Genomic DNA, 251,791 nt, shown 5'->3' with positions numbered 1-251,791 from the left:
TGTGTGTGTGTGTGTGTGTGTGGGTGTGTGTCCTAACTCTCGCCGAACATAATGAATCAACCAGTATGGGGAACAAATTTTTTTTTCTTTTCATATTTTTCATTTTTTTCAGTTTTTTCATTTTTTTCTTTTTTTTCAGTTTTTCAGTTTTTTCATTTTTTTCATTTTTTTCATTTTTTCAGTTTTTTCTTTTTTTTTCATTTTTTCAGTTTTTTCATTTTTTTCATTTTTTCAGTTTTTTCATTTTTTCAGTTTTTTCATTTTTTTCAGTTTTTTCATTTTTTCAGTTTTTTCATTTTTTTCATTTTTTCAGTTTTTTCATTTTTTTCAGTTTTTCAGTTTTTTCATTTTTTTCATTTTCCCAGTTTTTTCAGGCCCCGGGGCGCCGAAGGCATTGGGGGCGCTGGGGGCGAAGCCTCGGGGCCCGGGGTGCCGGAGGCATCGGGGGCGCTGGGGGCGAAGCCCCCGGGGTGCCGAAAGCATTGGGGGCGCTGAGGGCGTCGGTGGCGCTGGGGCCGAAGGCCCCGGAGCGACAGAAGCGCCGGGGGCGAAGGCCCCGGGGTGCCGGAGGCGTCGGCGATGCACAAAATGTAATTCGTAATTCGTAATCACTTCGTAATTTGTCATTCGTAATTCGTGCATCAATTTCTTTCCGAAACCAGTCGATTCAATATCTTTAACTTTATTTTTATTCGAGTTTCAATTCCTTTTCGAAACCACCCGTTGAAATCAACGGGTCCAACACTAGTTATAATATATTACTAAAGAAGAAAAAATTACACTTTTCACTACTAATATAATGATACGAAATAAAAAATAAATAAAAGTTGAATTTAAAATTGGAAGGTTTTGATTTTGGACCCAGATCCGACCAGAATCTGTCGGGTTTTCAAAATATTGGACCCGAATTCGTCGGGTTTTCAGAAACCCTAGTGGCACGTGGAATGTCGACAAGTTCTCCTACATTTCATCAAATATGGGATACACCGTTATCGATCACTATCAGGCAAGGATAAATACAAGGATACAATTTTACCTAAAACGCTCCAGGGGGTCATTTTGGGACGGTGCGTGCTGGGCGTTTCATGAATATGTGCAAGGCACGGCCCATTTTTTCGCACGTTTAAAACTATGTAAAAAAAAACATGTGCCACGTTCATCGCTGTGTGTTTTTGCCTTAAGAAGTCACAACCGAAGTCGTAATCGTAGTCATAATCGAAATCGGGCACCTAAATAACTTGATAATTCTAAAATTAGTTTTTTTGAAATCTCCATACTTGTCTATGCACCACCACATACATTCCTTCCGTTTTTATATATGTACATATATTATATTATTATATTATAATACGTTTATTTAATACATACTCAAAAGTAAATTAATGCGCTAAATGTTATTGAATTCCACTTTGGTCGGTTATCAGACTTATTTTGAATTTAATCATTTTTATTGAATTTGAAAATAGTTTATCACGGTTACAATACAGACATTATACAATACATATGTATGTAGGCTATAAAATCACATTTATACTTATTATTAAAGTTGTTTCTGAAATTTGTACATATTTCCAGATGTCATGTCAAGTCTATATACATACATACATATGTACGTTGATAACAATTTTATTGATTAAATATACATAAATGCATGTAAATTATTTTGAAGGTGGTTAACGACGTTTCCATTTAAGCATTATAAAATAAGCTGTTCCAGTTTCGGAAACAAGATTGTTTGACATTAACATTGCAATACTCCATGTATTACAATTCTTGCAATCGATAATACCCAGCAATGGGCATGATTTGCCGGAATATATGTACATGCGTATTGTATCTTATTGATAAGGTTATCAGTAGATAAAAAAAACAATAGGTTTGATCTTGGCTATCCCATTATAGTAGTCGGTATGATTAATTAAAATTTTTGCTCATACTTATAACTGTCGTTCAGGTGCATGGGTCTACCTGTGACGCGACAATTTTTAACATGTGAGTATCAGTGACTCAATATTAGTAGTAAGTTTACAGTTTGTTCTATATATATTGAAAAATTGGCAGTTTTTGGATGGTAAATTGGTTTGAAAAACTACATACTAAATGCGATATGTGAATCGAAAACATTTAGAGGAATTTGAGTTTGGGTGCGTTAATTATGAACAGGATAAACAGTTATAGACTTAAATAATGATAGAATTTACATCAATCGAAATACACAAGATAATTGCTAGATCTCAATATTGTGAGATATTCAAAGAAGTATTAACGAAATCATATTACTTAAATATGTTAGTTGCTAATATATATTTTTTCAATCATGAGACAGATAGTGACGGTGCTGGAAGGTATGAAATAGTACGTTTGTGATATATGTATTTAGGATCTTATAAAATAATCGTATTTATCGCTTAACTTGATAGTGAGTATTTAAGGTGGAACAATGTTACATATATATTGCAATAATAAAAAATATATTGTTTTGTAGTCAAATTTGCTGCTGTGTAGTATTTTTGTTTGCTCGAATATTGTCGTGTGATCAGTGCCGGCCTTACACCCGATGGCGCCCTCTGACAATTTTTTCTAAACATCCTTAGAAAGAACTTTCGCCTTTGGCGTTCTAATCTAAAATTTTGAATGGATTTTGGCGCTCTAATTTTAAATTTTAAATCGCCTTTGGCGCATCGTTCGGCGCCCTCGGGCGCTACCCAACCTAGCCCCCCCTTAAAACCGGCACTGCGTGTGATTGAAGTTGTCATCAGTGAAATCCCCATTTAATTGACTAATAGTGTAGGGGATGTTTGTTAATATGAATTTTAGAAAAATAGTTTATTTACAAATCAGACTTAATAGTATATTAAATCAAAAGTTTGTTAAAACACAAATGAGGTACAGACAATTTGAATACACTATGCTGTGAAATGAGGAGTATATATGTATGTATGTAATCAAAAATTACTAAGTCTATTTTTTTTTTTAAATGAAATTCATCTAATGATGCAATTGAATACTCGTACTATTCGCAATTTCTACACATATAAGCAATGCTGTCTCCCTAATGGTTTCCATGGGTTTTCGGAAACCTGTTATTTAGTCTAAAAATTCATATAATTGTTGTCAAAAATTAGAAAAATCTTGTGAAATTTAATGAAGTTTCATGTAATAGTGCCTTAGACGAAAAAAAATGTATATATAATTATATTTTCAAAATAAATTTTTTGAAAAAAAAATTTGAAACCCGTTGTTCCATAATTGGGGTGACGCCACTGCATATAAGTATGGAACTTTATATGCAATAATTTGAGGGAATGCTGATATTGTTCGTGTGGTATTTAAGTCATAATTTAAAAAAAATTAAAGCCATATGATTGATTTATGTTGTTTTTTCTTTATCAAATAATGCAATTGTATCTTTTGCGTTACATATTTATGTTGATATTTATTTGCGAAACAGCAGTGTTTTGCGGAACACAGTTTGAGACAGTCTGGTGTAGAATATGAGCGCAATGGGCCAATGTTCGAAGAAGAGTGTCTTCAAAAGTGACATCTTCATATACATATGTACATGTATTATAATACATACATACAAATGTGTTAAAATAGATTAATATCTCCGTGTATGATGAGTCAGGGTTTCTCGAATTAATCATTGGTGTTGTTTTGAACAAATAATGCATATGAATAAATAAATTAACTGACAAAACGAGTATTTTGGACATAAAAAACGGATTTTCGAATGTTACAAATTTATTAAAAATACCTCGTTTTAAAAACCGACAATCCCTAATTATTATTATCTTTTGAAATGTCAATTTTATTTATTTATTTTTCATTAAGAAATTCACATATGTATATTGTAAATTATTATTATTATTTCAGATTGACCTGATGCCTTAAACATATCAAAATGAGTATGATACTCTATTTCTCGGTGGGATTTGCCATTTTCACTTTGATGGTAATTTGCATGTATTTTTGCAATGGCTGCAAAGTTGTATCTCCTCACAATCGTAAGTATCTATACCTATCTTATATAATAATTGTTCTATGCGTGCGTGCATGCGTGTGTACGAAGTACTCACTGCTAACACTGCTCCGTCTCTTTTTATCCTCTCGGAATCGTATATTGTGGAAATCACTTCGTTCACATGATCGGCCGACATTAATTAAATTTTAAATTATTAATAAATTACACTGTTCGACACGAAAAATGGTTCAGAGACGAGATATGACTTTTCTTATAGATCTATGCCCAGTAAACACGAATCTGGTAATAAAAAAAGTTGATTGGCTCCAGATTTGGAGATATACAGTGTTTTTTAAATCGCGCGATTTTTCTATATCTTGGTATTGTTCGGTCGATGTCTCAAAATCTGTCAATTTACTGTTCAAAATGAATATTGGAATCTATAGTCGGATATTTTATCTTCCATTTGTAGTACTTTTCAGCTTTAAAATCTCTCTAAGTAGTTGTTCAGTTCAAATCAAAAGTCAAAAGTACGTATTTTCACTTGGGATTTTTTCCCACTGTTAATACTATTTTATATTGAGTTTTTTCTATTGAGACATGTTTATTGAGATACTGTTCTGACCACACTATTTTTTTTTCGTTTCATCAAAAGTTTCAGGACTATCTGGGTTAAAAGGGTTAATTGGAAGTGTGCTGAACTTTAAATCGGTAAAATTGCGAGCAAAAAGCTCGTACTAGTGTTTACTCGTATTTACACGAATCTGAATTGAATTAATAGGGATAATATATTAAATTATCTTTATATGAGAATTAAATAAAATTCCACTTAGAAAAATCATATTTCGATTATTCTTGTGGATTAATATCAAAAATTCTATTGATAACTGGCTTACCTCGATAAAATAAACGAATTTTTGTTATTAATCCACAAGAATAGTCGAAATGTGATTTTTCTAAGTGGAATTTAATTTAATTCTCATATAAAGATAATTTAATATATTAATTTAATTCAGATTCGTGTAAATACGAGTAAACACTAGTACGAGCTTTTTGCTCGCAATTTTACCGATTTAAAGTTCAGCACACTTCCAATTAACCCTTTTAAACGAAAACAAAAAATAGTGTGGTCAGAACACTATCTCAATAAACATGTCTCAATAGAAAAAACTCAATACAAAATAGTATTAACAGTGGGAAAAAATCCCAAGTGAAAATACGTACTTTTGACTTTTGATTTGAATTGGATGACTACTTAGAGAGATTTAAAAGCTGAAAGGTACTACAAATGGAAGATAAAATACCCGACTATAGATTCCAATATTCATTTTGAACAGGAAATTGACGGATTTTGGGACATCGACCGAACAACACCAAGATATAGAAAAATTGCGCGATTTATAAAACACATTTATCTCCGAATTTCTAGATAAACAACATTTTTTATTACCAGATTCGTGTTCACTGGGCATAATTCTATAATAAAAGTCATATCTGGTCTCTGAAACAAAAAAATGTCGTCATTTGTCGAACAGTGTTATTAATTCCGTTGATCAGAATTGCGATATTTTATTATTATGTGCACACAGGCTACTAGTTATTTATATGAAATGGAAAACGTGTATGTATGTATTTCAATCGTGACAGCAAATTTTGTAATAAAATTCATTTGTTTTTATCAGTTTATATTGAATTTGCTTTGTTTCATAACTTATTTATCTGTTATCATTTTAGTATAGAGGATTAGTCATAATGTAAAATTACATATATTGAGACATATTTTACACATGTTTTAGGTAGAAAACGTGTCGTTCACCAACAATCATCAATATTCGTAGTAACAGGAAGAGTCCATACTCCAACATCCATATCAGGTAATCGAAATTCTGATGGGTTATCTTCAAATTCCACTGGTGCCGTAGTACATGCTCCACCTCCGGCATACACAACAATAGATCTTACTGAATCTTCGACTTCAAGATTTGGTATAGTTTGCATTCATTTATATAACGATTGTGATTGCTCAAAGAGTGATTTTTTGATATTGTCAATGGAGAATTCATATATATTGTATATTTTCAGAGACTTGCCCACCTCCGCCATCATATGATGAAGCTGTTAGAATATGAACATAACGAAACATCACATTTCACCAAGTTTTACATAACGTAATTCATTTTTCACAAATTATGAAGAGATTTTCTTATATGCATATATTTTTTTGTTATTTTGTACACGTACTTATATTTTTAATAACTTAATATTTATTTAATTGATTAATCAGTTGTCTTGAAATTTATTTTGGAAAAAATAATTTCAATAATTCATATCTATGAACTCAATCAATAATTGTAAATATTTTATATATTGAATATATTTATGGAGACTTTTTTATTATTATTGTCACAATTCGTACTAGTAAAAGGGGAGGGGGGGGGGTATTTTCTTTTTTAGAATAAAATTCTTTATAAATATTCTCAATACATTTTGAGTACATTTATGAAGATTTTTAGAGGGAAGAAAATATGCCTCTTACTAGTGCATATCGTGATATAAAATACACCTTCGTGAGATAATATATTTAGGTATACACAGTAACAGCTTTTTTTTACTAAATTTAATTATTGCTAAACTATAGTATTAAAATGTGTTCTCTATTATAATAGTTTTTTTTTTGTCATAGTTTGACTGATGTACATACATATATACATATATACTATTTATTAAACTGGAGATTATTTTTTATGTAAATATTTCAAAATATTGTTTTATAATAAAAATATTGAAAACATTACGCACTCATATTTTTTTCCTTTTATAATATTTTAAAGGATGTGGCTATTTGTGCATACGGTGTCGACGAATTATTGGCTATTTGTACATACAGTATTGACGAATTATTGACTGTTTGTACATACAGTATCGACGAATTATTGACTATTTGAACATACAGTATCGACGAATTATTGGCTATTTGTACATACAGTACATAGTACATAAGAAGATTATAACAATTAGGATTTAAGATTAATTAATTATAAGATTATAAATTTAAAGTCGATTAAGAAACTTTTCCTTCGGCCGTTGCACATAAACTAAAAGCGCAACATTTGACAGCGAAAGTGACGTTTGGTATAAGCTTTTTAAAAGTCAACAAAACCGTATTCAAAACTAAGATTCGATTCAATCTCACTTATTTGATGCTTCTTTGCACGGCTGCCATAATATTGCAGTGAAATTATTTATATTTTAATTGTGCGGGAGGAACGAAAAATCGACGCATTTCCAGGGGAATGTTTTCATCAAAGATACAAAAATTAAGATATTGAAGTCGAATCACGAATTTTTTCGAATTCAGATGAAGAATTTCTCAGTAGTGATAGTGAAAATCAGAAACCTTTAAAGGATAATGAAAAATGTAATATGGCATTCAAGATTCAATGCCATAAAAAATTTAGCCGACCTTATTTCACATCACGGTACGCCGTCATTCTTAAATTATATGGAAGAGTTAAAAATGATAGAGAATAATGTCCGAAATGACTTATCACTCTTCAATCAAACTCAACATAGCTTAAAACCTTGTTTGAATCGAAGTCCGAGGAATCCGGTGTATCGTTGACAGTAAAATGCAACAAATCGTCGTCAACCATTTTGTCCATTACATGATCACTTTTCATATATTGGTCTTCTACTTTTATTACGTGATCACACTCCACTCGTCATTAATTAAGGCACTTTTTTCAAGCACAAGTTTTTTTACACTCCATTGTCATTTCGACGTTTCTTGAAGCCACATATCCCTTATTTACTGCCCATATCTTTTCAATTGGATTGAGTTTCGGGTGATATGGGGGTAACCTTAAAGATGTATGACCATGCTGTTCGAAGAGAGAGTCTATAACAATTTTTTTATGTCGACATTTATTCTCCAATACTAATTTATAAAGCTCTGCTTTTAAACTTTGCGGGTCGAAATAAATATTTTTTTCCGTCAACCACTGCTTCATAATGTCTTTTTTGGAATTTGAAGTCGGCGCTGGGTCAAGAATCTTATTGTGAAAAGTAAAGCCCGGACCCTGAGGGGGCCGTTTATTGTTCAAATGTTGTAAATGCATTGTTAAAGGTTTGCCGAACCTTTTTTACAAAGAATTTACAACAATTGAACAATAAACGGCAAGCTTCCGGTCCTACCTCTAGTGATAAGTAAAGCGCGGACCCAGAGCGCGCCGTCTATTGTTCAATTATTGTAAATGCTTTGTAAAAAAGGTTCGGCAAACCTTTAACACTGCATTTACAACATGTGAACAATGAACGGCTCGCTCTGGGTCCGCTCTTTAGTGATAAGCAGTCTTCGGCGACGGAATACGCCGAAACGGGATCCTTTTGACAATTTCTATTGTTAACCTTTTTTTTTGATCTCTAGAGAGCATTTTTTCCTGTGCTGGCGCATTTCCGTCCCGCTCTCTAGTGATAAGTAGAGGTAGGATAGTCACAGTGCTATCCATTGTTCGGCAAACCTTTAACAATGCATTTACAACCTTTGAACAATACACGGCCCCCTCAGGCTCCGGTGACTAGTGATAAGTAGAGGTAGAACCGGAAGCGTCCTTTTTCCAGGAAATAGAACAAACTACAAAGCTAGAGTGCAAAAAAAAGGTTCATCATAAAAATGAACAATGCACGGCGAACGATAAATAAAGAACGGCACGCTTCCGGTCCTACCTCTAGTGATAAGACGCATTATCTATCACCACAACAGAATTCGGTTCCAAATTTGGTATCAATTTCTCGGTTAACCATTTTATATAATTGTCGAAGTTCATGTCATGGTGATAGTCTCCGGTTCTTTGGTGAGCCTTATAGATGAGAAAGGCATTTGGAATAAAGCCTCGTTCTGTACCGGCGTGTACAATTATAAACCTCGCTCCTGTGGATGCCGGATTTTTCAAGCCACTTCCTGATGAATCTCCCCACGCTATTGACTTAACGTGTGTTGAATGTATGTACATATGTTTCATCGGTATACACGATTGGTCTACCTACTGCTCTAAATCGAGCTATCGACCTTAAAAATGTGATCCTTTTATAAACAATACACATTTTCTCTTGAAACAAATATCAGTCCAGTGGAATCCAATTTTTTCAAAAGCTTATGAAGAGTAGTGCGCTTGCCTGTAAACCCTATGCATTGTTTTAATTTTTCTAATATTCGAGAAAGCGTTGGCAAATTTTTTTCGGTCACATGAAAGTTGTGGATAGTGCGCCTAATGACATCTTCATCAAAACTGTCTACATAGGATTTTTGGTGTTCTCTATTTTTTTTTTTGTTGGAGAAGATAGACATATGTACATATATGTTATCTTTGTTTTCTTTGATAATTTTGCTTAATGAAGATTTGGAAACTTTTAGGGCTTTTGCAGCTATGTCAATGACAGGAAACGTCGAAGAATTAGATGTTTGTGTAAGTGCACACCACATGTAAACATTTAATATTAATTGTTTTGCTTGGCTATTGAAAGCTTTGCCTGTTCCGACTTTGGATGATCTCTCCATTTATCTTAAGAGTGTTTTTAAAAAAGTAGATATATTATACTATATACTGTGGCGGCTCGCTTATACGACATGGTCGAGTTTGGTTGCCTTCCTGCGAGTGGGAACCAACTCGGCTGGGTTCGGAGAGCTACTACTCACTCTGTCTTCAGCTGTCATATAATAAACACGTGCATTAACATGCCAGTCGTCTCATTCGTCCATCCTCCATAATACTATTGTGAATAGTATATACAGTCCCTGACCAGAATATTACGCCACCCCTCTCGAGATGCGTTTGGGTAAATTTGTCACGGTCGTAAATAACTCATTATGGGAGCTTTTGGCCTCATTTTTTTTGTGATCTTATCCTTAAATGCAACTCTATTCACTAGCAAAAAATATCGGTGGATTATCCCTCAAAAGGTCTTCAAAAACAAAAGAAAGATGTTTGAAATCGGTTTGCGTCTGAATTTTGTTCAATATTGACGTGCGTTTCCGTTAAAATCATTCATTATTTTGTGAAAAGCACTGTGTTTTTTTCTCTTTTACTGCAACTTTATCATATTTCTAAGGTAAGTTGGTATTTAATATCTCGAAATTTTACTTTGTTTTATGATTTAAATTGCTTGTAAAACTTTTATTGGATTTTTTTAGATGGGTAAAAAATCAGATCTTTCTAAAGAAAAAATTGCAAGCATTACATCATTATTAAATACAGGAAAGTTTTCTCAAAACAAAATCGCGACAATGGAGGGTGTTAGTAGGGCGTCTATTAGAAAAATAAAACAAAATCTGGAGACTGATTGCGACCCCACACTCAAGCGGCGAGCTAATAGTGGTACTAAAAAAAAATTTGGCCCTCGTGTGGATCGAAAAATCGCCAGGCTTGTTCCCAAGAATCGATTTATTACAAAAAAAATATTCAACAACAATTAAAGGACGAAAACGTGAAATATCTACGTCAACAGTACGACTTCGTTTGGTAAATAAAGAACGGCACGCTTCCGGTCCTACCTCTAGTGATAAGACGCATTATCTATCACCACAACAGAAATCCATATTCTGATTCGGATTTCGACTTTTATTTATTATTGTTTCTTATTGCATTATTTAATCGGCATAATCGATTCCTGATTTCTGTTTCAGTTCCAATACCGATTAATTATTACCGTTCATATTGTAACTTTATTTTAAATCATGTATCAATCCGAAAGCACCCGCTGAAATTTCAACAGGCAAAACACTAGTTATCATATAAAAAAATATAATGGATTAGTCGTTACTGTTGAGTTGGTGTGTTTTCCCGCGTAGAAAGTGATGATCTCGATCAGTACGTCAATGGACGCGCGCGTAGTACGACGTCGACGCTATACCAGTCTACGATAGGCTACAGTGAATACTATTTTATTTAAATAATAACCCCAGTTTAATAATTATTTTTAGTGCGTAAATAAAATTGATGATTGTGTCTACGCATTAGGTTTTTTTACAATTAAATTCTAAACTAAATTTTCCAACGGTTTTCTTTTATATTTTGTTTATGTACAAGTACGAATATATGTAAGTATCGAGTTTTAATTTATATTTCTTTCTATCGAGTTGTACAATTGTGTATCTTTTTCACGTAGTTTAATTTTTCAGAAATCGGGGCAAATAATTATTATTGTTAATTTTTTTCTTTTTAAACCGAACGCGGGTATACAGCGTTTTCACATTTTTTACGTTACGCTTTAATTGCATCACTCGTTTACTGTTCGCGTTGCTTGAGTCGTTCATTTTTTCCATCTTTTATGACCTCACACTCTAGATTTGTAATCGAAATTCAAAACCGTTTCATTTAATATAAAATAATATATTTATTATTATTTTATTGTTTTGCAAAAATGCCTTTTACTTGCCTACGTGAATTTCTTCGCGTAGTAAATTAAACAACACAACCGAATAGTTATTCATCATAATTCAGATATTGATTATAATTTTCTGGAAAGTATAATATTTATCACTTGTATCTATATATTATTTTATCGTATTAGAGTGGTTAGCAAATTTAATCAGTGGGTAATTAAACACGTCAGAGATTTTGAGTAATCTCACTATTACAAATCATATCGCCAATTATCACTTACAAATTTATTTCGTTTAGTTGTGATTTGTCTTGCCTTGTTTTGTGTATATGTACATATGTACATACATATACATAAAATAAATTTTAATTTTAATTTTTATAAATTTCTAAATAGAAGTGCAATGAAGATTGATGAGTTGAAAAGAATGATTTATGTATGTATTATATATTGTATAATACATGTACATTGTACATATGTATGTGCAAATGAAATGTGTCATGAAGTCTTTTTTGGTGGTTCTTAACGTTTGCTTGTATTTTTAGTCAACGTCGAATTAGGTCATTAAAATAAGCATAAAATAACCATTGAATCGCGCAATGATTCTGTGACGATCTTGACCCAAAATTCTTTTTGAAGTTTTATTTTGGTAAAAACCACGTGGAATTATGAAATTATACGGGATGTATATCTTTCGAGCTTTAATTGCCTATTGCCTACCACAATTCAAGGACTTTTTTACGATTCATCATTCAAATATGTAACCTTAATTTTGTTAATAATTAAGTTACCTTATGTATAAATCCATTAATAGTTTTTGTCAAAAATATGCACACTAAATTTCCGTCAAATGTTTCATAAATATATGTAGGTTATACAGATCGAGTAGACTGCCAAAAACACGTCGTAATTATCTTGGAAGCTGTATACATACTCAGTAGTAATAGCAATGGGTATTATTAAGCGCTAATTATGCCCCGCAGTCAATTGATAATTTCAAAAGACTTTTCAACGAATGATGACCCGTGGTCATCATACGTCACATCATGTTGACGTGGAGATCGATTCATTATATGTACATGAATTGTTAATTTCTCTACGCTTGCCCTTATGATGCTCTCAGTATGGAACATTGAGCAAGGTTGGCGATCACTGCCGCAAATAATATCTGAACATGCGAGGCTACGAATTTTACCTTGCTGTAGGCAATAACCTCCCGAGAAAGTCGAAGAACCTGGTGACCTACACGAATTCCGGGAACAAAATGACTATTTTTGTACATACCTACGTCTTATATACATATACATATGTGTATATGTACATATGTATATACTGTCGGATATCAAACTCAGTCATCTCATTACTGAAATAAAATGGCTTACCCTAGGATACATAAAAATATTCTATTATATTTGAGAGACATTTGGTGAAATACGAAAAATTTGTTTCATATAAAATAAAGGACAAAATTGTTTGAAGATTTGAAATCAAATATCAATATATCGACTTTTACCATTTTACTTCAATTAAATAATGAAGTATACCTAAAGTGACCATACGTCCCGTTTTGAACGGGACCGTCCCGTTTTTAGGTAGCTTGTCCCGTTGTCCCCGAGCACAGCTTCGGGACGTCAAAATGTCCCGTTTTCAAAAATAGAGTATATTTGTTGAATTATTTTATATGTATATATCGTATAATTATTGAATACATTTTATGCCTGCCTAATGCACCCGTAGAAAGATTCTTTTCACAGATTAACAAGTTGTGGACGACCGAAAAAACGCAATTGCAAGTCGCAGTTCTTAAAGCAATGTTGTTAATTAAAATCAATTTTAAGAAATCCTGTCAAGAATTTCATTCTTATTTAAAAGCAAACCCAGTAATACTTAAAAAAAACTGTTCATCAGAAAAATATAAAACAACATAATTTTTTTATATTTATATTATTCATTCCTATTCTTTTTATTAATAAATAAAAACTATGAAAAAATACGCGTTTTCTTGAATACACATACTATTACGTAAAAATTGGTAGATGTCCCGTTTTGAGGACAAAAATAAATGGTCACATTAAGTATACCTGTACCTTAGAACCTGCACATATGTACATATATGTATATAAAAAATTGGGATGTGACCGAACCATGACTTAGATCTATGTATATGAGGAATATAAGAAGGTCACAAAACAAAATTCGATAATTAAACATACATACACGTTCACACATACCGGTTATGAGAGCATTTTTGATTCAAATTGAGCGCAAATGTAAGAAAACTTACACAAGACAAAATTTCTACTTCCGGTTGTCTGATTTTGTTCGAAATTTTTTTATTACTTCAAATTAATATTATTATTACACAATAAATATCAAGAAAATAAAAATAATTTAAAAGGTCAAAATAAAATAATGAAATATTGTTAAAAAAAAATACTACTTTCAGTTCACGAATTCTGACCAAAACCGTATCAGCTCTAAGGTAGTACTTAAAGAATACAAATATAAATTTTCAACTTGATGCGTTCATGGGTGTGGAAAGAATCGTGGTCACAATATTTTTGATTTTCTATTTTGAAGAGCAAAAATCCCACTTCCGGTTTATTGAGTTTAGTGATTTTTTTGTTATTTCCATGACATTGATACAAGAATTATACTTGATTTTTTTCCGGAAGAGCACATATGTTTAAAGGTTCGCAAAAAATAGTGGTAAAAAATCGAATTAGAGTAAACTGCCACTTCCGGTTGACGGATGCTTACCAAATTTGATATATAACGTGATATTAAACTTAAAAATAAATAAACCAAAGAATTTCTGAGAAAAACATGAAAAAACCTCAATTCTCTAGAGTTAAAGTACTACTTCCGGCTTAGGAAAAAATATTGGGGTATAAAATTTATAATTTCTATTATATGTAAAAAAATTCAGTCCGATTTGATTAGTGGGTTGGGAGATAATTGAATTTAAAAACTTAAAAAAAGAGGACACCTACATACATACATATGTATATAATGAGCAGGTACCATTTCCGGTAAAATTAAAATCTTGAAAAAAAATTGTGTCGTATCAATAAGAATTTTAGTAACCGATACTAAGTTTTAGTTCGATAGTATGAACGGTGTTCAAAAAACCCCAAATAAATTGACACACAGATAAATACACACACACACATTTTTTTCTAGATCATGAAAACGTGATCAGTGATCTATTCTGAGTTCGAATCAGTTAAAATCTCGAGTCCGAATTTGCACATGATCACAAAACTTCATCTCTATTGTTACTACGTACATAAAGTAAAAAAAAGAACATGAGTATTTTTACAATTCATTTTATTTCGATTACATACTATTTCAAACTTTTTGCGGTTTGTGTTCAGTATTTTTTAATTTCACTATGAACTTGTTACTGTGTTCAACAGTCATGTGTTCAGTTGTCGTGTCTTCTCTTGTCATGCGTTCAGTTATCATGGAACTGTACGATGTACATATATATGTATGTACCTACATACATACATATGTTTATTAAGTGAATAAATAATTTTTTGCATTGGTAATGAATATTCACATTCAAACACCTAAATATGTAGGAAAATTACATTTTCACATGTAGGAAAATCACAACAAAATGTTTTACGAATCGAAATCGAATATTTATGCATTGGTCATGTATGAAACGACAATGCATTTTTCTTGTTTTTCCATATGTGATGGTTTAAATTTCCATTTTTCAAATTATAATTGACTTCCGTTACTGAATAACGTCATCATTATTGTATAGTTGCAAAATTACACGGGCTCACAATGAGAGAACGGATGCAAATTTTTTTGTGTCGTATTAATATTTATTGTAATCAGATTTCGTCCTTTGGAAGAATAACTCTTTGTATTCAGATTAGCATTCGAGCACGAGGTCGTTAATATGACGTTTTTCAAACATGTATCTAGATTGCAAAGCAATCGGCGAAAAAGTTAAATATTTACTATATAATATGAATGTGTATTTTGGTCATTTACAATACCTTCCGATATAATTTTGCAATTCATTATATTTGTATGTATTTTAAAACATCTTGGGAGTTGCAAAGTATTTACTGTCGATTGACTTTATGTAGATAAGATTACGATTATGAATTTACAGCTTTATCAAGGAGCGCAAATACCATATATAATATGTACATATGTATGTCGTGAGTATACAATCTAACTCATATAACAAGTACATAGGTATTATAATTATTGCAGATAAATATTTGAACAAAAATTTTGAAGTGTGATGTTATACATACATATGTATGTATATCATTGAATTCAACTAATCTACTTCATCATCCAGTGACGGTTTGATTGCTTAATTTTCCATTACACACACATACATATTATTTTATCCAATCTGTCGAACGGTCATTAGCTTTTCCTTGCTAAAAAAAATGAAAAGAAATATGTTGTCGGTCATGTGTTCGACCCGCACGTGGTCGTATTTTTTTCAAATACCTTTTAAATATATTTAATTTAATATTTATATTTAATATGAAAATAAGGTAAAAATTAAAAGTAAAAAAAACTAACTACCTACATATAAACAATATAATTACACCAATAGAAAAATTAATTAATTAAATAAATTTTCAATAGATGGCGCTAAATGCTCAGAGACTTAACGCCGTCTATTAGCACAGAGGAAACATTGGTAGCAGACAGTATATACATATATGTACATATATAGAAGTTTTTTCTTTCGATATTATATTCGTACATTTTGTTGGCAGTGGTTTAGCTGTGACGTACATATGTATGTATGTCGAATCGAAACGACTTTTATAGTATGGCGATTGTTATCTCAGATACACACACAGACAGACAGAATAGCGATATTAAAAACATATATCAAATAAAAAGTCAAAAGTACGTATTTTCACTTGGGATTTTTTCGCACTGTTAATGCTATTTTGAAAGATGTTTATTGGGATAGTGTTCTGGCCACACTATTTTTTGTTTTCGTTTAAAAGGGTTAATTGGTTAAGGGTTAATTGCTGAACCTTAAATCGGTAAAATTGCGAGCAAAAAGCTCGTACTAGTGTTTACTCGTATTTAAACGAATCTCAATTGAATTAATAGGGATAATGTATTAAATTATCTTTATATGAGAATTAAATAAAATTCCACTGGCATAATGTAACTTATTAATAATTTAAAATTGAATTAATGTCGGCCGATCATGTGAACGAAGTGATATGCCACGTCTCTTTCGACAATATACGATTCCAAGGGGAGAAAGAGAGACGGAGCTTGGTCAGTGAGTACTTCGTTAACACTCGCCAAGCTCCGTCTCTTTCCACGATATACGATTCTAAGGGGAGAAATACAAGTGTGCTGAATTTTAAATCGGTAAAATTTCGAGCTAAAAGCTCGTACGTACTTTTGACTTTTTATTTGAACTGGATGACTACTAAGAGACATTTGAAAGCTGAAAAGTACTACAAATGAAAGATAAAATACCCGAATATAGATTCCAATATTCATTTTTAACAGGAAATTGACAGATTTTGAGACATCGTCCGAATAACACCAAGATATAGAAAAATCGCGCGATTTAAAAAACACATATCTCCGAATCTCGAGCCAATCAACATTTTTTATTACCAGATTCGTGTTCACTGGGCATATATCTACAAGAAAAGTCGTATCTCGTCTCTGAACCAAAATAAAAGTCGTCATATGTCGAACAGTGTAATTGCAGACAATTATTATTGCTGTACCATTACGGAAAACTATTGAATGTCGTGAGAAGGAGTAAAGATGGGTGAAAATTCGATCCGCAATAAAATTTTAAATATTGTTTCAATATTTGTATTTGAAAAATGTCTAGTATTTCTTAATTTGAAAACCTTTTGGGCCCCTAAATCTAAAAGGCCCGCATGTACCGCATGCCCGTGCGGCATAGTAGTTACGCGCCTGGAGTAATCCCGGGCCCTGAGAAAAAATAATGTTCCGGGCCCTATGACAAACTTTAAAATAAACATCTTATATCTAGATTTTTAGTATGCGAAAAATCTATCAGAACTATTAGAAAAATACCTACATACATATATGTTGGTTGATATTTTTTAAAATAATTGAATAACAAAGTATATGATATAACAGATACGATTCAATTTATTTTTTAAATATAATTATTATTACGATTTATTATTATGATTTTCTCCGGAATTTTTGATTTTGGACGTCTCGACACGGGGCCCCTCGAATAGTCCAGACCCTGGAACTTTACCCCGGGCCCCCCCCGCCCCCTCTCCTTGGCCCTGTCTACGAGTACATTGAATATACATATATACATATGTACATATACATACATATGTACATACACAAAGTTTGAGAGCAACCGATATATTATATATTCGAACGAATGATTATAATAACTTAATGTATTAGATTATTAGAACGTACTCGTATCTTTGTGACTTTCACCGTATGTTAATATGTACTTTCTGCAAAGTGAAAATAATGATTGAGTATAACTCAAAGTGAGTATTTTAGACGATTTTAATCGAAATTCATTTACATATTACGTAAGTATTATATTACAATCTAGTCATTTTGAAAGAAATTTTTTACCTCGAGAGAAAATTTATCAATCAAATATATACATACATATATGCGTACATATTTACATAATACATATATATGTACATATATTAAAATATACATATGAACGTTAATGCTCAGCACAATGACTTTAATTGGGACAACAAATACTTGTTATAACGATTGCTCGCGCCCGAGACTTTGTATTTTGTTTTTCGTTTATATTAGTAACTATAGAGTATTATTTGTTCTATTCCAATGGAGCGAGATAATTTTCGAATTTCGCAAATGGTTATTTTATGCGTCGAGAAGGACGAAACGGTCGATCGATGCAAGGTCTGCGGTTGCACCATTCGCTAATTTAGTGCAAAATTTTAATCTACGAGTGTGTATTCAATTTTAATGAAAAATATAATACAGAAAATATCTCAATCACTTCAAGTTGTTCTCGAATATTATAATAGGTAGTGGTTTCAACCTTCACGCTTTGCACTTGATGACTTTAATTCTGTATACATATTTTCCTTATCTTTCAAGCTATTGTTTTGTGATCAATGTTCGCGGAATTTTGTATGTTAGATTTGTTTTGATTAAATCAGCAATTTTTACAGTTGTATTTTTTTGTCATCGTATCCTAATATAATACCTTATTAATTTATGCAAAAACATATGTAATATCCTTAATTAAATTTCGAAGAATCGTCTTGTGACGTGTTACATTTGTGGAAGTCAAACACTCGTCTCTGAGAATTAGCAAGTCGTGATTTCCCACAACGTTTTCCATTATTACATCCAAATGATAAAGAATGGTCCAAGGTGCAGATAATTAAAGATATTCAGACACTAGTGTAAATGTATATATAAATCTTGGTTTTCTAATTGTTTCGTGTTCAATTCCGTCTGTTTCAAATTAGCTCATTAATTTTACTTCGGCTAATCAAAAAGAGATGTTATATTTCTGTTTGAAATTTTTGTATAATAACGCTAGTACAAAATATCAATAATAGTAAAGCAATTTTTATCAACGTTACATTGGTCATTGGAATGTTGAAGTGTAATTATAATGATGACAATAATGCTTTTGTGGCTATTGAAAATGCTACGATCAAATTTCTGCTCTTATTTACAACAATGCCTTGAGATATGATACGATTTTCTTAAAGTTTATTTAGTAATACAATCAATTTTACGAGCAATTTTTTTCGAAGTTTATATCGGATTTTACAGAACGTATATTGCACTCAATATGTGTACGTATTTCTAGATAAGATAGGAACAATTAGGTCTATTGAATATGACGACTAATTTTTATTTCACATCTTTCATCGAATTGTGACGATTGTTTTTCCACAAATAAATTTGTATGCTTAAAAGGTATAATAATCTCAATAAAAATGTGATTGCATGTACTAACTTAATACATTTCGTGTTTTAAAAGCTAGGGACTGTTTTGTTTATCATAGCAATTTAAATTTGATTGTTAGTTATTTTCATGATTTTTTTTATTTTTTATCTCAATAGGTAAATAGGTAACTAGCGATTGTCAACAAATATTTGAGAACAAACTGTGACGCGAGAGTCGCTCTGCCTGAAATCTAGAATTCAGTTGAGAATGGTCGTCGTCGAGTGGATAACAACGGGTAGAAGAAAATCTCAGAATAATGTGCAGATGCTGTCAATCGTAAGTACATACATATGTACATATATGCAGTTTTCAAATGCTAAAATGTTCCACTGGCTTAAATTTCATAAATTGTACATTCGATCAATAAAACCTCCATTTTTCTCTTTGATTGTATCATCATCATCATCATTTACAGCCATTCGCCATCCACTGCTGGATGAAGGCCTCTCCAACACGCTTCCACTCGTCTCTGTTTTGCGCAACACTCATCCATCTCATTCCGCACATTTTCCTAATTTCGTTCACCCATCTTCCATGCGGTCTTCCTTTTACTCTTTTGCCTTCTCTCGGGTACCATCCAAACACTTCTTTTGTCCACCTTTCGTCCATCCTCCTAGCTACGTGACCCGCCCATTGCCATTTCAATCTCTTCACTCTATCCACTATGTCCACTACCCTTGTCATACTTCTCACCCACGTGTTCCGCTTTCTGTCTTTCCTCGTTCTGCCAAGCATACAGCGTTCCATACTTCTTTGAGTGCATTGGATTTTATTTAGCATCTTGGCGTTCAGTGTCCAAGTTTCACATCCATACGTCATCACTGGCAAAACGCATTGATCAAAGATCCTTTTCTTCAGGCAGAGTGGCATTTTTGATTTAAAAACAGCATTCATCCGTCCCAATGCACTCCATCCTAATTTCATACGTCTCTTTATCTCTTCATCTTTACTACCAGACATGTCAATTATTTGACCTAAATATAAATAATTATTTACTACTTCCACTGGTTTATCATAATCATACATAAATGTGTATTTTCTCAGTAGTGGGTCTCGGTCACAATTGATCACCTTATCATATCAGTTTTACAATCGGACAGTTGTGTGCTATTTTCAAAACACGATCTGAATGCCTAAAATAACATAAATCTTAAATATAAATCAAATTGTATTTGACTTTTCAAATGAATGTTCGAGAAACCTTGTATCAATTACTCAACAATATGTTTGAATTTAAAGAATATTTATTTGTTCTTTCAAATGTTCAAAGGAATTATTTTTAAAAATATACTTATTGTAGTTGTGTTTGATTTCTTGTTAATAAACATGTAACGATGTTGTAATATGAAGATGCTTCTGCGAATTTTAATAAGTTGATACGTTCACCATTCTGTTCTCAACATGTATGTTGTGACGATTCAATTAGTAAATCAATAACAAACGTGTAAACATGGCAGCCTAAACTGGTATCCAATCACGTGTGCAAATTGCATGTGTACAGTCCTAAATTATGTTAAGTGTCCTTTGGAAAGTCGGTTAGGTCGATGGTCGACGTACATATGTAACCTTAGCAGTATAATTTGCACAATTACTAGAAATATGAATTTAAATATAACTTTCAATAGTTTGGTTTTATTGAAGTGTGTTTCAATTATAGTATTTGCAATTATAAAAGAATATATTGATAAAATATACTCTTTTGTGATTATAGTAACGTAGTCGTTTTAATACCATTTATAATACTTATCATACATGTGTACATATAATATAAGATATGCATGATGTGTGGGTTTACAATTGATTTTTTTCTCATAAATTCAGGAGAAAAAGTGAAAGTTCGTTGATGGAGTGATGATGTAGTTAACCTCGAGACAATGAATAGTCAGCAGGTATACTGTTACCTGTTTAGGCCGAGGGGTTCAAATTTATCAAGTTGTGATATTATCGGTATTTTCATTTAAAATTATGTACATTTATGCATTTGCATGCACAAAATTACATTTTGGTCGTACTGACATATGTATGTACATATGTACCTATCAACATTTATTTACTAGTTCACCTTCTCGGCCATCTTTTTGCATGCCTGCAATTGCATTTAACTATTTACCGTCGTCATGAAACGTCCGGTTAAATAAGTTCAACCTTGTATTGTGGTTCAAGGTAGCAATTGCTGTTGATTGATTGATGATCGAATGGTCAATTTCGCGAAATCAATATATGAAAATTTAAATTTGGCACAAACAATAACATATTTATGTACATATATCAGGCATATATTTTAGGATGAATTTATGCCTGAAAAATATTCATAAACATAATGCTTTAGTTAACAATTAGACTATGAAATTAGCTTTGTATAATCAAATATATTGTGCAATTAACTGTTTTGTTTGATTTTGAATGTAAATAGATGTCTTGAGTCGCTGTATTGGAGTTGCTGTGAGGAGCGTTTCTGCTATGATGAATCGATAGCAAAATACTGTGATGACGATTGGGAAAATGGCAAGTGCTATACCAACAACATTGGAAGTGTTGATAGCTTGGGACCTATCACAAAACAACCCCATAATAACAATCACTTGCCACTCGATTCCAATCGACTTGTACTTACTGAACTACCCATATTAGCGCCAGATATTTATAAGGTAATTGAATATAAACACGCACTAAAGATTTAAAAAATGGAATGCAATTGTCGAATTTTCATGTTTAACTTGTTTTTCAAAGGTATTTTCAAAATCGATGATCTTCAAAGATGACTCCGATGTTAAAAAGTATATAGAAAATGAAGAAAGAAAAAATGAATATGCATTATCCGATAATTTTAATGGTCATATCGGAAAAGTGGTATCTTTCAAAAACGAGAGCGATAAATCAAATAGCATCCAGGATCTTGAGGATGAGGAAGTTAAATTTTCAGATTTTGAAATAATGTTTCAAGATGAACTCTTCGGAGAACACAAAATATTTAAGATCGAAGAAGAGGAAGAAGAGGATATTGAAAAGTCTCCTCCGGGATCTCCATATGGCGGTTTAACGCTGGAGATTCAAAACTCAAATGTGACCGAATCTTTGCCAGATTCCCTTGATATGAAGTTAGAGAAGGGAATTGATGTACCAAGTAATAAGCAAATAAGTAGAGTTGACAGTTCTAAAAGTATAGTACGTGCAAACAGTTCACGAGCTTTATATTTACCTAGAACAAAGAGCAGTATATTACTATCAAGAACAGATAGCGTACACAGCATGACTAGAACAAACTCAAAATCGGACTTGATGGTGAAACGAGTGGATAGTATGAAAAATTTAGAAAATAAAAATTTCAAAAATGTGTTGGCTAGGTTACCGCAAAAGAGTGCTTCATTTTTGTCTATTCCTGATCTTTTGAATGAAAGTGGAGATAAAAATTCAGGAGAAGCAAAAATTTTCACAATATCAGGAGATTTTGATTTGCATGAAAATGGGGAGCATTCTCAAATAAGTCGAATGCCTGATACACCTATGATAACAGGAAGAAATTTACCCAAGTTCTTTGCTGAAACTCCAGTGATAGGGGAATATAAAGCTGACACAAGCCTCCAGAGCATTGCGAAATCCCCAGACGTCATATTTACCGAGTTTGATTTCAGTATGCCTAGATATTTCAGAAAATCAAAAGCTATAGCAAATATCACAGCAGAAAGTTCGAACCAAGCAAGCAAATCATTGCCAGACCTGCATGAAGCTAGCGACGATAAAATGTCCAAGAGGCTTGCTAAATTGGGCAGTAGACTCAAGCCACTGATAATAAAAAAGCATGAAGATTCTTTAAGACATTCTCAACAAAATTTATGAAAGAAATTGTGATACGATTATGTTGATACTTATTAGAAAGTATTTTACACATGTACCAAAAAAAAGTATTAAAAACTTATCTTAATATGTATGTACATGATTTTAATGCATAAAAATACATTTACTTTTTACTATTTAGGAAATATATTTTTATGAAAATTATAAATTCTGTAGACCAATTGATTCGGCTGTTTATTATATATGTAGGCTGTTAGTTATGTATAAAAAAAACGTAATGATCTGTATAAATATTTGTAAAAAACATTTATACAGTTAAATATATAGTATTATTTATGTACAATTTAATGAAACTTGCATTAATATTCTAGTCTCAAAAATGTATTAATGTATATATAAAGCTTCTTATTAGTATTATTTAAATAATAACCTCACATTACTTCAAGGAATCAAAATATTTTATTTTTAATATAACAACTTATGTGGCAAAACATTTTATGTTTTATTTAATAATACAATTAACTGTACATAAATGGTGTAAATAAAACAGTCATCACTACACAGTGTCTGTCTATTATTTGGTACTCGATATATTTAGGTATATTTATATTTTAATAGTTATAGTGATATAAAATTAAATGACAATAATGATGATAATTATTATTAATAACGTAAAATCATAAATTAATAATTCATTATGATTTACGTGGGTGGGGTATATCAATTCACTAAATACAACACATTTTATTACATTATGGTCATATTCATACAAACATTCATACAAACTTTTAGACAAGTAATGAAGAAAAGGGCGTCACATACATATGTATGTACGTACATATTGTGGATAAATTAGAACGAAAATATTTTACAAATACGAATTTCAGAACATATTTTGACAACAATGTTAAAATTTTCCAAAACACTTTGGATAACTTTAAGATTCAATTCCACATACATAAGTAGATCTAAGGTTGACTGTGTGTAAATAATTGACTAAGTTGATTTTAAAAATCATTTAGCTGAAAATTCACTAGTGTTTTAAATAATAGTAATATTAAAGATGATTACTACACAAATGAAGAAATATTGTTATGTTAGGCTAAAAAACTAAACATTTTACAAAAACGTACTATCCTTATATGGTGATCATTCATATACACATGGCTTTGTTTGTCATTAACGCGGTGGAATGACGGTCCGGCACCTTTTTTCACGTTATTTTAATGTTTCAAAAGCAATTAGACAAAACAATGTTCGCGCGTACATAATGACCAATCCATATTTATATAATTGGTATAAATGTCAAAATTCGGCATCCGGAATGTTGTTTTAAATTTTATTCAATTGATATTTGAATACAATTATTTTTAGTAAAAAGTTTGACAAGAAGTGAGTTTGCGCACTTTATTTTTAAAAAAGCCCTGCATATATGTATGTATACATAATGTGATGTATAAGTTACTTTTAGGTTATGGCTAGTGATGGGAAACATATCTGAAAAAATTTGTGGATATTGGAAATAAATATGGTAGTTAATTAATTAACATTTAAAGTCATTTTGTAGTGTTTTAAAATCTTTTTTTGAAAGTGTTTGTTTTTTTTACGTTTAATAATTCATAGCAAAAAATTATGTTTCGTGTTAGTTTTACTTGTATTATTAATTGCTAGTATTAAAACAGCTTGAAATGAAAGCTATGTCATTTTCATCTCTCTTTCCATTGTAAATACGCTATCGGTGGCGCACATAGAATTTAATCTGGTGGGGTTATACATATATATATATATATATATATATATATATATATATATATATATATATATATATATATGTATATATATTTAAAAAAAATCATTAAATCGTTATGAAAATCGATTTTATCTGGATGCACAACTGGTTGTTTCTAGAATATATAGCGTTTTTTAGGATATTGTGTACATATGTATGTATATTCGAATATCATTTAGGATTATCGCAGAATTCATTTGAATTAGTTAAAATTAGTATCCATAAAAAATAGTAACAAAATTTATATAGAATTTATTGAAAATTATAACGCTTTACAATCCACCAAATAATTTCTATAAATATTTAAATGTCAAATTTTTCACTATCTTTCCTTTTGATACTTGGTATCTTTCAAAAGAATTCTGTTAAACGTGTACTACAATTTAATTGTAGAACTATAAATATATTCGAAACAGATATATGTATATGTATATGTAGAATAAACATAACATCCATTGTTTTCTTATTTAACAAATATGGCAAATAAAGTCATGCAATGATGGAAAATATAATATTTCGGTCATGTATCTCACTTGTATTAATGAGCCTTAATTATGCGCTACAAATATATATTTATGTATAATATAGACAGATGTATATTTATACTTGTAACAGACAATTCCATCATTCTTTACTTATACATTTATATAATTATACTATAAGTTAAATGTTTAAATTTGGCATATTTAATCAAAAACACATTTTTAGGATCACATTTTGGCACGTACTCGACCACCTATGTATATATACATATTTATATATATATATATATATATATATATATATATATATATATATATATATATATATATATATGTATATATATATATATATATATATATATATATATATATATATATATATATATATATATATATATATATATATATATATATAAATATATATATATATATATATATATATATATATATATATATATATATATATATATATATATTTATATATATAAAATATATACTTGCGCACAAACATACATTTTTAGTGTTCAAATTACATTTTAAATTTAGCTATTTATTTTTTACATAAACAATGTATTATACATATAATATAAAGTGTATGTCGCCTATAGGTCCCAAAACCTATGTTTCTGAATAGTACAATAACATGACAAATAATTTAATGATTTTAAATCTAAACAATTCGCAATGAATGTAAAAATATGCTATTCATCACACTAAACACGAAAATCAATTGAGAAATTAATATTTTTCCATGTTATAGCATGAATGTGTATACACAGAATCAAACAAACATAAAATGACACTTAATTCAATTATTTATATAAATTTGACAATATTTTTTTTAGTAAAATGAAAGCTAAAAAGAAACGCTGTGTATGTTCGGAATATAATATGATTTATATATTTTTTTACATACAAGATATTTTTTTGAAATTGATATACACAAGGGCTAGTTACTAAAACTCGGCTGAAAAATATAATTTTTACCTACATACATACATATAAAGATTTATCATTGCAAACGGATCTTATAAAAAGTCAATGAAAAATTACTCAGTCAGATTACGTTCGCCCTTGCATACTTTTTTTTACTATATGATGAATATGTTTGTATTTATGGGAAGAATTAAAATGAACATACACTTTTCTATAGATACTGATAATGTTAAAATTCAAAGTAAAAAAAAAAATACTAAATGATCCCAAACAATATTATTTTTAATTTTGGAATAATGGAGTGTGATTAATGTGCTATTAATATTGTTTAATTAATTTTATCAGATTACACATCCTTCACATAACATTCATGTTTATTTTATATACCACTACGAATGGATGATAAAAATATTCACACACAACATTTTGAAAATCGTCAATAGGATATTGTTAAAATACCAAGCATTTACATATAAAGTGACGTTATTTAAATAATGTATATGCACGTTTTATTTATCTTTGACATCCATATTGATCTATCTACATATGTATATATACATATATATATATATATATATATATATATATATATATATATATATATATATATATATATATATATATATATATATATATATATATATATATATATATATATATATATATATATATATATATATAAATACGGATTTATTATATATTTTTACGAATTTAATTTAAGTATTTCAAAAATTTGAATATCTACTATAATAATTTTGTATTCGCACATACATACATACACACATACATTTAATACATTCATATCATAGGAATTCATGCTCATTGAAATAGATATACACAACAAATAAAATAAGTAACGTATTTGAACCAAATTAATTACATTTGGTCGAAAGCATGTCTTTTGTAGAAATTATTTATATGCGACAAGAATTAATAAATTCTGTATTCTATACACACTCGACGTTTATTTATGCTTTGTCAAATTGATTCGTTTAAAAAAATACTTTTTTTTCCCCAAACATTAAATATTTCAAATTAAATGATTATAAGGCTCCGCTTACTTATAAATAAATAAATAATATTATTAATGGTAGTGTATGAAGTTTCCCTCTTTGTTATACATGCAAACATATGTCTGGCACAATCGAAAATGACTTATCGGGAAACTTTAAGTCGAAACTGCGTTTCTATCGAGCCAACTTGTGTCTGGCAACTTTGATTGAAACTTTAGCCTGGGCACATTTCAAAGCAGCAGCAGCCTCTTCGCATGTAGCTTCTTTTAGATTTTGACCGGCTACCGATATGATTATATCACCGCGTTGTAATCTGCCATCGACTTCTGCAATTCCGCCATGTATCTGAAAAATTAACGCATTATAATAATATAAATTTAATTTATTAACAATAACCAATGGCATAAACATCAGAAAATTGGTAAGCTTCCTACCAATTCAGAAATATAAACACCGGGAGGAGGTTTCTTTGCCATTACACCAAGTCCTAAACCTTTCCCAGGTTTTTTCATTAGATCTACATCAATTTCACTGTAGCTAACTGGCTCAGGTCTAAATACTGTCATCTTCATCTGTAAATTAAATATGACAGTCAAACAATTACATTAAAAAGTCAGAAATTCATTATTTATATTTATGTAAAGTGGGTGAGTACATACTTTAGGAACAGTCTGTTTGATTAATGACAATGCTTTTTCTTGTTTCATTTCTGGTGTTATTTTCACTCCATTACAGTCCAAAATTTGATCACCAGGTTTTAAACGGCCATCTTTAGCAGCTTTTCCATCAGGGTATACTTCCAATAGGACGACTCCTCCCTTAAAAAGGAAATTTACATTGCTGTAAATGTCGAACATAGAATATTTATAATCAACCTTTACGACTAAAATAGCATTTACTGGTATTAACGTGTCTTGTCCCCCGACAATGTTGATTCCTAGAGGTTTACTATCAGTCGTTATATCAATTAGAGATTCTTTTCCAGATACAATTGGCGCTGTGGTGGGATCTGCCACAGGTTCAGCTGAAATAAATACAAAATTCGTATTTAGACGATGTTTTAAAGTAAGGATAAAATATAAAATTGTCATTATGTGGACTTTCTTAATTACTAGCCTCTTCTTACTTTCACTTACGATGTCTAGTCAGAAGAAATTTGGGTTATTATCCGATCGTTTTCAAACGTATAATAATGGCTTAAAGAGATTTTTAATAAAATTTGTATCAACAATTTTTTTGAAGAAGTACATTGTCAATCATATGTATGTACATATATGTATGTGAGTCAGAAAGTTAAGTATTATTATTATCTAATATTTCGAAATAAAATATATTTGCATGTAACAAAAAAACCAGGAAAAGGGCAACGTTCGAATTAAAAATGATCTACTTAGTAACATTTTAAGATTAGAATACAAGCATGGTGAGCTTTATGTACCTAGCTAAGCTTTATGTCACAAAAAGTGATTGAAGGTAAAATACAATCAAAAGTGCGGCACGAGACGTGTACATGGACTCCAGCAGTGAAAGGCAAATATTCACACCACAAAGGTTGCCCATATCGATGTCGCACGTGCTTTTTCAATTCGTAAGTTTCTCCTATATTTCTTCAAATATGGGAATCACCTTTATCGAACCTATACATACAAGGAAAAAATATCACCGAAAACACTCCAGGAGTTGACTCTTGTGAAAGGACGCGGAGTACGTCTAATATATTTTTAGAATATGCAAAATTATTTAAAAAAATAGAAAACACGTGGCGCGTACCTGTGCGTGTCTTTTCCTTAAAAGCATTTATCTTATTGGAAATAAATACGTAGTTCATTCTAGGTACCATTTTTTATCTCATATTTTCTTATCCTAATTTCAAGGCTAAAATTTGTAAAAAAAAAAAAAACTACAAAATGTACGATTTTGAACTATGAACATATTATAAATTGGTTCTCAATCCTTTCAATTTTCTTATTTAAATCGAATTATATTATATAATTAATTTTTTTTGAAATAAAGTTGCTTTTTTTTAAGCATTTCAATCGTAATCTGAGGAAATAAGTTTTTGTATACAAAAACGCTTCGTCTTATGTATTTATACTCTGTTATCCGCGAGCAGGCGTTAAAAAAAATCTTGACCTCTCTCTAGCAATCAATTGCAACAATGTAAGAATTTTCTTCAAGAAAATATTTATTTTTTCATTTAAAAAAAATGAATGTTATATACATATGTAAGTAAAAATATATGAAAAAAAGGCTCACCCTTAGCTGGGGAGGCCAACGATAGTTTTCCGGCGGGTGTGCTGGGTCTGGATATGTGCGTGGGGCCCTTAAGGGTGGATTCAGTTTTAGCGGGGGTTGCTGTTCCGGGTTTGGCCGGAGTGGTGCTCCCGGGTCGGGCCGGAGTCCCAGGGGGTGGGGGTTCCTCGAGAGCAAGGGCTCCGGTTGACCCACTGTCATCTTTTTTGTTCGGATTGCACACCAAAAGCACGACCACACCCTCCGTTTTTTTGAGCATGGAAGCCGCCTGAAAAAAAAAAGAATTCAATTTTTACCAAAACACAACACCACTCGAATTTATATTAGATTGAAACGTACCGCGTCATAGTTCGAACCCAGAAGTGTGTCTTTATTTACAGCCAATATCATGTCACCTATGGCTAGGCCGGCCTGAAATAATACAATGTACATACATACATATACATATACATACATACCCATATATATATATATATATATATATATATATATTTATTTTTTTATTTTTTTTTCTGTTGACAGATGGCTGTGTTTGTTAATATTTGATTAAATAAACATTAGAAAAACAAAAAAAATAATGATTGACTAACATAGCACTTTAAATTTGGACAGTATTAGCAATTAACTGTGAGATTTTGGTGTTATTACTAAAACTCTTTAAAATTAAATTAAAAAAAAAAAAACCGTAAGACTTTGGACTGAGGCATGTGTGGCTCAAAATGTTCTAAATTATATGAGCTATATACCAGCTGTATAAAAATCGGATGTGACAAACCCAAGAGTTTATCTATGTATGTATTCAGTGGCGTAGCTACCGCGCCCGCAGACCCCGCAATGCGAGGGGGCGTCGAGACCTGGGGGGGCGCCACGAAGCGCGCCTTTTTCTCTAAATTTTTAATTTGTTTAAAAACTTGCGTAATTGATCTATTTCAATAGGGCTAGAAGACTGCCGTCTTTTTTCATCTTTTGAACGTCAGTGGCACTTTTCAACCTAGTTGCTGAGAATTCTCTCGTATTCTTGTATATATTTTTTCAATGTGTAAACAATAAACAAAATTATATGATTAAAACCAATAAAATTTATAAATTTTTCGCTGTCACCATTAACACATGGGAAGTTTTTAAGGAAAATTCATCATCAGTTACTTTAGTTAGATTGTGCACTGCTTGTTGGTCGTCCAGATTAAACTATTAATGCACATCGATATATAGGTACATATACCGATACGTAAATAAGAGATATAAAAAATGACCACTAACACGAAAACCATGTGAACTTAATAAGAGGTAAGTAAAAGGCATAAATTATTAATTTGGAAAGTTATTTTGCTGTAAGTAAATAATATAAATATATGGGGGGGGGGGGGGGGGCGCCTAAAAAAAATTTGCGGGGGGGGCACCAGGAATTCACGCTACGTCACTGTATGTATTATATTATAGTTGTTTTACCAGGTTTCGCTCAGTATTTGTAATATAAACAGTGTAAACATGGCGAATCTAATAGTAAATATTCATTTGTTTTTTTTTTATTAAATTTATTTAAATCGAAAAATAAAATCGACTTGTTTACGAAATTCCCAAACAATTCCCAATCAACAATATTTACATATTGTTGGTTGGGAATTGTTTATTATTTGTTAGTGTTATTTAGATTAGTACAATATTTACGTTATTTATCCAAATTGTCTCAATGTTGTAATTTCATTCTCGCGCACACCCCACAAATTATGTATCATTTTTTGGTTAATTTGCTCCTTAAACCTCTTTAATGTATAGAAGGGGCGCAAATCTCGTTCCATTTCAAATTTACACTTATTTATCACAAAATGAAAAAAAAAATTGAACTAGTTTGGCGCCTTTTGGTCTCGCGCCTCTGTGCCAAGCACCGCTTGCACAGGCCACGCGCCGGCCCTGCATACATATGTATGTATGTATATCACAGTGTACACCATATTATTTCGTTGGATTTTGTCAGTGTTGTCATATAGCGTATAAGAATTATGTTATAAGGTAATTTGTGTACGATATCGCGGCTCGGTCACTCCGCTTCAGTATGCCATTTTTATTTTCGCTGTTTTGTATGAAAAAGGCAATTACATAATATACTGTATTTTCCACAAATAAATTTTTTATATCCCTCTACTATACTAAATAAAAGAATTTATTTATTTTTAAAAACCACAGATGGGGTTAAAAATGAATAAATAAAATAATAATTCAGAAGTGAACTTTCTGAGCCTTTCTTTCAGCAAAACCTATAATTAAAGCTGAAAAATCAAGATATTCGGCGGTATCAATTTCAGTAGAGTATCAGCAATATTCGCATAGCAACTTAAATGGTTGGATACGATTCTTGTAAATTATGCTGTTTTATAAAATTTAATACAATGAGTGGATTAATTTTACCTTGAACTTTATTTGAAAAAAAAAGGATTTTATTAATCGCTAATTTCATTAATAATAATATCAGATTTTTAATCCACGGTGAGCTTAATTTGAAAATTGGCTCTTTCCGGTAGATTGTTTACAAAATACACGAAACCCCCTAGTCTCTGAATATTTGTTCAACTGTTCGAATCTTTCTTTCATTGACACTAATGTTATATCTAAGAATTACAAATTAATTTCACTGAAAAAGAATATCGTACCAAACAATTCATGAAATAAGAAAGCTGAAATCTTTTAATTATTCTGTTGATTTGGTTGCTTCATGAGCTACACCTGGATCCTTTCTTTTAGTTTCAGATAAAGTAATTAAAGCATCACGATGTCAACAATTTGATAACGAACTGCTTTGACACTTGCTATCTTCGCTTACCATCGTGTGTCAGATAAGAATGAATTATTTAAGGAAAATAATTGCACGCGAATCAGTCAGAATCTTTCAGCGATATATTGAAGCTGAATATAGTGTTAACATGTTTACACTTTGGAAAGTAGAGGCAGGCGCCCTTTGGCCAGAGAAATGTAATATTAATAGAAATGGCTTTAGGTGTTCTTTTGTTGTCAAGTGAATAATAATAAATAATTTTAGCATCAGTCGTATTTGACGCTTGGTGCTCGACGTATGTCCGATAAAAACTTCTCTGTTTGTTTATATTACTCGCAAGATGGGCAAGCATCGGTAAAAATTGCACAATACATTAAAAAACAAACAATAAACAACATGGGATACATTTTCATAAGTAAATTGATCCGATTGTATTCCGTGCGATGTAGCGTATTGGTAGAGACATACCGCGTAAAATTGACAACAATTATTTATTCGTAAGGGCCCCTCTATTCTTATTACATCTCTCTGCCTTTGGTCCTCTAATCTAAAGTTTTGTAGGAGGGCCTTTGACGCTCTAATTTTAAATTTGAAAGCGCCTCTGGCGCATCGAGTGGCGCCCTAACTTACGCCACCCGACCCAGCCCACCCCCAAACCGGCACTGCGGGAGGCATATGAAGATAGTATAGTATTTACAAAGGAATCATCAGTAATAGCACCACCGGGAGTAGAAGCTATAGCAGGAATAGCATCAGAAGCGACAGCAGGAACGGGAGCAGGAGCAGCTGTAGGAACCGCAGCAGAAGCAGCAGTAGGAACGGAAGCAGAAGCTGCGGCAGGAGCAGCAGCTAAGTCCGGGCGGCACATCAAAGCGCACTTTGACAGTGGGTGTCGCTGCTGCTTTTGTCGTTGTTGTTGTTGTTTATGACATCTCGGTCGGCCATTGGCCAGCGATGAGCGGCGCCGATTCTTCCGTCCGAAAGCAACCATCTTCACAGTCTCCACCTGAGCAGCCAGAGCACGGAAGGAATCGGCGAAGAACAGCCTGAACTCTCGGGAATCCTTTATTAGATTATCCACCGCGAGCTTGAGGTCAATCAGCTGCGTGTGAGTGTCAGGCGTCCGCGAGGAGTTCTCTTCTTCCGCTCGTGCAACCAAGATTATTTGGGAGGTTGCCTCGAGAATTTCAGCGATTTTGGATCTGGAGAGAACATTCCCTCCAGATAGATCACGCTTAATTTCGTCGCACAAGTTATAAATAGATTGAAAGCGAGTCATATCAATACGTTCACAAAACAACAACACGTCAACACCGTAAGAGCCTTACAAGGTGAATAAGGAATAAAAGCATTTATCAATATCAACAGAAATTATTATATTAGCGGGAGCGCTCTTATACGCAGGACTCACAGATGCGAGAGAGAGAGAGGTAATTCAGTACGGTGTGCTCAACGGTCGTATTGAAGTGACGGTTCTGCTTCAATCGTTATTACTAAAGAGCGGACCAACTTTCCGCCGTTCATTGTTCGCCGAGCTTTGTTAATTTTTATGATAAACCTTTTTTTATGCTCTCTAGCTTTGTAATTTGCCATGTTTCCTGAAAAATAGACCCAAAACGCCCTGTTTCCTGGAAAAAGCACGCTTCCGGTCTTACCTCTAATTATTACCAGAGAAAATGCGCCAATGCAGAAATGCGGAAATGCGCCAGCACAGAAAAAAAATGCGATCCTTTTGTCAATTTCGGGCTGGCACATTTCCGCGCCGATTTCTGATTATTACTTTATCTATGAACGTAGTCATAATAGATGAAGTTTTGTGATCATGCCAAAATTCGAACTCGAGATTTCGACCGATTCGAACTCAGAATCGATCACTGAACACGGTTTCATGGTCTATAAAAAATGTGTGTGTGTGTCTGTGTGAAATTTTTATGGATACATTATTTTTTTTCAAATTTTTAAGTTGACCGGAATTGGTACCTACCCTTATAGGTATTTTTTTTTAAGTTTTTGAATTCAATTATATCCCAAACCGCTAACCGAATCAGACTGAAATTAACATGTAATAGAAATTATAAATTTTATACCCTAATATTTTTGGAATACTTTTACCTAACTGGCAGAAGAACTTTTACTCTAGAGAATCAAGGTTTTTTATTTTTTTTTCAGAAACTTTTTGGTCTATTGAACTGAAATTTCAATAGAATTCAAATGAAATTCCAATAGAATAGAATTTCACATTTAGAAGTTTAATTTTAATACCAAGTTATATATAAATTATGGTGATCATCTGTAGGCCAAAAGTGGCAATTTTGAGGCAAGTGTAAAGATTAGTCATGTTTAAGCGGTTTGTATTACAAATTCCGAGCGAAGCTGGGTAAAACAGCTAGTGTCCTATAATTTAAGTTCGAACATTTATCTAATGGATATTCCATGCGGATATCCTCAGACGGGTTTGACGAGTAAACGTATGATGATTTGAGCCGTTATATTTGAACGTGGCATTAATGCGATATAAATGGTATAAAATCTCACCTGTTCAGCAGCACTGCCCTCTTGTATATCCGATATAAAGATCCCCTGGCCGACTTCCGCATGGCGACCTTCGATTATCATTATCCCAAGACTCTGACTACCCTGAAAATCCAAACAGGACAATGTCAACAACTGTTGTGCAACGTGCATGTTCATTGTCATGGAGTTTTGATTGATATCGACTATCGGGGACGTGTTGTAAAACAAATTGGTTCACTACCCCTCATTTCAGTTAATATATATATATGTACATATATGTATATTAATATATATATATATATATATATATATATATATATATATATATATATATATATATATATATATATATATATAATATGTATATATGTAGTAGATCTATGTATGAAATTCTATATGGTTTGTACCTTTTTGATGGTGACGGTTTTGACATTCTTGTAGGTGGCATATCGGTTTTCATCCGTCTGAAGTTTTAGATGAAGGCGAAAATGACACATGAAAAGAGAGAAAGAAACACATTATTATTTTATTTCGGTGAAATTAATCAATTGTGTGTGGAAATCAAAGCAGCGTCAAATGATTGATACCTCAAAATTTTTTAACCGTTATCTATTTCAAATCGAATTACCTATCGAATAACCTAATAGTATTATAGGTACATTATACTTATTATATTTGTGCAATTTGTTTTTGAATATTTTATTTTCAGTGTTGTAGGTTGAATACATACATACACTGGCTATTATTATGCCAGTGTATATATATTATATGTAAATATATTTATATTCAAAAGATTATTTTTAACACATTGTCATTTCAGGATTGTGACACATATGGCCAACTTTATACGTATTTATATTCATATAAATTTGAATTTGAAAATAAATTCGAATAGTGGTGACAAATCAGGGTAGCTGGCCAGTTTGGTAGGTACCGTTTTAACAATGAAATCAGATTGGTATTGGTAGTCTAAATATTTATAAAACAAATCAAATAATAATTAACAAATATTCTTACTTGTTGAAATTAAGAAGTGTTTTTTTTTTGTTTTATAAAAACTTCCACAGTGCATCTTTAATTTTGCAAAACCCGTGTTTGTGTGTCAACAGCAACATTTACTTTTAGCAATGCTAAAACCATGTACATATGTATACATATGTATGTCAAAAAACTATCAAATTTTAACATGTGAATTTAACCGAGTTCTCTCATTTTATCTATCCTCAAGTGCGTAGTATGGTCAATAGTTCAAATAATGTTTTCTTTCGAAGTTTTGGGTGGTTTTAGATAAAAAATCCAATAAAGTTCATTAAACGTATTTTAAGTTTTGAATGTGCTCAGATTACTATTCGATTGTGGTCATCGAGTGTTAGAACGAGAGTCTGCTCACAATATTTGGAATACAAAATTTTATATGAAATTTTAGTCAAAATATTTTTTTAATTGTACTCGAAAAACAATGTTTATATCAATAAAAGTGCTAGGACGGCGACCTGGCTCAAAAATAAGTACCAGGGCGGCAACTTGGCCCGAATACACCACTGTGTATAGGTAATGTAATGTTATCGATGGCCAGACTTTGAATACATACATTACTAATGTATGTATTCAAAGTCTGGCCATCGATACCGAATCAGCGCTGGAACCCGTGACTCAGTTAGCACTAATCGCTGATCACTGAGCTATGCATGTCGCTGGTATATTTAGATTGAATGTTGATTTTTACGTATTTTCAGTCACTTTCGTGTGTGAAACTTTTGAATTTTAACGCGTAAGGACAAAACATATTTTTTTAATTAATAAAAAAATACAAATTCGTAAATTTTAATCCTCTTCAATTGATAAAAACCATTCAATCGTGGCAAAAAAATAAATAAAAAACAAAGCAACGAGAGAGTTTTTATACATATTTGCACAGTTGTTGATTGAACGGATGAAATGCCACATCGGTTGTTATGTTTTACTGAAAATAATTTAACACTATGTAGATTTATAATTTGCCAAAATCAACGATTAGTGTTTTTTTACGAATGAAAACAAATCTACAAATTGATAATAAGCAAATTCGTATTCCTAGTTTAACCTCATGAATGAGTTGTATAAAAAATACTAACAGAAGATAAAGCATTTATACTAAATATATTTTTAATGAACGAATGAATCAACATATACTACATATGTATGTATGCAAATTTACACAAACTAATGACTGCTGTGAAAACCCATCGGCACCAGTAAATCTGAATGCTTTGAATAAAAGCTATGGATTTAAGGTTATTGGGGATTAAGGATTAGATTGTGATTTTCTGAAACTTAATAAATATTATAAGAGTTCCCGCAAAAATAAATTAAACTAAGAATTCATTTAGCCAGCAGTATATGTAGGTTGTTTAGTTGCGTTAATGCTAACTACCGAGAGGTCCTAAATTTGACCTCGTTTGAAAATAGTTTATTCTTAATATTTCTGTATTCTGAATTTTAACTACACGTCGATCGTTTTGTATCAGAATTTGTCAATTTACATATTAATTTTCATCGTTGAAACGGTTCTTCATAAAAAAATGGCAAGCAATCTGCTATTCGTCACCACTATTTGAATGTAATTTCAAATTTATATATGTATGTAGGTACATATGTATATTACAAGTTTAAAACCAAAGGTTTCACATTGGAAAAAATTATTAAATAAGAAAATGCTTACTATAAAGTGCTGATTTTTTGAATTACGTACATATGTACATACATACCTAGAAAATGTGATAAAATATATTATTTGGTACATTTTTCAGTACCATATACATATATGTACATGCCATACCTGTCGTGCCATCATGTATACAATGATGGCACGACAGGGACTATTGTTCTAATTATGTAGTGTATGGAAAATATATATATGTAATTTGTCTTTCAACAACAACTAATTCCCCAGGTGATGGTTGACTCCCAGTGAGCGATGCAAATAAATAAATAAAAATCACGCAAAAAATAAACACTAGTTTCTCCTACTTTACAGTTTTGTAACCGTATATCCTGTATTTGAATGTTTGTGTTTGGCGTATTTTTCAATAAACATGTTTCAAACATGCAAACGGTGCTCGGGATATCGGAAGCAATATTTTTTTTCTATTAAAAATTAATTAACTTAAAAAAATACCGAAAGTATTGGTAATACCAGTATCGTTCTTCATTTATTTCGATAATACCGGTATCGGTAATTCCGGTATTTTTGCAATCCCTGGTTGAGAAATTGGTTTTTTCGTAATTTATAGTTTTTCTTAGATAACGTGACTCACTCTGTAACTTTTTCACTTCTATTATACCATCTCATAAGGCTCATCAACCTTGTTTTCAGCACGTTTACTGAACGAACGTATCTCATGGTAACCACGACGACCTCGATTGCGTCGTTTTTATTTTTTTATCGCAAATTTCGTGACGCGAAATTCTCTAATTTGCCTAATTGCATACCGTGTCGTGCGTTCGGTCTGTGTGAATAGCTGTTTGGTTTGGTGATATCACAGCAGAAAGCAAACTGTATCAGATAAGATAAGATCGGGTCTCTAATAATGCTGGGCGAAAGTTCGGAAATGTGCCGAAATCCATAAACGTACATTGAGCTAATGCAAAGGAACTATTATTGTATATTAGGGATACATTATATGTACATACGTACATACATATCTTTATTTCCTTTATATCAGTGCAGCTCAAGCCGGCAACTGCTTGTAAACAGCAGTGCGAAAAATATTCTTTAGTACATTTTATATGGACGCATTCATATCTTCCGTAATGCGTACGTGGCGTATCCAAATCAGCAGTAGCCGACACGATCTATTATATGTCACCGAAACGTGCAAAGTAGAACCGGCTTTCTTTGGCCACTGTGGAAATATTCTCGCATGGCGTCACATAGTGGCGAATGCACCCGTAATAACGAAAGTCTTGTCATGTATATATGAATATTTTCGGAAACGTCATTGTGACAATACTGACACGACGATATGATGCAAGAAATATTGCGCCGTATCGCCGTTCTGTAATGTACAATATGTATACCAATTTTGCCTTGCACTCGTCCGAAACAAGTATATATATATATATATATATATATATATATATATATATATATATATATATATATATATATATATATATATATATAAATATATATATATATATATATATATATATATATATATATATATATATATATATATATACACATATGTATATACATATGTCGGTCTCCCTCACGGGACCGAAAGTGAAACGCCCGAACACGCAAATATCGGAAGGCAAAGATCGAAAATCGAACGATCTTAAGTCGAAAGATCAAAAAAAAAGGGTGCATGGTAAACGGTACTATGTATGTACATATATATAATATATATATATGAGTGGCATGCGGTGAAATAATCTCTCTATTTGTCATACAGCCTTGTTTAATGTGCGCGCGCAGGATACGGGAAGAAAAGCCTGTTCCTCTTGTTCCTGATGTATCCTGCTCGCGCAAATTAAGTGAGGATGTACGACGGGGGGAGAGACCCCTTTTTATTGCAACAAAATGTCAAAACAAAATGTATGAACACGAATTACCTAAACACAATCTGCTTTAGATCATCGACTTTAGAGAGTCTTTAATTAATATTATGTATTAGATGTATTATGAGCATTTATAAGATATGTAAATATGTAGGTTTTTCCGATCTTTTTCCTATTATGCTGTACATTAACATTAGAATAATATAATACTATGATTACTAACAAAAATAAAATAAAATTGTAAAATAGAAAATGATCAGTAGATCAGTAGCTATTAAAATAGATATAAGATGTATTGTGAAAATAATTTAGTAATAATAAAAAGCATTTAAAAATCAAAAAAATAAATATTATACCATCATAAAAATAATACGTTAGCAAAACAACCATTATAAAATAATATTGTCATGCTTAACTATAAAATTAAATTAAAATTGTATTGATCAATAATGTTAATAGTAACATAAAATATCAAACTAAATTATCAATTTTAGATCATAAATTTATTTGGTACCTATCTATTTACATATGTATGTATTTATAATTTATTTCAATTTCAATCATCTTAGATACAATTGATTTTATGTTCGTTTAAGGGAAAAGTACGTGTATTATATTATAAACATATGTATGTATTTTTGTATACATACATACATATGTATGTATATATGTATAATTTAATTTTGAAACGGTTTTTTTGTGGATTTTGAAACGAAGTCGAATTTATTCATTCTTTGTCAGACGGCTTCGAATGTAGTAGATGGCAATCTCATGAAATAATCTGTTTATGGTCTGACGGTCAAATAGGAATGGCTTTGCGGATTCATCCCTGAAAATCTCTAGGGATAAAAACGAGTGTCACCGACACAATACAATCCATGTGTGGTACAAGTTCTTACATTATTACATACAGCATTTTTACTTATTAAACACACTCGCCTTATGCGAGTGTGTTTTTGTAATAATGAATAATTAGCATAGTCAAGTTTTTTTAACGAATTCTATACGGTTTTGATGGTGGATTGGTTGAATTTCTGACCTGAATTTTAGCTTTATCTATGTACGTAGTAACAATAGATGAAGTTTTGTGTTCATGCGAAAATTCGAACTCGAGATTTTGACTGATTTGAACTCAGAATCGATTACTGATCACGTTTTCATGAATACCGTTAGTCATATCGAACTGAAACTTAGTATCGGTTACTGAAATTCTTATCGACACGACGTAATTTTTTTTCAAATTTTTAAGTTGACTGGAAATGGTACCTCCCCTTATATGTACATAGGTTTCCTCTTTTTTTCAGTTTTTGAATTAAATTATCTCCCAAACCGCTAACTGAATCGGAATAAAATTTTTTTACATGTAATAGAAATAATAATCTTTATAACCTTATATTTTTTAAATATTTTTATCTGAACCGAAAATAGTACTTTTACTCTAGAGAATCGAGGTTTTTTATGTTTTTCTCAGAAACCTTTTGGTTTATTAAACTGAAATTTCATATCAAGAAGTTTAAGTTGAATACCAAGTCATTTATAAAATTTGGTTAGCATACGTCAACCGGAAGTGGCAGTTTACTCTTTTTCGATTTTTATTCCACTATTCTTTCACGAAAAAAATCAAGTATAATTCTTGTATTAATGTGATGAAAAGAAAAAAAAAATCACTAAATTTAATAAACCGGAATTGGGATTTTTTCATCTTAGAAAGGTCAAAAATGTTGTCGCCTGGATTCTGTCCATACCCATATATATGTATGTATATACACACATATATATATATATATATATATATATATATATATATATATATATATATATATATATATATACATACATATATATATATATATATATATATTTTTATTATTATTATTATTATTTTTATTTTACATATATACCAGGAAGGCCTTACAGGTAAATCCCAATGCGCCTTCCTGGCCAATTACAAATACAAATGCAGCATTTTTATTATAAGTCGTTGAATTGCGAGACACTGAAAAAACTCGCAAATTAACGAGACATCTATGAATTGTACATAAATTTTTATTGTACATCAATCAAATTTCAAATAATGGTGACATAGTAGGTAGGAAGGATTTTTAGCCAATTTTTTTTTCCGGGAACCGTTTCAACAATGAAATCAGAGAAAATTGGCAAACTCTGATAGGAAACGATCAACCTGGAGTCACAAGTCCAGGTCTGACCAACAGCATACTCTGAAAAATTCATTTTCATTCAATATATATATATATATATATATATATATATATATATACATACATATATATATATATATATATATATATATATATATATCTATATCTATAGCAGATCTATATCTATAGCAGTCGATGATCTAAAGCAGATTGTGTTTAGGTAATTCGTGTTTATACATTTTGCTTTGACATTTTGTTGTAATAAAAAAAGGGTCTCTCCCCCCGTCGTACATCCTCACTAAATTTGCCCGAGCAGGATACATCAGGAACAAGAGGAACAAGCTTTTCTTCCCGTATCCTGCTCACGCACATTAAACAAGGCTGTATGACAAAAAGAGAGATAATTTCACCGCATGCCACTCATATATATTATATATATGTACATACATAGTACCGTTTACCATGCACCCTTTTTTTTTGATCTTTCGACTTAAGATCGTTCGATTTTCGATCTTTGCCTTCCGATATTTGCGTTTTCGGGCGTTTCACTTTCGGTCCCGTGAGGGAGACCGACATATGTATATACATATGTGTGTATATATATATATATATATATATATATATATATATATATATATATATATATATATATATATATATATAAATCTTCACAGGCCTTTTTTAAAAATTTTTCTAATCATAAATTTATTTCCCAAATGATAATCAAATTCTGAAGATGCAAGGGATCTATAAAAATATACAGTATGGCATTAAGTAACAATAAAAAAAGAGAATTGTCAGAGACCATCTAGTAAGTGCGTTAATTTTATTTTATTTTTACATATACCAGGATGGTCTAACAGGTTGACCCCAATGCGCCTTCCTTGACAATATTAATTACAATCATTGCAGCATTTTTATTACATCAATCGCTGTATTTCGAGAGGCCGAAGAACACGAAATTAGCAATTAATTAATCCATAGAGGCAATTAATTAATCCATTGTACATCCAATTCAGATATTTGTGACAGCGGGTGGGACGATTATCCATATTGATGGATCCAAAATTATTTATAGTCATTCACCACCTACAGCTGGATGAAAGCTTCTTCAACCCGCTTTCATACGCCATATTTTGAGCAACTCTCATCCATCCCATCTCACACATTTTTCTATTAATTTCATCCACCCATCTCCCTTGTGGCCTACCTTGCACCCTTTTACATCCGCTCGGTTAATATTTGAGAACTTCTTTCGTCCATTTATGGTTCAGAGGCGCTTAAAGAGCAAAAACCTAACGAATTGGTAGTCCGATTGTGAGATTTAATTCACAATTCACAATTTTGGGGGGCGGGGTGTTGATTCCGTATTGCCTGTACTTGACCAGAAGAACAGGGATATCATTGATACCCTGATTATCGGAGATTGATAAGATGGCAGCAGAGGCACTACTCTAGTCACGTGACCTACCCATTGCCATTTCAATCGATTTACCCTCTCCACTTTATCAACTACCTTTTGTCATACCCACGCATTCTTGTTGCCGAGCTCTTCTCATTAAGTCGAGCATACGGCGTTTCATACTTAATTCTGGCAATGAATGGCCAAGCTTTGCATCGCTGATGGATTAGGAAAATAATAATATACGTATTGGGATAATGGGATACCACAGTCCTGTTTCGAAGTAATATATTGTTTTCATGTCAATGATTATTATACAATATCTCCGTAAGCATACATATATTTATTTGGAAATATAATATAATAAAAATAATATACACACATATGTATATATTTATTTAGAAAACAAGAAGCTGAAAGATATTATTTAAATATTCTGTAAGTGTCGTTTTTTAATGAGATGTTGAGACTGGTTTGACATCTTTTCGTTGCATATGGAAAATTAAAATTACACACGAGGCCATGTGAACATCGGCAAAATACAAGCATTACTAGCATTAGAAAAAACACGCTAGTAAATTTTCGATTTTTTTTTTGACGGTATTTAATTAAATTGCGATTTTATTTTAGTGTGAAGATTTTATTAAAATATTTTCATATCTTTTATTTTCTTATTATTTTACTAAGCCTGTGTGTGTCGAAGTGCGATCTTCAGCGTTTGCATTTGCGAGAGTTTCTCTCTTTCAGTACATTGAATTTGCGAATTTCTAATTCAACGGAAACACAGATAGCGCGAAATGTTGTATATGTGCACATTTCGCGTAACTTTTAAAGCCATTTGCATATCCAACAAGGGATATATGTACATAAGTGTGCGTGTCTACAAATGAATAAATGAGTCTCTTCATAACGAACGAAAATTTTCTTAAGACGTACCTAATTACTTTTTACAATACGGTACAAAATATGTATAATACATTTATGACGAAGATAACGTGATAATTATTGCAGTATACAATATTAATATTGTTTTGAGATTGTAGAAGTTGTGTTTTATGTCATCAAATAGCGCTAATTGGTGCTATAATTAACGGTCTTATATACAGCAATCTAATATTATATTTTATGGATGGATACATACACATATGTATGTTCATACATATCTACATAGGTATATAAATCAGATCTTTATATTGCTGCATAAAACAAACAGTTTTAATCTATTTTTGTGGGATTTTCATAGTAGCATAGATCAATGGTTAGCGTGTAATGCTTTCAACTATGTGGTCACGGGTTCAATCTTAAATATATGACTCCAAGGTCGATCGTTTCCTATCAGAGTTTGCCAATGCATGTGATGTCATTGAAACGGTTACAAAAAATGAGCTATTAAGCTATATATTACATAAATAAATAAAATAAAATGGCAACTTTGTCATATTTCTCGCAAAATTCGAGTTTACAGCATCACGAATTCGCTGCCATTTAGAAACTGCTGCAAATTTATTAAAATTTGTATGTACATATGTAAATAAAAATCTCATTAAATACAAATTGAAGAACAATTTGCTATCCATACTAAAGCGATTTTTAGTCATAAAATTTATGTATGAAAAGCTTTGATAGACATAAACCCAGCTTCCTATTCATAAGACATTTTACGGTTTGCGAAGAAAATTTTAAATTTCATTTCCCTCAGTTCTTTAGTTAAATGAGAAGGCCCGTTTTTGGGATTTTGAAAGACATGGTCGTTAAAACGAGATCTTGACACAGTGTGCTCTTCCTTATTAGAGAAAGTATTACATATGTATTATTTTTTTAAATTTTATTATGTATTATATATGTATTATATTATATAATATTTGAGCTGTACTGTACGAACCTACATATGTCCATTATCAGTACATGGAAATGACGTTAAATTCATACTCCCTAGTATGTATTGAAACATATATAAAAAGTTTAGAATGACTTTATAAATATGGATTATTTATACATTTCAAAAATCGGGAACCGCAATTTGGTTATGTCATTTAAAAAAATTTAAAATAAAAAAAAATCTTATGATTAAATTCACGCATTGTATAAATTGTATACTAAATACCGATTGTTAATATGTAAAAATGATGTATTCAGCTTTACTTACGTTGCCACTGAGACAGGCGATTTTCAGATGCACAATTTTGGTAACAGCCCTGACGAAAATCATTTTGTCACCGGTCTATTACACACAATTATACTATTATATATGAAACACAAATATTATATAATTCGCTGACGAAAATTGACACTGATCACTCACTGACAAAAACTATTCACTGACATTACTCGCATCAACTTCCGTCCAATTGTCCGCCGCTGCGGGAAAACTCGCGCTTTTCGCGACAGCTCCTCCTCATTTCTGCACACTGTTTCAAAGTTTAAATATGTATTCGAAACGTTACCGAGCCTCTTGTGTAAGATTTTTTTCGGCAATTTGTGAATTCGCTACGCACGAACGCCTGAAAAATTCGTCGAAGAGTTTCCGCGTAAGAATATATGTACATATGTATGTACATATAATATGTACATATGTACATATGAACGCCATGTGCTATTATTGGTCACTTTCGCATACGTTTGTGAAACAAAGCGTTTCCTGTGTTTATTTTCATTTTATTTTATTTTTTTGCAGTAGTGGGTGACCCCGGAAGTGCATATCGGCTTTTATAACGAAAGATATGTAATAATATAAAGTTTTTACTGCTAATTAATAAACATTTGATTTGCGCAGTAGATAAAATATTTTGCAAATAATATGTAAATCATACAATATTGTGCGGTCGTTTCTAATATTTATAAATTTAAAATTTAAAGCCCCAAATTAAATACAAATACAATGAAATATAATTAATATTATAAAAATATCCTTTATTTGTTTTGATTATAAAAAAAATGCTTAACTCCTTGAAACTCCAAAGTGAGTTAAAATTTGAAGGCGATATAATGTACATATTTTTCAATGGCGAAACCTTGCAAAAAATGCAATTTCTAAAATCGCTTTCAATTGTACCATCCGATTGTTTGGTGTATTAAAAATTTCAACTAAAGATCAAAAATCAAAAAAAAAAAAATATATATATATATATATACATTTTAAATATAATCATTCTAAATTTGAAACTAAATTCAAATAGTGGTAACGATCGAGGGGAGGTGGTCAATTTGGTCAATTTGGTCAATTTGGTCAATTTGGTCAAGTGGTCAAACTCTGATAGGTCGATAGATAAACGATCGACCAAGAGTCACATATATCAGGACTGGCCAGCAACACCCGGTAACCCCTCAGATGTTGGAAGTACACGCTAACTACTGACCTAGGTTGCTGGTTTATCCGTTCATAATCATATCTCGAATAGAAAAGTTTCAATATCAATTTCTCAATCAATGGATCCAAACTACTAACGATTTTTGTGTAAGCGTGAGAGTATAGGTGAGTTTTAAGAGTGAGACATTTATTTTGGATATTCTAGAAATTTACATCTCTCATTTACGATTTGAGATTTGTTTGCGTGACAGAAAAAAGCGGGTCGTTTAGTGATAGCATTGTCATTGCTTCAATAATATCCTTTGCAAGATGTTCAAAAATTGACCGAATCCGAAATATCTTAAAAAAATTGTGTCTTTGAAAAGCTGATGAGCCCATTCGACTTATTTCGAAATCTTTTCTATTTTTTTACATCATTGAGTTATGTTGCGTACGAACCAAACCAATGAACGGCTTCTGGGCCGTTCGTTGGTTTTTATCAACTTTTTAAACCAGTAGCGTAAAAAATTTTCGAAATACAAATTAAATTTAAAAATTGAAATTAAATATCAAAATTAAAACTATTATTATTATATTAAAATTAAATTCAAATATCAATATAAAATTATAATCATTATATTAAAATTAAAATTAAATATTGAAAGTTAAAACAGAACATGCACAATTTAAATAAATTTTCGAGATTGACTTAAAATTAGATCATCGACAATCACATACAGGTAATCCTCGGCTTACGATGTTTTGACTTACGAAGATACGCACTAAGATCGAAAAAAAATCAAAGAATTATTATTTTTACTTCCCTGTAAAGCACAGTTACTGAGAGTATATCATGTATTAGTATGGGTGATCCAACGATCGTCGCTAAGTCGGTTTGTTGTCGGTACATCAAACGGTTTTTTTATTCTTCAATTGTTTCTCTCGTCGAAATAAATCAGCTCAGAGGTAAAATTTATCGGATAATGTGTGATTATTAATTTTATTTCGACGAAAGAAAAAAAAAACCCTTTAACAAATCACCGACATCGGTTTTTTTGTCGCATTGATTTCAATCATCGACGGATGAATACATAGCACGACTTTTAAGAAATAATAACAAGATTATTTTTCGCTCGTAAGCAGAGAAATTATAATATCTCTCTGGTTGTAAATGCGTATCATCGTAATTCAAAACATTGTTGTAATTCAAAACATCAACGATGATCTAATTTTAGCTCAATCTCCTCTTTGGCTTAATTTTGATATTTTAATTTAATTTTTATTTCGATGTTTTCTATCCTACCGGTTTAAAAAGTTGGCCCAGAAGCCGTTCGTTGGTTATGTCCGTACGCACCATTATACAACTATCTGATTGGAAGCAATTGCATTTTTTTACGCACGAAATAAACGATAGACATTTCAATAACGCGCCGAGTGGCATTAAAATAGTTATATACCTACGTAAATGTCAAAAGACATACTATGAACCGTGCATCATTTCGCAGAATCAACGATCTAAATGCACGAAAACACACGACCTAAAAATATTACGAAATGTCATTTTTTTTTCATCACTATTATAATTATGATTTTTTTCATCGAAAGTCCCAAAGGTGCATTTTGAAAGGCCACGACGGCTTCTGACCTGATTTTCACAAATACAAAATTCGGCAATGTGTGCGGTTGCGCTCGATACGTTCGTCTTTTGGCGGGGGTGGTTTATACCCCAAATCCTCCCCCCCCCATAACCTTTTCCATAGGTATGGGTGTCAACCTCGTAACGGTTATCTTTGACCTTTCGGAAGAACTCCTAGAACCCCGTATCCGGGATGCGGCGGGTCATCATGTCAGATTAGCAAAACTAATCGCTATCCCCGACGAATGGGTTTGTAACACCTACATATGTATGTATGTACATGTATATGTACACAAAATTTTGCATACAAGGCTTGACAATTCTTTAATGTTGACACACGTGTTCACCGTTAACGAACAGTTGCTTCATTTACATTGATAAGACGACATATAATAATAGAAATTTAAATATCTCTTCAGCTTCCAGGTATATTTATTTATATATATATATATATATATATATATATATATATATATATATATATATATATATATATATATATATATATATATTTAGATAACATATGCTTTTATTGTGTGTAACTTTTGTAGTTATTTTCAATTCACGTGTATTATATGTATGTATGTACTTCGAACTAACTTTTAAATTTTAGAGATGAATAAATATGCACATTAATAGATATGTGATGTTTATTACGTAAGGAACAACGATTGTTTTCTAAATGCTAATACGTTATTAAATATCCGTTTATAGACATTATTTTAATCCAATTTTCAAGTATGGTCATGCAAAGTTGATCCCATGTTAATTTAGCGTCATATCAAGATTATTTAAAATTAATTTTACGATTTGTTGAATCTATGTATTATATAAAATTATGAGATCGTCATAATGATGTAATTCAACATTTAAATGCTGACTATAAGGTTGTTTGCTTTGTCTGTATTTGCCTATGAAATTTACGTGCAGATGCGACGTCAAATCGAGGACACAATTGGACACATACATATGTACATATGTATGTACATATTACTAAGCTGCGTTCTAATCCAGGTTCAATATTTTTCAGATCAATTTATTTAAATGCATTATAAAGTAAGTAAACCACCAGTTTATCATAATGTTATATGTGTTTTTTTTTAATAAAATTGTTCTCTATTGCCTACATTTGTTAAATGTTAGTAAACGGGTAAAATCTAATACAAATTCGTGTTAGTCATCTTCAAAGTAGTAGGTACATATGTATGTATGTGGTTAAGTAGCCTTGATCTGCCACATACTTATTCCAACGGCCATGCCTCTTTTGGAACCTGCTCTAAAACTCAAATGCCCGAGATAGGTTTTTGAGCTGTTTTTCCTATTATGCTGTACATTAACATTTGAATAATATGCAATAATACTATGATTACTAACAAAAATAAAATAAAATTGTAAAACAGAAAAGGATCAGTAGATCAGTAGGTATTAAAATAGATATAAGATGCACTGTGAAAATAATTTAGTAGTAATAAAAAGCAATAAAAAAAAAGAAGAAAAAAAATGTCCAAGAAGGTCTCTACTTGTTATTTCGTATCTCTGGATAATATTGGTTTCATCGACGCTCGTATTTTTTTAGAAGAACAACCATTAGACGTTATCTCACCTACGTGCTCCTCTTTCGATTTCTTGTTATTATTTCAAACATACATATGTATATTTGTCAATATTTTTCGCCGTTTAGTGAAAGATTTACGCTCAAAGTTCAAGGTTTGCGTCTACATTATATCAATGCCAAAGCAGTTTGATTAAAATCATTATCATTCAAATATGAAATTATAAAACTGTACCAAAAGTTCATATTTAATTTATATTGCTCAATTTATTTACTTTTGGATCATGTGATTCTCGATATAATCGATTACACAGATAAACAAAAAATCACGTTATTTACTTAGCAGGGTAGTGACTAATTAATTTTAACAAAGTTTGATCTACTGAATTCGACTATGAGAATGATTTTTGTTGTAGTAAAAAAAATCGCTAGATAATTAATTATAAATATTTTTAACAATAATAAAACCCGATAAATATAAAAACGTCTGATTATTGATTCCAGTACTCACTTTCACCACAGCAATACTAGATTTTGAGTTAATGACTGCAAAAAAAACAAAAATCTGTAAAAATTTCGCATATTTTTATACGCTCATATGTATCTCAATAACAGCTCATATAATAAAAATCAATGTTATATTCGAATTCCATGAGTCAACTTTTCAACTTTTTTTGTTGCTTAGTGTTATCAAATATTCGTATAACGCGTATCACTTTCAACTACATACATACATACATATGGTGTCTAGTTGACATGCACAATTCTATAAAAAACCTACATATGTATAACCAGGCAAAAAATATTTACTTATAAAATTCTCTCGGGATCCATCTAGTCCTAGACAATCCACGTGGTCTATCAGCTGAGTGTGGACAGGATCCACATTTTTTTTAGATTTTATGTAATATTTAACTATTTTTATATTTCAATTCTACAGTATGAATCATGTGTTATATATTATAAATTACCAATAAATGTATGACGTTAATTAGTTAAATTGTATAAAATAGTGTTTAATCCTCCCATATGATTGACTTAACACCTCAAAGCGAATATTCGTGTTTTTTACTACATAAAATATTTTTCACAGGGTTGTATTAATGTATAATGCCCTTCCTGAGTGCGTCAGGTCCTGTAAGACCGTAGGACATATTCTTACGATATGCAAGGAGACACTTCTGTGACGAATAGTAGATATAGTGTATTCGGTTTATGTAGTTAATGGGTCTACCTCAGTAGTTAATATATGAAATATGTTGATATAAATTTAATTAGCTTATTAGTTAATATTTTATGTCAATAAATAAATAAGTCTTTAAATTTATATGTACATACATTATACATAGATAATTATTTTCTAATTATTAAGTCTTTACACCTTTACTTATATACAGGTTCGTTTATATTTATAATTCAGCACTGCAACTCAACAGATCGGCACAAAGCAGCACGGAAAAGACTACTTCTATTCATAATATACAGCACCGCCCGTTTTCGCCACATGCATACTTATTTTGAACGAGTGCAAGGTAAAATCCGAAAATATTCATGTGCGCATGAGAGCACTTTCGTTGGTGCACTCGCCACTATGACGTCACATCATGGGTGAATATTTCCACAGTGGATAAAGAAAAACAGTTCAGTTTCGTACGTTTCGGTTGTATGTTCTGCTGTATGTACATACATATAATATGAGTAGATCGTACCGGCTACTGCTGTTTCGATACGCCACGTATGTACATACATATACATATTACGGAACGTATGAATATTTTCATATAGAATTTTATTAGTAGAATTTCTATTTGATTTGGTCACATGTATGTACATACATAGTAAATATTGAAAAGATTGTAAATTATAACATATAAAAAAACATTAATTATTTGAACCTATATTCCGGAGTCTTATCGCGCGATTGCGCGATAAGGCAGTACAATGCAATCATGGCGCAATTTCGACCGAAAGGACATTTATATGCAAATGACGCTCGTTTGTTTGTTGGCGAATCTTCTTAATAATAAATACCTAATTGTTATCGCGAACAAAATCCATTTAAGTTTTCACAGCAAAAAGTCCCTTTAACAGCACAATCCTTTAATCCAGACCGATCGAAAACCTTTTCAAGTCAAGCAATCTACGTTAATTTCAATCTTCTTTCTTTTCGTCGCTAATAGGGATCCCGAACGTTTCGACTTTTGCAGAAATTACATTACGATTTTTTGAACCGACTAAATAAATTCAAAGTAAAATTCCGATAAAAACTGAGAAGACCTTTTAATTCAAATGAATCCATTTTGAAATCATTATTAAAAATAAATCGCGTTTCTTTAATATTAACACATCGAAAGTAAGCTGACCTGAAATTCTAACCTTTCGTAAATAAAAAAAACCTGACCAATATGACTTGACTTTATCTATATATTTGACGAATAAAAGTGTCAAAAACAAAAATTCGACATTTATGTACAAATATCGGGTATGAAAACGTTCTCGATACACACTTGAGAGTAGCTACATATGTATGTAGTATAGGAAAACTCACACAGTTGGATTTTCAGTAAAAAAAAGTTCAATTTCCAGTTGTCGGATTTTGTTCATATTTTTTTTATCCCTATGTAGATTATAATCATGAAATATCAAGAAAAGAGAAATAATTAAAAAATGATATGTTTTAAAAAAAACTACTGCTTTCATTTGAGGTAAAAATATTTATAAAATACTAATAAGCGGGCTCTTCGCTCACCCGTGAAAATCGCGCCGCGACTCAATGAGTGTGGTGACATCTTTTTACTACTTTTTTACTAACCCCTTAGCGCCAGTGGCGTAGCAAGAAATTTTGGGCCCTGATGCAAAAATTTCTCCCCACTTCCTGGCCAGATTGTTCGCTCCTGATTTTATTTCTTCGTATGAATTTCGTAATTTACTAACATTCTCATACATATATACGATTCAACACCAAAGTGGTTTCGTCTAAACTTTAAAGTAAGATTTCGTTTCTGCAATGTTTTCTTACTCAAGCGGATCCACGCCTGATTTGTTATTGGCACGCCTACTTAGCTTATACGCAAGTGTATAACAGTGGCGTACGGTAAAATTGTTACAAAGCAAGCGTGGGCCGTGATGCTTTGCATCATTCTGCGAAATGGTAGCTACGCCACTGGACTTCGCACGAAGTTCTCCGCCAAAAACGGGGATCGTCGCAAACCGGTATTCGACAGCTCGGCGACGAAGGAATCACGTTTTCACCGTGTGTGTGAGTCGAAATGTGAGTGTGTGCGTTTCGTTTCGTCGTCGTGACGCGTCCCTTCGTCGCGGAACAAAACATGGGGGACGCTGCGAGGCGCGAACTCGAACGCGCGAAACGCACACACTCACATTTTGACTCATACACACGATGTTCGCGGCCGCGCACGGTGCGAGTGAAGAGCCCGCTATACATATGTACATATACACATATTTATCCATATTTATAATATTAATTGTAAAATGTTTTAGCTTTATCCAATGAGCGGCTTGGAACATAAATAGATCCAAAACAATAAAGGTAGATGAGATGTGACATACATATGTACCTACATATTTACATATATATGTATATAAGGAGAGGTAAAAATGTAGAAAAGCGTTTGACGATAAACATTTCATTAATCAATATTAAGTTTCAGTGTCATAGTATTGAAGATGTTCGAATTATCTCCAAAATACACACACACACACACACACACACATTTTTACAAGCCTCTAATTAGTTTTCTTTCTCAAAAATTTGATCTAAAATTCCTAGTCTTAAAATCGTTTTGAAACATTTTTTTTATTAAAATTAGAGTTTGATACAATTCAGCTAAAATTTCGAGGATGAATTTTGTCACTATCACAAAACTTCATCTGCTACTATGTACATATGTACAAATGTATGTATGTACATACATATTAGGCACATCAACATGAATAATATTTTTCATACTTATCACAGTGTTGTATTTATATTTTTTATTTTTTGGTTATGATAAAGAATTGACCTCGGTCATTTTGCTTGTAGAAATTAGTTGACGAACAATTGAACTATTGGTATAGCGGCCTTCAAAGGCGACTACACTGTTCGACACGAAAAATGGTTCAGAGACGAGATATGACTTTTCTTATAGATCTATGCCCAGTAAACACGAATCTGTTAATAAAAAATGTTGATTGGCTCGAAATTCGGAAATATATGTGTTTTCTAAACCGCGCGATTTTTGTATATCTTGGTGTTGTTCGGTCGATGTCTCAAAATCTGTCAATTTCCTGTTCAAAATGAATATTGGAATCTATATTCAGGTATTTTATCTTTCATTTTTAGTACTTTTTAGCTTTCAAATCTCTCTAAGTAGTCGGCCAGTTCCCAATCAAAAGTCAAAATATACGTATATATATATATATATATATATATATATATATATATATATATATATATATATATATATATATATATATATATATATATATATATATATATATATATATATATATATATATATATATATATATATATATATATATATATATATATATATATATATATATATAGTACGTATTTTCACTTAGGGTTTTTCCCACTGTTAATACTATTTTATATCGAGTATTTTCTGTTGAAACATGTTTTTTGGATAGTGTTCTAGCCACACTATTTTTTGTTTTCGTTTAAAAGGGTTAATTGGAAGTGTGCTGAATTTTAAATCGGTAAAATTGCGAGTTAACATCTCGTACTATTATTTACTCGTATTTACACGAATCTGAATGGAATTAATAGGGATAATATATTAAATTGTCTTTATATGAGAATTAAATAAAATTCCGACTTTCCGAAAAATTATATTTCGACTTTTTCTTCAAAAAATCTATTGATAACTGGCTTACCTCGATAAAATAAACGAATTTTTGTTATCAATCCACATGAATAATTGAGTAATGTAATAATTTTAATTAAAATGTGCGAAGACGACTATACATATGTATGTATAGGTACAATGTATACAGGGCTACTAAATAAAAATTTTAATGAATTGGGAACTAAAATCGTAAAAACTTAAAACGTAATCAATATTCACGTGTTAAGCGAGCGCCGGTATGTTCTGGTACACACGAAAGATTTTTAGTTACACATCATGACAAATTACAGGGCCGTGGAGTCGTTTAAATACGACTTCGACTTCAATTTTAAAAATGGAAAAAATATTTTTTTTACTTTTGATGTAAATTATTAACTTTTAATTCAGATTTATTTTCTTTCAACATTTTGTATTTTTTATTTATGAACATATGAGCCGTTATAATTTAAAGTGGCATACATAAGTCCACTTTTCATAATTTCCATAAATATCTCGCAAAACATTAAATAAAATGTTTTGCGTTTAACAAAATAACGTTTAGGTTGATTTCTTTCTATGTTAAAATAAATTCTGAATATAACCATTAGATTATATGTATGAACCGTTATATTTGAAAGTTGCATAAGTCCACTTTTCTTCTTTTCGAGTAAAATTTTGCAAAACATATATAGTTTTGCGCTTAACAATATTTAAAAATACTGGTGGTTCGTTTATTGTGCTTTTCCGACATTCTAGACATATGGAAGTGATAAGAATATGAATTAGGTTAAACATAAATAGTGTTTTTGGCTCATGTGTACATACAAGACACTAATAAAATTTAAGCATTTGCGTAACGGATTTTTTGAATATTAGACCTATCCTAAATTTGACCAATTAATAATTTCTTAATTAATAAAAAAATAGAAACACCGCGTCTCGTATTGTTGAATCACTTTATATTGGTTGACACGATGCGAGTAAACCCAGACCGAGTATCTCGGAAGTTATTCGTAACGTCGCGACGTCCGAGTAACATTCGAGTAACGTACGAGTAGCGTCCAAATTAGCGGACTTCGTTTGAGTGCACACGTATCGTGCCAACCTGGTATAAGTTAGTAATTCAATATCCATATACATATGTACATTGATGGATTCGGAGTCGTTAAAATTTTGACGACTCTGAATCCGACTATACAGATCTGCATACACTTGTTGAGTCGCAACCAGTGGCGTGCGGTGAAAATCTCCCTATTTTTGTTATGCAGCCTTACTTTAGGCGAAAACACAGAGCACGGACGTGGCATGTGGAACGTGGAAGTTTTCCTACATTTCTTCAAATATGGGATACACTGTTATCGATCACTGTCAAGCAAGGATAAATACAAGTATACAATTTTACTGAAAACGTTCCAGGAGGTCATTTTGGGACGGTGCGTGCTGGGCGTTCCATGAATATGTACAAGGCACGGCCCATTTTTTTCGCATATTTAAAAGTATCTAAAAAAACCACGTGCCATGTGCACCGCTGTGTGTTTTCGCCCATGACGGCGATAACGGTGTATCCCATATTTGAAGAAATGTGGAAGACCACCCACAGCGGAGAGCCATGCACACGATGTGCCGTTCATCACTGAGTTTTCGCTCTAAGTGTGCGCGAACAGGATATAAGGGGACTCGTTATGACTAGAGGTATGACCGCAAGCGTGCTTTTTCCAGGAAACAGGGCAAACTATAAAGCTAAAGAGCATAAAAAAGGTTCATCATAAAAATTAACAAAGCACGGCGAACAATGAAACTGCGCAAAGTTGGTCCGATCTTTAGTTATGACGTCACCTATGCCCCTTGTATTTTGCTCGCGCATACGTAAGTAAAGGGCGCTACAGACGCTCTGGAATATCGGAGCGGTATGTCTTGCGGCGACCGATGTTGACGCAGACCGTAGCGTGTGTAGGAACATTCACCGTCAGGTCGAAGCGCATTCAGTACGCCGCACATCGAACCAAATTCTGTTCGTTCGCCGCACGGTCAATCGCAAGACATGCCGCTCCAATATTCCAGAGCGTTTGTAGCGCCCTTAAGGCTGTGCGACAAAAAACAGGTAGAATTTTACGGCACGCCACTGGTCACAATTCAATATCAAGTAAATAAATAAATGCGATTCACTCGAATTGTCAACGACTCCGATCCCACAGCCCTGACAATTCGGCGAACGATGAAATTCTACTTAGCGCGCGAAACCGGTCGAGTTGCCCATTCGCGCGCGGAATTTTTCGCACGAGTACACAACGATCCACTTATCGCGCAACCTAACCTACAATAAAACAGACGTTTGGCAAAATATTCATATCGTACGCTTTCACCGATCGATCGAAAATTATACGACGGTGACCTTTTGAATGTATGTATGTAAATGCGACATGCGCGCGCGCAACGGTTCGTCACGCACGAAAACTTCAAATGACCGCGTCTGCACTTCGCACGGATCACCCGTGTTTGTGTGATTTTTGAAGTTTGAAACTCCAGTGGTGGTGGTGGGGGGAAGGGGGGGGGGCTCGCGTTAGCTAGTTTACGTACGAATTCATGGTGGGAGTTTGGGGCTAGCGCGCGCGACGCGTTCGGCACGACGCGACGCGCACGAGCACTGGCACGATCAAGCGCGCGGCACGACGCGGCACGCCATGTGGGACGCGGCACGCGGCACGCAGCATGCAGCACGCAGCACGCAGCACGCAGCACGCGTCAACCCACCGCTCAACCGTTTTCGAACTGAAGCCTCCGTAAGCCACGGCCGCTGCTCGGGAGTGATATCACCGCAACGCGACTCGCCGCCAATCCGGTGCCGCCGATCCGGTGGTCGACGCGGAATGGACGCCTCTTTATTTATTTCGCTTTTTTATGATTATCACTGTCGTTTTTTTTTTGCCGTGGCCATTCTTGTAGTTTTGTCTCGTCCGCATTACCTATTTGCATCTGTAAGTGATTCGTCGAAGGGCGACCGCTTCGACGGCGCGACTGCTGCCCTCTAGAGCGGACACTCTTAACATGTTTCTTATCACCGAACCGGCGAGTGCATGTCGACGTATTGATAATATAGCATCCGGAAGAAAAATAACGAGATGTTTATCAACCAACTAGACTAAGATTTGGGATATATGTACGGACAGAGCGAACAGTTTTTTTAAGTGCTTTTACTATTCATCTTCTAATATATAATTTCGAGACTTTGTATGTTTCTTTGTTTAGAATCCGTGACGTTCAATTTAATAAAAAAAAACAAATAAATATTCAAATAAATTTAAATAACATGAAACTATTCAAATAAATTTAATCAAATGTTTACTATTAGATTAGCCATGTTTAAGCGGTTTATTTTAAAAATACCGAGTGAAGCCGGGTAAAACCAATAGTAGGTATATTGTATTCACAATACATTTACATAATAGCTGCTAATCCAGTAATCATTGTCTATTTGTATTATATGTAAGTACATTATTTTAACGTTAGTGTATACATACATATAAATAAGGCAAAACTAGTTGTAAGTAGAATAAGAAAAAATAAGACAGCTGGGGGTGTTTTTCACAGGTGTGTGCTCATGTACAATGCCCTCCCCGAATGCGTCAGTTCTTTTAAGACCGTGGATGCATTCTTGCGAGGGTGCTAAGAGACACCTCTGTGAGGGACAGTACATATAAGTTAAACATAAAATTTTAGAGTTAAGTAATTAAGAATGTATTTTTAAATTAGCTAAATAGCTAAAAGTATGTATATAAATAAATAAAATATGTTACAGTCCAAGTGTAAATCTCGTTCGTTCATGAATATACTACTGGCCCTTTGCTATCAAAATTTACAGTTTCCAAATTATTATCATTGTCCACAATACGTTCGTAAGCCAAGAATAAATGAAATTAATACCTATTTTACATAGTATTTTAAAATAGTACATATTTTATTCCAAAAACTTCTAGTGTTTCAAGCATATGTATATAGTAAATAAATAAAAAATATATGGTTTTGTACAACCCTAATGAAAAACTATATACTGAAAAGCATGATAAAAAACGATGATAGTATATCAAATTTCGAATGCCCCGTTCACTTGATCCGCCATTTAACATGCATATGTACTAATTTGTTATATGTATGTTAAATGCACAAACTTTTAGGCATAAGTTTGAGTATTCTCAATCGTTTTCTCCGCCTTTCATTGTCTTCTATGTATGCGTATCCTGGGTTGAAATATTTTAATATTAAAAAGCTGAAATGTGAAATAGAGTAACGTTGTAATGCGGTTTCCATGGGATAAATACTTGTTGTTATGACAGCTCAAAATTTTCATTCACTTTCAGACACATGGTGGAAATTTATTTGAAGGTAGCTTGACTTTCAGAACTAACTAGTGTACATATAAACAAACTAGTACGTTCATGAACGCACCGGAGTGAATACTTGGACTGTTTCACAATATAAAAAGTACATCGAATTTGTGAAATTTCCAATTATGTGAAATAGCAAAACATGGCCTTATTTTTGAAAAATGCAAGCCCATTGCTTATATCATTAGGTAAATTATCTGCTGAATGCGTGAATTCTTAAACTGTCAGATGATAATGTTATTCTGACAAGATTTAAAAATTTGTTTGATTTATGAATTATTGAGTATAATATGAGAAGCAAAAGAAGACTTTTCCGTCTACTTGCCTGCAGAAAAATGTAAACATATGTACATACATATATGTATAATCATAATAATAAAAAATGATAATAATAATAATAGTATATAATAATAATAAATAATAACAATAATATATCGATGGCCACCTTTTCAATAAGTTTGCATAGGCGATATTCAAATTTTTCTGTGTCAATATATGTAAATACATATATAATATTATATGTACCTATGTATTGTGAACTTCCACATTATTTTTCTTAAAGAAATACATACGTTCGTTAAAAAGTGTATGTATGTATATCAGTCTTTCATCTTTAAATTTGATGCAATAATGAAGGTATCAGATATTAGATTAGATTAGATTAGAATATATAAAAAATGGCAAACTATGAAAACGATCGGATAAGAGCCAAAATTTTTACTGACTTAGAAGCCGAAGTAAGAAGAGGTATGTAAAAATCGGTGACACGACAACTTGTTCACAGATTTTCCGTAAATCGATGATGCGCTCCAGGCATTTCGTATACGGCCATCTCTTTCTCACCCCGTCTGTTCACCGTGATCTCGTTAACTCTGCCATTACGTATGCAGCCATCTCTTTCACAGACCGTCTGTTATCAGTGAACAGACGGTCTGTTATCAGTGAACAGACGGTCTGTGAAAGAGATGGCTGCATACGTAATGGCAGAGTAAACGAGATCATGGTGAACAGACGGGGTGAGAAAGAGATGGCCGTATACGAAATGCCTGGAGCGCATCATCGGTTTACGGAAAATCTGTGAACGAGTTGTCAGTTAACCGTAAAAATCATCTGTATCATATATTTTGAATACTAAGATTTGACCTCATATTGTGTATTTCAACATACTACACACATATGTATGTACATAAATTAAGTAGAATACTAAGATATGTATGTAACTCGAATAAATACCTATTGTCGAAGAAAAATCACAGTCGCTTGTCACTTGAGTGTGATAAAAAAATATATAAAAACGTTAATGGACAAACGGAATTGTATTTGTTGAAGATGTGTGATTGTCGACGGGAAGTGATTAGAATGCAAAATAAACTGTTAAGAATTCTAAAAAAAGAATAGATGTACTATAGTTAAAATGAAGCAAAATGTATTATTTTGTTCAGACATATGTAGTATGTATGTATGTACATACACACATATGTATATATGTATGTACATCTTATATCTAAACATTAGACATTTTTAAGGTGACTGAAATTTAAGTATCGTCGAATAATTATTGGTGTTGTGTAGAAATTATACAATAACATCAATATTATTTTTTAAATATTTATGTATAATTTTATAATTCCAAAATGATGATCATCGACAACATTGTACATTCATTTACCGTACAATGTAACATTTTTTCATAAATTTTTCTGGTATGTACATGCATATATGTATGTACATATATATGTATACCGATCGTGTATATAGGTATATAATACATACATACATGTAAAAGGAATAGATTTAAATAAAAATAAAATAAGAACCAAAAATAATGAGAGTACATGGAACGAAACGATCTATTATTCTATTATGTATGTCGTACTCGATTTACATAATTGCTCGTACCACAACACATACAAATGTCGTTTTGTAATTGATTTGGTAAAGTTGACCGTTGCAAATTTTAAAGTAACAAGATAAATATATTATTACTGATATGAAAATCTTACCTCATCTTCAAGCGTAACCGGAAATTGTGTTATAGGTTTCACCGCTACGTCTTCCAGTGCTCGAATTCTTCTGTGAAATGAGAAAACAATCTGTCAATCATAAGTTTTCATTTCGGCTATCGAATTTATATATACATACATACATACATATTATAATATATTATGTATTTGATTAGATTGAGCGATAGGTCTCGTGTATAATAACAACATTTGTTTTATCCCGCCTATAACCAGTTAACACCAGATATCATTAAGTACACACAATTTTGACATACACATGTATGTACATATGTAGTAACGATAAAAATATACATATCATTTTTATTTCAATAATACAATAATGTATATGTTTAAGAAAACTCATAGTTGGAAATGACCAATGCAATGCTATATTCTGACTGATTATTTTATACACATTACACCTACGAATGCCCATATTTTATATATATATATATATATATATATATATATATATATATATATATATATATATATATATATATACATGTATATATATATATATATATATATATATATATATATATATATATATATATATATATATGTATATATATATATATATATATATATATATATATATATATATATATATATATACATATGTTACATATATACATATATGTATATAATGATGGGTTGAATGACATAGTAGGGTTTGGGGAGATAAGATATTTTTTATTAACAAACATATTTTGATAATATTTAAACACAACAAATCTTCTAATCTATAATTTGGAAAGAGACTTTGTATGTAAGTATCCTTGGTCGTCGTCGTCGTCGTCGTCGTCGTCGTCGTCGTCGTCCGTAGATCGGTGACGTCATCGAACACGTGATTCGATTTTTTTTTTTTCGATCCATGGGCGCCGATTTGTTTTTTTCGTTTCAATGGATTCACCCCCGCGGGGGCGCAAGGCGAGTAGCTTCATGGTACCCCGCCAGGGGCGCCACAAGGGGCGCAGCCCCGTGGGGCCCCGAAGGGGGCCCGGAGGGCGCAGCCTCATGGGGCGCAGCCCCATGGGGCTCAAAAAGGGGCGCAGCTTTATGGGGCACAGCCTTATCGGCCGCAGCCTTATGGGGCGCAACCTTATGGGGCGCAGTCTTATGGGGCGCAGCCTTATGGGGCGCTGTCTTATGGGGCGCAGCCTTAGGGGCGCAGCCTTATGGGGCGCCGCCTTATGGAGCTTAGCCGCATGGGGCCCCGAAGGGGGCGCAGCCCCATGGGGCCCCAAAGGGGGCGCAGCCTCATGGGGCGTAGCCCCATGGGGCCCCGAAGGGGGCGCAGCCTCATTGGGCCCCAAAGGGGGCGCAGCCTCATGAGGCGCCGCCTTATGGGGCGCTGCCTTATGGGGCGCCGCCTTATGGGGCGCCGCTATATGGGGCGCTGTCTTATGGGGCGCAGCCTTATGGAGCTAAGCCGCATGGGGCCCCGAAGGGGGCGCAGCCTCATGGGGCGCAGCCCCATGGGGACCCAAAGGGGGCGCAGCCCCATGGGGCCTCAAAGGGGGCGCAGCCTCATGGGGCGTAGCCCCATGGGGCCCCGAAGGGGGTGCAGCCTCATTGGGCCCCAAAGGGGGCGCAGGGGGGCGCTGCCTCATGGGGCGCCGCCTTATGGGGCGCTGCCTTATGGGGCGCCGCCTTATGGGGCGCCGCCTTATGGGGCGCCGCCTTATGGGGCGCTGTCTTATGGGGCGCAGCCTTAGGGGCGCAGCCTTATGGGGCGCCGCCTTATGGAGCTTAGCCGCATGGGGCCCCGAAGGGGGCGCAAGGGGGCGCAGGGAGGCGCAGCCTCATGGGGCGAAGCCCCATGGGGCGCAGCCTTATAAGGCGAAGCCCTAAACGGCAACTGCTCATGGGGGCGAAGCCCTAGACGGCATTTAATCATGGGGGCGGAGGGGCGAAGCCCTAAAAGGCATTAACTAAGGGGGGTGAAGCCCTAGACGGCAATTTATCATGGAGACGCGGAGGGGCGAAGCCCTAAAAGGCAACTGATCACGGGGGCGAAGCCCTAGACGGCATTTAATCATGGGGGCGGAAGGGCGAAGCCCTAAAAGGCATTAACTAAGGGGGGCGAAGCCCTAGACGGCAATTTATCATGGAGACGCGGAGGGGCGAAGCCCTAAAAGGCAACTGATCACGGGGGCGAAGCCCTAGACGGCATTTAATCATGGGGGCGCGGAGGGGCGAAGCCCTAAAAGGCAACTGATCATGGGGGCGAAGCCCTAGATGGCAATTAACCATGGGGACGTGGAGGGGCGAAGCCCTTATCGGCAACTGATCATGGGGGCGAAGCCCTAGACGGCATTTAATCATGAGGGCGCGGAGGGGCGAAGCCCCAAAAGGCATTAGCTAAGGGGGGCGAAGCCCTAAACGGCAGTTAATCATGGGGGCGCGGAGGGGCGAAGCCCTAAAAGGCATTAACTAAGGGGGGCGAAGCCCTAGACGGCATTTAATCATGGGGGCGCGGAGGGGCGAAGCCCTAATAGGCATTTACTAAGGGGGGCGAAGCCCTAGACGGCATTTAATCATGGGGGCGCGGAGGGGCGAAGCCCTAATAGGCATTTACTAAGGGGGGCGAAGCCCTAGACGGCAATCAACCATGGGGACGTGGAGGGGCGAAGCCCTAAAAGGCATTAACTAAGGGGGGCGAAGCCCTAGACGGCATTTAATCATGGGGGCGCGGAGGGGCGAAGCCCTAAAAGGCAACTGATCATGGGGGCGAAGCCCTAAACGGCAATTGCTCATGGGGGCGTGGAGGGGCGAAGCCCTAGAAGGCAAAGGCTCAGGGGGGCGCCGAGGGCGAAGCCCTAGAAGGCAAAACATTTTTTTTTGATTTTTTTTTTATTTTTTTTAAATTTTTTTTTTGATTTTTTTTTTTGATTTTTTTTTGATTTTTTTTTTATTTTTTTTTTATTTTTTTTTTAAATTTTTTAATTTTTTTTTTTTAATTTAATTAGCTTAGTCATGTTTAAGCGGTTTATATTATAAACACTGAGCGAAGCCGGGTAATACAGCTAGTATCCTATAAAAAAGAAAATATCTTTTAAATAAGTTCCATTTGCTGCCTTGTAAAGTCATGTTTCAAAATATCAACCACATTTTTTTATAAAATTAGTTCAATTTGAATCGTTTGAATATTCGCTTAATTTTTTTCTTTAAGACACTCTAATCGATAAATTATTTGACCAATATTGTTATTTATACTGATCATATTTAAATCATCATCTATGGCCACTCACCATCCACTGTCTTTCCAAAACGCTTACATTAGTCTCTGTTTTTCGCAACTCTCATCAATCTTTCCCCACACATTTTCCTAATTTCGCTTACCCATTTTCCTTGCAGACTTCCTTTCATCCTTTTACATTCTAACGGGTAAAATTCTAGCATTTATCATGTCTATATTTCGTTCATTCTTCTAGCTACATGACCTTCATATTCATATACCATTCCAATCTTTCCACTCTCTCCACTATATCTGCTAACTTTGTCATCCTTCTCACCCACGTATTTCCTTTCTATCACTCCTCGTTATGCCGAGCATACAGCATTCCATACTTCTTTGAGAGCATTGGGGCTTTGCGTAGTATCTTGGCGTTCAATGTCTAAGTATCTTGGCGTTCAATCCATACGTTATTACTGGCAAAACACATTGATCAAAGATCTTTTTCTTCAGACGTAGTGGCATTTTTGATTCAAAAAGAAACGGCGGTCATTCGCGCAAATTTCACACGTCTCTATATTTCCTCTTCTAACGGAGATGCCTATTATCTACCCTAAATGTAAATAATTACTAACTCCTTGTACTATTTTATCGTACAACTAAATGGTAATATATAAATAAATGTACATAATTTGAATAGAAATAAATCTGATCGATTACACTGTTCGACAAATGACGACTTTTTTTTGGTTCAGAGACGAGATATGACTTTTATTATAGATCTATGCCCAGTGAACACGAATCTGGTAATAAAAAATTTGATTGGCTCGATATTCGGAGATATATGTGTTTTTTAAATCGCGCGATTTTTCTATATCTTGGTGTTGTTCGGTCGATGTCTCAAAATCTGTCAATTTCCTGTTCAAAATGGATATTGGAATCTATATTCGGGTATTTTTTTTTTTTTTGTAGTACTTTTTAGCTTTCAAATCTCTCTAAGTAGTCGTCCAGTTCATATCTCGTCTCTGAACCATTTTTCGTGTCGAACAGTGTTATTGACATATCTAAAAAAAAAAGAAACGCTTACAATGTTCATATTCTGGTTGTTTGCAAAAATAAATCTTATCAAAGTAGATGAGAGATATGAAAGTACAATATGTATCTATGTATGTATGTATGTACACAATGAAAGCACTGAAGTATACCTTAGAAGTATAACTTTGAAAATTGGTCCAGCTAATCCTTTTATGATTGCAGATGCATTCAAGTGACATCTGCCATGTAAGACCACGCCGTTTACCTTGAAAAAATAAAATTTATTTTACATACATATAATAATGTAATGTGATAGAATTTAAATCGCACTGATATAGTATTTTAATGGAAATTTTAACTAGCAAATTTTCAGAATTTTACCTCTAGAATTTCATCACCGACCAGGACACTTCCGGCACGAGAAGCAGCACCACCAGGACGAAGACCACATACGAAAACAGCCATCCTGGAACGATCTCTATGTCCAGCTAAGGATATTCCGAGTCCACCGCGTGGTCCACGTTCAAGTCGCACGGCGACAACCGTATGTCCCAAGTTTGAGTACTTTTTCTTCACCTTATCTGTGTAAAAATAAAGAAGAAAAAAATATATAAGAATTTTTTTTCCACAACGCCGCACAAATAAAATTATAAAAATTTCCATCTTTCCAAATGAACGAGCGGTGAAATCAAATAATCTCTTTATTATCATTTCCCCTCCGTTCTCATTTTTTTCCTTTCTTTCTTTGAAACGTTAATTCGGAGTGCGCAATTAAACACATTTCGCCTCTCGAGAGAATTCAAAGTGAGATCTACCGTTGATAATGTAAGTACCCTTTTAAGAAAAGACGTTTGGTACTGGATTTTTCTGTGTTATTGCTGTTGTACAAACTTAATGTGTCTCTTTTCAATCTGTATTTGTCAACCTTCAGTGTCTACTACATCTTCTATAAATGAATAACTGAAAGCTTCGTTTTAACGGAGGGAAATCTTCAACGTAAAATATAAAACAAAGGCATTTTTTTGTTGTGATATATTTTTCCAAATATGTATTATTTTATACATGTATATATATATATATATATATATATATATATATATATATATATATATATATATATATATACATATATACACATAGATATTACATATAAATATTGAATTTGCTATTTATACATATGTAGTTTATCTTGTGCGATTTTATTCGTACCTTGACACCAAAAAGGTAAATAGCATCTTCCGTAATAAACTGTCGATGAAAAACTGACAGCATGAAAAAAATATACGTAAAAACGTCTCCGCATTCTATAAAAGCTTTCTCGTGTAAAAAAATATTTATTTGTTTATCGACGCAGTAATTGGTTTTAAGAATTCCCTCCGAAAGCTAACATTTTTCACGGTTCGTTTGTGGCAATCGCTCCAAAAGGTTTTTGGGCTTTGTTTTCATTTCGGAAAAAGTTCCCTGAAAACTGTCTGGAATACGGAAACAAATTATTCACCAAGATAATATAGGTGGTTAATTTCTCAAACAATATACTTACCATAAAAAAACGAGGAAATGAAGATTTCATTCCAAATAACGAATATATGTATATAATCTTTCTGTCAGGCGACGACATACTGATGCTATATTCTTCTTTCCTTGATTGTTCTGATTTACTGAATAAGGTTAATTTCAGAATCCCAGTTCGGTACTCTAGACGCGTTGCACTCTTTTCACTTGATCCTTTCAATACTAATTCCCAAAAATATTTTTATCTGCAGCGCGTTTATCGTATGTTTAACGGAGAGCTGAATGAGGTTGATATATTTGGTATTTCCCTACATCAATTCAGGTCTAACATCAAGAGAATCTTGACCGATTGATTCATTTCTTCTCCTATTCTATTTTTCCAATATTTCCAATATTTTTATACTTTAGTTTAGTTATGTAATGTGCTATTTAATCATATTATAGCTTTCGTTCTTTTTCTTTTCATTTGTTTATTTTGTATTTACCTTTTTCATTTGTTTTATATTTGTAAATTTCAATTTCTTCTTATATTCTATTTTATAACCTTTTCCAAATATTTTAATACTATAGTTTAATTATGCAATGTTCTACATATTTTGTCATGCCTTTATTCTTTACTTTTTAATTTGTTTTCCTCATATTTATCTTTTTAATTTTTGTAAAAATCTATTATTGGACTCGGATGTTACATATATTATTTATTTACTATTTGTTTTTTATACATATCTATGTACATCCTGTCTGTTGATTTTTCAATTAATAAAATAAAATAAAAATAAAAATACATATGTACATATATTTCGATTTAGTAATACTATCTATGATAAAATTTTCTATAATACAAATATGAAAGAATAAAGGAGGTTTGTAAAAAAGATACACACAATAAATAAATAAAGCGTACAAAAAATCGATTTTCTGTCATTATATTTTCTCATCGTTTGATTCATCGGGACAAATCATGATTATTTGTTACATTATGAGTAAATTGTATTTTGGACAATTATTAATGAATTCGCGATTCGATAACTTATAAATGAATCAATCAAAATGTGTTAGAAATCATTTATTTTTTTATGTACATATATTGTCTTTTATTTCTGTTCCACTTTTCAAAAATTTATGTAAAAATAAAAACAAATCCATTTTAAATATACATATATTATATCATACAAATGTAAATTTGATAGTCAACGTTTATAATATTGTAAAACAATGTTTAGATATATCGAAATTTCCGTCATGCCATTTCAAATTTGGGACTATAGCAAGTTAAAGTACAAGATAAAATAGTCATAAATCATATTATACGTACATATAGCGGTATACAGTAAGGGGATGAGATAAGCGTATCTTGGCGGCGCTGTTGTTGAAGGGGTTAAAACGAGCCTCTCGTTCGTGCAAGGCGTACTTTGGCAGTTCCCTCGGAAGAAAAATTGCGAAAAGTCCGAAAAAGGCGTTCGTTATTTACAACAACTACTAGAGCACGGCTTAATGAGAAGGAGGCTCTCGACCAACTCCATTCAGGGTTGCGAAAGCGCAAGAGCGTGGCTTATCGTCTTCAAGATGGTCCAATTGGGACGCGAACTGGTTTTTAAAAACGTGGACTAACTATCCCATGCTAAATATAGTATTTTTCTGAAAGAAAAAAATCTGAGACCAGCGAAAGACAAAAATAATACAAAAGAAAAAAAAAAGTAATTTCAGCCCAAGAAACGAAGTAAGTCAAGAGGTTTGGGTGAAATTGGTTTTTTCCTCGAAATTTTTTGTGTCTGACACTTCTGGATCTAGGCTTCCCGCTATTTATCAAGTTTCTACTCTGTTTAGAAAGATTACATACCTACTTGTTATATTATGTGTATGATATTTATTTAATTGTATTCACTACGTTTTACAAAATTCTTAAATATCTTCTCATAAAAAATCAAGTATTACTTTTCACAAAAAAAAAACGACAAAAAAAATTTTCCGGTATTCAAACTACCAGTAGTATAGCTCGGTGGTTGCAATAATGTAAACCATCGAGAAGTTCCCGGGTTCAAGCTCTGGGTTGACATCGATTCAAAAGAATTTATTCGGTATTTCTGTAGCGCTGCTGGGTCACACTTGGACATTTGTGACTCCAAGTCGATGATTTCCTGTCAGAGTTTGCCAATTAATCTGATTTCGTTGTTGAAACGGTTCCTCATCGAATTGACAAAACCATCCTACCCACTATGTCATCACTACTTGAATATGCTTCAAATTTATAATCTACTAGTTGTTTACCCGGCTTCACTCGGTATTTGTAATATAAACAGCTTGAACATGGCGAATCTAATAGTAAATATTCATTTGTTTTTTTATTAAATTTATTTGACTCTCGTCTCGAGATTTTTCGAGAATTCTCGAGAAATTTTGATTCTCGTTTCTCGGGAATATTTTATTGTGAAATTTCGAGATTCTCATTTCTCGAAAATATTGTATTATGAAAATTCGAGATTCTCGTATCTCGAGAAATCGTTTATTAGAATCTCAAAAATATCGAGAATATTTTTAATTTATCACTTCATGTTTTTGTTCAATAAATTGACTGATTTGTAAGACGCCTTTGAAATCTGCACGGCGAGATAGTCGTTGACGTTTATCCACCGTTTGTTTATTAGTTTTAAACATAGATGGCGGTAGTAAAATAAAATTATTGGTATTTTTATTCAAAATAATCATTTTATATACAACTTATAGAAAAGGTATGTTTTTAAAAAACTTTTTTTCTTCCCGGCATCGCTCGGTATTTGTAATATAAATCGCATAAACATGGCCAATCTAATAGTAAACATTTTATTAAATTTATTTGAATAGCTTTATTTTATTTAAATTTATTTGAATATTCATTTGTTTTTTCTACGAACCAACAATAGTTACATAAAAAGTCTCTTTTGAAATTATATATTAGATATACATATGTATGTATATTAGATTAAAGAAACATAAGACTTTTAATGTATTGTTTTGTTTTATAACCTAATGATAATTTTTTTCTTTAATATATTAGGAATTATTTTTAATTGTACATTTATTACTTTTTTAAATTACTTTTGTATATTTTAATTTTCTTTTCATGCCTTCTTTTATAATATTTTTTTTCTATATAATTTTACTTTTTTTTCTATTCAATTTTCTATTGCATCTCTCTATATCTTTCTTTCATCATGTCTTTAAAAAAGTTATAAGCCCCTGATATAATATACATATGTAATGTTTGTGCCTTTTTGATTTTTGTATGTTGTTGATTTTATATGCTAAAAAATCAATTCACTATATTAAAAAAATAAAATTATACTCGAAAATTCTCGAGAAACAAAAAAGAAAATCTCGAATTCTCGAGATTCAAATATCTCGAGAAAATGAGATTCTCAAATCTCGAGATTCAAATATTCCGAGAAAATGAGATTCTCGAATCTCGAGAATCAAAAAAAGTCGAGAAATCACAACCTCTAGGGGCAACCCGTAATGGTAGTATAATGGGAAAATATAAATTGAAAAATAAATAATTCATAAACAAATCATAATACATGTGATTATGATTGTAAAATCCAGAGGAGATATACATAAAAGAAAATATAGGTAGATTTTTTTTATTTAACATTCACAAACGACACGAATGTCCTTCGTCTTTGCGTTGACATCTCAAGCGTTATGAGATGTTCTCAGAACCGTTCATAATTCCAGTGTTGAAATATGGAGTTTCTCCTTGTTGCGATAAATCAGAAATGTTTAGTAGTTTGTTTTTCATATTTACACTAGTGTAAAGCTTTTGAATTCGATACGTTTCTGTCAGTTTTGGGCCTTCGGGAACATCTTGTGTGTCAACAGTCTCTGGAGTACTTTTAAGGGGATAAGTATCGAGCCGCACGTAAGGGCGCGCGAAAGGGTAAGTCAACAGTTGCTCTCCCCCATTGGAAAACTTTTAGGCGAAAAGCTCTTTGCTTCGTCGCAAACTTTTTTAATACTTTGACAATGTAGTCACGAAGGTCTTGGACTCTTTAATATCATACAATTTTATTCGTCGACAATTTCGCCACCTCTTACGGCTGAGTTCATTCAGGTGACCCAATTTCATTTCTGTCTATTTGCCTTTCATATCAACAAATCCGGAAGATGTAGAATAACAATAAGGCGGCTGGTGACAAAATATCCTCACCTTCATAAAACGCGCCGTAATGATATGTAAATACCATTTATTTTTTAACCGTAATTGTACTTTTTAGTATATACATATGTATACATATTACGTATAATACGATTAAACTGCCTCTACGCAGTAAGAGCTACTCTGAATGTATAATTAAGAAGATATCAATTCTCACTAAAAAAAAAATGCGATGAGTAAGGTAACGGATCATTATACATCATTACTGGATGATGGATAGCGAGTGTGACCAGGACTTCTATTTTATTTTATTTCTTTAAATATACTGAATGCACGGTCTTCATATTTTATGTATTCCTCATCAAAACCTCTATAATTCGAATTATGTCATTGCGAAATAAAAACATTAATCAATATCAACAGAAATAATAAATTTCGCGGGAAGCCCCTTGTACACGTACCTCACAGCTGTGGGAGAGGGGGAGTTCAGTACGCTGCACTCAACGGTCAGTGTGAGAATGATATCTGCATTGGTATGGCTCTGCTTCGGCCATTATTTTCGTCATTTCTTGCACTTCTTTTATATTATAAAATGATTTGTATAGCAAATCAAAATAATTAACTTCTAAAATAATTTTTCATTATTTTAACTAGAAACATACATTTTTAACAGGACGCTTGGACTGACAAAAAGGTATACAGCTAACAAATTTTTAATGTTAATTCACAAGGCAAGTGTTAAAATACGAAATATTTTTATTGTATGTACATTTCTACCATAGGGGACATGACTAGGGTTTCTGGACTCAACTCAACCCGGCCGGGTAATGACTTAAAACCCGGATACGGGATCCGGGTTCCAAAACCCGGCGGATCACACACACACTCACATTTTTTCTAGATCATGAAAACGTGATCAGTAATCGATTTTGAGTTCTAATCAGTCAAAATCTCGAGTTCGAATTTTCGCATGATCACAAAACTTCACCTATTGTTACTACGTACATATGTAGATAAAGTAACTATTGTTACTACGTACATACATATATAAAGCAAAAAAGTAGTGTGATTTTTCCCCTTATTTTTTGTTTTGTTGAAAATGAAAATTGTTTTCTTTTATAAAACTTTTAGCATCTTCAACTGACTGTATTTGTATTTCAATGAAATATTTCCGAAATTTTAATCATAACGGTTAATATTATGTACTGAAATTTACATATATTGAATTTCTAATTACTATCTTTATATTTTTTTGTACTTTCAAAGTTATTGCTTTCATATATGTCATATAAATAATAAGGAATAGGGTATGTATAGTTCATATTTTGATATAATATAATACATCTGGTTCATTCGTGGCTGCATTTTTTTGCTCACGTTTTGTTTAGGATTTATCTACGATGAAAATAGAAGATTTATATTGTTAGTAAAAATACGACTAATGACTCGGTTAGTTGTAATGGATGCGATGATCACTATCTCCGAAACGTCGACAGACTATTGTTATCGGTCGAAGAGAACCAGGTCAGAAGGATATATGAAACGCGAGGATAGATATTTGCGTGCAACAACACTACATCAGATCAGATTACTTGATGAATGTGTACTAAGATTAAGAAAAACCTGGTTGCTGAAAATCTATTCCATAGGACAATTAAATTTCCCAGAGAATAAATTAATAATTTAGATTCATTTAAAATCAATATATGTAAATGGACGCAAGAGTGCGTTCGAGAACTTTGATGGATAATATTTGTATTGAATAATATTTGGCGGTTGTATCCTACTTGAAATATGACTTATGCGAATATAATATACATATGTACATATTTATTTCTGTTTATTCAACCTAATTCTTATAATTACATACATAATCTTCAAGTAAATGTATACTACGGTTTGCAATACCGGACAAAATATCAATACCGGTATTACGGTAGTATAAATACTAAAACTGGTATTGTAAATATCAAAACCGGTATTGCAAAAAAATGGGTAATGGAATTGTGATACTTGTGGAATAATTTATCATCAGTTTGGATTTGGATTTTTACTTTATCTATGTACGTACTAACAATATGTATATGAAGTTTTGTGATTATGCGAAAATTCGAACTCAAGATTTTTACTGATTCGAACTCAGAATGGATTACTGATCACGTTTTCATGATCTAGAAAAAATGTGTGGGTGTGTGTGTCTGTGTATTTTGAGGATTTTTTGAACACCGTTAGTTCTATCGAACTGAAACTTAGTATAGGTTACTGAAATTTTATCGACACGACGTAATTTTTTTTCAAATTTTTAAGTTGACCGGAAATGGTACCTCCCCTTATAGGTGTCCTCTTTTTTTCAAGTATTTAAATTCAATTATCTCCCAAACCGCTAACTGAATCGGACTAATTTTTTTTTAATGTAATGGAAACAATAATCTTTATAACTTTATATTTTTATCTTTTTAACTTTTAAATATTTTTATCTTTACCGAAAGTAGTACTTTTACTCTTGAGAATCGAGGTTTTTTATGTTTTTCTCAAAAACCGTAGTTTATTCAACTCAAATTTCATATCAAGAAGTTTAAGCAAAATACCAAGTTATGTATAAAATTTGGAAAGCATCCCTCAACCAGAAGTGGCAGTTTACTCTTGTTAGATTTTTCTTCCACTATTTTTTTCGACCCCTTAAACATGTGTGCTCGTCACGAAAAAATTAAAGTATAATTTTTGTATTGAAATGATGAAAATTAAAAAAAAATCATTAAATTTTATAAACCGGAAGTGGGATTTTTTCTTCTTAGAAAGGCCAAAAATGTTGTGCCCACTACTCTTTCCACACCACTGAACGTATCAAGCTGAAAATTTATATTTGTATTCTTTATGTACTAACAAACTTAGACCTGATAAGGTTTTAGTCAGAATTCGTAAACCGGAAATAGTTTTAAAACAAAATTTCATTATTTTATTCTGACCTTTTAAATTATTTTTATTTTCTTGATATCTAATGTGTATAATACTGATAGTAATTTTAATTAATACAAAAAAATTAAACAAAATCCGACAGTCGGAAGTAGAACTTTTGTCTTGTGCAAGTTTCCATACAATTGCGCTCAATTTATATCGAAAATTCTGTCTTAGCTATTAGTATTTCATAATCTGTATGTACGGTTCAATATCGAATTTTGTTTTTTAACCTTCTTATATTCCTCAAATACATAGATAAAGTCATGGGTTGGTCACACCCGAATTTTTTTTATTTATGTCAACTTAAATTCCAGGCTCCCTATAAATTATTAATATTTAAGAAATGTTAAAGAGGGAAAAATATATCATAAGCATATAATTTCAATTTTACAAATACCTTAGATTTATTGATTCTATGAATTAAAATATGACCTTAAAAAGGCTAGTTAGTTCATCAATGCTGGAATCGCTCAATCTTGATGCATAATTAAATTTATATTCGTGCATAATTGAAATCAATTATATTTACATTCAAATTTCAAATTACATTAAAGTTTTATTACCAAAATACCGGTATTTCGTCTTTTAAAAACCGGTATTTCGGTATCTGAAAATGGACTTAAATACCGGGATCCCGGTTTCAGTAATACCAGTATTGCAAGCCTTAATGTGCACCTTTGATGAAAAGATTTTTACATTTGGTGTGAGCATTTTAACATTGACAATATTATCTAACATATGTAAATTTTGGTTCGCAGAATTCGTGACGTTATCGAAAAATTCAAATTTTCAATGACGATGACATCGATATCGATTTCATTTTTGTTTTCGATTTTGATTCCTTTTGCAATTCCGGATCCGGATTTCTTTTTCAGTTCCGGTTCCCTATTTCTTTTTCAGTTCAGGATTTTCGTTTCAGTTCCAGATATTAGCCATGTTTAAGTGGTTTATATTACAAATACCGAGCGATGCCGGGTAAAATCACTAGTAGTCTATAACAATAAGCATGTTAGAATTTTTTGAAGTATTCTTTGTTATCAAATTCGATTTTAGGGTATGTAATATCTTATTAAATTCACTGAGAACACATTTTTCTTGTAGTCTTAATAAAATTTTGTAACCAAAACGTTTTTCAATTTATTTATATACATATATACAAACATAATATGTAGATACGATATTTTTAAAAGATAATTTAAAAATATCGTAACTATGTACATATTATATGTATACATAATATGTAGTTAAGGGTCGATCAAACGTTTGGTCGAAAGGAATGAGGATTCAATTGGGTCAGAAACTGAATTCTTGAAGTGTAAACTTCATTATCGGCGGGTGAATCGAAAAATAGTAACGGAAATAGTGTAATCGTTTCGTTGATTCTAATACACACCATGGTGATATTTTCATATGAGAAATATATCAATTATTTTGTTGACAAAGATGACGAACTTAAGGCAGGGGAGAAAAGAGATTTTATTTTATTTTTATTTTATTTTATTTTAAAAAATCAATACCACAGAGACTTGACAGGTTGCCCCAAAGCGTCAATGTGATTTTAATACAAATAATAAAAATCATAAAAATTACAAAAAAAACATCATAAAAAAAAATAATAAAAATCATAAATAAAAAAAAAAAAACATAAGAAAATAATAAAAATCATAAATAAAAAAAAACATCATAAAAAAATAATAAAAATCAAGTAAAAAATATGTACACAAAATAAAAACAAAGAAATAAGATTGAAAAATTTATATCGTGCTATTTAGGATGTGTTCCACCAACTCAACATAACTGGCATCGAATAGGTCCAAGTATTGTGCCAGTAAGTTAAGGAGTCGAACAGCTCTCGAGAGGGGGGAGTTCATGAGCACGTTTGATTTAGCCCTAATTGGTAAAAATATATCATGTTTTCTTAAAACTCTACGATTTTCCGGGGCCCAGAATTTTAGTTTCTCCAGGATAGTGGGATTGTGAATCTCTCCTCTAAGTAATTTTACGAAATGTTTCCCAAGAAATAAATCTCTTCTCTTTGCCAGGGAGTTGAAACCCAAAGATCCCAAGACAAAGGCACTAGGGAACAGATATGGATAAAATCCAAATGTTTTCAGATATAAAAATCTAAGGAATTTCCTTTGGACTCGTTCCAACATTAGAGAGTAACGAAGTTGATAGGGAGACCATATAATGGAGCCAAACTCGAGCACACTGCGAACTAATGTACAATATAAGAGACGAATGGCAGTGAGCCCTAGTTCAGACGAATTACGGATTACGAATCCAAGGATTTTTGTTGCCCTATCACAGATATTCTCAATGTGAATGTTGAAACTCCAACTATTTTCGAAGACTATTCCCAGATCAGATATAAATAATTCTCTCTGAAGAAGAGAATCATAAAATTTATACGGATATTTAATAGGAGAACGAGAACGAGAGTAAGAAATGACCCGACACTTTAGGATATTGAAGGGAAGTTTATTAACATTAGCCCATTCATAAATAGAATTCAAATCCTCTTGCAAATAAAGAGCGTCAGGTAAATCAATTATTCTCTTATAGATTTTTAAGTCATCCGCATATAATAAAAATTTAGAATGGTGAATAGAAGATTGAATATCGTTGATAAATATTAGGAATAATAAAGGGCCAAGATTTGATCCTTGGGGAATCCCAGAAGTGGCAACATACTCATAAGAAAAGCAACTCCCAAACTTAACGAATTGACGTCGATCCTGTAAATAAGAAATAAAAAGACCAACAAGATTATAAGTAAATCCAATAAAACTTAATTTACTAACCAAAATTTTATGATCAACTTTATCAAACGCCTTCTCAAAATCAGTATATATTACATCCATTTGATTATTACAATCCAAAGTGCTGGTTATGTCATTAGAGAAACATAACAAGTTGGTAATAGCTGATCTGGCCGGACGAAAGCCATGCTGCTGATCAATGAGCATACTTTGAAAGTGATTAAAAATGTATCTGTGTAATATTACCTCAAACATTTTGGCTGGCGCTGACAAGATAGTTATTGGTCTGTAGTTCCTTACACAAGATTTATCGTCCTTCTTATGAATAGGAGTTACTTTAGAGCATTTCCATAAATTGGGGAATGAAGAGTTCCTTAGAATTAAATTAAAAATGAATTTTAAAGGTTCTAAGAGACTAACCTCACATCCTTTTAGGATGTAATTAGGGATGGAGTCAGGACCGGAAGAATAAATATTTTTTAACTTTAGAAAGCCATATTTCAGATCGGAAGAGTCAAGATGATTAATCGCTAAAGTGGGGAAAATAAATTCCGAGTCATTGGTAGGTTCCATGGAATCAGTAGGATTATTGAAAACTGATTTAAAAAAGTCGGCAAATCCATTAGCAATGTTTTGATCACCCTCTAACAATCCAGAATCATTGTACATAATGGTCGACTTTACACGATTTACACGTTTAGAATTGATGAAGTTCCAGAATTTCTTAGGGTTTTTAACTATGGAACTTTCACAATCAGCTACATGAACATTATATGCATTATTAATTAATTTCTTAATTTCCGTACGTAAAATACGGAAATTATTTAAGATAAGAGGATTGCTCGATTTCTTCCAGAGTTTATGTGTTTGATATTTACTTTTTAAGAGATTAATAATTTCTTTAGTAAACCAAGGCGGATAAATCCTTTTACTCGTCACTAATCCTTTCAACCGAAAACAATCATTAAAAATAGAATATATAATGTCATAGAAATTAGAGAGGGCCAAATTAACATCTTTGCACTCATAAACTCGCTCCCATTGACAATTACAAAGAATATCATTTAAATATTTGAAATCAACATTTGTAAATAACCATCCATTTAGGACAGAGGTATTAAGACAGTTATTTATTAAACGAAGTGAGGAATAAGTTATAGTTAATTTTAAATGAATATCAAGAGCAGGATGATAGCTGTCTTCAGGAAGCAAGGAATCAACTGAATTTGAAATAATAATATTCTGACAATCTAAATTTGTTAATAGAAAATCCAACATGGAATTATTAAAATAGTTTCGAATAGTATTAATTTGTTTTAAGTTGAATAAAGATATAAAAAAATTAAGGTCATCAGGAAAACAGTTAGAAGAATTCAGATTAAAATCTCCAGATATAAAAATGCGACCATTACTAAAATGTGAATAATTAGATATAATTAAATCAAAAAATCGCTTATAAATATTTGGTGGAAAATAAATAGTACATATGTATATAAAAAAAGGAATGTTAACAAATCTTAGTTTTAGCCATACACATTCATGAATGTCCTCAAGATGACTAAGTCTTTCAACCGAAATAATATTTGTATTTTTAACTGCTAGAAGAACACCACCACCTCTGGCAGATCTATCATGGCGATATATATTGAAACTGCTGTCAAGTACTTCGGCATCATGTACAGATGAGTTTAGCCATGTTTCAGTAATAGCAAGGACGTCAATAGATCTAGAAGCGGCGTTGTTGTAGAATTCCTTGAGTTTTGTATTTAAACCCCGCACATTTTGATAATAAAGTTTAATGTTACGGGTCACGGGTTTGGGCAATCGGTTTCGAAGAGATTTTTTTGAGAAATAACCATTCTCTTATGCCAGTACCTATAGGCCAAAATTCAGGATTGATAATTATATTAAAAGTTTCAGTATCTACACTAATTTTAAATGACGAGCACATGTCAGTTTTAGCAACCTGAGAAACGTTGATTCTTTTATTTTTAATTTTATTTAATATGAACTGTTTCACAGTATCACAAGTGCAGTTATTTGCCAAATTAAAAACGTGTACATTCTTCAATTTCGGAATAGTGGCCACCTGTAAAGTTTTATCAGGTGCTCCAGATCCACGAGTGTATGGCAGTCTCCCGGAAGAAGTCCCAGCGATCTGACTGAACGAATTTGAAGGATCTACAGTAGAAGCAGAAGCAGGAGCACAAGAGACAGGAACATAATCAGATGTTGAAGCAGAAGCTGATGTAAGTGTAGTTGAAGATGAAGATGGCAGAGGTGAAGCAGTAGAAGATAGCGCTGCGACCTGACTGTAAGATTTCGCAGGTTTTATAGGAGAAGGAGGAGAAGCAGAAACAGAAACAGTAGAAGCAGAAACAGTAGCACACCCAGGAGTAGATGCTGAAGCTAAAGCAGACGCGAGTGAAGTTGAAGCTGAATAAGGCGGAGGTGAAACGGTAGAGGATGCCGCTATAACGTCATACGGGCATCTGACAGGTGTTTGTTTATGTACTGTAGTATTGTTACATTCAGTTGACAGTGTGGAGAGTTCTCGTAATGTTACCTCGCCCGATTGCAGAGTTGTAGGTTCAACAAAAACAGCTGGAGCCAGAGCTGCTGGAAAGGGACGACACATCATCCTCTTTATTTCACCGACATCAGTGTGGATAGTCTGGAGGGACTCCACAGCGATTTTTAGCGAGGCCAGGTTATTAAAAGCGACGCGTGCGATGGATACTATATTTTTAATTTCGTCGCTGATGTATCGCACCCTGTCCTTGGTAAGGACATTGGCACCAGATCCTTTTTTTGAAAGGTCCGCGAGTATTCTCTGGCTTATAGTAACAATATCCTCCATGGTAGAATGCGAACGATTTAACACGTCCAGACACAACGATAGCACACTTTTATATAATAATAAATATATTTTTTAACCATTCAATGATGGAACCCATGGCGCGGCACGCGCAAAAAAATGGCAACAGGAAAATTTCATTGAATTTTAAATAAATGAAAATAGGTCGATTGCTTACGCTAAAATTCAGAAAAGTATACCAATAATAATATAAAATTAAAACTGTACATTTGTTATAAGACACTTGTTTATTATGTTCGTGAAACTGTTACAGTCACAACGTGGTCGTTATTTTACAACGAATGCAGTGCTTATACAGTTTCGGATTGTATGTAGAACTGATGCTGCATCACCAGGAGCAATGTCCGTATCCGTTTGGTCCTTGGCCCGAATTTTCCCAGCGGATACAATCCCGGGATACGGTGACCCAAATCCTTAGTAGGTGTCTTTTGACCTTTAAGAGAAAAGCACAGCCTTCGACGTGGACTAGGGGAGCTCTGCTGCTTTTACCATCGAGAGGACACCCCTTTTTTATATTTTGCCACCCTAAGGACGAGTCCTGGGTATTTTTTTAATCCGACCTCTAAAATGTCCCATTTATTATACGCGGTGGTGCTAAAGCGCTTAACAAAAGCGGGCAAACATTGAAAAATTATTCTTCGAGGGAGCGCACGAGGGATCGACCAATTTGTTTTCCATGGCATTCAGACCCAAACAGAAAAAGAAAAATTTTCATTTCAAATTCATACATGTGAAAAATTCGCACGCTAGAAATGATACCTTAAATATTGAGTTTGAAAACACCAAGCCAAAATTATGTTTTTCTTCAATTTATACACTTAATACTTAATTTAAGACACGGTTAATTGGATTATGTTATATCAATGGACACTAAACATCATTATACGAATTATTATTATTTAGTTAATAGATGCATGTGTATATTACATAAATAAGAACTATCTAATACGTATGTACGTACAAACAGTGGCTATAAGAATTTTTTTACAAATTCAGTTTTCCGTTATTTATGATCCAGTCTGTACATGTCACTTATCGGTCTCCGTGACGAGACAGAATGTTAAACGACAGAAAACGCAAATATCGGAAGGCAAAGATCGAAAATCGAAAGATCTTAAGTCGAAAGATCAAAAAAATGTGCGCGCGCAGAATACGGGAGGAAAAGCATGTTCCTCTTGTTCCTGTTGTATCCTGCTCGTGAAAATTAAGTGAGTATGTACCGTTTACCATGCACCATTTTTTTTTGATCTTTCGACTTAAGATCTTTCGATTTTCGATCTTTGCCTTCCGCTATTTGCGTTTTCTGTCGTTTAACATTCTATCTCGTCACGTAGACCCGTCACTTATATGTGAAATTATTATTATAAATTATTATTATATATTATAAATTATTCAAGTGAAAATATATTTTCACTGACGTTTCACTGAAATCATAACCAGTTACATTTTCAGAGTTGGTTTTATTCATTTTAGATAAGATTGTTAGGGTTGGTATTATTTAAGGGTTAGAATAGGTTAGGTTAAGTAAGGGTTGGTCCTATCCATTTAAGATTAGGTTGTTACGGTTAAATTTATAGAGTTAAACGTTGTAAATTCATTGATACATTTTCACTGCTTGAATTGGTGAAAATATATTTTCACTTGAAATATGCTTTCACTGTAACATATACAATATAAATAGTGAGTATTTCTGAAGCTTTAAATTAAATATGTATGTAGGTCAGACATTAACGAGCGCAACGATGTTCAAAAATTGTTCACAGGTTTATATTTAAGTAATCGTAAACATACATTTTGGTCCTTGGTCCCATGTACATATGTGCATATGTATGTATTATGTGAAAAATCACGAATTTTCCAATGGTAAGGCTGACGACGTACTAAAATGATTTTGTGCGATTACTTAAATCAGTGCTTCCCAATTACTTTCATGTCACAACCCCCTAAATTTGAAATAATTAATTCCCGGCCCCTTAAAAAATTTTTTTCTAGTTAAAAGATTTATTTGGCAGTAATTATTACAATTATAATACACATATTTATATTCAGTACAAAATTTTAGGAACTTGCTTAAAAACATTTTTAAATAAAAACTACATATATGTACACACATGAAACAATTTAATGCGATAGATGAGGTCGCATGTTTTTACATAAAAAATCGATATCGGGTTCAATGTCAGAAATGCTAACTCGCAAAGCATCTTCCAAAGTCTCCGTGGAAAGGCATGACCTTCGCTTATTTTTTAATATAAGTAGAGACGAAAATGCTGCTTCGCATAGGTACGTAGTCGCGAAAGGAATAAGAGTTACCAGGGCTTCTTTTCAAATAGTAGGATATTCTTGCTGTCGCCTTAACCAAAATTCTGAAATACTTTTTCATTAAATTCCACTTCAAGCAAATTATCTGATCTGATATCGATCAACTCTTCTTGGGCTGTCCACGTAATATGATCATATTTTAAGGACTTGGCAAATGGTGTTCTTATCCAGTTGTTCCTTTCATCCTCATTCAACTTTAGGAAATATTTCCTTAAATATATACATTCCCTAAATGTGGAAAAATATTCATAAATGAATATTTGTACTTTCTATTGAATATTTTCGCGGCCCCCACGAGAAATCCTACGGCCCCCCAGGGGGTCGCGACCCCTAATTTGGGAAGCACTGACTTAAATGACGGCTTTCACGCCGATTGCCCTCCAGAGCCAATTTTAGGTTGAATTACTTGAAATGTTGATTGATGTTGAAGGCAAAGGAGCGGGAGTAGGGTATTTTACTTTCGAAAAGTAGATATATCATTGAAACGTTGAGCTATTTTTATACTGGAGAGGTAAAATGGCTGCAATCGAGATGGAAATTCCGAATGAATTATGGAAGTTAAAGCGAGTTCATAAAGTCAAAAATTCAAATGCCATCAAAGGATTGAAAACGAAAATTTTATGAATTTGTAAAAAAATAAAATCATAACTACATAGATCAGTAGATAGACCAGTTCATACACATTCATTATATATAAATACACAAGGCTGTTCAAGATGGCAACAGACTGGGTAATGCCGAGGGGTGCCATAGCCATGTGACGCTGCAAGGCGCCCCCATATACATACATACATATACATATGTATCAGTGGCGTGCGGTGACTTTTCATCCAGGAGAAGCTGTCCAAAAAACGACCAGTTTATTTTTATAAATTTAGTTTAATTTTTCCAAACATATTTATATTTATTAAAATGTTTTCGTTTTTGAATGAATATTCAATATTGGTGTGGGTGTTGGGCTCTTAACAACAATATCTTTTCATTATATGGTAGAGAAGCAAATGTACTTGTTAGTACATTTTTAATTAAACAATTGCAATTATTATTAACAACGGCGATACATTCATTTGCATTGTTACTTTGACTATCTATATTTAGGGCTATTATAAATAATATTTTAGGACGTAATAAATTACAATGAAATAATTAAAGTAAATAACTTACGAAACGTACGAAATATCAATCAACGAATCAAACGAAAGTCCATACATAAAAAGCGAATCAAGTCCATACATATTTGGCCCACTCTTGTTCTCCATATATATAAATGACATACCTATTCCAAAAAACTGTCACATAGCCCTATATGCAGATGATACAGCTTGCTTCACAAGTAGCAAAAAACCAGACACTATTCTTAAAAATCTTGAATTTGCAATTAAAACAATGACTGAACACTTCACTAAGTGGAAAATTCAAATTAATCAAACCAAAACAGACGCCATATTCTTTAGTGTTAGAAAGCATAAGCCAAGGTAAGATCTGAAAATCCCCTCTGGAGAAAGTCTGAAATGGCAGTCAGTAATAAAATATTTAGGAGTAACGTTCGATAAAAGAATGAGATGGGCAACTCACATTGAGGCGGCGAAATGCAAGGCGATGCGGGGTATATCCTCAATATATCCAATATTTAATCGCCATAGTTCTTTATCAACGCTAAATAAAATAAAATTATATCGCGCGCTCATATTACCATTATTAACCTATGCTTCACCTGTATGGAATAACGCCTCGAATACCAACCTTTCCAAGCTCCAAGTAATACAAAATAAATCCCTAAAAATAATTTATAATACACCCATATATACTAACCTGAAAAAACTGCATGCCATATATAATATTCCGTTTGTTACAGACATTACTAACAAACTAACCAGTAGATTCTATGACAGAATCACTAATAACCATACTAACACACTTGTGAAGAGTCTCGGTGATTACAACAAAATGTCTATACCCTTCAGGTATAAACACAGATTACCTAAACACAATCTGCTTTAGGTCATCGAATTTAGAGAGTCTTTAATTAATATTATGTATTAGATGTATTATGAACATTTATAAGGATTGTAAATAGGTTTTTGAGCTATTTTTCCTATTATGCTTTAGATTAACATTAGAATAATATAATGCTGTGATTACTAACCAAATTAAATTAAATTGTAAAATAGAAAATGATCAGTAGATCAGTAGCTATTAAAATAGATATAAGATGTATTGTGAACATAATTCCGTAATAATAAAAAGCATTTAAAAATCAAAATCAAGTCCATACATATGCAAAAAGAGGTTTTGCTTCCAGAGCAAGGTCGCGCGAGCGAGATGACTGTGAGCGAGACCGTCTGTTCACCGATAACAGACGGTTTGAGAAAGAGATGGCTGCATACATAATGGCATAGTAAACGAGATCTTGGTGAACAGACGGGGTGAGAAAGAGATGACCGTATACGTAATGCCTGGAGCGCATCCTCGGTTTACGGAAAATCTGTGAACCAGTTCTCAGGTAACCCCCAAATCTAACCAGCAGTATAGCGGATCGAACCCACTGATCAATTGGTGATAAACATATACGCTACCACTAAGCCATACTGCTGGCTATGTATGTGTACATATATACGTATGTCCAATGTACATCTCACACATAAACGGATTCCCAGTATTTATTTGGAAAATGTACATCAAAGTAAATGGACTATTAAGGAACGTGATACCGAGCGAGATTATCCTGCAAAGGGTTGAAAACCTAAAAAGAGTCATAAAGTAATCAAAAATAGTAGTGGCTTTTGAAAGGGTGTTAAACCGTTCGATTACACTGTTCGACACGAAAATGGTTCAGAGACGAGATATGATTTTTCTTATAGATCTATGCCCAGTAAACACGAATCTGGTAATAAAAATGTTGATTGGCTAGAAATTCAGAGATATATGTGTTTTATAAATCGTGCGATTTTTCTATATCTTCGTGGTGTTCGGTCGATGTCTCAAAATCTGTCAATTTCCTGTTAAAAATTAATATTGAAATCTATAGTCAGGTATTTTATCTTTCATTTGTAGTATTTTTCAGCTTTCAACTTTAAATCGGTAAAATTTCGAGCAAAAAGCTCGTACTAGTGTTTACTCGTATTTACACGAATCTGAATTGAATTAATTGGTATAATATATTTAATTGTCTTTATATGAGAATTAAATAAAATTCCACTTAGAAAAATCATATTTCGACTATTCTTGTGGATTATTAACAAAAATTCGTTTATTTTATCGAGGTAAGCCAGTTATCAATAGAATTCTACTCATAAAGTAGACGTAACTTTCCATTTTCTGTTTCTTACGCACCCTGTTTATCTTGTAAAATCGATCCTTTGAGAATCGCAAAAACATTGCGTGCTATTGACACTAGCAAAATTTATTAAGGCCATTAGGTAAGCAGAACCATCTGATTTTGTATTTGGGTGACGTTTATCGTTTTCATCTACGTATCTATTGCGTTATATGTACATACATATGTATGTATATAGAAATATTATATTTTTAAAGATATAACACAGTAGAAAGACAAATATAAACCGCATTAAAGGGTATTAACTGAAAAATAAATGAATACTATTGCAATATACATGCATAGTTTGTGGTGTACCGTTTACGTATTCACACGCTAGACGAATATGAAATTTCACTTGAACAAGTGCTTTAATTAAAGATATTAAGCATATTAGTAGGCATATATAAATTTCAATAACAAAAAGAAAATATTCCTCGTATGCAATATGCTTAACGACTTAGTGCTTTTTACTTATCTATCTACGTAGTAACAATAGACTTGATAAAGTTTTGGTAAGCCGGATTCGTAAACCGGAAGAAGATTTTTTTTAAAACAATATTTAATTATTTTATTTTGAGCTTTTAAATTATTTTTATCTTCTTGATATTTTATCTTTATAGTATTTATAGTGATGTTCAGAATTAAAAAAAATATCGGACAACCGGAATTAAAAATTTTGTGTTGTGTAGGCTTCTCTACATTTTCGCTCAATTTGTATAGAAAATTCTCTCATAGCCTGTATGTGTGAACGTGTATGTATGTTTCATTATCGAATTTTAGTTTTTTATACTTCTTATATTCCTCAAATACATAAAGTCGTGTGCTGTTTCATCCGATTTTTTTTAAATCCTTTGATGCACAATGGTGCATTTGAGATGTAATTTTTACTGCAAAAAAACACACACACGCACACATTTTTTCTAGATCATGAAAATGGATCAGTGATCGATGCTCAGTTTGAATCTGTCAAAATCTCGAAAACTACATGCGCCATGGTAGTCCTTTGCAACATAAGCCATGCACACCATAGGTTTATCATCCCTAGTATAAAAGATCCCTGGTATAAAAGAAAGTATCATTTTTATTACGTTATGTATTTTACGGATGAATATATTCAAATTCAAGTTTACAACAGTAAAAATATTCATTACTTTATATAGGCTTGGTAAACATATTTTCAAATCGTCTTAGTGGAGCTTTTCCGATCCTCTTTTGGATTTTTCGGATAATAGCTGAAGGTCGGCTTAGCGGGCGGCCAACCCGCAACTTTGCGACGAGAATCTCCGCAGTCCCATTGAATTTCATCCTCATAAATAATTCACAAATTCTGTCAGCTCGAAATGAAATATGGCTATGTCGAATTACCTGCCCTACGCATTGTCACACGTATCCATTCTGTACGATATTACCACGAAAAAAAATCGTATCTCGTTTCAACCGTAACCGTTTATTTTTCAATTTTTGAACCGACCTACAATTTTTGTACATGTACGTTAGACGGAAAAATTAACTGGAAGGCTATACCCATATGTACATATATATGTACGCATGTAGCTGGGTCGATAGTAGCCCGGAGCAATATAAGATTGTTTTTTTATATCATTTTTTATGACATTCGCATGTAATTCACTTGTACGAGAAATGTTATCGATACTGTATATCATATAGTATACTGATATGTATAGCGTTTTATTGATCAATTAAGTACACCGCTTTATAATAATTTGAATCGTATAAAGAAATTCCATACCCCGAGGTCGTACATAGCCCGTTCGTTACTCTTAAAATAGGATTTGCATGACCGTTTTTTTTTCAATTTTTCTCAACATTTATATACAGTACATCACGTCTATCTACAAATTAGAGAGCCCTTATGATTTAAAATGAGATTCAATTTCAATTTAGCAAAGAAATAAGGATTTTGAATGATATATGTAGATATGTATGTATATATGTACAGTGGTGGCTCGTTCATATACACTGCGGAGCTGTAGCACCCCCAAGAAAATTTGATAGAAATGTAATTTTAAATACAACGTTAATTGTATCTATAATATTATAAGATAATCTGTGTAGTGTGTAGTAAGTTTAGCGCGTAAAATGGTCAGCGCGCGCTCGCGTCGGTGCGGTGCACGGTGCACCGATGTACATATTACTGTATCTGTAGTGTGGAGGGTTCGGTGATTACTGGTCACAGTCACTAAAATCTCTATAACGGAACATCCGGCAGCCGAAAAGTCCATCATACTAATGATAACTATCTTACTAACGAAAACTTGAGTGCCAAATATTTTGAATTCGCGATTTTCATGGCGAAAATTGTCTTTGTGACCACCGCAATGTGACGAATAGTCCAATTACCAGTGTGGAGTGCCGATAGCGGTGTGCAGTAATGCATCGGGAGAGAGACGCTGTGTGCTGCGTGCAGCACACAGCGTCTCTCTTTGAATGATTGAATGAAATCCTTTATAATCAAATGAAATCTAGAGAAATCGAAATATTTTCAATACAAAAAAACTTAAAGTTTTAAGAATGCCATATTGCAAATACGAAATTCATACAGCGATTTGTCTTCGTCGCAGTTTCAGGAAGCTAGAGATATGTACGACGTAAAAAGTTCAGATTAAATTCAGTTTTGGAACAAATATACTCTTTCAATAACCAATTATTGGCTGCGAAATTGTTTGGCAGAGAAAACTTTAAAAAATATCTCCAAAGAATGCCAGTTGAAGACGTTAATCAAACCATCGAATCGTATCCAATGCTTGAGAAGGAGAAGCTTCTTACGGAATTTCAAGTATTTTACGAAAGAGTGGAAATGCATAACTATAATAATTTATTATCATTATTAAAATGTATCCATGCTAATAACTTATGCGATGTTCTTGGAGAATTAACGAAGGTCTTAACAATTTTGATTACCACTCCAATGACAACTGCAGAGCCTGAGCGATGCTTTTCTACATACATTAAATATAATCAAAACTTACCCCAGAAACACAATGAGTAAAGAGAGATTGAAAGCTTTATCTATGCTATCAATAGAGAAAGATATGATGAAAAAAATAACAAATTTTAATGAAAAAGTTATAGACAAATTTGCCAATAGCAAAAATAGACGGATGGATTTTGTTTTGAAATAGCTTTTTCTCAATATTGTTATTGTTTTTAATAAAATATAAGTGATATGCACTTTTACTGATTTTTAATCTACCACAGCACCCCCAACTATCATATCCCCGAGCCGCCACTGTGTGTGTATGAAAAATAAACAAAAAAATCGTAACATGATGGTTTTGGAAGGAAAACTGGTTGAACTTTTCTCTATTCAAAAAGAGTGCTTTTAAGAGTGTCATTTAAGATTTGTTACGTATCTAAATATACATACATATACATATGTACGTATAAATCCTCAGCAAATCTCAATTTACAATTCCATGAAAAACCACGTTTTTTTTCGATTTCCGAACTAAAAATGATCTTTTTATGTTATTTCAACCCGATTTGATCATCAGTTAACCTATATTTATCAATCGGAATATATAGGAAGACATGCGCTATAAAGTAAAAGAAGTTATGGATATATAAGTTAAAAACCGCGTTTATCAAGAAACGTGTTGGAATAAATGTACTGGATATGATTTTCTTTTTAAATAAAGCATAAATTATTTTTGGAGAGAAAACAAGATAATACATACATCTTAAAATAAAAATAAAATAAAAAATGCATCGAAATTGAAAAAGGGCTGCGAAATTTGAAAACGTGCGTGAATACATATCAATATCGAATTTCAATGGGATTTCAGGCCATATATTATATTTGACATACTCGTAATACAGTGTTGCAACCAGTGGCGGCTCGTCCATACGCACTGCGGTACTGCAGCACCCCCAAGGAAATTGAGAAAAATTTAATATTATTATATTCATAAATGTATGTATATTATATGAAAATATCAATATTATTTATTATTAAGCTCACCCGCACACCGATACATCCAACAATGATCATACATCGCTGTACTAATATCAGAAAGTGAGGCATCGTTTATGATTTTGTGCAGTACGGATTTCGATGGAATATGCCGAGTGGGCGAAGGAGGGGCGCGGGGGCAGCTAGAAGCTTGGTCGGTACTGCACTCCCAACAGTATTATACACATTTCTTGTTGCGTTCGTGTGCGCACCGCGCCGCGCGCTCGACACGCTCCTCACTTTTCCTCATTTCTTCTGCACCTTTTGTCTTTCCTTCTACACCTCTTACACTTTCTACGTTTCTACACGTCGCTTTAAGTATTTAAGATGGTATCAAAATCAAGAGAAGCTGAGCCAATGTTTTCAAGAACTTAAATATTCTTCCGAAAATACTGATAAAACAATAACAGATTCTACCAATTTACTGAATACAATTTTTTATTTTAGTCAGAACTTTTTCACAAGTTAATGCCGCATCTAGAAATTATTTATAACCAAATGCAATCTAACATAGTAATATCGATGCATTTTCAATTAAAGAAAACTTAAAAAGTTTTACTAATGTCATTATACAAATATGAGATTTCAAAAATATGCATACATATATTATCGCACATATTATAGAAGCCAAAAATATGTGTGATGTTATTATTAAGGATATAAAAGAAAGATATACTTTTTATAATCAATTAAAAGCTGTGAAATTATTTAATAAAGAAAATTTTGAAAAGTACTGAAAGAAAATGCCAATGGAAGATCTACTACTAACCGTTGAATCATATCTAATGTTAGATAAAAAAAAACTTCAAACTGAATTAGAAGTGTTTTACTCAAGGAAAGAAATACATAGTGGGTATTAATGATTTATTAATATTTTTAAAACTTATTTTCGCAATCAATTTATGCAAAGTTCGTGTGGAAATAACAAAACTTATTCAAATTCTGCTTACAATTTCAACTACCTCTGAGCCAGAACGGTATTTTTCATCATTAAATAGAATAAAGACATACATATATAAGAAACACAATGGTTCAGGAAAGATTGACGGCTTTGTCTATGCTGTGAATTCAAACAAAATGATGATGAACAGTGAAAAATTTAACGAAAAGGTGATAGACCTTTTTTCAAGGAAAAAAGACAGAAGAATCAATTTTATAATTAAATAAAATACATATAATGTTTCATTTTCATCATTTTGATGTTAATAGTAAAATATAATCCAAATAAACATTTGTTTTTATTTTAAATCAACCGCAGCACCACCAGATATCTTATCCACGAGCCGCCACTGGTTGCAACTCTCTTGTCAAGCATTCGCATGACGACACGCCTTTGAGCGTGGACCGTCGATTCAGCAGCCACCATTGTCAGATTAAGATCAATCTATTTGTTAAATGAACCACTCGGTTAGCTCAATTGACGAGTCAATCTCCGGGAAAGATAACAATTGTCTATTCGTGATGCACAAATACGTAGCGGATATGTGTGTATTTGCTACACTGTCAACGTATTATTGTTGAATGTACACGTGATATTGTTTAATATATTGGGATTACAATCAATTAACTCATTTGAAATTTCTTCACCGATTAATAAGAGGCTAAAGTAATGAGTTATAAGGATTTTTCTGAAGAGGTTAAAAATATATTAGAAACTAAATAAATCTGGCGAAGACTTAGCAACCGGAGTTGGTAGATTAATCTTGATTACATTTTCATTTACTAAAATTATAATCGTCAAATCAATTTATATTTAACACATCTTTGGTAGCCGCGAATTCACATACATATGTATGTGATATGTATGTACATATGTACATATACTTAAATTTTACCTTTTTCTCATTTTGAGTTTCCTTCCATTTCAATATTCATCCTTTTGAAGCACCGCAATAAGTATAAAACCACAATGAAATCGGTTTAACTATTTACGAGTTTAGAAGCTTCAGACAGACGGATATTGCATTTAGTCGGTCAATAACGTTAAAATTAACACTTTAAAATTTGATTTTTTGATTTTTAAATGCTTTTTATTATTACGAAATTATGTTCACAATACATCTTATATCTATTTTAATAGCTACTGATCTACTGATCATTTTCTATTTTACAATTTTAATTTAATTTGGTTAGTAATTACAGTATTATATTATTCTAATGTTAATCTAAAGCATAATAGGAAAAAGAGCTCAAAAACCTATTTAAAATCCTTATAAATGTTCATAATACATCTAATACATAATATTAATTAAAGTTTAAAATTTAAAAGCAATTACATGCCTACATTTTACACGATTCTTCAGAATACACAATTTTTTTATTTATCTCGTATGTGTATTTGCGTAATCAGTATAATGAACAGATGTCAATCAGGATGAAATTAAAGAAAACAAATCGAAAGAAAACTATGATTTTTCATGGATGGGTATATTCTTTAGCCAAATACAAGTAAATTATGTAGAATGCATTTAAGAGATCATCACTTAGACACGCTTTACTATTAAACACTTACAAATTTCTTGTCGATATGATATGTTGATTTTTCTCGTATTTCTGAGATTTTGGAATGATTTGGGATATTTGGTAAAGATAAAAAACTTAAATCTTAAAAAATTAAATCTTCTTTTTCACTTCTTAAAAGGTTACCAGCCACATTGTATTGACAGTGAATCAATATGAATATGCATATGTATAAATATGTACCTATGTTGTATATACATATATTTACAATTGTACCAACAGTACCAGGGAACGTAGTTCAGACAGTTTTACAATTACTCAAACATCCACCTCGTGATGGATCATATCAAACGGTTCAGAATTGACCCGTTCTACAATTACTCAAACATCCACCTCGACACTGAACGGATAGAAGCAATTACTTGGATTAAATCCGTCCCAGGCGACCGAGACGATGCATCGTCTTTTAGCCGGTTCCGAATTACACAGCCCCGAATATAATATAACTAGTGGCCTGGTGCACTTGATTAAAAGCGATTGTTGCAGTTGCTCCATCTTATTTCATCTGTGAAGAGACGTAAACACGAACGCGAACAAACTGCCCGATACAGTGGCGTTAAAGAGAAAAACAAAACTAAAATAACAAAGAAAATAGAATAATATAAGGCACTGTACGCACTTGCGATTTTCGATCGCGCGATATTTTTCTTGCGCGACAGAAAATATACCTATACAAAGTGACTGTGATTACACTGTTCGACACGAAAAATGGTTCAGAGAAGAGATATGATTCTTATAGATCTATGCCCAGTAAACACGAATCTGGTAATAAAAAATGTTGATTGGCTCCAGATTTGGAGATATACAGTGTTTTTTAAATCGCGCGATTTTTCTATATCTTCGTGTTGTTCGGTCGACGTCTCAAAATCTGTCAATTTTTATTGGAATCTATAGTCGGGTATTTTATCTTTCATTTGTAGTATTTTTCAACTTTCAAATCTCTCAAATCAAAGTAGTCGTCCAGTTCAAATCAAAAGTACATATTTTCATTTGGGATTTTTTCCCACTGTTAATACGATTTTATATTGAGTATTTTCTATTGAAACATATTTATTGAGATAGTGCCACACTATTTTTTGTTTTCGTTTAAAAGGATTAATTGGAAGTGTGCTGAATTTTAAATCGGTAAAATTTCGAGCTAAAAGCTTGTACTAGTATTTACTCGTATTTACACGAATCTGAATAGAATTAAGAGGGATAATATATTTAATTGTCTTTATATAAGAATTAAATAAAATTCCACATAGAAAAATCATATTTCGACTATTCTTGTGGATTAATAACAAAAATTCGTTTATTATATCGAGGTAAGCCAGTTATCAATGGAATTTTTGTTATTAATCCACAAGAATAGTCGAAATATGATTTTTCTAAGTGGAATTTTATTTATATCTCATATAAAGACAATTTAATATATTATATTATCCCTTACATATCTCGTCTTTAAACCAAAAACAAGTCGTCATTTGTCGAACAGTGTTATTTGGTGATAGGTATGAAGCTGCGCGCACTGCTACAAGCTAGTTCGCACTTCAGTCACTAGCGAAGTGCGGCGAACCATAGATTTTAATTCTATTTGTTAAATAGTATGTCTAAAAACGAATCTGATTGTATTTTTGACATGGATAAATTACTTGTCGAAGTGGAATAACTTCCAACAACAACAGTCTTTTTGATTTATCAAACAATGAGAAAGTTTCAGTAATGATTACTTTTTGCTCTGCAAAATAACATTAAATTTTAAATTTGAATATATATTCTTCACGTTCTTACATATTTTTTTTTATGTTCATTGTATAATTTAAGACTTCCTCCATTTCGTATCTTTGTATACTACATATAAACTCATTCTACAGAAATTGAAAAATTACTCGAGATGACTTGTCAAATCGAGATGAAATTTTCCTTTTAGAAGCCTCTAATAATAATGGTATGTACCCAATATTTTTTTACGCTTCTTTTCTTTTGAACTTAAGCGCAACAACAGCCACAACACAACACGTTTCTGTAAAATCAGTTTAGGAACTGACACTGAAACTGAACTGAAGTTGCGACTGTTTGTCGCATGTTCGCGCACCATAATATTTTTATGCGATAGTTTCTGTCGCGCGATAAATCGATCGCGCGATCGAAAATTGCAAGTGTGCGCTGGGCTAATACGCCAGCGCATGTGCATTGCGTATCATTGCGTGTGACAAACAATCGTGACGAAATAAGCCTTTTATACGTATGCATACTGATAGATACGTATTATTCTTAAACTGAACACAATTTTGCCACTTAATCAAATTCAGATTTGTGCCACACTATATCAATTCATTTTCGCGTCGCATGCCAAAACAATTTATCAAGAAATAATATGCTTACCCAACGTCACCGACACGCACTCTTCACCACCCCACTGAGCTTTTGTTTTCCTTTTATTATTTCCATTCAGATTTCTTCAGCCTACTCCCCTGTGTACTGGGGGATGGGGCTGGGCTATGAACGAAACCACCCAATTCCTTTATTCGCCACTTTTCCTCGGTACTGTGACTGTTTTTTTTCCTCCGTCTCTAGAGTTCACCATTAATTATAACGAGAGGAAAGGTGGGTTATTCGACTCAGAATTCTTCCATTTGCTTTCTGTGTGTTTTCACTGCGTTGTTAATGTTCGTAATTAACCATTTCAAAGTGAAATATGTCCATTAAACTATGTAACACGCTGCGATATTTTCATCCAAAAAGTTCATAATTATCACATTTAGGGAAAATATTAGTAGCCACTCGCTTCGAATAAAAAACGCTTTAAATTAATTAATGGTTTTTTTTATGACCAGTGTCACGTATCGACCGCGTGACATTAATATAAATTCAAATTATGTAATTCGTCAGTGAGGATTAATTGACGTTTTTGTGAATCGCGTGACCGTACATTGAATTTTTTTAGGTACATACATGTATATATATGTACATACATACATATGTAACCTGAAAGTGTATTACCAGTAATATATTTTATCTGGCGTTTTAGATAATTCATATTGGAATAGAATTTAACCAGTACCTGTATGCTTTTACCAGCGAAAATGCAGTTTCTTTGATGTAATTCTAAGTTTAGTTTGACAGTTCAGATATTTTTTACAGAATCCTTTAGCAACAATGCGATAACATTACTTTTTATTACGAATTTTGTAAAAGATTATTATTACGATAACCCGACACAAATTGTTAGTTAAGTGACATTTTCCCGAAAAGGAGATTTTTGTGAATAAAATACATCAAAATCAAGTCACATTGAAAGCCAGGGTTCTGTAAATCATATTCAAAAAGTGGATGAAAGAAACGGAATGGATTCAGACTAGTCAGATTGTAAAATCCATTGTGTCACACGAAATTTCAACGTGATTATTTTAAATATTCAAAATATATTACAACTGGTGTTAAACATAAATAAACATGACCATGAATTAAAATTGAAAAAATAATAATACCTAGTTCATAATCAGTCTCATTATCCTCGGCTATGGTCTCCATTGGCCTGCAAGGACACCCGTTGTGAAAGGGTTGCATAAGGATCAATTTCTTCTTGTGAATATTAACTATTTCGCTAAACGAATAACACTAAAAAATTCCGTCACACACTACACCAAATTTAAAGTAAACTTTTATCTAATTTTATATATTGAAATTTTTCGAAACACGTGCACACACACAACACAAGGACGAAGCGCAAAATCCGTTTTTTTTTTTTCGAAAATCTAATAATTAATATTGACTATTTGATCCCACTATTTTTTTTAATTGTCCATAAACCAGTTAATTTTTATAAACGGTGTATATTTTACTAATTTATTTAAATATAATTCAGTTCAATCCGCCGTATACATACACGTATAATATACACACATGAACATATACTTTTTAATTAATATTACTAATTAATTGCGAAGCAATCATCAACATCACTTCTGGCACTTTATTCAATTTTGATTAGATTTAATTAAATTTATATTTTAATCACAGTGAATTTATAATTCCAACGTTTGTAGCGCACAAAATTGACACTCACACGGATGCTTCCATAATTCCTTCTCTGAAAATAAGCACTATATATATATATATATTATATTTATACAAAATATGTAAGTAACGAGTGTGTATAGAGTATGAGAAAACAGCGCAGTGCAGTGATATTTGAAACAAACTTCGTTCCTAGAGAATTTTATCACTCAACATCAAATGTGTGTACACCTATTGTTAGAATCACACAAAAGCATAGCAGAGATGAATAGTATATACGTACATACATATGTATATGTATATGTATTTCATTTTAGAACAGTGGTTCCCATCCTTTTACAACTTTCGTATATCTCGGTAATCCATTTTCATAAATTGCACTTTACATACAACATTGCATAGAAAATGTTCAAAAAAATCGTTTTTATTTTTTTTAGCATCCTTAAATATTTTATTTAAAAAACTTATAAAAAACGGATAATTTTAATGAGAGGGTCAATTCTCAATCTCCCCCTATCTATTTCTATTAATTTATTCTTACATTTATTATTAAATTCGACTAAATTAGTTTTTTTGTATCTTTTTAGGTTCATATAAAGGATTCCAAATCCAGTTATAGCAAAATCAGATCACCAAAAACCAGTGAAATTCGCTCAGTTTATTATTTAATTAATAACCAAAAATATGAACTTTGCGGCTTAATATATGTACATACATATAGTCAATTGGAGCTTCAACCAGATGTTTTACTTTATCTATGTTTATTTGTTTGAAGTTAAATACATATATTAAAGTTAAATACATACAACAAACCAACCCTTTTAGAATCAATGGTCATCTGAATATTTACAAAAGAAAGTAAAAATCTTCCAGAGTGTTTTACATACAATGCTATTTAGTTTAATGTGCAAGTGTCAATAATGACATTTGACATTAGTTTTTAAACTCATAAGAAAAAAATAAGACCTACATACATGTATGTAGGTAAAAACATTATTTTTTCCGAAAAGGAAATTGAATTATTATTTTTTACTTTATCTATATATGTACAATCTTACAATCCTGGGATCCCGGTGTTTTATGGTACCATGAATCCCGGTGCTGAAACTAGTCTGAATACCGGGATTACGGTGCTAGCAGAAATTTCTTTAAAAATATTATTTTTACAAAAAATAATATTTTTAAAGAAAAAACATAAAACATCATTATATAATGAACAATGGTGGGATGAGCAATGACAGTCATAGTCCAGTTGTTTGCTCTAACCCGTTCCGACGCCGGCTTGCCATTTCCACGAAATGGTATGAACGGCCTGTATTGTGTCGCAGATATTGTACTCAACCGCAATGATATTTGTTGCATATTTTGTCTGATTCTAACTCAGATTCGATCACTGATCACGTTTTCATTATCTAGAAAACTGTGTATTGTTTGTAAGATTTTTTATGTTTTTCTCAGAAATCAAAAGTAGATCTTTTGTCTTGTGTAAGTTTCCCTACATTTGTGCTCAATTTGTATCGAAAATGCTCATAGCCGGTATGTGAACGTATGTTCACATATATGTACATATGTACATATGTTTGATTATCGAATTTTGTTTTTTATCCTTTTTATATTCCTCAAATACATAGATAAAGTCGTGGGTTGGTCACATCCGAATTTTTTTAATAAAGTCAATGTATGTAATTGCAATTTTTATTTTAGGTGGATTCTTTCGATGAATAATAATACTAGACGGTACAATCTATCACGACGGAATCAAAGTGATGTTTTTTAATGTATTTATTGTGTTTTATTTAATCTTAGAAATCTATGGATTCGAGCCGAAAATTTAAAGAATGTAGACAAACTCTCAAAATAAGAACGCCAATATGGGAGTATTTCTTGCGTGAAACATCGGTAGAGTTTGCAAAATGCAATTGAACGTTTTTGAAATATGAAAACATGCAATTGAACTTTTTTTTTTATACATTTAATCCCGGTGCTAGCACCGGGATCCCGGGATCGAAAATTCCCAGCACTGCAATCCCGGTGCTGAAGTAACCTTCCGGGATTGGAAGCACTAATATGTACGTAGTAACAGGGTCTACGTGACGAGACAGAATGTTAAATTACAGAAAACGCAAATATCGGAAGGCAAAGATCGAAAATCGAAAGATCTTAAGTCGAAAGATGTATCGTTTACCATGCACCATTTTTTTTTGATCTTTCGACTTAAGATCTTTAGATTTTCGATCTTTGCCTTCCGATATTTGCGTTTTCTGTAATTTAACATTCTGTCTCGTCACGGAGACCGGTAGTAACAATACATACGACTAAGTTAATTTTTGTACTAACAATTTTTCAAACACAACGGTACATAGAATACAAATATAGACATCTATGGACAATTCACAAATTTTAAATACAAAGCAAATTTTTCAAGTAATATATTACATAGGTAGCATTAATGGAATTCAATAATTTCGAGATGTTAATAACTCGAATTTGCGAGAAAATGAGGGGGAGGATACCGATTTATTGGATCCGTAACAATAATTAAGCTAGAAATATTGGAAAATTCTACAAGGAGACGGTCGATCTCAGTTTTTTTTAATAACCAAGACCTCGCCAGTAGAACAATAAAAAACTTATACAGGCGGACCTCAACTTTCGCACATTCGACTTTCGCACAATTCGCTATTTCGCACATTTTTAAAAAATCGTTTTTTTTTTTGGTGATAATGCAAAAATGTTTGTTTGCGTGCAATTGTTTCCCTTTCCTCCATTCCCTGTTGCACTATGAAATGCGTATGAACGAGCCCGTACTGTGAAAAGTGTTACATCCTGCACGGCATAGTGATGGATGAAATGGAGAAATCTTTGTCTTATTGGATAAGTGACCAAAATCAAAAAACATCCCTCTGAGTACTTCAATAATTCAAGCTAGAGCTCTTAGTTTGCATAAGGATTGGAAGGCTAGACTAAAAGAAGATTCTAACACGGTGTTTCATGCAAGTCACAGCTGGTTTTCAAATTTAAAAACAAGATATTCTTTACACAATATTAAATTCACTGGAGAATCATCTGATGCGGATGAAGATGCTGCAAAAGACTTTATTTCCTCATTGTCCAAAATTATTGAAGATGATGAATATTCCTCTAGTCAAATATTCAATGTAGATGAGACTGGTTTATTTTGGAAGAAGATGCCTAATCGTACATTCTTATCAAAGGAAGAATCAGTTGCCCCTGGTCATAAACCTTCTAAAAACCGATTGCTTCTTGGTGGAAATTTAGCTGGTGATTTAAAATTGATGCCAATGTTAATTTATCAAGCAGAAAATCCTAGAGCATTGAAAGGGAAAGATAAAAATTGCTTCCAGTAATTTGGAAATCAAATAAAAAAGCCTGGGTTACTGCTTTAATATTTAAAGATTGGTTCACTTCACATTTCGTACCAGCAGTAAAGCAATATTGTGAAGTTAATAATTTACCATTTAAAATATTATTAATCTTAGATAATGCTACAGGACTCTCATACAACCCATGGACCAAACAGTGATAGCTATGTTTAAACGATATTACATATATGAGGTCGATAATGAATCAGGCCATCAAGACAACTGACATGGAAGGTGGGCCCACATTAAAAGATTTCTGGAGGAATTATAACATATGGAACGCAATAAATAATATTGGAGACGCGTGGACTGAAATAAAAGAGTCAACAATGAAAGGTTCATGGAGAAAACTATGCCCACAAATGATGGGTGATATAAATTTTGATGAAACTCCAGAAACTATCACACTTGAAATAGTTCACTTAATGAACGAACTTAACCTAGATGTGAAAATATTAATGAGATGATTGAATCTCATTCTGAACCCATGACCAATGAATTTCTAATGGACTGACAAGAGAACGAGAATGATATACATATTGAAAGTGAGGAAGAAGAACCAGAAGAAATCATTAATACCTTAACTATAAAAAATATGAACGAAGCTTTTACGCATCTCGAAAAGTTTTTGAACATTATGGAAGACTGTGATCCCAATGGAGAACGAATATCTCAAGTACGTAGGATTATTCATAAGAGTACTGTCTGTTACAGAACACTCTATGAAGAAAAAAAAATTGTCATATTCAACTAAATCTTGACAAGTTCATTACGAGATTATAATTTGCCGTGCCTGAATGCGATATTTTCCACCTAAGTGAGTGTAGATTATCGGATGTTATTTTAACATATGTATCTGGCAGCCTGCGCTCATCATTATTCTCTTAATTTGAATGTGATGTATGTGTGGAATCTTAATCTACTCTCTTCCATTTGGGCCTCGCTGTGATTTTTTTTTACTATTTTTCTTTTGCAGAATGTAAAACTAAGAATAGGATTTGAGTATTTTATTTACGTGTTATTTTTCTTTTGTTTTTATTTTTTATTTTATCGTGTTTTTCTGCTTTTGCTTTTTTGCTTTTTATTTTACGTATTTACTTTACTTTTTAATGTATATAAATAATTTTTATTTAATACATACATTTTTTGCTTTTTTTTTTTACATCCCTCTACTTTCGAACATTTAACTTTCGCACACATTTTCAGGAACCAATTATGTGCGAAAGTTGAGGTCCGCCTGTAGTATCATATATGTACATATATAATATAGTATATCCGATATAAATTTGTAATGTAAAATCTTTTACGAAGTTAATTACCATTACATCAATATTGTCGCGTACCTAATATATGTATGTATGTAGTTACTATATTATGCTAATTTGACCTGGCTTCCATGGCTTATATCGTAAAACGGGTTTAAATATTTTATTAACTACTCCACAGTCATCGTTGGGGGGTTATTACAGGTTTTCATACGTCACAAAAGACATAAATCACCTCCTAGTTTAATAATTAAAATAAAACACGCCTTTACTACTGCACACGTTCGACGGCGTCGATTGAAATATTTCGATAGTCAAAATAGACCGGGTAATACTTTCGGCATTGGCTTTTCAGCAATTTTTCGCTGCTATTTTCGGAATTTATACATAAACGATATCGCTGTTGGCGATTTCGCCGACTGTACCGTACCTTGGGCAATGAATATATCGCTTAACTGAAACCGTATGTGTTTTTGCAATTTTAAATTGAACCAGATATAGAATTCCAATATTATATTTATTCCTTATTCGAATTGAGCGATCTGACAAAAAGGGTGGTGATTATTTTTATTACTTTACGAATTATCAAAAGATGAAGTATTGTGTTTTTATATAAACAACTCAACGGAATAATGCTCGATATATGTAAATTACATAAATGTTTTTACCCAATATTGAATACGTACATATGTTCATTTATGTTTGAATATTGAACATATTGGATTGTATGTAATATAAATTTTTACACATATATGAGCCGTTATATTTTTAAGTGGCGGAAGTCCAATTTTTAGTTCCAAAAACACTTCTTTTCAAAATAGTATTTTTGGACGCCAAAACAGGGGGTGTCATATGTGTTCAAAATTGAACGCGGCAAAATTGTTATCACTTAAATTCGATATGTCCAGAATCTCAATGTGGACTTTTCCATCAATATCGTGAGAGCATTTTTGCTTTATCGACGTACATATATAGTAACAATAGATGAAGTTTTGTGATCATACAAAAATTCCACTTTGAGATTTTGACCGATTCGAACTCAGATTCGATCACTGATTACGTTTTAATGGTCTAGAAAAAAATGTGTGTGTATGTGTCTGTGTATTTTGGGGATTTTTTGCATACGTCCTATCGAACTGAAATTTAGTATCGGTTACTAAAATGCTTATCGATAAAACGGAAGTTTTTTTTAAATATTTAAAATTACCGGAATCGTACCTTCCCTTACAGGTGTCCTCTTTCTTAAAGTTTTTAGATTAATTTTATTGGTAGATAAAAACTTTCACGTGTCTAAGATTTATATAATATTTAGGACGCATTTTTAATATTTAAAAATTTTCAAAAATATTTTAATTTTTACACAGTACAATAATATGCTGAAGAAATAACTGTCAAATTAATAAAAGCTATTTAATTTCATTAAATCGATATTTATACTTTTGGTATTCATCACGCTATTTTTTCTGCACGAGTATTTTTGATTACAATTACATATGTATGTATGTTACAGTAAATATTATTATAAAACAATATAATTGCAACCTAGAGAAAAAAAAATTATAAAATTTATTTTATTTTAATGCTAGCAAAATTTCGTGACCTTGAATTAAAAACTGTGGATTTGCATTATGATATCCTCAGGTTCTTCGGTTTTGTATGGGGCCATTTAGCTCCAGGCATAAGCCTTTTTAAAACTTTGAAATCTATCCGGCTAGCAAGCGATCGTTGGAAAAATATAAAAAGGCATTGCTCGTGCGTTTTTGTAAGGGAGCTCTTCGATTTTTGGTTTCGAGCCCGGGTAAATAAAATTATAGATAGATATCTGATCAATTGAAAAACAAAACTATTAAATTGATATAATTGATCATGATTTATAAAATAAGTTAAAATTTCAATAGAACTAGAGGTCGATTTAACAGAAATTCCAAAGCTTTCAGTGTGTGAAAAGTACACTTTATAGCTCTTGCATTGAAGCCGGGGTTATTATCTCGCACGAAGATTTCCTATGGGAAAAGAAGGTGAATTTGAGGATAATTAGTGCAAACTCGTGTTTCGGCTATGGGCCGGGATTGATGTTTGAAACATTAATGCCGACGAAGGGCCAAGTAAAGCCCATTCCAGGGTTAGAGGAGTTTCATCCGAATGCGCAAACTTTCGCCTAATTATGCACGTTAATTCGTAAACGGCCACAAAACAGATTGAACCTCATTAAGATATAGCAGCAACGCGAGAGCCTATGATCACACCAAAAAAAATATGTATTATACATATACATATATATAATTAAAATAAAAAAAATAAGAAAATTCGCTCGTCGAGGCGTTAAAAGGTATTTCGAGCGGTTAATGCGTTTCGGGGAATTTATTTTCGTATCGCGCGCGAAAGCGGTTCAACATTAAGCTTCGATTTTCGCACACGTCGGATGATGCTACGAAATATTGAATATATTACTAAATTGATACTTTTTCAAACGGTACAAGCCCGTTCCTCTTCACCTACATGTATGTATGTACATATGTATGTATGTGTGAAGTTCCACGTGAAGGGTAGGGGTCTGCAGCCCCGGGTGCCAAAATCAGGGGGTGTCAAAATTGAATGCGGAAAATTCCCGTATTTTTAGGCGAAATGCATAGATATTGCTCTCACCTTTAAATGACATTTATTAAAAATGGAACTCTAATCGACCTTTTGGAGGTCATTTTATAGTATTAAAAATAATATATACTTATTAATGTTATTTTTTCAATTTATTTAGTAAATCATATATTACTTATATTAAATAACTTTTTGCATTTACATATGTCAAACCTAAATAATTTGTTTTCAGACTAAGTATATACATACATATGTATGCTTGTAAAAACACACAAATGTACATATGTACATGCGTATGGATGTATAATATCACCAACACAACTAACAAAAATTAGAATATTTTTTATTGTAAATAAAAAAAGTTTAAGCACGACCTTTGGTGGGGGGGGGGGGGGGGCACCAGAGTCAAGCTTTTGAGGCCTAACTTTTTATATGTATGTATGCATAATCAATAAAATAATTTTTTACTTAAAGAATAGACATACATTTATTCGAAATGTTGTCGTTCTTGTCGAAGAGTTTTCTAAGTAAAAGTTCCAGGCGTTGAAGTAATCGCATTTTTGATACTTCAAAATTCATTACTTTTTGTCCCGTCCTCATTTATAAATATATTCCATATTCGTTAACATTAATACATACATTGTAATGCTTCTCCGATCTGAGAGCAACTCAAGTATTGACATCAACGATAATTATCGAGTGAGTTTAATGGTGGACCATGCACTTAGTATATGTATATATGTACATATAGGTAATACATACATATATGTATTTATGTACCATAAATAAAATACATACATACATAAATTTCATTTAAATCTTTTATGAACACGTAAAATAATGGTGAATCTTGAAGTGCATTCATCTGATGCATTTTTGATCTATTGCACATGCACTTAATGCATGTTATTTGTTCAGATCAATAAAGCATAGCTTTTGACGTCATCGTAACCGAGTGCAAAATCGTAAATCGGATTGATAATATTGTGGACATAATAATTTAGCATTCGAAATATTGTACATACATATCTACTTAAAAAAATGGATGTGACAAACCCGTGACTTTATTTATGTATTTGAGGAATATAAGAAGTATAAAAAATAAAATTCGATAATGAAACATATGTATGTAGATATATACATACACGTTCACAATAAAGATAAAAACAAATAAAAATATCAAAATAAAAAAATGAAATATTGTTTTAAAAAATATGACTACTTCCGGTTTACGAATTCTAACCAAAACATTTTCAACTCTAAGTTAGTACATAAAAACTACAAATATAAATTTTCAGTTTGATACGTTCAGTGGTGTGGAAAAAATCGTGTGCTCACAACATTTTTGACTTTAACCTTTCCTTACCGGTGATAGAAACATAGTCGACATTTACTCTAATTGTATGAATATCTCTTTAAATATACTAAATACAGAGTTCATATTTTGGGTATTCCTCAGCAATACATTAATGTATTAGATAGAATTATTATAATATACACGTATTTATCTGACGCAACAGAAAAAAATATTTTATCGAAGAATCGGGCATAATGCGCAAATGCAGTGTGTGTTATTACGTTTTTTCCTTCAGTCGTGTCCCGTTCTCGGTGCGCGCGTGTTGTTTTTTTCGTTTCGGAGCTTTTTTGTACCGTGTGGACCAGCACTTTATTTGTGTTTCTTGATTATTATATTGTAAATACGGTAATAATTATTTAATGTTATTTTTTTTTTAATTTGCTATGCTACATTGTATATTATATTTATATTTTCAAAGACAATTTTAATTTTTGAAAAAAATGGCTGAAAGAAATTTGATGAATGAAGAGGAATATGATAGCGATCTCGATTTTGAAATAAATGATAATTTTACTGATACGGAAGATTTTATTGAAGATATGGAAGATACAGATTCGGAATTAGAGGCCAGTGAAAATGAAGACGAAGAAGTGTATACATCGAATCATGGATTTCAATGGAATTCATTACCACCATCATCCTCAAGACGTAGAGAGTGCAATATTGTTACCGAAAATTCAGGACTTATAAATGGTAGCACTACTGTAAATACTATTAGAGAAATGTTCTCTTTGTTTATAAATTCAAATATGGTGAGAGAAATATGTGAACAAACGAATCGTCAGTTACATCGTACATCCACGAAAATTATCGAGCCGATATTGGCAGAAGAATTGCTTGCATTCATTGGAATAATGCTTGCGTCTGGCAGAAATAGGACCCGAAAATTAAGCTTAAATGAATTGTGGACTAATGACAGCGCTTTTTGCCAACCATTTTTTACGGCATCTATGTCTCGGGATAGGTTCATCACAATATTCAGTCAAATTCGTTTTGACGACAAAGAAACCAGACAAGAAAGAATACAAGTGTCGTCTGATAAATTAGAACCTATCAGGACAATTTTTAATAAATTTGTAGAAGAATGTAAACGTAATAATTCTCCAAGTTGCAACATTACTGTGGATGAACGTTTGGCTACCTATAGAGGCAATTGCCCATTCCGCGTGTATATGAAGTCGAAACCCGGTAGATATGGAATAAAAATGTGGGTATCGGCTGACTCTTCAACAGCATATATATTAAATATACAGGTTTATACAGGTATGGTTAATAATTGCCGAGAGATAAATCAAGGGAATCGTGTAGTGATGGATTAAGTTCAACCGCAATATGGCACCAATAGAGGTGTAACAACGGACAACTTTTTTACTTCGGTGGCATTAGCTGATAACCTTTTAGATAAAGGGCTAACTCTAACTGGTACCCTACGTAAAAATAAACGGGAAATTCCTAAAGAATTTTTACCATCGAAACATAGACTTTTACACAGTAGCTTGTTTGGTTTTACATCAACCAAGACATTAGTTTCGTATGTGCCAAAAAAAAATAAAGCAGTTTTGCTATTGTCTACTCAATTTCATGACAGTGAAGTGAGTAGTCATGAAGAAAAGAAGCCGGAAATAATAATGTTTTATAATAAAACAAAAAGTGCAGTAGATACCGGCGATAAAATGTTTTTATGGAGATGCTGGATATAGCTGCGCTAAATGCATATTTGCTATGGGCGCAGAAATATCCAGAATGGAAGGCGAATAACAGAAGTCGACGAAAATTATTTATTAGAGAACTTAGTTTGGAATTAGCTATGCCCAATATTGTATTTTTTTTATTTACGTTTACTTCTCATTTTTTTTTATCAATTTATGTATTTGTGTATTAAAATTATTATTGTGAAAATAAATACATGAAAAGTACATATAAACATATTTTATTTTATTTGATGAAAAAATTGAATATATTTTTACGCATAGGTTTTGAATCATCGCGTAATTCTGGCGGATGTGGCGTGATTTCTGATCAGCGAGTCGCGGAGTGGGGGCCTAGTGTTCGTCCTCACTTGGAGATGGGCGGCCCTCTGGGATTGTCGTTCACGCGTCTTCAATTTCATGCTTTTTAGATCGTTTTTAGCAGTATATTACCAATATTGATACATATATATTAATTTATATAGATACGGACTATTACTATAGTCATGAATAGAAGGAAAAATGGTTAAATATTCATATTTATCAGACTTTAAAATCACGAATTTCTAGAACGACTGAGTCGACATCACCGCTGCACGCGTAATTTTTTAGCACCGTAAGGGAAAGGTTAAGTAAAAAAATTCCACTTCCAGTTGATTAATTTGCTGATTTTTTTATATTCATTACATTGATACAAGGAGTATATCTACTTGAATTTCTCGTGAAGGGCACACATATTTAAAGGGTTGAAAAAAATAGGGGAAGTAAAATCGAACAAGAGTAAAACTGCCACTTCACCAAATTTTATATGTAACTTGGTATTAAACTTCTAGATATGAAATTTCAGTTAAATACACTAATAGGTTACTGTGAAAAACATAAAAAACTTTAGAGTAAGAGAGTACTACTTCCGGTTGAGGTAAAAATATTTATAAAATATTAGTGCATGAAATTTCTAATTTTTATTGCATGTGAAAAAATTTCATGTTTGATCCATTGAGCGGTTTGGGAGATAACTGAATCCAAAAATTAAAAAAGAGGACATCTATAAGGGGAGGTACCATTTCCGGTCAACTTAAAAATTTGAAAAAAATTTACGTATCGATAAGCATTTCAATAACCGATACCAAGTTTCAGTTCGATAGGGGTAACTGTGTTCAAAAAATGCCTAAAATACACAGACACACAAATACACACTTTTTTCTGGATTATGAAAACGTGATCACTGATCGATTCTGTGTTCGAATCAGTCAAAATCTCGAGTTTTGATTTTCGCATGATTACAAAACTTCATCTATTGTTACTACGTACATACTAAAGTAAAAATTCTAGACACAAGAAAAATATTAAACTTTGGTTTATTTTAATTAATTAATAACAGCAGAAAGTATGTAATTAAATGCAAAATAAGATAAGGCAATATATGATTCTTTAGTATTTGAACGGCGAATTTCTGTTACTATTATATTACTTTTAATTATTTCCTGTTGTCTTAGATAATCTTCACATAATGCTTGCGAGAATTTTCAAAAGGGTTTTATTACATATATGTATGTATATGTACATAGGTACATACTAAAAGTTAGCGAAGAAGTTTAACTCAATAATCTGTCTAGGGACACCTTCTCCATAATCCTTCTCTCTAAGATAGAAGATTGTACATACATATATACATATATGATATACATATGTATAATAAAATATGTACAATGTATCAATCTTTGAAATATTACATAATTTTGCACCAAAAATGATTTATCTTTGTATTTGAAAAAGGTAGATACATATGTACATAATTATAATGTGATATTGTATGTATGTATGTATGTACATATTTGTGAATTATTTCAGGCGAATGAGTAATATGTCAAATGCTAAAATTTAGGGTCTCTAACTGAAATATTTTCATTTAAATGATGAAATGCCGATATTGTGGCATTTTATATAGTGAAACAATAAAATCAATTACGCGATTGTATCGAAAATTTTATCATGGTAACTCTTCCGACGCGTCAGCATTCAATTCATTTCATTGATTCATAGTGTAATTTCCCGATATTGAGAGGAACATAACGAGGTGTTTCGATAGTCTGACACCATAACAATATACATACATACATACATATGTAAATACATACTTGTTATTATATTTTGAAATTATAGTTGATAAACTGTTTTTGTAATAAATGTCTACATACATTGAAATCATGCCAGTGTATTTATAATTATAATATACCTACAATATGTTACAGTCCAAGTATATGTACATTTTCTTCGTTCATGAGCATAGTAGTCTGTTCATACACGAGCCATTTAGGCCAGTTTTAGTATACACAAAAGAACAAACCGACAACCGAACTAGTTTTTCCATGCACAAAATAACAAGCCCCATCCTCTATTCATATACGCTTACCCTGGGTTATAATATTTTTTATGTTATTGGAAATGAAATTATAGCAATGCTGTAATGTGGTTTTCATAGGATTTTCCTTTTAAAAACTTGGTTTTTTGACATCTCAACAGTTTCATGCGACACCTAGTGAGTCTATTTGAAGATACATACATATGTATGTACATAGCACACCAATAGTTCGTGTATGAACAAACAAGCATGCTCATAAACACTTTGACTGTAACATATTAATTTATAAGTCAGTAATACATACATGTACATATATGTATATGTATATACATTGTATATTTAAATGTCCTCATAAAATTGAGCCAAATTGGCTTAATTGACGCTAACGTAACCCTTGTCAAATAATGTTATTTACATATATAGTTCAAATAGAAAATAGAAAAATAGGAAAAATGCTTAGGAAATGTGCATGAAAAGATCAAAACCAAACGCAAACACATTTTGCGTGCATTTTATATGAAGATTGAAAAAAAATTGGTTCGATTTTATTAGAAATCGCTAAATGCATAAAATGAAAAATATCTTAAGCAATCGAAATCAAATATATTAGTATGTAGGTCGGAAACCATACAAAGTGGAAAAAATTCAATACCACATTCAATACCAGTCAGTTCGAAGTAGTTTCTTCAAATCATCGAAACATAAAGCAATGTTCTCAACATATGTATATATTTATAAAGTTCAGCTTCTTCCAAAAATTTTATAGTGAGCCATCAACCGGAAAAGAAATTCATACATTTCGACACACAAACAAACGCCTTCGAACAGATGAAAACCGGACAAATCGGTCAAAACCGGCACAACATTATAGAGCAGAGACGCGATCCCGTCATCGTCCATAATACATTCAGATCGTTTTCTTTCTTTCTGTGTATATTTTGATTGATCGAGTTGAGAGAGACCGTCAATAGCGACGGGGCTATTTCGGATGACTATAGCACACACACACACCTAGAATTTCCGCACCATCGATTTTTATCGCGGGAAAGCTCGTTTCCCCGCCAATTTTTTTTTACATAATTTATGGTCATGAGCTTGTGCGAGTGTACACAAATATGAGGCATGATGATGCGGGTACACGTAAAATTGACGCGCGTGACGCTGATGTATCCCACGCGGGGGACCAACTCGTTAGTAACACTTTAATCGTACAAAGTGTAATTTTTCTGATATGAATCACAAACATATGATTTACTGTGTTTAAATGTTTTTTAAAGAAGAATATGGATTTTAATATTATCAAATTTCAACAAAGAAAAAGCCTTGGAACTAGTTACATCATCCATAGCTGGTATCCGGAAACCTTTTGTTAAATACACTTTTCATTTTCTAGCAATATGTTTTTGAAATATTTCTAATTGAATATTTTTGATAAAAGATTAAATACAAGTACCGTGTTCTTTCGATCTCATTTATTCCCCATAAATAATTATGCAAAATTAATTCATATATATGTATATATATATATATATATATATATATATATATATATATACATATATATATATATATATATATAAACCGGAAACATAGCTCAGTGGTTAGCGTATAATTCTAACAACTTATCGGTCACGGGTTCGAACCCTCCTCCAGTGTTGCTGGCCTGACCTTGGATATTTGTGATTCCAGGTTGATAAATTATTATCAGGTTCTTACCAAAATGGCCACCTACCCTCATTTGACACTATTATTTGAATTTAAGTTCAAATTTATAATAATATTATAAATTTATATACACATTACATGTGTACAAAGTTGGCCAAATTAGATTGTCATACAAAAATATATGGCTTAATCTAATTCCAAATACACATTTGTGTGCTTGTCAATAGCACTTAGTATTGTTGAAATTGTATTGATTTTTTTAAAAATTAATCTATGAGTTATTATGAAATTGAAAATATGTGCCATTATTATGATAGTTTTTATATACATATGTACATATGTATGTATACGGTACTTATTGAAATATTTTTGTTGGAAACTTGCTGTTGTGGGAACTGAATGATATGAACTATAGCATCGGCTGGATCAAATGCAGTAAGATGTATGGTGATACTAAAATATGTATGTACATACATACATATACATATGTATACATGTACTATTTTCTCATTTATTGCACTCTTTCATTGCATATATAAACTGATTTTTACGATCGTTATAAATCCATATGTACATATATAGGTATGTGTATATACATGTATACAACTCCCAAGGAAAAATCGTGCATCGTATGCGAAATAACGCACGCACATTTAGCCCTTAAAGGACGGCGAATGAATGCAAAGTGTCGCCTATAAATGTGCACAAATGTACATTGTGTACTTGTACAGACGCACTAAGAATAAATGAGGATGGAAAACTCGTTGGAAAATCTTTGCGATACCATTCGAATAGTAGAACGAGGCGAATAGTAGTTTCGTCGTAGAATACAAATATGTGTGTATGTACATGTATATGTATATTATATGTATATAAGATTTAGTCAAAGGACACGTTTGTTAGAATGGAATTCAAAGAAGCGAATCAATCAAATAATAATCCTTTGACAAACAACATGGAAATAATTGATGGCTTAATACATCTCTTCTTTGACCACTCTAGTGCATGAATCAAATTTCAATAAAATTATTTTTTGGGCATAAATACGCTCTTATTAATATATCCAAGGAAATTATTATATAGGAAAATAATCAAAAATTAAAACTATGTACTTATTATTGTTTTATTCCGATATTTCTGGCGTTTTTCTGTTAACTTGACCATTGATTATAATAACTGACCTGTATTGTAAATAATTAACATTCATAAAATTAATTATAAAAGTTTACTATTTTTCTATGATTGATTAGCATTTTAGTAAGCAGTCAAAAGTAAATTATTATTTGAGTATGAAATATAGAAAATTATTCCAAGTTTCAATTACTTAAATCCATTTTTAAATGTAGAATTTTTACGCAAATTCTTTTATGTGTTATTCATATCATGTTTTTACGGTTCAATATTTCGAATGGTTTTATACGAATATACAAGTAAAAAGCAAATGTAGGTAGGATGAAAACTTATCAACTTAACGGCATCGCAAAGTTGTTTTCCGGATTTTTCCGGTGGTCGACTTTTGCGAGCTGAGCGCATAAAATCCGATCGATAAGTGGTCGAATAGTACGAATATATGTATAAATAAAGCAAAATTTCGAGCACGTCTGTTTTATATCGGTCGAAATCGGCGCGTGTCTTTACGACCGGCGTGGCCAGTAAAGAAGTTTTGGGTTATAAACGAAACGTACCATTTAAATGTGCATAATTTATAGTGGCAAATCGAAAACTACAATTTACGCATCTCTCCAGATAACTAAAACGAGAGAACAAAAATCTTTTTAAATTTTCTCTTTACAATCGGTCTGAAATACATTTTTTTTTATTAAAATAATGAAATTTCGTCTAGACTGGTAAGTTGTTACCGTAAAATGTTACGACTTACTGTGACAAGTTTATAAGTCACAAGCGAAATAAAAATGCATGGAAAACTTTAAATTAATGTATCGCAACTTGGAACTTATCTTTGAAACTTCTATATATGTATGTAAGCATGTATGTATACATACATACATATGTACATAGTTGTTTTTATGTTGCTGCCCATAAGTTTAATCTGTTATCGTATATCAATAGTGAATTGACGGAAATCGTGTACAAACTAATATATGTATGTATACATATATAAAATAATTTTCAATAACACTATATGTGTATGTACCTATACATATGAGCCGTTATTTGAAAGTTGCGGAAGTCCAATTGTTAGTTCCAAATACACTATTTCTGTTTGACTTAATTCAAAAGTTGCAAAAGTTGATTCGGTATGTCCAGAATCTCGGAAAAGAAGAATAAACGTATTACAGGCCACCATTATTTTTAAATATTGTTAAACGCAAAATATATGTATTATATTTAATGTTTTGGGAAATATTTCTCGAAATGAATAAAATTGCTCTTACACCACTTTCAAATATAGCGGCACATATGTAGATTAATAAAGTTATTAAAAAACATTTGGGTATATAAAAAGCAAAATTAAAACTCGACAATGAATAAATACACTTACATATGTACACATATACGTTATTGATACGCGTTTGATCGCTAATGTAAACTCACACATTTTGGATTCTCAGTAAGATAAAAGATCTATGTACTTCCAGTTGTCGGACTTTGTTCAAAGTCCATAAAAATATAAAATACACAGGAGAAACGTTCAAAATAATATAATTAAAATGTTCAAAATAATATAATTGAAAAATCAAAATATAATATTATTAAAAGTAGAGCTTAACTTTGTCCAGCAGCATTTTAAATCATGATAAACACTGTTTTTCTTTACAAAATTCATTGCAAACTTTTTTGGATTTGTTCCGTAAGATTCAGCTATTGTTATTATATCCAGTTAAAGTTTTGTTGCCTCTAGCTAGAAATCGGGATATTTAAATTCCCTCAAGGAATCAATAATACTTGGTATGTAATATGATGAAAAAGAAAATTCTTCAAATATATTTATATATTTTACTATTTTAGCTGTTAATATAGGTATCATATTTTTTTGGTGTGGGTAAATTTGATTTGGCACTCGTAAATTCGAAATCCATCTTGAGAGTTTAGCTTTATCTGACTAAGAAGGACAGACGGACTTCGTGAAAACTGGGGCTGAGCTTTAGCGAAAGCCAAAAGCTCGCCGCAGCAATAAAGCGGAGCTTTCGGCCGACTAGAAGCTTTACGAGCGCGAAACTAGGACGGGACGAGTGCCTTTGTCTTCTGCTGGGACTTGCAACCTTTTTATTGCTTTATGCTAGCGCCACACACACCTACAATGTATGAATTTACGAAAATGCAGCATTAGACAAATATTTAATGGTTACAAATTTTATTTTGCCTTTTAAAATAAAAAAAAAATCGAAGAAAACAGAACAAATGGCTTTTCAACTTTTTCTAATTTTATTTAGAATTGATATATATATTTAAATAGTGAATTTTTCATTTAAATAAACACACGTACAAATTATATACTGGTAAGCCTGAAGAAAAATATCTTCAATCAATGTGTTATGGCAAGACGTATGGACGTGAAACTTGGACAGTCAAAGTCAAAATCTTTTTGAAAATCAAATGGATTCAAAGAAGTATGGAACGCTGTATACTCGACATTACGAGGAGAGATAGGAAATGGAATACGTGGGTGAGAAGAATGACAAGGTTAGTGGATATAGTGAGGAGTGAAGGGATTGAAATCGCAATGGGCGGATCACTTATCTAGAAGAATGGACAAAATGAGGGCTAAAATGATATCCGAGAGAATGCAACAACGTAGGGTGAAAGGCAGACTGCAATAAAGATGAGTGGACGAAATTATAAAAATATGTGTGGATGAGAGTTGTGCAAAACAGAGAGGAATGCAAGCGTGTTGAAAAGGCCTTCATCCGGCAGTGATGGTGAGTAGCTGTAAATGATGATAATATATGGACATATGTAGGTAAAAACTGAAAAATAATTGACACACATCAATCATCAATGTCGATTCTGTATATTATTAAATATTCATAATAATTTTATTATGTATATTCGAAAAGGATTTTTAAATGCATTCAATGAAAACTTTAAAATAGAATCGCCTAATAGTTATAAACGAACGTTTTTAATAAACAAATCAAAATTGAAATGTCAATCAAATTAATGTATCTGGTATTTCCATTGGATTATTGAAACGACGCTAAAATTTAAAATTAATTTTCGGCATAAACAAAGATCAGACCATTTCAAATAAATATACACGTACATATTATATATGTATGTACATACATAAATACGTATATTCAGCATCGTACTTTTCATATAAAACAAACAATCTTCATAATACACGACGGCCAGGTATAGAAAATATGTATAGGTAGATACGATCTCATTAAATTCATCATTATAAACACAAATTGCAAATAAAGGCCTTCATAATAAATAGCGTGTTGCATTTTGTAGAGCGTGTACCTGCAAACTTTTCGCAATTTGTACAAATTGAATACATACATATTAGTTTTAGTAGGAATGATATGCTAATTTTTACTGGATCGAAGTGTCATTATAGAACGGGGTACTAGGTGAGTCGAACAAACAAGATTAATGAATGAGGGGAGATGATTGCCGCACCAGAGGCGGCTGATTAAATCCGCACGACATTGTACACGAGGAAAAATAATAATATAAAACGAGACATGGAGAGAAAAGAACTCTCTGTATATAAATTATATACTCGCATATTAAAAAAAAAGAGAAAAAACAGAAAACACCACCGGAACAACTTTGTATAGGACACTCTAGGGACACACGACAGTTATATGTGCTTAACATGATGGATTATTACACGCTTGCCTGAACGAGGTACAAAGGATTCGAAAGGATAATATATCCAAAACGAATGGAGCGTGAAGTTTGGCCGGTGAAAAATCAAACGAGTCCACCGAAAAATAAACCGAGTCTCTCAAATTGATAGTATTTTCAGTGTCGATGAATCAGAAAGATCAGCGGGGATCAATCTTATGAAGATATACAGTGATACGATTTCGATTTACTTGAAAGTTTTATCCAGTATTCGACTAATTTATTAACGATAGAAAATTAAGCAACTCATTTCAACATCTTTTTTGCACATACTAGTAAAAAATTAAAAATCGATGTATGTAAAACAACTTATTACATATGTATGTATATTAACAATTTGGAAAAATAAAATTTGCACATTTCATATGATACGTTCATTGAATTTTTTATATGAAAATTATCACGTTTTAACTTTAACCTTAAAGGTTATCTTGTCTCATACCTTATCCTTGGGAAAGTAAGATATTTTGGTAGGAAAATAGCTAAACTTGATCATTGAAGGTTTTATAGACAATACACACATTCAATCAATGACGTTATATTATTTTTAACTCCCTTTCAATACTTTTAAAACGAATGATTGGAAAACGCTATGGCAGAAAAGAGTAAATAGTGGTAATTTACATATATAGATGATGAAATTGACATCATCATTTACAACAGAGGTGGCCAGGCGGGCTTTTTGTGGGCGTAGTTCATTTTTCCAGTATTATCCTATTGGTCTATTATTTTTCTATACATAGATGCAGTTGATAAGGGTTTTCAATATAAAATATATTATGTATTTTTATAAAATAAATAAACAAGTATATGTATTGTAATAACATAAATCAATAACAATTTAAATATTTTAGATCAGATCCGTCGTTTCCTTTTTCTATTTGTTGGGGAGGTTTATACCTATTTTTTTGTATTTACGCTTGCACAATAGGCATCGGTCCGTCTGTCCGTAATAAACATTATTTCCCGTTTTTAAATATTCGGCTCCTTTGAGAGTATTACTTTTTAATTAAAAAGAACATCCTTGCTGGCTTAAATCGGCCGCTCTTTAATTTTACCAGCATTTGTATAAATCATATACATACATAAAAAAAAATGAAGTGCATGTGAGAAGTGCAAAAATCTTACCTTGTGATAAATATTGTATGGGTGTTGAAAATTGTAATCACAATAAAAATTAACTTAAAATTAAGAAAATCAAAACGGTTAGACCCGACGACACGACAGACAAGTTCTTTCATGAAAATATAGTGTTTTAACCCCCAATCTCACATCTAGTACATTGTTCTTTCGATGACCAACCAATACTTAACAGTCTTGAATAAATACATTTGGTAGTCGGAACGATTATAGATTATAAAATAACTAGCTTTATGGCATAGAGGTTAGAGTCTATGCGGACCGAAGCTACATATAGTATGTACCTTCTATCCCGTTATGTCCCCAAATTATAGTTTGGGTGTGTTACAGTTGTAACTTGCAACATCAATCTATACGTATATAACAAGACAACCTAAATACATTTTAAAAGTACGATTTCTTTTTTGGACCCATTTATTTAGGCCCCTTTTATATATTCAGCTGCCTGTGTGCGTTGCACACATTTGTAAACATGGTAGGCGCAGCCCTGCCTGCTGGCAGCTAAATAATGTCTTGCCTAGAGAAAAAAAATATATACTCAACGGTAATTTCATACAAAAATAATCTCAATAAACGGGCATAGGTATTGATTTCAATTATTTCCTTTCAAAAGATGCAAGAACAATATTAATTTCTTGACTGGTATTCGTCCCGTATTAGTCGAAAAAAAGGTTCACGCCATTTAGTTCAAAAAAAGGTTTAGGTTAAAATATAAACTACATACAACCAAAAAAAAGCCTCCGTGGCCAAAAAATCCCTGGCAAAACACATTGATCGAAAATCTTTTTCTTCAGGCAAAGTGGCATTTTTGACACAAAAACTGCGTTCATTCGCCCCAAATGCACTCCATCCTAATTTTATACGATTTCTTATTTCCTCTTCCCTCCTACCGGACATGTCTATAATTTTCCCTAAATATATACATATATATATATATATATATATATATATATATATATATATATATATATATATATATATATATATATATATATATATATCTATATAATTACTACTTCTACTCTCTCAGGCATGCAATAACTATTGAGAAATTGATATATTTATACATTTGTGTTACATAGGAAACTATTCAAGTTATCGTAAACTAAGTTAGCAGTTGCATATGAACGAGCCCGTGTCAATTTGCATAAGATCTGTTGCCGTTACATGCTTAATATATACTGTTGCTATAATATATGATCTGTTGCCGGTAGATATAAAACTTATGAATATATTACTACACATATAAGGGATTTAAACCAAATATACGGAAACTTGGTTTAATTAAATTAATTCGGTGTAACTGTTTAGTCGATATATGTATATGTATGTATTTAGCAAAACTCTTCAGTGGGCATACCCACTGGTTACATATGACAATTTGCTCTTGTTCCGTAGTTATACCCCGAGCGTGTAAGCCCTCACAATCCTGTCGTCGAATACTAACATTGGGATACTATTCAATGAGGGTGTTCTATCAGTCGACACATTTCAAACACCATGAAATGTACAATAGGCACTCGATTATTGTAAAATCTATTTGATTCGACACACCATTCACAAATGTGTGATATGTCAAACAATTTAAAACCACTGTCGTTCAATTGGGGACAATAAAACGAAATGTGATTCAATACCGGTCATATGCATTACACACGTACATATGCACCCGCGATTTTCAATGTACTACTATAAATTGATAAAATAAAATGTTACAGCGATATCACATTTTTATATTGACATTGTATGTATGTATGATAAAAAAATTTCCGAACAGTAACATTCTTATGTTAAAAAGTTATCAAAAATAAATACGCATATTTATTTTATCATGTTGAATTTTTCAATTGAGTCCCTTTACGTAAACTAATAACGGACCAAAATGTTGAATTATATGTACATAAATACAAACAATTTTATTAGCGTAAAGCTTAACTGTGTGATATGTTACGAGTTAAATCGATTCTAACATAATTAGTTAATTCAATTAGTTTAATCTGTTTAAATACATTTAAGCGAACCGTGACATAGCATTTTATATAATAAAATTGAATTAAAACTCCAGTTAAGTACTTATAAGCCTATTAAACCCATGTATATAAATGTATATGTATGTATGTGATTAATTAACATTGATCAAAAGAAAAATTAAAATTATAATTGGATTTTTCAGCTTAAGATTACTATGTACATTGTACGTAGTTATATGTAATCCGTTTTATTTTTATAACAGCATTTTATGTGTGATATAAATATATTATATATGTACATATGTATGTACGTCAATTTGGGAAAAAAATAAGGAAAACCTTTAAAAAAAACCACTATCTGACCAAATACAAAAAAGGTTACGCATTTAGAGGAAAATTTACAAACATGAGTTGTTATATTTGAAAGTGTCATAAGTAAAGAGCGGACCCAGAGCGCGCCGTTCATTGTTCACATGTTAAAGGTTTGTCGAACTTTTTTAAAAAGCATTTACAATAATTGAATTGAATAGACGGCGCGCTCTGGGTCCGCGCTTTAGTCATAAGCAGAGATAGGCGCAAAAAAGCGCTGAAACGGGATCCTATTGTTAATTTATATTGTTAACACTTGTTTTTATGGTATCTAGAGAGCAAAAAAAAGGTTAACAATAGAAATTGACAAAAGAAACCCATTTATTTCGGGCTGGCGCTTCCTAGCGCCACTCACTGGTCATAGTAGTGAGCGGACCGGAAGCGTGGCGTTCATTGTTAATTGTTTTGTTGAACCTTTTTTTAGCACTCTAGCTTTGTAAATAGACCCAAAACGCCCTGATTCCTGGAAAAAGCACTCTCCCTATCCGCTATTTAGTCATAAGTAAAGAGCGGCGGTCAGGTCTCCGCTTTAAAATATGTAGCAATAGACCTCTCCATTGTCCGCGAAATCAGGAGATCAAAAAAAAAATATATATTGACGTCAGGACGTCGAGCAACTGACCGCCGTCCCTTAGTCATAAGTCTACTTTTCTTCATTTCGATAATTATTTTGGGAAACATTCAATATAATATTTTGCGTTTAACAATATTTAAAAATACTGGTGGCCTGTGATACGTTTATTCTGCTTTTATTATCGAATTAAAATAAGTGATAACAATTTGTGGGTTAAGTCAAACAGAAAAAGGGTTTTTGGAACTGAAAATTGGACTTCCGCCACTTTTAAATATAACGTACATATGTATGTATATAATATTTTTCTTTTATAAAATTAAAAATTAAAATTTCTGAAGAATTCTAAGAAACTCGTATAAAAGCGTAAAATATTTTATTAAAATTATATTTAAATAAAATGTAATAATAAATCTATCCCATCAAAATATAATCGAACAAGAACAACACAATCTTAAAACATTTTAATACACACGAAAATGTCATGAAATAAAGAAAAGAAAATTCTAATACAAAGCGAACGAGTTTCCCACAAAAGGAAACTATCTACTTATGTATAGAGAGAGAGAGAGAGAGAGAGAGAGAGAGAGAGAGAGTAATATACATAATATGCCAGAAACAATAGAAACGTCAAATATTCACTGCACGTGCGTGTGTGTAATAATATTGTGTGCATACTCGTATGTAAGTTTGGATGTGTGGAAAGTGTTCGCGGGGCCCCCCTGTGTGTGGCGAGTGTGCGTGTAGAGTGAGGGGGCGCGCGCCCCGGGGCCGCAGCCTCCGAAGGGGACCGCGCGGCGCGTGGGGCCCCGGCCGCCGCACCGAGCTTACTGAGCTTTTACACACTCTTGCCTGCCCGCACCACACCACCACACCACCACACCACCACACCACCACACCAACACCGCTCAAACTGTGGCACGCCCGATCCGCTCAATTTCATTTCCAACAATGAAAATCATCTTAACCCTGTGTACTCGCGAAATTGTACATATTTATAATTATAATTATACATAGATACAATACGCTACCACTAAGCCAGCAGTTTGGCTTTGTGGTAGTATTTATATATTTAGCACCACTGAGGTCAAAGGTTCGAGTCCTCGCCATCTGCTGGTTAGATTTGGGGGTTTTGTCACTCCAAATCGATCGTTTCTCTATCAGAGTTTGCCAATTTTATCTGATCATTCCTGAAAATTGGTATTAGATCTACTCCTGTTGTCACAAAAATCTGCCTGTGTATAATTTGTAATAATTATGCACAGTAATCTGAAATCTATAAATATCTCTATAATTTCGTATTTATTATATGTATAAAAATTGTACACAAAAAAAAAATCTAAAAATAATCCATAGATGTCTCTATGATTATTATTTCTGATTAATTGTTATATGTTATATATTCTGATTGTATATGTATTACTGTATTTCTGATTTCTGATTGTTTATGTATTATGTATTTCGTTAAAATACACCCGTCGCATTGGAGCAAATCTGTAATGACGAGTGTATATTGATTTGTAACAGTAAAAATAAATAAATATGTATGTATGTAATTATATACATACATATGTATCTATGTATAATATGTATAGCCGCCTCGATTTCGAATAATCGCCAATATGCGTGGATTTCGTACAGTGAATTTAAACATTCCATCGTATTATCATTCTCCCAAGTTTCGGTTATATTTTTACGCAATGATATTTGATGTATGTCGTTTTGCCAATTTTCTCTTTAAAATAGCCCATAGATTCAGATCTGGATTGTTTCCCGATCATTCTAATGATTTGATGCCCAATTTATTCTTAAATTTTGTGATCCGTAAGTGTTAAAGGATATTATTAATCATTTATTAAAAGATTTAGACAAAACAAATCGAAATTGTACTTCCGGCTCGCTTGATAAATCGGATTTTTGAATGTTGCGTTATTTTCTCGATCGTTGGAATTACAAAATTTAAAAGCACGTTTTTGTACTTTTCTGCCTAAATTATATGCGGTCATACACCTTTAAACCATTAATTGGGGTGAATGCGCAACGACCGGAGAAATTAGCTCCGCGCGGAATCTTTCGCCAAATTTCCGACGAACCATGCACATCCCATCCTGCCCAATGAAATTGAACTTCGATTTTTCAGAAACTACAACTCTTTTCAGATCACAGACAGTGCAATGCCTATGGTTCTTAGCTCAATTTAGATGATTTTTTCGCATTTTAAGCGTAAGAAACGGCTTTTTGGCAGGGTGGTGTGGCCGATATCCATGCTTCGAAAGTCACTTCCTCAATGTTTTTTCTGAAAATGTCACATGATCTGATGCTTGAAGCTCTGCTGGAATTTCTACCGCTGTTTTGAATGGATTTTCTAGCATTATGTGCTTGATACGACGATCTTCGCGAAGACTGGTCACACGTCATCTTTCGATCCCAGGTTTCCTTCCCAGAGTAACAGTTTCTCGATATTTTTTAAAAAATCGACGAACTGAGCTCTCTCAAAATCTAACTTGACGAGATATTTCACGTATAGAAAGATTTGCTCCGAAAAACATAATGATTTTTAATTTTAAAACAATCGACATCTGTTTCGAATTATCCATTTTTTGCGTGATGACTAAAGCCCGGACCCTGAAGGGGCCGTTAATTGTTCAAATGTTGTGAATGCTTGTTTAAGGTTTGCCGAACCTTTTTTACAAACCTTAACCACTTGCATTGTATCAAATATCAAGTACCTGAAGTGCGCCATACCCAAAAACAAAAAATGAAAACAATCGAGACAGAATTCTGAGGAAAAACCCAAATTGAATGTACTATGCAGTCATGCGGCATTTTTTATGATCTCCGACTGTACATATATATATATATATGTGTGTGTGTGTGTGTGTACATTACATAAATTGATGTTCTTATCAGGGATTAGTGCATAGAGATGCTCAATGTGGTTTTAAAAAATGTACGCCTTTTTTTGCACCGATTTTTTAGATTAAATACGGTTTTACAAAACTGGCAGAAGAGACTAGTGGCTAGCATATAATGCTTTGAACAGAGTGGTCAAGGGTTCAAATCCCATTGGTTTCTGCTGGCTACACCTTGGATTTGTGATATTTTCTTGAAACGGTTCTAGCAAATTGGCAACCTTACCCATTTTCTCACAAAATCTCGAGTTTTTCGCAATCTCGAATTTCGCTGAATTGTATAAAATGCTGTAAATTTACAAATTTGACTATTTACATATGTTAATTCATATGTAATTACTGAATGTCGCTGAATTGTTCAAAATGCCGCAAATTTACAAATTTGACCTTGGATGTCTCTGTGGATATTAATTGATAGGTATTTACATATGTACTTTGTATACATAGGTATAATACTAATAATATTTGTATCAAATGTAGAATGTTTCTGGTCAGGAAGGCGCATTGGGGTTACATGAGAGAGTTTGGGCGCTATCCCTACTTATTTCCCAGTAAATTTGTCATGGGCTCCTTGGGCTTTGACTCCTTGGCTTCACGTAGAAACAATCAACTTGGTAAGCTTTTTTTAAAAATTCTAAGGGGTGAATGTCATCTTCCTGAAGTTCTGTGTAATCTTAAACTTAGGGTACCTGAGAAACTGAGAGAATCTCGCTCCAGAACTCTATTTCTGCCTATTCGGGCCAGAACTCATGTGCTTGATGACTCGCCCCTTTCAAGAGCCATTCGATTATATAACCTGCTTTCTGGGGAGCCTTGATGTTTTTACTGTATCGTACTGTATGTATATATATATATATATATATGTATATGTGAATATATATATGTGTAGGTGTGTACTTATGTACATATATGTATATGTATATGTATATATGTGTATTTTTATGTTTATGTATGTATGTATGTGTATTTGTGTATACGTGTAAGTATTTGTGTATATATGGATGGTGTACATATACATTTGTTTATATAATTGTCTTTGGCCAGGAAGGCGCATTGGGTTTACCTGTTAGGCCTTCCTGGTCTATCACATACAATTATCTCATACAATTTCACATAAATAATATGTATTAGGTTGCTGCAGTGCAATGTCGCCCAGTGCGGTCTAAGCTTTAGTTAGACGGACAAAAACAAGTAAATATGAGAATAAAAGGTGCAAGGGCGGTAGGAGGAGGAATTCGAATCGCCAGAGTTAACCATACATGTACATTCATATGCCTTTCCTGCGCTCGGTTCACTGTTATTTCACCGTGTGACCTTTTCACCTTATGAGATTTTCACCGTATGTCCTTTTCCCCGTGTGACCTTTTCAACTTGTGACTAGAGGTTGTGATCGAGAAATCTCGTCTCGAGATTTCTCGAGAATTCTCGAGAAATTTTGATTCTCGTTTCTCGAGAATATTTATTGTAAAATTTCGAGATTCTCATTTCTCGAGAATATTTTATTATGAAAATTCGAGATTCTCGTATCTCGAGAAATCGTTTACTAGAATCTCGAAAATATCGAGTATATTCTTAATTTATCACTACATGTTTTTGCTCAATAAACTGACTGATTTGTATACTTGTTAACTCGTAAATAATTTTGTGAAGTATTGTAATATGTATAGATGGTCAGTATTTTTATTATTTGTCCGGTAAGTTATTATTCGGTCATCATACATATACACATGTTACAACGAAATCGCACCATTTTTAAGTTACATATATGTATGTGCATGTAGGTACTGGTCACTAGTGCGAAAGTATTCGGTTACGATACCACTAAAACGCTAGTGAAAATATATGTTCACTGACAATATGACCCCACTTAAAACGTTTATACACACATAAAACGTTTTTGATTTTTGATTTATTATTTATTTATTCGAGTATTTGTTCCTTAGATATTAATCAATTTATAGTCAGTATTTTAATATGCATAGATGGTCAGTATTTTTATTATTTGTCCGGTCACAAAAACACGGGCAAAGCCAGGGAGCAACACTGGGAATTTTATAAAATTCTTTTTTACATATTGTTATTTTTACTATTTTAAATTACTCTTGTATATTTTTATTTTCTTTTCATGCCTTCTTTTATAATATTTTTTTTTATATTATTTTAATTTTTTTCTATTCAATATTCTATTGTATCTCTCTATATCTTTCTTTCGTCATGTCTTTAATAAAGTTGTAAACCCCCGATATAATATACATATGTAGTGTTTGTGTCCTTTTGTTGTCAAGTTTATATGCTAAAAAAATCAACTCACTATATTAAAAAAATTTATACTTTCTCGAGAATTCTCGAGAATCTCGAGAAACAAAAAAAGAAAATCTCGAATTCTCGAGATTCAAATATTTCGAGAAAATAAGTTTCTCAAATCTCGAGATTCAAATATTCCGAGAAAAGGAGATTGTTGAATCTGATTGTCATCACATATTTACGCAACTCTTATCCATCTCACCCCACACATTTTTCAAATTTCGTCCACCCATTATCTTTGCGACTTTCCTTTCACCCTTTAACATTCTCTCGGATACCATTCTTTTTTCCACCTTTCATCCGTTCTTCTAGCTACGCCACCCGATCATTTAATATAGAGATAGAACATAGTTATATTTTTTAAATTTTTCCTTTCATCTTACTCCAAATATATATGTCGCGTTAAGCATTTATGTATTTGTAGGTATATATGTACATACATATGTGAATATATATACTATTTCTTCAATGTTTTAGATATGTGACGTTACAGATATAGAGGGAAGGAAAAATTTACAAAAACCTTAAACAGAAAAAATGCCACACGGAAAATTACGCACACGAATAATCTAAAAAAAGATATGTTTATTTAATCACGAAAATATGAAAAAAACGAATGTGTTTTTAAAACAATGGAGGTCAATTATTGATTGATTTATTATTAAAATTCATATAATTTAATATAAAAAATATTGAAAAAATCCAATATTTCACTATTATGTCAGTGAACTCTAGGATATTGATAAAGATCCAACGGAAATCATGAATCATAAAATGACCACTATCATGCAAATAATCACAATGGTGAGTTTAATTCTACAAGAATTATCATACCGCAAAAAATAATAATTTCTATAATTTTATACAATATTATTTTATACAATACAAAGAAAACAATACTACCGTTAAATAATATAAAATTATAGACCTAGGCGGTGCAAAACAATGTAAGATTGAGGTTATGAACAAAGTAGTAACTTTGTCTTGTCTTTTTTTTTTACTACTCCCCTACACTTATCCCATATATGTATATGTACTATGTACATATATGTAATATTTTTAGTTTCTCGAAAGCTAAACAAACGAATTTGCCGAATGTTTTCGAGCCCTTCACAACTCCCTCCAAATTCTGGCCTAAGGGTGACAATGGAATCAGTCTCTTCCTTGGAAAAACTCATTAAGGAGATAAAATTCCATTTTTTAATCTTGAAATTTCGATATTACCTAACCGCAGCATCATATTTAGCTTAATTGCTCGTGCGCGAGCAGGATGCAGAATGCAAGCCACTTCAACATTAATACAATATGAAAATCATATAGAAATTTAATAGGCATAATTATAATAAATATATATCTACACCTTTCACACGCATCACTAGAACGATAAGCAAATAATCAGTCGTTTAAGCACCGCAGATAAGAAATGCACAACAAACTTATACAAAATATAGTCGTTCAGGTGTTTTATTATGGAAAAACATTGTTTATAAAATCACACGACCTCAAAATATTATACATATATACAAATATATATGTACATACAGCGGTTTTCCCGGATCGTTATCGGCATGTGCGCGTGAGGCGAACAAACCGCAACCTATAAGCGTCACGTTGAATATACGTCACATTCCATAAAATTATGTAAACGATCACAATTAACGGTTTTTTTAATCCTGAATTTTACAACGCATTGAGAAGCACAGAGAGCTTTACGGCAAGTGTTTTCCGTCTCTGTCAAAAGCTAGCTTGTCCACATAAATAAACAATGCGTCCGTCCTCGTCCCGCCCGCTACCCTAAGCATCTTCTAAATATTTAATCGGCATGCATTCAAGCTTTTTAGCCATGGATGGCTATCCCTGAAAGGCCAATTTTCGCAGGACATTCGCAGGATTCGTCTGGCGCCCACTGTCTTCTAACTACATATGTATGTATGTATGTACTTAATGTCCATATTTTCGATCACTGCGAGTGTTTACAAATATAAATAAACATTCCAAAGCGTGCTTTTAAGATTTAATTAGATTGTTAATCCTTTTGTATGCAGAAATGATCAGGTGAAAAAGATCTAAGGTTTTGATCTCATTTAAGACTGATTATGATTCTGGATTTTTCAACTTTTTTGAGTCAAAAATCTTGCAACTGAAGATAACGTTAAGATTGATTTTTTTATGTTAAAATGACTTCTTAATATAACCATTAGAACATACATATGACCCGTTATATTTGAAAGTGGTATAAGTGGAAAGTGGTATAAGAAATATACGTCTATTCTGCTTTTCCGAGATTTTGGACATATCGAATTAAAAGAACTGATAAAAATTTGCGAATTAAACAGAAATAGTGATATTGGAACTGAAAGTTGGACTTCCTCTACTTTCAAATATAACGGCTCATACATACATATGTTCACAAATACCGTAGTTTAGTGCCCGTATTGAGTTGACAAAGTTGATCGATTGGTTCATCGGTGTTTCCTATGAAATAAATTTGTGATCTGCGTTTGGCATTGGTAGTAGTGATCCTGCACGATGATAAATTTGCCCTTGCACTTTATATGTTGGCATGTAATTATCACGCACGATATTTGTTGCACCGAACGATGTCATTTGAATATGAATATGTTTTTTTAAGAAATGTTTCGATTGGCTTGTGTCAACTGATACCAACGTTGAAACTGGTTCCGGTGGTGAATGTAATTCTGGCAATTTTCATGTTTAAATTTGAGGGGACTGCAATACACGCATAATTTATCCATTTTTCCAATAAGGACACTCGGATGAAGACTGTAATCATAATTATCATCTTAATTAAATGCACCAAAATTTAAATCAGCGTGCATTGTTAGTCTGGATCGAGCAGTGCAGTGCGTATTCGATCGGTTTCTCGTCTTGCATTCTGTTGTTCTTTTGATTTAGACGCACGGGCTTGAGTAGTGCGTATTCTATTGGTTTCCAGTCTTGCATCCCGTTGCTCGTCTGTTTCTGAAACTCGTGATGCCTTTTTCTTTCGTGCTTGAGGTGTAGATTGACCAACCGCTTTTCGTTTGGGTGGCATAATTGATTAAATATATGAAATGGTAGTTTCCTACTTTACCTATCAATAAAAACACTGGTAATGTAAATGTTCCTTTGTTTACGAATTTACTTTCTTCAGTTGGCAGACGTGGTGTTTCAAGTAATGGTTGGAGTTGACGGATTTGTATATTGCGTTTCAAGTGTTTTCACAGTAAGCTTCCCAGACATGCATACAACAAATCCTGAAAGTTCCGTCGTAATCGGTTCAGTGGTTTAGGAGCCTATTCGAGAGACACACACACAGATATTCATTTTTATATACATACATATATAGACTTCATCAGAATTAAACAATTTTATTTTCATTCACAATACTTATTGAGGAAGTGACAAGTAATAATTCGAAGAAAATTCAATTAGTAATTAATTTATTTAACTAAATAAATCAATGTTTTTAATCATAATTTATGTACATATATATATACATATATGTATGTATCTATAATGAAGTTATTTTTTGTGTGCAATTTATACATTTTAAATTAATTTATTAATTTTTGACTACATTCCATATGACGCTATAGCAGATTTAATGTGGATTGTGTAAGAGTAAATTTAAATTATCGCGTAATGAATAGCATGGACGTGCTCTAATTATTTTACCTATATATATATATATATATATATATATATATATATATATATATATATATATATATATATATATATATATATATATATATATATATATATATAGTGGGTATCGTCATCATTTACAGCCACTCGCCATCCACTGCTGGATGAAGGCCTCTCCAACACGCTTCCACCCGTCTCTGTTTTGCGCAACACTCATCCATCTCACCCCGCACATTTTCCTAATTTCGTTCACCCATCTTCCTTGCGGTCTTCCTTTTACCCTTTGCATTCTCTCGGGTACCATTCAAGCACTTCTTTTGTCCACCTTTCGTCCTTCCTCCTAGCTACGTGACCCGCCCATTCCCATTTCAATCTCTTTACTCCATCCACTATGTCCACTACTCTTGTCATACTTCTCACCCACGTGTTCCGCTTTCTGTCTTTCCTCGTTATGCCAAGCATACAGCGCTCCATACTTCTTTGAGTGCATTGGATTTTATGTAGCATCTTGGTGTTCAGTGTCCAAGTTTCACATCCATACGTCATCACTGGCAAAACGCATTGATCAAAGATCTTTTTCTTCAGGCAGAGTGGCATTTTTGATTTAAAAACAGCATTCATCCGTCCAAATGCACTTTATCCTAATTTCATACGTCTCTTTATCTCTTCATCTTTACTACCAGACATGTCAATTATTTGACCTAAATATAAATAATTATTTACTACTTCTACTGGTTTATCATCTAATGGGATGCTTTCAGGCATGCAATAACTATTGAACATTAGTTTGGTCTTATCTACGTTAATTTTTAATCCTACTTTTCTACTTTCCCTGTCCAGACCGCTGAAAGTAGACTAATGGGTCGGTAGTTCTTGATATCGCTTTTGTCGCCTTTTTTGTGTATTAAAATGATAGTTGCGTTATTCCATCCTTCTGGTATAGCTTGGTTCTGGATGCATTTGCTGAAAAGCCTAGCAAAGATATTATTTAGGGGGGAGCCGCCACATTTTAGTAAGTCAATGGGAATATTATCTTCCCCTGGAGTTTTACCGTTCTTTGCAGTTTTTAGCGCGGCCTCTACTTCGCTAGGCAATACTGCAGGAACCCTTTGGCCGTGTGTCGATTCCAGAGCGGGGAATTGACCGTTTTTGTTCTCGTATAGTTTTGCATAGAACGTGTAAACTCTGTCTATGATTTCTTCTCTATTCCTAATTATTACTCCGCTCTCTGATCTGATTGCGATCATTTGGTTTTTGCCTAAGAAAAGATCCTGTTTGCACTTTTTCAGGCTACGGTTATTCTTAATGGTATTTTCTATTAGCTTGCTGTTAAAATCCCTGACATCCCTGACTATTCTCTTTTTAATTTCCTTATTTAATAGATTGTATTCTTACTTATTATTATCCCTATTTAAATTCCTTTTATGCTTAATAGTGGGTATACATACATATAATGCATATAATACATATATACCCATCGCATAGTTAGTTACGGGCGTGAGATCACGATCACATTGTATATTGCACTCGCCAAAACTTCATTACAGCCATTAGTCGAGAGTGTGTAATTAGTTGAGACAATCGATATTTACGATGGGGGAAAATCGTCGATAATAAATATCGCGAAAAGACACGAAGCCCCATTAATTTCTCGTTGGTAACTAGTGATCGTCCCCAATTAAAACGACCGATCAATTACGAGAAAATTCAACTTTTACGCAAATCCAAATTACGCTCGCCGACCAAAGGGTTAAGCGATTACGAAAATTACATAGATTCCGCACAAAGAACGGGCGGATGCGAACAGGCAAACCTTGTGGATACCTAATATGCTCGTATATATGTACATACATAAATCACCAAGACTCTTGGAGCACCCTTAGCTTAAAACCGAAAGAGTTTCAATGCATGTATTCATACAAACAGTATCAGTTCTGAGTATCAATATATTATGTACATATACATAAATTATAAAAATAAACTTACATATTTAAAGTAGCTTCTTAAGAATACTAAAATATTTAAATGAGAATCCGATAGTCTAATTCTAGATTTGGCAAAAAATTTCCAGCTATGGAAAAAACTCTTTCAGTTTCGGTCGAAGTTGGTTTTATTGTTTAAAGGGACGAAAACAATTGTTTTAAATTATCGGTTTTTTCTCCTGTCAGCATGTATATTTTAATTTATTTTTTAAAGTAGAGGTTATTTTTATTTACGTTCTTTTATATTCGTCTTTGATAATTCCTTATTTAATTCTTCATTCATCGTCAAACAAACACAATTGTTTCATCTTCATCCGAATCTAAAAGAGTTTCTTCCATTGTGGAATCGTCAATACAAGAAGGATATACTCGCTTCATAATAGTTTCACTGTAGGATATACATTCGCTTTTATTACAACATTTAAAGAATGTTTTGTTGGGTATAAAATCAAAATTATTTAAAATTTGTGTTAAAAAAATCAGTTTTAGGCTTCGTCTTTCTTCGATTATAATTTTTGAGATTATTTTACGATTCTTTGTGTATTTGATTTATTATTTCCCTTCGTGTAGTCGTGAAAATATTTCCAAGATTTTTTAAAATCCAATTCCCGGGATTCGAGATAAAAAATCCCGGGACACGGGACAACAAAAATTCCGTAAATTCCCGGGAATGTCTGTCCCGGGTCGACCCGGGTCAGAAACCCTAGTATGTATGTACCAGTGTCGTGCTGTGACTTTTAAAACAGGGGACTAGGTATAGACACAAAACAATAAACATATTACATACTTTTTCGAACAACCTGTTTTGAAGTGCTAAATATAATTTTTCATTTTTTGCTGATATAAATACCCTAAGTAGCCTACATTTAATAATAACATCTTGTTTGGCTTCAAAACTTAATCTTCTGAATGATTTGTCGAACAATCGACCGAGAATGCAACATTCTAAGGGCTAGTTATTTGTTACCATGCGCTCCGCACTGATTTTTTCTAAGGGAATCGTTTCGCGCGCCGAGTCTCTGTCTCTGTCCATATTTGTACTCAAAAAGTTCTGTTTAAATATGTGTTATTTTAATAAAAAAAAGTTCAGAATGATGTTTGATAGACACAGATCAGAACATTATTATAAAAAAATCCACAAATGCTTGAAGAGACGAGTATATTATAATATGTTTTGTCTTCGACAAAATGCCTATACATAACAATTCGCCAGTACCGCGAAGGGAACACAATTGAGACGACGATCCCGTGCAAGCAAACGACGTGGCGGACCATACCATAATAATCCACTACCACTACCTCAGGTAGGGCCGGTTCCGATTTTTGAACTTCCGAGTGAATATCATATTGATATCAATATGGACACAAAGATTTTAATTTGTTATATATAGTTGAATTTTAGATGCTTTTTAATTTTTTGTTCTCCTGTTCCAATGACGGAACACCACTGGTATGCACGTAATAAAAATTCAACTTAATTAAAAAAATTGTCACGGTTTTTTTTCCAAACTTAAAATTGCGAGCTAAATTTTCTATTACACGCTTATGTACATAAATGGAAAAAGTATTCGGTTTAATGAAGTATAAAACTGTTAAATATGATATCATATAAAATATCACAAATAAGAATAAGAATTAAAAAAAATTACCTATCTTTTGATTAAAATAAAATCAATCGACTGTTTTTATTCTGTTGAAAAAAACTAGCAAATTTGTCAAAGTGGCGTGGATTTCCGTTAATTTGTGTCTGCCCATTAAAAGATTATTTAAAATACTATTTTCCTTGTCTATTTTATTACGATACTGACTTATTGAATAGTACAAAGAATGATAATAAATACATTAATATTTTTTTTATCAATCTACTCTTTATATTCATTTTTTTTAATAGCTATGGTGCCATTACAGGTTGCCCCAAAGCAACACCCATTGTTTTAAACTTGTACATATATAAATTATAATTCAATTATAAACAGGAGGCAGGTTGGTTAATAATTTGGTAAGGAACCGTTTAAAAAAAAATAAAATGGCAATCACTGATAGGAAACGATCGGTTTGGGGTCACAAATATCCAAGTCTGAGCAACACTATAGAAATACTCCAAATAAATTATATTCAATCAAGGTCAAACCAGAGTTCAAACCCGGAACCTTTCGGTGTTTACCATTAACAACCACCGAGTTATACTGCTGACTAAATATATAATATGTATAAAGAAAAATAACATTCTAGTAAATAAATAAAAAAAGTTGAATAGAAAATATTATTCGAATGGAAAGTATCAACATCAATCGTATACATATGTATATACAAAATTTTATTCACAATATCATAAGAGTTCGCATTGAACATTTGGAGCAGAAAATTCAAAGGGTGTAAAAAAACTGGTGGTTTCCATTAATTCTCTCTCGTTCGGTTACCCTTTCTATACAATACGTATGATATTTAAGTTTATATACGGTGTGAATTTCTTTAGGTGCGTCTTAAACCGGATGAATTTGCGGCGAAAGCTCGACGAGGGCAACGAAAGGCTTTCACGGTGCGATAAGCCCCCTTTTTGAGGTGGTAGGACGAGGTCTTTGTGGAGTGCAGCTCGACAGATCAAATCGCATTTATGCCTCTTTTGCGAGGGTGTGCCTTGCCAAATTGTATCACTCGCTGTGATCGTTCGCCTGTATGAATCGGTACGGCATTACATGGGGGCGTTTCCACGCAAAAGTGGGTTAACTCCATTAGGGAATGATTTGGGGAAATTCACCCATCAGGAAATCTTTTCTATCATATACAAAATATGCACATACGGACCTGTAAATATTACACAAAAAGGAGACCAACGAAACAATAATCGAACCATGGTTGCTAAAAAATTCATACAAAATGCAAAAATTTTAATTTCTTTAATGTATGTATGTATGTATGTTTGTACATATATGTATACATCAATAATATACATAACAGCTTATAATACATTTCAAACATTTTTCCAAAACATTTGAAATTAAAATTATATATATAATATATATATATATATATATATATATATATATATATATATATATATATATATATATATATATATATATATATATATATATATATATATATATATATATATATCATCATCATTTACAGCCATTCGCCATCCACTGCTGGATGAAGGCCTCTCCAACACGCTTCCACTCGTCTCTGTTTTGCGCAACACTCATCCATCTCATTCCGCACATTTTCCTAATTTCGTTCACCCATCTTCCTTGCGGTCTTCCTTTTACTCTTTTGCCTTCTCTCGGGTACCATTCAAGCACTTCTTTTGTCCACCTTTCGTCCATCCTCCTAGCTACGTGACCCGCCCATTGCCATTTCAATCTCTTCACTCTATCCACTATGTCCACTACCCTTGTCATATTTCTCACCCACGTGTTCCGCTTCCTGTCTTTCCTCGTTATGCCAAGCATACAGCGTTCCATACTTCTTTGAGTGCATTGGATTTTATTTTGCATCTTGGCGTTCAGTGTCCAAGTTTCACATCCATACGTCATCACTGGCAAAACGCATTGATCAAAGATCCTTTTCTTCAGGCAGAGTGGCATTTTTGATTTAAAAACAGCATTCATCCGTCCAAATGCACTCCACCCTAATTTCATACGTCTCTTTATCTCTTCATTTTTACTACCAGACATGTCAATTATTTGACCTAAATATAAATAATTATTTACTACTTCTACTGGTTTATCATCTAAGGGGATGCTATCAGGCATGCAATAACTATTGAACATTAGTTTAGTCTTATCTACGTTAATTTTTAATCCTACTTTTCTACTTTCCCTGTCCAGCTGTGTTAGTCTGATAAGTAGGTCAGCTGAATCACGAGCTACTAAAACTATATCGTCTGCGAACCGAAGGTGACTCAAAAAGCGACCATTGATGCTTACTCCGGCTGTATCCCAATCCAATTTCCTGAAAACTCCCTCAAGCACCGCATTGAATAACTTGGGCGAGATTGTATCTCCTTGTCTTACTCCTTTTCCTATGCTAAATCTATCTGTACCTGAAAAAATTTTAACCGAAGCTGTGGCATTCTTATATATTGCAGCTAACAGTCCCACATAGGGTTCCGGCACTCCCTGTGTTTTTAGAGCGTTAAGTACTGCATTATGACTAACTGTATCGAAGGCTTTCTCATAATCGACGAAACCTAGGCACAATGGCCGTTGATATTCGTTGGCGCGCTCGATTAGTTCGCCAACTACTTGGAGGTGGTCCATTGTGCTGAAATTTGCCCTAAACCCTGCCTGCTCTATAGGTTGGTTCTCGTCGAGGATATTCTTCAGCCTTTCTGTAATAACCTTCGTGAAGAGCTTGTAGACCGCTGAAAGTAGACTAATGGGTCGGTAGTTCTTGATATCGCTTTTGTCGCCTTTTTTGTGTATTAAAATGATAGTTGCGTTATTCCATCCTTCTGGTATAACTTGGTTCTGGATGCATTTGCTGAAAAGCCTAGCTAAGATATTAATTAGGGGGGGGCCGCCACATTTTAGTAAGTCAATGGGAATATTATCTTCCCCTGGGGTTTTACCGTTCTTTGCAGTTTTTAGCGCGGCCTCTACTTCGCTAGGCAATACTGCAGGAACCCTTTGGCCGTGTGTCGATTCCAGAGCGGGGAATTGGCCGTTGTCGTTCTCGTATAGTTTTGCATAGAACGTGTAAACTCTGTCTATGATTTCTTCTCTATTCCTAATTATTACTCCGCTCTCTGATCTGATTGCGATCATTTGGTTTTTGCCTAAGAAAAGATCCTGTTTGCACTTTTTCAGGCTACGGTTATTCTTAATGGTATTTTCTATTAGCTTGCTGTTAAAATCCCTGACATCCCTGACTATTCTCTTTTTAATTTCCTTATTTACTAGATTGTATTCTTGCTTATTATTATCCCTATCTAAATTCCTTTTATGCTTAATTAGGTTTTTTGTTTCCGCTGAAATTTTGCTTAATTTAATCTGTTTCCTGAATCCACCTAATTTCTTACCTGTTGAGGTTAGAACCGAACTAATTACAGTGTTCAATTCCTCGATGTCTGCTTCTGGGTTTAATTTCCCGTATCGATTTCCAAGTTCGAGTTCGAATTCCTTTTTCCTAGACCTTAGTTGAGCGAAATCTGGAGAGTTACTGCATCCTTTTATTAATTTCCTACGTTCGCAATTTATATTAATGGCCATCTTGGCACGGACTAATCTGTGATCGCTACCTATATCTACTTTACTTAAAACACTAACGTCTTTAACGGAGTGCAGGGCATTTGTTAGGATGAAATCGATCTCGTTTCTGTCTCCTTTAGGACTCTCCCAAGTCCACTTATTGTTGGTGTTTTTCCTGAAAAATGAATTAGTGATAAAGAGCCTGTTGTGTTCTGCGAATTCTATGAGGCGATCGCCTCTGTCGTTTCTTTGGCCGGTACCAAAATTGCCTACTGCTCTTTCAGTATTTGCCTTTTGTCCTATTTTTGCGTTAAAGTCGCCCATGATTATTTTAAAGTGGTGACGGCTATTATCGTATGCGTCCTGTATTTTTTCGTAGAAGTCTTCTATTTCCTCGTCTGGGTGGCTAGATGTGGGGGCGTACACTTGGAAGATTTGACAAGTGTACCTGCTCGAGATTCTTAATACTATATAGCATATACGTTCCGATATGTCGCTTATTTCTATAATATTTCTTTCTATTCTCTTATTGATAAGAAACCCTACTCCTCCTATTCTACCATTTGGTAGCCCTCTCCAGTAGAGACAGTTACCACTTTTTAGGATTATTTGGTTTTGCTGTTTTCGTCTTACTTCACTAAGTCCTATTATATCCCATTTGATATTTTCTAATTCATTCTCTAATGCAAGCACACTCCCTTCACTCGATAACGTTCTTACATTGTACGTGGCTAAATACAGGTTTCTATTAGCTAAGCTATCATCCATCGTCACTCTTACCTTGTTGGAGGTTTGGATATTATTTTTCTCGCATTTATCCAAGATGTGTTGAGAAAAAGGCGGTACTTGAGAGAGATTTCCATTCAAGGAGTGAGTTCTTACCGCCATAGACTCTTCTCTGTGGTCAGCTTTGACAGATAGTCATCCTAGGTATCACTTGGATCACTTATGAGTTATTACATGCCATTTAACAGGGTTACTTTGTAAGTGAAAGTAGTTAGTTATGATAATAATAGATTAGCAATTGTTATACTACTTTTTTACAGATCTTTATCGTGAGACGCCTCTTTGGAGACAACGGATTTATATATGTGAGTGCGGTTTGCAATTTAATATTTTAATAATAAATTTAGTAAAGAATATAAAATTACACGAATTACTTTAATATAAATTAAATATGAAAAAGAACTATTAGACAGTTGGGAAACACCGTTTCTGTTTGCTATTATTCTATTAAGTAAAGTTCGTTAAAAATTTTTGTCTGAAAGCAATTATGTGGAAGATTTATTGCTTCTGTGGGACCGAATTTTGACTGGCGAGCAGGGACCCTTATTTTTTTTGTATTCAGGTAGGGAGATGTATCTCGTTCGTATACGCTTTTGTAACTGACACAAAATTAACACAAAATTTTTCGCAATCACTGATATTAAAAACGCTGTTAACGGCCGATCGTCTGTTTATTTTTACACTTAAATTATACTAGGATGCAATTAGTAAAATAAGTGATTAGATGGTTAAATTTTTAGATTAAATTTCGTGCAATAGCCGGGTTTAAGCGAGTAATAGCGGGAAGAACGCAGAAGCACGTCTTCCCCGCATGACACGAAAGACCGAACCATATATATATATATATATATATATATATATATATATATATATATATATATATATATATATATATATATATATATATATATATATATATATATATATATATATATATATATATATATATATATTCAATAGATCCACAATAATTAAGTTAAAAAATGAAGATAAAAAATATAAAGATTATGTTGTTTGCGGTTCTGATAGAAAAGGTGGACATCGATAGCGAACAATGTTCATGTTATTGTAAAAATTTCGACATAAAACCGGAACTTCACGTGGGAAAATGTTTCGAAAGTATCAAACATAGCGCTTAGTAATGTAACAAATAATAAGAAATAAACTTAATAAAATCACAATAAACTAATAATAACATTTAATTGAATCGTCAACTATTTTTTATTGTGATATATTTGAAAAAATATTGGTAGTCTGGTGCACATATTTATGCAAACAATTTATATGGTAATTGGATTATAAGTCACATTGCGATCGCCCAAAATACGGAATATTTGGCACTCGAGTTCTCGTTAGTATGATAGTTATCGTTAGTATGATGGACTTTTCGGCTGCCAGATGTTCCGTTATAGAGATTTTAGTGACTTTTCGGCGAGCGCTTTGTGACCAATAACACTGAGCAACAAAAAAATATACCAGAGCGGAGACTAGCCAATCTTTACTAAGTTTGACCCACTAAATTCGAATATGATATTGATTTTTGTTGATGGGTGATCGTTTACGAGATATGAGTGTTTAAAAAAATCCGCGATTTTTACAGTTTTTTGGCTTTTGCGGTCTTTAACTAAAAATTTTGGATTGTTACGCTCAAAGTGAGTATTGGAATCAATAGTCAGATATTTTTCCTATTAATTGTTATATTTCATTGCTTTAAAATACTTCAAATTAATTTTCTAGCGAATTTTAAAAGTCAAAAATATATTTTTTTTTTACGGATTTTTTTCCGTGCTATTTTTCATTTATTTGGCAAATTTTTTAATTCACCACGTTTATAAGGATTGGTTTTCTATCTCAATATTTTTTTTTATCTAAACGTACTAACTAAAGCGGTAATTGCAATTTAAATGCTTTCGTTGTATATATGGTTGTATCGCGTAATATGTTAGGTGCAAGCGAGATTGCATGTAGTCCGACCGCTGTACTCTGTGAGGTGGATTATATGCCATCATAACAGCCTGTTCGCAAGTTCAGGTAGTAGATGGTCAAGAACCTTTTAAAGAAGGCGTCTGCCTTTCGAAGAAATATTACAATATAATTGTTTAAGGAATTATGATTATAATTCCTTTGGACAGAATTATAAAAAATGTTCAAAGGAATTATAATCATTTTTGTTTATATTACCTATATAACACTATTGTATGAAATAGATAGAAATGATGGATATCAAAAATATTGAGAGCATATGTCTTCCTATTAATTTGTTTAAGTGTAATAAACCAAATATTTTTAAGCCAAGTATACCAAAATAAATTCCGTCAGTAGTTGTCACACGAATTGCCAGGTACTAGGTCCCAGAGGAAACGAACCAAAATTCTTATTTTTATCTCATTCAATACGTCTAAATTTTTAACCAGAGTTGCTGGTTTGTTTTGGGAAAAAAAGCCAAAGTGGAAAAGGTTCGGAAAAAACAGTTAACTGCCACTTCTGGTTGACAGGTGCTCACCAAATTGTATATATAACTTGTTAGTAAGCTTAAATTTCTAGATATGAAATTTCAGTTCAATATACAAAAAGGTTTCTGAGAAGAACGTAAAATGCTTCGATTCTACAGTTCGTAAAATTACTATTTCCGGTTGAGGTAAAAATATATACATGTATACAATTAAAATTTCTATTACATATAAAAAACATTTCAGTCTGATTCGTTAAGTTTCTTGGGAGATAATTGAATCTAAAATTTAAAAAAAGAGGACACGTATAAGGTACCATTTCCGGTCAACTTAATACACGCACACACATACACATACTTTTCTAGACCAGGAAAATGTGATCAGTAATAGATTATCAGTTCGAATCCCTCAAAATCTGGAGCTCGAATTTTCGCAATATCACAGAACTTCTATTGCTACTACATACAAAACGGTGACACGACAACTCGTTCACAGATTTTCCGATAACAGACGGTCTGTGAAAGAGATGGCTGCATACGTAAGGGCCGGGCCGCACCGTGCAACTTTGTCGGCCGACTTGTTGCGTCACACGAAAAAATGTATGGAAATGTGTACGACAAACAAGTTGACGAGTGCGGCATGTCCCATCTACCTGCATGCATTGGTCTGGTCGCCCTCAACCAAGTTGTTCGCGAGTTGAGCGGTGCGGCCCGGCCCTAATGGCATAGTAAACGAGATCTTGGTGAACAGACGGGGTGAGAAAGAGATGGCCGGATACGTAATGTCTGGAGCGCATCCTCGGTTTACGGAAAATCTGTTAACGAGTTGTCAGGTAACCATACAAAACTTCTGTTGTTACTACGTACATACATACATATATAGACATAGATAAAGTAATAATATAATATTTGCTACTCATGCACCGCAGGCAGATTTTTTTTGTGAAACTTGTAAAATTAGCAAATAAAATAACTACAAATTTTCCAAAAAAATATTCCCGGTTTCTTTAAATTGCAAAAATTATGTGCACAGAAAAATTTTATTTCTTTCATTTTCATTTATTATTTTGTTAAGTAATATAATTTTTACCAGAACGTACATTTCTTTAAAAAAATATATATATCTAAAACAAGTTAAAAAATAAATATAATAAAATGTTTTAAATATGATAAAAATGATGGCACAAAGCGATTTTTTTTCAAAAACATGTAAAATGAATCATGTAACAAAATATTTAAATGTTACTTTAAAATGAATATAAATTTTGTATATCTATAACAATCTGATATATCGAAATATGAAAATTGATTTGGAAAAACAAGTACAAAACACGTAAAAAACGGGACTGTCCGGGCCAAAACGAAATAAATGGTCGCTCTATTATTAGCCTATTTAAAACTGTTTGAAGTTTAATTCCGTACATGACTTTTACCATATTATATAAAACATATTACCTTTATACATTTATATAATGTATTTTAATGCAACTTTGTACTTATCTCTTAAGCCTTCAGCACTATATGTATTTTATCCATATTCAAATTGACAAGTTTAATTTCCTTAAGTAGGCACATATGCGAAGTTTCAACTTCCACAGTTTCCTCGTCAGGATTATAGATTTCGAGCACACATTGCCGATACATTTTACATTCACATTTACATAAGTATATTAAAAAGCTTTCACTATAATTGAAAACTTCATTTGGAAAGTTGTACTGCATGCAATATTAAATATAACACTTTTCTATATTATTTCCGTATGATTATGACGACGTTCGAAATCACACTGAACAAGCCTGAAATATTTATAAAATGCATGCACATCGAAATATAGAATTACTAAGAGAATCCATTGAAATATTGGGGTTTTTGCTTTTGGCAAGAAATAAATTCACCACACTTGCGGTCACAGTCAACGATTTAGACTACATATATATGTATAATAAAAGCGAGGCATGTGTATGTATGTACATAGATCCGTTTGGTAACTGAGTATAAACTTGGCGTAGGTACTTATATGCATACATATGCATGTACATATGTTTGTACATACATACAATATTTCACCAATGATTTTCGAGTGGAATAATTATTGAGCGCTGATTGTGCGACATTGAGGCATACATGTACATATATTAAAATTAAAAATGTATAAACGGGCACAATAGATTTTTCGGAAATACGTGACTTAATGGAGTTTCCTGATCGGATAACTATCGAACACGCGAAATTGATATTTTGTTCATGGAATTTCCATTGAAGGTAGCCTTAACCTGAATAATGTAAAAATTTTGAAGACAAAATTTTTAAAAACACGCAGATACATACATTTACGTCATATTTACGTAAGTAACGACCTTACGACTCGTTTGACCTTTATCAAATAATATTTCACGTCTAATCGAGAAAAATAGTATTGTACATATTGTTATGTATGTAGTTCTTTTCATTTAACGTATTTACCTTGATATTCTATTTTTGAGATTAAAATATCGATCTTATATACATAAATAGGTATAATAAGTTAATGTTTTACAAATCGTATATGATCCGATTTGTAGGAAACCTTGATAGGGTTGCTGTACGTGGAATACTTCAAGCTTACTCAAGACTTGATTAGATTTACATACGGATAAAAAAGATTACATTCGGAATCGGATATGTATTATATGTACATATATTCAGTCAGTTATTGTATTCACTTTGTAAATTGAATCAATTTTAAGGCCACGGGGAATCAAATTATATTTTATAAGAATCACCAGCGTCGAAACACATTGAAATGTATCTGAAAAGCTAAGCTGAGTTGAAGATCCAGATGGGTAGTTTCAATAGGTAAAACGTCTAAGATATCACGTACTTTCGTTACAATTTAATTCAGAGAGGTTTTTCTACTATTCCCTGTATTATGTAAATATACGTGCAATATTTTATAATTCATACGAAAACTTTTAAATTTAAAAATTTTGAAAAATAATTAAAATGAAAAAAAAAGTTTTATATACAGAAGATGTATGTACATAAGTACTGTTGCTAAGTGCTGAAATGCTACATAAATGTAAAAGTATGACGAAAACCACACACGTCTCCATCGACATCCAGATCACGAGTTTTCCTCTTCTATGTCTCATTAAAATGTAAATGAGCCGACCCCGGCCCCTCCATCCGTTAGTTTTCCCACTTCCGTGAAAAGAAAATGCGACTCGCCGTTGGGGAAATAGACTGGGCATATAAATCGGCGTGAAAAATGCTTCGTACCCACATTATTATTATGATAATTTCCTTGTATTTATTTATTTATTTAATTTATTATTATTTTAAAATAATAACAACAATAAAATGACCAGTGTGATCTGACAGGTTGCCCCAAAGCGTCACACCGGTCTTACAAAAAAAAAGAAAAATAGAAAGAAAATAACAAAGAAAAAGCAATAAAAATTCCAATCATTCATCTCATTCAAATAGTCTCGTATTGAATCTCAAGAAACTAACCAGCTCATCAACATGACAGTTGAACAGGTCAAAATGCTCATCAATCACATTAAGGAACCGGATAGCTTCCACCAGTGACGAGTTCTTGAAAGTAGACGTTCTTGTAAAGATAGGTCGTCGATTACGCAGCGCTCTACCGGTCTCAGAAGCCCAAAACTTAAGCTCTGATAAAATCGAAGGATTGTCAACAACTCCATTTAAAACTCCAAAGAAGTATTTGGAAATGGCAACAATCCTTCTAGAAGCCAGAGAATTAAAGCCCAAGGTATAAATACGGATAATACCCATACTTTTTCAAGTATAGGCATCGTAAACATTTCTTCTGGACTCTTTTTATCAAGAGAGAGAATTTAATTTCAGTAGGACTCCAAATTACAGACCCAAACTCCAATATGCTCCGGACAAGCGAACAATAGAGTAACACCATTATATTCAGATCTTGGAAGTAGTGAGAATTGCGCAGAACAAATCCAAGCATTTTGGTAGCGCTACAGCACATATCTGAAATATGAGTCGAAAATTTGAAGTCACTCCTAAACAATATACCAAGATCAATAGTTGAGTCAGTTCGTGTTAATTGATAGTTCCGAAGACTATAGCGAACTCAATAGGGGAAAGAGACTTTGAGAAAGAAATAACATGGCACATAGTCAGGCTGAATGGTAGATTATTATTTAAAGACCAATCAGATAGTAATTCTACGTCATCCTGCAATCCCACACAGTCGGAATGACAACTGATCGTTCTAAAAATCTTCAAGTCATCAGCAAAAAGGAGAAATCCAGAGTGATCAATCGACACACCAATATCATTAATAAACAAAAGAAACAATAATGGACCAAGGTTGGACCCTTGTGGTACACCAGATAAAGCGTGGTATTCATCCGATCTATGAATACCGCAAGAAACATATTGCTTTATGTGCGCCAAATAATCTGTGAAAAAATGCACTAAATTACCAGATAACCCAAAATTAAAAAGTTTTCTAATGAGAATGCTATGGTCAACCTTATCAAAGGCCTTTTCAAAATCAGTATAGACAACATCTACCTGAAGTGAAGAATCAAGAGATGTGCCTATTATTTTGGAAAAGCATAATAAATTCGATACGACAGAACGAGTAGGACGAAAGCCGTGCTGTGCTGTTGATCAATCAAATATTGGCTACAATGATTAAAAATATATCTATGAAGAATTATTTCAAATACCTTTGCTGGTGCAGAAAGAACAGAGATAGGTCTATAATTTTCAACCAGATACCTTTAGGTAGGTCTACATATGTATGTATATGTATCGCATTATATACATATGTATATTGCATGCACATTACAATGATTTTTAATTTTTATGTTTAAATTTGATTTTATTCTTGTAAAAAAAAGTCTTATCTCAATTTATTAATTGTCGAATAAAAAAAAAAATAATGAAATGATTTATAAATCCAAAACCTAGTATGATTATTTGTTGATTTATTTTAATAAATCTGATTTTAAAAACTGAATTCGATGGGAAAATAGCAAACTTATTAATATAATACAGAATTTCAAATAAGATTTTTAAATATTAAAAATAATAATATTAAATATACAATATATAATTTCGAAAGAGAATTTGAAACTATCCATATATATGCATGTAAGTATTGAAGGTTTGTTGGTAACATTGAAAACAAATCAAAATTCATATGACGATGATTCGATATTTTTATTTTTCGATTCAAATAAATTTAATAAAAAAAGGAATGAATATTTACTATTACATTCGCCATGTTTAAGCAGGTTATATTACAAATACTAAGCGAAACTGGGTAAAACAACTAGTATATAATATAAAACAAAGGAAATAACGCACAATCGTCCGATTTTTATGTTTAGTGAACGTATTATTATAGTTATTTATTTTCCATCTATCCACAAAGAGCAATAAACTTGATCTCCTGGAAAATAGCTCACGAGTATCACAAAAACCCCTTTTTTGTTTCCTTGGAAATATTTCTCTATTAAGCGAAACCCGGGGCACTTTTTCTCTTTGTGTTTGAGAAACGCCTCGAATAGCAAGAGCGCGTGACAGAACACTTCGTCATTTCTTCCCAAAGATTTACACTTACAGAGAAGCGGAGGAATTTCAAAATATACGATACGATCAAAGTGTATAATTTAAAATAAAAATAAGCGAACGAAGCATTTTTTTATCAATTTACTCGTATCGCTTGAAATAAGTTTAAAATTATAAAAATGCCACGGAGGAAATATTCGAAAGCTTTCGACTGTAACATCAAAGCCGTGTAAAGTTTTACGAGAAAAGTTTACGAGAAAAGTTTTACGTATTTTTTTTGTTATTTCATTCTCTTATTTTTTCACGTTGTTGTTCTTGAGAGTAAAACTTTTAATTGACCACAACACTTAGTTGATTCTTTTCAGAGTAAGTAATATTAAATTAACCTTAAGAATATTTCACGCTTTTAAATTAAATTATATAAATTCACTGTAAACTCACTAAACAAAAACTGTTTACGTATTTTCGATCTTTGCCTTCCGATATTTGCTTTTTCGATCTTTTGACTTTCGGTGCCGTGAGGTAGACCCATTTTTAATATACATATATGTATGTTAATCTTGCCTTTTAAAAATCTGGCCTGCGCCCGTCACCGCAATAAGAACCCGTGCTCTAGGCCAGCGTTTCCCAACCTTTTTTGACTCGCGTACCACTTGGTAGTACATAACGCTAAATTGTACCACCATATAAAAATGATTGTATTTCATGAAATTTGCTTTTTTAAGTGTAATTATTATATATAGTATTTGCATGGTAAGGAATGTGAAGACAGGATACACGCAATATGTAGATCTGTTTTGGTAAGAAATTTTGTGGAAAAAAAGTTATTTGCGCAGTCACAATTATAATATGCTCAAAGTTTAATATATTTATCTACTATCTTGTCGATGATAAAAAATATTATTGATGGTTCTAATAAAAACACAAAATTACAAAGTACATATAATATGTTTTCTTTTCATTAAATCTCCTTACAAAATAAATTTAATGAGATCCTTGTACTTACTTTTTTTTTAAATTTGGTTCAAATGGAGTTTGGTTCAAATTAAATTTGGAGCTGGATTCAATCAATTTCTATATTTGTCTTATTAAAATATATGAAAAGAAAGCTCTCTCAACTAGTTCAGTGCTAGTAAACGGCGACAGAAATTTAAGCGCTATGTCATAAAGCTATTCATATTCTTCACTAATACCTAGCCATAAATTAATAACCTTATTTATTTCGAATTCAGTTGTTAAATGATATAATTTGAAAGTTTAATCAAGTTCTCTTTTTCCTTGGTAGCTGTCTGAAAATGTTCATTATCAAAGGGGTTTGAAATCAAATTGTTTGCTTCTTAAGGTTTAGGGAAGCACTGCATAAAAGACGATTTCAGCCCTATTAAATATTCAATTGTTTTTTCACGTATATCCCGAGACACACGACTCTTGTTTTCAGATAAGAAATTATGTAAAGTTTCAAATACTTCAGTTTGATCATTTTCGATACATAAATTCCAAAAATCTAATTTTCTAATCATATGTACTTTTAATTTTATCTGCAACATTAAAGATTATTATCGAACTGTTCTCAAGTGTCAAATTCAAGTTATTTATTTATAGGAGCATAAACGCGATAAATTTAAAAATGCACTTCAAAATCCATGCCGGATATAAGAAATTATTATGATTGTCAATCATTCATTCCTGCATGTCCGCCATTACCGATTTTTTTTCGCGTACCACCAACCATCAACCGCGTACCACCAAGTGGTACGCGTACCACAGGTTGGGAAACGCTGCTCTAGGCAAATAGACGGCAAAAAGTATCTGAGCAATTACCGCCATCTATTGCAAATTTATTTAAATAATTAATTTTTTTATTGGTGTTTTATATTGTTTACATCTATGTAGGGAGGTAAATTTTACCATTTTTTTTTCATAATTAACAATTAAATATAAATATTAAATTAAATACATATATTTAAAGTGCGGATCGAACACAGAACCGACACTTTTCTTTTAATTTTTTTTATTTAATAACTTAATATTCTAACACCCATGCGATGATAATTCATCGGGTACAACACTAGTAAAGTCTAATATTCGACATGGTGCAGTTTGACGTTCGTATAATGCGGGGTCTTCACTCGCCCGTGAAAATCGCGCCGCGACTCAATGAGTGTGGTGACATATTTTTACTACTTTTTACTAACCCTTTAGCGCCAGTGGCGTAGCTAGAAATTTTGGGCCCTGATGCAAAAATGTCTCCCCACTTTCTTGCCAGTTTGTTCGCTCCTGATTTTATTTCTTCGTATGAATTTCGTTATTTACTAACATTCTCATATATACGATTCAACTCCAAAGTGGTTTCGTCTAAACTTTAAAGAAAGATTTCGTTTCTGAAATATTTTCGCAGTCGAGCGGCCCCACGCCTGATTTGTTATTGACACGCCTACTTAGCTTATACGCAAGTGTATAACAGTGGCGTACGGTGAAATTGTTTCAAATCAAGCGTGGGCCGTGATGCTTTGCATCATTTTGCGAAATGGTAGCTATGCTACTGGACTTCGCACAGAGTTCTCCACCAATAACGGGGATCGTCACAAACCGGCATTCGACAGCTCGGCGACGAAGGAATCACGTTTTCACCGTGTGTGTGAGTCGAAAAGTGAGTGTGTGCGTTTTGCTTCGTCGCGTGACGCGTCCCTTCGTCGCGAAACCAAATTCGGGGAACGCCTTTTGGCGCGAACTCGAACGCGCGAAACGCACACACTCACATTTCGACTCATACACACGGTGTTCGCGGCCGCGCACGGTGCGAGTCAAGAGCCCACTTAATGGCAAAACTCCAAGCTTGGACTTCGGTTCTACGCCAAATGCTTTCTAATGGACAATAGTGGTACTTCCAAAACTCCGTCCCTCATTTATGTACATATCTTCTTACACTGTAACGCTATCCACCTTTACATTTATCTTTCATTTTTTTAAGTACGCCAATGAATTGTTTTGAAACATGGTATTTAAATAAAATGAATAGTACTCACTATTTGTATAACCGAAGTCGTCTTCTTCCTCTGGGTCGGCTTCCTTCTCTTCTTTAGTCCGTTTGACGTTACCGGCGCTCGCCCTATCAATCTGAAACATTAATCAATTGTGAATATACATATGTATGTATAAAACAATTTATTAATGCAGCGAATAGTTTGAGAATTTAGTAAAATATGAATTACAACAAAACAAAAACACAATGAAATAGTATGAGTGTTAACCTTGTTCATACCATTTAATATATTAATACACCTCTTCGCGTAAATAAACAATACGTATACGGAATATCAAATTACGACAAAGAATTTCCTTCTATTTACATGCGCATTAATGAATTGAGTGCTCCCTAACGACCCTAACAGAGGAATAGAACCTTTTAGAAAATAAAAATTCACTGTGAATACCTCGATGCCTTTTTCAGAGCACGTCCGACCTTCCAACTCTCTCCTATCTTCGTCTTCTTCATCTTCACTATCTTCATCGTCAGAATAGATGATTTTTTCATTATTCTCTTTCTTTTCAACGAAAGTGGGCTCAACGGGGGTAGATGGCGACAGCTGTTCAACAACTTCCAATTTCTTCACGGGTTCGTCCAACGGCGCTATTGACGGCAAAGCATTATCGGGTTTTGGTTCTTCCGAAGGGGAATCGCTATCAGGTGCTGTGATCTAAAAAAAAAATACTAGCATTAGTCTTCAATACATACCTACAGTTGCCGACGACTAGTCCTGAGCTTTTACATAGTAGAGTTACATACAATCCAATAATAAAAAATAAAAAAAAGTGAAACAGACCACCCGCCCCTCTCACCCGGCAGCTTAATGGATATAAATGGATGCGACAAATTTTCTTACTAGACAAAGTGCCCGGAAAACTGATGCGGAAAAGCCTCGCCGGGAAAATCGATTCGCCTTTCCTTGAATTTACAAGCCGAGACTAATCGCATTAGATCTTAGAGTCTAACGCGCAAAGAGTCTAAATACATATGTATACATATATGTAATGGTTAAAATTGGAATACCTCAACATGGGGAGCTTTTAACGGCTCTGGAACTTTCACTTCTACGTTGTGTGCCGGGGACAATGTTGCCTTCTTTGGGCTCGGAGATTTGGCTGGTGGACTTCCGCTGATGGTATCTGTAGAGCTGGTCACCATCTTTTGACTATCAATGTCACTAGAATCGGTATTCTGCGAATGAAAAAAATACAATATAGGTAATAGACACGCTTATATTGAAGATTCGTTCAAAGTTTTATCTCAGATAGTCCTAAATTCAATTTTGTTTGAACACGTGGCACTGTTCCGGAAACCGTTGTGTCGGAAACGGGGCTAATTCCGTATTGCCGAAGTAATTGAACAAATAAACTTAAAGAGCTCTACATTACAAAAGGTGTCTTGGAAGAATTTATAGCATATATATATGTACATACATATGCATGTATTTACAATATATGTATTATATAATTTTCAATCCGCATATATATACATATGTATATATATATATATATATATATATATATATATATATATATATATATATATATATATATACATATACATATATATATATATATATATATATATATATATATATATATATATATATATATATATATATATATATATATATATATATATATATATATATATATATATATATATATAAATATATATATATATATATATATATATATATATATATATATATATATATATATATATATATATATATATATAATATATATATATATATATATATATATATATATATATATATATATACATATATATATATATATAATGTTAATTGTCAACAGTTCATTGGTAGATATTATATTTAAAAAAAATCATAAATTGTATGACTCCCTTTCAATGTTGGGAAATTCTCCAAATGTATCATATTCTGAATGCATATCAAAATTAACATAACGCTGATTCAATATAAAATATGATTGACGCTAGTAGGTATGTAAATTTATGCAGTCTGTGCAGCATCAGCGAAATTCATGCAATCGCAGAGCACGTCTGTATTCGTCGAACTTCCAAAGCTCATGCAAATTGCCGTATAATGAGTAGGGCTGCAATTTTGCGCGGGAAGATCCCGTGAACGATTACGACGAACTCATTCAATATTGATCAAAAGAAGCCGCATTTCTTAAAACCTCGTTTTCGCGAAAAGCTGTGTTTAATATACTGTAGTTTTACGTCACCTTTTCCTTTTATTTCACGCCCATTTGCATTTGGACGGTCGCATTTACATGCGAAACGTAGTTGCCGATTCATCCACGTAAATATTTCAAGGTTTCTCCGGCAAAGAGACACCCTTATTCCCATCCCCCTGGTTTTTTCCTTTCATTTATTCAATATAATGTGTTTTTGACACGGGTAATAGAGGCGAACTTCCTACTCCATTGTTCGACGAAAGCGAGCGCCGCAAAGGCCACGGCCTTGTCTCTCCTTAACGAGGCAAACAAACGGCCCAGGAACACTTATTTAATAGCAAACAGAGTTGTCATAATAGTAGCGAATTTCAGAATAAAAAACTACGGTTTAGTATATATTATACGTATTTAAATTTAATGTGTTTGATCAAATTAAAAAGCTTGTGTTTCTATAGCGGTAGCAGTTGCTAGTTATCTTGCGATAGATAATGGCCATACGAGAGACATTTCCATACTGCAATTTACATAATTGAATACGGACACTGGTTTGCATTCGAAAATTACACAGCATTTTGAATCGGAAAAGCTCCGCTCAATAATAAAAAATAGAACTTCTAAGAATCTAATAATTTATTTGAATTGATGTATATACATATGTATTTATAAATATGTATGTAAGCAGAAACAATACTAATCCATTTAATCGAACTATTTACCAATATTTACATAGGCAATCGTGCAACACATGGAATGTTTGTCCAAGAGTGTATTCAAACTATTAACAATCGGAGTGAGGGATTAAAACCGTCCCATTTTCAAATTGTGCCCAATGTCTAGTTCGTCTAACTGTACCTACACGCAAATATACAATAATCCCACCGGCTTCAAAGGGTTAGACCCGCGAACAAACGGCTCTGTCCGATTACATATGTATGTACATACACTCGGCGGATCTCGCTCTAATCACTGCAGATGTGATTATTAATTTTAATTAAGTGGACCATAACTATGTAGCAAAATACACGCAATCCATTAACATTTCGTAAGGCCAATTACTTACGCACATATGTACATACAATATCGAATAATACCAGATGCACTCACCCACGGCAGTAGACTTTGTATTAAAAATTTCACAGGATTTCCAGCGGCTCTTATGATTTGAACCGCTTTTTCGTGTGAAGCTGTTCTGACATCTACACCGTCGACTTCCAATATTCGATCACCCGTCTGTGTTATGATTATATACTTATATTAATATTTAAAATGAATACTTAAACAATAGTTAAATGATATTCAATACGTACTCTTAATTGACCGCAATGTCCAGCCGGACTGTTGGGTACCACGTTCTTGATAAATATACCTGAAATGATCACATCTCCAGCTTCACCCGACGTACTCGATATGTCCACCTTTCAAAAAAAAAAAAACCATTGTATATGCTTATGTTTTTTTAATATAAAAGAAGGCATTATGCTTACTATCAACGACTACAAAACGTAAAAAAGATTGCGGTACTTACCGATATACCTACGTAGGCGTATGGAATAAAAGAGAGGAAAAACGTAGCGTGTTCATATCAAATAGACACGCGAGATCGTCACGCACGATTTACAATGTCTAGTCGCGTTTCCTCTCAAGTAAGAATACAATATGGTCGTGGCGGGATTTATAAACGCAATATCAATTTATATAATAGGCGAGCTTTCGAAATCATATATTTATGTATGTATAATAAATAAAAGTTGAATCACCATTCCGTTATCTATACATTATATTTTTATACATCACATTCTTCAACACTTAAATTGCTTTATTAAAATAATTGAAATATATAATAAGTGAATAGAATAATTGCTAAACGACCAAAACACACAACCAGTTAATTTTAATTACATTGTATATTAAATTCCACGGTTGTTTGCAGTATGGAGGAGAATACGCCGTTCATACTGGTTTGCTGTGACTTTTTGACCGATAGAAACCGAGGAACAACTTTTGAAACGAAATTCAGAATGCATTTTCAGAAATTCAGAATTTGATGATTAAGTATTATATATTAAGTGCACTAATGAACAATCTGATTCAATGCTTCACAACTATATAGAACTCCATACATAAACACATATGTATGTATATGTATATGTATGTATTATCTTCATATATAGGCCGTTGACAATTTTATTAGGCCACTTGTAAAAAGTGCTTTTAAACGAAAATACTCGGGTATTTGAAACGGGCACTACCTGCATCGCATCTTACTAGGAATGCCTCTAATGTTTAACCCCATTTTCTCTTCCTTGGGTCGGGAAAATACTCGAGTATTTGAATAAGCATTTGCACATAAGCTTACTCAGATATATGAATAAGCAAAAAAAATTTTCGTTTTCTCTTCCATTATTTTTTTCGAACCCTTAATTATGTGTGCTTTTCACGAGAAACTTCAAATATAACTCAAAACTGGCATTTTTCCTCTTAAAGAATGTTGTGACCACACGATTTTTTCCACACCACTGAACATATCAAACTGAAAATTTACATTTGTATTCTTTGTGTACTAACTTATGTCGAGTTGATTGGGTTTTGGTTGGAATTCGTAAACCGGAAGTGGTAATATTTTTTAAAACAAATTTTTATTATTTTATTTTGATCTTTTAAATTTCTATCTTCTTCAAATTTAATATTTATGATAGTTGTACTGATGTTATGTAATAAATGAACAAAATCCGATAAGTGGATTTAGAATTTTTGTCTTGTGTAAGTTTCCCTACCTCTGCGCTCAATTTATATTGAAAATGCTCTCATAGCCGGTATATATGAAAGTGTATCAACGAATTTCGTTTTTATATTTCTTATATTTCTCCAATACATAGATAAATTCATGGGTTGGTAACATCCGAATTTTTGTGAATCCGAAAGTGGCCCAATACATTTTTCCACGTTTGGATAGGTACACACTTCTAGCCGGTCACGTTATCTCAGTTATTTCACTATGAATTGCAAATTTTGGTGATCTCCAATACTTGATTACGAACTATCAACAAAAGCTTATTTAACTTAACTTCATCCATCACTTTTTCCGCTAAGTCAATTACTCCTTTCAGTCTTATAACAAATCGTGCTCGACTGCTATCAATAGCCTATTCAGTCTAGCTTCATCCTTCACTGTAGGCATTTCCGATAGGCAACCACCACTTCCAATCGTCGAATTCGAACTATCGAATCCCAAATCCAATTTAAAATGATGGGGGAAAAAATTGAGAGGAGTACAAACTTTTCCACCGACTATGCTGATCCCTAGCGAAGTATTCGGCTCTCTTTGGACAGCCACTTGTCTCGCCTGTCCCCAGTGCTTCTCCATAGCGTTCGTCGACGAATCCGCCGTTCCCACGGTTGGAGATGCCGTGTACTTGTCCCGGGAAACTGTCATCTTCAAAATGGCATCGCTGCAATCGAAATGGCATTGTCGGATTATATTATAAATTTATGATGGACGTATGCACATACATATAAACTCATTATTGACGTGCGCACACGCTCACGCCGTTTCCAACTATTCCCGCTCGCACAATGTATTCAGTCTGACGAAACCAAAACTTAATTGATATTGGAAAACTCAATTAACCCTTACAATGGCGATCCCCATCCCCTAGAAAACAATTAATTTCATTCAGTTTATGCCGACGTGGATCGTCTGATCAACGTTTTCTCCTCCACTAATTTTATTTCTATCATATAATTCAAAAATTTAAATGTGTCTGTGGCTGTAAAATTAAACCGCAGTTATGACAAACAATTTCCCTATCGAATGTGTATGGGAAAATGTCGTTATCTACAAGGATTACGCTTCCGAAAGCCGATAAGTACATATTTTACGCAAAATTTCGAAAATTAAGCTGTTATATAATGTAATCGATACAGAAATAATCTAAAATTAAAAGACGCATATTCCCAATTTCAAATTTAATTTGGGTGTTCATATGGCATCGACTTAAAAAAAGTATAATTTTTTAAAACTATACTTTTTTTATATAAATTCAATACGAGTATTTACACTTTGCGTTACTAGTTTTTTCTATCCACCATTTAATAGTGCAATTGCACGTACATATGTATGTACCTAAATATACATACATATATGCCGTCTTTACGATGGTATGGATGTTTGCCCCGACCATTTTGCTGACTCTTTCAGTACTTTTAGGTCTAAGGTAAAGTAGCAAATCTGTGGCTGATTTGCTTCTTCACCTTCATTGTAATTCATTATTTATTAATTTTAATATGTTTTTGTAATTTTTCTTTTTTGTTTTCTTTATATTACCATGTGGTGCTCACTGTACATATTTGGAGTATAATATTTTCATTCATATTTCTATCTTTTTTGTCTCACTGTACTGCTTTATTTTATATTTTATTCTGTTTGTGTGCCAATTTAAATAAATAAAATAAAATAATAGATTTCGTCAAAAAAATTAATCTTTGATTTATATTATAAATTCTATTAAATATTAGAATGTTATTTTGTAAAATTTTCCAATATATTTCGAAAAAACCTAGCTAAGTGGATATAATAGAAGTATTGCGAAATAAGTCATTATATTATACATATATACTAGCTGTATTACCCGGCTTCACTCGGTATTCGTAATATAAACCGCTTAAACATGACTAATCTAATAGTAAACATTTTATTAAATTTATTTAAATAGTCATTTGTTTTTTTTATTAAATTGACTGTCACTAACAAACAAACATATGGTAAGTCTCTTATAAAAAATTATATGTACGCCCCCAGCGTCTGCGCCCCCGACGTCTGCGCTCCCGACGTCTGCGCTCCCTAGGAGGCCGAGCCCTAGGGCCCCAACCCCCAGGGCTCCGCCCTCGGCATCTGCACCCCCTTGATCTTCGAATCCTTTGAATCGGAAAAAATCGAATTATTTGTTCGATGACGTCATGGATTTCTACGAACGAAGTATACATACATACAAAGTCTCTTTCCAAATTATATATTAGATTATTTCACAATGTGAACTAGTATATATGTTTTTTTTTATATAATACTTGAATATCGTTGTGAATTTCTATTCATATTTATAAGAGTTGTATTCCCGTATTTCATCGTTTCAAATGCCTGAGAAGATCTTATTTATAACGAGAGACCTATTTTGCAGAATTTCCACAATTTTAATAACACACAAACCACCATCTTTGTTTCTGAGATTCAAAGATGGATCCTATTTTACGAATTCAAAATAGAATACAAAAATATTGTATTACTTTACATACATACATACATACTTGTAATACCAACGATATAGTACATATGTATGTATAAAACAAATTATATTAATGAGAAAAAAAATAATAAGAGCCAAAACGATAAGTTTCCACGATAATCTTGAATTATAATTTACAATCATTTTCTTTCATACCGTATGTATATATGTATTTGGTTCTTGTGTTAAGAACATGCATACATACAAATAATATATGTATTTTACATACATATGTATGTATGGCACAATAACCCAATTACCATGTTTTTTAATCGCACTTAGAATATCTATGCTATCGCGGTTACTATTTTTGAAGTATAAAGGCCTTTGATCATTTTAATGCGCTTTTCGCTATTTTTTTTTAATGTATGCTACATCCCTTTGATGCAGCTCTCGGACATTTTGCTTCACCATACAACTGTTTCCAAAAATAAATAAACGGGGGATCGTTCGTCCGAAGGCACATCTCATACCGAATATAGTATACATTTACCTATACATACATATGTATATGCATTTGTGTATATATATCCGTCGTATAAACATATAAATTCTGTACCGTCCGTCGGCCATAATTCAAAGCCTGTCAATGAATGTGCTCGTGCTACCGACCCACATGGGTAATCAGTCGCGAAAATCACGATCCACTGATTGGCACCTCATGTTTATTGGACTTGTTTCGAAATTAATTAATACACGACCAAATTCATATTTGATGATTTTCCACTAAATAGAGTACGTGGGTACATAATAAAGTTTATATTATTGAAAACGATACAAATTTATTTTGTTAATCGTAAATAAATATGTATGTACATACATACATGCACATAGGACGAACATGTTAGAATAAGTAAAAAGGCCCACGAAAATATATGTAAACTCAATTATTATAAAAAAAAAGTTCGTGCTGTATACAGAATATGTCTAAGTCTGACATAAAATTATTATGTAACTATCATTTTATAGCTAAAATCATATCATTTTATAACTAAAAATTTGAATAAGAAGTAAATAAATATGTAGATCGGATTCAAATTTGTTCGATTATAATTTTGACATTTGCGTAAGTTAATTGATTTAACTTACGCAAATGTCAAAATTAAAAATGGCTAAACAGATATTAAATATTAATAACAAAAATTTCTAAATAGACATTAAATATTGTTTATTTGTGATCTACATATAACAGTATTTCCCAATGTGTGGTGTACCCCCCACGATGTTTTGTTTCGGGGGGGCAATGAGAAAATCATTAATATTTGTTACATTTTTTTTGTAAAGAATTCTATTTACCGAAATAAATTTTTGATACTTACAATTTGAGAAATTTGATAATATATTAAGAGTTAATTCATTGTTCTCGGCACAAACTTTTAGCAAAAGTCGTATTCTTGTTTATTTTCTTACGATATTTCTCTTCTCATAGCGAAATCTTGAAAATTCTTACCATATATTATTTGATTATTTTTCAAATTTGCTCAAAAAAGTTTCGAAAATAGATTTGACAAAAATGTCAAAAAAGCCACTGAGGAAATAATATTGTTGAGATGGCTATGTATGTAGAAACAAAACTTATTGAAAAGTGGAGAACAAGAAAATTCTCAAAACAAAAGGATGAATCAACTATAAGAGGCAGTGAGGCTGCATTAGTGGCTTATGTTAGCTTACGATGGCTTATAAGTTATAACCTTCATTTATTTTTGGAATTTGAGGAGCTATATTAATTAAGATAGAGGAGGGAACGGAGATTTTTGTGACATTGAAGTGGGGTGTGGCACAAAAAGGTTGGGAAACACTGATTTATACATACTTCATACTCAAATATTCAGTTGAATATCTTTAAAAACTTAACTAAGCTTTATAAAGATTTCAATTATCATTTGTTACGGATCAAAAATATTTGTTTTTTTTTTATTTTAGAATTTCTCCCAATGGTATTGTTGATTTATACATACATATGTATAAAAATTTCCCATTCAAACAGATATTTACGTTTATTCACATCACTAACTTGAGATCACTGTTTGCAGATTTTATTTTTGCTTTTTGAGTCATCTTCGGTTCGCAGACGATATAGTTTTAATAACACAGCTGGACAGAGAAAGTATTAAAGTAAGAGTAAAAAGGAACGTCGATAAGACCAAATTAATGTTCAATAGCTATTGAATGCCTGATAGCATTTCAATAGATGATAAAATAGTAGAAGTAGTCAATAGTTATTTATATTTAGTAAAAATAATAGACATGTCCGGTAGTAATGAAGAAGAAATAAAGAGACGTATGAAATTAGGATGAAGTGCATGTGGACAAATTAATGCGTATGAATGTGAAACTTGGATATTGAACGTAAACGTGCTAAACACAGTCCAATGCACTCAAATAAGTGTGGAACGCTGTATGCTCGGAAACGGAAAACGTAGGTGAGAAGTATGAAAAAGGTAGTGGATGTAGTGGATAGAATGAAGAGATTGAAATGGTAATGGGTGGGCCACGTGGCTAGAATAATGGACGAAAGGTGGACAAAAGAAGTGCTAGAATGGTATACGATAGAATGAAAAAGGATGAAAGGAAGGCTGCAAGGTAGATGGGTAGGCGAAATTAGGAAAATGTGTGGGAAAAGATGGATGAGAGTTGCGTAAAACAGAGACTAATGTAATACTTTTGAAAAGTCCTTCATCCAGCAGTGGATGGCGAATGGCTGTAGATGATGATGACGATTAGAGGTAGGATAGCCAAGGGGCCGCTCAGTGTGACCGGTGTGACGCTTTGGGGCAACCTGTCAGGTCACACTGGTCATTTTATTGCTGTTATTATTTTAAAATAATAAATTAAATTAAATAAATAAATAAATTGTTCCATTGTTGTAAATCCTTTGTAAAAAAGGTTCGGCAAACCTTTAACAATGCATTTACAACATTTGAACAATATGCGGCTCCTTCTGGGTTCGGGCTTTAATGACGATGATGTATTTACATAGAGAATGCAAAAGGTTAAAGGAAGACCACAGGGGCGATGGGTAGACGAAATTAGGAAAATGTGTGGAGTGAGATGGATGAGAGTTGCTCAAAACAGAGACGAGTGGAAGCGTACTGGAGAGGTCTTCATCCAGCAGTGGATGGTAAACGGCTATACATACATGGCTGATGACGATGATGATATATAGGTTGTACATTGTACATATGTATAGTATATGCCAACTATGTTTGTATCACAACGATTACTCGAATTCACTCAATCGATAGGTATGAAGTGTGAAATCGTTCATATTATACATACGTACTAATTTATTACACACACCTTAATTAGTGTGTACTTTTTATTCGAGATGCGCATACAAATATGTTCATATATGCATGTATGATTCGATTTAAATTTTAACAAATTGATTTTAATTAGTACGGAGAGTGGGGGTGGTGGAGGGTTAAAAACGAATTATTACATAATAATTAATATCCACTCCGCGAACTGTAACCCTCGATCGTCCATAAATCACATCCGGCCGCGCGCACCCAAATCTATCGAACCGGAATGCACATTTACTTCGCCCCAAACGATTTTATGTATGTATAACCCCTTCGGCACGATCCATGGCGAATTTACCCGAAAAATGAAATTATCAAAATTAAATCGAATTAAAGTGTGCGTAATGAAATCGCGCTACCTCGGCGAACTTGAATTTCCCGCAAACGCAAAATCCTGACCGGAACGCGAAGTCCAGTCGAGTCGAGTCGGACGGAAAACTATTATGAGTACAATGTACGATGTACATACAATGAACCACTACTCCTGGACACCACACCACTGGTTACACCGGCTTACTAATGTATAATTACATTATGTCGGCTTTCGAGCCAAAAGTCCTTGCTGTCACGTTAAGGGGCGTAGCGTAGTTGGCTCTGATTGTATTCACTAATTTAAACACGAAGTCAACGAGCTCAAGTTGAAATTAAATCATTAACCACTCAAATTCATACTATACTATGTATGTACATCAAAAGAACATACATATGTATGGATGTAATATATCAATGATAGTCGTTGTCGCTATTCTTCTACTTCTATGCTATTTTTTTCATTTGTCATTTATGGACTACTTTGCTTCAGTCTACATTCTTCTGGATAACATTCGAATATTGTCTACCTACATAGCATCCGATAATAGTAGGTGACAAATAGTAGGTGGGATGGTTTTACTGAATTGGTGGAGGATCCGTTTCAACAATCAAATCAGATAAATTGGCAAACTCTGACAAGAAACGATCGACCAGGCCCCCCAGGCTAGCATGCTTAGCCCCCTCCCCCAAAAAGTTTCAAAATTGAAATTAAAAATCATTGCATCAATATTTTTCACAACATACATTAAGGAGTGATAAGATTGAGTTTCCCCTGATGAGTAATAATGTATTTTAACAAGTTTTAAATAAAAGTCATGATGTAAAAACAATAGCTAAGGAATCACCGACAAGCTACTATTTGAACATAACTACGAAGTACGAAGACGATAGACACTTGTCAATTTCGTAACAAATTTAAAAAAAAATGATCTCGGTGCCGGCCCCCTCGTGACCCGGGCCCTCGGGCTACAGCCATGACTGCCCCCCCGATACTCGGGCCATAGCAGAAATACTTCTAGTAAAATCTTTTAAATTGTTGGCAATACAGGGCTCGAACCCGGAAACTACCGAGCTATACTACTGCCAAACTTATAAATTTACTGACATAAGTAAATAAATGTGTACATATATATTTATTTAATTACCATTTAATTTAAACTTTACTGATCAACTGTATTTAAAAACAGACCATAAAAAATTTAATTGAATTAAAATTTGATCCGATAAATTGAATTTATATTTAAAAAAAAACAAGCTACACCCATAGAAGTCGCCCGATGTAGGACACGTGTCCTAAAGGCGGCTAGAGAAGCCTCAGCAATGGTTTTGTCCGGTAATGTGAGTACGATTTAGATCTAGAGGACACCCATACATTCATACATATACCGCCTCTAGAGCCACCCCACTACGTCAACCCTTGCTCTGAATTACGAGCCTGCCCGCATTAAAAGGCTTAATTCTTCACATATTGGGGCATCCGGCTCGAGTAAGGGGAGAAACAGAAAGGGGGAAAAGGTGGGGAGGGAGGGGGGTTTGGTGTAACGAAACCGGAAACGGAAGCGCTTATTAGTGTGATGCCTCTGCCCCGTAAAATCTACACTTTAACGGAGCTTACTACGTCGTCTTTACTTTGACCATTTGCGTTTATTTCTGGATTCGAAAGTGAATCTTCTCTGGTTTTGACGCACTCGAAAACCTTGTGGTTTTTTTTTAATTTGGATATAATACGATACACATATGTATGTATATTTTATAATTGAAAAAAAAATGTATAAGCAGTGTAAAATCACGTGAACAAATAAACAAGACGTACCTACCGTACAATATCGATTAAATGTCAATAGGATTACGTTTTACGTAGAACGTGATACTTTTCCTAAGCTCTTAAGCGAAATAAATATAATAGAATAACAATATAAAATATGAAACATAATGAGTATTAAATTCATAAAAAATATATTAAATTAAAAATAATCAGAATTTGACTAAAAATTTGGAATCCAGTCAAAGAACCATTTTTCTAATCGACCGTTTGATACAAATGACAGATTAAATTAAAAATCTTCGAATGCGATACTTTAAATTCGTGATGGCTATCATTTGGGTGACAGTTTAGAAGTACATTGATTAATGAATGTATACCGATTCGATTAAGATATACCGAAAAAGAACAGAAATACACAGAGAAAGAAAATCGACTTACCTATCTATAGACGGGATGAAAAACTTGAGAGGACCGGCCGATTGCCTTCTATCCTTGGACGAATCAGGTACAATTAACCCGTGTGAGGTCAAGCGACGACCACTGGTCTTCTTGCTGGAAATTTCTAATATGGCAGGGGATGAAGAGCTTCTATCCAAGAGACGCTTCGGTGGCTCCAGAATTTCTTTGACCACGGCGCAAAACTTGCATTTGCTCGCTTCCGCATAGTACGCTTTGGTTATTTCGTAGGCATAGCTTTCCAAAAAGCACTTGTGACAACCGGCCACGACGCAGTTGGTCTCTTGGTCCGTAGACTCCTCACTAGGTTCGTGTTTGTTCATTAGGAAATTTTTCGTCCTCGTCTCTCTAGCCACTTTCAAAGTCTTCTCCTGCTTTTCTTTTCTGAGCCTTTCCTCTTCTATTTTCATCTGTCGCTTGTACTCCTCCAAGCACTCGGCTTCGTCGTTATAATATTCCACTACTCTTATCCTGTGTACTTTCGCCACTTTAGCTTCCGGCTTTACGTTGTTGTTGACACATTGTTGCGTCTTTTCAAGTACTTCTGTGACGTTGTTGTTCAATTGGTGTATGTTGTTAGGTTCCGTCGCTGGTTCGCTTTCGACTACGTTTTTATTGATCTGGTCGGATGTTTCTACTTTTGCCAAAGTAAAAAATTGGGTATTATCGTTAAGGGAAGACGGACTTTCATTCTTTGATTCATCGACGCTTTGAACGGCTTCTTCTACAGGCGTTTGTATCGTGTTTAGAATGTTTTCTTTGGTCGGGGTATCGTGTTTCAAACTTTCCTTCGTATTCGCATTCGATTCAAGTTCGATCTTCTCCGCGTTTGTATTGTTTAAGGCATTCTCTACTTTAATCAAAGAAGAATCGTCTTCTAAACACGTATCGTAACCGTCGAAATCGTGATCTATGAAGAGCAAATGTGTGTTTTGTAAACTAGATTTTAACGATTTCTCCAAATTGCTCTCAGCCATTTCTGGTGCGCTTTCGCAGGGGGTCACCATACGAGAAGTACAATCTTTCCAACTTTCGTCACTTCTCATACTATCGGGATTGACGATTTTATCTTCTTTGGATGATTCCTCGATGTCTCCTTCTTTCCAATATCGATCAAAGTTGACACGCTCGAGTCCAGTAGGAGTGACAGCGAACACCATTTCATCGGAGGTGGACAAGTCTTTGCTGTTTCCTTTCGATAAGCTCAATTTCCTGTTTATACTTCGATCAGATTGATTGATTTTGGGATCGGTTAAAGTTTTAGTGGAGGACAACGTCCTAAGCGCTAGTTCTGGGTCGTCTTCCGTGATTGTCATGTCTTCGTCGTTTCCGTCAAGAGAATCATCCGATTTTCTCGTTTCACTTAACTTTATCGAATCGCACTGATTGCCATTCGGGTATTTGATATTGTCACTGATTAAATCGCGCACATTGTAAAATTCGTTGCCACTCGAGTCCTTTGTGATCCTTTCGAATCTGTTCTTGTCGCCATTGGTGACGCCGTTTTTGGTGGATTTGTTGTTTTTGCTTTTCAGACCGTTGACGCAGTTGTAATCGTTCTTCATCTCCTCGAAGCTGAAGTCCTCGAGGTTGGACATGTCGTCCTCCCTCAACGACGGGTCCTCCGGCTCGAGACATATTTGAACCACTTCTAAACACTCTTGATACTCTTGTAAGCACTCGTGATATGAATCGAATCCCGTATGGTCGTCGGAGCCCGCAGAATTCGCCCCTTCCTATGAAAGGAAAACAATGGAATATTATTTATCTGTGAATGCGTTTTTCATTTTTTTTGCCGGTTGATATTTCAACAGGTTTTTTTTAAATGAAATATTTAATTTTGGTCAATTTAATTTTTGATTGATTTAAGCATTTAAGGTAAATAAAAGGTAAATATGTATGCATATGCATGGTTGTAAAAACCAACCAACCGCGACGACAATGACCATTAAGGATATGTATTCATATTATTATCTAAATAAATAAGTAAGCATTATAATTTATTTAGATAATAATATTCATATTATTATTAAATAAATAATAAATATATGTACATTCATACATAGATATGTACGTGCACTCGATAAATAAATCAAAATCATTTTTTTTTTATTTAATCATATATGTATATTCAACATTTAGTACACAGGTATAACATTTAAATGCAGGTACATTCACAACACACCGAAATAACATCAATTATAGCATATTTTGATTATTACAACATACATTACTATAATATAACATACTTTGTTTAAAAATATTTTTTTCAAATTTAGCTTTAATCATAATTAAATAACAATATAGACGGAATCTTGGAATGATTGCTACATTATAATTGTAAAAAATAGTAATATATTAAAGTAAAATATTTTATTTAAAAAAAAATATGCATCGTTAAATAATGTTTTCGTGTTTTTATTATATAAATACTTTCTCAAAAATTTAAAATACCCTTAGGAATCACTTAACAGAGTAGATAACACATTTATAAGACATCAGAACATCTTTAAATTAGATGTGTAACAATTTTAATTTGGTATATGTACATGTACTTATGTACATATTAACCATAAGTAATAATTTGAATAAGAAGAAAAATTTTCGATGTTTTTTAGGCCTTTTTCATTTTAATTATTCTTTACATACATATATGTATGTATTTAATAAAGATTTTTAATGACACCAATACCTATGATATATTGAATTCAAATATTATTACATTATCAACTACATATATCCAACGTTACTAGCAAATAAATAGGAATGCACATAGATATAATAGAAATAGGCCGGCTTTCATAATAAATTAAGGTCACTTAATTCAACCCACTAAATAATATACTCAATTCAGCAACTTTAAAAATGCTTAACTTGAAGTAATCACTGATATTTTTGCATATACATACATATGTATATACATATCGAATATCAACTAGCTTATTATAAACATGGACATTTTATTATAATATTTATTTAAATTACAATAATTAGTGCATTCTGACTTTAAGTAATGTAACTACATACACAATAATTATACCCAAGTATCAATTCCAATAGTATGAGATAAAACAATTTGCTGCAATCTAAAAAATATTAATAATATAAACATGTTCCGAAATAATGTTATAAATATAATAGCAATTCATGTAATATTTTGAATATATTTTTAACATGAATTTTGTTTGTTAAAAAATACAAAACACTAAACTATACATTGCATTGTAATGAAATGCAAATAATACTCATTATAGGCAAAATCTAAATTTAAAAATAATTGACATCACATACATCTATCGATATGTTTTTATTATCAGTTTTAAGAAATGTGCAACACAAATCCACAACTATAATACATATGGGTATATAAGTGTTTTATATTTATTACACACATTTCTTATATTCACATTTAAAGCATATATTAAGTACATATTCAAATAAAATCTCTGGAAATCCATCAATTAAATATGTATGTACATTCACACATACATACATATACATATACATATGTATGTAATATTTTTTTAATTTAAAATCCGATATAATACATTGATAGCATTTTATATCATTTGTATATATGTACTTTCATATTATATTCAAATGATTGTTGTAAAAATCTATATTGAATGAGTAATTAGTTGATTCATTACTAAAAATCGAGTACATATACATACATACATATGTTAATGTAACTAAATAGCACATCATTGACATTAGTCATAAACATTTATGTCATGCATTAAATGATATTAGTGTGTTATACAAAATATTTATAAAAAATAATTGAATAGTTAGAAACACAAATAAAATATATTTTTATATAAATGTAGACATGTAAAATGTTGATTTTTTTTTATAGTTGTGTTCTGCATCATGCGGATTAAACTTCACCATATATATTTTTTAAATATGCATGTATTTTAGGAGAGATCTCTTATTGATTCGTCATATTTTCTAATAACCGAAAATCTTCTTGGTAATGATAATTGTTTTCTTTTGTCATCATTGTACAGTTTTTTGACATCATTTTGAAATTTCAGTAGAAGCTTGTATGTCTGCAATAACGCTTCATAGTGCTAAAAACAAATAATCCATGTGAAAGTTATGATATCAATATAAATATATGTATTATAGGTACCAAACATGCATTTATTTTAAAGAAACGTTAATTTGAAAATTTTTACCTATTGTACACTAAAGGGAATAAATATTTTTTTTATTTTGTGAAATTCATTCAAATACACCGCATACGCGAGAACTTCACTTAACAAATCAATTTCGAATTAACACATATCATAATTTGTTAAAAATTTATTAGAATCTAATATTTTAGATATACATAGGTAATTTACAGCAGTATGACACTTTTACATTGAGCATTTGAGAACATAGTTCACTCACATGTCACAGAAACATGTTAGTAAATTAAACTATTTATTCCCTTCAATCGTATAATTACTGTGGCAAACACCATTTGACAATTATCTAAATAAGTATATTCTCTACAAAATAAAAATGTTATTTTATTAAAAAAATAAATTATCAACTTACTGTTTCATTTTTTTTAAACCATCACCTTGAGTGTACAATATGGTAGTTCACTTAAATAATATAATATAAAGTATAAACACTCTTAATCGTATTTCATTCCAATCGTAGCTTCCGTCAATATATGAGAAAAAATCAAGAAAACTTTACATTTAATTAACGTGAATAGTTTATTGTATCATCAAATAAACGATTTAATATTCTTATGATAAAGATTTCTCACGTTTATCATTTTAAAACAATTTTCCTTAATACATAAATATTTGGTACTAGAAAAATTTATCCCGAAAATGTGTTTTCGAATATAAATCTATTGATAGTAGATTTTTTCAAAAAGTTATTGTTAGATTATTTTAATTAATATCATAAATGATATTAACAATCAATTTCTATCAATAAATATAAAATATATTAATTACCTGACTGCTAACACTGTCATTTCTTTTACAACGGTCTGCACTCCCCAAAGAACTTGATGGCAAAGGTTTTGCAACACCGATTCTCACAATACCTGAAATTATAAGTTTCTTGATTACTGTCATTCGAGAAGCGATTCAGCAGTGAATTTTAAATCAATATTTATATAAGTAAGACAAAAACTTTTATTTTTAAACTTATAACTAAAATCTAATTAAAAAATAATTAGTATTGAGTTTTTAGCAATGACCTTTGTGTGCAGACTTTAAAGCTTGTACAGCATGCGCTAGTGAAGCGCCATTTAAAGATTGCCCATTAACAGACAGAAGACGGTCTCCTGGACGTAGTGTACCAGCCCGAGCCGCCGCTCCCCCAGCCACTACTGATCTCACAACTATCACAGTTCCTTTAGGCTCAACAGGATCCTAAAATTTGAATTACATATATTAAATATGACATTTGTCAAAAGTGGAGAACAAATAAACTTTCTTTTTCACAAATAATACTAAATTATATTCAATAAAAAATCATTTTAATGAAAATTGACTATATAAAAACAAATATTTATTTTTTCAAAATTCAAAAATGATTTCAAAATTATTTTACTACAATTGAGTAAACCTTATTAAACTTATTCAATTGTTGTAAAACTGATCAATTGCTCACTCTTGACAAATCAATTTTAATACCGACTTATGTATGTAATTAGTTCTTCATAGGAAGAGATGAAACCCAAAATTACCAAAACGGAAGTGAGACGAAGGACTCTAGTATGCATTAGAAATTAACATTTGAACATAAAGAACAAATAATTTTTTGTTTTATTTGACATTAAACAAAACTTAAAGTCGCTTTTGAATGACGGTCTCTGTTCGGCGCGCTTCCTCGATTAGGTTTTACACCTTAATTCTGATTATTGGCAAGACATCTGCATGAGTGATATCTTAATAGAAAGGGCAATAAACAGCCATGTTTTTAAAAAGGTTTTACCTCTTAAAGAAAATTCACTTATTTTTTTAAATACAAAAAAAATATCGGATTTTTTCTACTTGACATAAGACAAATAAAAAAATAATAACTGACGAACATACCATTTTTAACTTGGGTAGTATTAGCAATTAACTGTGAGATTTTGGTGTTTTTACAAACCTCCTTTTTACTAAAAATCTTTAAAAAAGACTTTTGACTGAGGTACATATGTGTGGCTCAAAATGTTGTAAATTATGTAAGCTATCAACCCTTTAAGGCTTTGCATCTAGCTACCAAACACCCTGTATTACATGTATTATATATGTATATATATATATATATATATATATATATATATATATATATATATATATATATATATATATATATATATATTTTTTTTTTTTTTTTTTTTTTTTTTAATACTTGTGATAATTCACCTGATAATCTAATATTGAAAATCCAAGTCCTCTATCACTTTTCACCAACTCAATATACTCGGGCTGATCACTCCACATAGCCAATCCGCTCATCGGTTCCAGAGATCTAGATCTGCTTTTTAAAGATGGATTTGCTAAAACAAAAACAAATTCCATATGATTTTACACAACAATCAATTTTGTACACAAACACAAATTTATAATTTATAAAAACATATTATGTACTACATAGTACACTTCATCATCCCGAAAATCATATTTACAATTTAATTCGAGGAAAGTGAAATTGTAATGAATAAACGAAATCATACAGAAAATGGCGAAAATCCAGTTTACAGTTCCGAAACCACTATTTCTGTTTGACTTAATTCACAAATTGTTATCATTTATTTTAATTCGAAATTTCCGGAATCTCGGAAAAGCATAATAAACGTATAACAGGCCACCAGTATATAACGACTCATATGCCAAATAAAGTTATCTTATACATATATATGTATAGGTACCCGACCTTAAAAGAGCCATACATTTTTAATATGCATATACAATATATATAAGGATTGTAAATAGGTTTTTGAGCTCTTTTTCCTATTATTCTGTAGATTAACATTAGAATAATATAATACTATGATTACTAACCAAATTAAATTAAATTGTAAAATAGAAAATTATCGGTAGATCAGTAGCTATTAAAATAGATATAAGATGTATTGTGAACATAATTTCGTAATAATAAAAAGCATTTAAAAATCAAAAAAAAAATCAAATATACAATATATTAATATCTATATTGTAATAGGTATGTACATCATTTTCAATTAAAAAATAATATTTTTCACTCTTTTTGATGAGTTTTGGCTCTTCATATATTAGGTACATATGTATATTACCATATACATATATAAAGACGGTAATGGCGTGGCGGGGGGGGGGGGGCAACGACTGGGGTGTTTCAGTTCCGGATCCCGATTACTGTTTCAATTCCGGATCCCGATTTCTTTTTCAGTTCTAGATCCTGATTCCTTTTTCATTTCCGGTTTCAAATTCCTTTTTGTTTCGGATACGGACTCCATTTTCAGTTCCGGATACCGATCCCTGTTTCAGTTCCGATTCCCGATTTCTGTTTTAGTTCTGCTTCCGATTAATTATTAATATACGTATTGTTACCTTATTTTTAATCATTATCAATTTGTTTCCGAAATCACCCGTTGATATTTCAACCGGCATAAAACTAGTAATAAATAATTACCCAACAGAAAAATGTAGTGAGATATTTCCTACCATTTAAAGTGAAATAACATTCAAAAGTCAGAAATGTAAGCTGAATGCGTGTTCAAACACAAAACAATTTTCTATGTATACTGGGAGCATCAGAAATTTAATTAAAAGCGGAATCCAGAATTCAAAATACACGAAATACCTTCCAAATTTTCCGACAAGTTATTCCCGACGATTCCTTAAGCACCACTTTGGCGAACGGTCAATTTACCTGAGGGCCGCTTTTAATCTACAAAGGTCCACCTGTTACCGAGGAAACATTTCCAGCTGTTGAATTCTGAAAGCGCCAAATTTCAGCCGAGATGCATCTTTATCATTTAAGACGGAAGTTCTAATAAGCAGATTCTGCCTCCTTCGAACAAATCGACTCATTAAAACGGCTCCGTGTTCATTAATTGTTTGTATTCACACGAGGGGTGTGCGGCTGCCTTAATTAAACGCGAAACTCGAATTATACCTGGGTGTCGTGCGTGAAAATTTACATAATGTTGTTCCACGCACTGAGGTACCTGCAACTTGTGATTGCGAAAGTCGCACGTGAAATTTCACGTTTATGAACATATTAACATTGACACCTCTCTCATGGGTGACACTTGTTGATTTTTAAACGATATTACATAACTTTGTAGTTGCCATTTATACCATGTACTTTTTTATTGAACAATAATATTAAAAAAAATATTTAAAAAAAGCATAGCTTAATGCACTCAGCTATATTAGTCTTATAAATACTAGAATGTACTCCTATGAATCTGTGAAATTGCTTATTACATGAAATAGGCAAAAAATATTTAATTCATGAAAAGTTCCAGTCCGTTGCTTAATTCGAGAATTAGGCAAATTATCTGCCAAATGTAAGAATTCTTAAACAGTCGTCATTTTGATAAACATATGTATGTATTAGTGCTTCCGATCCTGGAATATTACTTCAGCACCGGGATTGCGGTGCTAATAATTTCCGATTCCGGGATTCCGGTGCTAGCACCGGGAAATCAAATGTACATATATAACAAAAAAAATGTTCAATTGCATATTTTTATATTTCAAAACCGTTCAATTGCATTTTGCAAACTCTCGATGTTTCACGCAATAAATACTCCTCATATTGGCGTTCTTGTTTTGAGAGTTTGTATTTAGTATTTTTCGCAAGCCGGCGTCAAAACGGGTCAGAGAAAACAAATGGACCAGTGGCGGCTCGTGATAATTTTTAGTGGCGGGGCTGCACTGAAAAAATGTCACCATAATTATTCTATCATGTCATAACAGGACAAAATAAGCACAATTTTTGGCGTACGACCACTTACATGTGGATTTAAGTATTATTGAAAAAAAAACTAGCAAAATTCACCACCCATTAAAGGGGTGCGTCCAAACGCGATGAAGATTTCGAAAAATACGCTGGTACTCCAGTAAGATTGCTAAAAAAAATTCATGCTTGCTGGTTTCACGACGCGGATTAAAAAAAACCCCAAAACCTTTTAAAAACTTAACCCCCTAATTCGTAACGAAAAACATTAACCTGTTGACAATGCATCGATACATCGGTTGTTTCATCTGCCATAACAGCTAGATAAGTTGATTTTTTTATTTCAGCGCTTATTTGTTCCCTACACACGTTCAAAATACAATCTAAAAGTTCATTTTGAATAGTTTTTGATGTCCCTTTAAAAACCGAAGAAGTTTGAAAATGTTTTTTTAAAGAATCGTCGAAATTTTGTGAATATTCTAGAAGCCCACGAAAAACTCCTGGATTTTTTGAATTATCTGTTTCATCGTGTCCCCTCATTGGCATTTCAAATTTACCGCAAAATTTATCGCAATCAATAATTTTAAATAAAACATCCCGATTTTTTTTTTTGACGTTTTCGTTATGCTTATCTATTTCCCGCCGACAAGCTTCCCAAAATCGTGAGATTACACACATTTTTTAAGTGTTCGACACTTCCCTCATGTTTTTAAATTTATCGTTTAAATGTTTTAAGTCAATAACTCCTGTTTTCGTCCAAGATGCTTCGCCTGGCGACTCGCCTCCAAATACAAGACACGGATAACAAAATAACGCGTTTTTTTTTCTGTATATCTCGTTAACCAATTGTATTTTTTATAAATGTCTGGATTAAATTTTCGCGAGTAACTAAAAGATCTACTAGTTGCAGGCTGTGAAATAATTAAATTGGGCGTGAGGCAGCCTAATGCTTTTATAGCGACTTTTTCGGTAAGTTCTAGTCGCGAAAAGTGCAAATTTTGTAAATATTTTACTGAATTCTTTTGTTCTTCCATTTTTAAAAGAAAAAGAATCTTAATATATTTAAATAAAAATTACGAGAAAAAGTTAAACAGATTTGAAAAAAGTTTGCTGTTATCAAAATGAAAACGACTCACCGAAGATTTGATGAGGGCTCGAACACAACCAATTAAGAGTAACGAAAACGAATAAAGCTGTGATCGTGCGATTCAACTAATCAAATGTAAGATCAAGCGCGCCAAATCTTTAACAAACTGACAGATGAATGTCGTTTAACAGGCGAAGGCTGCCGACTGTCCAGCCCAAAACGGCAGAGTGAGTGAAAGAGAAAGAGCTATCTGCAGTTGCAAATAGCTCTTTCTCTTTCTCGTTCCGAAACTCCGGGCTGCGCAGCGTTCAGCGCGGCGCTGTAACACTTTACAGCCAGTACAGCAACATTTTAATTCATCTGTCACCATACAAGTTAGTGGGGTCTTCGAAACGGTCAACATTACTTACAATATCACCCTTTTGGATATGGGTGATATTGTAAGTAATATTTACTCTGTCGAAGGCCCCAATAGTTCGTCCATCCAACTAATAAAAAAATATCATTAATAAATAAAATATTAAATGTATTATTAAACATATATGTTAGAATTTTATAGGAGGGGCTGCAGCCCGGCAGCCCATTAGGACGAGCCGCCACTGAAATGGACTATGATTTTCATTGCTCATCCTACTATTGTTCATTATTTTTTATATTATTTCTTTTTTTTAAATATACAATATACATATAATATATTTTTTTGGGGTCTACCTCACGGGACCGAAAGTAAAACGCCCGTAAACGCAAATATCGGAAGGCAAAAATCGAAAATCGAAAGATCTTAAGTCGAAAGATAAAAAAAGGGTCTCTCCCCACGTCCTACATACTCACTTAATTTGCGCGAGCAGGATACAACAGGAACAAGAGGAACAGGCTTTTCCTCCCGTATTCTGTATATGAGAATCAACTCAAGAAAACTATTAATATCTTTGTCGGAAACATGTGAATACCGATTTAAATTCTATCGTTATTCAAAGCATATCTGTATATATGCTTTGAATAACGATAGAACATTTTTTAATTTAAAAATATGTACATATGTACATAAATAAATTAAAGTTTTTTCTATGCTGATATTTATGCTTCTGGATATCTACACGTCTATCACTACGTACTCATCAATTGCCAATTTCTATTTACGTTTTACAATTTATCTTATTTTTATTACATTGCTATATTTTATTCTGTGTACTTTCCATGTTCCTTATTTCCATGTGCTTTATTTTCCTACTCTTTTCTTATTTTAAATGTTTGAGCTTTTCTTTTTTTTACCTATATGTGAAAATTATTAATGGTTTACTTAACATAATTATATTTTTTTTACTATCAATCTATGTAACTTAATAAACTGTAAATTTTCCAAATAAATAAATAAATAAATAAATAAATAATGATTCAATGTGAACTCCATCCCTTATGTACGTCGAATCGTATGTACATATGTACATAAATAGTATTATAATTTTGGCTCTCGTTTTGAAAAGATCGCAAAGAAAACGTATAAAAACCACGTATAGATGAGTAATATTTTAAAAATAATAGGAGGATTTAAATAGCAAGTCGAAATTGAATGAAAAAAAATGCAAAAATAACTGCTAACTAGAAATAAATAGGCTAATGAGGCTATAAATAATAATAAATAAAATAATGAGAAATAATGAGGCTAGAAATAAATACCGAAGAAAAAGTGTATGAATAAACTCACGAATATTATTCGGAGTAATGGTTGTATTCGTACTGCACATTGAGGCTATTGAGCTTTCCGATTTCGCTTTAATCATCCTCTCCGGCAATGGAAGAAAATTTTGAAGACTTCCACCGAGTATATTCTGCAAATGAAAAACGAACACAAATCAAATATGTATATATACAATATAAAATAAAAATGAAAAATAACAACCAACCCTGGCAGCAAAAGCGTCTCTGTGTTGAGCAGTATCTATAAGTGCCCTGCGAGATGGTCTCCTCGCACAAACAAGGCAAACGCTAGCCGGAAGTTGCTTCAAAGATTTGACGACTTCCAAATGATGCAGTCCAAGAAGACGCCTTCCGTTAACCTTAACATCATAAATAACCGTAAACGTTCGTTCATATGTACATACATACAACTATAGTGACAAAATGTTCGATTAAAATTTCAAACCGAAAAACGTACCTCTAAAAGCTCATCTCCGGCCTGTAACCGGCCGCTTCTACCCACCGGCCCATCTTGCAGCAAAGATCTAATGTAATGATGCGGTCTGACCTCTCTGCCATTTTCTACCTCGACTGTACCTTCCAGTGATATACCCAATCCACCACCGGGCTCCTTGATCATCGTTCCGACCTGTATGATCAGTGTGATCTGTTTAGATTCACTATCAAATATGAAGACATTTGAGATATAAAATTAAACACTAAACGGAGTCAACTTTTAAATTTAGCAAGCAAGTTTCACACACATTCGTAAACACACACACACACACACACACAAAGTCAACACGGTGGTCTTAAACAATAAACACATTCGATTTAAATTCCAAGTCGCAAATAGAATGGCGCTTGTAACGAATTTAACTCTTTCACGACCCAATTGCGACGCAGAAACAACATCTAATAAACAAGTCCGTTTCTAATAAAAGTTTCGAAACCTTTTTACAAACTCGTTTCATTACTTATATAACAGCGATAATAAAAAGGGGGAGAAACGCCCTTTACCCGAAACTAAATTACCCAAATGAGGAAAACGATTCGCTTTTACGGGTATTCAAATGAGTTACCTTGGCGTCTTTTCAGCTCTCGTAAAAGATAGGACAGACATTTCGGTGATTCCCGCAGGAGTTTGACAGAGAATAAAAAAGGTTTGTCGGTCACTTTTCCAATAATTTCTAGTTTCGGTTCGGCACTCGTAGAGCTTAGCTATTTATCCGCGAAACGGTACAAAAAAGACATTCCAATCTATCCAGTTTACCCTCCTCACTTACATATACATACATGCATACATACGGTATGTACTTCATATGTGAGCACAGTATACGAACATATATGTACATACACACGAAAATATTATTACGTATGATATTATAAAATACATGTATGTAGGTATATTATTACGCAATATTACAAAGCATCATTGCAATGATGCTTTGTTATATGAATGATTTTGTATGCATTGCGATGATGCGATACATGTCAATTCAATTGAACGGGGCCAACATGCTATACGGGGATTCGTTAATTAGATCCCTTCGACCCAATTTATTTTACGGCCGTCATGTCACTGACAAATGCATCGTTTACAACGATGACATTTCGTTCGGTCGGTTTCATCCGCACCCACCCATATTCCAGTCGGTCGATAGAGACTCCATCAATATTTTTATTGTCTGGCGAGTATTCTCTGTCCAAAAGTTCGAGTTAACAAGGCGTCAAAAGTTGTAGTGTGGAGCGAAACGACTCGCTAATAACTTGTTGATGTCCTTCCCTCCCGTGTCCTCTGCGATTTTGTCTCTACCTCATTCGCCTTTCATCCGCGAAATCCGACGGTGACAAACACAAACGAAGACAATGAACAAAGGAGTCGGGAGAAATTGTATATAGGTATATTTAATTAGGTAGCACCAAATTCGCAATGAAAATGAAATATCGCCGCGAGAGCCCCTTGCTTCGCTTCATTGTCGCGACCAAAATGGACACATTCTTCATTGATGTGATAAATTAATATTATTATTTCACAAAATCATTTATGTATTCAATTTATAAAATTCAGTCTTCACTTTTATCGTCATAATAATTATTGTTATACTCGTCGGAATATTTCTCAATTCATATACCAACCCAGGTTACCTTTTTTACCCTGTCTTCTTTGTAAAATATATGTATTTACTATTGTATTCTGAACGTGATTTAAAAAGATTTAAAGAAAGGAATATTGATTTCGGATGAAAAAATTCGGATGTGACCGACACACGACTTCATCTATGTATTTGAATAATATAAGAAGTAATAAAAATAAAATTCTATAATGAAACATATGTACATACACGTTCAAACATACCGACTATGAGAGCAATTTCTTTACAAATTGAGCGCAAATTTAGACAAACTTACACAAGTCAAGAGTTCTACTTCCGGTTGTCGGGTTTTGTTGAAATTTTTTTTGTTACTTAAAATTACTATAAATATGTATTACAAACATAAAATATCCAGAAGATAGAAATAATTTAATAGGTCAAAGTAAAAGAATGAAAGATTGTTTAAAAAAATATTACTACTTCCGGTTTACGAATTCTGACTAAAAACTTTATCAACTCTGTTAGTACATAAAGAATACAAATATAAATGTTCAGCTTGATACGTTCAGGGGTGTGGACAGAATAGTGGCCACAATATTTTTGACCTTTCTAAGAGGAAAAAATCCCATTTCCAGTTTATTAAATTTAGTGATTTTATTTTCATCACATTGATACAAGGATTATACTTTTATAATTTTCTCGTGAAGAGCGCATATATTTAAAGGGTCGAAAAAAATAGTGGAAGAAAAATCGAACACGAGTAATCTGCCACTGACGGGTTGCCACCGGTTGACGGGTGCTATACTCGTATGTAGCTTGATATTAAGCTGGAACTTCTAGATATAAAATTTCAGTTTAATACACTGAAAGGTTTCTGAGAAAAACATAAAAAAAGCTTTAGAGTAAAAGTAATACTTCCAGTTGAAGTAAAAATATTTATAAAATATCAGTGTATAAAATTTTTAATTTTTATTAAATGTAAAAAAAATTCAATCTGATCCATTGAGCAGTTTGGGAGATAGTTGAATAAAAAAATTAAAAAAAGAGAATATCTATTAGGGCAGGTATCATTTCTGATCAATTCAAAAATTTAAAAAAAAAATGTCATATCGATAAGCATTTCAGTAAACAATAGTTTCAGTTCGATAAGACTAACGGTATAATACTCAGATACACATACTAACACACACTCACACAGACACTTCAACACATTTTTTCTAGATCACAAAAAAATGTATGTATACAAAAAATGTATACAAAATGTATACAAATGTATAAAAAATGTATACAAAAAAATGTAAAAAAAATCTGCATGGAAAATTTTATTCTATTCAAGCTTTTCTATTATTTCCACTGTAATGTTTCCTATCAACGTGCTATAAAAACTAATAATTAAATTTATATTGAATTGAATAATATGAGATATCTGCTTGCCTTGCCATAGTTGAATTAAGTTAGGAATATTTTTTTAAGAACTTACAACAATTTCGATATCATCTTCAGCTGGCGAGTCCGGCTCTAGAGAAAGTATCTCCCGCCACTTATCCTGGATTGCTCTCAATGCTACGGTACTGTCTTCCCGGTTCTCTTTGGCACCGATGACGATCTCCACATCCTCAGGAGGAGGAGTCACCGGAGACGTAGGATGGGGAGAGTCTACGGTAGCTCTCGAATCCAGCTCGGTATCGATCACAGATGACTCTTCGTACTGCAAACGTTTCAATCACCCTCTCAATTAACTTTGAACTTACGTTCGAATAAATTTGAATACATTTACATACCATAGTTGCCGGACATCTAGGGAGAGAGGTCACTGAGGGTGAAGGAGGCCCCGGTGTCACTCCTTGGGCCTTCAAAGCCTTTTGAAGCTTCTCGTAACGAGGGCCTCTCAAGAATCTTTCAAGCTTTAGGTGAACTATGGGACCTGTACCTCGAAGCAACTCAACAGCTTGATGGTTACTTACGGCTTGTAGCGGCTTGAAATCAACCTGAATACAAGTTGAAATAAGAATTTTGAAACACAATGCGTTTTTTTTATTTTATTATATACAATATGTTGATACCTCTACTATTCTGTCGTTGATCTGTATTTTGTTACAGAGGTCGGCTGAGCTTCCAGTGCTTATGCTCTTCACGAAAATGCCGGAGAGTTCTTCTGAAAGTTTTGTGAACGAGACTGTATAAAAATGGTACGTGTTTGTTTGCGAAACGACAATAATCTAGGTCATCCTTTTACGAGTGCGCCTGGTTTTCAACCGCCAAGAGGAAAACAATCTTATGAGAGCTTTCCGTACGATTCAAAAGCTTGCTTAATGGGAAAAAATAAAACTACGGCTTATTATTCGAATTAAGCCGATCTCGTTTCGTTTTATTTCTTTAGTTCTTCTTTGTTTTCGAATCTTGTCAAAAACAATGACTCGTGCGTCAGATACACCCTCGTCTGTCGCCAACATATAATAGTATATAATAGCTTGTCATTTTAGAAAATTACAAATAAAATCACTTTATTTATTGAAAGCATTGAAAATAGCCAATTATTTTATAATTTTTTTAAGTCATTATTTTCACATTCATGATAATAACAAGGATGTTATGATTTTTTACCAATTAGTAAAATACAGATTTTACAATTAAATATACAAGAAAAAATTCATCATGTCTATAAAGCGCAAAAAACTACAACCCTTAAAAAAAACAATACAAAACGCCCGATTGGGTAGGGAATCAAAACGATTTTATGTCATTAATTTATAAATATGAATAAAAAAATAAGCAGTATTATTAATATCTTGCACAACAAAAACATTTTGAAATTTTTCGTACGCTAAAAACCTTTTGAAACGTAATTGCGAAATTTGACGAATTCATTAATCACATAATTATCGTTATTATGAATATGTCATGTAAAAACATACCTTTGCCTAAATTTTTTTTAATTTAAACTAATCATTTTGTAAGAAGTAAATGTAATAATCGAACGATAAAATATCTATGTATGTACATATTATATAAACATACATAGGATTCTTATCGTTCGATTATTAAATATTATATAAATTTTTGGTGTCAATAAAAAAATGGCAAATTCCCTTTTCTTTTCAATGGCGTTTTAAAATAAAATTCCTTTTATCATCGTCATCTTCGAAAACATCTACAAGTTGAATTATGTATATACATATGTACCTTGCTCACACACATAGCCGGCTACCGTGATCCCCAGTCCATAGACGTCTTTCTTAAGTTGCACTTGAAACGTTTCCATTTCCGGGAGCTGAGGAATTCCGGCTAGTTCCGGTCTTACTGCCATGTCCAACGGTAGCATAGGAACGGCTGGTACTGTTGCTGGAGCTGGAGGAACGGGAGCCATGACTGGACCTACAGGTAATGGATTTTTCACCACGTCCACTATGCTTGATATGGGCTGCAAAAGTGAACACAAAAGAAATATATAATATTATAAAAGTATCAATCTATTATAATTAAACTGTAAACATGATAACAATGAAGATATTGTTCAGTTACGAGAGGGACGTCTCCGACACACGCTACCGCTTCATTATTCGTTTAAGTAATGTTACGTAAAGTTAATTGAAAGTTTACGCAACGTGAAACGATATTGAATTACGCGAGCACGGTACGCAAATTTATATAATCCAGTAAATATATGTATGCCTATATACAATATATTTCTCTTGAAACTTAAATTATATTTCATTACATTGAATGATTGAGTTGTGATTTTTAAAGTACCAATAATATAATAATTTATTATAGGAAAATGATTGGGAGCTCTATATAATAGTTGCATAACCTGAAAGCTTTCAGGTGAAAAAATATCGCAAAAAAAGGGAGACTTCAACCACTCGTATGATCCGATTAGAGTCGATCGCATAGAAATGGTTCGAGCGGTCAAAATAGTGTTAACTTATCGCTCGCCAAGCTTTTCTTCTGCCATTCCAGTTTAGAATAGTTTTATTCCGATTATAATTTTCAATATTTTCAGCGGAAAATTTCATCGCAAAAATGACCAACCAAATATTTCGTGAAAAATTTCTTCGCTTCGTAAGGAGAGATGTAATAAATCGAAAACGTCGAACTTAGGCGGATGCTCGAGGCTAATAAATATGCAAATTATTCCATTTTTATTATTCCGATGAAAGTTTAATGTCCTTTCACATCGGAAATAATACGAAAATAATTGTTATTACCTGTGTAATGTTTCTTTCTACAAAAAAAAATTCAATTCCATACGTACAATATATGTACATACGTACATATAAATAATATACATACGTACATATAAATAATATACATATGTACATATAAATAATATAAATACGTACATATAAATAATATACATACGTACATATAAATAAATATATAGTATGTGAAGAAACATTATAAAAATTTAATGGTACCAAAAAACATTTTGTAAAATTAATTGAACCTTACAACTGAGCTTCCGCAGAATCTATAGACTATCAATTAATACTGAACTGTATCATCATATACAATGTCTTAATTACTTTTAAATCGAATGAACACAAATTCACATCATGCGTAAATGAAGGCCGATTGGAAGGTAAGCTTTTATATCAGTTATGATAAAATTTTGATTATAACCGAATAAACGTGAGGAATTTTTCCTTTTTTTTTGAAAAATAAAGCTACCACGCGATACGGCCGTCAGACTATGTTTTTCTTGTGCATTGCTTTCTTTTATTTCCCTAAGGTGAATGAATGGTTTTTCAATATTAATTTTTCCATGACATATCTGAGAGCTTTTCCCCGCGGCAGCAATCGATAGCCCGTATCCCCTAAGGGGGTTGAGGTGATAAAATCGGGGGATATTTCAGGACTTTTAACATATTTTATGCTATCAAGCCTCCCTTTCACTTGATACATTTGTCTCCTTATTATTTCTTACGCCTTAGTACATATATATGTACATACATACGTTATACCTATACTCGCCACTTCAATGAATCAATCGTTAATGAAAAAAAAAACAAAAATGTATTTTTGAGATCAGCTTCAAATCAATATATACACTCGTAAATTTATCACAAAGTCGAATACAAACAAAGCGAAGTGAACGAAGGACTCTTCATTAAAATCCCATTACGCTCACGATACTACATAACCTCCTACTAGGTGCAGGTAGTTATTTCGTATACTTTGCCAGCAGATTGCCTTTCTCGTGTTATTAATCTTATGTAAAGTTGTCACAGAGAGTGTGTAGACGCAAGTGAATATTGCAGAATTTCAAAATATAACAGAAAACATTTATAATTCAACACAATTCTTATTAATCAAGTACTTTTTAGTCGAAATCGTAAAAAAACGGTAATATGTATAGTGCAAGTGTCTGGCCACAGTGTCATATAGGGGTAACCTGTGAAATCACTGTGTTATATGTCTATTAAAACAAATAAACAAATATGATTATATAATAAAAAGTAAATATATATTTATTTTTATAAGATATTTGAAATTTTGCACCACCCCCCCCCTCACCCACCTAAATATGTATGTTGTTCGCGCCATTTTTTTCGTTGACTTTTTCTCCAGCAAAAACTTTACCCCCGATCAGTTTCATCTATGTATGTACGTGACCGAAAAGTGTTGCCTCAAATCAGCTGTGAAATCTCACATTTCAACTGTGCAAAATTCAGCGACGATTCCGCCGTCAATTTTATTTCTGAACTAAGATAGGAAAAGAAAATATCTATATACATACGTACACATGATGTATATATTCGTATGTCTGAAACGAGTTCGTGATATCCGAGAGTCTGTAAACCGTAAAGTTCCTAATCGAATCAACGACACAAGAAAACACAAGAGAGACGAAAACTTGCTTTAACAATTACGCACGACGTTAATCGTAAGTTTTTTTAGCTATTTTGAACTTTTTTGGTGGGATTTTGGATTGTTTATTAAGTACTAACTAAATTTATAGTTTTCATTCGCAATGGTGAAATGTAGCACGTTACATCTGTCTGTAAATAACTATAAATAAGCTTAAATGGCCGCTGCCGATGGCGTTAATGTCGAGCCTGTAAGCCTGGTCAATGTGTTAACGGTATTAATGCATACAAACGGAACATAATCGCAACTTGCGATTATAAAACAATATCCGATTAACTATGTAGTCACAAGAATAATATAAAATGGAAAACTTTAATCTATTATTGTTCAGTTATTTTGCTTTTATGTATTTGTACTGTATTATTAATCCTGTTGAAAACGCACTATTTTCAAAGTTTCGAAGATGAAAAATATCATCTTGAAATTAATTATGTACATATATGTATGTACATATGTAAATTAGAAAGAATTTCGGAGTTACAAAAACCCTTACTCAATATGAGTCGTCAACACATATACGTTGTGTTTTTAATAAAATTTCGTTCAAAGGCCGTTAATACGGTTTTTTTACTTTATCTATGTATGTAGTAACAATAGATGAAGTTTTGTGATCATGAGAAAATTCGAACTCGAGATTTTGACTGATTCGAACTCAGAATCGATCACTGATCACGTTTTCATGATCTAGAAAAAATGTGTGTGTGTGTGTGTGTCTGTGTGGGTGTGTATTTTGGGGATATTTTTAACACCGTTAGTCCTATCGAACTGAAACTTAGTATCCATTACTGAAATTTTTATCGACACGACGTAAATTTTTTTCAAATTTTTAAGTTGACCGGAAATGGTACCTCGCCTTATAGGTGTCCTCTTTTTTTAAGTTTTTGAATTCAATTATCTCCCAAACCATTAACTGAATCGGACTGAATTCTTTTTGAATATGATACAAATAATAATTTTTATAACCTCATATTTTTTAAATATTTCTATCTGAACCGGAAGTAGTACTTTTACTCTAGAGAATCAAAGTTTTTTATGTTTTTTTCAGAAACCTTTTGGTTTATTGAACTGAAATTTCATATCTAGAAGTTTAAGCTTAATACCAAGTTATTTATAAAATTTAGTAGGCATCTGTCAACCGGAAGTGGCAGTTTACTCTTGTTCGATTTTTCTTCCACTATTTTTTTCGACCCCTTAAACATGTGTGTTCGTCACGAAAAAATTCAAGTATAATTCTTGTAGCAATATAATGAAAAGAAAAAAAAATTATTAAATTTTATAAACCGGAAGTGGGATTTTTTTCTCTTTGAAAGGTCGAAAATGTTGTGCCCACTACTCTGTCTACACCCCTGAACGTATTAAGCTGAAAATTTACATTTCTATCCTTTATGTACAAACTTAGAGCTGGTAGGGTTTTGGTCATAATTCGTTAACCGGAAGTAGTATTTTTTTTTAAAACAATATTTCAATATTTTATTTTGACCTTTTAAATTGTTTTAAGCTTCTTGATATTTATTGTGTATAGTAAAAATAGTAATTTTAAGTAAAAATAAAAAAAATCACTTAATTAATTGAACCGGAAGTGGGATTTTTTCCTCGTAGAAAGGTCAAAAATGTTGTGCCCACTACTCTGTCCACACCCCTGAACGTATTAAGCTGAAAATTTATATTTCTATCCTTTATGTACTAACTTAGATCTGGTAGGGTTTTGGTCAGAATTCGTAAACCGGAAGTAGTATTTTTTTTAAAAACAATAATTCATTATTTTTCAATTATTTTATTTCAACCTTTTAAATTGTTTTAAGCTTCTTGATATTTATTGTGTATAATAAAAATAGTAATTTTAAGTAAAAATAAAAAAAAAATCACTTAATTTAATAAACCGGAAGTGGGATTTTTTCCTCTTAGAAAGGTCAAAAATGTTGTGCCCACTACTCTGTCCACACCCCTGAACGTATTAAGCTGAAAATTTATATTTCTATCCTTTATGTACTAACTTAGAGCTGGTAGGGTTTTCGTCAGAATTCGTTAACCGGAAGTAGTATTTTTTTTTAAAACAATATTTCAATATTTTATTTTGACCTTTAAAATTATTTTTATTTTCTTGATATTTAATGAGTATGATACTGATAGTGATTTTTAGTAATAAAAAAAATTTGAATACAATCAGACAACCGGAAGTAGAACTTTTGTTTTGTGCAAGTTTCCATACATTTGCGCTCAATTTGTATCGCTATCATAGTCATCAGTTCAATATCGAATTTTGTTTTGTAACCTTCTTATATTCCTCAAATGCATAGATAAATTCATTGGTTGGTCACACCCGAATTTTTTTAAATGCTCTTCATAAAAAAAGTATTTATTAAAAGATTAAGTTTCAAACTTTGAACAATTTGGATTTCGCACTGGACATTCAACGACCCAACAACTAACTTTCGCACGACCCAACAACTAACAAGACTATGTAACTGAACACGTGACGAAAAACTTAAATATGAATAATAGTACCGGAGTGGTATGTCTCGACATAGAAAAGGCTTTCGACACGGTTTGGCACGATGGAGTCATTCATAAGCTCCTTATTAACAAAATACCAAACTACCTAATTTTCATCATAAAATCGTATCTAACCCGTATAAAGCATATATATTGGTTAGCGTAAATAATGTTTTATCGTCTCCGAAAATAATCGCAGCTGGCGTTCCTAAAGGGGAGCTTTCTTGGCCCACTCTTATTCTCCATATACATATGTATATAAATAACATATCTATTCCAAAAAACTGTCACATAGCCCTACACAGATGATATAGCTTGCTTCACAAGTAGCAAAAAACCAGACACTGTTCGTAAAAATCTGGAATTTGCAATTAAAACAATGACGGAACACTTCACTAAGTGGAAAATTCAAATTAATCAAACCAAAACAGATGCCATTTTCTTTAGTGTTAGAAAACATAAGCCAAGTTCAGATCTGAAAATTATAAAAAAAAATTCGGGTGTGACCAACCCATGACTTTATCTATGTATTTGAGGAATATAAGAAGGTTACAAAACAAAATTCGATATTGAACTGATGACTATGATAGCGATACAAATTGAGCGCAAATGTATGGAAACTTGAACAAAACAAAAGTTCTACTTCCGGTTGTCTGATTGTGTTCAAATTTTTTTTATTACTAAAAATCACTATCAGTATCATACTCATTAAATATTAAGAAAATACAAATAATTTTAAAGGTCAAAATAAAATATTGAAATATGGTTTTAAAAAAAAATACTACTTCCGGTTTACGAATTCTGACCAAAAACCCTACCAGCTCTAAGTTAGTACATAAAGGATAGAAATATAAATTTTCAGCTTAATACGTTCAGGGATGTGAACAGAGTAGTGGGCACAACATTTTTAACCTTTCTAAGAGAAAAAAATCCCACTTTCGGTTTATAAAATTTAATAATTTTTTTTTCTTTTCATTATATTGCTACAAGAATTATACTTGAATTTTTTCGTGACGAACACACATGTTTAAGGGGTCGAAAAAAATAGTGGAAGAAAAATCGAACAAGAGTAAACTGCCACTTCCGGTTGACAGATGCCTACTAAATTTTATAAATAACTTGGTATTAAGCTTAAACTTCTAGATATGAAATTTCAGTTCAATAAACCAAAAAATTTTTGATAAAAACATAAAAAACCTTGATTATCTAGAGTAAAAGTACTACTTCCGGTTCAGATAGAAATATTTAAAAAATTTAAGGTTATAAAAATTATTATTTCTATCATATTTAAAAAAATTCATTCTGATTCAGTTAGTGGTCTGGGAGATAATTGAATTCAAAAACTTAAAAAAAGAGGACTCCTATAAGGGGAGGTACCGTTTTCGGTCAACTTAAAAATTTGAAAAAAATTTACGTCGTGTCGATAAAAATTTCAGTAACGGATACTAAGTTTCAGTTCGATAGGACTAACGGTGTTAAAAATATCCCCAAAATACACACCCACACAGACACACACACACACACACATTTTTTCTAGATCATGAAAACGTGATCAGTGATCGATTCTGAGTTCGAATCAGTCAAAATCTCGAGTTCGAATTTTCGCATGATCACAAAACTTCATCTATTGTTACTACGTACATAGATAAAGTAAATATATATACGAATAATATTCTATAATAAAATATATATACGAATAAGTTGATGAAATATTGGAATAACGAATGGCTGAAAAATCAGACTAATAATTCTAATACTCGAATATTCGTTTGGGATCCCTAGTGATTACAACAAAATGTCTATACCCTATAAACACAGATTACCTAAACACAATCTGCTTTAGGTCATCGACTTTAGAGAGTCTTTAATTAATATTATGTCTTAGATGTATTATGAGCATTTATAAGAATTGTAAATAGGTTTTTGAACTCTTTTTCCTATTATGCTGTACATTAACATTAGAATAATATAATACTATGATTACTAACCAAATTAAATTAAATTGTAAAATAGAAAATGATCAGTAGATCAGTAGCTATTAAAATAGATATATGTAAGATGTATTGTGAAAATAATTTCGTAATAATTAAAAGCATTTAAAAATCAAATATAAATTTTATACAGAATTGAATACAGCAATCATTTACATAGTCATAGACAACTTGAAAAAAGGCTATACTCCCATTTTCAATTTAATTGTTAGAAAGGTTTATGATTCATGTTTAATTTACAAACCTTATTATTTCTACCGCTATTTTGCGAAAAGTACGCGAACTCTCAAAGAGAGTTTTCGGTAAATTCGGGTGTTTCATTATGATTTTAAATATTTATTTATAATTTTTAAATTAAAAAAGTTAATTATTATTTATAATTATATCATTTTGCATGCAATGAACATATAATTGTTTTATTGGTATCCAGTTCAAATCAATATTTCCTTTCTTCTTAAATAATTTGTATAACATTTCGCTTTCTTTCATATATTGTAATTATATTTGGCACAACTTTTTTCAATTTGCCATAAATATTGTATCCTTTTGATCACTTATATCTTAATATGGATTTTTTATCTATTGAACCATTTTTTATATCTCTCAACGTAATAATTATCAAAGTTAACTATAAATCTTTAAGTTAATATGTTTATCTTATCTATCTTTGTTAATTTTATATAAGATTGCTAATGGTATTATTGACACATCTGTTTTAAGTGAGATTAATTTTAACGTTAATGCCCAGATGCACAAATCTTTTTTATCCACCAATTTGTCAAAGCAACACTTCTTTCAATAGTGCAATCGTTCGTATATGCCGTATTTACGATAGCTTAGAGCAGCGGTTTCCAAACTTTATGCTACTACGCCTCCCTAAAAAAAAATTTTTTTTCCACGCCTCCCTTCCTTTTATTTTTTAATAGATATAATAATATATGTAGACACGTTTTAAATAATTCAATAAACCTTTATTTAAAAAAAGATATTGAACACTACAATAGACAGAATAATAAAAAGGTTTTGCTATAACATAAACTTATACGAACACGTATATTTATTTTTATATTAAATTACTAATTAAACTACATCTAACACATCAAAATTTAATGTGAAGGATGTTGTTGTTTATTGTCACAAAGTTCATCAAATCTTGGGGGCAATATGGAGAGTGCCACTCGTAACTCCTTTTCGACTATTAACCTGGCTCGATATTTGGTTTTGATTGCAGCTAGTGCCGAAAAGCCCGTTTCGCATAAATAAGACGTTACAAACGGTAGAAGCATTTTCATTGCTTTGCAATATGATTTCATTTTGAAACTTTTGTTTTAGTGAGCTATCGCATGATAATTCTATTAATTTTTCTTTTTCGATGGTTGTCAGCTCGAATTCGTTTTCTTCAATTTAGTTAAATGGATTCTGTATCAAAAAAAACTTTGAGAAATCAAGGTCTTTGAAATAATTTGAAAAATGCATCACTAAACCATCCATGTGGTCGATAAAAAGATTTTTACTTGCTTCAATATTGGCTGTGGCCCAGAAATTTTTGGAAAGTGAAAACATATCCAACTCATTATTTTGTAAATTTGATTTCCATAACTTCAACTTTTTAATGAAAGCTTTTACTTTGTCTTTTTGAACAAGTGGATGTATTTGTGATCCCTGCATTGATTTATTTAAACCGCTCAATTTTCCAAAAATTTCAACCATATCTGGCAAGTTTAACAATAAAATTACCGTTCGTCCACAAATGTGTCTTTTCATGTTGGTTTTCTTCGAGAAAGGTTGCTAATTAAATGTGTATATAAAAATGAAAGAAAAATAAAAATAAATATTCATGAATTGAATTTTTACTGTTAAGCTACGATATGAAGTTTTTTTTATTTGTAGATATTATGGTATGAAAATTATTTTTTTATTAAAAAGTTTTGGCGCCTCCCCTGGCAATAGTCCGCGCTTCCCAGTTTGGAAACCGCTGGCTTAGAGGATTGTCCTGACCTCTTTAGTGACTCTTTTAGTATTTTTAGGACAAAGGTGAAGAAAATAATATGTGGTAGATTTGCTTCTTCACCCTTATTGTCTTTCTTTTTCTTTTTCTTTTTTACTTTATCTGTTTCTTTTCTTTTTTTTAAAATCTCGATGTTTTTGTAATTTTACTTTTTTATATCATCATGTGGTGCTCACTGTAAATGGAATATTATATTTTTATTTAATTTTATTATAATTTTTTGTCTCATTATACAACTTTCTTTTTATATTTTATTCTGTATGTGTGCCTATTTAAATAAATAAATAAATATCTAGTTTTTGCAATATCAAAAATTAATACGAACACGCAAAAAATAATTAATATCGATCACGCAATTTTTGAATAGGACATGTTTCACTAGTATCCATTCAGCAAATATGGTAGCATGTAGTGTAGAAAAGACATGAAAAAAATCATCAGATGAAATTTAGCTCTTATGTGAATGTTTACCTTTCGAACAGATCACAGGTTGAAAGGTACGCAAAGCGTGTCGACGGGAAATGGCTGGGAAAACAGAAAAAGGTTTAAAACTTTTGAAAAAAAAGAAAAAAAAAACGTCGTCAAAGCTAACACCGCATCAAAGAAATATTTTTAAATGGAAAATATTTACCTAGGACAACCAAACCTTTTTCATTTATAATTCAAACGATTACATAATACATCAAATGGACTAATTATATTTCTCATACAAAATCCCAAGATTAAGTGCATTTAAATTTTTTAAATTATATTATTTTAACCAAAACTAAATCTCATTATTTATACATACATATGTATGTATATTTTATACATATTTTTTACATAAAATAATACTATTAATTAATCTAAACAAAAGTCACGTTTACATTATAAAATAACATACCGTCGCGGTTTCGGAAACTTGTGATTTTACGATTTTTGGGCAATAACAATATTGTCCCTTTAGGTGTGTGGTTTTTAACGATCGGGTCTTTTACATATGATTGTTTTCTACGATTTGAGTTCAGTTTAGTGTGAGCTTTCAAGGTTTACGGATCAAAATCGTTGAAAATAAAAATACCATGCAAAAATACACTCAACTATCATTGGAGGAGAATATAAAAATCGCGGCTTTGGCAGACTATGGACATTCATTGCAATCAATTTCTCAACAAATGGGACGTTCTGTATCTACTGTGTCAAGAATAATGAAAAATAAAAAGGATTTTGGAACTTTTGATCGTAAGAAGGGGATAGGACCGAAAAGATGCACATCCGAGACAAGATCGCCTGATAACTCAATTATCTTTACGGAAACGGTTCAAAACTGCTGTAGAGATAAGGAAAGAGATCTCGGATCAATTTTCAATTGAAATTAGTGATGTAACCTTAAGAAAACGACTCAGAGAAGCTGGACTGTAAGCTCGGAAACCTGCGAAAAAACCATTACTTACGAAGAAAATGGTGAAAAATCGATTAGAGTGGTCGAAATATCACAAAAATTGGAAGACATCGGATTGGCGACAAGTGATATTTTCTGATGAGTTGAAATTCAACCTCTTCAGCTCCGATGGTTTTCCGTATGTTCGAAGAAAAGTTGAAGAAAGATTCGATCAAAAATGTACCATGAAAACAGTGAAGCATCCCCCAAGCCACATGGTTTGGGGATGTTTTTCTTATTATGGAATTGGTGGAATACAGTTTCTGCAAGGTTCCATTAACGGAATAGCATATAAAAAAAATTCTAGAAGAAAGTTTTATCCCATCAATGGAAAACCATCTTTCAAATTCTGATGATGTCATATTCCAAGATGACTCTGCCCCTTGTCATCGAACTAAATTAGTGAGTATTAATTTTATTTAATGATATTGAATGTAATTAATAATATTTCGATCAAAAAACTGAAATATTTTTGCTACTTTTTTTTAGGTTCGGGTTTATTTGCAGGAATTGGGTGTAAAGACATTAACATGGCCTGGGAATAGTCCCAATTTAAACACAATTGAAAATTTATGGATAGCTATTAAATATAGGATTAGTAAAAAAAATGTGTCTAGCCATCAATCATTAAAAGAGACCATTGAAAAAGTATGGTATGAAGACTTCCCCATCGACATTTTAAGAAACTTAATAGATTCTATGCCTAACCGTATAAAAGCCGTCATAAAATTAAAAGGAGCCGCAACAAAATATTAATTAAGTTTTTATAATTTGTAAATAATACCACGTGACTAATAAAATTAAGTTTACGCTCAACTGTGTTTTTTCATTCAAAATTTCATTCATTTGTGGAGACTGCGTTTGGTCATAAAAACCGGCTCGGACTAAAATTCTCCCTTACTTTTTTTTGTTGTTTCTTTTCTTAACGATGGTCGTTAAAATAAAGCACTATGATATAATCAACCATTTTAATGAATTTGGGTGTTTATTTTATTTAAGATCACTGATATTTCACGCAAAATCACATTTTTATATGGTGTTCCGGTTTCCGAAACCGCGACTGTATGTATGTACATATGTACATATGTATGTATGTAGTTGCAAGTTGCTAACATTTCAAAGGCATTTAAACAAATTAATGTGGAAATGTCATACATACATACGTACTATATCCTTATAAAGTTGGTATCTAGGATACACACATACATCGATATAATATACTAGTGATTTTACCCGGTTTCGCTAGGTATTTGTAATATAAGCCGCTGAAAAATGGTTAATGTAATAGCAAACATTTTATTAAATTTATTTGAATAGTTTTATTTTATTTAAATTTATTTGAACATTCATTTGTTTTTTTATTAAACTTAACGTCACGGTTTCTACCATCCAAACCTTGCATTACACCTTACAAAATCTCTTTCAAAATTATAAGGTACTAGCTGTATTACCCGGCTTCGCTTGGTATTCGTAATATAAACCGCTTAAACATGACTAATTTAATAGTAAACGTTTTATTAAATTTATTTGAATAGTTTTATTTTATATAAATTTATTTGAATACACATTTGTTTTTTTATTATTAAATTGACTGTCACGAAGTCTCTTATAAAAAATTATATGTATACCAGAATCTGGCACCTGCGCCCCCTAGGGGGCGGAGCCCTAGGGATTCACCCCCTAAGGCTCCGCCCCTGGCGACTGCGCCCCCGGAAGCTCCACCCCCTAGGGCTTCGCCCTCGGCGCCTTTGCCCCCGAATCATTTGTTCGATGACGTTACGAATTTCTACGACCCAACGAACGAAGCTTATATACATACATACATACAAAGTCTCTTTCCAAATTTTATATTAAATATTAGATAACAGCAATTCCAAGGGCGAGCACGAGAAAATTCACGATAATCGAAATTAATTAACGCAAACTAACTGATGCAATAAATATGATTAATGACAGTGCTTTGTAAATGCAAAATACTCTTAAATAAGCGTGGAATATGATGAGAATGATTGCAAGGCGCCTACGGCGATAAAAGCCCATCGTCCTCTACGGCGAAGCACAAGCAATTTATGCAGACAAAAGGTATCTCAACAAAGCACTCTTAAAATTAATAGTGGACAGAATCATAGTAATATACACACCCACTAATATATTCAACTCAGAATCCCACATTTTAAACTAAACTCTACAAACAAAACGACATTACATCTACATATGTAGGTTCATATTTTTTTGAAAAATGAATTATGTTTCTCTATCGTTTCTCAACGTAAATATATTTACATTGGAGTTGTTACTATTCTATAATAATACAAGTTTCAATACATCTTTATCTTTATATATATATATACATATATGTGTGTGTATGTATATGCTTTTTTATTATATTATGAATATGATGACAAAATTTTACTTAAAGTTTTATAAACTGTAATCAAATTTGCAGACGTAAAAATATCTAGAGAAATTTTCACAAATAAACCTTTTTTTATCCACATCAAAGAAGTTAAAAATTAATCACATCCATTGAACACGTGAAGAACTAGCCTGAATCCATTCGAATTGAATCCATTGATTTAAATTGTCCACCGAGATAAAAATTTAACGTAAAATAAAGAAAAAATTGAGATAGATATTTCTTTTTACTTTCTTTTCTCCATTTATTTTAAACTCATTCCAGGCAACCCCCACTAACAAATCGGTATGTTTTGGAAGCTGTCGCGGCCTCCGACCATCAAACTAATTGGTCAATTAATCTCTGGCAGCTAACAATCACTTGGATCTTTTATTTATACAACTGAAAATTAATGCCATAATATATATTTTTCCTCGTCGCATCAATATTTTTTATTATTACTGTTTGAATTCAATTTTATGAATATAAAGAGCCTTAATTAGAGTTAATTGGCAATTTATAATACAAAAATAATTATAATGAAAAGTGTTATTATAATATATCGCCTTGGCGTTTAATTTTTTAATAGATATTCACATATAAAGCCAGTTGTTTTCTTATTTTAACCAGTTTCCAAACGCCGCCTGTGCTTTATTGATTTTTCACATAATATGTCCGAAACACAAAAGCCAAATAAAAAGTATCCCTTGGTTTTTATATCCCCCCCCCCCTTAGCATTTTAACGTATCGGATTTTTATTTTGTTTCACGTGCGAATAAAAAAAAAGAAAAATGTATTTCACCCGAATTTATGGTCGACAGATAAGAGATCGCGTATCAAAAATTGATTTTCGCACAATTGGATGTTTCCATTTAATAAAAACAAAATCCTCGGGAAGCCGCTTCAAGAATCGAAATCTCCACAAAGACATCCAAAAAATAACGATAAGAAAAATGGGTCAAACGACTTTATTTTTCCGGAAGTGTATTATGCAGGATGCAAAGGTAAGATATTGTCGAAAAGGGTTTTTATCGACATTTTTATGTAAATGTCTAGAGTTTTCCGATATACGATCGGTTTTCTCTTATTTGTACGACACCTACGACGAATTTAATACAATATTTTTCTATCTCGAAATATACTCAATTTTTCCTATTGTTTATATCGCTTTTTAAACGCGTAAATAAATTAGAATTTTCAACTATCAATATCAAAACCCTCAAAATAAACAAATTCAATACAACCGATCATGCATTTGGAAAAAAACTGGAAGACATATTATTATATTAATTTGTAATAATTAAAATAAAATATGTTTTTATTACTTTATTTATTGTTACAAACGAACAAAATATGTTTTTAGATCTTTCAATTTTTTTAACTTCCATACATTATTTTACAAAAATTTTAAACACTTCCAACACCAATATAACCATACATATTTCAAACTACTGATGCAAGTTTAGAACAAATCCAGGCTCGGTAGACTACAATAGAGCCCCAGGTAAACACAAGGCTTTACTTCAGGTAAACAAGGGACTATGAGTGGAATGAGAGCTTTGTCGATGATTACGAGTCGTAGCCGGCCATTGATTAAAGTAGCGTACTGGGGTATGAGAACGAAGAGGTTTGCAAAATTTAATCGAGTTCCAAAGGAAAACCGAGACGAAGAGGGGCTATGTGGATCGAAACGATCTAAGGTAGCGAAAGCTCATTTGCATGCCTTTTGAAGAGAAGGCGAGTAGACGATATTCTGATTGAATTTTTCCCTGGGGTCGATAGTGTTAAAATATTCGAGCGTTCGCTGTCGATTCGGAACAATGCGTTTGGGCTTATGAAAATCTCACACGGTGTATGTACAATATATGTTGATAAGTACTGGATGACGATGGCTTTCCTCGATTTTATTTTATAGTGGTTCACTGGCGATAAGGCTTTGTCCACTCGGTCACGTATATTTTGCTCTCCGGTTAATCAGCCTCTGGATAGTTTTATAGCTAAGCGTATTGAACTAGGTCGGATGGGGCTCGAGGCGTGATGAGACTTGTAACTCTACCCTTGGAAGCCCTTATAATATATGTACAATATTTACGACGAAACTCTTTCAATCAGCCCCGAAGCTAAAGGGAATTCAATCTCACAGGATGAATTACTTGTCATCTAATTAAATTATTTCCGATGAGTTTATATAATTTTTTTAAATTGTAAAAACAATATTTTCAAACAAAAAATGTTGAAATCCATTTGCACTTTATTCTAATATGATGATGGTTTTTAATGGTTTGCTCTTGTTTATGAGATATGAGATAAATGCCCAATTTTCACAGTTTTTAGGCTTCTGCGGTCTTTAACTCAAAATGTAGTATTGTTGTGCTTAAAGTGAGTATTGGAATTAATAATTGGATGCTTTTACAGATGATTTTTATTGATTTAAATACTTATGAGAAATAATCTAGCGAATTTTAAAACACAAAAATATTTTTTTCCGTGATTTTTATTCGGTCAGTCTTTAATTTCACTACGTTCACTACTTATTAGGATTAGTTTTTTATCTCCATATTATATGTATATCTAAACGTACTATTCCGATCAATAAAGTATGAATATAAATATTAAATGGTGAAACATGCCAATGTACCATTTTAACAGATATTTAAACATATTCTTCTCATTTCATATTTTACTTCCATAACATATTACAAACCTATCTATTAATATGCTTCTATTCCAAACCTACGTATATTATTTACGAGTCTATTGTACATTTATAGGTACATATTATATGTATGAATTTATGTATGTATATTAAATGTGTACAAAAGCCGAATACTTTTCAATATATTTAATTATAATTGACATTAGAAAATTTATACCACACTATAATGTTTATATAAAATTATTACAGAATGCTTCAATATTTTGCAAAAAATTATATAAATAAATAAAAATTGTAAATACTTAAATCCAACATCTCACTTTAATGTATGTGCTACAGTTGAAGTGTATCTTCCAGTTGTAGTTTATTTTGACCAGTTGGAACATATGTACATATGTACATAATCCGTCTAACCCACGTAAGTTGATTAATATGGCGAATACACTCCAATTGGTCAATATACATATGTATATATATAACACAACTGAAAATACAGTTCAATTATAAGTTACTACCAAGTCAAATATAAAGATTAGGTTTTCGTGAAAACATCACTCGACCAGTAAATTGAGTTGGAAAGTCACATTTTTGTTTTTAACACATTCTGAGAGTTATCGTAATATGGTACCCATTGCCAGAGATCGGCGCGGAAATGAGCCAGCACAAAATAATGGTATCCTTTTGTCAATTTCTATTGTTAACCTTTTTTTGCTCTCTAGAGAAAGTCATTACCTGTATTCGTAATATCTATGTAGAAAATATTAACGTATAGCTCGTGCAGCGAAAGCTGGCACGTACCAATATAGCTCGTGCAGCGAAAGCTGGCACGTACCAATACAAACACGTATATTGTGTCCGTGAAGATATGAATAAGATTTTTTGTATCTGTTTTCTAGGACAATCAGTTGGTCCCTTTCATACGCACCCACTTTCCGAGCATGACAGAAACAACAATTATTTTTTGTATTGCTCGGTGATTTTTGCTCAGTGATCAAGTGTGCACTACAGGGTGATTTTTTCCAGTTTCACTGGTCAGTCACCGATCAACCCCCACAAACTGACGTAACGCGTTCTTATATTGTTTGCTAATTGGTTAGTTGGAGTTAGTTCATTAGAATTAGTGGATATATGATAATAAAATGCTTTGTAATAAAATTGGATCTGGGAAAACACTAACGGGACAATCTCGCGAAATTGTGTATAATGTTTTCAACTATTTCATGCATCGTATAGTGAATAGTGAAAGTGACGAAAGAAATAGTTTTATGAAAAATTTATATACTTCAACTGCGGAAGCGACTGTTGTATTATTGAATTCTAAAGCATTCGTAAAAATATCAGAGCTGTCAAAACTCAACTGTTATATTACAACTGACGCAAATTGTTGAAAGTGTATTTGCGCTTGTAGAGATATAATTTACTAGTTTGATTGCATCCGAATATGAATGAACTAAAACGCTAGTTGTAATATATAGACATACATATGTATAAATATGTATCTGTATACAAAATAAGTATTATTCGAACATTGTCATATGAAATACAGTTTGTATGTATACCGTTTATATGTAAGTATACATATATTTATACGTATAATTTAAAGATGAATGATAATATATATGCACGTGTCGACTAAAGCAAGAAGTAGGTCACGTTCATACACTGACAGCATTTCAAAATTGTTTGAAAGCTGATATGTAATACAGATCAGTCACTTTAGCTTCCTTTGGCGAGAAAAATATATCAATTTTGGCGCGAACACCTGAAAATTTATTTTCGTCAACACCTTCTAGGAAGAGGTGTTTTTCAATCTTCGCCGTCGTGGAATGGAATTAGGTGGGAGGTTGGATGGCTGTCAGGTCTGTGAAATTCGGGATAACACGTCTCGGATTTCCTTGAAAGTTTAATATCCTCCCCGACCCCATCCAACCTCCCGGCCCCTAAACCGTTTTTCACAGGCGCGAGAAAGCTTTCTCTCCTAAAAACTTCACGACGAGATTAGCACCGATGAGGAAAGCTCTCGGTGACGATTTTGAAAAGCGCTCCGCTTTATTTAGCGACAAACATTGTCGACTGAGGTATGCCGACGAATCTATCATCTCTGAAATGCCTTTGAAAGAGGTGTCGCATGAAGTAACTCTTTCCAATAAGAAAAGCCGTTTTGAATGGCCGTGAGAAAGTGAAATAAATTAAAAATTGTCTGCGATTCGTAATTAAATAATAAACCGGGATTCAATTTAATACAATGACAAGTCGTACATTTAATGAAAGTCAGTAAGAGGATTCCCAATAAGCTTTTTTTGCATTGCTTACACGGCAGAAATTCGACACTACTAGTTTTCACTTTATGTACGTATTGTATTACATATATACATCTATACATTTTTAATGCAAATTAGGCACATATCTATTTGTAAGAATTTAACAATACGTCATTTTAACGATTTGGCGAAATCACGTGAACAATCACCGCCGTTTCAATTTAAGTCGTAAACGAGAAGAAATAAAAACTATTATCGTATATCAATGGCATTCCCCTTGAGAAGATACATCTAGTGAAACGGAAAATAAGATAATAGTTTCTTGCGTAATGTAGCTTTTAGAAACAAATTGCAAAAACATAAGTAGTATTCGTATATCGTGAATACATGTACCTATAATTTGCAATACAATACATATTAACAAACTTTTAATAAATGTATATATGTATATCAACGCTCTATTTTTTATACACTAATTTACATCTAACCCTTTACGGCATAGTGATATCTCATTAGTTAGAAGGTTTGCTTAAAATTTTAAATTTGTTCGACTATTTCGATAGTTGAAAATTATTTCTATATTTTCGGACAAAGAGCAGGGTGATATCAATACCCATAAATCATTAAACCTTCATCGCAATTTAACACCATTTTATAAACTAAAATGAGCCATCGCATAAATAGACGATGATTTCTACATATTTTTGTATTGATGATGCCTAGAGACACGTATTTTGGGCAAATTGCTATTAATGCTTAATTGATGCTAAAATTCAGAATAGATGCTAATAGATGCTAAATTCGTAAAATATGCGAATTGATGCTAAAATAACAAACAAAAGTGAAATTTGCATTAAATTTATAAAATTAATAGACAATTTAGAAGGGTCTTCCTATCCCGTTGCCCATTTATTATGTGAAGAAATTGAGGGGATAAAACAGAGCTTGCAGTTTACCATAGACGGTGTTTTTCCTGTCAAAACCAAGCAATTGCTTTTGTCTACTACTGTAAACAAAAGAAGAGAGTTGGAGCTGTGTATCCAAAAGGCTGCTCAAAAAAGCGTCTTAAAACTAGACTCGCACTCAAGACTAAGTGAGACAAATCTATTCCTCCAAACATTGAGTAAACTATTCAATCCATCTGTGGCAGGTACAAAATCTAATATTAATGTAAAAGAAACAGTTTTGTTTTTAATAAACCTGCCATTGTTTAATGTATTAACAGAGTCTCAATGTTTGGAAGGATATCAGCACTTTTTAGACAATTAATAGAGAATATACAAAGTGAATCCACGCCGGATATATTGCTATTATTGATGGCAACAAAAATTAAATATGAAGAGTCTGGTTGTACCGCTCTAAAATCTATTTGGTGTCCCGTCAATAGTGTGGATGCTGAAAGGTATTTTAGTAAATACAATATAATTGTTACCGATCGTCGCACAAATCTCAAAAAATAATCTGTAGAAATATGCTCCATGTTAAGTTTTAATAAATTTTAATTGTTATTATATTTTTTGTCTTTGTATTTTTATATTCATGCTTTTTTCATTGAAATTTTTATTCCAAAACATTTTTGAATTTTTCTATTACTTTTTAATTGTTGTGTTGTCTTTAAATTGTATATACATAAGTATGTATATACATTTTATTAAAATTCATCTAAATGTTTTATTATTTAAAATTATACTCTTCACAAAAATAGATGCTAAAATTGAAAATTTTTAATGCCCTAAAACGCTAAAATGCAAAATGAAAATGCTAAAATTGACAAAAATAGATGCCCAAAATGCGGGTCTCTAATGATGCCATATCGAATATCATGAACCCATGTATTCAATCATTGAATGATGTATGTACCTATCGTCAAATTTGACATTTATGTGTATTTGTATCAATCAAACTATTTATTTCATTTTCGTTAGAACATACGAACCGATTCGTAATGCTTTTGCATATTTACAATATTTCATTTCAAATCGGTATGTATGTACATCTTAAATCTATATAGCGAATGCTACAAGATAACCTCTATCTCCGAGATATTCAATCATTATTTAATACCAATCACTTATTTTTAAAATATGTATATTAAGTAAATGTGCCTACCAAATGTTTCCACGTACCAGTTATTTACCATGTCGTTCTTTGTACCATTTATCCCACACGCAACTCAGACATCAATCATCGAGTCATGGGTGGATTCCTACGGGAAGACTTGTGACGCAATTTTAAACAAAGAATGGATTATTTTGCACGTATGACAACATGCGAGCGCTCAGCAGCCTCCATAGTCGATAATAGGTAATAAATCAGTTGAGATCGACGTGAACACGATTCGCGTAGGGTTGATGCTTTACCTCTATTAATTTACAACGCTACGACAGCTAGTAATTTTTCCTGGAAAATAACTTATTTTCTTTCTATTTACACACCATAAACTTCATCACATTAAATCTAGCTTTTAGGGGAATGAAATATCAGCTAATGATGGTAATATCCAAAACGTTTGTTCAATTTAGTCAAACTTTACATACGTAGTTTCAAGTATAATTTCAAATTACAAAAAAAATGTAATTGCAAAATCAAATTACAAAAAAAATGTAACAGAATTTTTTACAAACGAATCAAAGATTTGAGTTTTTTAGGATAGCAATATATGTACATATATACGTATTTAATATATTTAAGTCGATATAATTTTTTTTTGATTTTATCTTGTTTTCAAAATTGTTCCATGTAAATTTCTACATACACTAGTTATAAATGCTGTTTTTGAATATTAATAATCACCAATTAAATAATTAATTCTGTCTAATAATTTTACAACGTATGTACTGTATGTGTATTAAACCATATTACGTTGACTGAAATGGTGAGGCGTCCTAATAAAGATACAAATTAGATAATCCAACGATGCGATTATAATTATCATCGGATTATTCGTGTATGTAACACGCTATGATACACAGGCTGTTTCAATAAGAGGCTTAGGATTAATTTTTTGTACAAACCAGCAGAGAATTAATACAACTACGATGTATTTATTTCATTATAGAGATATGAGATTGTGTTTGTAATATTACTAGGAAAAGTAACTAAGCATTTTCATTTGTTTTTTCGTATAAAAATTAATTTTAAAGTTTTTAATCTACATATACATATGTACCGTCGCGGTTTCGGAAACCGGAACACTTGTGATTTTACGATTTTTGGGCAATAAAAATATTGTCCCTTTAGGTGTGTGGTTTTTAACGATCGGGTATTTTAAATATGATTGTTTTCTACGATTTGAGTTCAGTTTGGTGTAAGTTTTTGAGGTGTACGGATCGAAATCGTTGAAAATAAAAATACCATGCAAGAATACACTCAAATATCATTGGAGAAGAATATAAAAATCGCGGCTTTGGCAGACTCTGGACATTCATTGCGATCAATTTCTCAACAAATGGGACGTTCTGTATCTACTGTGTCGAGAATAATGAAAAAGAAAATGGATTCTGGAACTCTTTTATCTTTATGGCAATGTTTCAAAACTGCTGTAGAGATAAGAAAAGAGATCTCGGATCAATTTTCAATTGAAATTAGTGATGTTACCTTAAGAAAACGACTCAGAGAAGCTGGACTGCACGCTCGGAAACCTGTGAAAAAACCATTACTTACGAAGAAAATGATGAAAAACCAATTAGAGTGGTCGAAATATCAGAAAAATTGGACGACATCGGATTGGCGACAAGTCATATTTTCTGATGAGTCGAAATTTAACCTCTTTAGCTCCGATGGTTTTCCTTATATTCGAAGAAAAGTTGGAGAAAGATTCGACCAAAAATGTACCCTGAGACAGAAGCAACCCCCAAACCACATGGTTTGGGATGTTTTTCTTATTATGGAATTGGTCGAATACAGTTTGTATAAGGTTCCATTAACGGAATAGAAAACCATCTTTCAAATTCTGATGATGTCATATTCCAAGATGACTCTGCCCCTTGTCATCGAGCTAAATTAGTGAGTATTAATTTTATTTAATGATATTGAATGTAATTAATAATATTTCGATCAAAAAAAACTGAAATATTTTTGCTACTTTTTTTTAGGTTCGGGTTTATTTGCAGGAATTGGGTGTAAAGACATTAACATGGCCTGGGAATAGTCCCAATTTAAACCCAATTGAAAATTTATGGATGGCTATTAAATATAGGATTAGTAAAAAAAATGTGTCTAGCCATCAATCATTAAAAGAGACCATTGAAAAAGTATGGTATGAAGACTTCCCCATCGACATTTTAAGAAACTTAATAGATTATATGCCTAACCGTATAAAAGCTGTCATAAAATTAAAAGGAGCCGCAACAAAATATTAATTAAGTTTTTATAATTTATAAATAATACCATGTGGCTAATAAAATTAAAAGCTTACGCTCAACTGTGTTTTTTCATTCAAAATTTCATTCAACTGTGGAGACTGCGTTTCATCATAAAAACCGGCTCGGGCTAAAACTCTCCCTACCTTTTTTGTTGTTGTTTCTTTTCTCAACGATTGTCGTTAAAATAAAGCACTATGATATAATCTACCATTTTAATTGACTTTGGGTGCTTATTTTATTTGAGATCACTGAAATTTCACACAAAATCACATTTTTCTATGGTGTTCCGGTTTCCGAAACCGCGACTGTATATATAAATGAATGTCTGTTTGTGTGTCTCGAATAGGCTCCTAAACCACTGAACCGATTACGAAGGAACTTTCAGGATTTGTTGTATGCATGTCTGGGAAGATTACTGTGAAAAAAAACGGGAAAAACGGGAAGAAGTGTCATTCGCTAAAATTTGAAATGTTTTCGCGTCGCGACCAAGGTGTTCGCTGCCTGCGTTGCTCCGACAAATGGGAACGGGAACGAGAAAGGTAACGGGAATTGCATGCGTTATTGTGGCATTGCAACGCATGTGGTATTGCAACGCATGCCGGATTGCAACGCATGCCGGATTGCAACGCATGTGGCATTGCAACGCATGCCGGATTGCAACGCATGTGGCATTGCAACACATGACGCGAAAGTAAAGCTACCTTCCCGCCTTCAACGCATCACGTGAGCGTGACAATAATCGCGCCGCCTCGCACTCGAATATGTTAACCATTCGTCAAATATTCGTCATTCGTTAACAAAAGCAACGTCTGCCAACTGAAGAAAAAAATTCGTATTAATTCGCGGACAAAACAGGTGAGCAACTTTATTGTTTTTATTGATAGGTAATGTAGGAAACTACCATTTCATACATTTAATTAATATAGGCTCCTAAAACACTCAACCGATTACGATGAAACTTTCAGGATTTGTTGTATGCATGTCCGGGAAGCTTACTGTGAAAACATTTGAAACGCGATATATACAAGTCGGTCAACTCCAACAATTACTTGAAACACGAAGTCTGCCAACTGAAGAAAGCAAATTCGTAAAAAAAGGAACATTTACATTACCAGTGTTTTTATTGATAGGTAGAGTAGGAAACTACCATTTCATATATTTAATTAATTATGCCACCTAAACGAAAAGCGATTGGTCAATCTACACCTCAAGCACGAACGAAAAAGGCATCACGAGTTTCAGAAACAGACGAGCAATGGGATGCAAGACTGGAAACCAATCGAATACACACTACTCAAGCCCGTGAGTCTGAATCAAAAGAACAACAGAATGCAAGACGAGAAACCGATCGAATACGCACTGTTCGATCCAGACTAACACTGCACGCTGATTTAAATCTTGGTGCATTTAATTACGATGCTAATTATGATTACAGTCTTCATCCGAGTGTGCTTATTGGAAAAATGGATAAACTATGCGTGTATTGCAGTGCCCTCAAATTTAAACATGAAACACCAGAAATGTGCTGCGCGGGTGGAAAAGTGAAATTGCCAGAATTATATTCACCACCCGAACCATTATCAACGTTGGTATCAGGTGACACAAGCCAATCGAAAACTTTCTTAAAAAAACATACGCAAGTACAATTCATGTTTACAATTGACATCGTTCGGTGCAACAAATATCGTGCGCGATAATTACATGCCAACATTTAAAGTGCAAGGGCAAATTTATCATCGTGCAGGATCACTACTATCAATGCCAAACGTAGATCACAAATTTCTTCAAATTTATTTCACTGATGAACAAATCGATCAACTTTGTCAATTCAATACGGGCACTAAACGAGAAATTGTCACTGCTTTCAATTAATCCTACAAACTTTAAATTAATCCTACAAGCTTTCCAAAAAAACAATTGAATTATTTCAAATGTGTTCGCTGCCTGCATTTTTCCGACAAATGGGAACGGGAACGAGAACGAGAACGGGAACGGGAATTGCATGCGTTATTGTGGCATTGCAACGCTTGCCGGGTTCAACTAGTAAATAAATATAAAACTATTTTGGTGTTAATGTTTTAAAAAAATATTGAAATACTGTATGTTTCTGTTTTTAATAAATAAATAAATCACGTCTCCCAAAGAGTCGATTCGGTTTTATCTCATTACATACTGCCACCCTTTTTTTGATGAATTTTTCTAATAAATTTGCGGTTGCGGCTCTTTTTTATAGCGACTTCGATGAGCAAGACTTTAGACTACTGATTATTTACTATTGCCCTTAAACATGGTCTCAGCGAGACGTTGGGTCGTTTGATCTTGATAGAAATTGTTGTCTTGACAAATAGTTCAAAAGCATGAATATATAACAAAATTTAATGATTTATATGTATTCTGAATTGTGTAGCGGTTTTGATAAATTCTATAGGAATATATGTAGATATACTCGTATGTAGGTATATGTAGATAATAGCTTTAAAATAAAAAATTACAATCATTTTGAAATTCAAATCCTACACTTTTTGTTGAAACACCTTACATTTTAAATTTGAGACTTACTAGTAGTTCGATGTCGGCTCCTCCACCCCTTCTGTAGACATAGCGATCTTCGTAGCGGTCTATGAGGGCTGGTTCAGGTGGTGGTGGAGCGACACTCTCGGCGTAGCCACTCTCTACCAGGTGACGGTCCAACTCATCAGGATCTCCGAGGACCTTGGTGGGTACTATGGGTGCATTGCTGGCTCCAAGTGACTAAAAAAATGGATACACATATTATTAATTTGCTGAAATATGGATTAAATCTTCGGTACGGACAAATTGAGCACTTTTAAAAGATTTTACTCTTGGAAGATTTTTTTTAAGTTGTCGCTCTCGTATCTATGTACATATATATTTGGCTCGGTGGTTAAGCTTCTGCTTAACACTGAGAGGCGCCGAGTTCGATCCCTTGAGCTGACCTCGATTGAAAAAAAAATTTCTGAGTATATCTGTAATGCTGCTGGTCAGACCAGGATTTGTGACTCCTGGTTGATCGTTTCCTATCAGAGTTTGCCAATTTTCTCTGATTTCATTGTTGAAACGATTCCCGATTAAAAATTGGCTAAAAATCCTTCCTACCCACTATGTCACCACTATTTGAGTATGATTAATGTAAATATTACAATAAAAATGTATGTACAATTCATAGATGTCTCGTTAATTGTCGAGTTTAAGTCAGTGTCTCGTAATTTAGCGACTTATGTATGTAATAAAAAAATGCTGTATTGTTTGTAATTTGGCCAGGAAGGCGCATTGGGGTTTACCTGTAATGCCTTCCTGGTATGAAATAAAATAAAAATAAATAAATATATATAATCTATCATTTTCATATGAAACTTGATGATAGTTAAGAGATTATTGATGCACTTTAAAAAATAGTAATTGCACTAAAAGTGTCAAAAATGAGATTCAAAACGTTAAGCATTTGTCATATTTCAAATGAAAGTTATATCTAAATAAATTACAAAATAATTACATTATTCTAATATACATACGTACATATGTAAATGAAGTGCGAATTTAATTTAATAACTTAATACTAATTTGAGTCATCTACTCACATCTTAAAATCTTAAAATCTTAAATTCTTAAAATCTTAAAATCACATCTTAAAAGCTTGAAATCTTAATATTCATATCACAAATGTCCTTGAAATTTTATGGACAAGCAAAAAGTACACTAAATTGATTCTCAGAAAAATCAACTTTATTTCAGTCTCTTATATATGTATGTACCATCTCTTACGTTAGGAAGAAAAACAATTAAAGCTCCCTGTTTTCTACTATTGCCTACTAGACATTTTACCTAACCCTCATCTCCCGAAAAGGAGAAAATTTTGCACCAGTCAGCTCGGTATGTGTCAGTCAGGTTAAGTTAATGTTACGCAGCACATTTATATAGGTACATATTAAGTACAATGTACAATTGAAAATTTATTATGTTAAAATTTATATGTATGTAAATACACGCACAAACATATGTACATATTATGTATTTGTACGCACATGATAAAAATACCAAATACATATAAATTTTCGAGTGATATTTTGATGTCGTTCAGAAAATATTTGTCCGCATGAAAATATTTGACCGCATTTGACAGTGTGTGGAACCGAAAAATGATTTAACTTATAAGCTACTTTTTTAAGAATGAAAACTTTCTGAAAAGTCCTCATCTGACATAAAGGATTTTAGCATAATATCATTCTGAAAATCCAAAATCTTTAGCTTCAGTTCCGTTCTTACTTGAACAAGCTCTGTAATGTAATATACAACTTTTTCCATTATATTTATTTGGCAAGTAAAAGGATTGATAAATAAAAAAAAAAAGTTTTTTAAAACATACCTCTTGTATAATTTGTATATAAAATTATTATTTTGAATAAAAACACCAATATTTTTTTTTACTACCGCCATCTATGTATAAAATTAATGACTACCAGCTGTCACCGAGTTTAAAAATCTTCGGACCTGAAATGCTTCTTATACGATATTTTATCTCTATCATAATGGCGGAGGCTCCATTTACTTATATTGATGACCAAAATGAACAATATGGCAAAGTATGAAAACGATCGGATAAGAGGCAAACTTTTTCCTGAATTGTAATCGTAAGTGAAACGTAAAGGAGGTATGTAAAAAGGAGACCATTAACTCGATTATAGTAAACCGCTGAAATCTCTATTTTTCAAACTGTTCTTGAAGCACTCGAAGATGTTTAACCAATAATGACACATTCAATTCACTGTTACCTGCCATTTCCATAATATTTGGGAAATGCAGAGACAGAAATGAGTTTCATTTTAGCTACATGTTTAGTCTTTTCCCTGTAGCTCCCAAGTTTAAAAAATTCAATTTTTCCATGATGTCTGAGATAAAACCCAACTCCACCAGCCAAATCTAATCCGATCGACGTGGCAATCGCAAACGAGGAGAAGATAAAAATGAGAGGGCAGAGTTAATTAATATTGTTGTCTTGTCCCCCCCCCCCATTTAGTGCTCTACCATTGAGTACCCTGTGCAGTGTGGATAACATAAACATGTCAAATTATGCTGAAAAATGAGTTCGAATTACATAGTTATTCAATAAGTATTTTAGAAACTCGTTAAAGTAAAAAAAATTCTATCGCGGTCGAATAGTGGCGAATAATGGCACACAAATCAGTCGACGAGCTCCGTGGCGCCCACGGGCACGGGGTTAGGAACCTCTGGTGTAGACGAACGTTATTTTCCTCAAAGATTATTTATTTGTTATGTTCTCAGCGAGAGGGAAAATCCCCTGGAGTATTATCTTTCGGGGTTTTGTTGTATAGATCAGTCGCAGATTATCGGCACAAATATTTAAATTAAATACAAAGACAATTATGTTCAACTATTGAAAATAATCTAAGAGTGTATTCAACTCGATTTACATAAGGATCTATTTACATATGTATGTGAATGTACCCAAGATATTGAATTTCACCAACAAATTAAAGGTCACTAATTTATTTGAAATATTAGATCATAGGAAATCAGAAGGGATTGCAATGTCAAGTTCGATAAGATTTGAATGACCAGAAATATCTGTGCGTTTTTTTTACTCATATATTTATCTTATTAAATGAAAACTATGTATGTAGGAATTTGAGGCGGATTATTTTTATTTTATTTTATTAATTGAAAAATCAACAGACAGGATGTACATAGATATGTATAAAAAAACAAATAGTAAATAAATAATATATGTAACATCCGAGTCCAATAATAGATTTTTACAAAAATGAAAAAGATAAATATAAGGAAAACAAATTAAAAAGTAAATAATAAAGGCATGAAAAAATAAGTAGAACATTGCATAATTAAACTATAGTATTAAAATATTTGGAAAAGGTTATAAAATAGAATATAAGAAGAAATTGAAATTTACAAATATAAAACAAATGAAAAAGGTAAATACAAAATAAACAAATGAAAAGGAAAAGAATGAAAGCTATAATATGATTAAATAGCACATTACATAACTAAACTAAAGTATAAAAAATATTGGAAATATTGGAAAAATAGAATAGGAGAAGAAATGAATCAATCGGTCAAGATTCTCTTGATGTTAGACCTGAATTGATGTAGGGAAATACCAAATAGATCAATCTCATTCAGCTCTCCGTTAAACATACGATAAACGCGCTGCAGATAAAAATATTTTTGGGAATTAGTATTGAAAGGATCAAGTGAAAAGAGTGCAACGCGTCTAGAGTACCGAACTGGGATTCTGAAATTAACCTATGTATGTTGAGAATCGGTTGGATGGCAAACCATCACTTATATTCTTCTGAAACTGCAAACATAGATGAAATTTCCTCGATATGTCTAAGGTGAATTCTCCAATTGTTTGAAAATGTGACGTATGTATGGATGTATGTATATCAAAAAGGTTTGGATCAATTTGAAGTTGGTAGCGTGGAGGCAACAAGAGAAAAACAAAGATTCCCGACACATGTGCAATTCACGACAGACTACTGTAAATAGCCATGTCGTGTAGAGAAAATCAAAGGGTTGTTCCGAGAGAATAAAAATTATTAAAAAATAATTTAAATTAGGTTTTTCATAATTTTACAAATTAAAACACAGTTTCTCCACAATGGATACTTCGTGATCTAACTAACTTATATGTATGTACATTCCATAACTTACATTTTCATAATCACACAAATTTTATTCAACAACTAAATTGTTCTTTTTAAAAGAAAAATATCATAACCAGAAATTGAAAAATATATAATTCTGTGTTTCTTTATAACTGTGTTTTTAATCAAATTTCATTCAAAGCACATCAACACGGTCACTGTATTAAATCCCCAAAACTTAATACAAAAAAGTTATATTTAAAAGATTTAGTATCAACCTTCCATTCTTAAATATTACACTAGCATATCTTTATCCAAAATATCTGTAAATAAATTTTAAAATATAAATATTTCTATGGCTTAAAGCTTGACTGTTTTTCCAAGGAATTTATCGAAAATGTTCCAAAATAATAATATTGCGAAAAGATTTCAAACCCCCCCCCCCCCCCGATATTGAAGTTGGCGGATTATTTCTCGCAAAACACAATAGTTCTCAAATTGAATCTTTCATTTATATGCATAACACAATGATCTACATGACGGTCTACAATGACGGATATATGGTCAAAGACAACTATAAATTAGCTATATTCCAATATTTAATTCAACTAATAGAAAGGTTTGGGAGTTATGTTTAATTTACAAAACCTATTATTTTATCGTCACTTTATACGCTCAATACGCTCTCATAGATAGTTTTGGCAAAATTCAGGCCGTCTACATATAACGAGTTAAATAGATAATTTTTGAATTTCATACAACTGTCATCAATTTAATTCCATGTAAGATAAAACTTTTTATTAAAACCGCGTCGATGCCAATTTTTCGCTAATATTGTTGGAAACTGCTTCGCGCCACGTGGCAGAAAATTAAATGAAAAAAAATGAAAGAGGGCCAAAATGAGCGGAAACTTTTTGATGGATATAATTTTAAAATCGGCGATAACGACAGAGTTCCATCGTGTAATTTTAAATAAGCGTCGGCTCGTTTAGATGCTATCAGAAAATGAGACGTCATTTTGGTCGGTATCGGTACTTGAAATACGATCGTTCTTCGAGAACCCCTCCGACGTACATACATATATATGTAAGTACTACGTATTGTGTGCGGTCTATGGGTTCGGTGGCTTTTGGAATACCCTGTTTATTGCAAATAATGCCTAGGATTCGATGGGAAATGGAACAATGATCGATGCCTCGAAACGAACCGTACCCGTACCTAATCACATCACTTTGTATCACATACACATACAAATAACCCTACGGATGACTGTAATTGCTTTTAAATGACGCCTAAAATTAAAACAAACTATGTTTTTATTAATTCGAACAGTTTCTAATTAATAGTCCACTTGTGTGTACTATTAATTAGAAATTATTAATATGAATGTCATTGCATGGTTCAAATCTCACAGTATCTACAGCCGAACTGAACGATTGAATCCACATATGTACATATGTAAGTACACTGCGCCTAAGCAACATCAGAAAAATAAGAAAAATGGCAACACTTTCACCCCTTAGTTCGCTCTGTTGGAGGTCGTAAGGAGTGACTCGGATTAGGTTATAGGATCCCCCGAAACGGCAATTGCCAAGTTAATCAAGCTATTACAAGGAACGAAACGTCGCAGAGGAAGCGATAAATTTCGAGAGAAACCGACCACGTGGGAAACGCCAATATATAAAGCTTCACATAGTATAACATACATATGTACATATATGTAGGTATATGTATAAATAGAAATTGTATATACCCTTTCAAGGCGATACAAACACTAGGGATCCCAAATATTCATCGCCTATTCTACTATTCGAACTATTCGAATATCAAATAGTAAATCAAGAGCTATTCGAATATTCGAATATATTCGAAAATTAATAAAAAGGTAATTACATATGTACTAAGCATAAATTTCATTATATTTATATATGTAATATATTACAATTAATAAAACATAATTTTAAGAAAATTAAAAAAACATTTAACTAAAATACTCACAAAATATAAGATAAAAATTTATAAATTCCTTCCGCTGTTATTAAAGATGCACTATTTTTGTATAATTCTTTAATTGCGGTTTCAACGGGAGTAAGATCATCAATTAAAATTTTCAAAATATCAATTTCATTCTGAGAAAATGTATTGAAATGATATTCTTTTAGTGCTATGTTTACACTTTCGTAAACTTGAGTAAATCGTCTTATCATATAGTTGCCATTGAATTTCACCTCGTTTTTACATCCAATAATAATTTCTTATATAATAATAATAAAGATTTCTTCTAAATATAATAATAAAATACAATAATAATAATAAAGATTTCTACTAAAATTTTGCCGATGACTTATTCTCTTAAGAATATTTAAGATAAGTTATAGAGATTATTATAGATCGAAAAGTGATTTTCTTCAAAAATTTCTGTATTTAATGAATAAAAATCCGTTTCTTCAAATGTAGATATTTCATCTTCCTCATTATCTTCATTTTCATCACAATTATCCCCATTACATATGTAATTTTCTTCATAATCGTCGGCTTCTTCGTCATCACTCTTTTCATATTGATTTTGTGTATTTATTTTATAAAAAAATATTTAGTTGATGGAATATTCGAATAACGAATGGTTGAAAAATCAGACGAATAATTCGAATACTCGAATATTCGAATTGGGTTCCCTAACAACCACACACTGAGAGAAAAAGTGAAAAGTTTTAGCCCGGTCCTCTCGGCGAAACAGAAAGAAAGTTTCCTTCCTACGAAATCCGTATTTTACAGACGACAAACTTAAAATTCTATTTTGTTTAAATCTTGACGACAAATTTTCGACATGCTAGAAGCAAGTAACACTCAGTAACGAGCTGTTTTCTAATGGATATTACTATGCATAACACAAGCAACAACATTTCGCTGTACAGCATTAGCAATAAAGCTTCCTAGTAGTGAGTACGAGGGTACAATTTCTCTAAAGCGAAATGATAGAGACAAGCTTGTTTTATTTCAACAGCGTACAATTCAAAGACGCGTCCTTTCGGGGCCACTTTCGTAAAAGGTAATCGATGTAATCTGTGCTATAGCAGCCTCTACTGTAATTCCAGAGTGGAGCATTGTGTTCGCAGTCTACTAGAATGCTTTGGTCTTTTTTGCATTTCATTTCGCCGTGCTTCCGATTTCGATTCAACTACAAGTACGTACGATTCTATTATGCTTCTGCATACTTGCATATACGTGTAAATTTAATGCCATTAGATGAGACAAAACAAAGTGGAATGTAAAATGGAGTCGACGTAGAAAGAACCGAAAAGAATTCCTCGCGGCTCGAGATCGACGTGGGGCAGTTTAAAATTGAATACAACGACGGCTATGAATATGAATCTATAATTTTCCGTATATTAAACATGTACATAAGAAATTTCTGAAAAAATATATTTTTCAAAAACATAACTTCTCAATTACCATTCTATTTGATTTCCAATAAAATTTTAAATATGCTCTCTGGAAAAGTTTTACCTTCTAATCATTAATGACTAGAAAAACGTATTTTGGGCATTTTGCTATTAATGCTTAATTGATGCTAAAATTATGAATAGATGCTAATAGATGCTAAATTCGTAAAATATGCTAATATAACAAACAAAAGTGAAATTTATAAAATTAATAGACAATTTAGAAGAATCTTCCTATTCCTTTGCTCATTAGTGTGAAGATATTGAGGGGATAAAACAAAGCTTGCAGTTCATCATAGACGGTGTTTTCCTGTCGAAACCAAGCAACTGCTTTTGTCTACTACTGAACTGAACAAAATAAGACAATGGGGGTTGTGTATCCAAAGGCACTCAAGACTAAATGAGACAAATCTATTCGTCCAAACATTGATTAAACTATTCAATCCATCTGTGGCAGGTACAGAATCTAATATTAATGTTAAAGAAACAAGTTTGTTTTTTAGAAACCTGCCATTGTTTAATGTATTAACAGAGGCTCAATGTTTGGAAGGATATCAGCACTTTTTTAGACAATTAATAGAGAATATAAAAAGTGAATCCACGCCGGATATATTGCTATTATTGATGGCAACAAAAATTAAATATGAAGAGTTTGGTTGTGCAGCTCTAAAATCTATTTGGTGTCCCGTCAATAGTGTGGATACTGAAAGATATTTTACTAAATACAATATAATTGTTACCGATCGTCGCACGAATCTCAAAAAAAAATCTATAGAAATCTGCTCCATATTGAGTTTTAATAAATTTTAATTTGTATTATATTTTTATATTCAAATTTTTTGTCTTTGTATTTTTATATTCATGTTTTTTTCATTGTAATTTAATTCAAAAACATTTGCCTCAGGAATATTGCTATCACTCCTTTATATGCATTTTCAAGGATAGAATGCTCGTTTCGTCTAAATATCTACACAGGGAATCTTCAATATCAACCACCAACACGTCATCTCAAAGGAGTCTAACATCAGCTCATCAACTACATATACGAACATATTGTATATACATATATGTATATGTATATATACCTCACGTTTTCTACTCAACTATGTACATACACATTACGTTCTCTTATCTAGGGTTATAACATACATCTCAGTGGCGTAGCGTGAATTCCAGCCCCCCCCTCAAAATATTTTAAGGCGCCCCCCCACCCCATATATTCATATTATTTCCTTGCAGCAAAATAATTTTCCAAATTAATAGTTCATACCTTTTTTACGTACAAAAACTTTTTTTTCTGAACTTCTCATTGGCAAACACGACTATTTTGTTAAAATTTAATACTAATCATTGCGAATCCTTTTAGTCGACGTTGTGACATAGTTGTTTAAAAATTCTTTTAATGGATCCTGGAATCGTGTAACATGATTAAGTTCATCGAAATGATTTTAAATAAGAGATTGACCATTCAATTTCAATTTTGGCATCAACCCTACTTTTTTTGAAATTGTTACGAATTCTTCAAATTTATTTCTAAAATTACTGATCTCGCAATATGCATTTCTAATCATAGACTGAGCACTGATACCATCAGCGTTTTTTGATTGAAGGAGCTTTGAAACGAAGTTGGGAGGCCGAAAAATTTTTCAAGAGGCACGAGAGAATAAATTCGAAAGTTTAATTTTCTTTTTTATTCACTTTGTTTATCATTTATTTTACTATTTAAAAGAAATTTTAAAACATCTGTACATATAAGTACCTATATATCGAAGTGCATTAATAGTCTAATCTGGACGACCAACAAGCAGTGCACAATCTTTTTAAAGTAACCGATGGTGAATTTTCCTTAAAAACTTCCCACCTGTTAATGTTGACAGCAAAAAATTTATAAATTTGTAAATTTGATTGGTTTTCACGCCTCATACAATTTTGTTTTATTGTTTTAACCCTGAAAAAATATATACAAGAATAAGAGAGAATTCTCAGCTATATGTATATACAATAAAACGAGATGCAAACAGGTTGAAAAATAAGACAAAAAAAAAGGCGCGCCACTTTGCGGCGCCCCACAAATCTTGCCCCCCCCCGAATTGCGGGGTCTGCAGGCGCAGTAGCCCTCAGTTCTCTTGCATAGGAACTGCGGCACTGCATTTATACATTTACAACTTAATTAAATAAAATATAAACAAAATTAAATAGAATACAATTAAAATAAAAATAATTAGATATTTAACATACTCAGGCACGAGCCGCCACTGATTATATCCCAATAGACATCGACAGTGACAAATTCTTCATCGTCAAGATATACTGAAAATGTATTTATTTATACAGGTATTCATACACATATTTATTTTATTTTCACACGACATCTACGTTCAAACATTGTACATGAGTATTAAGCCCGTTACAAACATTGATTAACAATCATAGAGGACAAATTTTACATTACACCTGTGGATTATTTTGTTGAAACCGTTTGCAGCCAATTTGTTGAAACCGTTTAAATAAATTGGCAAACTCGATTTACCTTGAGATCACATATCCTAGGACTGTCCTGCAGCACAAAGCCAGGCATAGAACCCGTGCCCACACAATTTTAAGCATTACGCGCTAACCACTGATATATGCTGCTGATCCCAGAGATAAGGGATCGATGACATTTGCCACCAATGATTTACTCGTTTCGTACATATGTACATACATACTTACTCGATAATCTGGCTGAGGATCTGCAGGTCTGGCGACTAGCAAACGTACTCGTACGCCACATTGACGTAACACAGCAGCAGCTTGCTCGCACCCCAACCCACGCATGCTCACCTCGCCGATGCGCAGGATGTGGTCACCACTCTGCAGTCTGCCATCCTAAATTAAAAATACCACATCGTTAAACTATCCTACACCATACATATTATATATGTATTGTACATACTCATATACAATATAAGCCCGGATATCTTACAATATGTATATAATAAAAAAAATCACATGGATTTGCTACAAATGGTTGCAAACCACACGGCTGCATGCTAGGGATCCCAATCGACTATTCGAATATTCGAGTATTCGAATTATTCGTCTGATTTTTCAGCAATTCGTTATTCGAATTTTTCATCAACTATTCGAATATTATTCGTGTATATATTTAAATAAACAAAATCAACATGAAAAGAGTGATGACGAAGAAGCCGACGATTGTGAAGAAAATGAAATAAATAACGGGGATAATTGTGATAAAAATGAAAATAATGAAAAAGATGAAATATCTACATGTGAAGAAACGGATTTTTATTCATTAAATACAGAAATGTTTGAAGAACATCACTTTTCGATCGATAATAATCTATACGAAATTTTAGAAAACATCAGAAAAATAATACGAATATTTAAGAAGTCATCGACGAAATAAATATTTTTACAAGAAATCATAATGAAAAAAGAAAATAAAAAATTTAAATTATTATTAGCGATGGAATTTAATGATAAGACTATGATAAGACGATTTAAATTTAAATTTAAACTATGATAAGACGATTCATTCAAATTTATGCTTGGTACATATGTAATTACCTTTTTTTTTAATTTTCGAATATATTCGAATAGCTCTTGATTTACTATTCGATATTCGAATAGTTGAAGTCGATGAATATTTGGGATCCCTACTGCATGCTCATTTAGATTGAATTTTGACTGTTTGAATTTCAGCTTGTACGAAAGACGAGATATTCATGGGTTTGCGCAGATGACATTTCGATGTACATTGATGATTGGCAATTCTTAAAATTGAGTTGGATCTTTCTGGCAAGTTTAAAATGACAAAAGCCGAGACAAAAGTATGAAATGAGCATGCAGTGAAATGAGCATTCGGCCACGTGGTTTGCAACCATTTGTAGCGCAGCGTGAATTTGGATTTGCTACAAATTGAATTTATGTATGTACTATATATAAATTACATTATCATACATTTACAAATAATCATATTTTCAAATATGAGCTGTTATATTTGAAAGTGGCGGAAGTCCAATCATCAGTCCCAAAAACATTATTTCTGTTTAGCTTAATTCATAAATTATTATCCCTTAAATGCAAAACATTATATTCAATGTTTTAAGAGATATGTATTTCTCAAAATAAAATTGGACTTATGCCACTTTCAATTTTAACGGCCCATATGTGTGCAATTTTTTTCAAAGTTGCTACATTGAAACAAGGGTTTTCTCCATAAATGCAAACGCAAAACTTACTTAAAAGTGATAGAAAACGATCGATCTGAATTTTGTAATCGTTAAGATCTTACGAGCAGAGTGCCGAAAAAAATAAATTATTTTATAAATGAATGAATCTACATATAGGTATAAAACAACCGTGTAATCCACTGTAATGGTCCGTACGCACAAAACCAACGACGATTTTGGGCCAACTTTTAAAACCAGTAGCGTACAAAATATTGAAATAAAAATTAAATAAAAAAATTGAAATTAAATATCAAAATTAAGCTAACGAGCGAGATGGAGCTAAAATTAGATCATCGTTGATGTTTTGAATTACAACAATGTTTTAAATTACGACGATACGCATTACAACCAGAGAAATATTATAATTACGAGCGAAAAAAACCTTGTTATTGTTTCTTATAAGTCGTCACGATACACTACTGTGTTTCGCCGTCGATGAAATATTTAACAAAAAAAAATGTCGGTGATTTGTCAAAGGGTTTTTTTTTCTTTCGTCGAAATAAAATTAATAATCACACATTATCCGATAAATTTTACCTCTGAGATGGATTTAATTAATTGATTTATTTCGACGAGAGAAACAATTGAAGACTAAAAAAATTTCGTTTGATAAACCGACAACGTTCCGGGTTGGGACCATCGCTCGGTCACCCATACTAACACATGATATATTCTCAGTAACTGCGCATTACGGGGAAGTAAAAATAATAATTCTATGATTTTTTTTTCGATCTTAGTGCGTATCTTCGTAAGTCAAAACATCTTCGACAAACAAAAGTCGAGGATTACCTGTATGTGATTGTTGATGATCTAATTATAGGTCAATCTCGAAAATTTATTTAAATTGGGCATGTTCTGTTTTAACTTTCAATATTTTATTTTAATTTTAATATATTGATTATAATTTTATTTTGATATTTGAATTTAATTTTAATATAATAATAATATTTTTAGTTTTGATATTTAATTTCAATTTTTAAATTTAATTTTTATTTCGATATTTTGTACGCTACTGGTTTTATCCTGCTGGTTAAAACGTTGGACCAAAATCGTCGTTGGTTTGGTCCGTACGCAGCATAACTCAAACTATATTCCGGGGAACGTTAGTAGTCTTTTGAACCTCTCATTATACATCTAATCTATAATTTGGAAAGAGACTTTGTATGTATCCTTGGTCGTCGTTTTCGTCGTCGTCGTCTTCGTCGTCCGTAGATCGGTGACGTCATCGAACACGTGATTCGATTTTTTTTTTTTTTCGATCCATGGGCGCCGATTTTTTTTTTCGTTTCAATGGATTCACCCCCGCGGGGGCGCAAGGCGAGTAGCTTCATGGGGCCCCGCCAGGGGCGCCACAAGGGGCGCAGCCCCGTGGGGCTCAAAAGGGGGCGCCACAAGGGGCGCAGCCCCGTGGGGCCCCGAAGGGGGCCCGGGGGGCCCAGCCTCATGGGGCGCAGCCCCATGGGGCTCAAAAGGGGGCGCCACAAGGGGCGCAGCCCCGTGGGGCCCCGAAGGGGGCCCGGGGGGCCCAGCCTCATGGGGCGCAGCCCCATGAGGCTCAAAAGGGGGCGCCACAAGGGGCGCAGCCCCGTGGGGCCCCGAAGGGGGCCCAGCCTCATGGGGCGCAGCCCCATGGGGCTCAAAAGGGGGCGCCACAAGGGGCGCAGCCCCGTGGGGCCCCGAAGGGGGCCCGGGGGGCCCAGCCTCATGGGGCGCAGCCCCATGGGGCTCAAAAGGGGGTGCCACAAGGGGCGCAGCCCCGTGAAGCCCCGAAGGGGGCGCGGGGGGCCCAGCCTCATGGGGCGCAGCCCCATGGGGCTCAAAAGGGGGCGCCACAAGGGGCGCAGCCCCGTGGGGCCCCGAAGGGGGCCCGGGGGGCCCAGCCTCATGGGGCGCAGCCCCATGAGGCTCAAAAGGGGGCGCCACAAGGGGCGCAGCCCCGTGGGGCCCCGAAGGGGGCCCGGGGGGCCCAGCCTCATGGGGCGCAGCCCCATGGGGCTCAAAAGGGGGCGCCACAAGGGGCGCAGCCCCGTGGGGCCCCGAAGGGGGCCCGGGGGGCCCAGCCTCATGGGGCGCAGCCCCATGGGGCTCAAAAGGGGGCGCCACAAGGGGCGCAGCCCCGTGGGGCCCCGAAGGGGGCCCGGGGGGCCCAGCCTCATGGGGCGCAAGCCCTAATAGGCATTAACTAAGGGGGGCGAAGCCCTAGACGGCAATTAATCATGGGGGCGCGGAGGGGCGAAGCCCTAAAAGGCAACTGATCATGGGGGCGAAGCCTTAGACGGCATTTAATCATGGGGGCGCGGAGGGGCGAAGCCCTAAAAGGCATTAACTAAGGGGGGCGAAGCCCTAAACGGCAATTAATCTTGGGGGCGCGGGGGGCGAAGCCCTAAAAGGCAACTGATCATGGGGGCGAAGCCTTAGACGGCATTTAATCATGGGGGCGCGGAGGGGCGAAGCCCTAAAAGGCATTAACTAAGGGGGGCGAAGCCCTAAACGGCAATTAATCTTGGGGGCGCGGGGGGCGAAGCCCTAAAAGGCAACTGATCATGGGGGCGAAGCCTTAGACGGCATTTAATCATGGGGGCGCGGAGGGGCGAAGCCCTAAAAGGCATTAACTAAGGGGGGCGAAGCCCTAAACGGCAATTAATCTTGGGGGCGCGGGGGGCGAAGCCCTAAAAGGCAACTGATCATGGGGGCGAAGCCTTAGACGGCATTTAATCATGGGGGCGCGGAGGGGCGAAGCCCTAAAAGGCATTAACTAAGGGGGGCGAAGCCCTAAACGGCAATAAATCTTGGGGGCGCGGGGGGCGAAGCCCTAAAAGGCAACTGATCATGGGGGCGAAGCCTTGGACGGCATTAAATCATGGGGGCGCGGAGGGGCGAAGCCCTAAAAGGCATTAACTAAGGGGGGCGAAGCCCTAAACGGCAATTGCTCATGGGGCGTGGAGGGGCGAAGCCCTAGAAGGCAAAGGCTCAGGGGGGCGCCGAGGGCGAAGCCCTAGAAGGCAAAAAAAAAATTTTTTTTTTTTTTTTGATTTTTTAAAAAATTTTTTTTTAATTTTTTTTTTATTTTTTTTTTATTTTTTTTTTAATTTTTTTTTTTTGATTTTTTTTTTATTTTTTTTTTTTATTTTTTTTTTTAATTTTTAAATTTTTTTTTAATTTTTTTTTTTTTTTAATTAAATTAGCTTAGTCATGTTTAAGCGGTTTATATTATAAACACTGAGCGAAGCCGGGTAATACAGCTAGTATATAATAAGAAAGTGATTCAAGCTTGGAAGGTATTTTAATAAATTCTCCTTTGTACATGTATACAAAAAAAATATTTTTGTATCCAATATATAAACTCCTTTTCAAGCAGACAAAAAGTCAAAAAAATGAGTGTCGAGAAATTTCAGGTCGGTGGAACGGAGGCACCGCTATAAAATATCCAAGCTGTTACGTGAAAATTTTTGATTCGTCCAAGTGTTCCGTGGAAGAAAATGTTATAGAAATCCTGTTTTAACCGACCTAGTAAGCTGTAGAGACACTTATGTACATACATATGTATGTAGATGTTTGTAGATGATATTAACTATTTCTATGCAAGTTAATATAAAATTACGTTCCTTCTCAATTCAAAATGTATTATTATATGCATATAAAATGGCATACGATTTGGCAACCCCCGCTATATGTAATTTGTTATATACACAAAATTTCACCCCATATATAAGGTTTTTCATTACATTTAACCGGTCGTATAAATATATACATACATCACCACCATAAAAAGGATACGTGTAACGACGTCGTGCTTTATTATAGGCATTGTGTGACCGAATACGACTCAGTCGAATATCCAAACTGGGGCATAAATCAAAAGGACATCGAGGAAACTAATACGGTTCGGATTCAACTTTCGCTAAGAAAACCCCTTAGAATTCCATTTCCACGCGAAAATAATTCAATATGTTTACGTAGATATTTAATATATCTTCCAAGTACATATGTTTATACGTACATTGCACATATTTATTTATTTACAAATTTGCCATAGTGACTTTACAGATTAGGTCCAAGTCGTCACTATGGCTACACTATATGTATGCATTGGTGTAGTTCAATGTTCAAAATTAAAATTTTCCAAACACCTGTTCTTGATTGTGTTCACAAATAAGCTTCATTAATAAATAAGCTTGCATTATTCATCAGCAATAGAATATCCTTGAGGACTTAAGAGGGCTGGACACCAGCGCCTTGTCCATACAAACGTATTACACTTCTCCCTTCCTCAATTATGGCACTAGAGAAATTATTTTTTAATATGCTATAGATATCCACCATTGGCATGCATCTGTGCTTTTATTTTTTTGATTAGCTATTTTTTATAGAAGCTAGGAGCCGCCAAACATCTATAAAATACGCGAACAGTTGCATAGAAAATATCTTTCTCATACCGATGATGAAATTTTTTTAAAAATTGGTCCAGTTTCGAAGGAGAAAATTGGAGAATACAAAACCCTCGATTTTGTCGATTTAAAATACATATTATCTGGTCGAAGCGCAACTGTCGCATTCACTTAATATATTTATATATATATATATATATATATATATCTTGAATATATTGAGTGAATGCGACAATATATATATATATATATATATATATATATATATATATATATATATATATATATATATATATATATATATATATATATATATATAAAAAATATATATATATATATATATATATATATATATATATATATATGTGTGTGTGTGTATATGTATATATATACACTTATGTATGTGCGTATTTTCTAACATAACTCTTCTGTTAAATCAATATCTAGCTAAAAGCGGCTAGAAATATAATCACGTGAAAATTTCATCATTTAGCAATAAACACACCCAATGGACTTTAGAATTCCATCAAACGTATATATTTTCTACAACAATTGAATTTTTTTCGTAACTGATATCTCCTTTTTTAAATTTTGGCAATGCGTTTATTTAAAGGGCAAAGATACATATGTACATTGATATAAATATACGCTAAGCTTCACCGAATATACAAGCTTTTCATTTAAGTTAGGTACGTACAATTTGTTCAATAATCTTCTACCCTCCTAACGTCAGTATATATATATATATATATATATATATATATATATATATATATATATATATATATATATATATATATATATATATATATATATATATATATATATGATGAGTTCGGTCTTTCGTGTCATGCGGGGAAGACGTGCTTCTGCGTTCTTCCCGCTATTACTCGCTTAAACCCGGCTATTGCACGAAATTTAATCTAAAAACTTAACCATCTAATCACTTATTTTACTAATTGCATCCTAGTATAATTTAAGTGTAAAAATAAACAGCAAATCGGTCGTAAAAAGCGGTTTTATATCAGTTATTTCGAAAAATGTTGTGCTAATTTTTGTGTCAAATCTGAGCAAAAGAATATACGAACGAGATACATCTCCTTACCTGAATACAAAAAAAGGGTCCTTAGTAAGTCAAGTCGGTCCCACAGAAGCAATAAATCTTCCACATAATTACTTCCAGCCAAAAATCTTTAACGAACTTTACTTAATAGAATAATAGCAAACAGAAACGGTGTTTCCCAACTGTCTATCAGTTCTTTTTCATATTTAAATTATATTAAAGTAATTCGTGTAATTTTATATTCTTTACTAAAGTTATTATTAAAATATTAAATTGCAAACCGCACTCACATATATAAATCCGTTGTCTCCAAAGAGGCGTCTCACGATAAAGATCTGTAAAAAAGTAGTATAACAATTGCTAATCTATTATTATCATAACTAACTACTTTCACTTACAAAGTAACCCTGTTAAATGGCATGTAATAACTCATAAGTGATCCAAGTGATACCTAGGATGACTATCTGTCAAAGCTGACCACAGAGAAGAGTCTATGGCGGTAAGAACTCACTCCTTGAATGGAAATCTCTCTCAAGTACCGCCTTTTTCTCAACACATCTTGGATAAATGCGAGAAAAATAATATCCAAACCTCCAACAAGGTAAGAGTGACGATGGATGATAGCTTAGCTAATAGAAACCTGTATTTAGCCACTCACAATGTAAGAACGTTATCGAGTGAAGGAAGTGTGCTTGCATTAGAGAATGAATTAGAAAATATCAAATGGGATATAGTAGGACTTAGTGAAGTAAGACGAAAACAGCAAAACCAAATAATCCTAAAAAGTGGTAACTGTCTCTACTGGAGAGGGCTACCAAATGGTAGAATAGGAGGAGTAGGGTTTCTTATCAATAAGAGAATAGAAAGAAATATTATAGAAATAAGCGACATATCGGAACGTATATGCTATATAGTATTAAGAATCTCGAGCAGGTACACTTGTCAAATCTTCCAAGTGTACGCCCCCACATCTAGCCACCCAGACGAGGAAATAGAAGACTTCTACGAAAAAATACAGGACGCATACGATAATAGCCGTCACCACTTTAAAATTTTTAATTTTGTGTTATATTTTTTGACCATTGTGGCGCTTTAGGAATTCCTGTTATGCCACAATGGTCTGTTTAAAATAAATAAATAAATAAATAAATAAAATAATCATGGGCGACTTTAACGCAAAAATAGGACAAAAGGCAAATACAGAAAGAGCAGTAGGCAATTTTGGTACCGGCCAAAGAAACGACAGAGGCGATCGCCTCATAGAATTCGCAGAACACAACAGGCTCTTTATCACTAATTCATTTTTCAGGAAAAACACCAACAATAAGTGGACTTGGGAGAGTCCTAAAGGAGACAGAAACGAGATCGATTTCATCCTAACAAATGCCCTGCACTCCGTTAAAGACGTTAGTGTTTTGAGTAAAGTAGATATAGGTAGCGATCACAGATTAGTCCGTGCCAAGATGGCCATTAATATAAATTGCGAACGTAGGAAATTAATAAAAGGATGCAGTAACTCTCCAGATTTCGCTCAACTAAGGTCTAGGAAAAAGGAATTCGAACTCGAACTTGGAAATCGATACGGGAAATTAAACCCAGAAGCAGACATCGAGGAATTGAACACTGTAATTAGTTCGGTTCTAACCTCAACAGGTAAGAAATTAGGTGGATTCAGGAAACAGATTAAATTAAGCAAAATTTCAGCGGAAACAAAAAACCTAATTAAGCATAAAAGGAATTTAGATAGGGATAATAATAAGCAAGAATACAATCTAGTAAATAAGGAAATTAAAAAGAGAATAGTCAGGGATGTCAGGGATTTTAACAGCAAGCTAATAGAAAATACCATTAAGAATAACCGTAGCCTGAAAAAGTGCAAACAGGATCTTTTCTTAGGCAAAAACCAAATGATCGCAATCAGATCAGAGAGCGGAGTAATAATTAGGAATAGAGAAGAAATCATAGACATAGACGTTCTATGCAAAACTATACGAGAACGACAACGGCCAATTCCCCGCTCTGGAATCGACACACGGCCAAAGGGTTCCTGCAGTATTGCCTAGCGAAGTAGAGGCCGCACTAAAAACTGCAAAGAACGGTAAAACCCCAGGGGAAGATAATATTCCCATTGACTTACTAAAATGTGGCGGCCCCCCCCCTAATTAATATCTTAGCTAGGCTTTTCAGCAAATGCATCCAGAACCAAGCTATACCAGAAGGATGGAATAACGCAACTATCATTTTAATACACAAAAAAGGCGACAAAAGCGATATCAAGAACTACCGACCCATTAGTCTACTTTCAGCGGTCTACAAGCTCTTCACGAAGGTTATTACAGAAAGGCTAAAGAATATCCTCGACGAGAATCAACCTATAGAGCAGGCAGGGTTTAGGGCAAACTTCAGCACAATGGACCACCTCCAAGTAGTTGGCGAACTAATCGAGCGCGCCAACGAATATCAACGGCCATTGTGCCTAGGTTTCGTCGATTATGAGAAAGCCTTCGATACAGTTAGTCATAATGCAGTACTTAACGCTCTAAAAACACAGGGAGTGCCGGAACCCTATGTGGGACTGTTAGCTGCAATATATAAGAATGCCACAGCTTCGGTTAAAAATTTTTCAGGTACAGATAGATTTAGCATAGGAAAAGGAGTAAGACAAGGAGATACAATCTCGCCCAAGTTATTCAATGCGGTGCTTGAGGGAGTTTTCAGGAAATTGGATTGGGATACAGCCGGAGTAAGCATCAATGGTCGCTTTTTGAGTCACCTTCGGTTCGCAGACGATATAGTTTTAGTAGCTCGTGATTCAGCTGACCTACTTATCAGACTAACACAGCTGGACAGGGAAAGTAGAAAAGTAGGATTAAAAATTAACGTAGATAAGACTACTAATGTTCAATAGTTATTGCATGCCTGATAGCATCCCCTTAGATGATAAACCAGTAGAAGTAGTAAATAATTATTTATATTTAGGTCAAATAATTGACATGTCTGGTAGTAAAAATGAAGAGATAAAGAGACGTATGAAATTAGGGTGGAGTGCATTTGGACGGATGAATGCTGTTTTTAAATCAAAAATGCCACTCTGCCTGAAGAAAAGGATCCTTGATCAATGCGTTTTGCCAGTGATGACGTATGGATGTGAAACTTGGACACTGAACGCCAAGATGCAAAATAAAATCCAATGCACTCAAAGAAGTATGGAACGCTGTATGCTTGGCATAACGAGGAAAGACAGGAAGCGGAACACGTGGGTGAGAAATATGACAAGGGTAGTGGACATAGTGGATAGAGTGAAGAGATTGAAATGGCAATGGGCGGGTCACGTAGCTAGGAAGATGGACGAAAGGTGGACAAAAGAAGTGCTTGAATGGTATCCGAGAGAAGGCAAAAGAGTAAAAGGAAGACCGCAAGGAAGATGGGTGAACGAAATTAGGAAAATGTGCGGAATGAGATGGATGAGTGTTGCGCAAAACAGAGACGAGTGGAAGCGTGTTGGAGAGGCCTTCATCCAGCAGTGGATGGCGAATGGCTGTAAATGATGATGATGATGATGATATATATATATATATATATATATATATATATATATATATATATATATATATATATATATATATATATATATATATATATATATATATATATATATATATATATATATATATATATATATATATATATATATATATATATATATATATATATATATATATATATATATATATATATATTATATATATACATATATATATATATATATATATATATATATATATATATATATATATATATATATATATATATATATATATATATATATATATATATATATATATATATATATATATATATATAAATATTGTCGCATTCACTCAGTATATATATCGAAGAAAGGAACGGCAACAAAATTAAGGTTTCGGGTGTACAGCCCTCTTAATGATGTACATATGTACCTATATATGAATCACTTGTTCCCATGACAATATATGTATGTATGTAAATATGTTATATGCAACTTTATTTGCCACGAGTAAATTTATGGTAAATTGAACCCAATAATAGCTCATTGCACACCACCCGTAAAAAAATATTTGTATGGCTATTTAGATATTGATATAAAAGTATGTAATTTGTTCGAAACAATGGCTTTAGTAGCTGTAAAATGTATTGATAGATTTTTTTTGTTGAAATCTAGTTATTACGGATTTTGAATAACACTACTGTGTATACGTATATATGTATACATATATACGTACATATATAATATAATATTACATAGTTTTCAATTATAAACGTCGGTTGAAAATATTTAAGAGTTTAACGTGGCGAAGGCTTTTCGGCTCAACGTGTTACGAGCTTTCAATCAATTTTGGCAGTCTGTCAGAGACTATCTTTTGAAAATAACTTTTTAGCTTTCAAAATATAATTTTTAAAACGCTATTATGAAACCGTATTATGTAAAATATGTATGTACTTTGGATTTTGAATCCATTCTACCTATAAATATGTACTTTGCCTCCATCGACTCGCGTTCAAAGCGAAATTTATTCAAATTGTACCTACCTACACATTTGATTCCACGGTAAATTAGGTAGATTTTACACGCGAAACTTACATCTAACACACACAATGTTTTTCTATAATATTTCGTCGCATTTATTTTGAACAAAACAGCCTCGAGCTTTGTATTTTAATGGGACGACTAACGCGTAAAAAGCGCTGTACTTTATTTACAAAAAATTTCATATATGAGCTGTTATATTTGAAAGTGGCGGAAGACCAATTTTCCGTTCCAAAAACTCGTTTTTAAAATTTTAAATAAAAAATTTTAATTCGTTATATCCAGAATCGCGAAAAAACAGAATAAACGTATTACAAGCCACCAGTATTTTTAAATATTATTAAACGCAAAACATTATACATACATATGTAATATTTTGCGAAATATTTCTCGGAATTAAGAAAAGTGGACTTACACCACTATCAAATATAACGGCTCATATGTCTATACGTACATATATTCAAATTAATACACATATTTCATGGATACATTGTAAACAAGCATACCTTATACATATGTACATACAAATGTAAATGTATATATATATATATATATATATATATATATATATATATATATATATATATACATATATATATATATATATATATATATATATATATATATATATATATATATATATATATATATATATATATATATATATATATATATACATATATATATATATATATATATATATATATATATATATATATGTGTGTGTGTGTGTGTGTGTGTGTGTATATGTATATATATATACACTTATGTATGTGCGTATATTCTAACATAACTCTTCTGTTAAATCAATATCTAGCTAAAAGCGGCTAGAAATATAATCACGTGAAAATTTCATCATTTAGCAATAAACACACCCAATGGACTTTAGAATTCCATCAAACGTATATATTTTCAACAACAATTGAATTTTTTTCGTAACTGATATCTCCTTTTTTAAATTTTGGCAATGCGTTTATTTAAAGGGCAAAGATACATATGTACATTGATATAAATATACGCTAAGCTTCACCGAATATACAAGCTTTTCATTTAAGTTAGGTACGTACAATTTGTTCAATAATCTTCTACCCTCCTAACGTCAGTGGAAATTTAATATTCGTATGTGTTCTCTTGTATATTATATTTGTACAATAAATATTTGCAATAGAAGGATATATGATATAGCAGTGCATACACTCTTACGTGTGTATGATACATACATACGTTTCATCAAAGTATCTGTGAATAATGATTAATATTACATAGTTATTGAAGTATGAAAGTTTTAAGAGATCTGATCACATGTAAATTATTAGAACTACGGAACGACACATGCAATTTCATAAGTTCTTTTGAGAATATTTCTAAACCTCATTTAGTCGATTAAATATGAACCAAATTACATACATACATAGTAGTTGTATTGATCGATAGAACCCAACAGTAGAAAAATGAAAATTACCTTTCTAACTCGAGTACTATAAATAAATGTTAACGGTATACAGTTGAAAAGGGCGAATTGCAGTAAATAACAGAGTTATTAAACAATATTACTGACCCTATCGGCAACACCTCCTGGCAGAATGGTCTTGACGACAACTCCTGTACTTCGTCCGCCGATGATGCCAAAGGCCAGACCTCCACCATCATTCTGCAGCTCGATCACCTCCACCTGCGCCCACTCGCTGTTCACCTGTAAATTTTTGTATTTATAACATTTGTAACGATTAATATGGTCATTTATTCATATCATTTTGACACAATACTGCGGACTGGTTGTAAGACACCAGGTCAAATAATCATTACTATTACAAGGGCGTCATTTTTGCCCGATTCAACGATATTCAAACCAGCAAAATAGCTCAGTGGTTAACATACAATGCTAACAACTGAGGGGTCACGAATTCAAGCCCTGATCCAGTGATGCTGGCCAGATCTTGGATATGCATATGTGACTCGAAGGTCGCTTGTTTCTTATCAGAGTTTGTCAATTTAACTGGTTTCATAGTTGAAACGGTTCTTATGATTCTTATTATTTGAATTCAATTTTAAATTTAAAATAATATTATATTTTTTATGTAGAACATACATATGTATAAAATTAACAATGTGTGTCGCCTTGGGGGCTAAGTTTTTTTTTAAATTAAATGAATATAAAATATGATTTTTTTACTATACGACATTATCTTGGATTTATGGCTTTTAAAGATTGACGTTACTAAATGAGTTTGATTTGCATGATAAATATTGTTTATTGCGCTATAAATTCTATTATATTTAACACAAAATATTATGTTTGTATTAAATATATTATATTATTTTCATTTTCAGACATCTGGATACGTCTATCAAAGTATCATATTACAAAATATTTAATATCATGACTTTCAACCATATGTATTAGAAACGTCGAAACAATTTCAGGACATTACGAATTCGACAAATGTATATATCTATGTACATACGTATAACGAATAACGAACAGCCCAACGGATAGCGAATGTACCCTTTCACAAAATTTCGAGCATAGCCACTCGGCTTTGACCGTAAAAGAAGTTTTATCACACGGGTAGCACCTGGCAATGCAAATACAAATTTTAAATTTGCCAACAGAAGTTTTTTAATTTATTTTAATTTTTTTCCGAGATGAGATCGGGGGTGGAATATATTTTGCAAGTGTGGTGTGTTATTTACTCCCAGGGCGGACAAAGGGGTAAAGGGGAGAAAGGGGCATGAAAATAAACAGGACGACAACAACGCCACCGATGCGATCTTCCTACCGTGTAGAAACTTGCAGAATTCGATTTTAGTTCCAGATTTTCCCTCTCCGATTTTCCAACCTTACCTTCCGCTCCTCGTCCCATGTACCCTCGATTTGACATCTGACAATTTTATATTTGTTTTTCTTTGCCAGCAATCAAACTTTAGTATGCGTACAGAATTTTATAGTTATTATATTTGAATATGTAATGTAGAATACAGATACACATATTTATGTATGTATGTGTGTATATACAATGGATTCCGTTCCATTTTAAATATATATGTGTACATATGTACATATATTCAACGTGATTCATGAGAAACGGGTGCTATTGTAATGAATAATACTCGGCGTTTGGAGTCTGCGGAGATGATTGTTTGACTCCTTTATATATTTATTCGTCATGCCAGACATTATGCAGCCATAATTTTGAAGTCAAGGAATCAACAGGGAAATTATATAATTTAGCACACGTGTACGAAGGAGAGCCACACAAAAACAATTGAATACCGCAATTGAAAATCATATAAATAAAATGGAAACACAGGGAAGAGTGGAGATGAATTTCTAAAAACAGCTCCAAACTTTACATATGTTGGGAGCTGTTTTTAGAATCAAAAATCATTTGAGTGATATAATTTTTTTTAGAAAGACATTTCAAAATGGCATATTTTTACTATAATAATTTTTACACAAAAAATTGATGGAGTACTGCTCAATTTATAACCATCTGTTTCCCGTAAATCACCCCCGATGTACATGTATTCAATTAAAAAATTTAAGATGCTCTTAAATTTAACACCATTACAAAATATTTCAAAAATTTATGTCCTCAAAATTTCCGACATCAACAATAGATTTAACACGGATTATATTTATAGAATATGTCATTATCACCGAGCTTATGAAGTTCGAACAAACATGAAAAGAAGTTTCTTACTTCACATTGTCGTCTACTGTTTCAATTTCCTGTTATATGTACAGGAAATTGAAACAGTAGACGACAATGTAATTAAAGGAAATTCAACATAGTATTTCCGGATATATATATATATATATATATATATATATATATATATATATATATATATATATATATATATATATATATATATATATATATATATATATATATATATATGTATATATATATATATATATATATATATATATATATATATATATATATATATATATATGTATATCGGTCACCCTCACGGGACCGAAAGTGAAACGCCCGAAAACGCAAATATATATATATATATATATATATATATATATATATATATATATATATATATGTATATATATATATATATTTTTATTTTATTTATTTTATTTTATTTTAAAAAATCAATACCACAGAGACTTGACAGGTTGCCCCAAAGCGTCAATGTGATTTTAATACAAATAATAAAAATCATAAAAATTACAAAAAAAACATCATAAAAAAAATAATAAAAATCATAAATAAAAAAAAACATAAGAAAATAATAAAAATCATAAATAAAAAAAAACATCATAAAAAAATAATAAAAATCAAGTAAAAAATATTTTCACAAAATAAAAACAAAGAAATAAGATTGTAAAATTTATATCGTGCTATTTAGGATGTGTTCCACCAACTCAACATAACTGGCATCGAATAGGTCCAAGTAATGTGCCAGTAAGTTAAGGAGTCGAACAGCTCTCGAGAGGGGGGAGTTCATGAGCACGTTTGATTTAGCCCTAATTGGTAAAAATATATCATGTTTTCTTAAAACTCTATATATATATATATATATATATATATATATATATATATATATATATATATATATATATATGTATATCGGTCACCCTCACGGGACCGAAAGTGAAACGCCCGAAAACGCAAATATCGGAAGGCAAAGATCGAAAATCGAAAGATCTTAAGTCGAAAGATCAAAAAAAAGGGTGCATGGTAAACGGTACTATGTATATATAACATATATATGAGTGGCATGCGGTGAAATTATCTCTCTTTTTGTCATACAGCCTTGTTTAATGTGCGCGCTCAGAATACGGGAGGAAAAGCCAGTTCCTCTTGTTCCTGTTGTATCCTGCTCGCGCAAATTAAGTGAGGATGTACGACGGGGGGAGAGACCCTTTTTTTATCTTTCGACTTAAGATCTTTCAATTTTCGATCTTTGCCTTCCGATGTTTGCGTTTTTGGGCGTTTCACTTTCGGTCTCGTAAGGTAGACCCATAAATCAATGTTTGTCTGTCTGTCACGTATGCGTTCCTAGTTTCTGTAAAAAATATCGCCTAAAAACGAGAACAGAAACGGGAAAACAGGAATAAGTGGCATTGCAACGCAATCATTTCAAATGCTTTCGCGTCGCCACCTGCGTTATTAGGGTAAAATAAACAAACAGTTGAATAATTTAGAATGTTGAATTATTCAAATGTGTTCAACCTGCCTCCGTTTTTCCGACAAATTATCATTACTATAATTTAATTTGATTATCAAGTATTAATTTGAAACTGAAACATTTAATTATCGAAACACATCGAGAAACGGGAACGGGAACGGGAACAGGAATTGCATACGTTATTGTGGCATTAAAAATATTGTGGAAACAAATGTCGATTGTTTTAAAATCAAAAATTATTAAGTTATTCGATGCAAATATTTCTATACGTGAAATATCTCGTCGAGTAGGATTTGGAGAAAGCCAAGTTCGTCGATTTTTGAAAAAATATCGAGAAACTTACTCTGGGGAGGAAACCTGGGAACGGAAGATGACGTATGACCAGTGTTCGCGAAGATCGTCGTATCAAGCACATAATGCTAGAAAATCCATTCAAAACAGCAGTAGAAATTCCAGCAGAGCTTCAAGCATCAGATCATGTGACATTTTCAGAAAAAACATTGTGGAAGTGACTTTCGGAGCACACCACCCTGCCAAAAAGTCGTTTCTTACACTTAAAATGCGAAAAATTCATCAAAATTGGGTTAAGAACCATAGGCATTGAACTGTCGATGATTGAAAAAGGGTTGTAGTTTCTGAAAAATTGAACTTCAATTTATTTGGGCAGGATGGGATGTGCATGGTTCGTCGGAAAGTTGGCGAAAGATTCCGCGCGGAATGCATTTCTCCGGTCGTTGCTCATTCACCCCATTTAATAGTTTAAGGGTGTATGACCGTATATGGTTTAGGATCCCTGACATTATTGAGGGAATAGTGAATGCAGATAAGTACAAAAGTGTGCTTTTAAATCTTGTAATTCCAACGATCGAGAAAATAACGCAACCATCAAAAATCTGATTTATCAAGCGATTCTGCACCATGTCATCGCGCTCGAGCAGGGAGTACAATTTCGATTTTTTTTGCCTAAATCTTTTACTAAATGATTAATCCTTTATCACTTACAGATTACAAATTTTAAGAATACACTGGGCATCAAATCATTAGAATGGCCGGGAAACAATCATGATCTGAATCCGATCGAAAACATATGGGTTATTTTAAAGAGAAAATTGTCAAAACGGCGAGAAGATTGCTAAAAAATATAACCGAAACTTGGGAGAATGATATTACGATGGAATATTTAATTTCACTGTACAAAATCAACGCATATTGACGATTATTCAAAATCGAGGCGGCAGTACGAAATATTAAAATATAATAAGTATAACATTATCCAAAAGTAGTTTTATTCACAAAAGATATTTTCAATACCTCACAAGGAATATTAGCTTTAGAAATCTAACAACAAAAATGGTGGAAGGATAGTCTGACCCTTAAAATGACATAGGCTCAACTTTGGCTCAAGTACCGTTAATGATCGCTTTCCATTTATGCATCCATTCCAAGAATATCTTGTTAACTATTTCCATTTTTTTTTTTTGCTTAAATTGGTTTACTGATACACCTTCAAGCATTCTTTGAAAATTACAATACCGAACATAATTTAAAAAAAATGTAAAAACAGTCGATATTTTATTTTTATTTATAACTTTTATATTTAATCATATCATAATGCAACAGTACATAAAGCGAAAATTTTAAATGTAAAACACCTGGAAAAGTATACTTCGCGTACGCGAAAATACAAAATAATAACGCCACATGGATGTTGACGTGTTTAGGTGGTTGTGTTAGATTTGGTTAGCCGTATATATAATAAATTCGGTTTCGTACGGGATATAATTTCGTGCAGATCTGCCTGTATGATAGCATTACTAACCCAAAGCTGGGGTTAACCGCACACCGGGATAACTCGCGAACGGATTTGACTCGTATGTACAAACATACATGCATAGGTACCTCGTATGTAAGCATGTCGACGTATAAATTCTATATACATTTTATACTGTTAGATCTGAACGTCCAGCTACGAAACTGAATTCATTTTCCAAATATACAGCGTCGAGTATAAACACTAGTTCGCGTTGCCGTCAAGCTTTGGTGATTTGACAAATGACGTCACAGAGAATGGAAACAGCTGGGCGTACACCACGATATATTTCAACGTCGCCGGAACCTGAATTATCGCTTCTTTCCTCTTTTTTTCACTTTCTTAAGTAGTGCAGCATAATTCATGACATTACATCCCATCGTTAAGTTGATGCGAGGTAATATTTTCAACAAAAAATTTCGTAAAATGTCGGGAGAGTAGGCAGAGTTTTCCCATTTTCCGCGTCCATAAAAGAGTATATATGTTGTCGTGATTTTCCTTGAAATAAAATTAAGTACGACCGATAGAAGAATAAACAAGACGATTTACGACTTCAATGTTCTTATTTTACATCCATGTATGAACGTCATCGAGTTACTTAAAATGATTAACCTAATGTTCGATATATGTATGTACATACATACATACATATGTATTATATATAAAACTTCAGTGGCATAAAATTAGTGAAAGAATAATGCCAGAATATATGTACATACATGCATACATATGTACATACGTACATGTGCCACCTTGAGAATTGCCAAGTGTTTTCAAACAAAACAGGGGCGTTCAAACTTTTTTAATATTCGATAAGTATTGCAACTTTCTTTCTTAACATTGTGGTAACCGCTCGGATGCATTTTACAACACAAAAATTATAAAACTAACAAAGAAAACACATGGCGTGAACAATTTCCACCTTCTATATACTTCCACCTCCAACTAATCGATTGGCTGGAGACACAGGACATTGTTTAATATCGACTTTTTTTTATTATTCAACGTTTCCTTGATCTGAAATTCACGTTTTTCACTCCAACCTAATGTACATAAATGTATGTATGTATGTATATTAGGGTTTCTAGCCCGGGTCGACCCGGGACAGACTTCAAGGAATTTTTGTTATCCCGTGTCCCGGGAATTCTTACCTCGAATCGGGAATTGGATTTAAAAAAATCTTGAAAATATACAACATTTTCACGTCTGCACGAAAGGAAATAATAAATCAAATACACAAAGAATTGTAAAATATTCTCAAAGGTTTGTTGTTTAGCACTAAGTACAGTGCATTCCCCGAGCGTGGAAGTTTTATGAGCATAATGGTTCTGTGCGTTTGGCCAAAATCGTTTCTTGTAATTCTATTTTTGGAAAATCTCAATACCGAAGGTACCGATGAATAATTCCGAGAATTGAAAATTAAAATTATTGTCACGGATATTCCATTAGATCCGTCTTGTTGAAGCGTGTGGAATCTATTGTCGATTTGGGTATCACTTTTGATCCTCAGCTCACCTTTCACAACCATATCAAGAAAGTCGCTGACGTTTCCTTTCGTCGACTTGGATTTGTTTTGAAATATGCAAGATTATTCTCCAATCCTTTGTCTTCTCCCTTGCTTTTCAATTCGCTTGTGAGAAGTAAGCTAGAGTATAATGCGATTGTGTGGAATCCGCATGAAGCAAATTACTCTCTGATGATTGAGAAAGTGCAAAAAGCATTTCTTCGTTTCCTATATAGGAAAGAATATGGGTATTACCCATATCTCTACCCCACTCCTTTCCTTTTGGGCATGCTTGGGTATAATTCCCTTGAACTTCGGAGAAACTTCTCATTAATTCGTTTCGTTCTCCTGCTCTTACGTGGTAATACGTCATGCCCGTTGTTGCTGGAGCAGTTGGGACTTTATGTCCCTAATCACTATGTGCGTGGTAGACATCATCATTTGCTGGCTGTACCTCCTGCCCGCACAGTCCTTTTTCGAATGGCTCCTATTCCAAGAGCTATCCGACTTCTTAATGAAATCGTTGCTGCCGAGACTGAATGTGATATTTTCCACCTTAGTGAGCGTAAATTGTCGGAAATTATTCTAACCCATTTATCTGGTAGTCTGCGCTCATCTTTGTTTTCATGATTGATTGTGATTTATGAGTGAAATTTTGATTAACTCTCTTCCATTTGGGCCTTACAGGGATGTTTTGTATTTGTAGTTGTTTCTTACATATTTATTGAAACTGGCTGTAGGTGCAAGGCATTCCTTATGCTATATTTTATTTGATATTTTTACTTTATCTGTTATTATTAAATGCTATTTTTTATGTTTATGTATGGATGTATTTATGTTTATGTTTAATTGTTATTTTGTTTTTTTTATTTTTTGTGTTATATTTTTTGACCATTGTGGCGCTTTAGGAATTCCTGTTATGCCACAATGGTCTGTTTAAAATAAATAAATAAATAAAATCGAAGTAAGAGGAAGCCTGAAACTGATTTTTTTAACACAAATTTTAAATAATCCTAATTTCATACCGAACAAAACATTTTTGAGTGTAATAATAAAAGCGAATGTGTATCCTACGGTGAAACTATTATGAAGCGAGTATATCCTTTTTGTATTGACGATTCCACAATGGTAGAAACTCTTTTAGATTCGGATGAAGATGAAACAATTGTGGGTTTGACGATGAATGAATAATTAAATAAGGAGTTACCAAAGACAAATATACAAAATAACGTAAACAATTATATTGATGACCAAAATGAGCAATATGACAAAGTATGAAAACGATCGGATAAGAGGCAAATTTTTCCTGAATTGTAATCGTAAGTGAAACGTAAAGGAAGTTTGTAAAAATAACTTTGACTTTAAAAAAATAACCTCGACTTTAAAAAAGAAATTAAAATATACATGCTGATAGGAGAAAAAACCGATAGTTAAAAAAAAATATTTTTCGTCCCTTTTAACAATAAAACCAATTTCGACCGAAACTGAAAGAGTTTTTTACATTGCTGGACATATTTTTACCAAATCTAGAAATTGGCTCATAATATCCTCATTTAAATATTTTAGTATTCTTAAGAAGCAAATAAGTTTACTTTCATAATTTTTTTCATTTTTTCCAGTTAATAGATGTATTATATATGCATTGTTTACTTTTTTATATTTTGTAAATAAATAAATATTTTTTTTATTAATAAAAAATATATTAAATTGAAAAAAAATATATTTTTTTACATGTATCCCGGAAACGATCCCGAGCTCCATCGCGTGTCCTGGGAATTGAAAAAGTCCGGGAAATCAAAAACCTTAATGTCCATATATCAAAACTTTCCCACTGATTTTACAATAATAGTAGTTTTTTTCTACGAAAGAGAACGAGCAATAGAAAAAAGCTAAACAACAAATACTTGAAATGACAAGAATTTATGTACGTTCAAATTTTTATGTAATTAATTATTTTATTTTATTTTTTAATTCACATTTTACCATGATGGCATTACGAGATGCCCCTGAGTGACACCTATGTTATTAAACTTGTAAATATATAAATTTGAAATCATATTCCACGAATTTCATATCATATTGCAATAGTTGTGACAGATAACACTATTCAACAAACGACAATTTTTTTTTGGTTCAGAGACGAGATATGACTTTTCTTATAGATCTATGCCCACTGAACACGAATCTTGTAATAAAAAATGTTGATTGGCTCGAGATTTGGAGATATATGTGTTTTTTTAAATCGCGCAATTTTTCTATATCTTGGTATTGTTCGGTCGATGTCTCAAAATCTGTTGATAACTGGCTTACCTCAATAAAATAAACGAATTTTTGTTATTAATCCACAAGAATAATAATTAATTAATAATAATTAATTCTCATATAAAGACAATTTAATATATTATCCCTATTAATTCAATTCAGATTCGTGTAAATACGAGTAAATACTAGTACGAGCTTCTATTTCGCAATTTTACCTATTTAAAATTCAGCACACTTCCAATTATCCCTTTAAAATGAAAAAATAGTGTGGCCAGAACACTATCCCAATAAACATGTTTAAATAGAAAATACTTAATATAAAATAGTACTAACAGTGGGAAAACATCCCAAGTGAAAATACGTACTTTTGACTTTTGATTTGAACTGGACGACTACGTAGAGAGATCTAAAAGCTGAAAAGTACTACAAATGAAAGATAAAATACCCGACTATAGATTCCAATATTCATTTTAAACAGGAAATAGACAGATTTTGAGACATCGACCGAATAACACCAAGATATAGAAAAATCGCGTGATTTAAAAAACACAAATTTTATGAGGAACCGTTTCAACAACTCAATCAATTAAATTGGCAAACTTTGAATAGAAACGATCGACTTTGAGTCATAAATATCCATATCTGACCAGCATCACTGCAGAAATACTCCGAATAAATTCTTTTCAATCGAAGTTCTCTTAGAATCTTAGAAAGCGGAAACCTCTCGCCCATGAACTGTTGACTATAAATATCGTTATAAAAGTATTTTGATGATTTTTTTAATTTGAAAAGATCTGTTTTGATATTTAATCATGAAACAATTTATATCAAACTTAACTTATATACCTATGCATATACATACATATGTTGCGTAGGGGTGGGTGGAGGATCCAAATAAAAGGCCAAAGTCGCTTCACAGCATTTATTGGGTGATTAAGGAGATACACGCACAGCCAGTGGTCCATCCAGAATGTCTTCATATGGCCTAAATACCTGCTTATAAAGGGCAGGTCACTCATTGCATCTTCCTCGACGCGTTTGTTTACCTATTGTTATAGTCACGTACCAGATACGCAATCCCACGGTCTCGGCATTCAGTCCCGCGCTTTTGTACTGTCAGTTCTGATAACTCTAGCGGGAAGTTACCCGATGCCGTTACCGACCACTAAGTCAATTCTGGGGTCTTCATTGTTAGCCGACTTAGACCGGGAGATAGTCCTCGAAAACCAATTAAAACGGTGGCTCATTTTAGCATAAGCTATACATATATACGTATTTCCAAATTCACCCGGGAAGACATATGTACATATGCAAATGTGTTCGCTAACTATTTCATAAACATAATATAATTACATATTACGTTTCATATATTATATTATGAGTCTCAAATATCGATAAAACAAAATATATCATAGCAAATATACGATTACATTTCTGAGAATTTGGAACAAAGCTTAGGGTTCACCGGCGCCAATTAGAGGAAAACGTGAACGCGCTGAACAATGGACGCTATAAATATAGCCGGGAAATTGTGTAGCGTATAGGGCATGCCCAGAGTTTCCGTTCGGAAAAACTCCACTGGGCTCTGGCGTCGCGACGCCAAATAAATTTCTCGCGAGTTTTCCCATTAAACGGCGTTCTAACGTCCTTGACATAAAACACTCGGATATTTGTCATAGCCGCTATCCTCCCCATTCTACTGCCCCATGAATCCGCCCATGCCATTTTCCTATTCAGATCGTAAGTTTTATTGTTCCGCAGCATCCTTAATAAACATCGACCACCCACTTCCATCTCGAATCAGAATTTATGAAAATACTGCACACTTTTATTCATCCATTCATCCTTCCTAACCTAAAAAGGCTCGGGGTTCGACTCTCATACTTCGACTCAACTTTTTCAGATGCTAATGTTCCAGTTTGAGAATCTTGACACAAAACTACTAACTTAGTCTGAATCGTTCCAGTAAAGAGAGGTAATGGTTTTATAACAAGGGTATCCAATATATAATTTCGAAAGAGACTTTGTATGTAAGGCAGCGGTTTCCAAAATTTATGCTACTACGCCTCCCTAAAAAAAATTTTTTTTTTCCGCGCCTCCCTACCTTTTATTTTTTAATAGATATAATAATATAGACACGTTTTAAATAATAAACCTTTATTACTAATTAAACTACATCTAACAAATCAAAATTTAATGCGAAGGGTGTTGTTATTTATTGGCTCAAAGTTTATCAAATCTTGAGGACAATATGGAGAGTGCCACTCGGAACTCCTTTTCGACTATTAACCTGGCTCGATATTTGGTTTTCATTGCAGCTAGTGCCGAAAAGCCCGTTTCGCATAAATAAGACGTTACAAACGGTAGAAGTATTTGCATTGTTTTGCAATACAAAGATTCATACTCTCCACTAAGATTCATCCAAAATTTAATTATGGTTTAATTTTGAAACTTTTGTTTTAGTGAGCTATCGCATGATAATTCTATCAACTTTTCTTTTTCGATGGTTGTCAGCTCGAATTCGTCTTCTTCATTGTAGTAAAATGGATTCTGTATCCACAAAAATTTTGAGAAATCAAGGTCTTTGAAATAATTGGAAAAATGCAACACTAAACCATCCAAGTGGTCAATAAAAAGATTTTTACTTGCTTTAATATTGGCTGTGGCCCAGAAATCTTTGGAAAGTGAAAGCATATCCAACTCATTATTTTGTAAATTTGATTTCCATAACTTCAACTTTTTAATGAAAGCTTTTACTTTGTCTTTTTGAACAAGTGGATATATTTGTGATCCCTGCATTGATTTATTTAAACCGCTCAATTTTCCAAAAATTTCAAACAAATAGGCAAGTTTAACTTAAGTTTTATTTATTTGTAGATATTATGGTATGAAAATTATTTTTTTACTAAAATGTTTTGGCGCCTCCCCTGGCAATAGTCTGCGCCTCCCCAGGGAGGCGCGCCTCCCAGTTTGGAAACCGCTGATGTAAGATTTAGGTAGTGTTATCTGTGATGTTATCGAAAAAATCTAATTTTCAACGACGACGATATCGATTTCGATTCCGTTTTCGACTTCGATTCCATTTTCGCTTCTGATTTCGATTTCGATTCCGATTCCGATTTCCGATCGCGATTTCAGTTCCGGGTCCGGATTCCTTTTTTATTCCCGGTTCTAGATTCCTTTTTTGTCCGGGTTCCGGATTCCCTTATCTAATATATAATTTCTAAAGAGAATTTGTATGTAAGTATGTATATATGTAAGCAACTTTGGTTGGGAACTTCGTAAACAAAACAAAGTTTCTCTGACGACAATTCAATTGGTTGAATGTTTTTTTTTTCGATTCAAATAAATCAAAAAAAAAAACAAATAAATATTTACAATTAAATTCGCCATGTTTAACGTCTTGAACTCTGAAAGCCACTATAGTGGCTTTCGGATATTCGGCTGCCAGCTCTGAAAGCCAGTATAGTGGCTTTGTTAAGCGGCTACTTTGGAGCTTTATTTTTAATATTCATTGGCAAATTTTTGAAGGTTTTATTTTACAATAGTGTACTTAAAGGATACGAGATGCTAGAAAATGTATAAATAGGATAATTAGAGTAAAGGGCTAGCGTATATATTGTTTCTAAGAATATTTGCATTCTTTACCTGCTTCTACATTTGAGTGCGCCGTTTTATTTGGGCAGTCGGTATCGATACATTGTGCTCTAAGAAGCTATTTTCGGTGGGGTGACCATAATTTTACATAATGATAAAAACGCGAAATATATTTTGCACCATGAATCAATTTAATAAAAGTTCTACGGAATATACATATGATGTGATAACGACGTGCTCGGTAATATTAGTGCATATGGTGAAATAATAAATACAAGTGTTTTTGCTCCGAAAGCCATTATAGTGGCTTTCGGATATGCAGCTGCCAGCTCGGAAAGCCAGTATAGTGGCTTTGTTAAGCGGCAACTTTGAAGCTTCATTCTTAATGTTTAACGGCAAATTTTTGAAGGTTTTATTTTACAATAGGGCACGTAAAAGATAAGAGATTCTAGAAAAAGTATAAATAGGATAATTACAGTAAAGGACTAGCGTCTATATTGTTTCTAAGAATATTTGCATTCTTTACCTGCTTCTTACACTCGAGTGCGCTGTTTTACTTGGACAGTTGGTCTCGGTACATTGTACGCTAAAGAACTATTTTCGGTGTGGTAACCGTAATTTTACGAAGTGAAAAAAACGCGAAATATATTTTGAACCATGAATCAATTTAATAAAAGTTCTACGGAATATAGTGATAACGACGTGCTCGGTAATACTAGTGCATATGGTGAAATAATAAATACAAGTGTTGGAAACATTGAAAGTTCGGTGAATGATACTTTCGATAACATAGAAGACTTCCAAAATGATTGTGATAGTGATGATGACTATTTTGTATTTGATAATGTTGAAAATTTTGCAAATAATTCAGTGTTAAATTGTAGCGATTCAGACAGTGGAAGTGACATTCAACCTCAACCAAGTAAAAAAAGGCGCTATGTTGATACTGAAAGTGATAGTGAAGATGATAATAGAGATAAAAACAGTGATAATTGGTCGATTTTAAGTGATAATATTTTTCAACCGAAAATTTTTAATTTTTCAATTGGGCGTCAAAGAGTCGGTCCTAATATTCCACCAAATTGTGATGAACCACTCGATTTTTTTAAATTATTTTTTACGGATGAGCTGATAAGCTCCATAGTGAATAATACGAATGATTTCGCGAAACTTAAGACTAATACTCAATTGCCGAAACATTCCATATGGCACTCTTGGATAGACACATATGAAAAATAATTTCTAGCTTTTTTGGGAGTAATTTTAAATATGGGAGTGAGACCACATCCAAATCTCCAAGATTATTTTTCAACTTCATTCACTGCTTACACGCCTTTTTTTAGGAGTGTCTTTAAAAGAGATCGTTTCCTACAAATATTTTGGATGTTACATCTCAAAAATAATAATACAGAGCACAACGGAACGCTTGAGGGTAGGCTTGAAAAAATTAATGGGTTTATGAATCATTTAGATGCTAAATGCAGACAATTAATGATACCGTGCAGAGAGATAGTGGTCGATGAGTCCGTCGTGAATTTCAAAGGCAAGATTTGTTTTATGACGTATAACCCAAACAAACCAAATAAATGGGGTATTAGAATATATATTTTAGCGGATTCGGGATCGGGATATATTTATTCTCTTATCCCATATTATGGTTCTTTAACCACTAATAAATTAATTAGACCTGATCTCACATTCACATCAAGGATAGTGCTACATTTATATAATAATTTATTAACTTCTATTCCGGGAGCTGAGGGCTATCATATGTTTACTGATCGATTTTACACAAATCTTCAATTGGGCGAAGAATTCATTAAATTAAAAGCCCACTTAACCGGTACTATTATGAGTAATAGAAAAAATATTCCGCTAGAAATAAAAAAACCAAAACTAAAGCCAGGGGAAACTATAACATTTGTAAAAAATAATCAATTGCTTCTTGCCTGGAAAGACAAGCGAGTTGTGACTCTTTACACTAATTTTTTTTCTAATGATAGTAAAATTGTCAAAAGAATAATTCGAGGTGGAGAAGAAGAAACAATTAAAAAACCAGAAATGGTATTAAATTATACCAAATTTATGGGAGGTGTGGATACTGCCGACCAGTATACTGCCGCCTACCCATTTTTGAGAAAAACTTTGAAGTGGTGGCGAAAACTATTTTTTTGGGGATTGGAAGTGTCTGTTGTAAATTCTTATATATTGTATAAATTAAAACAAAGAGAGCTTAATAAAAAACCAATGTCGCATCTTGAATTTGTTGACAAATTTATTCTTCAATTGGTTGGAGATCATAGAGGAGGGTTGGAATATACAAAAGAAAGACACTCTGTCGATCCAGAACAACGATTAAATGGAAAATTACACGTTCTTATAGGCCACGAAGAAAAAAAATATCGTGATTGTGTAGTGTGCTCTGACAGAGAACAACGAAAAAGGACGTTATATTTTTGTAAAACTTGTGAACTAAAACCGGCTATGTGCGTAGGAAATTGTTTTGAGAAATATCACACGTTAAAAATATATAAATGAAAATAAACATGTATTAAAAATAAATATATTTAAGTGACATTAAACAAACTATATAATAATTGTGCTAATATTAATTTTAAAAAAAAGTTTGAAAAGTGTAAAAAAAAATTGTGATCACAAACACCGTGTATCTGTTGAAGCTAATCTTTTCGCCTTTGCCCGCCTTCTGGGATGATCCAGCTTTTTTTTTCGATGTCTTCTACAAGTAAGTAACGAATAGAAAATGTGATTTTAACTAACAGTTAACAAACTAACCAATAGACACTTTATGAGGGTGGGTACGCATTAAAATACAATGAGTAAACAGACAATAGCTCTGCATCCTTGGACCCAAACTGGCTAACGAACTATAGGGTAGGTATAAAAATATTTCTACAGGCATATTTTAAAAGTTTCTAGTAATAAAACTCATTTATTATACAAAACTACTGTCATAAATAATACAAGTAATGTAAAACTCATAATTTAGTTCGATTTGGTAATTATGTTGGTTTGAAATAATTGAATTTAGTGACTATATTCGAAAAATGTAATCCCAAATAAACATCATGTTATTATGGTTACAATTAGACACAAACAGATAGTCCCAAAATAACTGAGCATAATATTTAGTTTTTATCTAAAAAAAAAAATTGCCTATTTTTGGATAAAATGAAGTCACCAATTTGATATTCGACATAAATTAATAATATGAACAACTAAAATTAAAAAAAAAAAAAAAAAAAAAAATTCCATCCCAGAGTAGACTAGTGGTGAAGAGAAATTCCATTAAGAGTGCAAAGTGTTAAGCTGTTTATATTACAAATACTGAGCGAGGCCGAGTAAAACAACTAGTACTGAATAAAGCCACATTTTTTTCTCAATATATATATTTGTAGGTATTTTGCGAACACACACAAATGTATATATATATATATTTTAGAATTGCTCTTTATACCAATGTAAATGTTTGAATTGTGCTTTTATGTGAATATAAATATACAGCATAAGACAACAAAAACGACGAATAAAGGTTCGTTCATACCTGTACAGCTCCAGCCGCCAACTGCACGTAAGCCGCAGTACGAAAATTATTCTTTATTACATTCTAAATGGACACATTCATATGTTCTGTAATGTCCATGTAACCGGCACGATCTATTCATATTACACAGCAGTACATATCACCGAAACGTATCATGCGGAATCCGGTTTTCTTTGCCTACTGTGAAAATATTCACACATGGCGTCACGTCATAGTGGCGAATACACCCGTACTTACGAAAATATTGCCACGTGCATATGAATACTTTTGGAAACGTCTTGTTGTGACGATAAGATGTAAGCAATATTGCGCCGTATCGTCGCGCTCTTTAATGTATATGTAAGCCGATTTAGCCTTGTACCCGTCCTAAACAAGTATAAGCGTGCCGTAAACGGACGGTGCTGTATAGTATAAATATAAGTCATATTTTCCGTGCTGTGTTGTGCTTAACTGTTATATATGATGGATTATATAAATTGACCTAAATATGTAGAATTGTAAAAGTGTGATTAGTACAAAAGTATACGCATTTTACATATAGTTACATACATACATACATTCAAATCTCATATTCAGTAGGCTACACGCTTTACGCTTACCAGAATGGTTAAAAGCATGTCATCGCGCACATGATAAAGTGTCCTTGTACCATCGAAATTAATTAATCAATCTAGGGCCTTTATATTTTAAGGTTTATTCGCGTCATCGGCGCAGGACTACATCAAATCCGATGCTCACCTTAATGGGACATTGATTGCTGCCTACATCCACTCTTGAAACTCCCCGCCACCTTTTAATTACGATGATTATCTCATATTACCGATGGTTGAACCAGACCAATTTGTCATCCTCATTATTAAAAAATATATATATTTATAATGTGAATCATCCCTTTTGATACCGACAATTCCATACTTTTTCCAGGAAGGAGAAAAAGGAAATAAAAAGTGTCGTGCGTGGCTTGCCGAAATTGCCGGAGGCTGACATTAAAGATGATATCGTCATACAGGAATTCCCAGTATCCAAAGTCATTCACATGAAGACGAAGGAGCCTAGGAGCAACGACACTGAGCTATACTTGTTCGAGCCATCTGTATCCGCAAATAAGATAAAGGAAATCCGGTACATCTGCTACACTAAGGTCAGTGGCGTTAAGTACATAAATCACAAAATTTTACTCAATGTTTCAGATGCATAGAATACGGACACGCGTCAAAAAATTGTAATCGGCAGGCCAAGTGCGTCAAATGCGCCGGCGCCCACCTCACAGCACAATGCAGTCAAGAGATAGTTACCCCTGCTGTCTGCTCAGGCTGTTCAGGATCTCACCCCGTTAACTTCAAAGACTGTCCGAAAATACAGAGCTATCTGAAAATGCTGGAATCGAGGAATAATCGAGCACCGATTGTCAAAGCCAACCCCTGGAAAATCCCAGTGGTGCAGTCAACACAAAATATCCCGTTCGTTAATGATCATAACTTCCCAAAGCTACCCCCAAAAACATCATCAATCCCAAAAAAATATCCCCAAAAAACCTCATCAACCAACCATTCCCAACATTAGACCTAATTTCCATGGCGTCTATGGCGAAGATGTTGAAGATCCTCCAGGAGATTCCTGCCAAAGCCAGCGGTTGCACCGACAAACTACAGCGGGCACTCATGCTTGTCGAATATCTCGATATCTTCGATTAACGGGAGGCGCCTGAACATTCTAGCTTGGAATGCTCATGGACTTAAGAATAAGATTGACGAACTAGAGTCGGCGATCGGTGAGTACTGTGTTGACATAGTTCTAATCTCCGAGACCTTCTTAAAAACTCATATCAGTATTAACTAAGGCTTCCAATCCTGGGATCCCGGTGTTTTCTGGTACCGTGAATCCCGGTGCTGAAACTAGGCTGAATACCGGGAACAGCATGGAGGGGGAGTTGCCATTTTTATATAATAAAATCCTCAATTAAACATTGTCGCGTAATAACTCCGCCAAAAAACCCAGCGCTTTCGCTTTAGCAACGAAATTAGCTAAAGCGATTTTCATGACAAAAAACTCGATTCCTCCATTAAATGATGGAGGAATCACAGTGACGCGTGATTGCGACAAAGCAAAACTCTTTCTTTCCAAAAACATCACACACTCACACAACATTACAATCACATACCAATGTATAATAAAGTCAACCGGTCCATTAAAATCATCACAAAAACTCCCACTAACAGTACTAAAAATATAAAATTGGTGCATCCGTGTGAAATCCAAAATATAATACGTAATTTAAAAAATAAAAAGGCTCCTGGGCGAGATTCAATAGATAACATCATAATCAAACAACTTCCATTTAAAGCCCTAGTATTATTATCTAAAATATTCAACGCATGTTTACTCAGCGGGTATTTCCCAGAATACTAGAAAAAAGCTAACGTAATTCCCATACCTAACCCCGCCAAAAGCCCAAAAACCCGGCCAATTATCGACCCATTAACTTTGCACGCTTTCCAAAATTCTAGAAAATATAATCTACACTCGTTTACACAAAGTCGTAAATAAGAAATTAGTAAATGAACAATTTAGATTTCGCACTGGACATTAAAGACCCAACAACTAACAAGACTAACTGAACACGTGACGAAAACCTTTAATATGAAGAGAAGTACCGGAATGGTATGTCTCGACATACCGGAATGGTATGTCTCGAGTAACGTTCGATAAAAGAATGAGATGGGCGCCTCATATTGAGAGAGCGAAATGCAAGGCGATGCGGGGTATATCCTCAATATACTAAATATTTAATCGCCATAGTTTTTTATCAACTCAAAATAAAATAAAATCATATCGCGCGCTCATATTACCAATATTAACATATGCTTCACCTGTATGGAATAACACCTCGCATACTAACCTTTCCAAGCTCCAAATAATACAAAATAAATCCCTAAAAATAATTTATAATACACCCTAACTAACTAGAAAAAACTGCATGCAATAAATAATATTCCGTTTGTTACAGACATTACTAACAAACTAACCAGTATATTCTATGACAGAATCACTAATAACCATACTAACACACTTGTGAAGAGTATCGGTGATTACAACAAAATGTCTATACCCTTCAGGTATTAACACAGATTACCTAAACACAATCTGCTTTAGGTCATCGACTTTAGAGAGTCTTTAATTAATATTATGTATTAAATGTTTTATGAGCATTTATAAGAATTGTAAATAGGTTTTTGAGCTCTTTTTCCTATTATGCTGTACATTAACATTAGAATAATATAATACTACTACTGTCTAGGGCTTCGCCCCCCTTAGTTAATGCCTATTAGGGCTTGCGCCCCATGAGGCTGGGCCCCCCGGGCCCCCTTCGGGGCCCCACGGGGCTGCGCCCCTTGTGGCGCCCCCTTTTGAGCCCCATGGGGCTGCGCCCCATGAGGCTGGGCCCCCCGGGCCCCCTTCGGGGCCCCACGGGGCTGCGCCCCATGTGGCGCCCCCTTTTGAGCCCCATGGGGCTGCGCCCCATGAGGCTGGGCCCCCCTGGGGCCCCACGGGGCTGCGCCCCTTGTGGCGCCCCCTTTTGAGCCCCATGGGGCTGCGCCCCATGAGGCTGGGCCCCCCGGGCCCCCTTCGGGGCCCCACGGGGCTGCGTCCCTTGTGGCGCCCCCTTTTGAGCCCCATGGGGCTGCGCCCCATGAGGCTGGGCCCCACGGGGCTGCGCCCCTTGTGGCGCCCCCTTTTGAGCCCCATGGGGCTGCGCCCCATGAGGCTGGGGCCCCACGGGGCTGCGCCCCTTGTGGCGCCCCTGGCGGGGCCCCATGAAGCTACTCGCCTTGCGCCCCCGCGGGGGTGAATCCATTGAAACGAAAAAAACAAATCGGCGCCCATGGATCGAAAAAAAAAAAATCGAATCACGTGTTCGATGACGTCACCGATCTACGGACGACGACGACGACGAAAACGACGACCAAGGATACATACAAAGTCTCTTTCCAAATTATAGATTAGATGATTACTAGCAAAATTAAATTAAAATTGTAAAATAGAAAATGATCAGTAGATCAGTAGCAATTAAAATAGATATAATATGTATTGTGAACATAATTTAGTAATAATAAAAAGCATTTAAAAATCAAAATCAATCCCTTTTGATACTAGAATAAATTTCCTTGAAATCGAAATTCGAATACTCTTAATAACGTTTACCTACCAAATTTGTATGCTACTTTGTAAAAGTTGAAGTTCTCATAATTTATTTGAAAATTGCCATCAGGGTATGTGCGTCAGGCTCGTTTTACATACCTACATATATAAAATGAATATACGGAGCTCTTGCTCCACATTCGTCTTCAATCTTGCGGGATGAATTTCCGCTATTTTAACGACCGCTATAAAAGCTCTAATAACTATAATATTGTCGATAAAGTGCAGGATAATCGCGCGCTTAAATAAAAAAAATACAGCGCTGATTTATGCGAGACGCGGTCGCTTTATCGCTCGGTTATAACCAACCTTTTTTCATCCAGCACTCGCGTAAAATTACCGACTCTATATTATGCCACGCGTAATAAAAGGGTGTTTTTTACTTTTTTCTTTTCATAAAATTGAGCCGAGCACAACTTTTACAATGCCGTAAAGCAACGCGGCCGAAATGCTTAATATTCGATTTTCACGGAATCTTTGTTCTTGTGCTGAACGAACGCAGCAACTTGATGGACCATCAAACGGGTCGAAATTAGACACTGGATTATCGATCTTTTGGCTCATTAGCCATCTCCTTCGAATCTCTTTACCCTTAGGCGAGATAAAATTAATTAATAGGCTGCGGTTCATTTATAATAACCGTAATAAAGGTATTGATGTCGCTAGCTATGAAACCGTCCAATTTATGTTTATCAAACCAGCACAACACAACGCCTATCATAATATGTAATATTATATATAATAGTTAAATTTACATCCATGGATTTTTAATGTTTTTTAAGTCAAAATTAAATTATAATCAATATCAAAACTGTTTTTGCCCATAATTATCTTCCGGCAGTGTGGAAAATTTAAGCGGATGTTACAAAATAAAATTAAAGTCAGAGCCCTTTTGCACGACATAAAATACAGCTTCTGGCACAGCGGAAAACTGAAATAAACTGTAAATAGTAAATAGTAAACTATAAATATGAATAAAATAAAAATTAACAAAGGTCTGCATTTAAATGGTCAATTACTAATTCCCTTTTTGGTCAGTACATTTAATAAGTTGTCAGTGATATATCAAAATGGTACTAGAAATTAGTCTGTAGTAAATATTTTATAAACGGGTTAGTATTTCATTAAATAGTCAGTAATTCAAAAAAAGAACACTCGCATAAACAGTTTGATAGTGTGTCTGTAAGATAATTGGAAAACATGAAAACAAAAATACAAGTGAAGTACGATTTCAAAATTCCTGTAAAATATACATGAAGTATTTTCAAAGAAGGACCTAACGATAAAAAATAAGATGCTAATATAATTATTTGACAATATCGAAAAGGAAACATGTACAGAAATAACATACTAGTCTCGATCAAGTAAAACAGTTGAATTTGGACCATATTGAGATTCCAGAATCAGAGAATTCTGCATATCTTACGATGTTGATATTGTTTTTTGCTGACCGTTTCTTGTTTTTTACTGACCACTTTTATGAAATCTTACTGACTGTTTTTATTTACTTACTAAAAATTAAAGTATATTGCCACTGACCAAAAAACTAGTTCCCATTAACAATCATATAACTAAAGAATGTTATGAATAATAAATCGTTTCATAATAAAAGTAATATAAAATATTCCTGTATCACCAATGCATAATATACATACGTATATGTGCATACGTAATCTAGGGTTTCTACATAATTTCTCTGATTTAAATTCCCCGTGTTCGGGACAAATGTTTGATATAAAAAAAAAAATTTCACTTAAACTTATTTTTTGTTTATATAAAACTAGTTTTTTTACCCGGCTTCGCTCAGTATTTGTAATATAAACAGCTTAAACATGGCGAATCTAATAGTAAATATTCATTTGTTTTTTATTAAATTTATTTAATAATAACTTTTTATTCCAGGCGATAGGGAGAATAGTGCAATCGCCAATATAAATAATATATAGATAATAACATTATTGAAAAATAATAATAATAAAAAATAATAATAAGAACAATCAATCAATATTTGAATCGAATATAAATAATATTCAACCAATCGAATCGTCATAGAAACTGACTTGTTTTCGATTCCCAACTAACAATACTTACAAAGTCTCTTTCAAAATTACATATGTATATAAGATTTATTTTTTTACAAAATAGTATAAAAATTAAATGATTTATCTATTAATTTGAAAAAATGAGAATCTGGAAGCCTATTTTTAGATTTGGCAAAAATATCAAATAATAAGACACTGAAAAAACTTATTCAGTGTCTGTCGAATTTGGTTTTATTGTTAAAAAGGACGAAAATAATCTGTTTTTTCTCCTATCAGCATGTATACTTTCATTAATTTTTTAAAGTCGAGACTTAATTTACGTCATTTTGTAGATTTGTCTTTGATAACTCCTGATTTCTAAAAAATATTTGTTTGAAATATTTTTTATATTATATTTATATTATATTCAGTCCGATTCAGTTAGTGGTTTGGGAGATAATTTAATTCAAAAACTTAAAAAAAAGGGGACACCTACATATACGGGCATGTACAATTTCCGGTCAACTTAAAAATTTGAAAAAAAATTACGTCGTATCGATAAGAATTTCAATAACCGATACTAATAATTTTCAGTTCGATAGGACTAACAGTGTTCAAAAAATCCCCAAAATACACAATCACACATTTTTTCTAGATCATGAAAACGTGATCAGTCATCGATTCTGAGTTTGAATCAGTCAAAATCTCGAGTTCGCATTTTCGCATGATCACAAAACTTCATCTATTGTTACTACGTACATACATAGATAAAGTAAAAAAAATTACGTGTCGTCGCTTATAACGTTCACTATGAGTGAATCTATCAAAGAACAAGATTATTTTCCAGACTTCGCCAGATCGATCGCGTTTAAATTTTAAATTTACCGGTCAGTTCGGTCGGAAAGCTCGACGTTGACCGCAATAACTTCCGACATTAATTCACAAAAACTAGGGAAAAATATGAGCGACCGTGTAATTTATCACGAACCGTCGACCATCAATCACGCAATTTTTTTTCGCCACCATCGACCCCCATTGGCAAATTTCATAGAAGAAAACTCTACTCTCGAGCATTCATTAAAAACATATTACAGGTCGTTTAATTAAAAACACCTGACGATAACCCCAAAGTAGCGAAGCAATAAAATTTTCCCGATATTTAATAAAAGAGATTTCCATGTTAAAATACCTAAATAGTCTGAATCATAGAAACGTGACTTTTTGGAAGGAGTTGGAGTCGATGAAAATTCGAGAGAATCTATGTAACTTCAATTTTGCAATTAAATCGCATTTATTTTTTTACTTAATAATATTTGTACTTGAATATTAAATTACTTACTATAATATAATTAATAGTGACTCACCAACACCCAAGTACATACATATATCTTAGACGCAGTATCAGTATCTTTTTCTTTTTAGGTCAAATCGAAGAAAGATTGATATTATACGCCTGATATTCTACAAATTCGTTACACCACGTGCGTACATTTTAATAATTTCATACGTACGTACATACATACATATGTATTCATTAATAAACAATACAAACTATTGAAATAAAGATAAATTTAATTAAAAGTTAATGATTTACATCAGCCCACTTCATACATATGTACATACATATAGGCCGGAGCGAAAAATGCGAATTTCGCATTTTCATCTATAGACATGGAAAGCTTTCGTCGTATCAAGAGAATGCTAAATAAAAAAAATTCGGGTGTGGCCAACCAATGTATTTGAGGAATATAAGAAAGTAACAATACAAAATTCGATATTGAACCGTACAGACAGATTATGAAATATTATTAACTATGACAGCGGTACAAATTGAGCGCAAATGTATGGAAACTTGCACAAGACAAAAGTTCTATTTCCGGTAGCCGGATTTTGTTCACATTTTTTTTATACTTAAAATCACTATCAGTATAATACACATTAAATATCAAGAAAATAAAAATAATTTAATAGGTCAAAATAAAATAATGAAATATTGTTTAAAAAAAAAATACTACTTCCGGTTTACGAATTCTGACCAAAACGTTAGCAGCTCTAAGTTAGTACATAAAGAATACAAATATAAATTTTCAGCTTAATACGTTCAGGGGTGTGGACAGAATCCATGCGACAACATTTTTGACCTTTCTAAGAGGAAAGAATCCCACTTCTGGTTCATTAGATTTAGTGATTTTTTTTATTTTTAATTAAAATCACTATCTTTATTATACACAATAAATATCAAGAAGATTAAAATAATTAAAAAGGTTTTAAAGTTTTTTCGTGACGAGCACACATGTTTTTAAGGGATCGAACAAATAATAGAAGAAAAATCAAACAAGAGTAACCTGCCACTTCCGGTTGAGGGATGCTTACCGAATTTTGTACATAACTTGTTATTAAGCTTAAACTTGTATATATGAAATTTCAGTTCAATAAACTAAAAGGTTTCTGAGAAAAATATGAAAAACCTCGATTCTCTAGAGTAAAAGTACTACTTCCGGTTCAGATAAAAATATTTAAAAATTATAAGGTTATAAAGATTATTATTTCTACTACATGTAAAAAAATTTCAGTTCGATTCAGTTAGCGGTTTGGGAGATAATTGAATTCAAAAACTTAAAAAAAAGAAGACACCTACATATACATTGTATACATACATATAAGGGGAGATACCATTTTCGGTCAACTTAAAAATTTACGTCGTGGCGATAAGAATTTCAGTAACCGGTACTAAGTTTCAGTTTGATAGGACTAACGGTGTTCAAAAAATCCTCAAAATACACACAGACACACACACATTTTTTCTAGATTATAAAAAAGTGATCAGTAATCGAATATACATATATATATAAATATTAAAAAAACTAAACCAAATTGAGAAAAAAGGAGGTAAGTAAAAAAAAATCGAAATCAGAGTGGTGTTTTCTAACGATTCCACATCACTGGGTATTCGAAAAATATCTATACTATACGTCACAGGGACAACGCGGATGCGCTTTCTCTCAAATTGACAGTTGTTAATACGGCCCTTAATTTTGATCAAGAGCACGAATGCGTACACCAAAAGTAGCAATATCAGTTTTCTACTGACATGTAAAATATAAAATATTAAAAAGAAATATACTTGTGTATGCACATAAATATGTACATAGGTACACGTGTGTGATTTATACGAGACTAATTTAAAATTTCATTTTCGTATTCGGAATTGTTTTGATGTTGTAATTCTGGAAGCTATGGTATGGTAGCCGTGCGTGCGCATATGAAATTTATTACCACATCGTATTTGAGGCGGTCTCGTCCTTTTGTTAATATCGTCGTATGGATATACGTACAAATTATATTTCGTGGAATTTCGTACTTTCCTCATAATGAGGTATCGCGATGATTTCGAAACGGCACGATTTGTAGTTTAATTTGCGAGTTAGACGTGACCGCAAGCCAAATATTACCGCCTCTCTTGAGTAGTCTAAGACATACCCTTCTGTCAAATCGCGGTCGAAGCGTTGACAAGTGACAAATTTTCAATATTCCCAGCATAATTAATTTGTGACAAGAAACAATTCAACAAAAATAATATTACGTATACTAAAAAGAGCCGCCGAGTAATTGCGACCGGATTAGGCCGGGTAGCGTCCTGAGAGACCGTGTGACCGGTATAAGTGGTTTCAAGGATTAGCGACAGGCCAAGTGCAAGTAAGCTAAACAATGGCGACCGAGTTGGCTGTTATTAATCCTTTCTCAGAATTGACCTGTACCGTGAGACCGAACGTCGTGGGAAGACATATCCGTACGTGACCATAACAATAGGTAAACAAATTAGACGTCGAAGATGTCCTGAGAGATCTATCCCTCATAAGGCGATACTTAGGCGATATCAATTCATTCTGGACTGAGCACTGCCAGTGCGTTTTACTTGGATCCTCCACCAACCCCTACGCAACAATAATTAAAAACACCGCATATTGAGATTTATACATACCTCTAAACAAATTAAACTGGTATACATACCTACATACATACATACCTCTAAACAAATTAAACTGGTATATACATAAGTCTTCGCTTGGCATTGCTTTAGTATGAAATGATTTAAAAACACATGAGCAGTTATATTTAATATATTTGTTTTTAACTCTTCTTATATTCCTCAAATACAAAAATAAAGTCGTGGGTTAGTGACATTATATTATTCGTTATAATTGAAATTGGCCAATTCTCAGTTTTCAAGTTCAATTTTCAGTACATAATTTAATTTCTTGCACTGTGTGACAATGCCTTCATTATGGATTAAAATAATTTCTCCTTACCTTTTACATTTATGATTTTGAATGACTTCCATCATACATGCATACATACATATAACATTTCTGTGTTAAAATGGAAATCTTTTAATGAGTTACAAGCCAGTGTACATATGTATTTATGTAGTAGTAGTATTAACAATACACATGTAGACAAAGATACGTATAATAATAACGATACCTTGAAATTACAAAT

The 251,791-nt window shown here is 32.8% G+C and overlaps 3 protein-coding genes across 5 annotated transcripts; 2 read left to right on the top strand and 1 right to left on the bottom strand.

The window, feature by feature from the left end:
- The first annotated feature begins 1,933 nt into the window (after nucleotides 1–1,933).
- On the top strand, nucleotides 1,934–6,765 carry LOC143914076 (uncharacterized). Of its 2 annotated transcripts, none has more exons than XM_077434170.1 (4): nucleotides 1,934–1,992; nucleotides 3,877–4,007; nucleotides 5,761–5,949; nucleotides 6,047–6,765. In XM_077434170.1, exons 2-4 carry the CDS (start codon nucleotides 3,905–3,907, stop codon nucleotides 6,091–6,093), a joined length of 339 nt encoding a protein of 112 aa, XP_077290296.1. In that variant the 5' UTR covers nucleotides 1,934–1,992; nucleotides 3,877–3,904; the 3' UTR covers nucleotides 6,094–6,765. The 2 variants fall into 2 exon arrangements, with proteins under 2 accessions (XP_077290296.1, XP_077290304.1); XM_077434178.1 differs by lacking the exon at nucleotides 1,934–1,992 and adding an exon at nucleotides 3,453–3,558 and having other exon boundaries at nucleotides 6,047–6,761.
- A 4,063-nt stretch (nucleotides 6,766–10,828) lies between these two features.
- On the top strand, nucleotides 10,829–23,690 carry LOC143912701 (uncharacterized). 2 transcript variants are annotated; one of them, XM_077432045.1, is made up of 4 exons: nucleotides 10,829–10,892; nucleotides 19,448–19,607; nucleotides 21,745–21,979; nucleotides 22,062–23,690. In XM_077432045.1, the coding sequence occupies exons 2-4, from the start codon at nucleotides 19,588–19,590 to the stop codon at nucleotides 23,166–23,168; spliced, it is 1,362 nt and encodes a 453-aa protein (XP_077288171.1). In that variant the 5' UTR covers nucleotides 10,829–10,892; nucleotides 19,448–19,587; the 3' UTR covers nucleotides 23,169–23,690. The 2 variants fall into 2 exon arrangements, with proteins under 2 accessions (XP_077288171.1, XP_077288260.1); XM_077432134.1 differs by having other exon boundaries at nucleotides 10,829–11,060; nucleotides 22,062–23,684.
- A 3,830-nt stretch (nucleotides 23,691–27,520) lies between these two features.
- On the bottom strand, nucleotides 27,521–237,888 carry LOC143917263 (multiple PDZ domain protein-like). The gene is made up of 33 exons (XM_077438749.1): nucleotides 237,784–237,888; nucleotides 224,737–224,871; nucleotides 211,632–211,787; nucleotides 201,392–201,583; nucleotides 176,557–176,794; nucleotides 175,437–175,528; nucleotides 175,155–175,361; nucleotides 174,854–175,081; nucleotides 171,756–171,926; nucleotides 171,505–171,657; nucleotides 171,278–171,429; nucleotides 165,990–166,104; nucleotides 164,831–165,005; nucleotides 164,583–164,674; nucleotides 160,625–161,351; nucleotides 159,598–160,594; nucleotides 151,776–151,947; nucleotides 149,806–149,913; nucleotides 149,603–149,728; nucleotides 147,357–147,524; nucleotides 146,740–147,003; nucleotides 146,332–146,422; nucleotides 65,299–65,498; nucleotides 65,088–65,182; nucleotides 60,702–60,771; nucleotides 35,291–35,347; nucleotides 34,905–35,006; nucleotides 29,939–30,010; nucleotides 29,603–29,867; nucleotides 28,246–28,370; nucleotides 28,006–28,164; nucleotides 27,781–27,918; nucleotides 27,521–27,691 (listed from the first exon to the last, which is right to left on the bottom strand). The coding sequence occupies exons 1-33, from the start codon at nucleotides 237,886–237,888 to the stop codon at nucleotides 27,521–27,523; spliced, it is 6,318 nt and encodes a 2,105-aa protein (XP_077294875.1).
- Nucleotides 237,889–251,791: the final 13,903 nt, after the last annotated feature.

This window comes from Arctopsyche grandis, chromosome 1 (genome assembly GCF_051622035.1).
Source record: "Arctopsyche grandis isolate Sample6627 chromosome 1, ASM5162203v2, whole genome shotgun sequence".
Lineage (NCBI taxonomy): Eukaryota > Metazoa > Arthropoda > Insecta > Trichoptera > Hydropsychidae > Arctopsyche > Arctopsyche grandis.
This window is presented reverse-complemented; position numbering and strand designations above follow the sequence as displayed.

Excerpts from the sequence above, each read along its gene's own strand:
- LOC143914076 (XM_077434170.1), top strand. The coding sequence starts at position 3,905 with ATGAGTATGATACTCTATTTCTCGGTGGGATTTGCCATTTTCACTTTG. Across the intron at positions 4,008-5,760 it reads AGTTGTATCTCCTCACAATC|GTAGAAAACGTGTCGTTCAC; the intron begins GTAAGTATCTAT and ends CACATGTTTTAG. Across the intron at positions 5,950-6,046 it reads ATCTTCGACTTCAAGATTTG|AGACTTGCCCACCTCCGCCA; the intron begins GTATAGTTTGCA and ends GTATATTTTCAG.
- LOC143912701 (XM_077432045.1), top strand. The coding sequence starts at position 19,588 with ATGTGCAGATGCTGTCAATC. Across the intron at positions 19,608-21,744 it reads ATGTGCAGATGCTGTCAATC|ATGTCTTGAGTCGCTGTATT; the intron begins GTAAGTACATAC and ends GAATGTAAATAG. Across the intron at positions 21,980-22,061 it reads TAGCGCCAGATATTTATAAG|GTATTTTCAAAATCGATGAT; the intron begins GTAATTGAATAT and ends TGTTTTTCAAAG.
- LOC143917263 (XM_077438749.1), bottom strand. The coding sequence starts at position 237,888 with ATGAAGCTTCAAAGTTGCCGCTTAACAAAGCCACTATACTGGCTTTCC. Across the intron at positions 175,362-175,436 it reads TCAACGACAGAATAGTAGAG|GTTGATTTCAAGCCGCTACA; the intron begins GTATCAACATAT and ends ACTTGTATTCAG. Across the intron at positions 171,430-171,504 it reads GAGACGCTTTTGCTGCCAGG|AATATACTCGGTGGAAGTCT; the intron begins GTTGGTTGTTAT and ends TTTCATTTGCAG.